At 44.3% G+C, this 288,358-nt stretch overlaps 4 protein-coding genes across 11 annotated transcripts; 2 read left to right on the forward strand and 2 right to left on the reverse strand.

The window, feature by feature from the left end:
• Positions 1–48,567: 48,567 nt before the first annotated feature.
• Positions 48,568–152,231, reverse strand: TMC5 (transmembrane channel like 5). 5 transcript variants are annotated; one of them, XM_083153268.1, is made up of 23 exons: positions 152,142–152,203; positions 139,190–139,292; positions 109,450–109,591; positions 105,962–106,158; positions 103,287–103,379; positions 97,489–97,605; positions 94,823–94,925; positions 94,204–94,291; positions 91,753–92,001; positions 88,858–89,009; positions 85,234–85,378; positions 81,849–82,013; positions 79,304–79,461; positions 79,071–79,149; positions 75,064–75,161; positions 74,892–74,987; positions 74,385–74,460; positions 70,193–70,326; positions 68,288–68,461; positions 67,353–67,431; positions 67,174–67,272; positions 61,319–61,361; positions 48,568–50,116 (listed from the first exon to the last, which is right to left on the reverse strand). In XM_083153268.1, the coding sequence occupies exons 3-23, from the start codon at positions 109,521–109,523 to the stop codon at positions 49,641–49,643; spliced, it is 2,895 nt and encodes a 964-aa protein (XP_083009394.1). In that variant the 5' UTR covers positions 109,524–109,591; positions 139,190–139,292; positions 152,142–152,203; the 3' UTR covers positions 48,568–49,640. The 5 variants fall into 5 exon arrangements, with proteins under 5 accessions (XP_083009394.1, XP_083009395.1, XP_083009396.1 ...); XM_083153269.1 differs by lacking the exon at positions 152,142–152,203 and adding an exon at positions 147,717–147,906; XM_083153270.1 differs by lacking the exon at positions 139,190–139,292 and having other exon boundaries at positions 152,142–152,231.
• Positions 152,232–152,294: 63 nt separating this feature from the next.
• TMC7 (transmembrane channel like 7) lies at positions 152,295–227,008 on the forward strand. Of its 2 annotated transcripts, XM_083153273.1 has the most exons (16): positions 152,295–152,516; positions 187,170–187,407; positions 188,525–188,673; positions 203,529–203,690; positions 203,782–203,864; positions 207,133–207,278; positions 210,079–210,226; positions 211,930–212,100; positions 213,115–213,272; positions 215,094–215,211; positions 216,049–216,146; positions 223,382–223,565; positions 223,686–223,816; positions 223,899–224,054; positions 224,524–224,602; positions 225,490–227,008. In XM_083153273.1, the coding sequence occupies exons 1-16, from the start codon at positions 152,444–152,446 to the stop codon at positions 225,550–225,552; spliced, it is 2,157 nt and encodes a 718-aa protein (XP_083009399.1). In that variant the 5' UTR covers positions 152,295–152,443; the 3' UTR covers positions 225,553–227,008. The 2 variants fall into 2 exon arrangements, with proteins under 2 accessions (XP_083009399.1, XP_083009400.1); XM_083153274.1 differs by lacking the exons at positions 152,295–152,516; positions 187,170–187,407; positions 188,525–188,673; positions 203,529–203,690 and having other exon boundaries at positions 203,798–203,882.
• A 21,554-nt stretch (positions 227,009–248,562) lies between these two features.
• On the reverse strand, positions 248,563–270,855 carry LOC146020285 (uncharacterized). Of its 3 annotated transcripts, none has more exons than XM_083153276.1 (11): positions 270,467–270,855; positions 270,256–270,346; positions 268,322–268,516; positions 265,573–265,625; positions 261,931–262,030; positions 258,580–258,619; positions 258,346–258,497; positions 256,605–256,778; positions 256,447–256,525; positions 250,017–250,166; positions 248,563–249,839 (listed from the first exon to the last, which is right to left on the reverse strand). In XM_083153276.1, the coding sequence occupies exons 1-11, from the start codon at positions 270,517–270,519 to the stop codon at positions 248,644–248,646; spliced, it is 2,283 nt and encodes a 760-aa protein (XP_083009402.1). In that variant the 5' UTR covers positions 270,520–270,855; the 3' UTR covers positions 248,563–248,643. The 3 variants fall into 3 exon arrangements, with proteins under 3 accessions (XP_083009402.1, XP_083009403.1, XP_083009401.1); XM_083153277.1 differs by having other exon boundaries at positions 248,563–249,833; positions 258,346–258,500; XM_083153275.1 differs by having other exon boundaries at positions 258,346–258,500.
• On the forward strand, positions 270,703–279,819 carry COQ7 (coenzyme Q7, hydroxylase). Its single transcript, XM_083153278.1, has 6 exons — positions 270,703–270,860; positions 273,679–273,878; positions 276,566–276,680; positions 276,753–276,892; positions 278,895–278,963; positions 279,331–279,819. The coding sequence occupies exons 1-6, from the start codon at positions 270,800–270,802 to the stop codon at positions 279,406–279,408; spliced, it is 663 nt and encodes a 220-aa protein (XP_083009404.1). The 5' UTR covers positions 270,703–270,799; the 3' UTR covers positions 279,409–279,819.
• The last annotated feature ends 8,539 nt before the right edge of the window (positions 279,820–288,358 follow it).

The following is a 288,358-nucleotide window of genomic DNA, read 5'->3' on the forward strand; positions in this document are numbered from 1 at the left end:
GCTGGAAAAGTGGGGGTTATTTAGGTAGTATTCTGGGGAAAGGAGATTGTTACCCTGACCTGGAGATTGATTGCCTGGCTTACATACTTTGCAGCTCTGCATGTACACTCAGTCAGCAGCCCCTCAGCGCCAGATGCAGCTGCTAGGATCAGGGTGCTGGTGTGATTCCGCAGTCATGCCTCTCCATGGTGTGAGGCCCGTGAATGTTGCCAGCGTCAGCTCAGAATCTGAATTATTCTGGAACTAATGCCTGCATGCTCACTGCTCAGTTTCCCAATCCCGGCTCCTCTCCAACGTGGCCTCTGTCCCCAGCGTGTGACTTCTGACGTGATGACGTCACACGCAGGCATTGGAGAATGAAGCAGACAGAGTAACCAGCAGTCACTGCTGCTTTTCTGTCACTCCGTGCCAGGCCCCGCCCCCTCATTCGACGGCAGCCGCAGCCCGCCCGCCTAACCTCCAACCCATTGGACAGCCGCCCGCCCATCAAGAAGCAATATGACAGTCTGACAGTGAGTCTGTCATGGCTGTGCCCATGCCGCTGCCGACTCGCCTGTGCGGTAGCGGCAGGCGGCGTGACACAGCAGCACATAATGATGTAACTGTAAGGGGGGAGGGGAGGATTAGGAGGAGGAGCCCCACCCAACAGAGCACTATTTACAAAGACAAGACTACTGGTGTAATATTGCACACTAGTAATAAGCCCGCATGAAGCTAATGCTTCGAAAGCTAACTTGCTACCTTGTGATATATATATATATAGGATATATGTCCTGACGAAATTGCCAAATAAAGGGCAATGAAACGTTATCTACAGATGTCTGTCTGAGTCTTTATTGCCAAGTCGCTTGGAGTGCTGCTTCTCCCCCTCCATTGCTGTATATTACAACTTGATGCAGGCACCCAGCGCAGCACAGGTTAATTGGCTCCAAACAACAATAACCACCTACTTTGTATGTGTAGTGAATATAGACTGTACGTTCCGCTGCAGCAAGGTGAGGGTTATAGGATCACACATTCTGCATAGGGTCAGGACTTCACGCACCGCTGGCAGGAGAACGCCATCTTACCTGGTAATAGCTGCTTGGTCGGTGCGCTGAGCTGCGCGTGCTTGGACACCCGGTACGCTACATCTGGTTCCTTGGATGATTTCCTCAGTGCACAGGCTCCTCTCCAGCGTGGCCTCTGTCCCCAGCGTGTGACGTCTGACGTGATGACGTCACACGCAGGCATAGGAGAATGAAGCAGACAGAGACTGCTGCTTTTCTGTCACTCCGTGCCAGGCCCTGCCCCCCGTCCTCTCATTCGACGGCAGCCGCAGCCCGCCCGCCTAACCTACAACCCATTGGACAGCCGCCCGCCCATCAAGAAGCAATATGACAGTCTGACAGTGAGTCTGTCAGACTGTCATGGCTTCGCGCATGCCGCTGCCGACTTGCCTGTGCGGTAGTGGCAGGCGGCGCGACACAGCAGCACATAATGATGTAACTTGAAGAGCTCATTGCGCCGGGCGGGAGCAGGCGCCCACGCAGCCCCCGCTCCCCCAAGCGGTGGCGGGGGCTGCCTTACGCAATCTACGCCACTGGGCTTACCCTTTTCCCAATTCCTCCGGGTCCACCGCATCTGCAGCTTTGATCATTTTGATCGCTGCAGGGGGAGAAAAATTTCTAGCTACGCCACTGCATGAGGAATGAATTAAATGTTTTTTTTTATTTTATTTTAAAAAGCAATGTGGGGCAGATATATGACAACACCTATACCAACACCAGATGTGACCCGGGTGTAAGGGTATGGTGGTTTTAAAAGGAAAGAGAAAAAGGAATTGACTCGCACTGACTATTAAGTTAATATACTGTACTGTATGTATGACCAACATACAAACTATTAATTATCTGACACCATTGTCTTAAGATATAATGGGGCAGATGTATTAAAGGCCCCCATACACTAGCCGATTTTGGTCAGATTTCAGCCAGATCAGTCGGATCTGGCCGAAATCGGACCAAAATCGGCTAGTTTTGATGTCCCCTCAGATCCGATGCGCGGTCCCGTGCGCATCGGATCTGCGTCGGGTGGTCGGACCTGCTGCACGTCCGACCACCCGACTTGGGACCTAGTGGGGCGGCGAGGCGGTAGAGGGAGCAGGGGGGGCTGGGGACGCTGCGGGGGACACAGGCGGCATAGAGCCGGGCAGGGGGAGCCGGTGGGAGCTGTCAGTATTGAATAATAAAAAAAGCCAATACAATGCATGGGCGGCCTGTGATTGGCTGAGCGCTCTCTCAGCCAGTCAGCAATTGGCTTAGAGAGCGCTCAGCCAATCACAGGCTGCCCATTCATTGTATAGGCTTTTTTTTCTAGCACTGACAGCTCCCGCCGGCTCCCCCTGCCCGGCTCTATGCCGCCTGTGTCCCCCGCAGCGTCCCCAGCAGCGGGGGACACAGACGCTGTCCCCGCAGCGTTACCAGCAGCGGGGGACACAGACGCTGTCCCCGCAGCGTTACCAGCAGCGGGGGACACAGACGCTGTCCCCGCAGCGTCCCCAGCAGCGGGGGACACAGACGCAGCGTCCCCAGCCCCCCTGCTCCCACCTCTGTAGCCCCCCCCCCCTGCTCCCCGGGTTTTTTAAATGTGATAAATCGAGACGATTTATCACATGTAAAAAATGGCACATCAAGTGCCAATCTAATCAAGCTCCCCCGGGGAGCAGCCGGGGAAGCTCAGGGGGAAGTCGGGGGCGACTTGTCCTAAGGACAAGTCGCCCTAGTGTATGGGGGCCTTAAGCCTTACCAGGAGATAAATGCAAGGGTGAAAAGGAGAGATAAACGTCCAGCCAATCAGCTCCTTACTGACTTTTTTCAAACACAGCCTGTAACATGGCAGTTAGCAGGTGATTGGCTGGACGTTTATCTCTCCTTATCACCCTTGGATTTTTCTCTTGTTAAAGCTTAATACATCTGCCCCAATAACTCTGTGTGCTTGGGTCCCAAGCACAGCAATATTTCAAGTGCTTTGTATCCAAATTAATGAAAGATTTGCAGCCATTTATAACTTAAACCAGCCAGAGGATCTTTATTGCTATTGCTCCAATTAAAAAAATAAGACTTAGCAACACCACTAGCAGCACTGCACACTGCCATGCCAAACCTTGGTAGCAATAACTTTGATATTAGTTTCTTTGAATTAGCAGAGCAATTATTCAGATTTTGCGGGTTATTTATATCCATTCGGTCCTCTGTGCATTCGCACGGAGGGCCGATGGTGTGCGTTTCTGCGCATGTGCAGACGTAGGGTGCGTGTACCCATGGCGAACTTTCGGATCGCCGGGAGCACGCACCCGTGGGGGGGGGGGGGGGGCGGAGATGGCCGGGGGGCGCCGGGCTGCCCCATTACCATATGGGAACACCCAGCGTTCCATGGGCGTTCCCATGAGAACGCTGGGTGTTCTCATGGTAATGAGGCAGTGACGCGTGTGCGGGGGGCGGGTAGCTGACATTACCGGACATCATCGGTTTGGGATTACGTGGGGGGGGACGTTGAAGGGCGGGGGCCCCCAGAAATATCAGTGTACAGGGCCCCAAGATTTCTCTTGCCAGCCCTGCATGAAACACAAGACAAATCGTGTCAATGTACTGGAGAAAAGTAACAACGTAGGTAGCAACGTAGGTAAAGGACGCCATTAACAATTGGATTGTCTTGCACGTTCTGAGGACAAAGTCTTTGAAGGAAGATGTCATTGCAAGTAGAGGTGGTAACATCCAAGAAAATAGAATGGCTTTGATGAAGAGATCCAGTAAAGAAATAAAATAGGCATAACAAAAACAGTTGTCTGTCATCCAATTAAAGTAGAGCTGACATGATTTTTAATTTCATGTCTTAGTGAATAAACATAGTATATAACCAATCAATTTGTAGATACATTATAGTGGATTAAGTATTCAAATAAGAGGTATTCATATTTAAACAATTTATAAGGTTAGAGAATAAAGAAGAAGAAAGGAAACGGTACTTGTGTATTATCACGGTACCCACTAAGCAATTTGCTTAGTGGGCTATTCTGCGTAAGAAAATCGCATCGCATCGCATCACATGGGCCATTTCAGTGCCATGCGATGTGCAATGCGATGCGATTTTCCTATGTCATTTATTCACTGCTCTCTCATCCCCGGGCCATCGCCTCGCATCTGCCGCAAAGTCGCATGCGATTTTATAGGGTGTGAGATGCCATGAAATTAGGTATACAATAATATGATTGTATGTCCCCCAAATAGGTTAAACACCCCCCCCCCCCCCCACTATCCAGTCCATCACGAAGTGTGGCGAGCTCTCTATCTATCTATATAGATATATAAAATTGTAGGTGTAGACCGCACTCTCACTGGGGAAGACAAAAGTCAACGGTGGGGTGTCCTGTGAAGGGGTGCAGAGTATACTCCGAACTCCAATTTACAGAAAGTGGTTTCTCTGAGACAGAGACACAGGCACTCGCCACTTTATCGAAAAACAGTCAGGTTTTTGATAAAAATCAAATGTTTTTTATTTTCAAATAAGTCAGTAGGTCAAAGGGATAACATCACCATACTATATACTATATAGATATATAGATAGAGAGAGTGAGAGAGAGAGAGAGAGAGAGAGAGATGATGAAATGTAATTAAAATATTAACAGATAGTGTTAGTGGGAAACAAATTAATAATAGTAATAATAATAGTAAGTGCTAATTATTAATAGAATGTAAAGGTGTGCCACACTAGATCCATCCAGCCCAATGAATCCAGTGGCATCGCACCCCACACTTCCGTTACCCTAAATTGGGACTAAGATTAACCAGCAAAGAGCCATATGATAATTGCTTCGCTATTTCTGGTAAAGTTTTAAAAAAAATTGAGAAAAATGTCAGTAAGAAAATCAAAGCTATATCGGTCTTCTGTTCCTCAGAATGTTATATATTATATCATTGTTTATTGTGACGCTTCTTTCAAATCTACACTCTGCCGATGCACGGAGGTAGAGCACAGCGCTCACCATACAAGGAATCACAAACAAGACTTTTTCTGTTCTTTTATTGGCACAGAAGACTGTTTTCTTAATCAATATATATTAGATTTACAACATATTATATCATAATACAGTAAAATTCACCTGGAGGTTATAATAATCTGTGTCTTATAATGTAATGCCGTCTCAGGTAGTCCCCTAACTACCAATGGACAGTAGAGTATTGGTAAATGCCGATAGCACTAGCAGCAATAACAAACGTATATACACCATTATTTGCACTGCTACATAGAATCTGTTGTAAATAACATTTTGGACCCTGTTGATTTCTATCTGTATCCGAGGGGTAGATGTATTAAGCCTGGTAAAGTGATAAAGTAGAAGGTGATATCACCACTTTATCACTTTAACAGGTTTAATACATCTGCCCCTGGGTGTTCTCAGAGCTTCTACATTTTTAGTTTTAGTTACCAATGGATATCTCTGTTCTGTTACTCAGTATAGTCATCTTTTAGGAGATTTATCACGACTGCACCATTTGCTACATTTACCTCATTCTCCTGTGAGCAGGGCCCAACACATGTGTCATTCATGCTTGCCCAATCCATGGGTTTTCTAAATCCAAATGACTTTAATACAGATGGTGAATAAGAAAGAACAGAGAGCAGTCTGAGTTTTGTCTCTGAATTTAATCATTCCTCTAAAATAATACTATAAAATGTATTTTGAACAAGAGCTAGAAAATTGTAAAACAAGATAATCTGCAGCTACACATGCGTGAGAAGTTAGGAACATCCTAACGGTGCATGCTGTGCACAGAGTGTATGCACAATGGTGCAATCAAGTTAGGCGGTTCTTGAATTGCAAATGGATTTGTAAGTGGTTAACAATTAGCGATCCATTCGGAATTCTGTCGCCATTTTAAAAGGGAAAGTTACTTCTTCTGTCTGGTGGCTTACTCCTTGGCTTACTGGTGGCTTACACACTGCAAATTCTCACATTAGTGGTCAGGTCGGAATCAGGGCCTACATGTTTTGTTTTGAAATTTTAATATCAGTTATTGGTTTTGTTTTGATACTTTATATTGGGTGCATTTTACTGGTATATCCTATTTCTGTAATACCCCTTTTACTTTTGAACTTAGTTACTGCTGAAGCATCCCGGGTTGAGGATTAATGGGTAAAGGTCAGATAAAAATGATATGGGGTGTGGTACATGGGAGTCTGAAACTGGTAACTACCAGGGTTGGACTATAAAGTATACAGAAAGTCAGATATCTGACAATTGGAGATGATGTCAGAATAGTCAGACTGAGAGTTCTACCCTAAATATGCTATAATATATATAATTATATTATATAATATAATTATATAATAGTGTATGCAGAACGGTGCAATCAAGTTAGGCGGTGCCTGATATGCTGAGGATAAGTGACAAGATATTATATTTAGCAGTGGAAATCAATTAGTTTTCATGTGAAGACTCCACATCCCAGGAGAAACCCCCATTCCCTCATATATAACCTATCATATCATAATGATGTCACAATGTCATATGATGATGTCACAATGTCATATGATGATGTCACAATATCATGTCATAATAATGTCACAATATCATATGTCACAATAATGTCACAATATCATATGTCATAATAATGTCACAATATCACAAAGGGTATAAAGCAGGAAGCCCAGAGCTCAGAAAAAAAAAGAAAATGCAGGTGGACACTAAGCACATAGAACAATTACATTAACATGGGTGAAATTGAGGTTCTTAGCACAAAACATGTGAGCCCGCCTACCACGTCAAGGTGACCTCATCAGGTGGGTTGGCGGAGGGTAACTATGCTATGCTATGCTTAGCTATGCTATGTATATGGTCTTAGTATAGCTATGCTAAACATAGCTATACTTAGACCACAGCCATGGCATAACTAAGCATAGCATAGAATAGCATTGTTACCCTCCTATGAATGGATTTTTTTTTTTCAGAAGTCTGTCAAATAGAAGCAGATCTTCAATTCGGGATGGTTTATAACAAGGACTATTTTTCCTTTGCGCAATATAATGAAAGGCATAACACCATCCTCCATATCATCTTCTGAGTCATCATCGGACTCCAACAGGAACTTCAATTCATCCTCTGTTTCATCTGGAAAACTGTCGGTCTCATACAGTGTTTCCAGGCTCTCAGCCTCCTGCAGGGAATTGTTGTCCTCCTGCAGGGAATTTGTGTCCTCCTTCAGGGAATTTGTTTCCTCCTTCAGGGAATTTGTGTCCTCCTGCAGAGGCTCAGGAGTACAAATGTCATAATGCTCATCAATCCTTTTGCAACTGTTGAAACAGTTGAAACACTCAATCCAGCTAAACCAGCCATAAAAGTTTTCCATGACTTGTCGTCTGCTCTGTCAAGTATAAGAATGTTTATGTTTACTTTTGAGGTTCTATTTATAACCTCTGTATGGGGAATTCCGGACTTTGTGATGTCATAATGGTGGTTTTTGATGCATTGTGATGTCACAATGGGCCCTTCTAGGTGATTTTTTTTAACCTTAGAATTTTTATTGAAGAAAATAAAGTATACATAGGTGAACATGTCATGGAACACAAGACAAATCGTGTCAATGTACTGAAGAAAAGTAACAACGTAGGTAGCAACGTAGGTAAAGGACGCCATTAACAATTGAATTGTCTTGCACGTTCTGAGGACAAAGTCTTTATGAAGGAAGATGTCATCGCAAGTAGAGGTGGTAACATCCAAGAAAATAGAATGGCTTTGATGAAGAGATCCAGTAAAGAAATAAAATAGGCATAACAAAAACAGTTGTCTGTCATCCATTTAAAGTAGAGCTGACATGATTTTTAATGTCTTAGTAAATAAACATAGTATATAACCAATCAATTTGTAGATACATTATAGTGGATTAAGTATTCAAATCAGAGGTATTCATATTTAAACAATTTGTAAGGTTAGACTCAGCATGGGTCCTCAAACTGCGGCCCTCCAGATGTTATGAAACTACAATTCCCAGCATGCCTTGCCACAGTTTTAACACTCCCTTATAGGAAAACTGTGGCAAGGCATGCTGGGATTTGTAGTTTCACCACATCTGGAGGGCCGCAGTTTGAGGACCCATGGGTTAGAGAATAAAGAAGAAGAAAGGAAAGGGTACTTGTGTATTATCACAGCGCCCCCTAAGCAATTTGCTTAGTGGACTATTCTGCATAAGAAAATCGCATTGCATTGCATCGCATGGGCCATTTCAGTGCCATGCGATGTGCAATGCGATGCGATTTTCCTATGTCATTTATTCACTGCTCTCTCAGCCCCGGGCCATCGCCTCGCATCGCATCTGCTGTAAAATCGCATGCGATTTTATAGGGTGTGAGATGCAATGAAATTAGGTATACAATAATATGATTGTATGTCCCCCAAATAGGTTTAACACCCCCCCCCCCCCACTATCCAGTCCATCTCGAAGTGTGGCGAGCTCTCTATATAGATATAGATAGATAGATAGATAGATAGATATATATATATATATATATATATATATATATAGAGAGAGAGAGAGAGAGAGAGAGAGAGAGAGAGATGATTAAATGTAATTAAAATATTAAGAGATAGTGTTAGTGGGAAACAAATTAATAATAGTAATAATAATAATAATAATAATAATAATAATAGTAAGTTCTAATTATTAATAGAATGTAAAGGTGTGCCACACTAGATCCATCCAGCCCATTGAATCCAGTGGCATCGTACCTCACACTTCCGTTACCCTAAATTGGGTCAAAGATTAACCAGCAAAGAGCCATATGATAATTGCTTTGCTATTTCTGATAAAGTTAAAAAAAAAATTTGAGAAAGATGTCAGTAAGAAAATCAAAGCTATATCGGTCTTCTGTTCCTCAGAATGTTATATATTATATCATTGCTTATTGTGACACTTCTTTCAAATCTACACTCTGCCGATGCACGGAGGAAACACAAACAAGACTTTTTCTGTTATTTTATTGGCACAATAGACTGTTTTATTAATCAATATATATTAGATTTACAACATATCATAATACAGTGAAATTCACCTGGAGGTAATAATAATCTGTGTCTTATAATGTAATGCCGTCTCAGGTAGTCCCCTAACTACCAATGGACAGGAGAGTATTGGTAAATGCCGATAGCACTAGCAGCAATAACAAACGTATGTACACCATTATTTGCACTGGGACATAGAATCTGTTGTAAATAATAATTTTGGACCCTGTTGATTTACAGATTTTAGATGTATTACATAGACTATATAAAGACTTCCGTCCATCGAGTTCAACCCGGTTAAGCTAATTCTCCCTTGATATCCTTATATTAGTTGTTACATTTGTTTCCCTGATTTATTGTGAGTAGCCCTGGATATTTTTAGCCAGTAAGTGTTCGTCCAACCTTGATTTGAACAAATGTATTGTCGATGCTGAAACCACCTCCTTTGGCAGAGAGTTCCAAAGTTTTATTGCTCTGACTGTAAAGAATTTCCTTCTTCCAACCGTACAAAATCTTTTTTTATCTAATCTATACTCATGCCCCCTGGTCCAAGTCTCATTTCATGTGGTAAATATGGTCTGTGACAATTCCTTATATTGTCCTCTAATGTACTTATACATGGTAATCATGTCTCCCCTTAATCTACGCTTTTCTAATGTAAATAGCCCCAATTCTGATAGTCTTTCCTCGTAGGGTAGGACTTCCATTCCTCTTATAAGCTTTGTTGCTCTTCTTTGGATTTTTTCCATTTCTGTGATGTCTTTTTTGTAGTGCGGTGCCCAGAACTGCACTCCGTATTCAAGGTGAAGCCTGACCAGGGATTTGTATAGTGGCATTATCACTTTTGAGTCTCGAGATTCCATGCCTCTTTTAATGCATGCAAGCATTTTGTTTGCCTTCTTCACTGCTTCGTTATATTGGGCGCTACATACCAGGTTATTGTCTATAAGGACCCCTAAATCCTTTTCAAGTACAGACTGCCCTAATTCTATCCCATTTAACTTATAGTTAACACCCTTGTTGTGTCTCCCCAGGTGCATGACCTTACATTTGTCCACATTGAACTTCAGTTTCCATTTTTTTGCCCATTTCTCCAGCGATGCGAGATCACTTTGAAGTGATGTGACATCATCCTCTGATTTAATGACTTTACTTAATTTTGTATCATCTGTAAAGGTGCTTATGTTATGGAGCAATCCCGCCCCTATATCGTTGATAAAAATGTTAAACAATATGGGTCCCAAGACTGAACCTTGAGGCACTCCACTTAGTACCCGTAGTGTCTCAGATAGTGCTCCATTTACCACTACTCCGGGGGCGTACCTCTACTCGCATAAATATTATACAATATACTCCCGTAAAGGTTTCTTTCGATAAGGCCCCTTAAACTTTTCAAGCAGGAAAGATAAGTAAGCGTACCCCCACTCACTGGTTGCTGGGTAGAGTAACTCCTATAAAGGTATCTTTCATAGAGATTTTTTTTAAAGGTGTATTCTAAATAGTAGGGTCAAAAGTTTTATGTTGGCGTACCCCTACTCACATCCAAAGTGGCAGATGACAACACATAAAGGTATATTTCTATTCCTGATTCAAAAGGGTTACCCAAAGAAAATAGCGTACCACACTCACAATGTTTTAGAATGTAGCCAGACGCATAAAGGTATCTTTTAGTGTCCAAAAACCCTTGTATAATAAACAGGCTTGGGTCTCTGCCGTGCATCAATGGTCCGGCCGGTATTGTGGGTTAGAGTGTCCCTCCAGTAAGAGAAAGCAGGGAGAAGCTTTGTAGGCGGTAAGGCTGGTGTGTCTCTAACCCACGCTGCCGAAGGGGATGTTGCAAAGGGATGGCTAGCACTTCTCTATTCTACAGAGTTCTGTATTTTATAGGATAAAGAAGAATATTCTAATTTCAAAGCACCTCAGAACGATATTATTTCATTTTTTTTCACCCGTTCACACAACGTACAGTATGTTTTTTCATTGTTTATGATCATATTGGGACACTCATGAAAAAAACGGACTACACACCTTGAGAATTATTTTATTCATTTGAAAAAGGATCGATATACTTACCTTTTTGGAATATACAGAAGGGAAGTACTTTCCTGTTTATTTCGAGCACATTGAATTGTTTATCACCAGCTTACACTATTTTATGTATTTAAATTTAGCACTGTGCACCTTATTTGGAACTAAAAACCCTTTTGCTTCTGTTCTACTCTAAGGACCTCTGGTGTCCTTATTGAGTTCCAGAGACCACCAAGGACATGCAGTCAGGGGAGGCAGGGGAGGCAGTGCCTCCCCTGTCATTAATGATTTAAATAATACAAAGAAGATACTTATGTCACATATTCTGTCTCATAAGTATTTTATTTATATTAATTTAATCATTTTTAATTGTGAAATCATGTTTTAATTGATCTGGAGGCACCAAAAGTGGTGCCTCCAGTTGCCCTGTACAAATAGATAGAAGCATGGGGGCGGGCAGGGGTGGGGACAAAAAGAGGGCTGTAAAAGTCCACTAAAAGTGTATGCCTAAGCGGCACCTTTACAGGTGCCTCAGTGACAGGGGCGTGCCGCTGCGCCTGCAGTGAAGCTTGCCAGTACCTTTCTGCGCTGATCCCTGGGGCTGCAGACGAAGAGCTACTTCTCCTTAATGCCAGCAGCAGCCTGCCGTGCTCTTCTCCTCATAACCTGGCCCATTTTTAGAGGCATACGAGCCGTCCAACTGCACAGGGCAGCAGCGCACACCTCGTCCGTCAGCACACCCGCCGGCTCCTGATCCTCCACGGCCGCCTGTACATTGCACAACTGCAGCCAGGGCCGGCCCGACTGTTTCACCTGATATGCCGCCGAGTGCAGTAAGAAGGTCATCAGGCAGTCAGATGACATGCCTCTGCAGCTCATGCCGCCAGTGTGTCCACCTCAGTCAAAAACTGCAGGTGCCGGCTGAGCTCAGCAGCAGGAGGATCAGCGGCACCAGTCCCCAGTCCCCTGATTGCCTGTCATGTCCAGCGCTGGTCCCTGGGGCTCCCAACTGCCGACAAAGAGTATCCGCAGATAGCCTGATGCCGGACCTCCAGCTTCCAAATAGCCCCTCTGCTAAATGTGAGTAATAAAACAATATGAGGGGGGGTATGGTCGTCTGTCAGCAGGGAGGGGGGGTGCAGTGGTGGCTCTAGCTGTGCCTCTCTGTACACAGCCACCGCACGTCACTGGAGACCACGCACAGCTGCTTCAGCGCAAACTTTCAGTCACGCACAAATTTCTTTTTCAACGTCTGTTATGCATCTGATGGAAGATAAACCTTTGTGATACCATGTGCGGAAAGGGAGCTTCCATCTTGAAAAGAGGGATTCAGCCAAAGTGGGAGAAACAGAGATTTTTGGGGGTTCAGTTTCCAATTTTTTCAAATTTTAAACCAGACCAATCTAGTAGAAGTCAATAGTGGATTTTCTAAAGCTATGGAGGGTATGTATTTTTTGTCCATGTGAAGGAAATCAATCAAAATGTATGTCAGGGATAAGTTGTTGTTCTAGTTCGAAGTTTGTATAATGACTAGTGGAGGATAGCCAATCTTTAATATATCTGCAGATCGCAGCTTGATTATAGTATGCTAGATGAAGAAAATTAATACCTCCTTCTTCTTTGTTTTTTTGGAGGATTTTGAGGCTTATTTTAGGTTTCTTACCTGACCATATAAACACATAAAAAACCGTTATTAAGTTTGGATTCATCCTTTGCACTCAATATCAGGGGAAAAAGTTGAAGAGGGTATAGTAATTTAGGGAAGGAAATCATTTTGATAAGATGGGTGCGGCCTAGGAAAGAGAGTTGTAGGTCATGCTAGTCTTTTACATCTGAAACCACTTTGGAAATAATTTTGGAAATGTTAAGAGCATATAAGAATGATAAAAAAAAATTCTCCAAAATATTTTTATTAGGATTGAGCATTACAATAATATAATCAACAAAATGCAGTTGCAGTTATTACAACAAAGAGATACAATGTAAATACAAATTACATTACGATAAGCTATGATTCCTATTCAGTCTTTTTCGTACGGACAGATATCAGATGTGGAAGCATGATGAGAGGTCTATTGGAGCATCACCCAATAAATTCTTAGTTTCATACCATTGCGTAGACCTAAAACATTTATTGATCTGTATTTTGAGATCACTGGACAAGGAGTCAATAAAACCCTCCCACATTTGGAAAAAAATCCCTGTGCGTTCTTCCTTCTGGAGGGACGTTTTCCCCCACTCCATGTGAAATACATGGAAAAGTTTTGCCCTGAACAGAGGAATGGTTGGAGGGTCCGCGTGAATCCACTGATGTAGGACGCTTTTGCGGGCCACTCCCGAGATTATCTTTTTTCTTACTATAAGGTAATATCGGTGTGTTGGGAGGAAACACGCCCAGCAAGGCCCAGTCTGCCATCAAGGGAAGGCTATTTAATAGGTAGGTCATTGAGAATCCCTGCCCCTGTCTCCAAAATCATGATATGAGAGGACAGTCCCACATGCAATGTTTAAATGTTGCTCCAGGACTGTTGCATTTTGGTCAGGTGTCTGCCTCTGAGAGACCTATGACATAGCGTCTATGTGGGGAGAGGTAGCCGTTATGGTAAATATTGTAAAACATTTCCCTGTTCATAGAGGAGGGCAGTGTCTTCCAAGAATAATGGAATGAGCGTAGCAGATGTTTTATTGAATATTGAGGAAAGATCTGCAACCATGTTGCTATGCCTGTTCGTATAGATTCTAGGGCGACTGGGGTGTGTAATATTTGGTAATAAGTCGAGATAGCTTTTCGCCCCAATGTTGGTCTAAATAGCAGCTTATCTAAGGCATTGGTCTTGTCAGTAGCCGAAAGATATTTTAGGACTGAGCTTGCGTAGTGTTGAGCTTGATACAGGGCCAAAGCCTGTGATCGGGGTAACGTATATATTTCAGCCATGTCTTGGACCTTTAAAGGAGCAGATGCTCCGTCATTTACTAAAGCCTCATCGTATGTAATCCCTTTGTTTTTCCACGATTGAAAGGGGTGTATTGCCTGACCGTCTTGAAATTCTGGGTTTGCCGTTGATGGTAAAAATAATGAATGGTGACTATTTAGACTATGTTTGTTTCTCGTGTGATGCCAAACCGTCCAAGGCAGTGGCGTAACTCTAGGAGGCAATGGAGTCATTTGCCGCCGGGCGCCTGGCCAGAAGGGGGCGCTGACTCCATTGTTCCCCAGTAGATGTCATTGCTGCTGTAAACATGCCATGGAGCCATACATGGCTCAGAGCCTCATTTCCACTTTACAGCAGCAACCCAGTGCGCACTGGTCTGGTCTCCTCTGGACCCCCCTCCTGTCCGGCACCTGCACTGTGGCTGTCAGATCCCGATGCTCCCGTCTGCACCACAGCGCTGGGGAAGGGAGAAGTGTGAGCATTGCAAGCATGGTTTTTTTTCATGAGCCCGGCGAGGACCCGCCCTCCTGAGCAGAGACTGAGTGAAAGTGAAACTAAGGCAGTCACCACGGAGCCCAGGCAGCGCAGCACTGAGTAAAGGCAGCTATAGACTGTGCATATGCTGCTGGAGAACCAGCAGCACAAGGTAAGGGAAGGGGACTATGGGGAGAGTCTGCTGCACACTGTATATTGTGTTTATCACTCCTCCTGGATCTGAACCTGGCTAAGCAGCCGTGGGCATCCCCATGTGTTATCATGCCCCCACCCACCCTACTTGTCTAGATGCCTGTCAGAGCTCTCCAAAGCCATGTCCACATCTCCTCATCTTAAGTGTTTGCTCATATGTCCACCCACCTGTTTCAGGGCCAGTGAAAACTGTGGTGTAGGGGGGTTGTTAAATAGGGGTTGGGGTAATTTCCCTGCACCCATCTAACACACACACACACACACACACACATCTCACTCACCCACCCCAGTGTATGCCCCTTCATTCCCCCAATCAGCCAACTGCCACTCTGCTAGAAAACCCCCTCCTCCAGCCAGTCCAATCAGTGTTTCCCCCATTCAGCACAGTTTTGCCCTATCTCCAGCCTAGTGCCCCCTATATATCACCCACTCCATCTCCCCTTCACCCTCTCCCTACTGTCTCCCACTACCACTCCTCATGACCCTCTGCCTTTCCTGTCACCTTCTCCTTGTCATCCTCTGTCTCTCCCTGTCACCCACTGCCTCTCCTGTCACCCTCAGTACCTCCCATTCTGCTTTTCTGCTGTTTCACTATCTCCCCAACACCCAAACACAATCTGCCTCTCTGAGACATCACCCTCTCCCCATCTCTCGTTGCATCTCCATGTCTCCCTTTCCATCCTCAGGACAATGCACATAAAGGTGCACCCTGAGGGGTCTTTACGTGTACTGAAATGGCCCTAAAAGATTAGACCAAATGCTCTATATACAGTACATGCGACTTTTGGATAAGAGATTTCCTCCTAGTCCCTTCTTTAAAACCATGAACATATGCTGATATGAGGGGCACTGTAGTATATTGCATTATAGATTGAGTGCCAACAGACATGTATGTGTTTATATTTATATGTATATATAGATGTATTTATATATTAAAGTGGGGTTAGAGGGGGGCACCCACAGTCATCTTGCCTCCGGGCGCCTGGTATAAACTTACGCCACTGGTCCAAGGTGTTTGCAGAAGGGGGTTATGAGCTATTGAAGGTGTGATTTCCTGTTTATGGCAATATAGGAATGATAATAAGTGTAAGTGAGGTAAAAAATATTGGTCTATGGCCGTGTCGGTGTGATTAGAAGTATCATGAATCCAGTCCCTGATGTATCTAAAGATACATGCCTGGTTATATATGCGAAAATTGGGGAGATTCATGCCTCCATTAACCACAGGCTGTTGTAACTTCAATAAAATTAATAAATTAATTCCAAGGTAGGGGATGCTAGTGGATGCCCATGTTAGGTTAAGGGAATGATCCCAGGATGGGCATGTGTGTATGTTGAGAGAGCTATTGATTTTTGGATATGTAGAAACTGGAAATAGAACCATATTGTTCTATCTTTGAAAACACCTGGGGCGAAATGTAATAGGTTGCGATTTTTTGACGAGTTCCAAACTCGCCAGAAATCGCACCTTTAAAAATCGCGTTTTTTTGCCGCGAATTCGCATATGTAATGAGATGCGAATTAGCGGCAAAAAATGCGATTTGCCGCGATTTCGGGCGATTTTCAGTCATGAAAATGTGCGCATTTTCAGTCATGAAAATGTGCGCATTTTCATATATGCGATTTTGGGTAAAAAATAAAAATAAAAAAAAAACGGCGTGGGGTTCCCCCTCCAGAGCATAACCAGCCCCGGGCTGAAAGAGCCGGTCCTGGTTTCATAAAATCACAGGAAAAAACAAGTTGGGGTTCCGTGCATTTTATAAAACCAGCACCAGGCTCAAGGGCCGGTCCTGGTTCTCAAAATACGGGGGACAAAATGACTAGGGGTCCCCCGTATTTCAAGAACCAGCACCGGGCCCAACCAGCCAGCAGGGTAATGCCACAGCCGGGGGAGACTTTTTATACAAGTCCCCCCGGCCAAAGCATTCAGCCCTCTGACCGGTCAGCATGGGCAGGGGTCCTGGGGGAGTGGGGACCCCCCCAAAGAAGGGGTCCCCCCCTCCAGAACTTACCAGCCCATGCTGAAGCCCGGGGCTGTCCTCGATGCCCCTGGGCTGTGGGCATCGAGCTGATGATTGGTGTAAAAAATAGCTGAAATCCTATTGTATATTGCTGTGGAACTATGAGTTCCAGCAAGCCTGCACCACATGCAGGGACTTGGAGAACCACAAGTCCCAGCATGTGGGGCAATAAAGGGCCCGCTGGGACTTGTAGTCCCACAGTAGTACAAATAGTTAAAAAAGTACACAAACACACTGACAGTAAAACTTTATTACATTCGGAGCCCATACATCCAATACTCACCTATGTTGCCACGAAGGATCGGTCCCCTTGTCCAGTAGAATCCACTGGGGTGCCTGTGGAGAGAATTCATACTCACCGGACGTCTTCAGCGCTTCTCCGGGTGCCCAGCAGCATTCTTCCCACGGTCCGGTGTTCTGTTTACATCTGGGGCTCCGCCCCCCGCCCGGGACTTAGCCCCGCCTACCAGCCAATGATGGTCCAGCATGGGGGTTTTCCCGGACCATCATTGGCTGGGAGGCGGGGCTAAGTCCCGGTCTGGGGGCGGCTCCCCCCGCACTGACAGGCAGCGGGGAGAACCGGCTTTCTCCGTTGCCTCTAACAGCTTCTGTAGCGCTGTCCCAGTGCTACAGAGGTTGAGAGCGCGATTGGCTGAGCCAATCAGGACTAAGCTATGCGTCTCCATGGAGACGTATCGGCCAATCGCGCTCTCAGCCTCTGTAGCGCTGGAACAGCGCTACAGAAGCTGTTAGAGGCAACGGAGAAAGACGGTTCTCCCCGCTGCCTGTCAGTGCGGGGGGAGCCGGCTGTGAAGCAGCCAGACCAGCGCTGGATCCAGGAATGGTAAGTAACGCTGGTGTAAAAGTGAGGTGTGTGTGTAATAAACTTTTACTTCTCTGTGTGTGTGTTTTTTATAAACATTCTTTTTACAGGTGGACTACAAGTCCCAGCGGGCCCATTAATGACCCGCATGCTGGGACTTGTGGTTCTCCAAGTCCCAGCATGCGGGGGAGGTCTGCTGGCACTTGTAGTTCTCCGGTATAAAGCAATGTAACGTATGATCGATTTAACCCTATCAGGCCGGCGTCCACTGGCCACGGACGCCGGTGACAGCCCCGGGCTTCAGCCCTGGACGGGTGAAGCCTGGGGGGGGGACCCCTTTATTGGGGGGGTCCCCACTCCTCCAGGTACCCCGTCTAAGGCTGACCAGCCACGGTGCTCATGTTTTGGCCGGGGGACCTTGTATAAAAAGTGTCCCCCGGCTGTGGCATGACACCGCGGGCTGTTGGAGCCCGGTGCTGGTTTCAAAATACGGGGGACCCCCAGATTTTTTGTCCCCCGTATTTTTGGAACCAGGACCGGTCCAAGAGTCTGGGGCTGGTTTCAGAAATATGGGGGACCCCTATGCTTTTTGTCCCCCCGTATTTTTGGAACCAGGTCCGGCTCAATGAGCCCGGGGCTGGTTATGCTTAGGAGGGGGGACCCCACGCCGTTTTTTTTTTATAAAAACACTTTTACACATTTTTATTAACAGGACCATGCACAGATCTCAATGATCTGTGCATGGTTCTGTCAAATTCGCCTGTCAGAACCTGGTCTATTTTTTTTGCGATTTTTGGTAACATTTACCAAAAATCGCACCCTATTACATTTGCGAGTTTTATACTTTAGAATGGGAAAACATCTGGATGCGATTTGAAATGTGACTAAAAATCGCACTTTCAAAAGTGCGATTTCGCGGTAAAAAGTGCGATTTTTTACCGCGATTTTCAACCTATTAAATGTGCGATTTTCGGAAAATGTGCAATTTCGGCCGTTTTTGACCAAAAATCGCACATGTCTAAAAATCGCACCCTATTACATTTCGCCCCTGTTGTAGGCTTTCCTCAGGGTTTACAAAGAAGAGCAGAAGGTCATCCGCAAAAGCCAAGATTTTAAGCGATTTGTTTCCTATTTTTATGCCGTGAAGCACTGTAAAGTTTTTGAGAATGCGGATTAATGGGTCCAAGGAAAGGTTAAACAGGAGGGGCGATAAGGGACAGGCCTGGCACGTTCCTCTGTACCCTTCTAGGTGATTAATTTTCACAGCTTTGTGATGTCATAATGGTGGGTTTTGGTTAATAAGCGACTAAAAATGCTTACGAATTGTAAATTTAAGCGTCTCGCAGTTTGACAGGAAGCCTGTGTTTAGGGGATTTAGGCCGGTGTTTAGGGGATTAGGTGGCATTTTCTGACTAAAACGTAGATGTGCCCAGGCAGCAGTGTCTTGCTGATAGATTTATTATTTTCATTACAATGCATTTTGATTGATGTGTAGCAGTGTACAGACTCGTGCTCCACTCCACTCCTACTCCACTTGTGCTCATACTAGTGGTACCCTTCATTGGGACTCTAGTACATAGGGGTATTATTGCTGATTGGGCGATATTTAACACAGCAATACCCCCACTACCTTCCGACCACACACTGATCCATGTGTGTCCAGGTCTGTCTGATATAAGAGCAGACATACAGGAAGAGCTATAATCACCATAGCTGCAGTTCAGTGTTATATTATTGCCTGTGATTAGCATAAACACGGCAACTGTGTTAGTATAACTGAGCACACAATTGTTGATAAATTAGGGCAACCAGCCAGACTTATCAGCCGAGCTATATCAGAGTACCAGATATAAAACTGGTCGAATATTGGCCCTATACACTGCCATCCTTGCAGATATAATTAAATCAGAACATTTCAGCTCTTATCAGCAAACACCTGCCAGCCACCCCATTTTTATGTGTGTTTACCCACCCTTGTCTGTTATATGGTTTTAAATTATCGCAGCCTTTTATAAATGTAATAAATAAAAGTTATATTTTAAATTCTTTCTACTAGGTGCACCTAACAAAAGGACATCCTTTTCTTTTCTTCATATGTCAGCAAAGACCACTTCCAGCCTCAGTCGCAGATTAGTGGAAGCCTCAAACCTACTCACATTTGCACAGACCGTAATTAAATCCTTTTCATGGTTCTTGAATTGCAAATGGATTTGTAAGTGGATAACAATTAGCGATCCATTCGTAATTCTCTCGCCATTTTAAAAGGGAAAGTTCCTCCTTCTGTCTGGGTGGCTTACTCACTGCAAATTCTCACATTAGTGGTCAGGTCAGAATCAGGGCCTATATGTTTTGTTTTGAAAGTTTAAAATAAGTTATTGGTTTTGATACTTTATATTGGGTGTATTTTACTGGTATATCCTATTTCTGTAATACCCCTTTTACTTTTGACCTTGGGTTCTTCTGGAGCATCCCGGGTTGAGGATTAGTGGGTAAAGGTCAGATAAAAATGATATGGGAGTCCGAACCTGGCAACTATAGGGTTGGACTATAAAGTATACAGAAATTCAGATATCTGACAATTAGAGATGATGTCAGAATAGTCAGACTGAGAGTTCTACCCTAAATATGCTATAATATATATAATTATATAATAAATTATAAGCCAGGGTTTGACAAACTTTTCTAAAATCTAAAACAAAAGTGTAGGAGCCAGACAAACTAAATCGCCCCCCAAAAATAAAAATGACTGAAAACTTGTAAAAGGTGAACACTGACACACACACACACACACACACACAAGGTATGGGTACGCTAACACACATACACACACAAAATGTTTGGGCGCACTTACACACAGATAAATTGTAAGGGGGCACACACACACATAAATTGCAAAGGCACCCTGAGACAGTTGTAATGGCACACTAACACACACATAAGTTGTAAGAACATACTTCAACTGCCCACCCCCACAAATACCTCTGTACTGCGGTGCCCAGCTTGTGTTCCCAGGCAATGGAGTAGGAGCAGTCAGTGGGGTCTGCATCTCATCCATCCCGCAGCAGGACTTGGAGATGGTGTCTCCATATGTTTTCAGTGGGCGGGCCCGATGGCGCTGTGCAGGATGCAGCGGCGGAGCCGGGTAGCAAACAGCCGCTCTCTTCTGTGACAGAGGTAAAGGGGGAGCGGCGCCTGCAGTGTGGTCTGGAGTGCTGCATATCATCCATCCCCGCAGGAGGTCTTGGTGATGGTGACTGCTGCGCAGCTTTGAGTGGCTGGGCAGGATGGCCCTGTGCAGGATGCGGCAGGGGTGAAAGGGAATTGGCGCCGGCAGTCTGAAGCCAGTGAGTGACTGGGTGCAGGGGAGGGTGTGGTATAGGGTTCCGACAGTCAGGATCCCGAAAGTCATTAGCCCGATGTCGGGATCCTGACTGGCCGGACCTAGACAGCATGGTGAGCGCAACAAAGCCCCTTGCGGGCTCGCTGCGCTTGCCCGCTGCAGGCACGGTGGCTCGCTACGCTCGACACCTATTCTATTCTCCCTCTATGGGGGTCATGGACCCCCACGAGGGAAAATAGCGGGTGGCAATCGGGCACCTGTCTGTCAGCGTGTGTGCCAAAATTAGGCGTGGCATGTATCGCAAGGGTCATGGTCATATGAAACTGGAGGAATGCCTACATGACAATATGGGCAGGAGCACCCTTTGGCTTGTGTGAGCAGGATACTGCTATGGTGGGAAGTGGGGTGTCACGATCCGAGCTGTCAGACAGACTTTCTTACCGGCTAAGTGCCTCCGCAGGTTCAGCTTGCGGTCCAGACGTCATCCCTGCCGGCGTCCTGTCTGCCGTGCGCCATCACCGCTGCCATCCTCCAGTCCTCTCAGCGCTGCTGAGTCCGCGGCTGCGCGGCGCACCGCTCTCCTGTCTCCCAGTGACAGTCCCCAGTGCACGGCAATCCACCTGTCCGCCGCCATTGCTCCCAGTATCCAGCATGGTGTGCACAAACACACTTTCCCGCCATAGCAGACATGGGGGCTGCCATGTTCTTCCCAGTCACATGTCTGTACTGTCCAATCCTGTTGGTTCTGATCTCCCTGTCATACTTCCTCTGCCAATCCTGGCCACCCAGTGGGGATAAGTATGCTGGGAGCTCTCAGAACCATTGCTAGTGCTTCAGTTGTCTCCAGTGTATGGTCAGCTGTCCTTGTCTCCGTGCAAGTGTATTTCTCTGCTGGTGTTGTCTTCCATGCTGCAGTGTATTCCAGGTTATTCCATCTCCTGTGAAGTCCAGGTTATTCCATCACCTGTGAGCCTGCCTCTTCAGCCCAGCGACCAAGCCTAGCTCCGGGAATCTGGGCCTCCGATGCTCCAGCATCATCCACCATCGATGTTCCCACATCATCATCGTTAGTCCGATATTCCGGATCTCCAGTCCAGCTTCCGTCCGTCATTCCGGACCCACAGTCAAGCTCCAGCTTTCCGTCCGTCATTCCGGACCCACAGCTTCCATATCCGATATCCGGATCCGATGTTCCACCATCGATACCATTCATCACATCTGTAAAGTATTGCAATCTGCATGAACTGTCATTATTCCTGCATACTTTACTGCCTGTACCGTTACAACCTTCTGCATAATAAATCTGGTTGTATTTTACCTTTGACTGCTTATTGGCTCTGGGCGCACTGTCGCGCAGTCCATGCGCAAGGGTCCTCTCCAACCTCCCCGGTTCAGGTACCGGTCCAGGTCCCCACCAGAGGTCTCAGTCTTGTCGACTAAGCCCCCTGGTGTGACAGTAAGCACTAGCCAAATGGATCCAGCCGCAAACCAAGCATCTCCACCCAGCCCTGTACAGCAACTGGCTGTTCGCTTGGATCAGCAAGAGGCTGCGCAGAGCCAAGTGATTCATTGTCTGCAAGATCTGTCTTCCCGGCTGGATAAGCTACAGACCACTCTCAGTGGCTCTGAGCCTGTCAGAGAACTTCCAAGTCCAGTTCATCCTCCTGTAATGGCTGCTGCACCTTGCCTTCATCTGTCTGTCCCCACCAAGTATGATGGGAACCCCAAGACCTGTCGAGGTTTTCTCAATCAGTGTGAGATTCACTTCGAGCTGCAACCCAGCAACTTCCCTACTGAAAGGGTCAAGATCGCCTACATCATCTCCCTCCTGTGTGGAGCAGCGTTAGAATGGGCGTCTCCCTTATGGGAAAGATCTGATGCCATCCTGTCCAATTACAAGGACTTCGTGTCAACATTCCGGCGTATCTTCGATGAGCCTGGGCGATCAGCATCTGCCTCCACTGAACTCCTCCGTCTCAGACAGGGATCCCGCTCCGTCGGGCAATATCTGGTCCAGTTCCAGATTCTGGCGTCTGAACTCTCCTGGTGTGATGGGTCCTTATACGCAGCTTTCTGGCATGGCCTATCCGATCGTATTAAGGATGAACTCGCTACCAGAGACTTACCCTCAGGTCTAAGTGACCTTATTTCATTGTGTATGTGGGGGTTACCCACTGAAAGTCTTTCCAAGACTGTCTTCCTTACTGCTGTGGATGGCAGTAGGATTCCTGATGCGACAGTCTCCCGCAGAACTTTGCCACTTACAGTAAAAGTGGGAGTCCTGCACACTGAACTTTTGTCCTTCCTGGTTTTACCCCGAGCCACTCATGCTCTGGTTCTGGGTTTACCCTGGCTCCGTCTTCACAATCCTCGTCTTGATTGGAAGACATCGGAAATCCTTTCCTGGGATCCTTCCTGCTCCGGTACCTGTCTCCAAAAGGTACTCCCAGCTCGTCATTCTTCAGCCGATGCAGCAGACCTTCCGCCTCTTCCCTACCAAGAGTACTCAGATGTATTCAGCAAGTCTGGCGCTGATGTCCTACCTCCTCACAGACCGTGGGATTGCCCTATCGAACTTATCCCAGGCAAAGAACCACCCAGAGGTAGAACCTATCCTCTCTCTCTTCCAGAGACTCAAGCCATGACCAATTACATCAAGGAAAATCTGGCAAAGGGATTCATCCGTCCTTCGACTTCTCCTGCTGGCGCAGGATTCTTCTTCGTCAAGAAGAAGGATGGAGGCCTACGTCCCTGCATTGATTATCGCGGCCTCAATGACATTACAGTAAAGAACCGATATCCGTTGCCCCTCATCACCGAGCTATTTGACCGTGTCAGCGGTGCAACCATCTTTACGAAACTCGATCTGAGTGGTGCATACAATCTCATCCGCATACGAGAGGGCGACGAGTGGAAGACGGCGTTTAATACCAGAGATGGCCACTATGAGTACCTCGTCATGCCCTTCAGGCTCAGCAATGCCCCAGCCGTGTTCCAGCACTATGTCAATGAGATTTTTCGGGACATTCTGTATCGTCATGTAGTTGTATATCTCGATGACATTTTAATCTACGCCAATAACATCACAGAACATCGTTATTGGGTCAAAGAGGTTCTGTCCCGGCTGCGAGCTAATCATCTCTACTGTAAACTGGAGAAGTGTGTCTTCGAGGTTAAGTCTATACCCTTCCTAGGGTACATTGTCTCCGGTTCCGGTCTTCAAATGGATTCAGGAAAACTGCAGGCCATCCAAGATTGGCCAATTCCCTCTTCGCTGAAAGGTATTCAACGTTTCCTGGGTTTTGCCAATTATTACAGAAAATTCATTCGTAATTTCTCGTCTATTGTGGCTCCCATCACTGCCTTAACGAAAAAGGGGTCTAATCCAGCGAAGTGGCCGGCAGAAGCCATCGAAGCCTTCCATCTGTTGAAACAGAGGTTCACTTCCGCTCCTGTTTTAAGACAACCTGATACCACCTTGCCCTTTATTCTCGAGGTTGATGCCTCCTCCGTGGGTGTTGGGGCAATCCTCTCGCAGAAAGCGCCCGATGGTCGTCTTCATCCCTGTGGGTTCTACTCCCGTAAGTTCCTGCCTGCAGAGCGTAACTATGCCATCGGTGACCAAGAGCTCCTCGCCATCAAGTTGGCATTAGAAGAATGGAGATATCTTCTAGAGGGCGCTGTTCATGAGATCACAATTATCACAGACCATAAGAATCTTCTGTATCTCAAGTCTGCTCAATGTTTAAATCCCCGTCAAGCCAGATGGACACTTTTCTTTTCCAGGTTCCGTTTCAAGCTGTCGTTCTGTCCAGGGACACAAAACCGAAAAGCTGATGCCCTTTCCCGCTCATGGGAGCAAGAAAGTGAGTCTAAGTCCACACATCAACATTTCATTATTGATCCAGTGGCCTTCTCCGCAACGAGAGTTTCAAATCTCACGCCCCCTACAGGGAAAAGATATGTAAAGCCAGCTCTAAGAAAGAAGTTGCTCTGTTGGGCGCATTCTTCAAAATTCGCTGGCCATGCAGGCATTCAGAAAACTTACAAGTTTATCACCAGGTCCTACTGGTGGCCGTCCCTCAAACAGGATGTACAGGACTTTGTTTCCTCTTGTGCTAAATGTGCTTAGCACAAGACCAGTCGTCAGTCTCCTCCTGGGCAATTGATGCCACTGTCAGTGCCACATCGTCCTTGGACGCATATCTCTATGGACTTTGTAAATGATCTTCCAGAGTCTGACAAATTCACCACCATCTGGGTGATTGTTGACCGGTTCACCAAGATGGCTCACTTCGTTCCCCTCACCGGCCTTCCGTCAGCTTCCAAGCTGTCCCAGCTCTTCATCAAAGAGATATTCAAGCTTCATGGACTGCCTCTTGAAATCATCTCCGATAGAGGAGTCCAATTCGTAGCCAAATTCTGGCGAAGCCTGTGCTCCCTGCTTCAAATCAAGTTAAAGTTTTCCACAGCCTACCACCCTCAAACCAATGGCCAAACGGAGAGGGTGAATCAGGACCTTGAAGCATTTCTCCGCACATATGTCTCTTCTTCCCAAGATGACTGGGCTCAACTCCTTCCATGGGCAGAGTTCTGCCATAATAACCAATATCATTCTTCATCAAATGTCACTCCATTCCTTGCCAACTATGGGTTTCATCCTCGAGTTCCTGACTTCACTCTGCAACCTGTGTCCTCTGTTCCAGCGGTCGACACGACCATCCGGCAATTTGTGGAATCCTGGAAGCTCATTCGTTTTTCACTCCTGAAAGCTTCAAGCAGGTACAAAAAATTTGCCGACAGGAAACGCAGAGCTGTGCCAGCCCTCCGTCCAGGAGATCGTGTCTGGTTGTCAACCAAGAATCTTCGATTGAGAGTGCCATCGATGAAGTTCGCTCCCCGATATATTGGTCCTTTCCCAGTTGAGCGAGTCGTCAATCCAGTAGCTTACAAGCTCAAGTTGCCGCCTTATTTGAAAGTGCCAGCTACATTCCACATTTCGCTGCTCAAGCCGCTGGTTCTGAATCGCTTTCATTCCAAGCTCCCCAAGGCTCCTAAGGTTTGCACCCAGCGTGGAACAGAATATGAGGTCAGTAAAATCTTGGACTCTCGCATCCGATATGGTCGTCTGCAATATCTGATCGATTGGAAGGGCTACGGCCCCGAAGAACGATCATGGACCAATGCCATCGATGTCCATGCTCCCAGACTCATCCGGGCGTTCCACTCCAAGTTTCCCCGCAAGCCTAAAAGGTGTCCTGGGGCCACCCTTAAAGGGGGGGGTGCTGTCACGATCCGAGCTGTCAGACAGACTTTCTTACCGGCTAAGTGCCTCCGCAGGTTCAGCTTGCGGTCCAGACGTCATCCCTGCCGGCATCCTGTCTGCCGTGCGCCATCACCGCTGCCATCCTCCAGTCCTCTCAGCGCTGCTGAGTCCGCGGCTGCGCGGCGCACCGCTCTCCTGTCTCCCAGTGACAGTCCCCAGTGCACGGCAATCCACCTGTCCGCCGCCATTGCTCCCAGTATCCAGCATGGTGTGCACAAACACACTTTCCCGCCATAGCAGACATTAGGGCTGCCATGTTCTTCCCAGTCACATGTCTGTACTGTCCAATCCTGTTGGTTCTGATCTCCCTGTCATACTTCCTCGGCCAATCCTGGCCACCCAGTGGGGATAAGTATGCTGGGAGCTCTCAGAACCATTGCTAGTGCTTCAGTTGTCTCCAGTGTATGGTCAGCTGTCCTTGTCTCCGTGCAAGTGTATTTCTCTGCTGGTGTTGTCTTCCATGCTGCAGTGTATTCCAGGTTATTCCATCTCCTGTGAAGTCCAGGTTATTCCATCACCTGTGAGCCTGCCTCTTCAGCCCAGCGACCAAGCCTAGCTCCGGGACTCTGGTCCTCCGATGCTCCAGCATCATCCACCATCGATGTTCCCACATCATCATCGTTAGTCCGATATTCCGGATCTCCAGTCCAGCTTCCGTCCGTCATTCCGGACCCACAGTCAAGCTCCAGCTTTCCGTCCGTCATTCCGGACCCACAGCTTCCATATCCGATATCCGGATCCGATGTTCCACCATCGATACCATTCATCACATCTGTAAAGTATTGCAATCTGCATGAACTGTCATTATTCCTGCATACTTTACTGCCTGTACCGTTACAACCTTCTGCATAATAAATCTGGTTGTATTTAACCTTTGACTGCTTATTGGCTCTGGGTGCACTGTCGCGCAGTCCATGCGCAAGGGTCCTCTCCAACCTCCCCGGTTCAGGTACCGGTCCAGGTCCCCACCAGAGGTCTCAGTCTTGTCGACTAAGCCCCCTGGTGTGACATGGGGTATGCCACAATTTGGACACACACTGGGTGGCAATTGTGTATGCAGCAGACCAGCTTTGGCACAGATGGTGCCACTGGCACCCCACTGGGGTGTAGGAACACCCACCTGATGAAGGTTTGCCCCCTTGATTGGGGGAAACAGACGGACTGTTGCGGTGGGGACTTGGACTTGCACACTATGGTGACTGTGAGGACTTTCAGCACCAACCACATACGGTCCACTGCAATCTGGATTAACCCCTTCAACCCCGGCCACCGGACGAACAAAGGGCACTTGACATGTTTTAAACTGTATGAGCAGCACTGAGCTGGGACAGGACCCCTCCTGCAGTGCTGATGTGAGATGAAGCCTGCTGCTGGGCACCAGGCACAAAGTATATGTATTTATGAAATATATGTTTAGCACTGAGCTAGGACTGCATCATATATTGTGTATATTGTATTGAATATTGAGGAATGCATTCTACACTTACAATGCAATTTGTACATTTCTGGAGGAAGGAATTTATCAGTCTTTGTGACGAGGAAATGAGATGCTAGTAGGGTTACCACCCGTCCGGGATTACTCTGGACAGTCCGGTAATTGACACCGGCGTCCGGAGTCCGGAAGGGTGGCTGTCCCGGACTATACATAGTCCGGGAATTGATCTCCCCCGCCCGCCCGCCCGGCCACGGCACCGCCGATTACACTGCGGGGCGGCACTGTAGTTATTCATCTTGAGTGACACACAGTCACTCCGCCGCGGCCGGAGGAGGGAGGCGGGACACAGTTTGTGTCACTGTGTGACGTGTTGTCCAACTCCTCCCCAGCTCCACCTGCGGGCAGACCGGCAGAGGCTGCGGCGCTGCCGCGTGACACCCGCCCACCCAGTGACACTCGGACGCGCCGGCGGTGGTGAGCGCTCAGCGCTGTGGGCGGCATGATTATGCATCCGCATCAGTAGTATTATTCGGCAGCACTGTAAGTTCGTCAGTGGGGTGGGCAGGCAGCGGGCTGTGGGCACAGGATCAGTAGTAATAATACATTATTCAGTTCAGTATACTGTAAGTTTGGCAGTGGGGTGGGGCGGGCTGTGGGCACAGTTATGTATGTTGTGACAGACTACTGAGTCTGTGATCTGATCTGTCCAGTCCAGTCTGTCTGTCCAGAGTCTATGGCCGGGCATGCAGAGAGCCAGACCAGCCCAGGCCAGCAGTACTTAGACAACCGCAGGCTGCCTGCAGCTCACAAACCTACAGTACGGTTGCCTGTGTCTGGGCCCGGGGTCCCTCCGAGTCCCAATCATTATCTGTCCCACTGTCACTAACTAGGGTTACCACCCGTCCGGGATTACTCCGGACAGTCCGGTAATTGAGACCGGCGTCCGGAGTCCGGACGGGTGGCTGTCAGTGTGCGTCCATGTGCACCGCCCGCCCGCTCACGGCTTCCCCGCTGTGCACTGTCCGGGACTCGGAGAGGAGGTGCTGTGCTGCTATGGAATAATCATATATCCACTGGACCACTAGCCAATGGGCGCTTGCGGTCCAGCAGCCAATCAACTGGTGGCTGCTGGACTGCGAGCGCCCACTGGCTAGTGGTCCAGCAGCGGGAGATATGAATATTACATAGCAGCACAGTGACAGCACGTCTCTCTCCCGTACATAGCGGGGGAGCCGTGAGCAGGGCGGGCGGTGCGCACAGGGGCGATCGCCACCCCTAGGAAAAGTCTATATCTGCCCCTGAAGTCTGCGCAGCACACAAGTTCCGTGCAGCCCGGAGTGGCCAGCCCCACGCGGCGAGTGTCATTCAGGCAGCCGCAGGACGTCAGCAGCTGGGTGTCAGCAAGGCAGCCACAGCAGACGCTGTCCCGGCAGCCTGTAGCGGCCAGCCCTGCACAGCGGGTGTCAGCCAGGATGCTGCAGCACGTCAGCGGCCAGGTGTTAGCAAGGCAGCCGACCAGCCGTAGCACACAAGATTCCAGCGGCCCGGAGCAGCCAGCCCCGCTCGGTGAGTGTCAGGGGTCTGGTGTCAGCCAGACAGCACACAAGCTCCTGCCCGCAGCTGCCAGTCCTAGTCTCCCGACAGGCGCCAAAATTGGGTGAACATCTATTAACAGAGCAGGGCTCTTGCATAGCTCTGGTTAATTGCTACTGTTATGGAAGGGGTTGGATCTAGACTAAGAAGGGGAAGAGTCGGACTGGGAAGGGGAGGGTTAAAATAAGAGTAAACCGCCCCCCCTAGGAGAAAAGCCTAGATCCGCCCCTGCGCACACTGACAGAGGGGAGGGCTCGTCGGTGTGTCAGCACAGGCAGGAGGGGGGCAGGGATGACGTCTGGACCGCAAGCTGAACCTGCCTTCGGCGCGCACTGTCCATATTCTCCCTCGTTTGCAAAAAATTGGTTGAGTCCTGGCATAATGTGTAATGGCCATTGAGGTATATGGCATAACATGTAATTGGCATCACGATGTGTGGCATAACTTGTAATGTCCATTAATGTGTGTGATATAACATGTAACTGTCATTATGGTATGCAAAATCAAGAATGAAATTGAAGCAAAGGTTTAAAAAAAATCAACATAAGGCGGGGCTGGGGCGGGGCTGGGGGCGGGACTGGGGTGGGTCAGTGGGTGTGTCAAGGGGTGGGCCAATGTCCGGGAATCTCTCAACAAAAAGGTGGTAACCCTAGATGCTAAACAGCCTCCTCCTGTCAGAAGGTCTGCGAGTGCCCAAAAACACAGCAGTGAGTAGGCTTTGTGTCTGAAGCCCTGTGTAAAAGGTGTTAATAAGGAAACTTGTATATGTGATGGGTCACTGAATCTATGCCATCGTGTCCATTTGGTAAATATTCTAAGGAAATTGGAGTGAACCCTTTGACATGTAGGGGGAAATTTACTATAGGAAATTTGTAAAAAATAGGTGTATTTGTATCCAGAAATACACTTATTTTTGACATTTACTATGCCGAAAATACGGCAATTCGTATTCGTATTGATAGCACATCAATACGAATACGGATTGCCGTATTTTCGGGATAGTAAATGTCAAGAATAAGTGTATTTCTGGATACAAATACACCTATTTTTTTTTACACATTTCCTTTAGTAAATTTCCCCCATAATCTGGATCTATTTATGACAGGAAAATGTTCCAATTGATATGTGAATGTAAATGCCCCAGTCATGTACACCTCCTGCACAATGCTGAGTGGGTGGGGAGAACAGGGTGGCATTACCCCCTGTGGTGATGTGTGTGGATTTTGGTTAAAAAGGCACAAGGTTTGCCTGTCAAGTTGTACAATCTACCTGATCTGAATGCTGTAACATTACTTGTATGCTGTACCTCCTAGGGACCTAGGAGATGGCTCTTTTCAGAGCTTCTACTTTGAGCAAATAAACCATCTATTGCCTCAAGACGACTACTTTCATCTTGCGACCAACAGAATTATTGCAATAGTTCCGTTCTCTGGCTGTTCTGGGTACCAGTATCCAGCTTCCTCCCAGTCTCCGCACTGCCAGCTACCAAAGCAGAGGCCTGGTCCGTAACCAGTGGGGAACCAAGCGAGGCCAGTTGGGGGGGTGTCAGCAGCGTGTCGGCGCACACCCTACAGCAGGTAGTACTCAGGTGCCAGTGGTTGGGCCTGAGTCAGTATCCGTGGTTCCAGATGCCACGTAGGAGGAGTCTGGTGGTGGCAGCAATAACCACGCCCACTGCGTAGTGGGCAGAGTCAGTAACAGGCGGTTACTGACGGTAACAGGGAATCCCCTATTGGCCAGGTCCCGTGAGACCAGGAACCGCTATCTGTGGACCAGAAGGGCATAGCCAGAGCGTAAGGGCAGGCGTCCGGTCACAGATGCAGCCTGCATTTTCATTTTATATGTTATTGAAGTCAGAGCAGGGCGGGCAGCAAATAGTAAATAGCTACCTTGTAGACCAGATGCTGAGGTGCGCACAGGCGTCTCTCTCTCCCACACATGCAGTCACAGAACCCGAATGGGAGAGACAGGCCATGCTGGCTACCTGTGCGCACCATGACATCCTGTCTACAAGCTAATTATTTACTGCCCGCCCTGCTCTGACTTCAATAACATTTAAATTAAAATGTAGGCTGCCTTATTACTAATGAATTAGTGGGCACACTCTGAAACCTGGGATTTGAAGGTTGCAGGACACGTCACATCATTGCAGGCACTGGAAGGGAGCTCTCCCCCAAGTCAGATGCAGTAATCATCCATAATACTGACCTCACTGCCTTCACCAGTCAGTGTCACACCGCACCCTGGGCCTGTGCTGCTGCGGCTCCCGCCTCTCCCCTTTGCAGCACCACGGCTGCCAGTGCCTGCCGTTTGCTGCTGCAGCTCCTGGCTCTCCCCTTTGCTGATCCGTGGCTGCCAGTGCCTGCCTGTTCTCCGCCTGGCGTCTGCCCGCTCTTCTCCCCACCTCAGACGCACAGGTGGGTGGTGTAGGTGTCATGAGACACTGGGAGGAAGTTGAGCCAAGGGACCCGGTGACTGCATATTTGTTCTCTGCAGCAGCTTGCTGCTGCCTCGGGTCTGCGCGATCCCCTGCCCTAGCCACCCACTAGTAACAGCCGTGGCTTATTAAATAGTGTAAAAACCTAATTTTCTAAACGACAGGGGGGCACGTGTCTAGGTCCCCCCCCTAAATCCTGTTCACATAACAGACTGGACTTGTGTTAGTGGTGGGTCTTCCCCAGAGGCGTACCTAGATATTCGTAGGCCCCATAGCAAAAGTTTTCAAGGGCCCCCTATTTAGCAACTGATGGTGTTAAATGTGTGTAAAACATTACTTAAACAGTAAAGATGGACCTCCTTCAGCTCTGGGCCCCATAGCAGCTGCACCCCTTGCACCTATGGTAGTTACGCCCTTGTGTTAAAGTGATAAAGTGGTGATATCACCTTCTACTTTATCACTTTATCACTTTACCAGGCTTAAAACATCTACCCCTCGGATACAGATAGAAATCAACAGGGTCCAAAATGTTATTTACAACAGATTCTATGTAGCAGTGCAAATAATGGTGTACATACGTTTGTTATTGCTGCTAGTGCTATCGGCATTTACCAATACTCCCCTGTCCATTGGTAGTAAGGGGACTACCTGAGACGGCATTACATTATAAGACACAGATTATTATAACCTCCAGGTGAATTTTACTGTATTATGATATAATATGTTGTAAATCTAATATATATTGATTAAGAAAACAGTCTTCTGTGCCAATAAAAGAACAGAAAAAGTCTTGTTTGTGTTTCCTTGTATGGTGAGCGCTGTGCTCTACCTCCGTACATCGGCAGAGTGTAGATTTGAAAGAAGTGTCACAATAAGCAATGATATAATATATAACATTCTGAGGAACAGAAGACCGATATAGCTTTGATTTTCTTACTGACATCTTTCTCAATTTTTTTTTAAAACTTTACCAGAAATAGCAAAGCAATTATCATATGGCTCTTTGCTGGTTTGCTGGACCCAATTTAGGGTAACGGAAGTGTGGGGTGCGATGCCACTGGATTCATTGGGCTGGATGGATCTAGTGTGGCACACCTTTACATTCTATTAATAATTAGCACTTACTATTATTATTACTATTATTAATTTGTTTCCCACTAACACTATCTGTTAATATTTTAATTACATTTCATCATCTCTCTCTCATTCTCTCTATCTATCTATATATCTATATAGATAGATAGAGAGCTCGCCACACTTCGTGATGGACTGGATAGTGGGGGGGGGGGGTGTGTTTAACCTATTTGGGGGACATACAATCATATTATTGTATACCTAATTTCATGGCATCTCACACCCTATAAAATCGCATGTAACTTTGCGGCAGTTGCGAGGCGATGGCCCGGGGATGAGAGAGCAGTGAATAAATTACATAGGAAAATCACATTGCACATCGCATGGCACTGAAATGGCCCATGTGATGCGATGCGATTTTCTTACGCAGAATAGCCCACTAAGCAAATTGCTTAGGGGGCGCCGTGATAATACACAAGTACCCTTTCCTTTCTTCTTCTTTATTCTCTAACCTTACAAATTGTTTAACTATGAATACCTCTGATTTGAAAACTTAATCCCCTATAATGTATCTACAAATTGATTGGTTATATACTATGTTTATTCACTAAGACATTAAAAATCATGTCAGCTCTACTTTAAATGGATGACAGACAACTGTTTTTGTTATGCCTATTTTATTTCTTTACTGGATCTCTTCATCAAAGCCATTCTATTTTCTTGGATGTTACCACCTCTACTTGCGATGACATCTTCCTTCATAAAGACTTTGTCCTCAGAACGTGCAAGACAATCCAGTTGTTAATGGCGTCCTTTACCTACGTTGCTACCTACGTTGTTACTTTTCTTCAGTACATTGACACGATTTGTCTTGTGTTCCATGACATGTTCACCTATGTATACTTTATTTTCTTCAATAAATTCTAAGGTTAAAAAAAAAATCACCTAGAAGGGCCCATTGTGACATCACAATGCATCAAAAACCACCATTATGACATCACAAAGTCCGGAATTCCCCATACAGAGGTTATAAATAGAACCTCAAAAGTAAACATAAACATTCTTATACTTGACAGAGCAGACGACAAGTCATGGAAAACTTTTATGGCTGGTTTAGCTGGATTGAGTGTTTCAACTGTTTCAACAGTTGCAAAAGGATTGATGAGCATTATGACATTTGTACTCCTGAGCCTCTGCAGGAGGACACAAATTCCCTGAAGGAGGAAACAAATTCCCTGAAGGAGGACACAAATTCCCTGCAGGAGGACAACAATTCCCTGCAGGAGGCTGAGAGCCTGGAAACACTGTATGAGACCGACAGTTTTCCAGATGAAACAGAGGATGAATTGAAGTTCCTGTTGGAGTCCGATGATGACTCAGAAGATGATATGGAGGATGGTGTTATGCCTTTCATTATATTGCGCAAAGGCAAAATTGTCCTTGTTATAAACCATCCCGAATTGAAGATCTGCTTCTATTTGACAGACTTCTGAAAAAAAAAAAAATCCATTCATAGGAGGGTAACAATGCTATTCTATGCTATGCTTAGTTATGCCATGGCTGTGGTCTAAGTATAGCTATGTTTAGCATAGCTATACTAAGACCATATACATAGCATAGCTAAGCATAGCATAGCATAGTTACCCTCCGCCAACCCACCTGATGAGGTCACCTTGACGTGGTAGGCGGGCTCACATGTTTTGTGCTAAGAACCTCAATTTCACCCATGTTAATGTAATTGTTCTATGTGCTTAGTGTCCACCTGCATTTTCTTTTTTTTCTGAGCTCTGGGCTTCCTGCTTTATACCCTTTGTGATATTGTGACATTATTATGACATATGATATTGTGACATTATTATGACATATGAAATTGTGACATTATTATGACATGATATTGTGACATCATCATATGACATTGTGACATCATCATATGACATTGTGACATCATTATGATATGATAGGTTATATATGAGGGAATGGGGGTTTCTCCTGGGATGTGGAGTCTTCACATGAAAACTAACTGATTTCCACTGCTAAATATAATATCCTGTCACTTATCCTCAGCATATCAGGCACCGCCTAACTTGATTGCACCGTTCTGCATACACTATTATATAATATAATTATATATATTATAGCATATTTAGGGTAGAACTCTCAGTCTGACTATTCTGACATCATCTCCAATTGTCAGATATCTGACTTTCTGTATACTTTATAGTCCAACCCTGGTAGTTACCAGTTTCAGACTCCCATGTACCACACCCCATATCATTTTTATCTGACCTTTACCCATTAATCCTCAACCCGGGATGCTTCAGCAGTAACTAAGTTCAAAAGTAAAAGGGGTATTACAGAAATAGGATATACCAGTAAAATGCACCCAATATAAAGTATCAAAATAAAACCAATAACTGATATTAAAATTTCAAAACAAAACATGTAGGCCCTGATTCCGACCTGACCACTAATGTGAGAATTTGCAGTGTGTAAGCAACCAGTAAGCCAAGGAGTAAGCCACCCAGACAGAAGAAGTAACTTTCCCTTTTAAAATGGTGACAGAATTCCGAATGGATCGCTAATTGTTATCCACTTACAAATCCATTTGCAATTCAAGAACCGCCTAACTTGATTGCACCATTGTGCATACACTCTGTGCACAGCATGCACCGTTAGGATGTTCCTAACTTCTCACGCATGTGTAGCTGCAGATTATCTTGTTTTACAATTTTCTAGCTCTTGTTCAAAATACATTTTATAGTATTATTTTTGAGGAATGATTAATTTCAGAGACAAAACTCAGACTGCTCTCTGTTCTTTCTTATTCACCATCTGTATTAAAGTCATTTGGATTAGAAAACCCATGGATTGGGCAAGCATGAATGACACATGTGTTGGGCCCTGCTCACAGGAGAATGAGGTAAATGTAGCAAATGGTGCAGTCGTGTTAAATCTCCAAAAAGATGATTATACTGGGTAACAGAACATTGATATCCATTGGTAACTAAAAAGCCCTTGCAAACTGGATAATGTAGAAAAAAAGATGGGGTGTGCCAGCGCTGGCTGAATAATTAAAAAGACCAGACGGTATCTCAAAAATATATGACAAATTTAATTTACATATATAAAAACAATCAAGAAAAATAATAAACACATGAAATAAAATAAAAATTATAAAATGAGCACAGTATGCTGGTAAGTATTGCATCTTACAAAGTGATGCCCCATCTCCCACAGACGTCCATCATCTCCTAAACATCTATATATATTGGATTACAATCTTCATTTGGGACTTCAGCCAGTTCCTAATCATCCAGCTTTTACAAGGAGAAGACGCCAAATAGGGAGAACTCCACCTGTATTTCCATCCAGGTCTTTCACAATGGGACTTTGTCATCACCATCCTTCAGGTGTTCCAATCTAAATACACCTCAACCTACAGATGGTAATATCATCCACTTATACTTCTTATTCCACAAATGTGGAGCTCCGCAATACTTACCAGCATACTGTGCTCATTTTATAATTTTTATTTTATTTCATGTGTTTATTATTTTTCTTGATTGTTTTTATATATGTAAATTAAATTTGTCATATATTTTTGAGATACCGTCTGGTCTTTTTAATTATTCAGCCAGCGCTGGCACACCCCATCTTTTTTTCTAAAACTACTATTTGGGTCTGACAACCCAGTGCCAGCCGCTGTTGATAGCGCACCACTCACTCCCTTTTCTGGATAATGTAGAAGCTCTGAGAACACTCAGGGACAGATGTATTAAACCTGTTAAAGCAGAGGCGTCCCTAGATATTCGTAGGCCCCATAGCAAAAGTTTTCAAGGGCCCCCTATTTAGCAACTGATGGTGTTAAATGTGTGTAAAACATTACTTAAACAGTAAAGATGGACCTCCTTCAGCTCTGGGCCCCATAGCAGCTGCACCCCTTGCACCTATGGTAGTTACGCCCTTGGTCTTCCCTCTCCCAGCGCTTAGAGCTAAAAACATCTACATGTAAGCTGGCTCTCCATAACTAACTGAGTCACAACCAGGTAGATTTGATAATAACCCGGGTTATTGTGGCAGTAGTAAAGGGTTAAGGGGCCTAATTCAGTATCAGTTGCAGCTTTGCTAAAATAAAACTACGACTGCTTTCTCTCGCATGCTGGGGGCCACCAAGCATGTAAAGTTCCTTCGCTGCACTACAGTCACAATCTAATTCTGATTGCATAGCAGAATTAGCGTGAAATGTAATAGGATGAGAGAATCAGAAAGTGAGAGATTTGGTAAGATATCTACAGGTTTTTTTAAAGAGGCAATCATTTTCGATATCTGGTTACCATATGTACTCACGTTGGCCATCACAGACCGAGATAATATTAGAAAGGCTGTGCAATTGTCTACTTGGTATAACATGACTATCCTGGAGAAGGGAACCCACCCTTTTTGATGAGCCATGATGAAGCTTTAAATTCCGATCCACATTAATTATTAGACTCCTGCTTAGACTGTATAAGACCGATCCATATCTACCCATACATGTATTTCTCTTATGATATTTGTACCTGTAATATGACTAATATTGATCTGTTATGCAATATCACTATGCTGTTTTTTAATAAAAATTATATTTAAAAAAAAAAAGAGGCAATCATTTACACTGCAAAACCAGTTTGATTTTGAAGCGTAAATGATTGCCGCTTTAAAAAAACTGGAGATCTCACCAAATCTTTCACTTTCTGATTCTCTCACCAATTCCATTTCACCCTAAAGCCCCATACACACGGGGGAGATATATTGCTCAGCAATATATTGCTCAGTGTCTCCTTTTCATCAGCGACCAGAGATGGTCGCTGATGAAAAGGAACCTCTGCTGGGGGAGCCGCAGAGGTAGTTAGTTGGTCGCAGGAGCAAGCTCCTGCGACCAGCGATTACAATGGGGCAGAAAACGGGAGTGCGCACCCGACGATTTATCGCTGGGGCACACTCCCATCACTGGCAATATGGTCGCCTGCGTCCATATTTCCAGCGATTTCAGCCCCTATCGCCCCCGTGTGTACACAGCTTTAGGGTTGACCATGTTTTGGGTTACAGTGGCTGCATGTGACGTTACGCAGCCACCACAAAAATGGCCCAAACAATTGCGTCCACCCAGCTTTGCATATGTGTGCAGAAATGCAAAAAACACCTGATTGCGATTTTCGCACTTCAGCGACTCATATTGAATCAGGCCCAATAGACACACAAACAGAACAGATACATTAGGGATAGGACCACATATCACAATAACTCTATGGCTTTATCAGACAGATCCTGTTTATCTGGTGTGAGAAGGACATGCTAATGTATTCTGGAATGTGCAACATGCAGACAACAATGTGCTGCTATTACAGTCACAACATCTCAGCCTAAAATACAGACAAAAAGTATTATATAAATATCTCCGGACTAGTTAATAGATCATCAAAATGACAACTTCTGCAATCTACTTTTACTTTGAGCTGTGACAGTTTTTACAGGCTGAGCAGGGGAAGGGGACAGAGCTAAACAGTGTGTGCGGGTACCTTGCTGGCTGAGGAGCCGGGAGCAGCGGTAGGCACGCTGTGGATAAGTGGCAGCAGGATGGAGAGCAGTGGCTAGCAACTCCACATGGAGAGCAGGTGAGGCTGTGCCCCAGGTCAGAATCGGTACATCTGTCAGAATGAACTTAGGTCTACAGTCATTAGGTCGACCCCACTAGGTCGACTGGCAGGAAGGTCGACCTGACTTAAGGTTGACATGGGCCAAGGTCGACATGACTTAAGGTCGAATTTGCATAAAGGTCGACATGAGGAAGGTCGACTGGTCATAAGGTCGACATGGTTTTTTTACTGTTTTTTTTTTTATCCGAATGTCGACACAGACGACATGGACACAGTTGGCAATGAGAATCAGACCCTCGCATCGCTCGCTTCGCTCGCAATGCTTCGGGCACGGTGCCTCACTGCGCTCGGCACACTATTTTATTCTCCCTCCACGCCCTAGTGGATGGTAGGGCATGAAATACCGCCTGTCGGCACATGTCGGTTTAAAAAACAGTGAAAAACCCATGTCGACCTTATGACCAGTCGACCTTCCTCATGTCGACCTTTATGCAAATTCGACCTTATGACCAGTCGACCTTCCTCATGTCGACCTTTATACAAATTCGACCTTAAGTCATGTCGACCTTGGCCCATGTCGACCTTAAGTCAGGTCGACCTTCCTGCCAGTCGACCTAGTGGGGTCGACCTAATGACTGTAGACCTAAGTTCATTCTAATAGATGACCGCTTCCCCCCAGGTCATACTTGCCTACTTTTGAAAACTAGTTTCAGGGAGATTATAGTTGGTAATAGAATTGGGCAAAGCACCCCATTGAAGGGGCGTGTCATGCTCCACCCAAAGGGCGTGTCTACTTCCATATATGTAATAAGGTGACTAAGTAAAAAAAGCTACAAGCAAGTCCGGTGAGTGTCTGCATTTTTTTCTTGTGGATATGGAAGCCCCTGGAGTGTGGTAGCTTTCTGGCATTGGCACCCTGGCTGTTGGCATAAAGAGTGGAGAGTGCTATCCCTGCAACATGGATACTTCCATATATGGAGAGATTGGGAAAATAGATTGGGAAAGTGGCACCTAGAAGTGTGGGTGTGCACTGCTACATCTGAGAGGAATCTTTAAAATGGCTTATATCCAAATGTAAATGACGAGTCCCTGAGCGCCCATACACTTGTGTTTGGCAGATTACAGGGGAGCTAGGGCACCTGGAACTTTCAATGAGACCCTGCGTCTTGCGATCTGGGAGCAGAATTAGCGCAAAATTGTATTGCACTATGCAACTATACCAATGAAATATATGAATGAATACATGCAGGGACAGGGGAGGCAATTGATGGGGATGAGGGAGACAGCCATTACAGTCAGACATGCTTCTGTGGTTCTCTTGGTCTAGGCAGCCTGCTTGCTCAACGTTTAATCAGACTCTGCTATTATAAGCAAGCATACTTACCTGCTATGTAGGTCTTTTCTCCGGGAGAAGCCCGGAGAGGAGACACTTCTAGCCACTTTGATGGGTGTGGCCAGATAGTGATGTTATTAAAGCCCACCGTGGTTGCAGATTGCTGTGATTTGTGGGTCAGTAGAGAAGGAGGTGGGCTATATGATGCTATTTTGCATCATTTACCCCTACAATTTTTTCCTTTCTGACCGTTAACAGCCATCCTTGTGATTCCGTATGATTCTCCAAATTGAAATATTTTGGGGGCCGAGGAAGGTCACCCCACTTTTTCATATGACCATACCTCCCAACTTTTAGCTTCCCCAAGGAGGGACACTTGCGCACGCCGAAGGCCTATATTCGCAACGTACCGCGAGGCCACGCCCCGTTTTATCCTGTGGAGGCATGGCCCTGAGGCTCTGTGAGCCTCTAGCCAAGCCCCCCATCCCCTCTGGATGCGGGGTATAGACGCTGCGCATGCACACAGCGTCTATTGTCCACTCGCCAGCAACTATCGGGGGACTCCCAACTGTCCCCCCCCGCCACGGGACACTGCCGGTGGCGGAAGGGACGCAGGAACGTCCCCGAAAACCAGGACGTTCCCGCAATTATCGGGATGGTTGGGAGGTATGTATGACTGACAATTATTACAAGGATCACAAATACAGGGTCTCAGATGATGACTTGGTAGTTTATTCTCATCAGCAGGTACAGCATAGCAGGTGACATTATATACAATTGGTATCACAGGCAGTAGTATACAGGCATAGCAGACTCCTAAAAGGCTCCAACGGTCCCTAGTCTAACTCTCCCCCCAAGCCTATCACTCGGCAGATAGTCCACCATTGAGAGCAAGCAGACAATGCCATGGCAAGCCTTAAATGAGGACATCCCAGGTGCTGCTGATTACACCTGGGATTCTGTTACTGCTAACAAAACCTGATCTGGATCCTCCACACTTTCCTGTGGGGGAATGCTGACTCTGCCACACAATTCATAAACCTCTGCTGGGAGTACAGTGTATTGGCATTTTTAATTGGATTAGAGATTTCTCTAGAGCACACATTCATGTGAATATCTGCAGGTTTCATGAAACATTTAGTATTTGACACCTACAGGTCCCCATACATTAGGGCAGGGGTGGCCAAACCGGTCCTCGAGATCTACCAACGGTCCATGTTTTCCAGGTTACCTAGCTGGTGCACAGCTAGGTAAGCAGTCCGCTGGATCGCATATGAGCCGGGCCGGCTTGGCTGGGATTGCATACGATCCTGCTGCCGGGGAAGACCCTGGGCGGTTCACCAGGATATAGCGGGCGACTTGTCTGCTCGGAGAAGTCGCCCTAATGCAGGGGTGGCCAAACCTGTCCTCAAGATCTACCAACGGTGCATGTTTTCCAGGCAACCTGTGGATAGTATATAGTAGGAATGAATGCAGCATGTTTTAAAATGTGACAGTTAGTAATGACTACAGCTGTGCACCAGCTAGGAAAACATGGACCGTTGGTAGATCTCGAGGACCGGTTTGGCCACCCCTGCTCTATACTATAGAAAAATCTCCAATGGGAAAAGACTGTGCAGTGTATTTCAGTATTGAATATCAATTTCTCACTCTTCTCTCTTTACATATGGTGCATATTGATACCTTTGTTATTGTTTTCTTCCCCCCTCCTTTTTTCTTACCCTCCCCTCATTTGTTTGTTTGCCTGATTAATTTATGTTACATAAGCTCACTGAGGCTGCTTCTTGGCAGATATCTGTACAGGTTGGGTATCCTATCCGGATATCCCATATCCGAAATATTCCAAAGACCGTAGGTTTTCAGAATATTTTGCGTTTTAACATTTTTGTGCCCCCCCGCACCTTTTTTTATACTTACCTCATCCCCTGTGTCCATGGTGGCCATCGTACTCCTCTCCACCCATCGACCGGGTGATTATGGATAGAAGAATGTCTTTTATGTGGTGCACCTCAAAAGTACAATTGTAAACATAAAATGTAACCTTTATTGGATTTTATTAAAAGACAAAGAGGCGAAATATTGACAAACAGTGAAACATATAACACAGACAGTGTTTTAAAAGAGGATAAGGAATTTATCCTCTTTCAGTGTGGCCCAATTCCCTTGGAATCCCCTCTCGCGGTTATGTGTGATTCCTTGAAAAGGTAGTTTAGACAGGCAGTCGACAATGCGACGTATATAATGCTAATGCTTCACTTTAATGCCTGTTAGTAAGTTGATGTGTGTACATATGGCTAGTATAGCCTGCTGCCTGAGGCTCTAGAAGGAGCTGAATAGCTATATAGTGCCCTTATTACAGTATGGTGTATTCCCCACAGGGTAAGCGACTGTGCAGATCTGCCACTATCTGCGTCGCTGCCTCTGCCTGAGGAAGGGATGGCTGGAATGGCGTGGCTGATAACTAATAGGTTACTCAAGGGTTAAATAAACCCGATAGTGTAGTGGAATATATATTTTTACCAGCGCATCCCCAGTCAATTTAACTGAGGGCTTGATGCCTGTACAGTAGGTGGCAACTAGTGAGAACTGCCACTTCTCCTCTAGTGCCACACTGCTGTTAAAAGGCAAGATTAATCAGTAGCGGCTTAGTTGTATAGGGCTAGGCGGGCTGCGGCATGTAAAATTCAGTGCCGTCTATCCCCCGTCTGCCTTAGAGTATCACACGCTATTTGAACTTGCGGTTTAGGCTAAACAGAGTCAGTCGGGCGGCGGCGAGTCTCATACAACGCCGTCCGTCTTACCGTCTGCTCTGCAAGTGCACATGCTGTTAGTGACAGCCAAGTCGGCCAGAGTTAGCCGGGCGGCGGCATGACTGATACAGCGCCGTCCGTCCCCCGTCTGCTAAGGAGAATTATCCGCTACAGTGTAGACGTCACACACCGTGCGGCTTTGAAGCGTGAGAGCGAGCCCAGTGGAGACTGGCGTTTCACTCAGTTCAACTTCAGCACTAGTACACAATCAAAATACAATAATCATTGGGGAAGGGAAGAGGGAGTCACACACTGACATTCGGTCAGTGTACACTTCGCAAACAGAGCTTCATCAGGACCCTTTAGGTGTGTGCTGCTGCTGAAGGGGGATGCCAACTTGACTTTAGAGTGTTTTTTCACCCCCTCCTTAACATTTCAGGGGTGTGACCTAATAGCAGAAGGTGGCCACTCCCTGGCCATGCTAAGCAATCCAAAAAATAAACAGCTAGCGATCAGATCTTCATTAGGCCCCTCAATCCAATCGTTATGTTGTGCCCCATCCGCAGATGATGATGGTGCTCTCCTGCAGATGGTCTCTGCTGCTCATGACTCTTACAATACAATGGCTGCTCTGCTCTGCCTGGTCAATAGCATGGCAGAGTGGACACTCCTCACTCACCTAAAAAATCCTCTTCACAGTCTGACCTGTAAACCTTTCTGTCCATCCAGGGTCTAATCTGGCCCTACAGTGCTGAAGCCTCTTCCAGCCCCTTTCAGGGGAAAGACCGGAACCCTTTTGCTCCTCTTACCATTACCAGTGGGAATAAAATGATGATGTCATAGATCTTGACTACAGTCATTATGTTTCATTAATAGCTTGGTCCCTGTGGTTGTACATTTTACTGAACACTCTATCGCTTTGGCCAATATTCAATGAGAAAAATTTGCCTTGTTTTATGGCGAGTTTGTGCTGTTTTCGCGTTGGAAGGAGCATTTTGCTCTCCAAAAGTGAACCACCCTATTCAATGTGATATTTTCGCCGTCTTTTTAAGTGATTTTCGCCGTGTCTCTCCGTGTAGCAATTCTCCATCTTTTCATGGAGAACTGGAATGTGAACTTTTAAACTAAAAGGGTTTTTTTTTTATTTTGGTGTCAAAAAATCAGGATTTTTTTTCTGTGAAGGGGCATGTTATTTTTATTCATGTGCTTATAGCACATGAATATATATTTAATTTTAAAAAAATATATATTTTTTTAATTTTTTTTTTTACACAGAGCAGCCAGCAGGGGGCCGGAGCGCTCGAGCCGTTTATTAGATATTCATATATTCACTGCATCCGATCATTACATATGCACGATCGGATGCAGTGAATACTGGGTCCCCCGCTGGCTATAGGGGGGGGCAGCTTGTGCTGCCTGGGTCCCGGGGAGCCCACCTCCCCTCCACATATGTTCTGGGGCAGCCAGGGAGACTTTAATCTCCCTGGCTGCCACCGTCCCCCGGCTCCCTGCCAGCTCCCTGCCGCGGACGCTCATCCGCTGCAGGTGTTAAGACTCGCCGCGAGTGGCGGCGAGTCTTAACCACATTGAATAGTGGGAGCAGGAGAGGCAGCGAGCCCTCCGGAACAGGACGAGTGCATGGCGAGAGAAAAAATCTCTCGCCATGCACGGAGAATATTTCACGTTGAATACTGCCCTTTGTCTTTGCTATAAGCACTAGACTTATAATAGTTCATACTGGGAGGTGTTCTTTGATAACCTGCCTACCTTACTCTCTCGTGAGGGAGAAAATGCTCTGTTCCTGGACTTCCCTGGTAATGTATGATTGCCATCATCTGTGGGGAGCTAGGTAATTGATAAGAAAGGTGTTTCACCACAGGTGATAGCAATCATACATTACCAGGGAAGCCCAGGAATAGAGCCTTTTCTCCCTCATGGAGAGGGTCACGTAGGCAAGTGTGATCTGTGGTGATACACTCTATAATAATCACAGATGAGGTCATATAGAATGTAAGCTCTCGTGAGCAGGGATGTCTCTGCTCTTGTGCTTTTCTTAGACTATATATAAATTATTTTTTACTCCATAATCCATTTAACAGCACTGACCTATCCCTAGGTCTGTCTCACCCTAATAATGGGTATGGGTCATTGGGTCAAACACAGGAAGGTCAACATGCATTGGGTTGACCACTGAAGTTCGAGATGGGCTTAGGTTGACTCCTGAGAAGGTTGACATGGCCTTAGGCTGACATGGTCATTGGGTCGAGACAAGCATTAGGTCAACATGGGGAAGGTCAACAGTCAAAAGGTTGACATGGATTTTTCACGGTTTTTGTCCTGAATGTCAACACTCGCCATTCTTGGGGAACGATGCCCTACTACGCTCGGCACACTATACTATTCTCCATCCACACTCTATTGGATGGTAGGGCATGAAATACCGCCTGAGATAAGAAGTACATGGCTGATGGAAGGAGGAAGAGGTACATAAAGAGATGTAGGAAAGGAGTGGTACATTGCTGATAGAGGGAAGGAGGAAGGAAGAGATACATAGGATAAGAGAGGACGGGAAGGAGAGAGTGAGAGTTAAACAAAGAGAGAGAGGGAAGAGAGGTAAATATCTGATAGAAGGAAGGAGGGCGTGAGAGGTAAATCGAGGGAGGGAGGGACGGAGAGGTACATAGTTGATAGATGGAAGGAGTGAGATGTACATAGAGAGAGAAAAAAAAGGCGAAGTACGTGGCTTATAGAGGGATGGAGAGAGTGAGAGGTACATAGAGTAAAAAAGGAGGAAAGAAAAGAAACATGGCTGGATAGAGTAAGAGATGAAGGGAAAGAGATCTAAAGCATCAGGGGTTTAAGGTGTACACTCCCAAGCATACAGTTGTTCACCCAGTTTTCCATACCCAAAATGTAAAAATTTCCACTTTGACCACTGAGTTAGCTGCTCTGGTGTCCAAAGAAACCTAAATCCAACTGCTCTATATGTTGTTATAAACTGGAACCGCATTACATTTATCAAAGCGAGGACCTAGACTATACCACGAACAAGGACTGGTATTTGTCTCCTCTCCCTGCCAGATGTCCTACTACAGTTGGGCTGCAATCAGTGGCGGCTCCTGCTATAGGGCTGCAGGGCTGCAGCCCCTCCAGTTAAAATCACAACACCAGAGACAAAGACAGGCAACACCAGAGCTCCGGTGCTTCCCTCGCAGGCATTCCCCACACACACACCTCCGGAGCTCTGGTGCTGGCTGTCTGTGACTCTGATACGCTGGTAACCTCCTCTCACCAGGCTCCATGAAGCAGCAGGGCAGACACAGCAACAGTCCAACCCTGTGGGGAGGAGTTCAGTATGTAGTAGATTTCTATTGGAAGCTGCTACTGCTCATCATACACAGAGCTGGAAACTCCTCCCCCTCTTGGGCTGCCAGTACATGGAGCGATGACAGCAATAGCTTCCAACAGGAAGCCATTCTGTGAAAATCGTCAGAGCTACAGTGCTTGTATGGGCTGCTGCCTGTGCAGCCCAGAAGAAATTCCTCTGCAGTGAGCATGGCCAGACTTCAGTGAGACACTCAGTGTGATGCAGCTGAAGGAAGGTATGCAGTGCACCAGACAGGTGCATGGAGGTCTATTTTATTTTAATAATATTTGTGTGTAGATCTTTATTAAGAGTATCATTTTGTGTAATTTAATTAATATTAAAGTTATTAAAAGTGTGTATTTTGCTCTGTACCTGTGTTTGTGTGCATATCAGTACATCATGTATTTACAGCAAATGCACACAAACACTGGTACAGAGCAAATCAAACTAATAACCTGCAAATAATTAATGACTGTTTGCAATGAGCAGTACCCAGGAAATTGCAGCCCCCTTAAGTCTAAAGGCAGGAGCCGCCACTGGCTGCTATACAGACACATCTGCAGTGGAAGAGGGTAGAGAGGGCGGAGCAGTGTTACTGGTGGGCCCCTGAAGATGCCCTCCTCCCATTTGCCAAGTGTGCATACCATTTTGCTAGCCTTTTTTGGAAGAGGACCATGCCACCTGGGGATTCCCATGCCCTCTCCCAGTACACAGGCCTGTCTGAGCTCTTGAAAGTCTCATATCCCAGTAAACTGAAAACCCTCAGGGGCGAGAGAGGACAATCAATACTCAAGTTGCCTTAGCAAGTACCACTCTGTGGGCAAAAAAATGTATCGTTTGTTAGAACTTTCATGACATACAATGGAACAATGCATCTCCAGGCCCCATAGCAACATATAGTTAGGGTCCTGACAGGGCAGACACTTCCTCCTGTGGCACCCAAGGGGGGGTATTCTAATTCATTCGGCATTCGCACGGAGTACTGATGTTGCACGTCGGCGCATGTGCAGACGTAGGGTGCGTGCACCCACGGCAACCTTTTGGTTCGCCGGGTGCACACACCCTACATGGCGTGCACGGGGCGGAGTAGCGTGGTGCATTACATGGGGGGCTGGCAGCTGACATCACCGAATGTCAGCTACCCGCCCATATCCGACCCAGCGTGCACGCATATGGAAGTGACTTGAAAGTCACTTTTATATGCATGTACCTTCCACAACTTTCGAGGTTACCCACGGCATACGAATGGATGTTTATGCTAAACATTCATTCGCAGCCTGTGCAGGTGAACCCGCGCTGCGAAGGGGGTGAGGCGGACATTCAGCAGATGGGGTTTGGTGGTTTTGCAAGGCTGCGAATTCGCAGCCTTGCGAATCAACCAGAATAACCCCCAAAATGTGCATAATCTCACTATAAAATTTACAACAAGAGATAATTTACTATAACTGTGAGGGCAGTTATGTAGCATAAAATGGGCCTAATTCAGTAAGGGACGCTGATTAGTGAAAATCGTTATTACTGAAACTGTGGTTGCATTGTGGAAAGTGCTCACTGGACTGCGCAATGCACAGGACCTGATGTGAAACACATGCGATTTTTACACTTTTCATCTGTTTTCTCATCAGAATCGCATGAAAAGTGACCAGATTGCTGTGGAATCACCCTAGTGTATGGGCACCATAACATTTATATCTGCTTTGTGAGGTTTTAAGATTTTCGGTTTTGTTTTTTTGTTTAGAATTTGAAAATGTCCCCCCCTATCCTTTACACAAGAGTTAACTACACATAGGGGTATATTCAATGCCGGGGGCAAGCGGTGACAACAGTCAGTGCTCCCTGCTCGCTGTTCCCGCTTGCCCCGTCAGTATTGAACTAACCCCCCGCATATGCCGATTCCCCCTCGCTCCGTTTTTGGAGTGAGGGGAAATCAGCATATTTTGCCACAGAAGCAGCGAAACTCACGGCTAAATGCAGCGGGCTCCCTATATTAGCCTCGAGTCTCGCTGTTTGGGGGGATCCTCGCTGTCCTGTGACAGCGAGGATTCCCCCGGAATGTTGAATACGTTGAATACGGCATACGCAAGCCCTGAGACTTTGATCACAGAAGGTGGGCGGTGACCGAGCATTTTGTCGGAGCAGTCTGGCCAACGCAGGCATGTCTGGACTGATCAGGGGGAGGGCCACGGTGGCTGCATGATGTAACATGCGGCTGCTGTGCTCCAAAACATAGCAAGGCTGCACAGCCAGGGGGCCACCGGTATTGTGCGAGCGCTTTGCTGCGTAGCGACGAGCTTGCATGTTAGCAATGTGCCCACAAAATTTTGCAAGCACATCACATGGATAAATCCCCGATTCCATGTGTTGCTGTGGGTTCGGCAGCTGCTTTTTGGGGATTATGCTGTGTGTGCCTAAAGCACACACAGCATAATCTCTGATAAATTTGAGTAATTGGTTACCCCCCTCTGAAGGGCTAACAGATGCAGAGTTTCTGATCAAAAAGACAGAGGGGGAGATGTCTCAAGCCTTGAAGAGCGATAAAGTGAAGAACCAATCAGCTACTCCATCTGTTATCTAGTAACGTCTTTGAAATGATAAAAGCGGTTTTGTTGCTTTGGCCAATTTCTCCACTTAATCATTCTCCACGGCTTGCTACCACACAGATAATTAGCCTAAATATAACTTGCCTCAGAGGTTTATTTTGTATATAATATAAATAACACATGAAACATAAATGCATCAGAACCAAAAACCTTTTGCATTTATTTTAATAAATAATGTATTAATCATAAAAGAGATAACAGAGTTTCAGAACATCAACATTGAAAAACATCAGAAAATTGTTCGTCTGACTTGTGCAATTGTTTCTATAAAGTACATAAACAAAGATTTATTTTGTGCAATTATATCATGCCAATTACTTCTTATCAGGCTTGGATAGTTACTTAGGTAGTTAGTTAGTTAGTTAGATAGTTGTTTTGTATAGTTAAAACATCTTTAAAAAAGACTGCATCATTCAACTTATCCTGTTGGGTCTCGTGTAGAGTTGAATTCAATACAGTATTTGCCAACATTTCTTTGTGTTCATTCAAAATACACAATTTGTCTAATATGCAGACTGCATTCATTTTGTGCAAATTAGGTAGAATTCTTACTTTTCATAAAATATATACAGGTTGAGTATCCTTCTGGACCACGAGCATTTTGGATAAGGGATTTTTGCGGATTTCAGAATATTTTTTTTTTCATATTTACCTGGTCCCCTGAGGGTGCCCTGATGGTCTCCCGACATCCACAGTGCCCCCGGGCATCCACTGCGGCCATCGGCATCCTCTTCAGTAGCATCCCTGGTCCCAAGGATGCATTGTATGGGTGCACTGGTGATGTCACCAGCCTGCCCACACAATGCATACTTGGGACCGGGGTTGCCACTGATTCTGATGGTCTCTGTGGACACGGGGGATGAGGTAAGTATTAAAATAGAGGGGGGGGTGGGGGGACAACAACAAAAAAAGAAATATTCAGAAAACCTTTGGTATATTTCGGATTTGGGATATCTGGATAAGGGATACCCAATCTGTATAAATGTATTTCCATTTTTAGGCTATAGCAGATCTGTGTCAATCATCAGAATCTGCAAGGATTATCCACCAGGGGGAAGCAGTTGCAATACATATGACTCCTAAGAGTAACAGATTTGGTTGCTTCCCCCTACATCGTACATAAGGACTGCCCTTACTGTACTTAATCTACGCCAGCCTCCACCTTCTCTATCTCGGTCTATCTCTCTAACCACAAGCCTTTATAATACAGTTGAGATCAGTCACTCCATCTCTGCTTGCTGTCTTGCTTTCAGAGCCATTGCCAAGGCGTCTAATGTTTTCTGACCCCTTGGCTGTTCATCCTTTTGCCTTACTCTGTTATTTGCATCTGAAGTATCTGGCCTGCTCCAAGGGTGTTGACTCTTCGGGTCTGCCTGTTTCCTCGCCCTTATCTCCATTGAATCTCTAGGTTCTGCATTGTATGGCAGCTGCTGCTCCTCATGTTCAACCTGTTGCCTTGCCCTCATCACCATCTCCATGGAATCACTGGGCTCTTCACTGTATTGGGATTGCTGCTCCTCGCGTTCAGCCTGTTGCCTTGCCCTCATGAGCATTGCCATTGTATCTGAAGCCTCGACACTTTCATTGACATCTCCCCTATTCAGCGCTGGCGATTCTCCTTCCGAGTCTGCCTGTTGCCTCGCCCTCATTGCAAGTGCCAGGGCATCATTTGTCCCGCTTTTATGAGGAGCGGCTTCTGTGAGGGACAAAAATGGAAGTGTTCTTAGAATGCTGCAGGAAAACCTTAAATCACTTAAGAAATAATTTTTAAAAATACAGAAATAGGGAGTAAATACATTAATATGTTCTACAACAATGTCCATCCTAACAGCATTGTAGTCCATGGGCATAGCTCTGCACTCATTCACAGGAACAATTTCCCAACATACTCTTCCTGTGGTTCTGCTCCATATCTCCACATGCTTCTCTACAATGGGCCTGATTCTGGTTCACTTGCAAAAGCAAATTCTCTCTCTAATGGACAAAACCATGTGCACTGCAAGTGGGGCAGATGTAACATGTGCAGAGAGAGTTACATTTCGTTTAGTTATTTTGTTTCTGTGCAGAGTAAATACTGGCTGCTAAATCTAACTCACTCTGCACATGTTACATCTCACCCACCCCACCCCTGCAGTGCACATGGTGTGGAAAACGTATTTGCACCTCAAATGCCATTGGCGTATTACGGTCGGCCTTTACGCAATACTCAGGCGCAGTCGCGTCTTATTAGCATAAATTCACGGACAAGGACGGACGTAATGCATTAATGGCTAAATCATAGTGATATTCCTTTTTGAATGTACATTTGTGTATTCCCCAAAGTATTGGAATATGATCGTCCATACTTTATATGTAGAAATGTTGTAATTGCCGCCACAGACACAAGGTCAGTATGGTGATTGTAATGTGATCACAATACATGACCTTAGATATATTTTAACTGTGTAATCTAGTGAATTATTATGTGGGACACCAAGGACACATCAATTCAAAACAGGTTCTTGCCTCATGGCCAGAAACAAAGGGAGTCAGGAGGGCCAATAAAGAGAGGCCCAGTCTCTTTGTTTAGGCCAATGCCAACCAAGATTGACTCCCCCGCCCCCTTACCTGCCCCCAAGACTATACTTTAGTTTTTCTTAGGCTAACTCTGATCTCCCACTCTCACCAAGAAGATGTGACCCAAGGAGGACGCTTTTCCCCTGTCTCTGTGGCGGTAATTGTATCCATGTGTGTATGCTGGTGTAAGGATGGTGTGGGGCCTGCGTTCATTTGCATGTATAGTTGTTATAGTTTATAACCTGTGTATAGTCTAAACAGTATTGTGTAAGTACCATGTAAATATCGGTTACCCTTTTTGGACCATTTTCCCATATAATATACTATCTGTGATCTCAAATATAACCGTGTGTCTATGTGTATCATTTCTTTATACTTATAATGGCATCTCAGATGTGAAAGAAAGGTTTATTGTTATAAGTGTGGATAGCGATTATCGCTGAAAGATAACCGTCAGTAACCTGACTGTTTATATTGTGTGGTATTTTTCAATATATATATGAATAGGAGATTAGTCGTATTAGCGAGTGATTCACACGTATAGTCACATGTGGGGCCGCATAGACATGCAGTATAGATTTATTTCTGGAGAAGCATATAAAAATGTATATGGGTTTATTTCTTATCAAGCCAGTGAACAGGTTCAACATGTGGAGTTTAAATGTACAATGATGCAGGAGCATCTATTCATATGCTAATGTGGTTTACAGCCCTCCAAAGTGTCTGTGAATAGGAGAGCATTTACCTAACTCTGAGTAAGGTAAATGCTTACATCACCATGGTAACCTTGTTGCTAAGGGTAACGGTTTATATGTATTATAAAGGTAACAAATATAGTGTAACAATTAAGTTAGTCACCGGTTTGTTATCATAACGGTTTTTACAATTGACGCAGCCAACGTGGGGCCTACAATCTTTAAAACTGGCACAGCGATACGGAGTGCATCTCATAATGCCGGGGTCACTTTTAACGCGTGAGAGTGTACCCTGAGTATTAATTGAGAGGCGTCCGAGCTGTATCGGTTTGAAAGTTGCTAGGAGTTAGGCCCAAAGACGGTGAAATTGTTATACTGTATTTAAATAATTTTTTTCTCTCAAATCATTGTGTATTGTGCTGAAATTCTGTTTGCCACAAATGAGGGATTTTGGGTGTTTGCATTGTCTAGATTGAGAAACCCATTTATCAGGTCTGTGTTGATAACAAAGCAATTCTAATTTAGCTGTGTGCTGTAAACTGACCCACAGGTTTCCTTCCCCCGCGCTGCTGCATTCATTATAGCAGCAGCTGCAAGGAGGGGGAGAAGGAGGAGGGACAGAAGCAGGAGGGGGTTATAATGGGTTTGTTAAACTGTATTAGCCAGAAGTGTACAAAGTTTTTTTTTTTTTTTTTTTTAAGTATATACTAGGTGATAAAGGTATAGAGTTGTAAAGTGTGATTGTATTGTTATAAAATTGTAAGCTGTGATGCAATTGCATTACTGATGTATGCATGTGAGTCCAGTGAAATCACACTCAAACTGTATGCTAGCACGTTTATTTTTGACTGAGTATACAGTGTGAGAGTGGTCAATCAGGACACATGCTAGACGCCATTACACATGCGATCGTGTTTATGTAATCTACATTGGGACACGGACGCATGTGCGAATGGGTATGCAGTGTAATTGCGTGCGTGACGCAAGAACGTCTAAGTGCGCAATAGCGTCTGTATAGAGCATGGTACAATTAAACAAAGGTGTGCGTATCTTATACGTGGCACCACCGGAGTGCACGCCGGTGTTGTGCACACGCTTGTCCCAGGCGCATTTGCTTCCGAGTGAACGCGCTTGCCACAGACGCACCTGCGTTTACTTGAACACGTGCGTTCGGGCCTGCGCCCTTTATGCGGACGCATTAGCGATCCATTTCCTTTACAAAATATATTACCAATGATGCAAATACTTATTGATAATGTATTTTAGATTAATACAATCACAATTTATTCGATTTTACATTGTTATTGCATTTGATAAAACAATTCAAACACCTTTTAAGATAATATTTTGAATTTTAAGGGAATATGTCCTGGAGCAGTATTCGGGGACAGAGCTACCATTAAGGGAGTGAAAATTCTGAAGTCAGCTTGTTTGAATCTGTGAGTGTATTGAGTGAATGCCGGTCGTAGAACGCCGATCAGAGGCAGCGACTGAAGCATAATCATAGAACGCCGATCAGAGGCAATGGTTATGAAAGTCTATTAAATCAAAGCAGCAAACAAGTCTGTTTTATTTAACAAAGGCGGTGGAGGTTACTGTGGAATCGGTGCTGATCAGCGTAACCTGCTGTACTACTGTAGGGAATTGCTGAACACCTCAGCTATTAGGTAGTTAAAGACCGCCGATCAGAGGCATTAACTAGGTTGAGGTTGTTTGGTGGTTACCACAGGCAGTGCGGAGAGCGAATTGCTCGCTGTAAGGGGCAATAGTTTTGTGGGGGACCTCAGAACCCCACCGATCCTCTTGGCTGGAGAGGTAGCGTTCTCTTGGAGATGGATCGTCTGTGTGAAAGTGAAAGGTTAGGTCCAACCGGCAGTGCGGTAAAGAAACCGGTTGGAATTGACCATAGGACATAAGGTATCCAGGGATAAGTGACAGAAAGGTTAGGTCCAACCGGCAGTGCGGTAAAGAAACCGGTTGGAATAGACCAAAGTGTTAAGAGGGGCGTGAGTTACATGCCCAAAGAATCTCCTGGATACATTATGGAAAAGAAATATGGCATATGATGTGTCATACCTGAATGAATGGGTCAAGCTGACCAAAAAGTGTGAGGTAAAGTTCCCTGATACTGGTAGTTTTGGTCCTGAAGTTCTGCTCACAGTGAAAGATAAAATTTGTCAAATTTCATTCAAAAAGGAAAAGTTGAAGCAAAATGATTCTGTAAATTTGTAGCAAACAGAAGTTCAAATACAAAGTCATAAGAATTGTTTAATGAACGTGGGCCCAGCTAGCTTGAGAAGTACAACTGCACACACACCCCATGTTATATTACCAGGGGGGCAATTACCGCCACAGGAGAACCTAAAATAAATGTACCATCTGAAAATTGTATTAACTTGTACCTTGTTTTAAATCCCACTTAAGGATCCTGAAAGTGAAGCCAATGTAATGCTGACCTCAGCCGCCTCCTACCCGATAAATGTGTGCCAGAGACAAGCCCAGTTAAGGAGGAATTATAAGAACTCCCAGTTAGAGGAGACGGCTGACGCCAGTAATCTACAAGGAGGGGCAGGTAAGTATGACACACCAGACACCACAGAGACAACCATGTTAGAAAACCAAGAAATTACTTGTGTACGCCCACCTTGCACCCGTCATGCCCCTTATGGAAAGCCAGACACGGATGGGGTGATTCCAGTAAGGCAGGTGGGTATACATTGCCCTCTGACAAGGACAGACTTAATGTTTTGATCCGAGAGTTCCCTGACCCAAGACAAAACCTAACGGCCTGTCAAAAGTTTATCAGAGATTTAGGAAAATTCACATAGACTCACAAATAAGGATTGGAGTATCATATTGGGAGCCTGTCTTTCCCCATACATTGGCCAGGTGGGGGAAAATAGGATTTTAATTGGTGTTGACAATCAGGAAAATATATGATTAATCTTCAATTGAGCAAGTATTTTCCTTGTACTACTGAGTACAACAAAATCTTTAGCATTCAGCAAAAGAATACTGAATTTCCTGGTGAATATTTTGACAGGTCATTGACAGACAGTTCGAGACGCATAGTTACCCCTGACTGAAACAAGTGAACCCAACATAGAGAAATGGTTGTTTCTGTGGTGATAAAATGATAAAAAGAACCATTTAATACTAAACTGTAGATTTTCTTCCCGAATTGGAAGGACATGACAATAGATGCCCTTAGGGAGGCTGCCACTGACCAATAGACTAATGACCCTTACCATCCGTGTTTATAGTAACGGACCAACCAGATCCCAGCATACTGAATAACAAAATAAGACAACACCAGTATGCTTTAAATACAAACAGTAAGGACATTACCATAGAAATTGTAATATGGAAGGAAGGTCTTATACCAGTCACAAACCAGTCGCAAACCCAGCAACAAACCCATGTCTCATTAGACAGTTGGTGATATTACCAAGAATGAATCCCATGTTTCTCTGGTTTGGCATTTCCAATGCAGGAATTAAGTGAGTCAGACAGACCAAGACAGGTTCCACATGAAAAGGAACCTGGTGTTGTATTTTTAAGAATTTGAAGCAAGTCAGAACTCCTGCCTTTGGGTATGCCTGACCACAGGGACCATGTGATTTGCACTGCAAATAACTTGCTGGGTGTGCGACCAAAGTAGTGATGTAGAAACCTGGTGATGCCAGCTGACCCAATGTCGTACTGCAGTGAACAATTCAACCCAATTTCTCGAGCACTTTCTACTTGTCTACCCAGTGTAGTTGCCATAGCACTACCGGTAAACAAGACTGAGGATGTGTTGTTGAGGTGTGTTTTGGCTCTTTTTGCTCCCCATACAGTCTGGACACTCCCAAAATTCTGCCTAAACATCAGCCAAGTTAACTGAATGGGAACTTGCATTGAAAATTATAAATATTACCAGTAATATTGTAAACCCAGCAACACTCTTACCAGGTGTGCCCTCTAAGGCACAAAGGGGGGAGTTGATGCTGAGGTTGCTGGAATGGTAGAATTTAGTGAGAGCCTAGACGAACATGATGGCATGAAGTGTTTGAATCGGACCTTTGCAGCATATCCCCAAAGGTGGAAGAGGTAGAGATGAGTAATTTTTTTTTCCCCACTGATGGCAGCTGCCACAGAGACACCGAAATGGGAGAATTGTGCATTGGCTATACCGTAATAGATGGAGAAGGTATAGTAGAGACTGGGTCCCCTTGGACCATCTCACTCAGCAACAGTGGCTTAATTAGTGCCACTGATCAAGATGCGTGAGCTGGCTGAGGGAAAAGCAGTCAATACCTATGCCAACTCTAAGTACGTTTGTTGGGGTAACACAAGAGATTTGGAGCCCTATGGCACCTCAGAGATCTTGTGACAGTAGCTGACACTCCAGTGGCGCAAGCGTTGTATATTTGAGGACTCCTGACAGCCGCGCAGCTGCCGGACGGAGTGGCTGTTATCAAGTGTAAAGCCCACACCTTTGATAAGGATTCAGTGTCACTTGATGATAGCCATGCTGGCGGGACAGCTGGGTGAGCTACGCGCTTTGCGAATAATGTTTTTGTTCCCCCTGTAAATGTCTGTGTCTTTATATAGAGGTGCAAGATTTGTGTTCCCTGCAGGAGAAAGCAGTCTGGAAGCAAAAGGGATGTGGACAGGAATGGAAAGATGGACAAGGAAAACCAGTGACTCCCAGAGCATGCCACACTGTCATGGCAGAGATAGCCTATGGCTTGACTTGTCTTGGCAGGGAAGGTATGTGATAACTGGTCAAAACTTACTGGTGGGCCCCAGAGTTCGGTCCACAGGCAGGTAAGACGGCAATGTCATGCCTTTCTTGTCTGAGGAAAGACACTGGAGAGGCTGTTCCCACAGAGCCATCTCCACATTCCTCTCCAGAGGACTCTTTGCAGGTAATATAAATTGACTTTGTACAGTCCACTCTAGAACTGTTTAGGAATTTCTTTTTGTCCTATTAGTATGTGTTGATGTATTTGTTTAGAGATATGGTATCCCAAAAGTACACACTGTATATGAAAAATCTTCCAAGTCATGTGTAAGCTCCTAGGGATTGATGGTAAACTCTATACTCCTTGCGGATCCCAGGAAATTGAGCAAAGTTATGGTTGAAATAAGGGTTTGCTATGGCCTGAGGCATTGCAGATAGTGCTGTATAGTATCAGAACCACTCTCAGAACTCCACTTAACCTGTCTCCCTTCAATTTATTGCTCAGAAGACATCCACATTATGGCTAAAGTGTGATAATAAAGTGACTGTTTATATCTTATGAAGGAGAACCAACAAGTTACAATGCAGCAGAGAAAGTTATCAGTGTTGACATCCTAATTGCCTGTAAAGGACTGTGATTGTCTGGAGCCAGGGGACTTTTGTTGTGATCTGAAATTTGTTTTGCCCAAGTTGTTTGATAGATCGGTGAGAAGGACCAAACCCAAGTACTATTGTTCAGCACCACAGCAGTAAAGGTTGCAGAAAAGGAAGCTTGGATCCATCTGTCCCATTGTAAAAAGGTCAATGTCCCGGAAGTGGTTGATGCTAGAAGCGACGAGAAAGAAGTATCGCTAGAAGCTCTTGCTCCGGGGAGACTGAGAGACGACTAAAACCGAGATATCTAATGAAGGATAAAGGCAAAGGAAAGACTACCCTAATTATCCCCTGGCCAGACGAAGAAAGAAGAAACAGGCAGAAGATGAAAACTTTACTTTGTTCTTGTGTTTTTCCCATCTCTTTTCTCCCCAAGGTGTTGCCGCTACCAAAGGGTGGATAAGGAGAGGCGGAGTTCTGACTATGACGTTTATTTTTATCTGTGACAAGCAAGCATTTAAAGGTGTTTTTGTGAATCCAAATGAATGGTGTTATTTAGGTGGAGCGATAACCCTTACACATGACTCATTGGTAAAATTCTCAAAGAAATGACTGTCCCCCGCTCTCTCAAGAAATTCTCTACATCATCCTGGAAAATTGTTTTGTTATGATACCCATCAATGTTTCTTCCATCATCTTCTATAGGTCATATGAAGGTTGTTCACCCTATTACACCCTGCGGCAAGGTTATACAATACACGATCAATGCAGGAACACCACACTTACACACACACACACGTCCCCAAATGTATCATTCCAGTCAGGCGTGTCTGGGCTGTGACCCTCTAACTGTTGCAGGGCCATGGTTTGGACATGCCGACAGTAAGTAAATGTACTCCCCCCATTTATTATTAATCTTGGATTAGCCATAGCGCAAAAATGATACATCCCCTCTTACTGCACATACACACATGATCCACGCTTCACAAACCTTTCATCAGTGAAAATTTGTATGAAAAATTTAAATTTTTATGAAATATGGAAATTAATGCGAAATTATGAATTATTAATTGTGTAGTGTGATAGTTTTATTTTACTATCAAAGGGTGGACTGTGGAAAACGTATTTGCACCTCAAATGCCATTGGCGTATTACGGTCGGCCTTTACGCAATACTCAGGCGCAGTCGCGTCTTATTAGCATAAATTCACGGACAAGGACGGACGTAATGCATTAATGGCTAAATCATAGTGATATTCCTTTTTGAATGTACATTTGTGTATTCCCCAAAGTATTGGAATATGATCGTCCATACTTTATATGTAGAAATGTTGTAATTGCCGCCACAGACACAAGGTCAGTATGGTGATTGTAATGTGATCACAATACATGACCTTAGATATATTTTAACTGTGTAATCTAGTGAATTATTATGTGGGACACCAAGGACACATCAATTCAAAACAGGTTCTTGCCTCATGGCCAGAAACAAAGGGAGTCAGGAGGGCCAATAAAGAGAGGCCCAGTCTCTTTGTTTAGGCCAATGCCAACCAAGATTGACTCCCCCGCCCCCTTACCTGCCCCCAAGACTATACTTTAGTTTTTCTTAGGCTAACTCTGATCTCCCACTCTCACCAAGAAGATGTGACCCAAGGAGGACGCTTTTCCCCTGTCTCTGTGGCGGTAATTGTATCCATGTGTGTATGCTGGTGTAAGGATGGTGTGGGGCCTGCGTTCATTTGCATGTATAGTTGTTATAGTTTATAACCTGTGTATAGTCTAAACAGTATTGTGTAAGTACCATGTAAATATCGGTTACCCTTTTTGGACCATTTTCCCATATAATATACTATCTGTGATCTCAAATATAACCGTGTGTCTATGTGTATCATTTCTTTATACTTATAATGGCATCTCAGATGTGAAAGAAAGGTTTATTGTTATAAGTGTGGATAGCGATTATCGCTGAAAGATAACCGTCAGTAACCTGACTGTTTATATTGTGTGGTATTTTTCAATATATATATGAATAGGAGATTAGTCGTATTAGCGAGTGATTCACACGTATAGTCACATGTGGGGCCGCATAGACATGCAGTATAGATTTATTTCTGGAGAAGCATATAAAAATGTATATGGGTTTATTTCTTATCAAGCCAGTGAACAGGTTCAACATGTGGAGTTTAAATGTACAATGATGCAGGAGCATCTATTCATATGCTAATGTGGTTTACAGCCCTCCAAAGTGTCTGTGAATAGGAGAGCATTTACCTAACTCTGAGTAAGGTAAATGCTTACATCACCATGGTAACCTTGTTGCTAAGGGTAACGGTTTATATGTATTATAAAGGTAACAAATATAGTGTAACAATTAAGTTAGTCACCGGTTTGTTATCATAACGGTTTTTACAATGGTTTTGTCCATTAAAGAAGGAGTTTGCTTATGCGAGTGAACCACAATCTGGCCCAGTGTATGGCTGTCAGCATTTTGCTTTGTGGATAGCTTAAACCAATCACCAATCTACATACTGACAGATATTCAGTATCTGGATGCAGGCTGGGAGGAAGGTCTCATCTGATTGCATGACAACCACCTGTCCCTGCTTGGGGGGCCCTACAATTTCAGGGCCATTTTAAGATGACCCCGACTACAACGTTGTGACCCGGATTTAGAGCACTCTTACCTGTGGCTGTGAAAATTGAGAAAAATAAACAGCTAATGAACGGCAGTGATTCATTACAACAAATCAGAAATCTGTTTTTAAAGTCACTATACTGTTTGGTATCACCGTGTGCTCCACACTGGACATAGACCAGAGAAAGTAAAGGAGAGGGTTGTCTGAGGAGTTTAGAAAGAAAATAATAGACCAAAGGCTACAATAAGATGTCCAAGCAGCTTGATGTGCCTGTGAATACAGTTATAAATATTACTGAGGGAAAGGAAAAAGGATTCCTATGTGGGGCACACAAAACTAGCACATGATGCTGGTAGCGTCTAACAATTATATATTGGTCATTATATGTCCCAAGAAAAATGTCCCAAGAAAAATTTAAATTTATTTTTAGGTAAAAATATAGTGACGTATATTAAAATGAAATAATAAAATCTATGTCCGCTCTGTGTAGTTCGTTTGGTTATGTGGGAAGTAATAAAGTGTCTCTCAATTGCAGTATAAGGCAGTAGGACTCACTTGACCTGAATGGTTCCTGAATTATAAATAGAAAATAAGGATTATTCATCCTAACTCATGTGCAGCAGTATGAAGCTACCTAATTGGCTGTGAATTCAGAACTCAATGTTGACTAATGTTATACTGCAGTTGCTGGAGCAGATACTTTTCTGCAAAAGTTTCTATTTATGTAGCTGTTCAGGCTAATACCCCTTTCAGATCGCAAATGCAGGGTCGCAGCTGGACTTTGAAAGGGTTCTGTGCGACCCTGCATTTGCGGTCCGTTTACACTGCATCAGCGAACCGGCAATATTACCCTGACCCGGCAAGAAACCAGCTTGTGTGGGGTAATGAGGACCGAGTTCCCTGACCACTGGTCTATTGATTCATACTTGTAGTTTCTATCCTGATTTTTATTCGTATTTGAGGAAAATCGTCCGATTTTGGTGCTTAGTAAATGTCCTACCGTGTTTCCCCGATAATAAGACACTCAACCCACAAAAAACACCATAGGCCTTATTTTCAGGGGAGATCTTATTTTAATACATGCCCCTGTCCTCCTTTTAAACATGCCCCCAGTGCTCCTTGTTAACATGCCCCAGTGCTCCTTGTAAACATACCCCAGTGCTCCTTGTAAACATGCCCCCAGTTAAAGAGAGGGAACGTACCGTAGCCACCTTTACACACCTCTCCTCCTCTCTGTCTCATCAACGTCAGCGCTCCGTGCTCTGCTGCAGCCGCTCTGCTGCAGCCGCGTGATGTGCGTGGCGACCTCACGCGGCTCCCGCAATGCATCCCTGGGACCGGGAGCAAAGCGGCATCTGTAGAAGCCGGAGGTTTCTAAATACCTCAGAGGTGATTGAAGATCACCTGGAGGTTAGCGGAAGTTAGCAGGGTCTAGTATTTATTGTTTGCAATCCACAGGATTGAAATTTGAATCGGCCTTATTTTCGGGGGAGGTCTTATTTTGGACACATGTCCAAAATCTGGGGGAGGTCTTATTTTCGGGGGATGTCTTATTATCGGGGAAACACGGTATGTGTGAATTCCATCTGAGAATGGGTCATTGGTAACAATTCAATCTTAGAAAATGTAAAGTGTAGAATTAAATCAGCCCATATTTTCTACATTTCAAGAGCAAATGATACAACTTACCATTAATAAATAGCACATCTTGTGTTTCTTGTGAAGGTTGAACCTGAAGGATATCACAAAGTATTTTAACATGATTATAAAGCTGTGTTATTATGGCACAATACAAAAACTTAATTTCTTTGCTTTTCATAGTATTGTAAGTGAACAAACTTTAAGGTAGTGATTGTAAATTTACAAAAATAGATGTCTGGTTTAGCAAGAAAAGGTGCATAGACAAGGTACGATTTAGTGTGCTAGATTGTGCACTAGATAGCTAGTTTTGAATAGCATGCTAGATAGTGCATACACACGGTATGATATAGTGCACTATCTGACGTACGATGCACGCTCCCACAGGTCGTATGGGAGGGAGCTGCACGGATGAACATGCAACTCAATTCTGGCTAAAAAGCATACAATAGTATAGTGTAGAATAGCTGTGACGTCATATCTTATATGATATCGTATGCACATTGTACGTTATTTTCAGCAAAAATGTTATGCTTTTGACCACCAGAACATTCCTGGGAAATAGTATACGATATTGTACGGAACATGATTGTACCGTGTGTATTTACCTTAACAAAGAAAATTTAGAAAAATGTGTTAATTACTAAACTTGCGAGATCACATGAGATGGCTGGGCTTTTCCTGACACAGTCGCATCCCATGTGACCAAGCCATCCTGATCCACCCCAAGCATTTAGGAGAACATCATTCTGCACATGATTTGATTAACATTTTTCCCACTCACACATCACACTTGTTTAGGGGAGGACTAACAGTAATTATTAATAAACGTAACTAGGCACATATGTGAATGTTATACTGGGTGACATTCTATGCTCTGCGCTAAATGCGCATGTTTAATTCGCACACTATATTGCCGCAAATCGCATTTTTCTAACTCGCACTTTTCAGTCAAAAATCGATTATTTAATGTGATGCGCATTTGAGGCTGAAAAGTGCGAAGAGTTGCGATTTGCGGCGATTTTTAGTCACAAAAAAGTGCGAATTTTAGTCCAAAAAAAGTGCGATTTTTAGTCAGAAAAACGCGCCATTTCTTCCGCTGGTCATGTGCGAGTTTTGGACCAACCGGAGTGCGATTTACAAACCTGTCTCCGCATGACTAAGAACCCCCAAACCTATTGGCCCACCTATGTCCCCTCCATTATGCATCACACCCCCTATATAAAGGGCCATTGGCGCCATTTCACTCTTTGATAGGAAGTAAGGAGCATGGAGAGGAGCAGTGGAAGCGTTTGTGCAGGAAGAGGTGTTGGTGGCAGCGTGAGGAGTGGCAGAGGGAGCAGTGGCAGAGGAACCAGTGGCAAAGGGAGCACTGGCAGAGGGAGCACTGGCAGAGGGAGCACTGGCAGAGGGAGCAGTGGCAGAGGGAGCAGTGGCAGCAGCCAGACAAGTGGGAGAGGCAGCAGTGTGGCAGGCAGCATGGCCACAGCAAGGCCAGCCTCAGCTCAGACCCTGGCCATCCAGCCCCAGCAGGAGGAGGTGGAGGATCCGCTGGCATCCCCATCCTACAGCCAAGCCCTAGACCATACCCCACACCAGCTGCAGGAGGGCCACATGTCAGAGGTGGAGGAAGATGCTGGTGAGGAGGAGGAAGACACTGCCATGGAGGAGGAGGAGGAGGGTGACATGGCTGGTGCAGAAAATGAGGAGGAGGAGGAGGAGGTGGTAGCTGGTCGCACCAAAAGTGGCCGCATGGTCAGGTTTTCCTATGAGGAAAATGTGGCACTTGTGAGGGCTATCATGCCAGTGTACGAGAGGCTGCTTGGCAAAACCAACTACAAGACCACTGCCCAGCGCAAGCGCGCTATATGGAAGGACATCACCCAGGCGGTGAACGCTGTGAGTAATCACAAGCGCCTGGTGCGCAATGTGAAGAAGCGCTTCAACGATATCAAACGCCAGTTGAAGCATAAAATGGCCCTGGAGATGGAGGAGGCCACCAGGACTGGAGGAGGAAGCCCCACCACTGTCAGCTACAATGCGTATGAGGTGAAGCTGAAGCGCATCATCCCCCCTGAGGTCCTGCCTGGGATGCATGTGGCGGATACCGACAGGGCCCAAACGCCACCGCGAGCTGGTAAGTGTGACCCCATGCAAACTGTAACATACATGCCAATGTATTATATGTGTAATGTGCACTTGTATTGTAATGCTTTGTAAAGTGCTGCTGTGGAACTACATAGCCCAGCAAGGTCATGCACAAGAAAATGGCTGCTCCTGCTTTGAAATTGCTGATAATGCTGGGCCTTGTAGTTCCACAACTAATCTGATTGATTATGAGTGTACCATTCTTTGCAGCAGACTACCATCTATGTGTACAAAAACCCTGTGGTGTACTGGAGGTTTAGCTGGCATGCCTACATACCACCGAATATCCTATAGTTGTCATGTGTACACTAGTTTACTACTAAGGGCCAGATGTATCAAGCTTCAAAAGTGATAAAATGAAGAGTGATAAACAGCCAGCCAATCAGCTCCTACCTGTCATGTCACAGGCTGGGTTTGAAAAATAACAGGTAGGAGCTGATTGGTTGGCTGTTTATCACTCTTCATTTTATCACTTTTGAAGCTTTATACATCTGGCCCTAAGTCTGAAATGAAAGATTTGACTGAAAACTAAACAAAGGGTGGTCCAGATATAATGCTGTCCTTTTCTATTGGGTATTGTCCATTATTGTGAATTCACTGCATGTTTTCTGAAAATGCTTATCCATTGCAAGGTCCATAATGCCTGCCCATCTTTCCTTGTACAGATTGTCCGTCCCGAAGTGCTGCAGCATCTAAGAGAAGAAGGCCCGTTGCTGCACAATCTGCGGAAGCAGGTAAATGACTAAACAACACACCATTACACATACAGTACACACACCCATGTCACATCAACAATATCTCACACTACATTCTGCTCCTGCTGCTACATTGCAACGGAAATGAGTGTAATCTGAGCTAGGCATGTGACATATTAATAATGTCATTGTTGCATGCAGTATCGGGGTACATGTGTAAGTGCATAACACCCCTAGGTATGGCCGTCAGCCATCTATAGCCCTATGTAAAACAGTATAAAGGACAGTGAGGCCTATATATGCATCAATACTTACCTCTTCATCTGTATCCACAGGTGCTATACAACTAGGGTCAAACCAAACAGATTCTTCAAGACTGGTGCTAGACAAATGGACATCATTCTTGATCCGGTCGACACCTTTGCGGCAGAGGAAGAAATGCCGGGCTCGTCCCAGAGTGATCTTCCCCCAAGTGGGGTGCCTCCCAACCCACCCCCAACCACCCAGAAACCCCATACACCAGCTACTGCTTCCCAAGTAGCTAACTCCTTGGTGAATTTCAAGGAGAAGCAGCTTGAATTTATGGCCACCCAAAGCCTCCAAATTGGTAATATACAGGGGTACATGCGTGACACCTTCCTGCAGTTGCGCAAAATGGCACGTAGTGTAAGGGTAGCTGTAGGCACTCAAGTGCGCATTGCCAACAGTCTTGACAGCCGTTTTGCAGAACTAACTGCTGCAATACGTGAGCAGAATAGCCATATTGGGAGCCTGGCCCAAACTCTTACAGCCCTAGCCCACACATGCACAGCGCAGACCAATGCCCTCCTAGCTATGCAGGCACAAATACAGCAGCAGCAGGAAGGCAATGTGGGAGGTGGCACTACCTCAACCCTCAGCAGTGTCTCCAGCACCCCAATAAGTGTCTCCCCCACTTCCCCACCCCGTCGTAGTGTGAGGACCCGTGGTGGGCTTAGTTCCGCCTCTAAAAGTGGTGTAGGGCTGCCTGATGCTGGCCGAAGGTAGCTGCTACATCAGTGTTTCTCCATTCAAAAAGCCCAAATATCTGTCTACATGGCCCCACAGTTTGTATTTTTCACATGTTACATTGCAGAATGGTTTACAGCAAAACAAGTAAAATTTGCAAACCGCATTCCATTGTGTTTGTGTCTTTTTCTCTATATAAATTAATGTGATTTATAACATATTGTAATGGTATATGACTATGGGATTGCAGTAAAGTAGTGTGGTATAACTCCTTGCCTGGCAAAGGTTGTGGATGTACATTTTCCAGCAGGCTCTGACACTCATGGTTTGGACTGTAATGGTTGTAGTGTGTCTGGGCATGCTGGAACATGTAGTTCCACAACACCAGTGAGCCATGTTTCACAGCAAACTTAATTCTTACATGTACCAAGAGTACTTAGAAGGTAGATATCAGCAAGGGATAGGTCAGCACCACCATGTGCATCTGTTGTGGACTGGTGTTAGGTTAAATATGGGTGGAAACCGATGGTACTGGTCAATAATTTGTTAATGAGTACACTTCCAACACTGGTACATTTTGGAGTACAGGCCACATGTGCTTACCAGAAAAGCTACGCCTGCTGATGTATGTCTGCAACAACTTATTTATAGCAAGTAACAGTACAGTAAAATTCTTAGACTAAGTGGCCTGTGATAGCACCAAGGCCCATGAGGTCACAGACTGAGTGGAGGCTGTGGACAAATAGTAGAGGGCACACATTAATTAGTGCTGGCCAGACACTACATAGTTGGCACCCACAAAATGGGCCCAAGCATCTCTCACCTGCTCATATAACTCCGACAGGGTAATGGGGTTCAGCGTAACCATCCCCACAACCTGTTGGTCCGACAGGTAGTCCAGGTACAGGTGAGCACCATACATACGTGGGGTACCCAGTAGTGGGGGGGCAACCAGCATCTTTTGCCCACCTTCCTCCCTCCTGCGTTGGCCCTCCAATTGGGACACATCACAGATAAGCAAGTTTAAAATAGTCATACAAATCTACATGAATTAAACCCTCACAGGTGTCCTTACTAATGTTGGGGTTAATGTAGGGGGGTTTGGGATTGATAATGAAGGCACCTGTGTTGAAATTAACCATGTGCGCACTTGACCAAAATGAGTTGTGTGCAAATGCGCCAAACAGAACCAGGTCTGAAAAAAGTGCGATAAATAGACACCGCAAAAGTGCGATTTGCAAATGCGCATAGCATTAAATAAGCGGTTTGTATAGTTTTGCATTGGAAAACAACTGGATGCGATAAAAGTGCGATTTAATCTCGCACTTTTGTTCCGCATACCTTTACGCACAAAATATGCGATTTCTGTCCCTTAACGCATCACGTTAAATTGGCGATTTCACTGAAAAATGCGATATCGCCATTTTGTGGTCTAAATAACGCCAAAAACAGAAAATTGCAGAGCATAGAATGTCACCCACTATGTCATAACTCCCAAAACAGGAGACTATTAAAGATGTTATTGAACAATTGCAGACTATGTCTGCCCCATCCAGGAGGACGGCAGCCAGGTCGGTATAGTGGCGGGCAATTGGGGGGGGGGGGGGGGGGGGGGTGTAACTTGGCAGGAAAGACAGTGAGTGAGGATGTGGCTGCACATTCATGTTATCCTAGCAACGTCCCCTCCGTTACACTGCCGATATTACCAGCACCGGATGGCGGTGGGTATGGCTGCAATGATGCAATTGAATGCAAATTATGTACTCAGCCTTCCTCAGATCGTCTACTTCACAGACGGTTGCAGGAGGTGCGGGCAGGTGTGAGGGAATGTGGGCGATATAATCCGGTTGCCGGGAGACTTGTCCACTTCCCAAGTGGGCCGATAGCTAACCGATTTTTCGGTAGCCTCCTGACCGTTCAGGAGCGTAGGCGAGTATTTGTTATTCCCTAGGATGGCTTTTTGCTAGCACCCTGCTCACACTTTCCTTTGCATTATTTATTTTAGACCACATTCAGATCCATTATGACTAAAGCCACAGTATTACTCAGACGCACCCCAGTGGGCCAGGAACTAACCTGTCTGTGTGATGCCTGGTTTGGTGCACCTCGACTTGCTACATTCCACTTCTGTGATTTCCGAAGCTCTGTCAGCAGAAAGGTTTTGTCTTTTCCTTCCTACACACAATATCAGTAATACAATGAGTTAAGCACAGAAGCCTGCAATGTTTTCTTTAGCTATACTGCACGGCACTCACATTGGCTATTTGCACAAGTAGTCTCTTCACCATTATCTTCTCTCCTTGTAAGATTTGCCAATAAAGATAGGAGATAATTCTGCAACAATATTGGAAATGTTAGTAAAATGTTGGATAAATGTAGCCACAATTATGATAAATATTTATTAAAAAGCCTTAAAAATGATGCCTGTACTGTTTGGTTGTGTATTTTATCTTCCTTTTTTTTTATACCAAACCCCTATTAAAGGTACTTTTTAATTTCTCCTTTTGTATAGTTTAATTAGGAGTTGAATGTGTATAAAGTAAAACTACTGTGTGGCATATGTAAGGGGCATATCTGCATGCATAAAATGGCATTACTGTGTGGTATATGTACGGTGCAGAGGCATAACTCTGGGAGACAATGGAGTCAATTGCCGCCAGGCTCCTGCTCCCAAGGGGGCACCTCTCCTCCCTTTTGAGTTTGAACCAGTTAATTGAAATCCATTGATATCACTTCTGTGGCTGACTCCCCCTCCTAGCATCATTTTTGCAAGTGTCACACCCTGTATTAGAACCCATGACCTGTCTTACTGGAGGCAGACACCTTACTGATTGAGCCATTTGGAGGGCACAGAAATGTATCTTGCCTACGGGCAACTGGGACAAACTTACGCCACTGGTATGGTGCATTACTGTGTGGCGTATGTAAGGGGCATTACTGTGCATATAAAGGTGCATTGCTGTATAGCATATGAAAAGGGCCACACACCTTTCCATAATGCCACACCCCCTTTTCAGAAGTGTCCCTGCCACAGGAGTAGTTGAATCTGGGACCAACCATTACCATATTTCTAGGTTCGACAGTGCTCATATAATCTAGTCGTTTCTCGGCATGTTAAGTGCATTCATTCTTCAGAAAATGGGATGAAAATATAGCATTATTTGAAGATCACAATTATATGTATACTTACAAAATGATCAATGTGAGAATGTAGAAGAAGAGAACGCTTTCTATCAAGTTGCGGTAAATCCACACAACCCATTTGGAGTTGTCAAATAAATTGATGTAAGCAATCCAATCAGTAACTGAATCGTAAGGAGTGGCCAGAGACTGAAAAGGGCCACAGTTGCTGGACGGCTTCCGTCTAAAATAGGTAACATTGTTAAAGGTTAATAATTACTAACTAGCAAAACAAAATCACTTCATTTCTCAAATGTAACTGGTTTGGATAGCACAGAGATGCCAAAAATCTTTATTGACAAACACAAAAAAATTATAGTTGAAAAGGAAGAACACGAGAGAATACATTTTTGTATTAAAAGTGTTGGCCATTTAAATCTATGGCTTTACGAAGATGGGAAACTGTGGCCTTTGTAATCCGATGCTTAATAAATAAACGGTACTGCTTTCCTAGCACGGCGCCCGTCTCATTGATTGTATGCCTTAAAGGTGCAAAATCGTGGGAAATATGGTCGCTGAGCGACCATAATGCCCGCAATGGGAGTGTGCACCGGCGATATATCGCCGGGTACGCGCTCCCATTTTTGCCCCTGTGGTGATCGCTGGTCGCAGGAACATGCTCCTGCGACCAGCTGATTACCACTGCCGGGCTCCCCCTGGCAGTTTCTTTTTCATCAGCAACCATCTCTGGTCCATGTATACCTTTTCATACCCCCGCTATCGACGTTGGCGTGGAGTTGATCTTATATAGTGTGGCGAGCGCAGCGAGCCACCATGCCCGAAGCGTGGCGAGCGGACGCGGACTACTTTACATGTACACTGTATAATATCAACTCCACACCGACGTGGATAGTGGGGGTATGAAAAGGTCAGAGGACGCGTACCGACGCCCCTCCCGGGCTTGCTGCGCTCACCACTCTTCGGGTTGGCGTCAATAGTGGGGTGGCGTTAACAATGGGGGGGGGGGGGGGGGGCATTTCACCCATGAGGGGGGGTTAGCAATTAAAATTGGGGTTTTGGGGCCTTTTTACATTGATTCCAATGTAAAAATCTCGTCGATTGCATCATCTCATGCATCTTGAGCCGCACAAACACATAAGATGCATGAGATGCTTGAGATATCAGCCCCACACATACAATCTAGATCGTGGGCGCCGTGCTAGAAAAGCAGTACCAAATAAACTCCTATGGGGGGTATAAAAAGGGGAGATGTAATCAATAATAACCAAACAGATTCACGCTATTATATTCTAGAAGATGCTAAATAAATAAGTAGAATCTGAGCGGACGCTACGTGCAAAATCCCCACTTCTATAAACCCGCACTTTATGCACACGCACAGATAAGCAGCTGCGCATGGGCATACGCAAAACATCGGTCCCAGTGCAAATTCGCGCACGACAGAATCCATCTGAATATTGGCCAATAAATGTGACAAAATAAAGCATTACTGGCCTGTGTCTTCAATACCTAACCGTAGTACCGACACATATCTCCCGGCACATTAGCAGTAAAGTACAATCCCATGTTTATTTAAGAATTTTTTAAGGGGATTTACAGCCACCATACAAGAAATATGGGGGCTCACCCAAAAGAAGGACCCAGTGTGTATAACCTGCTGTTATGATTCAGCTTCAAGCATTTAAACTAGGGTAGATAGGAGGGGGGGGGGGGGCAACAACATACTGTAACATGTCCGAGTAGTGTCCATGTGATGTTGCCCCAAGGCTGGTTCTACATGTCAAGATCTTTATGGAGGCCCAAGTACAAACAAAATGGGTCCTATAGGAGAGGCCTCCACCATTTAAGTAAAGGTAGTGGGTGGTCAGTAACAGTAACATGTCCTCATGAGGACAGGCAATATGAGACATACAGTACGATTTGTCTTAATTCAGGATTGTAGTTTGTTCTCTACCTCCATATAGTGACTCCAATGACGCAAAGGACACCAGCAAAAGATGGGAAGAGGAGGAGAAATATAAAGAGAGTGGTCATCTGGGATGCTCTCCAAGCTCTCCGAGGTGGAGTACAATTCATTGTGAGACTCACCTAGATACAGAGAAGATGGTCACAATTTAATCTACTGTACGTCTGTTAAAATCTCGTTTAAATTATACAAATGATCTATTCTGCATCCAACAACAGTATCAATAAGGCCTAATCCTGTGGTCATGGCAAGTCACACTTATATACACTAGGCCAGGGCTGGGCAATTGCGGCCCTCCAGATGTTGAGCAACTACACATCCCAGCATGCCTTGCATCAGTTTCAGCATGGCCACATAGCAAAACTAATGCAAAGCATTCTGGGATGTGTAGTTCCTCAACATGTGGAGGGCCGCAATTGCCCAGCCCTGGCACTGTCATCTTGTGTTAAAGGACTTATTGTGATTAGGACATTACATTGATTTACAAACTAAATACACTGAAGTGCGTTTAAGTGGCATACACAATAACACAACCTTGTTTCTGATTTCCAAACATACATTTATGATGTATATACAGTATGAGCTCATTTATATTAAGTTATTATATTTTACAGCGACTATTTATAAAAAAAATCCCAAATTGTTTTTGATTCTGAAGCATAATGAAGGTATATAACAGTCAGCACAATAAAAAATGAGATGATTGGTGATTATAAAATTACTACTACTAACTAACTCATACCCCTTTTACACCGCCGCAAAAACCCGGGTCATCGGCGGGTCAGACCCAGGTCAGCGGTGGTGTAAATGGGTCACGCCATGTCCCTTTACACGGGACTTCTACCCAGGTCCTGACCTGGGTAGAACATGGCAAGGACCTGGGTAGAGGGCAGTATAAACAGGTATGCCATGTCTTCTGACCCGGCTCCCATTTACATCAATGGGGGATGTCCAACCTGCGGACCGCAGCGTCCGCAGGTTGGACGGGGGGCACACAGCCTCCGCTGCTGTCTGCTGCACTCTACAGGCAGCAGCAGTGGCAGTGGAGGAGGTGAAGGGATGCCTGTGTTCACATCCATTTACCTCCCGGACGACAGCCCAGAAGCTTACCTTGGTGCTGGGCTGCCCCCAGCACAGCGATCAGTGGTCCCAGCGGAGATGACCGTTGTCCTGGCGCTGGAGATGATGTCATCTCCAAGCGCCACCTCTGTCTACACTGCGGGTAGGCACTGCAGTGTAAACATGGTAAATCCCGGGTCCGACCCAGCTTAGATCCTTGTTCCAAATGCCAGGTCGGATCCGGGATTTTTGGTGTAAAAGGGGTATAATTTTCCATATTAGGGTTGAAATTACTTTGCACACTTACTATTGATAGAAAGACAATAACGTTGAGGGTGACATTCTATGCTATGCGCTAAATGCGCATGTTTAATTCGCACACCATATCGCCGCAAATCGCCTATTTTCAAATCGCATTTTTCAGCCTAAATGCGCATATTTAATGTGATGCGCATTGGAGGCTGAAAAGTGCGAATAGGGGCGATTTGCGGCGATGTGGTGCGCTGTATTTAGTCCTGAAAATGTGCGATTTTCATGTGTGAAAATCGCACATTTGCAGGACAGCGCAAGGTGTAAAAAAAAGAACCGAGCGCGGGGTCCCCCGCCCGAGTCTAACCAGCCCCGGGCTCACTGAGCCGGTGCTGGTGACATAAAATCAGGGTCCCCGACAAATAGGGGTCCCCTTGATTTTATGAAACCAGCACCAGACTCAAGGTCCGGCGCTGGTTCCCAAAATACGGGGGACAAAGTGACTAGGGGTCCCCCGTATTTTAAGAACCAGCACCGGACACAACCAGCCAGCAGGGTAATGCCACAGCCGGGGGGAGACTTTTTATACAAGTCCCCCCGGCCAAAGCATTAACCCCCTGGCTGGTCAGCATGGGCAGGGGTCCTGGGGAAGTGGGGACCCCCCCAATGAAGGGGTCCCCCCCCTCCAGGACTTACCAGCCCATGCTGATAGTCCGGGGCTGTCCTCCATGCCCCTGGGCTGTGGGCATGGAGCTGATGCTTTGTGTAAAAAAAAGAATGTAAACTATTGTTTTACACTGGCGAACTATCAGTCCCAGCAAGCCTACCCCGCATGCTGGGACTTGGGGAACCACAAGTCCCAGCATGCGGGGCATTAAAGTGCCCGCTGGCACTTGTAGTTCTGCAGTGTAAAAAATAGTGCACAAAATCACACTGACACCCTGTGAAATAAAACTTTAATACACACAAAACACACTGATACTTACCTACCTTGAGCCCGTAGGTCGGTCCCTGGATCCTGGATTCGTCCTCCGGGGCTCCAGGGCAGAAGAGTCCGGTTCCGGGGCCTTGGTCCTGGTTCCGGGGCTGGTCCTGGGGTTCCGGGGCTCCTGGCGTGAAGAATCCGGGGTCCGGGATCCGTCGTAGTCCAGAGGGGTACCTAAGGAGGAAAATCCTACTCACCTGCTCCCCGGTGGCGACCTCCGGTGACAGCGCTGCTCCCGAATGGTACCCGGCTTCAAGGAGTTGGTCCGGCGCTGAGATGTTGCCTCCTCGACGTCTGTGAACAGAATGATTTCTCGGCCAATCAGGAGCCGAGAAAGTCGGCTCCTGATTGGTCAGAAATCATTCTGAATATAGACGCCGACGGAGTAACATCTCTGCTCTGGATGCGCTGAGATGTTACTCCGTCGGCGTCTATATTCAGAATGATTTCTGACCAATCAGGAGCCGACTTTCTCGGCTCCTGATTGGCCGATAAATCATTCTGTTCACAGACGTCGAGGAGGCAACATCTCAGCGCCGGACCAACTCCTTGAAGCCGGGTACCATTCGGGAGCAGCGCTGTCACCGGAGGTCGCCGCCAGGGAGCAGGTGAGTAGGATTTTCCTCCTTAGGTACCCCTCTGGACTACGACGGATCCCGGACCCGGGATTTTTCACGCCAGGAGCCCCGGAACCCCAGGACCAGCCCCGGAACCAGGACCAAGGCCCCGGAACCGGACTCTTCTGCCCTGGAGCCCCGGAGGACGAATCCAGGATCCAGGGACCGACCTACGGGCTCAAGGTAGGTAAGTATCAGTGTGTTTTGTGTGTATTAAAGTTTTATTTCACAGGGTGTCAGTGTGATTTTGTGCACTATTTTTTACACTGCAGAACTACAAGTGCCAGCGGGCACTTTAATGCCCCGCATGCTGGGACTTGTGGTTCCCCAAGTCCCAGCATGCGGGGTAGGCTTGCCCGGGACTGATAGTTCGCCAGTGTAAAACAATAGTTTACATTCTTTTTTTTACACAAAGCATCAGCTCCATGCCCACAGCCCAGGGGCATGGAGGACAGCCCCGGACTATCAGCATGGGCTGGTAAGTCCTGGAGGGGGGGGACCCCTTCATTGGGGGGGTCCCCACTTCCCCAGGACCCCTGCCCATGCTGACCAGCCAGGGGGTTAATGCTTTGGCCGGGGGGACTTGTATAAAAAGTCTCCCCCCGGCTGTGGCATTACCCTGCTGGCTGGTTGTGTCCGGTGCTGGTTCTTAAAATACGGGGGACCCCTAGTCACTTTGTCCCCCGTATTTTGGGAACCAGCGCCGGACCTTGAGTCTGGTGCTGGTTTCATAAAATCAAGGGGACCCCTATTTGTCGGGGACCCTGATTTTATGTCACCAGCACCGGCTCAGTGAGCCCGGGGCTGGTTAGACTCGGGCGGGGGACCCCGCGCTCGTTTTTTTTTTTATTTAACCATTTATTTTATTTTTTACAGCAGAACCCTGCACGGAACATTGCGATCTGTGCAGGGTTCTGCCTAATTCGCCTAACAGACCCAGGTCTGAAATAAGTGCGATAATTAGTCACTTAAATAATGCGATGTGCAAATGCGCATAGCATAAAATAAGTGACTTGTATACTTTTCTGTGCGCAAACATCTGGATGCGATAAAAATGCGAATTAATCTCGCATTTTTATTCACCAGACCTTTACGCACAAAATATGCGATTTCAGCCCCTGTGCGCATCCCATTAAATCGGCGATTTAATGGGAAAATGCGATAGCGCCATTTTGTGGTCTAATTACAGCAAAATCGCGCTAATCGCATAGCATAGAATGTCACCCTGAATGTCTATTTTTATCTTAGTATGATACTGATATGATTTTACCTTTTTCACATAAAATATAATGAAGAGTTTGATTATCTGGATTAATGGAAGCAAGGGGGAGAAAAAAATTCCAATCCTGTGAAAAATAAGAAATAAAAGGAACATGTCGGTAATTTTTTAAGAGTTATAAAGACATTTCCCTCAAAGGCTACCTATTATACATCAATCAAATCACCTATTTCCCTATGGGTGACAAACATATCATTGCCTCAGTGGCAGATTAATAACGAGACAGATGGGACTACAACTCCAGGCATCCACTTAAACATAGGTCCATCATCATTACAATATGATGCTTGTGTTGACCTTTTGACCCTGTCGATCTATTGCATGTCAACATTTTGTTTGTGTTGACTTGACAGTCTAACTAGACAGTGTAGACCTTTCAATCCACACCTATAGGAGGTGCACTCTAGTCTACATGCTCAGAAAGGTCATTACATCCTGTAGCCATCATTAGCATTGGGAGGGAGACAACACTGATACATACAGTACTTGAGTGATTACCATGCCAGTGTCTGCGCATAGATCAAATCCAAGACATTCCTTGCTATGTCAAATTCCGGCATTCCTAACTTTTTACAGCAGTGCATCCCGATTATCCTACAGGAAAGAACATACATTTACAAAACACATATTTTAATCCGAAAAACAGGAACCTTAAGATCAGATGACAAACCTCCTTAGAAATTCTCCAAAGAAGGAGCCCATCAATACAAAAAGGAAATCGATCACCACAAGCCGATAGATATCTTGTCCAATATATGATTCCCAGCACTGCAATGAAAGTAGAACAACACTACTGTTATCATCTATACTGTATATATATATATATATATATATATATATATATATATATATATATATATATATATATATCTAGTGTCCGCAGGCTTACTAGTCATTCTATATATCCAGAAATGTATATGGGACAGAGGAGAAGATGTATTACGCCAGGTAAATTGATAAAGGAGAAGATGAAAACCCACCAACCAATATTCTGTGTTTGAAAAATGACAGTTTATGGGCTGGAGCGTTATCACCTTCCACTTTATCGCTCTACCATGCTTAATACATCTCTATGAGGTGAAGTACCGCCACTGACCACTAGAGGCCACTCAATGGACTAAATTACAATTTTTTTCAAGGACACTGATCTTTGTCAGACTTGCTGGATATGGACAGAAGGAGCTGTGAAGACAGAGGGCCTGATTCTGATCTTTTCGGTAAGCTGCAAAGCCACCCCAGTGAATCCCCGTCATTATATGCCCTCGCAGCCATCATATGATGTCAGCCGCCCACCCTGACACACTTCGTCTAGCTCGCATTTGAATGGGAACGCCCAGCACTTTCATGGGGTGCCCATGAAAAGCTAAGCGTTCCCTTGCCCCATTGCAGCCACTTTCCTTGTCCGCACCCCCCCTGACTGTGCAAGTCGGTGAAGGCGCCCACACCGAAGCCCTGCACATGCGCATATGAAAATATGCGCATGCACAGAGACTCAACATAGGTCCCCTGTGCAAACAGGCGGGGAACTGATCAAATCAGAATCAGGCCCAGAGATTGGAAGCAGGAGCAGATAGGGACTTTAGGTGGAGTGGAGAGTTTGTGGGCTAAAAATGGTCACAGCTCAAAGAGAAAGTAAAAACGATCACAGCTCAAAGTGAAAGTACATTGCAGAAGCCATCATTTTGAAGCTTACTTGCCTACTTTTCAAAACTAGTTTCACGGAGATTATAGCTGGTAATAGAATTTTGCAAAGCGCCCCATTGAGGGGGCATGTCATGCTCCACCCAAAGGACGTGTTTAGTTCCATATATGGAGAGATTGTGAACGTGGCACCTAGAAGCATGGGGTGCCAGACGGGGTCCCGACACTTGGGATCCCGACAGTCATTTACCCGACATCGGGATCCCGACTGTTAAAACACAGACAGACGGGTTCCCGACGGCCACCCGATATTTTCCCTCGTGGGGGTCCACGACCCCCATAGAGGGAGAATAGAATAGGTGGCGAGCACAGCGAGCCACCGTGTCCGCAAGGGGCTTTGTTGCGCTCGCCATGTTGTCTGAGTCCAGCCAGTCAGGAACCCGACGTCGGGCTAAAGACTGTCGGGATCACAACTGTCGGAACCCTATACCACATACGAAGCATGGGTGTGTAATTTAAAATGACATATCCAATTGTAGATGAGCCCCAAAGCAGTTAGTAAGAGCTACTATACTTGCCAAAGTGCTGGGAAATGGTGCTGATGGTTCAATGTAAATGTATCTTTCGCTCATTCCATTTTCCCCAAAAATGAAACAGTGTAATGTGGGCTAGGTGAAATGAGGGAGATTGCTAGACTAATGAGGCAGAGAGGGAGATTGCTGCTATTTCAGGGAGTCTCCTGCAGAATGCAGGAGGGTAGGCAATAATGTTTTGAAGTGCATTTCACTAGTAGCTGCATAAGAAAAAAAAATAACAAAGGTTAATGTAAAATGTGTTTTCAATAAGTTATAGTAATCAGAACTGTGCTAGTGCATGTTCTGGCTTATGGGGGCACTTTCTGTAACAATGCCCGCCCCCATAACAGTGACATGTGCTGCTCCAGCCATAGTGCATGTTCTGGCTTATGGGGGCACTTTCTGTAACAATGCCTGCCCCCATAACAGTGACATGTGCTGCTCCAGTCCCCAGTGCAATTGCACGGGGGACCGATGTTTTGCATCTGCGCATACGTAGAGTAGATGCATTTCTGGGCATGTGCAGATGCAGGGTGCAAGCGGGCATGGCGAACTACATGTTCGCCGTCCCGCTCGCACCTAGCAGTGTGGGCGGGAGCGGGCATTCCCAGAGAAATCCGGTGATGGTGCGGTGGGCGGGCAGCTGACTTCAGTGTATGTCAGCTGCACGCATGCTTCTCACACGGGGCGCTCGCAGATCAGAGACACCATAGAGGACACCATCGGATGATTTCTCCCCCGCACCCAAGGCTGCGTATAGATGATTATGCAAATCATCCATACGCAGTGGTGCGGGGGATCACGGCAGGCAGTGTCTGGGGGACTCGCAAGTCTGCGAATTTCACAGCCTTGCGAGTCAACCAGAATAAGGGCCATAGTGCCATGGAAAATGTGGAAACATTCAAGACCACAACATAATATATTTCCTAGTAATTGCAAGGAACTGGCAATTCTTTTATATCATGCCTGTATAAATATGTTTTGTACATAAGAGAAATAAGTCGCACGTGGGCCATTATATTCCCCTGGAGCATTGTGACCTCTTTACAATTACTGCTGATCACACATTGTTTAAAACAATGAAAAGAACACAGAGATACTTGACAAGTAAACTAAAGGATCCTTGCAAAGAGCAAAAACATTTTATTGACATTAACACTAGTAAATATAGTGTTCTGGCTGGTGCATATCTCGCTGTGCTGAGAATCCCCCACACTGCACACTATTATAGGGAAATCTCTCCCCCCTCAGCTATACACATACTTAGGGATGACCATCGGTGGTTATCCATCAATGGTACCTCTGGTGATTGAATATACATGTAGGCCCTAATGTCAATAAAATTGGCTTTTCTCCTTTTCATAAGTATGTCCCTTAAATTGTGCCATAGGGGTTATAGATACACATATCACTCCCCTGTTAGCCTACGGGCAACACTGTAAATGGCTTCAGGCATAAAACCATGGAAACACTTTTCAAGTCTCAGTTAATGTAAATAACAAGTGTATAAGGGCCTGACTTTAATCCACGTTCGTCCGGGGGAGTGATGTTTTCCTATTATGCAAGCACATTTCTGCGCATGTGCATACACTGGGTGGGAACGGGCATGGTGAACTGCTAGTTCGCCGTCCCGATCACACCTACCAGTGCGGGCGGGGGGTGGCGGCGAGGGGGCACGCCCATAGGAACGCCTTGCATTTCATGGGTGTTCCCATGAAAACGCTGTGCAGTCCCATGGAAGTTAGGCAGTGACGCGACTGCCGGGGGCGGGCAGCTGTCATTACCAGATGTCAGCTGCCTGGCCGCTTCCTGTACAGGGAGCACGCAAAGCTAAGATACCTGAGAGTGTCTTTGTTTTGTGTGCTCCTTCCAAATCATTCGATGGTCGGCAACCATCTAATGATTTGGCCCCCGCACCCAAGGCAAAACATCCATTTGCAGCCATGCGGGGAACTCGGCGAGTGGGGGGGGGGGGGGGGGGGGGCGGCGTCTGTGCGTCTGTGTTTAATCCACATGCAATGCTGCAAATTTCACAGCGTTGCATGTGGACCCATTTTTCATCACTCCTGGGGTCCGGGAGGTGTGGGCTGCACCCATGGAGTGCTGTAGCTGTAGTGCTGGCTCCTACACAGTGTATAGAAGGCGGGTGCTGCACATTATGTCACAGTCGAGCACCTGGTTCCTGCCACTGAGCAAGAGTTGGTACTTTGCACGCCCCACACCCCTGTAGTTATGCCACTGCTTGGAGCTCTAAAAGCAACACTATTACACTCTAGCCCTGTGCCAGAGTGCTGCCTGACTTCCCTACTGAGCATGTGCAAAACAACAGAAAAATGGCCACAGCACTGCACTCACTGCACCATTTATAGACACGCCACTGATAAGAGGGCCCTGCTCACAAACAAATACTTCTAGAAACCACCATTCCAGTCACATCATGCTTCTTACATTGGTGACTTACCTCAAAGCCACTCTCTGCAATATCTTGTAGCCAGTAGGCGCACAAAATACCAATAATTGACATTTTCAGGAGTACATTTCTGGAAAGACATAACATGAATGTATCTGTTAATCAGCATTTGCAGCCATGCCACTTAGTAAGTGTATGGTAGAGTAGCTATGTGCTTGCACAGTGTACACACACTGCATGTCTATTGTCTAACACTGCATAAACAGGTCCACTATCAGTCTTACCTTATGATCACTACATAGATCTTATGTTGAGGATACTTGAATTTCTCCACTAGGCCTAATGCAGCAAAGACAAGGGGCAGGATGAGATTAATGAGGGCGACCACCACAGGAACCAGTAACGTTGCTGCTTGTTTTGTCAGATTGTTAGCATTTGAATCCTTTTGAAATCAAAACAAGAAAAAGTTGTAAAAGGTAGAAATTGTACTAAGAATATAAGCCAGATGTGGTCCCTGGGGACCGCCCTGGTTCCTGCCCACTGAAGTGGACACTTCGCTTTAAATATCTGGGTGTGTGGGTCACTCTGGATGTGAGGGGATATGTCTGCCATAATATAGACCCAGTTACAGTGGATCTCCAAAAGAAGGTGAGGGTGTGGAGTAAGCTCCCCCTAACGATGACTGGGCGCATCAACCTTTTAAAGATGGCTGTGCAACCTAAATATCTGTACCTCCTACAACATTCCCCTTATTTATATAATTAATAGCATTTTCTCCTCGTTTATATGGGGAGGCAGATTCCCTAGGGTGGTCCTACAGACCTTAATGAGAGACAAGTGTGACGGGGGCCTTGGCCTACCTAATATACGTCTATTTTATTTTGCAACCCAACTAACGCACATTTCTCAGGGACCAGGACAGTCCCTCATTTTCCGCCTTTTTTACTCTCCTCATAAACGTGTCTCCGTTACACTTTCTGTTATCCAACTCGACCCCAGGGGCCCTCCCTCATTCCCTCAAACAGGCTCTGATCATCTGGAGACAATCACATTCCATATATGGCTGGGGAGAGATAGATGGGGAGTCACCAATATGGTAGAACTCTGCGTTCAAAGACCTCCTGTTACTATCAGAGAATAATATTTGTTTACGGGCGGGGCTCACCTCGGTTGCACAGCTATATGTAGATGGTACTCTAAAATCCTTCCAACTACTATGTGATGAGTTTGGGATCTCCAATAGACTATTATTTAGATACTTCCAACTTCGCCATGTGACACAGTCGCAGTTTGGCAGCTCTGCCCCGATTATAACGTCATCTCCTATCAAGGATCTACTCCTCAGCCTGCCTCAGTCTAAACAGGTCTCTAATATATACTGTATGTTAATCTTCATTTACATGCCTCTCCCCAGCATTTAGACAGCCTTCGAACTAAATGGGAAGTTGATTTGGGACCCATAGAAGAAACGCAGTGGATACAAATTCTGGGCTCAGTTAAATTCACTACTCCCTGTATCAGATACCAACAGATATTCTTTTACATATTACACCGTTCATGTTGCACGCCAGTGGTACTGCATAGAGCAAACCTTATACTAAATGCGGACTGTCCCAGATGCACTTCGCCTGATGCAGACTTTTGGCATCTACTGTGGCAGTGTCCTGGGGTGTTTGCCTTTTGGAAGGTAGTCTGGTCAGATATTATGACAACGGAGTCTTCTCTCCCCCATATGTTGCCGGCTATTTGCATGTTTGCCCTTGACATTGAGGAGAGCCACTCTCCCTCAATCTATAAATACATCCTATGTCTCACCACCATGGCTAAGGTTGTTATCGTGCGCCATTGGTTTGCCGTGGCCTCTCCTACCATACACCAATGGCGTGCTTTGGTGAATGAAGTCTCTGGTCATGAGAGGTACACACATCGTTACCGGGGTAAGCTACACCAGTACCATGATAGGTGGGATCGCTGGAACAACTCATCGATAGCGCTAGTGTCTATGGTATAGAAAGTGGAACACCTAAATTTGACGGAAGCTATGCAATTTCTTATCCGTATATTACCTATATCTGCCCCATTAATAATAACCACGCAGGGACTTTACTTTGATCTATATCACTCCTTTTAATGTGTATTTACAATATGTTTGAAGACAAGAATCATTTTCCTATTCCACTCTTAATTAATTTGTAACATTGCATTGTATGTAAAGTTGTATTCATTTTTCTTTATGTATGTATGTATTACAAAATTTCAATAAAAATTTTTACGCAAAAAAAAAAAAAGAATATCAGCCAGAGCCAGTCCTAAGCATAGGCAAATGCCTATGGGCATCTGAAAAAGCCTAGGGCTTATGGGTAGGCTGGACGTTTATCCTGCCAAGATGTCCCCCAGATTTCAAAAGTCCTAGCTGACAGTGGCTGTTCTCCAATGTAATCTTCAGCCTTTCTGGCACCGCTACATCGCTTCGTGTCACATTATATAATGGGCAGCAGAAGCAGCAGATGTCATGGGGATTGAATTACTGGAGACACACAAGGGGGAGAGATTTGATTGCTGGAGACACAAAAGGGGAAGAGAATTGATGGCTGGGGACACTGACACCTTCTGCCTTCCCAGTCACACATTGCCACGCCCATTCAATGAGGCCACACCTCCTTCTTGGGTCCAACATTTGGAAGAGGCAAACCAGCTGTAATCTGCTGGTCAGTGCCAAACTCTGATATCAGCTATACAGTACGTTTACAGAAATGGTTATGCCCCATTGTGGTGCCTGATAAATGTTGCTATACACCCCAATACAAGTATAGCCACCAAGAGAATTACCTGTGTAGAATCTTGTACATGAAGACAGAGGTAGTATACACCACAACAACAGCCAACTGAGAGCAGTACTGTCGCAATCCAGACAGCTAGGTGAGCACCAAACCGAGCCAATTTCTGACCAAAGGAAAGCTTTAGTTTCTGTAGTAATTTTTCAGAAAGTGTTTCCTGTGATAAAGAACAAAATAAAAGTACAAATATGTATGTGTCAAGTGCAGAATATATACACTGACTATAATGCCATGTAAGTCATGTACTAAATCATTACTTCATAGACTACTGATGCCAGGGACGTGCGGTGAGGTAAATGGCTCAAGGGCCCCTGGCAAGTACCAGAGCAAGATATGCAAACAATATATGAGCCTTGGGGTACACACCAGCATTATACACATATGCAGCAGTATACACTGCTGGAAAAAAGGTAGCCAGATGAGGCACTGCATCACCTGCCATAGACTTTTTACTCCAGCGCTTTGACTATAAAAATTATTAGAATAATAAAAATATGATTTTTTCAAATAAATTATTTGTATTTTTGACATACTTTATCAATTTAAAATGCCGGCATATACGCTAGTATGACAGGGGAGGCTGTGCCTCACCTGCCTCACCCCACCGCACGTAGCTGACTGATGCTAAATACACAGCTCATTAGTCTCCTAACTCCACTATCTCTTATTACTTGTCTATGTATAAATGACATCCAACCCCCATAAGAAGTACCCTAAGCAGAAAGGTGGGTTGTTTTACTACTATTGCTGGACCCTTATTCTTTGGACACCTGAATGACCAGCACTGGATAGAGCAAATCAAAAGCTGTCAAAAGGGGGGTTATTCAGAGGTGATCTCTGTTGTGCGAATTCGCATGGCGAGCAATCACCACATGACTGCGCATGCGTACAGATCACAGTACACATGTGTGATGCCAGCGACAAAATTAATTGATTTGGTGCCGTTTGATTGACAGGAAGTTTGCTGTTTGTGGGTGGTAACAGCCGTTATCTGTGAGTCTCAGGGAAAACGCAGAGTTGTGGAGGGTTCAGGGTTACGCAAACAGTAAAAAAATCATTAGATGGTGAGTGAGCTGCGTATAGATTTGTAGCTGTATGTCGACTGCTGAAATTGCTGAAGTCATTCGCAGTCTGGCACAGGGCTGGTTTTCATTTTATTGCGGCGACTATTTGATCGTAGACCTATATAAAATAGCAGAGCAACGATAAGGTCTGGATAACCACTGAAGTGCGTTATTTCCTTACTGCCTGGTGGTGCTGATGCTGGTGGTGAACAGTGGTTTTTACAAAGTAGTATACAAATCTATGACTTAGTAATCCCTTTTGATTTTTTATAGAACGGATCTGTTAGTGAACCTGATGATAGTTTTTCTCCATTTCATAGATGTATGAATTCAATTAAACTCTAGAAATAAGTGAAGGACTAATGGTGCTTACACACGGTTCGATTCCGTCTTTGATTCGATTTCTATTAGATATGAACTATTTGACCTGCTCTGAAGTTTTTCTACTCCTTTTTGATTTCCACTATTTTCTATACGATTTTCCATTCGGTGTGCATTTAGATTTGCTATTAGATTTGCTAGATCAGGCAGGAGATGGACATGGAATTGAATGATGCAGTGAACACATTAGATTTGCACTATGTACACTAGATTTGCACTATGTACATTAGATTTGCACTATCTACCATTAGATTTCCACTATATAGTCTTGGCTGACAAGACTATTTTCCTATTTGATTTACAGTACACAGGAGCGCACATTGGGATCAACTCCGCATTGAATGTAGAAAAACCATTCGATGCCCATTTGATTTTCTAATGGATTGTGCATCTATAAGCAAAATGGAATAGAAACATAGTGCATAACTCACCGTGTGTGTGCTCTATTAGGTCAGCATTACGGATTTGGTCATTATAGATCTGCCCTGTATAGTACTAAGAGGCTGATTCAGACCCACTCCTGGCTGGCCAAATTCAGCCTCTTTCCCAATGTTTGGGGTTTGCGCGTGCGATTACGTGTTTATGCGCATGTGCAAACCCCGGGAACGAATAGCTTTGGTGAGTTTCACACTCGTCAGGCCATTTGCGCCAGAGGGGGTGGGCAGAGACGTACAGGGGGCTGAAGCAGGGGAATGCCCAGCATTTTATAAAAATGCTGGGCGTTCCACTGGGAACTCAGGCATGGCATTGCCTGCTTGGGGTGGGCGGCTGGCGTTACATCACATCAGCGACAGGCCCATATTTGGCGATCAGCGGCAGAAATAAAAATCAGTTTAGACTGACTTCTATTACCGAAGGGGAGAAAAACCATTTGATGGTCGGCCACATTGAATGATTTCTCTGCCCTTTGGCTGCATGCAAGAGGATGTGTTCGAGTACACATCCACTCGCATGTTAGTGAGGGGATTCATCGACGGGGGGTCAGGCATTCGGGAGGCGGCACGGGGGCTTACCTGTTTGAGTATAAGCAGCAGCCTAGTGAACAGGTCTGAATCAGGCCCTAAATACTGACATTCAGAAGAGAAAGTGATGTGATATTATATTAGAATAGATAGAACCTTGACGCTGACGGCTGAATACACATTTCCCCTGCGCTTCTATCTGACATGTACAGGACCGGGGTCTGGTTTCTCCAGATTTCAAACACAGCCTATAAAATGACAGTTATATGCTGATTGGTTGGTACTTTTTCTGTCTCTCTGCACGCCCATGAAATGCTGGACGGACCCCAGCGACGTCCCTCTGCCTGTCAATCATTTTGTGTACGCCCTGGCGAGAGTAAAACTCACCTAAAGGAGTTCACTCCGGGGGTGTGCACATGCGCATGAGTGACTACGCGCATGCGCACTCCCTCACCATCAGAGATGGGGCCGAATTTGGACCTGTACAAACAGGTCTGAATGGGCCTCATAGTCAAAAGCCTTTTGTTTTGTAAAAAAAAACCAGTTTTTCTGGAAAATTCTGGATAAATATACCTAGGGGTGTATTCAATGCGGCCGACGAGGGGGTTAAACGGTGGGGATCGCGGAAAACAAGAGATCCTCGCCATTTAACCCCCGCACCGGCCACCTACCCTATTCAATGTTCCGGGGCAATCCTCGCTGTCAGAGGACGGTGAGGATTCCCCCAAACAGCGAGGCTCGCGGCTAATGCTTGGAGCCCACTGCATTTAGCCACGAGTCTCACTATTTTAGCGGCCACATACGCCGTTTCCCCCTCACTCCAAAAACAGAGCAAGGGGAAAAGATGTATGTAGGGGTCAGTTGAATACTGACCCTGTGAGCTGTCACAGCTCACAGAAAGCATTCAATACTGCGCCTAATGTACTATAATCAATAGGTTCTAGGAGCACTGGGTCCATTTAAACCTTACCTTTATCTGTGTACTGAGATGTGTTTTTTTTAACATTACAGCCTTCTCATTATGCATGCTGAAATCCCAGCTGCACAGCAGCTTTGAAGCATTTCCCGAAAATGAAGAAGGATTAATAAAGTTATTTCGAAATGACTTTGCGATGCTGAAAAACACATGAAAAAAAAGAAAAAGTAAGTAATATATGTTCTAAACCTAGTCAGACAACCTTATTAGAGTGCGTCCAGCTTACGCAGCCTGGCCACACACACTGCAGCACTCAGTTAACCTACTATGGTTTGTAGGCAAAGGTGTGTGCAATAAAAGCTCTCAACATGTTTCCAAGACAAATGCTCGTTTACTAGTAAGTGTATACTTATCCTAATGATTTATGTGGCTTTGCAGTGTCATAGCTACTAAAGTCACATTACCATGTTAGTGTTATAAGCAGTGGCGGCGCATACCTTATTGGGGGAGGGGGGCTGCCTCTGGCCGCAGTGGGGTACTGCGATTCAAGCACCCTCCTCACCCTGTTGCTGCCACCGCAGTTGTAGCCACCGCTGCCTCCTCTACTGGGTCCCCGGCGCCTGTGCTTTGATGACAGGCGCCGGGACTGGTGCATGCGCAGTACAAACATCTGTACTGCGCATGCGGCCAGCTTCTACGGGCTGCTTCGGCAACAGCCCATAGAAGCAATCTTGGTCCCGGTGCCTGTACAATACAAATGACAGGCACAGGGACCAGCATGTGCGCAGTTCCCACATAGATACTGCGCATGCGCAATCACCGTTTTTACAGGGCAGCCCGCAGAAATGGGACTGCCTTTGTGACTGGCAGGTCGGACATCCAATAGGAAGCCACTGCCAGTCACAGTGAAGCCAGTGCAGTCTCACAGACTGCATCTGGCTTCACTACAGTGGTGGATTTTACCTGGGGGGGGGGGGGCTGCAGCCCTGCAGCCTATAGGTAAAAACCGCCACTGGTTATAAGAGTTACATACTTGAGAGAATACTGACAATTAGCAATAAATATGAAAAGCTGCACTTTTAATATAAAACAGCAATGTAAGTGACACCCACTGTAATAATTTGGGAGAGGCCCACTTAGATCCAAAACTGTCATTTTTCATACACATACTGTATGCTTGTAACTTATAATAACTTATTATTATCATACTAGGTAGCCCGTTCAAAATTGATTGAAACTGATCTTCTTTGCCGTGTCATATCGTATCGACAAATCAAGGGAAAGAACTCTAGGACCAAAAGTTCATTTTTTTATTTTATTTTTAAACAAACAATACAATATACAATTCTAAATGAACAATTCGTCAGAAGCAGAGAACTTTAAAATTGTACCTCATTTATTGATTTTGGTTAAGGATGAAGGGAGAAGAAAGAGATCGTCAACAAAAATCTCCTTCTAGAAATAATATATATGATATATGAGGAGGCTACGCTGCTTGTCTTCAGGTGCTGAACTTCGGAGCAGATCACCAGGAGACTGCGCTGCTTGGCCAGCCCTTGTCTCCAGGTGCTGGGCACCAGGGCAGAGCGTCAGCAGGCTGAGCTACTTGATCAGCCCATCTCTCTGTGATTCTCTTTGTCATGAGCATCATAAAGCAGGTTTTTTTGGCCCCTAGTGATGAATAAAAGGTAGCTTCTTTATGGTTTTATGCTCTGTTTTGGATAAAATATATATATATATATATATATATATATATAAATAAAAAAACTCACGAGTAGCCAGCACTCTCACTCCCAATGTCAGCGCTGGGGTGCTCTGCCGCATAGAACAAGATGCAGATATGCAACAACTCTCACACGGTCTACTCTCACGGTGTTAAATAACAACACATACCCCTGGCTTTTGCAACGTTTCTTTTGCCTATTAGCCCGTCATCAGGCAGATACAAGCATTCTATACAGTATATACAGGTAAAACAATAAAAATTATTGAATTTTAAAAAATGACAACAGGTAATTAACAAGTGCCGCCAACAGCACCCTCTACTCTGCAGCAGTGTGTGGTGGCACACTTCACACCACCCTAGTAACGGCCATGACAATTGGGGTGGCCAATCTTGGGATCTGTGGGATCCGTGAATGTGGCCCCAAAATTACCAGGATTAGACTGCGCATGCGTATTTTAATGCCGTGCAGCATCTGAGCGCTGCTCCGAACCTCACCTCCCAGCCGCACCGTCCGCACACTCAATGTAAGTAAATGTGCGGGGCCGCCGGTGTGGGGGGGATGGGCGTTTTTTTTATTCTATTAGGAATGCCAATCCCGGGATCCCAGGAATCCTGGGATTGAGCATTATTCAATCCTGGACCTCGGGATTGAAAAAATGCCCAGGATTTCCATCCCTACTGACAATGATGTGTAATCAATGTATTCCTGTAAATTATAGGGGCAAAGTACTGTTATAATCATGTGCAAGGAGAGGGACAGAGCTGGATCTCGGAATCTGTTAAATACACAGCATGTTGTTTACTACACAGTGAGTTATACCATTAAACTAATCATTTCATCATTTGGGAGTGTGCCTGTATTTCAGCCATAATCCCACAATTATTCTCAGATAAACTGATAAGAGAGCCAGGTCACAAACAATATAGATTGCATGGTGAAATGTTGATAACCTGACACATTTTTTCTAAAAGCTGCAAAAACTTTACAAAAGTGAGAAAGTAAATTTTTAGCTGCAGGTTTTCCAACTCACCAAATTTCAAAGATTCAACTGTCTATTTTTAAAACAGCAATATTATAAAAGGCAAACGCGCCAGTACAGTACATGATTTTGATTCCCTGCACCTCAGTACGCAGACTATTTTTCTCAAGAAAAGTCTCTAAGTGCGGGTCCGGATGACGGTCCGACAGTGGGGATCACGACTGCCGGTGCTCCGACTTCGACACACAGGGGATATTCTCCCTTGTGGGGATCTACGACCCCCATAGAGGGAGAATATAACCTGTGGCAAGTGTAGCAAGCCACCGGGCCCGCAGCGTGGCGAGCACAGCAAGCCCGCAAGGGGCTGCTTTGCGCTCACCCCCCTGTCGGAGCACCGGCAGTCGGGATCCCGACGTGGGATACTGACTGTCGGGATCCCCACTGTCGGAGCCCTATACCACACCCCTAAGTGCAAGTGCTATATTTGCTATACAAATACAGGTTGAGTATCCCGTATCCGAATATCCGTTATCCGAATTATTCCGAAAACCATACATTCCAGAAACTCACTGGGGACATTTGTAACAGCACTACTGAGGACATATGTAACTGACATTATATATGTACAAGAAAATGATTGCTTGGCATTCATATTCAATATCTGAGATAGTACACACATTTTGTTTCATGTTTTGAAACCTTGTTTTTTGAACAAATAAAAATATATTTGTGTGCATTTCATGTGTTTGATGTGTTTATACAGCATAAACGCAAGATACATCATTGAAATATTCAAATATTCTGAAATACGGAATAATCCGTTATCCAAAATTGAGCATGAGCTTGAGCATTTTGGATACGGGATACTCAACCTGTACTAGTATTTTATAAGTTTTTCTTGTCCTTGTAAAATCCCCTTTTCTTTGTACAATGAAATAAACTTTGGATGTTTTGCAGAACAAGTCACATTACCTGAAGAGCAGAATCAGGAAACAAGTTGCCAGATACAATCCAATAGTGAATATATATGCCAGCTGCATGTTGTATGGTGCTAGATTGGCTTCCTTCCTGATGGTGCCATTTGTGTGAAATCCATAGTACAAAACCGTGTTTGCAAAATAGCCCTGAAAAGGGAAGCAGGAATTTATTGTAACGTCCCTTTTTGGACTTAAAACTTTAGCTAATGTATATACTTAACTAAGGTTGTGTAGAAAGTATATTTTGATACCTTTGCCTAGAAATTATTTATTTACAACATTCTAGAACAGCCACCAGCTGTTGTAAAACTACAAGTCCCATCATGCCTTGCCATGATTTTGCAATTAGGTAATGCTAAAACTATGGCAAGGCATGCTTGGATGTGTTGTTTCACAAGAGCTAGAGGGCCATAGTTTGGACATGCCTGATCTAGAAGATAATAGATAGAATCTGATTGGTTGACAATTGTAACATCACATCTTCAATAGAACTCTAGAACTCCCATCTTAGTAAATAAACCCCATAATGTGCCAAATATTGTATTTTATTTAGTAAATAAAAACAATGCTTTTTAGAAATTGTATCATTTGAGCCAGGGCTGTGTGTAATTATAAAAATAATGACAACGTGTGAACTGCAGGATGGCATTTTCCAGTGAAGAAATTCAGTATTGTTCAGGGTAGCAATTGTTGTAGAATGTGCATCAGCCTAGGACAGTGGTTCTCAAACTCTGTCCGCAGGCCCCAACACGGTTCACATTTCCAGGTCACCCGGCAGGTGCACAGGTGCACTCATTACTGACTGACTCTTTTTTAAAGATCCACAGGTGGAGCTAATTATTTCACTTAATTCTGTGAGAAGACATGCAAAACATGCACTGTGTGGGGTCCGGAGGACTGACTTTGAGAACCTGTGCCCTAGGATAATGGATCCCAATAGCTGTTGGTTACTCTGTGAAGATACTGGACAATTTACTTTATGTAGTTGAGTGATAACAGTAATGTGTGCCTAATGTACTGTAGTATGCATACCTCCCAACATGACCCTCTCCAGGAGGGACACAATGCTCTGTTTCTGGACTTTCCTCTGAATGTATGATTACCATCACCTGTGCCGAACAGGTAACTGATAAGAAAGGTGCTTCACCACAGGTGATGGCAGTTATTCATTCAGATGGAAGTCCAGAAACAGCATTGTGTCCCTCCAGGAGAGGGTCATGTTGGGAGGTATGTAGTATGGCTTCATGAGAGTCTTTTGAGACTTGCAGTACCTGGAAAAAAAAATATTGTGTTCCTGGTAATGCTTAGATGTGTGATGCCTTTGAGAGTTCTGCTGGTAGAACTGAGAATCTGTAGGTTATTAACATATTTTTATTTGTATTATTCTTATATTTTATTATAACCACCTTTATATACTCTAACTATCTTGCGCTAGTGTTCTCCCCATGGGCTTCGCAGCACCGAGTAAGGCTAGACGTACTCGGCGCTTGCGAGCAGGGGGGGAATCATTTGATGGTGAGTGATGTTCCCCCGTGTCCACACGTTCGCAGCCGTGCAGAGAAGCTGGGGTTGGGAACTCAGTGGGGCGGAGTTTACCTGCTCGCTGGGCTCCAAACGCTCGCAGCCCAGCAAGCAAGTCAAGTTGCTGTTGACACTGTATACTGCAAATAATATTTGTTGTTACTGAAATAGTAATGTAACATTTTTACTAAATAGAACATCCAACACCTATGAAACCTATTAAATCATAGATTAAGTTTAAATATATTAGTTTCTAAGTACAAAGGCCAAGCAGCGCTCATGGACGAGTCAATTCTCCATCATTTATTACTAGATTATCTCTTGACAATGTTTTTTTTCAGAGCAGCACCATTTATTAGGGTAGACATCGGAAAGGGAGGTTACACCAGAATACATACGGATGACCAGCGGTGGGAATGTCAGGGGTCAGAATACCAAAGCTGTCATCACGATAGAGGAAATCTCAATGGGTCAGGTAAGTACACTTCCACCTACTCCCCCTGCCCCCCCCCTCCCCAAACACTCAGTTCATTCTTAGATCCTAACCCCGACACTGTGTTCACTAACCCTAGAAATCTGGGTAGCACCCATTTTCTGGAATTGCAGGCAGTGCCACTCCCTGACATGCTGCACCGGAGATATACGTAAACCATCAGGTTATGTACATCTCTAAGTCTGGTTCCATGCCACATTGTAGTTCCTGCCATTCACATTATACCACATTGTAGTGCTCCAATTCACATTATGCCACATTGTAGTGCCACGTTCTAGACAGACTGACTGGCAGCTGAGGAAGCACTGCTAATTGGCTGGAGTGCATCCCGCAATTAATGGTGCCATAATTACTTTCCATCGATGGCAGAAAACTAACGATGAACATTCCAACAGGTGCATGCAGAAAGCAGTGTTTAGGGAGAGGAGAAAGGGGGTTATTTACTAATGTGGGAGTCCTATTAAAGATGGGATGTTCCCCATAGCAACCAATCGGAATCTACTTCTTATTTATTTATTTAGCACCTTCTAGAAAATAATTAATATTATCTGACTGGTTGCCCATAGCAACAACCTATCTTCAATAGAATTCCAAAGAATAGTGAAGAAGTAGATAGTGAGATAAGCATGCACCGTTCTGGTATTTTAATCTATGTCATTGCTTAGAATCAGCCACATTTATTCTAAAACAATGACATAAATTGAATATACAGGGTTTTCAAAAACTTTGGGATTACTGCCATCAACAGTTGCCATTAATTTGTCACTTATGTAATGTTGTGCAAATGTGTTGTTCAAAATATAAAATGTTTGTTAAAATATATCTGTACTTCGTAAATGATACTTACTAAAATTAACTGTTACGCTTCACACTTACCGCTCCTGTAAGTAGCTCTAGACCAGTAAATGACACATTGTTAGGACCCATGTCAAAAAACTGTGGGATGGTTATAAAACTGAAGTTCACCACAAAGGAAAAGATGTTGAACATCAGCAGCCACTTGAGGAAAATGAAGTAAGATAGAATGCTGGTTCCAAACTTCCCTCCTATGACTTTCATGGTGCCATGCCAAAGCTGCAATGCCTCAAAGACATCTGATGTCCCCTGCTTGAATCTCCGGAAAGGCTGTGGAGTAAAAATGTACCAGAGAGAAAGGGGTTAACATAATGTAGTGCTGCAGGATATACTCATACATTACTATTTATTAATTACAACCTGTTTTGGTTCTCATGTGTGGGCTTTCACGAAACGGTAATGTTTTTTTTTTCTTTCTAATAGAAAACTTAAAGGGGAGAGGAAGTCAAATTAATATTTCTCCATCCCACAATCCCTTTATGACCTGCTATACTGGTTGGTATTTTATGTTTACATGTAACTATCCAGAGATTCCACCGCTGACTGGTGTACAAAGACTGCTCAATCACATAAAGTTGTGGTTACAATGCCGAAGCAGCAGCCACTTTTCTTGTACAGAGACACCCACCTTAGCCATTGCAACATTCTCAGCAACTGCGTACTCCGCTGCAACAACAATGCAAATGCGAGGGTCAATAACTCCATAAGTGCCAACATGGCCACGCAGAATGGACAGGGGAGCTGCAACGCTGGCGCCATGTTTTATAGGGTTGGGATCATTTGGTCTATTGCATTATGGTCGAAAGTCATTAGGTCGAATCCATTAGGTCGACATGCTAAAAGGTCGACATGACTCTAGGTCGACATGGGAAAAGGTCGACATGATTCTAGGTCGAAAGGTCATTAGTTCGACAGGTCATTAGTTCGACAAGGTCATTAGTTCGACATTGTCTATGTCGACATTCACAAGGTCGACATGGGGTTTTTCACTGTTTTTTTACCTGAATGTCAACACAGTCGACATGGACACAGTTTAAAGTGCACTGCATCCCCTCGCATCGCTCGCTGCGCTCGCAATGCGTCGGGCACGGTGCCTCGCTACGCTCGGCACACTATTTTATTCTCCCACCACGCCCTAGTGGATGGTAGGGCATGAAATACCGCCTGTCGGCACATGTTGGCTCAAAAAACAGTGAAAAACTCCATGTCGACCTTGTGAATGTCGACATAGACAATGTCAAACTAATGACCTTGTCGAACTAATGACCTGTCGAACTAATGACCTTTCGAACTAGAATCATGTCGACCTTTTCCCATGTCGACCTAGAGTCATGTCGACCTTTTAGCATGTCGACCTAATGGATTCGACCTAATGACTGTCGACCATAATGCAGTAGACCAAATGACCGCATCCCACTTTATATGTATGTGCCAAGACTCTCCCCAAAAAATGGTTAGGAGATGCAACTGGCTTTGCGCAAAGGTACCTTAGCACATATACATTGCAGCCATTATGCATGTGCCTCTGTTGTTGGTACATGCAGTAGGATCCTGCCTACAGTATATCATCAGCGACAGCATACTCCTGGATGCGGCCACTGAACCATATCGTTTGTGTGCACTGTATTGTTTGCCAGGGAGTTCCAGCCAGTTCAAGGGAAATCATTGCGGACATCCCATTGTTTGCAGCTTAGTCTAATGTGTACTCACATAGCTTCATAGCCTATACTCAGCACGTTCTATGACATCACATAATCATTCAGCAGGAATATTTGTGGTCTATGGAAAAATGTGCCCTTACTGTGAATTATTACAATTTACTATTTTTAAATCTCTTTTTATTATAATTCAGGGAAAGACGTACATAAACAAAAACAAAAATACTGTATACAAAGTATTACACTTAACATTTGACATCAAAGATCTCTTTTTCATCTTTTATACTTCCCGCTTCAAACCTAGGCCTAGGTACTATATACATTTAGCTTGAGATACGAGGAATTTTGTAAAAAAATAGGTGTATTTGTATCCAGAAATACACTTATTTTTGACATTTACTATACCGAAAATACGGCTATTCATATTGATATCAATACGAATACGGATTGCCGTATTTTCGGGATTGTAAATGTCAAAAATAAGTGTATTTCTGGATACAAATACACCTATTTTTTACAAATTTCCTTTAGTAAATTTCCCCCCTTGTGTTTTATGCGATGTGTGAAATTTTTTTATATATGTGTTTTATTTAAATATTAGTGTAAGTCGTTCCTTTGTGGATAAGTGTTCATTTTCCCTTCTCAATTACCCCCACCCCCCTCCCCCCTAAGTGATTTGACATTAAGGGGTGCATGTACCCCACGTATGCTACAATCATTATACATCAGACCCTGTATCTTGTTCCCTGTGTATGATGTGATATCTTGTCCGCCTTCCCCTACATAGAAAAAAAACACAAAACATTCCACCTACTAAGTTAACACTACAAAGACATCCGGCGCAACAGTCCATACGGAAAACGTCTTTGGAAGATTTCTGTTTCTGTATCATGACAATGTTCCTGTGGAAAGTTATGTATCAATGTAATTAATTCCATCATTAAAAACAATGCCTAAAGGACAGAACAATACAATAAAAAAACTTAATAGGCATTGAAATTACTATTTTGTAACTAGAACATCTTGCCTATAATTCCACCTTACACATCCTGTCACCCTCTAATTTACCTGAATGACAGTTTATAAAGGGTAGACCTGTTTTTTGGCTTTTTTTTTTTTTTTCTGGTGGGTTGTACCTGGGCAATGAAACTCAAGGGCTAGCTGCCGCACTTACTGGTGACTATTCCGTGGGTTTAGATAAATTAATTAGTTTTCTTTAACTCAAAAAAAAAAAATTACACAGTGCATGTCAATCATTTTTTTAAGTTAATTACCAGACTAAGCACAGCAAAATATCTCCAAACCCATCTAGGGTACAACCATAAAAGGCAGAGTGCTGCACTAAAGAAAACAAATTAATACTGTATAAGAGAGCTTACTGTCGGAGGCAGACCATCCCAGATGTACTATTTGTTATAGTCTTTGGCCATTACCTCAGGTCACGTTTTTTATTCAGACACATCGGAAGCTTCTGGACTTCTTTAGCTATGTCAGCAGATGACATTTCCACCAGTTTTGTGATAAGCTTTTCCTGTTCTATTTAAATGGGGGGAAAAAAGGAATAAAAACAAATCTGATATTACAGACACTTGTAAACTATTAAAAATGTATATAACATAAAATTTTACTTAGGAGATGTAAAAATCTTGAAACAATTTTGCCGATTATACAACATACATTATGCACAGGGCATCTCATCGCACAGCTCAAAAAGTATGTGCTGCACATATGCATCTTTGTACTAGATCTGTCTCATGGCGTAATAATAGTAAATAATAATAATAATAATAATAAATGCAGCCATAATGAAGCTGATTACACTGGCAGGTGTTCTGTCTTCTGCACAAGTAATGGAACTAATAGTTGTGGTATGGCTGATAAATTATACTGCTTTCACATTGCAACCCTGCTTTCAACCCGTTTTTGTAAACGTTTCATAAAACGGGTCAAAAGCCAGTTAAACCCTTTCACATTGCATGTTGTAACCAGTATATTACTGTTTCAATACCATTTTTGTACCTTTCACATTCAACCCATTTCACCCATAAAAAATGGCTTCTTTGCAGTAAAACTACGTTGTGCACTTCCTGCTTGTGGGCGTTGACAACATGCAGGGAGACAACCAATGACCCTTGTGCAGATTATCATGTGTAGTTCAAACTGCAGGAGAAAAGGCTCAGAACCGTGTAGGATCCTGCTTTTTTTTTTTTTAATTGAGTAATTTTTTATTATTTTTTCACAAAGCAAACATAAACTACAACTTAAACTAGAAGAGAAACAAATAAATAAGTAAATAAATAAATAAATAAAATAAAAAATTATAAAACATTTTCAAATGCTGGTATTCTGTAACCGGTAAATTGACTGGGAACCTTTCACATTGCAGCTGGTACCATTTAAAAATGCTGAAAAAACGGCAATATAACGGCTTACAAGTGCAATGTGAAAGGGGTATTACATTAATTCATCTTCTCTTACTTTCTTATAAGGTCAGATAACACAAAGACAGAATCAGACTCAAATTGTATATTATTACGAAAGGTGGGACAGCTCAAAACTGGACAGCTCAAAAGACAAAACCGAGCTATTTTCAGCTCAAAATCTCCCAGTGTGTGTGGGCCTTAACCTCTTCACTGGCAATCCCGAGAATATTCTGGGCTATGCCTTAATGCCCAGGCTGGCTCGCCGCATTTAGGGACGGGGTGCAGGGCCGGGCAGCGGATGATTGACGATTCAGCGGCGCTGCCCAGACCCGGGGAGACAGCAGTTGTTTTTTTAAGGGAGCGCTCCCTTAAAAAAAACACCACTGAAGGGGTTAACCTTTGTGCATACACAGAGGTAAATGTTGCTAGTATGTATTATATAGATATTTTACAGGGAAGGAGGGGTGAAATTGAAATCAAAGACAATATTCAGCCTTGGACAGGAAAGAAAACAAGGATACTTAGAGACCTTTCTTTCCTCTTTACAACCTGAATATAAAAAAGCAGGAAGAATCCAAGTGGGCTGAATTGTACCAGGCCATTGTCTACAATAGGATGCTAGCTCCATATGTCCTGTGAATATAACACATTGATATGCCGATAGGATCAGAATTTAATTGTAACATTTATACTGAGCTTCTATTTCCTGTTGTTTTAATTACTGATATATGCTATATATATATGATATATGCTGTTTTAATGGCACAATAAATCAGCTTTTTAATGGCTTCTCATATGATTGAATTAGTAATTGTAAAGAAATATAGTTACATTATAAGGTTTCTGTACATTCTGTAACAGTGCCTACAAAGCACAGTTACACAATCTATAGGACCACCATTGTCCTCGTATATGGGTGTACACTTCCCCCTCCCAGCACTTTCTCCGTGTGCACCACTCCCTTTACTCTCTGATCTATATATAGAAATGCATTACTTTCTTATCAGACCTTTCTATAAGAGAGGATGTATGGAAGAATGGAAGATAGTGAGAGCAAGAAAAGAGCCATCAAAAAACCAATGAAGCTAGCTGTATACTTTCATACATTAGAAATCTAAAGTTTGAAGGTACACAGCTAGCTTCAGTGGTTCATACATCTACCCCTCGGACACATGGTGTGGCCCAGCATGTTTGGATTGTGATCTGCCTCAGTGCTAGACAGCCACCCTGTATATAAAACCACCTTTATTCCACTTCACTGTACACAGCAAGGGTTTACCTTTCAACCCCATGCAAATTTAGGCAATGTCCCAATAATGGGACAGTCCCCTAAACTTGGGACTGTCCCATCAAAATGGGAAAGTTTGGAAGAATGTAGTTGTGGGCATAGATACTGACAGTCACCTAGAGAAAGGTATTTACTTAAAGACAGAAGATAAAATCAGAGAATATTGTCACATTTACTTTAATGCACACACAAAGGAACTTTTTGAGGTCAATATCCTAAACCGGTTGACATCTTGCCTACCACAGGTTTAGGTGGTACTGTACTTGAACTTGAGTACCTCCAGCCCTCCAACTGTATCACCTGAGCTTCCCCTATCAATAGCATGCAGCTCTTTTATTTAGCATATTTTGTTTACTGGGGTATCTTTGTTATTGATCATAGAAGTTACCTTGTCTTTTACTGTAATCAAACTCTTTATCCAGGGAGGGGTCAAGATTGGAGATGGGTGAGGGGATCAGCAGCTGTGTTGGAAGTGTAGCCTGCCGTTTCGACCGTCTATGTATCCCTTTACAGAACAGAAGAACAGTTTTAACAGTAACCAATGTTTGGCTTAACAAATCTTAATATCTAAAGAAAAAGAACAACTATTTTAGAAACATTACTGTGTATCTAGACACTGTAGTACATATACTACACAGAGGGGAAGGCTTAGCTCTTTCATCATGCTGCTATGGAACTTTCATGATACTGATTATACTGATGCCTTACTATTTCTTATTGGGATCTGCAGGTGGTATGTCAATAATCAGAAGATAATGGTGATCTAATTCTGGGGAAAGTCCGTGGCTAATGACATTATATACTCAGTATTTGGAGTGAGCTGTCCTGCAGCTGTGGGGACCATGCAGTGATCTACTGGAATGGGAATCTTATTGTGAACTTCAGGACAGTTGCAGTTGGAGCCTGTTTTGACCACATTGCTTTAAAGTTGAGACAATTCTTCTGAACATCTGTTGATTTATTATTTATTTATGAACAGTTTCTTATATAGCGCACACAGATTCCGCAGCGCTTTACAGAGAATATTTGAACATTCACATCAGTTCCTGCCCCAGTGGAGCTTACAATCTATATTCCCTACCACATGTACACGCACACACAGACATTCTAGGTTAATTTTGTTGGGAGCCAATTAACCTACCAGTATATTTTTGGATTGTGGGAGGAAACCGGAGTACCCGGAGGAAACCCACGCAAAAACGGGGAGAATATACAAATTCTGCACAGTTGGGGCCATGGTGGGTACTGAACCGATGACCTCAGCACTGTGAGGCAGTAATGCTAACCATTACACCGTCCCGGATGCTGTAATGTCATAGGGAGGATCTGAGTGTGTTTTGTAGTTGTGGTGATACAGTATGATGCGTCAGATCTACTGCCTGGAACAATGATTGATTGTTTGTTTCTTCCTTCCAGACATCTTTCTATGATGTTTTACATTTATTACCAGGTCAGCAGCTATACCCTATTATTAAGTTCAGTGGAGGTACATGGTAAAATTGATAGCATGTAAAAGGATATATTCATGATATCCTGCTCTAGAATACAGTATGTGTCTAATTAACCTGTAACTAGGTAACAGAGACACAAGAATTTGACTAGTTTATTACTTCCATGGAAAATAAATCTCCTAGGCAACCTTTATGGACATTTAAATGCTACAGTGAATGTAATCGCAATGTTGTCACTGTCCACTGGATGAAACTGAGTTATTCAAATGTAGCTCCATTTGGGAGCCTTTGGCTACCTGACGCTGTCATTTCAGCTTGCAGCCCCCAGGGGTGGAGAGCTAAAATACACGAAAAGTCACCTGTTTGGCAAACAGCACAATTCACGTCACACCCATTAGTTTGGTCAGGGTTTGCCTCTGGGTATGGGTTATTGGGTCGACCAAATTAAGGTCGACATACATTGGGTCGACCACTGAAGGTCTACACAGACAAAAGGTCTACATGTCTAAGGTCCACAAGGTGAAAAGGTGGACACAAGCATTAGGTCAACATTGTCAGATCGACAGTCAAAAGGTTGACATGGAGTTTTTACGTTTATTTGTCCCAGTTGTTGACTTAGTCGACATGTCTAAGTCTAAGTGTACCGCGTACCCTTCGTACAAACTATTTTATTCTCCCACCACAATGTAGTGGATGGTAGGGCATGAAACGCCGCATGTCAACAGATGTTGGTGAAAAAAACACGCAAACTCATGTCGATCTTTTGCCTGTCAACTTTCCATGCCATAGTCGGCATGGACACTGTATCAGTGTACCAGGGTCCCCTCACATGGCTCTCTGCGGTTGCCATACTTCAGGCAGGTAATACCGCCAGTTGGCACATGTCGGCTAAAAAAAAATACATGTGAAAAACCCATGTGGACCTTTTGATTGTCAACCTGCCCAATGTCGACCTAATGTGTGCGTCGACCAGTTGACCATGTCGACCTTTTATCTGTGACGATGTAAGGCCAGTCAACCAATGTATGTCGACATAACGACTGTATACCTTTCCTCTATGCTTAACCCCGACTTTAATGGCCGCATACAGCTTGATAGAAGCAGGAAATTGAATACGATCTCCCGTCACGTTAGATGGGAGATCGGGTGTGATAAAACATATGAACCGGCCATATATGTACATGCTCTATTCCTTATACCAGTGGTCCGAGAATTTGGTCCTCATTACACCACGCAGTGCATGTTTTGCTGGTAACCCAGCAGGTGCACAGGTGTACTAATTACTCACAGACACATTTTATAAGGTCCGCAGGTGGAGTTATTATTATTTCACTTGCGATTCTGTGAGGAGACCTGCAAAACATGCACTGCGTGGGGTAATGAGGACCGAGTTCCCTGACCACTGCCTTATACAATGATCCGGGGAAATTAAGCCACGTACAAAACACATCTATATCTAAGGTTGCAAAAATATTCTGAATATTGTCATATCCTTTAAAAAATCAGGTGATGAACCATAAAAGGAATTATATAACAAACATGTGTACACGGTTATTGAAATACAACAACTGGCTTTTAACGTTGAATCCAATAAAGTAGCTTATATTACAAGCGGTGTCGTCTCACCTAATCTATGTATTATTATAGTGATTGCTGCTAGTTGGGTATCAACCATTATCTTTGAGTATACCGCATTGGGAACTGACAGTTCTACCATTCACAGTAAATCTGATTTACTGATTGTTGCATCAACAAGAGTTAATGTCTATGAATTCTCTTTTATCTAATAGAGCAATCATACTGTGCTGCTCCCAGCAACATATTCCTATATACAGATGTAGCCATGCTATTTGTTACCATGACAATTGCCGCGTCCGACTGGCGCTATCCTGCATACTGTACATCTCATTCGCTCCAGTGGCTCATAGAAATTGATTTACTGTAGTGTCAAATATTGCAGCATGACGATTTCTTGCCATGGGTTTGAATTTGGCAAAACAAACGGGAGCGTTGGCGATCAGGCAATAATGAGCACAGCTACATCTGTATGTATTTATTTTTCTCATTATGGTTATTTGGTTTTTAAGTTATGTTATTTTAACAAAATGATTTTGTGTATTCCATCTAGGCTTGGCTAACGTGTACCCATACCCAGGGCTATTTTTCGGCCGGAACGGACCGGAACGCCGTTCCTGAAGTTCAAATAAAAAATGACGTCATCAGGAACGGCGTTCCGGAACCTGCTCCAGGCCGCCCGTCACCAGCATTGCCTTCCCGCTCCCTGCTCCCCGCTACCCTGCCCACTGTTTTACGGACTCCAGGTCCAGGAGAGACGTGCTGATATGTAACATTCACGTCTCACCCTGGACCGCTAGCCAATGGGCGCTTGCGATCCAGCAGCCAATCAACTGGTGGCTGCTGGACCGCGAGCGCCTATTGGCTGGCGGTCCAGCGGGAGATATGAATTTTACATCACCTTGCATGGCGCCATGAAAGGTCTCACTCCCCACCACAGTCACCGTGTTACTGTGAAACTGACTGCCGCGGTGCCAGCAGCGCCTAGCGCTGACACAGGCTGTTGCCGGGCAGCAGCACATTATTACGTGTGTGCCTGCGTACAGCAGCACCTGCCTCCTCCCTCTCTTTACGCCGCTTCCGCCGAGTCGGATAGCGGTGTGAGTGGAGGAGGGGACGCTGCCACTGTCGGATTTGGGGGGGGGGAGGGGAGGGGGGCACCTGTAAACCTGCAGCAGTGGCTGCAGCGGTCCCAAGTATGAATTGCGGCTAGTGCGCGGGTGACGTCACCGTGCACCCACGCACCACTTGTGAGTTATGGACGGCCAGTGGTTAGTCTCACAGGGAGCACTGGCAGCAGCTGTCGGAAGGCGCAGAGAAGCCCGTCTCCTCACCTCTCAGACTGACGGAGAGTGCCTGCAAGACTACCTGCAAGGGGCTGCTCAAACACAGCTACTGACCAGGTATGCCAGGAATGGAAGACCAGCACCATCCCCAGGTCATTACTTCTATCCCACTGCCTGCCTTTTCTCCAGCCCACTGTCCCCTCCATCTAGTTTCTCCCATCCAACCAGCAACTCACCCATCTTTCAGCCCCACACTTCGAACCCCCCAGTCAGTGCCACCCCTCTTTCAAATCAGCCCTTCTCCACCTTAGTGTTCAACCTACCCGCCCCTATATTACTGCCCCATTTTCCCATCCACCCCAGTGTCCCCCAATATTTAATTGACCACCTATCAATGTGTCTCCCACCCAGCCAGCTTAGCCCCCCCCCCTTCCCTCCTTAACTGGTCCACTGCCCCATCTAATGGTTTCCCTGCTAGAACCCCCCAGCCAGTCCAATCACAGTGTACCCTCATGCTGTATTTGTAGTCTCCCACCTCCATTTGCCATATTTACTGCCTCCCTTTCTATTCAGTTTAATTGCCCCCTCCTTCATCCAGTTAAATGTCACTCTGTATGTAAACCTGTCTAAAGTCCTGGTTAGGACAAATTTCCTCTCCCTGTCACCTTCTGCCTGATATCACTCACTGCCTCTCCATGTCCCCCTTTCTCATGTCACCCACTGCCACTCCCTGCTATCATACACTGCCTCATTCTCTTTATGTCAGTTTTTTTTTTCGTTTTTAAAGGGGGACACAAATCTCCATTACAGGCTGCTGTGGAAGGCCTCCTCCAGCTTACCGCAGCAGCACCAGCTCATGTCAGTGTGTGTACACAGCGGGCAGGAGCCTTCTGCAGCAGACTCATGTCAGTGTGTGTGTAAGTGACGGCCGGGAGCTGAGTGTCCCTACCGGTCATCCTCAGGCAGCTCCCACCACCGCAGTCGGAGGCCTCCATTCCTCTCCCAAGTACTGTCTGCAGTGGTACTCTCTGCTGGCGAATTTCTGTCCCAGCGGCTCCGTGGCTGTCAAAATTCTTGTTAGGCGGGGGGAGACTGTGAGGTGAAGGACTGGGGAAGCTGGACAGCTTGGTATGTTATGGCAGGCTGTCCCCAGTCAGCTCCCGCTACTGTAGTTGGGAGATGCCCAGGCTACCCCTTTGCAACAAGCATACAAATTTCCCCTGGCAAACAGCATTTATCCCCAAGGCAATGAATGTTTAATATTCCATGGCATCTAGCATGTTATCCCCTGGAAACAAGGCTTTAAACCCCCTGGCAACAAGCATGTTCTCCCCCTGGGCAATGAGCATTTAACTTCCCTGGCAATGAGCATGTAATCCCACATGACAACGAGCATGTAATCCCACATGGCAACGAGCAAGTAAACCCACATGGCAATGAGCATGGAACCCCTGGCAACAGCATGTAGGTAAGCAGCACTTATGTCGCATAATTTGTCATATGTATTACGTTGTTTGGCATAATACGTAATGGACATTATGGTGTGTGGCTTAATGTGTAATAAGCATTATGGTGTAAATTTTTGGCACGGCTTCGGCGCGCAATTACGCATTCCTGGTGTTTATTGTGAATTTTTCCTTAATCCGTGTGGCATTACGGGAGTTGTGGCTCAATCCGTGTGGCATTATGAGAATTTTGACTCAATCTGTGTGGCATTATGTGAATTTTAGCTCTATCTGTGTGACATTATGTGAATTTTCTTTTTTAAATGCAAGGCCCCGCCCCTTTTGTAGCTCCTCCCATATTACCGCCCACTTTCTGCCCCGCCCACAGTTCCTGAACCTATTTTCCTACAAAAATAGCACTGCCCATACCTTCCTGTGATACATCAGTGGCATTGTCAGGAGCCTGTCTGAAATCAATATAGGAAGGCCCTTGATTTAGGTCCTGTTCAAATCCAGGATTATCTAGGAAAGAAAACAAGTGACACTTTGTAGTAGTAAAGCAAGTACCGTATATACTTGAGTATAAGTCGACCCAGATATAAGCCGAGGCACCTAATTTTACAACAAAAAACTGTGAAAACGTAATGTGCTGTATTCAATGCCGCAGCGAGCAGCCGGCGAGGGGGTTAAACAGCGCCGTTTAACCCCTGCGCCGGCCGCTCGCTCTATTCAACCTTCTGGGGAAATCCTCGCCGTCACAGGACGGCGAGAATTCCCCAAAACAGCAAGACCCACGGCTACTGCAGAAGGATTCAGTATTGAATCCCGGCGGTCGGGATCCCGGCGTTCAGAATCCCGACGCCGGAATCCCGACAGCCGAAATGCTGACAAGGGGGGGACGTGGATCGCCACCCCTTGTGGGCTCGCTGCGCTCGCCACGCAGCGGGCCCGGTGCCTCGCTACGCTCGGCACACTAATTTATTCTCCCTCCTGGGGTGTCGTGGACACCCCAGGAGGGAGAATGTGTCGGCATTTCGGCGGTCGGGATTCCGGCGTCGGGATTCTGAGCGCCGGGATCCCGACCGCCGGCATATTAACTGCATCCCCTGCAGAAAACTCACAGTTTTTAGCCGGGGGTCTCGCTGCTTCTGGAGCCGCATCCGCCAATTCCCCCTCGCTCAAAAAATGGAGTGAGGGGGAATTGGCGGATGCAGAGGCAGTGTTGAATGCTGTCAGGCTGAGTGGTGACAGCGAGCAGGAAGCCCTGCTCGCTGTCACCACTCGCAAACAGCATTGAATATCTGCCATTGACTCAAGTGGGACCCTCACTCGAGTATAAGCCGAGGGGGACTTTTGCAGCATAAAAAAATGTTCTGAAAAAGTAGGCTTATACTTGAGTATATATGGTAATTATTAAGGACATTTTACCTATTGCAGTTATATTTTGTAAGAATGTACAGTATGCTATAAACTAGATGGAAAGAATAATTTAATACAAATACAAAAACTGTGGTCACAGTGGCCATTTCTTATGGGATGTTTTGAATTAAGCTTCCCAGACTCCTGAGAAAATGTTAAAACAACAGCGTTTGGCTGCTTTCATCATCGTGAACAGGAACAAGCTTTGATAACAGAATTGGTTCCTTATCTATACTTCAGTGAGAATATCTTCATTCCTTTAACTTATCTCCTCCCTTTGATCATGCAAACTGCTGTACATATGCAGGCTACTTTGCTCTGAAACCCTAGTGTCTTGGGCCTTTTAGTAAGAATTATAAAGAAAAATATATGGCCATGCGGCTCATTTGATGTTTTCAGATGCCATATACCTATTTTGGTTATAAATTCCCTTTTTATGGAAAGTGTAAGTATCTTGCAGCTGACAGCAGACCCCGAAAATTATCTTGACACATCTGTTTCTCCAACCAGTGGTGGAATCATGGGGGGAACCAAGGCACATAGACCCCGCCCCTGTCGTTTAGGTGGTTTTAAAATTAATAATTAGACAGCTAACCCGCGGTATGCCTCTCGCATAGGGGGCTGCTCTTTCTCATGAGGTCCTGGAGCAAAGGTCTGACCCTCATGGCAGCCGACACCTGACAGCCTAAAGCGGAAGCCTAGGGCCGAGGTCTGATCTTCCTGACGACCAAATGTGGGAGCCCGGAGCCACGGTCTGACCCTTGTGGCAGCCGGGAGTTGAAAGCCTAAGGTGAGCCCTTCCACAGCATAGGGCTCCATGGGACATTGGGTAATCTGGCCCTTAACAATACCTAACCCGCTCTCCCTCAGGAGCTGCTCCACACACATTTGCACCAACGTTACCTCTCTACCTCACTCCATCTCTCTGTTTGTCTTCCTCTCTCTACCCCTTTCTCTCCCCCTCTTTCCCTTCATCTCTCTTCCTACTCATCATATCTCTCTTCGCCTCTATCCCCCCCCCCCACTCTCTTCTCTCCCCATATCTCCCCCTCCTTCTACACCTCTCTCTCTCTTTGTTGTGTATCTCTTTCTCCCTCTCTCCCTCCCCCTCTGTCTTCTCCTCTCTCTTCCCATCTCCCCCTATCTCCCTCCTATCCATCTCTCTCTATTTTTCTCTTCCACCTCTCTTTCTCTCTCCCCTCTCTACCTCCTCTCTGTGTCTCTCTCTTCCTCCTTATCTCTCTCCCTCCTCTTTATCTTTCTCCCCCCTCCTTTCTCGCCCTCTCTCTCCTTCCCTCTCCTTCTGCCCCTCTCCCCATCTCTCCATCTCTGTCTCCCTCTTTCCCTCCCCCTGTCTCTGTCACCCCCACTCTTCTTCTCCCCCTCATTGCATGCACAAATAACCCCTCCTTTTTCTCTGTCATTGTGCCCCCCACCTTTGTCATTTTGTTCTGGATCCGCCCTGTCTCCAGTCACTCTCTGTAAACTCCCTGTTAACACCTCCAAACCATCACTACCTGTCAATCACTTACACACATTAATTAAGCCCTGTGTGTCGTTTTCTTAAGTCCAGTTGTATGAATAAATTAAGAAATTAATTACAGTGATTACAAGCTGCTCTTGTAGAAATAAAGTGGATGTGCACATACACTGAAGATATCACATAAAATGTTGTTTTAACTTACAGCGTCCTATGCTATATGGTTCATCCCTTGAAGTTGTATATCTGGGTATCTTCAAATCATAATCTGTCTCCAGTTGTGGTCCCTGGCCTCCCCTCCAGTCTCTCTCCTCCCCGGTATAACTACCATCACCATCATCCTCCACATATGGGTTATGTTGGAATGAAGAGTTCTGTCTAGAGGAGGGTCTGCTCTGCAGCCTATAAAAGAAAGGGTGTGTATTACATTTTCATAAAGGATTAAGGATTTAAAAAAGGATAAACATACAATCAGACTGAGGGGGGGTATTCAGTTAGTCCTGTTTTTTTCACCTAGACAAAACAGAACTATTTTGCCACTATTGTGTTCAATTGCGGTAGTTTTTGCCCATTTTTTAATATTTTTTCACCAATGACTTCTCACCTTTTTTTGGGGTGAAAAGGCATGAGCGAAAAGTGTCTAAAATGGTGAATACACGTGGATTCGCTGATCCACGTGTTTTTTGCCCGTGACAATTTTTTTGCCTAGGCAGAAAATTGCCACTTTATTTGAACAGGGCGAATCAAAATATGCCCTAAAAACTAGAAAAAGGTGCAGATTTTTCACCTAGGTTAAAAATATGCACCAACTAAATACCCTCCTAAATGGAAAATGTAATAGCCTGTGAACTGCGGGCATCATTGGTTTCCAAGCGAGTCTGTCCGTTGTTTTAAAGTAGCATTCATTTAAAAGGCAAAACTACAGTAGGTTTATTTTGCCCTTTAAAATATTGCTACAGTATCTGAAAGAATTTGGGCAGGCTTACCAGTAATAGCAGTTACCAGGGGCAGATGAGGGATATTCTATTTATTAATCATTATGAATGTTAAACAGGGCTCCAGCCAATCAGCTGGAAGAAATTCCGGACTGAATTAAGAAGAGGATTCTTCACCATAAGAGCAGTAAAATTCTGGAACTCATTGCCGGTGGGGGTGATTACTGTTAATGAATTTAAATCAAAACTGGATGCATTTTTGGCCACTAGGGGAATCCTGTAGATATGACTTACTCAAGTCAGTAGCTACAAGTCAGATAGGTTGAACTCGATGTACTTATGTCTACATACCTCCCAGCTTTGCCAGCTCAGCAGGTGGGATGCTGATGCGCGCCAAAATTTTTGGGGGGCGTGGCCTATACTCATGGCTCTCCCGCGAGGCCACGCCCCCATTTTGCCGCTATGGGGGCATGACCCAGAGGCTCTGTGAGCCTCTAGCCATGCCCCCAGCCCCCTGGCTGCGGGAATAGACGCTGTGCGCATGCGCACAGCGTTTATTCCCCGCTGCTTAGCAGCTGACAGGGGGGACTCCCAACAGCCCCCCCACACCGCGGGACACTGCCGCCCGCGGGTGGGACAGCGGGACAGGCCCTGATAATCGGGACTGTCCCACTAAAATCGGGACTGTTGGGAGGTATGTGTCTATTTTCAGCCGTTAATTACTATGTTACTATGTTACATGGTGCTTTTTTTTTTTTACTAACATTCACAGCAAATGAAAACAAGAATATCAGCCATTGTTAGATCTGCCTCATAGATTCATCGCCAGATGACTCATCAGTTAGCGAATACATCTATGAGCCGTAATTGTAAATCAATATACTGTATATTTAGTTTAGCATAGGACCATAGTGATAAAATTGCTATCTTTGTACCAGATTTAGAGCTGGATGTAAAACTGTGATTGCTATATTCATGCAAAAATGTGTCTGTACACTTATGATTCTGCTGCTGTGTTTTGAGTGGATCATACCTTAAGAGAACTGAAACTTTAAATCCAGAGTATATATACCAGAGTATATATAGCTCCTTTTCAAGTATGAATCTACCATCATCATCATCATCATCAACAACAACAACAGCACAAAACATACACCAAACTTGTGTGATATTTAATGTATGGAGGCCATAGTAAGAAAATGATGAGTCAAAATGCTGCTTAAAAATCACATTTTATGTGCCGCAAACTAATTTATGTTCAACTCTCAACCAGGCCCTTTATGTATAAATGACTGGACATGCGCATATCTCTAAACTATTTTAGCCTTAATGTATGCTGAAATGTATTTACGTGTAAGTACCAGTTACAAGCCAATCTGCCTACTGTATGCTGTACTTAATAAACTAACCTAAACAAGTTGAATACATAAATTACATATTTGGGATAACTATATCAAATTATCCCAAGTTATACATTAATAGTGTAATAAATAATAGCTTCCGCCTTTAGTATACTAAAAGGGATGTAGTTGTTAAAACCCATATTTCCAGTCTGATTTTATCCTGTAGGGTTGAGTGTGTGCCAACTACATTACTTTTATTAAACTAAAAACAGCAAATATTATTTATTACACTAGTCATATTTGATTAGACTAAAGGTGTCAATTTTAATTACAAATACATAGTGAGCAATATATATTACTTTGCTATATATGGGAAATGCAAACTTAGTTTTATCTGTATGGTTACTACTACAGACAAATTTTGATTAATAGGGAGCACTATCTTTTTTAGGGGGAGGGCAAAAATTGTGGTGCAACCATTTGTGGTAGTACTAGTATGCGCTTGAGAGTACAGTGGAGCATATGGGAATACGGTGTGCTATGGTGTAACACATATGGTATATGGAACTATGGAGTGCTGTGTGGGAATACAAGGTGCTATATGGAAATATATTGTGGTTTGTGGGCTTACAGTGTGCTATGCCGCGGAAACACATTGTGATGTGCGGTTATACAGTGTACTACAGATGTTGCCGGATTGCCACCGCTCTTCTCGTTTGTAGAGCGAAAATGGCACCCGGATTAGATGCACGCTCACTACAACAGGATTGTGCCAATTGCCATGGGAGTTACACATTGCAAGTGGTGCATCAACAATGAGCGTGGCTACATCTGTGTGTGGAAATACATTTTAGGGTACTTATGTATTATCTGGACTCCCATGTTAAATGCACCCCATTTTTTCATACCCCTACTATCCAACTACGCTTGGAGTTGATTTTATATAGTGTGGCGAGCGCAGCGAGCCACCGTGCCCGAAGCGTGGTGAGCGCAGCGAGCCCCGCGAGGGGACGCGGTCTCATAAGACAAACGGGAGTCCAGATATTACATAAGTACCCATATTAGTAATTGGGAATACAAGCAAGTTGTATTGTGTGAAGTAAAGATGCACTCAGTGAAGATGTACTGTGCACAATGAAGGTGTAGTGGTAAATTAACTAAATCTAATCATTTAAAAAGGTGATGTCGCTAATAGCAACCAATCCTATAAAATAAAATACATAATCTGACGCTTTACTAAATTTACTCAGTAGAATGAAAGAATGAAAGAAACAGCATACAGAGATAGCATGTGTGTGATTACGTTCTTATGTCACCATTATCTTTTTTATTAAGTCTTTATATATAAATATATTATATAAAATCCACATATAGCACATAAAAGCATGTACATTTCCCCATTGGTGTGGACATACCCTCTGTCAATCTCCAGGGTCTCTGAGTCATGGTACGCAGCATTATATAAGCCATCTCTGTAATTTAATGCCATGTTGATGTCACTTCCTCTGCTCTGTCCGCAGCACTGTACTTTCTCAGAATCTTGTCCTCCGCGCTATTCTGGGGAATAAGGAGATATTATACCATAGCTTATTGGTCATATACTTCTCACCCAGCAGTTTTAGTGTAGTTAGGCAGCCTGTTTTGTGTGCGCTGGGGCTTGTCGTTCATTTTTCAGCTAACCAAGAACCGGTTGTTTACCTATATAAACATATACAGCATAATCTACTGTTCAAGTTAATAATTATTTACAACTCTGTGGTCGATCCTATTAGCTGAAATTAATTTGCCAATGTGAATCATCACAGCAGCGACCGCACCCCGGGAAGGTGATGTCACTGGAATCAAGTCCCAGGCCAGTGCTTAGAGATAAGATTATGTCCAAGCACCAGCTATTAAACTGCTTCAAATGGGTCCCAGGGCACATCAACCCATGTTACCTGTTTACACTGCCCCCGATGCAGAGTTGAATCCGTGCTTCTACACGACACAATATCTCGGGTTGCTGCACATTTTTAATTTTATTTCCATAACCCGGAATAATTAAGGCATTGTGAATAGGGAAGGTGCGTGGGCTCGCACCTACCAACATGTGTGTATGGCAGGTATGAGCCCACGAGTCCTATGGGACAAGTGGAGAAGTTGTCCAGGGCAACCAATCAGCTGCTACCTATTATTTTATAGAATTAACTTGTTAAATACTAGTTAAAAATCTGACAAGTTTCTATGAGCAAATTCTTTACTTGTCCGCTTCTCCACTATTTAGAAGATTAGATACATTTTCCCCATGGTTTTTCCCATGGAAGAGTACTGTACCGTATTTGTATGATCACCTTGCAATAACGTCTGCCAAGTTCTGTTGTCTCAGCTCAGTAGTGGTTCCATATCTCAGTATTGAAGTCATGCCAACAAACACCAGCCAGACCTTTAGTCTTTGCAGAAAATGTGTGTTGGCAGTAGCCTAGATCTAATTGCTGGAAGGCTGTTTTAACCCTTGGAGTCCCAAGTGAATTTGTCCAAATAGGTCTGAAAGCTGCCAAGCAAACATTTGTATTCATCCTAATGACCTGTAATGTTTTTTATTTGAATTTGTATAACAAATGTGAGCAACGCTGGCATTTTTAGAGGATATTTTGCACATCTCTAACCGAGACGTTGTCACTCAAAGTGTTAAGTTGGGAAGACTGAACTGCAACAACAAAACCCAATGTTGTTAGATATATAATATATTCTTAATATAAAAAATTGTTTTACAGATATTTAAAGATTTCTAAATATATGATCAAATCAAAATGATGACAATGTCACTTTTTTTTTTATTGTAAGAATTGAACAAAATAAAATAGTGTTTAAACTTTTATATTGGTTAGGAAAAGCTACATTCACAAAATTCTATGAACCCAAAACTTTTTTTCCAAAATATCCAGTATGTACCACTTTATATAATGTAACCCTGATGTGCCGTCACTGATTTAAGGTTTATATGACATTAATTACCAAATGAGACTTATAGAAAAAGGTTACAATGTAAATAATGTTCTACTCATTTAAGAATTATTATTTCTTATTTATAATGTACCACAAGCTCTGTAGCACTGTACAAGGATTCAACTGACAACAAGAAATATAAGAATAGACTTAAGGCCCCACACACATAGCTGAGGTATCTCATGCAGTCTCATATGCGATACCTGGGCAACGGACTCTTTGCATATAACGTATCGCATGCAAACCCATTCACCTCTACGGAATACAATGTATCCTTATATGCGCACGGGACCGTGTCTCCGCTGAAAATCGGAAGTAAAAGACACAAACGATTTGACACTTTCACATGATTTATCATCCTGATGCATGAAAATTGTGTTCAGAGGCCCCAACTCACACTATTGGTTGGGGGCATGAATAACACAGACAAAGTTAAAGCCGCCGACAGACGAAGGCGGGGAAACGCGTCAGCTCTGCAAATCCCTTCATCCATCTAACGCCGGCCAGCACGCGGGAGCCTACTTGAGAACCTGGGCAGGAGTTACATAATAACAAGGTACTCTGGCATTTAGCAACAGTTACCATTGCAGCAATCTCCCCAGCTAAAGGACACATTGTCTCAAGACGCTCTGAATGACTGAAATTCAGTGGATCACCAATTGGTATTTATCCAGGAAACAAACCCCTGTGATTACTACACACTTTTAACCTTTTTACAAAGATATTCAGTCAAGTCTTTTTTCATTTTTAATCATCATTTTTATCATTTTTTCTTTTCATTTTGTATCGCCCGGTACCTATATGTACATTTATTAAATGTTATGTTATAATTTTTTATGCCTTTATCTTATCATTGAACAACATAAAATGCTTTATTAATTAATTATTATCCATTCGACTGTCTTTTAATTTTAATATTATTATTATTATTAATATTGATATTATTCATATTGAGATTTATCTTGGTTAAATTACATTGAGTGGCTCCCAGAGCAACTTCTTTTTGTATTTTTTTGTCTTGCTTTTAGGGATTGGTAATCCTGTTGAGTTAGCAGCTGGAACCCCGCTAATCTAGGGTTACGTTAGCGCTCATTTTTTCTTGTTGTTTGTCTAAAGTTAAAGTGAGCATTTAGCATAATTACGTAGAGAATATTAAGAATCAAGTTGTGAAGGACCTGCTTGTATGGATGGCAAGTGAGAATAAAGATGAGTTTTAAGGTCACCCTTAAAGGCTAAGAGGCTGAATGAGAGTCAAATAGAATGAGGGAGGGCATTCTAAAGGTTAGGAACAGACTGGGAGAAACATTTGAAGTGATTAAGGAGGAAAAGAGGCAGCAAACGATAGTAGAGCCAAAAGGGCGAAAGGGAGTATGTGAGGGAATGATGTTGGAGAAGCCGGGAAGGACGATGAGGTTGAAAGCTTAATATGTCAAGAAATTGGATTTACATCTGCATGTTATAGGAAGCCAGTTAATGAGAAGGACAGGAGAGGTATTCACTATTACGTGAAACAAGTAGCAAAGTTGAAGATGGATTGGAGAGGGGCAACATGGGAGTTAGGGGAAATTCAAAGAGGAGCGGATTACAGCAGTCAGGGCAGGAAATGATAAGGGCATGGATGAGCGATTTAGAAAAAGTCAACGTGAGGAAGGGTCTGATTCTAGTAATATTGTGAAGGTGGAAACAGCAGGACTAGGGTTATAAGGAAGGGTGTGGTTAACAGTATTCAATGTCATTGTGAGGCTGAGGACTATAACTTTCATCTAACCATCCAACTAGTTGGAGTGAAAATCTAAGAATGGATGGGTGCAAATGGCAATCAGCAATTTGCTCCAAAACCCACAAAAACATTTTTTCATTTTTTTTTTTAGATAAGTTGGTTAAATTGGTTTGATTTCAAAAACTTGTCTGAAAGATATGTCTGATGCAGAATCAGGCCCTTGTGTCTCAGCAATCATTCCCATGCTATGTACTGTAAAAACAGTCAAGATATTTGCATGTGAAGATTTGCTAGTGATGGTAGCAGCCCTTATGATTGCAGAGATAACTACACAGTACACACACCCCGCACACTTGTAATGTGAAGAATTACCTATTTTCCTAGGGTAATTATTCCTGATGTGGTTCCCCCTATAACTAGGGGTGTGGTATAGTTCATAGACAATGGGGTCAATCCTATTAGGTCCGAAGGGTTCGAGGTGCCATTCGGGTGCTATTTTCATGTGTTTCAATGCCGACAACAGCACCCGATTCAGGCCAACCTCACACCCTTCATTGGGCCGAATTTGTGTAAAATTGCTTGCACCCCTATGGAGGTGCGTGTGCTTTTAAGCGAGTTCAGCCCGCCGTCAAGTGTGCCCAGTGCCGTGATTATTCGCATTCGCGAATCATTCGCACCAAATAGCAGCGACCCCATTGTCTACACGACAGTCACGAGGTCAGCATACAAAAGGTTGATATTGACAAAGCTTTTTTGCGAAAGCGTACGCTCGACTAACTACACACCTAGTGTGTCTAATACCCCACTTTCCCCTCCCCACTTACAAACTGTATATATATTTGTTCTTGGCTACATTGGGGTTTCCGTTGGACACGGTCCCCAATCAGTACACTGACACGGTCTCTGGCGCCAGAGCCGTGTGTGTCCCTGCCTGTTCTAGATCCACATGAGCGAGGGAGTGCACACAGGCACACCTCAGACTCAGCTCTGCGGTTGGAACGCAGGTTGTGGAACTACTGGCTCCAGCAAGCCTAACAGCAGCGCTGAAACGGCATCACATCCGTGTTCAAGCGCGTGCTGGTGGCTGCACTAAGTGAGCCTCAGGACTATTGTGATACATTGTATATGATAAAGTTACAAACCTGACTTATCCACATTACATGACTTTGGTAATATAAACAAGTCTTCCGTGCCACACTATATCTATTATAAATAATAACGGTGATAACGGGTAGTGGGGTCCCGCTAGGTGAGGATTCTTATCCTTTTTAAAAATCACTATTTGTTGTCTTATGTGTTGTCCAGTCCTTTTTATATCTTCGCAACTATTTTAAATGAACTCAATAAAAGTGATGTTTTACTAAGTATTATTTCTCTAGGTGCACCAAGAAAAGGCACTCTTTTCTGTCCTCCTTAAAATATCCTGTCTGTGCCTCTGGTAGCACACCCTCGCATTTACATATATTCAATTAATCAATTATGCTATGAGGGTCCACCCGTTTGTTACAATAAATCTACCTCTGTGCGACTGACAAACCTTTCTCTAAACGTTCTGATATTGACAAAAGTTCAACACAAGTAAAAGGACGACACGTGAAAATGTTGACTGCCTACCAAAACTATTACTTTATATACCATGCTATAAAATAAAATATACACCATTCTATAAAGTGCGCCTACACCATATAGCAACACTTTACAATTAATGATGAATTATTACACAATGTGCTACATAAGTTATTTTCAGCTTCTCTTCACTTTATGTTTGAATTGCATAGTACTAAGAGTAAGGAGACAAATTCAGGGGGGATTCTAGTGTATAAAGGAACATTCTCCCAATCTTTGTAGTTTTAGCACGATAGACAAATGGAACAACTAACTAGTTAAAAAGACTTGTTATATCATCCAACAGGAAATATACACGATTTTCGTAAGGTGATTTACCAGGAAGGAATAAAGTTGACTTTGTGATGATGATTGCCAAGGACATTAAGTCAGAAGTACACAGATTAAACCTAATTTCCGGTAATACGAGTGAAGAACATGTTAATATGCTATGTAATAAGGCAATGTTTTATTTCCAGATTGGCTTGTGTCAAAATCCTACTTTGAAAAATACATGATTTAAAAACTGTGTGTTGTAAATTGTCAACCTTAACCCTAAACATTAAAACACATGTATTTAAGACATAGCTGCCTACCCTCCTGCATTCTGCAGGAGACTCCCTGAAATAGCAGCAATCTCCCTCTCTCCCTCATTAGTCTAGCAATCTCCCTCATTTCACTTAGCCCACATTACACGTTACATTTTTTTGGGAAAAAAGGAATGAGAGATAGATACATTTACATTGAGTCATCTGCACCATTTCCCAGCACTTTACCAAGTATAGTAGCTCTTACTAACTGCTGTGGGGCTCATCTACATTTGTATAGAAGTAATTTTAAAAGATTCCTCTCAGATGTAGCAATACACACCCACGCTTCTAGGTGCCACGTTCACAATTTCTTTTCACAATCTCTCCATATATGGAACTAGACACGCCCATTGGGAGGAGCATGACACGCCCCCTCAATGAGGTGCTTTGCAAATTTTATTAACAACTATAATCTCCCTGAAACTAGTTTTAAAAAGTAGGTTTAAGTATGATTTAAGAAACTGTGAAAGAGGTTTCACTCAGAAAAAATAAAACGTTGTAAGACCATGGAATCCCAAAGGTGAGCATAGCACTATTCTCAGTCATGCAGTATAAAATGGTTAACTAGCCACACATGGAGGGACATGGGGAAGAATTGTGTAATATGTGGAAAGAGGTTTAAATGTTCCATGGGGGAGATTGACTGTGTACAATGGGGAGGGTAACTGTGACCCGGGGGGAGGGGGGTAAGTGTGTTCCAATTGGAGGTAGTTTACTGTTGTTATGCTCATTATGGGTAATACTGTGGGCAATGTGCACAAGCGGCAATACTGTGGGGATTGTAAGTAAGCGACAATAATGTGGGCATTGTTCTGTGTACACTGCATGAGAGTGCGTGGAAACTGACTAGTGTGGGGGGCCCCGGAAATATCACTGTACCGGGCCCCGATATTTCTATTCCCGGCCCTGATCATCATGCTGTCATGCTGCAGCTCCTTCCCCCCTATTGTTAATCTGGGGCTGCAACTGACCATTGATGATTAAAATATCATCGTTGATCTAAGGCCAATGCTGTATAGATTTTCCATCGATGGAGAGACTCAGGTGGTTCCCCTCCATCGATGAGAACGCCACTCATTTTTACCTTTTTTTTTAGCATGCTTAATAAAAAAAATGCTAATTAGCATAAGCCGCGCCCTCATTTGCATACGTCCCGCCCCCTTTTCGGGCGCTCGCGCTGTGTCCCTATTTCCCCAACACAGAAGTTGGGAGGTATGCTGGTGTGACACAATTCATGAAAGTCTCCAGATTTAAATAACTTGCCTGCTCTATGTACATTTGTTTCCTGAACACTGTATAGAGTTAGGGACATAGTACTTGCCTTATATTTACCAGGAGAAAATAAAGGTGTGCTGACATTCATACTCAGAGACACCTATGTAAATATTTGTTAAACCTATATGATAACACAATAGAGTGCACTCAAGATAAGATATAGTATTTAAATAAACCTCAATGCATTATAAATAAAATATATTATAGTGACAGTCACTTTAGTTGTGTGTTATTTGCCTGTGTGGTTCTTCCCCAGTGGGGAATGTTTTTTAAAAAAAAAATACTTGTGTAGTAAAGGCATTCATTATAAAATACTTCTATTTGCATATAAAGCCATGGATTCAGTATTGAATCCCGGCGGTCGGGATCCTGGCATTCTGAATCCCGACGCCGGAATCCCGACAGCCGAAATGCCGACAAGGGGGGGACCTGGATCGCCCCCCCTTGCGGGCTCGCTGCGCTCGCCACGCAGCGGGCCCGGTGCCTCGCTACGCTCGGCACACTAATTAATTCTCCTTCCAGGGGTGTCGTGGACACCCACGGAGGGAGAATGTGTCTGCATTTCGGCGGTCGGGATTCCGGCGTCGGGATTCTGAACGCCGGGATCCCGACCGCCGGGATTGTAACTGCATCCCAAAGCCATTACTTTGACTACACTGACTTATATCTCTTCGCTTACTGTATCTCAAAATATATCCCCACCCGACCTCTCCGCTCTGCACAAGATCTGCGTCTCTCATACACACTCATTACTTGCTCGGTCAGCACCCACCTTATGGAATGCCCTTCCACGCACATTAAGACTCTCCTCTAGCCTCCAAACTTTCAAGCGTTCCCTGAAAACTCACCTCTTCAGGCAAGCCTATCATATTCCGGACCCCCACACAACTTCCAGTAGCATTTATATCTAATTGCATCCCATCAGGACTGTCTTGTAATCTGATGGGATTGCCATGCTATGGAATTCTATCCTTATGTATCCCTCCTATTATCCTTATAGATTCTAAGCTTGCAAGCTGGGCCCTCCTACCTCCATGTCGGTTTGTATCTACCCAGTTTTTTTAATCACTGTTGTCTCCAATTGTAATGCACAACGGAATATGCAGCGCTATATAAGAAACTGTATATAAATAAAGGCAGCCATTTTGTAAGTGAGATAATGTTTGTAAGATAAGACCTATCAATGGGTCCTAAATGATACCCCACAAAGAGATGAGGCACAATGTAGCTTTTAGTGTATGGCCGTTCCACTTTTCCACCTTTTACAATTTTCCAGGGCACAGCACAAACCCAAGGTATTTTGTGGTCTGCATTGAGAAGGTGTAGTAAATGATATCCACTGAATTTGCTGTGTGCATTCATTCCCTACTAAAAGAGAATGATCTGGATCTTGACAATGGATGAATTGGCAGGACAACCTCAGTTGGAGAGTCATGTCCCACTGGTGCATGCAAGGGTGGGTTCTGCGTAGCCACACACTACTGTCATGGAGGGGTGCAGGGGCTGGCTGGCAACTTTTAGCCTAGGGGGCAAGTCCAGAGCACTGGCCCATAATCTGCCAACTTTACGGCAGACGGGATGCTTTTGCGCGCCGGAGGCGCGCCGGAAAATTAGGGTTGTGGCCTATCATAAGGGGACGTGGCCTGTACCATGATTGTATTGTCTACCTGCAGATTGCACATTTTAGCGAACCTTGTAATACCCATTACACATAAAGCCACATGCCGTAATGCCAATTACACATTATGCTGAACACCATGATGCCAGTTACACATTACGCCCAAAACTGTGATGCTAATTACTCAATACACCGCACACTGTGATGCTAATTGCACATTATGCCGCACACCTTGATGCCCATTACACCCCATACTGTGATGGCAATTACCCAATGCTCTCCACACCGTAATGCCCATTACGCCCCATACCATGATGGCCATTACACCGCACAATGTGATGTCCACAGTGCCAGATATGCCCCAACAGTGCCAGATATTCCGCCACAGTGCCAAATACACATATGCCCCCACAGTGCCAGATATGCCCCCACAGTGCCAGATATTCCGCCACAGTGCCAGATATTCCACCACAGTGCCAGATATTCCACCACAGTGCCAAATACACATATGCCCCCACAGTGCCAGATATGCCCCCACAGTGCCAGACACATATGCCGCCACAGTGCCAGATATTCCGCCACAGTGCCAAATACACATATTCCTCCACAGTGCCAGATATGCCCCCAGAGTGCCAGAGTCACATATGCCCCCACAGAGTGCCAGAGGCACATATGCCCCGACAGAGTGCCAGAGGCACATATGCCCCGACAGAGTGCCAGAGGCACATATGCCCCCACAGAGTGCCAGAAGCACATATGCCCCAACAGAGTGCCAGAGGCACATATGCCCCCACAGAGGCACATATGCCCCCACAGAGTGCCAGAAGCACATATGCCCCCACAGAGTGCCAGAGGCACATATGCCCCCACAGAGTGCCAGAAACACATATGCTGCGGGGAGGGGGGGGGGGAGCGCTTACCCACCCACTGGCTGCGGGCCGCGCTGGATCAGCTCCTCCAGCCCTGGCCGCGGCTTCCAGAACACGGCCGCGGCTACAGGAAAATGGCCGCCGGCCTCCTGCACTGAGGACATCCTCATTGCAGGAGGCCGGCGGCCATTTTCCTGTAGCCGCGGCCGTGTTCTGGTGGCCGCGGCCAGCGCAGGAGGGCTGGAGGAGCTGATTCAGCGAGGCCCGCAGCCAGTGGGTGGGTAAGCGGCCCGGGGGGCATATGGCACTCTGCCCCCCGGCCCAGCCCGCCCCTGGAGGGGTGGGAACAATGTGACTGCAAATCACACTGAGAGGGGAGCATATAAACTGTACAAGTCAAATGGTAATGAGGAGGCATTCCTCTTATTTAAGGAATGTAATAAAATCTATAAAAAGTAAATCAGAACAGCAAAAACGGATAATAAAATGAAAGTTGCTTTTGAAAGCCAGACTAATCCTAACATTTTTTGTTATATTAACGGTAAAAAATGAGAACATTGGAACCATAATAAATGACATAGGTGAAAGGATTACTAGTGATAAGACAATAGCAGAGGCACTGAACACTTTTTGTTTCATCAGTTTTTACAAGAGAGGAAGATTCGGGGGAACTCATATACACCACTAGCAATGATAATGCAAAGTTATCGGATATAAAATGTTTAGAGGAAAAGGTCCATTGATGACTCATCAACATTAAAATAAATAAGTCACCTGGACCAGATGGTTTTCACCAAAGAGTTTTAAGGGAACTGAGTGCGGAAATGGCTAGGCCATTATACTCTAGTTGTGCAAACTCAATTTTATCTGGCTTAGTTCCAAGGGATTGGCGTAAAGCAGAACTAGTCCCAATATTTAAAAAGGGAAATAAATCACACCCAGGTAACTATATACAGGTACTGTAAGTCTTACATCTATAGTCAGGAAGTTATTGGAGGGTATAAAAAATGATTACATTCATGAACATCAAATTAAGTAAGGAAGTTAGTGTAAATTTGGACCAAGGTAATGCAGTAGACATGGTTTATTTGGACTATGCCAAGGCATTTGTTACAGTGCCACATAAGAGGCTGCTCCATAAAATGGAGGAGTTGGGTATAAGCTAACATCTGTAATTGGGTAAGCAACTGGCTGCGTAACAGGGAACAGAGAGTAGTGGTTAACGGTTCATTTTCAAACTGGGTCACAGTACTAGCCGGTGTACCTCAAGGCTCGGTACTGGGACTAATTCTCTTTAACATATTCATTAATGATCTTGTGCATGGTTTAGCAAGCAATGTGTCAATTTTTGCAGTTGACACCAAACTGTCTAAGGTTTGGGCTGGGCTGATAAATGAAAAATTAATTTCATTGTAGACAAATAAACTTAGCTGTAATACTCCCTGTCAAGTAGCAAGACCAAAAGCAAACAGGATTCTTCCCTGCATAAAAAGAGGTATAGAGGCTAGGGATGACATGGTGATATTACCCCTGTATAAAGCATTAGTAAGGCCCCACCTGGAATTCAGTGTCCAGTTATAGGAACATCACCTTAAAAATACATATTATGGAACTAGAGGGAGTCCAGAGAAAGGCAACCAGATTAAGGGTTAGAGGCGCGTTGGATTACGAGGAACGGTTAGTCATGCTAGGGATGTTTACATGGGAAAAAACAGTATGTACTGTAGGAACATTAAGAGCTTATATTTCAAAGATTGTATCATTATAAATAACCTACATTGTTTTGTTTGCAATAAATCACAGTAATACAAATAAGCAAATGGCACCACATTGAAAGGTGTGGAGGATGGAGGGTTGGAAATATAACACATACATACACACTTATACAGTTTACATATATAATTACGCTTTTGATGCAGCTAGTACCACTTGTGTTGATGTGGGCGGGTACTTTGCATTGTTATGCCCTGTATCCTTACAAAGTAATATACAGATGTGTCCACATACAGGGCATAACAATGCGAGGTACCCGCCCACATCAACACAAGCAGTACTAGCTCCATCAAAAGCGTAATTATATATATAAACTGTATAAGTGTGTATGTATGTGCCATTTGCTTATTTGTATTCCTGTGATTTATTGCAAACAAAACAATGTAGGTTATTTATAATGATACACTCTTTGAAATACAGGCTCTTTATGTTCCTACATACTGTGCTGCAAAACCAATAAAACAAATCACAGAAATAAACAGGCCTACTGTTACTGCCAGTTAAGGAACTTACAGTGTACGTATATTGCTAACTATTTACTAAAGGCGATAGACCAAAGACGGACTGGGAACTGAACTGACAAAAGGTGTGGTGCTTTGTGAGAGGCTCCGTCAGCGTGCATACAGTACTTATGGGCAGCAGTTACATTCCCGATGGCTGCTCGTAGCCTGCATGAAATAGCAGCATACACCGATGTGTGACATGATTTTCTCTGGGCTAGCCACAATGAAGACTGTAATGGGTGATTCTCAGTGATGCACCGGACAGCTACACAAATTCAAACTACATACTTCCCCAAAATAACAAGATTTTAGTGGGTCTTAAGTTTTCATATAACAACAATTTCTCAACAGAGCAGTTTAAATCAGTGTAATGGAACATACACATGGTGCAAAACATAGTACATATCACTCCGTGTGTATACACCCTGCACTGCCGTCGTGTGTCCCCGCGGGGTCAGAATCACTAGAAAGTGCACAATCTATAGTACAGTATAGTGAAGGTGTATATGGGCCAGATTCAGACTTGACCACTAGGCAGCAAGTTTTTGTAACCCAGCTATCAGGTAAATGCCGCTCTGCCGAAAGAACTCCCCCCGCCCATGTGCATGGCTGCAAATGAGATCGCAGCCATGCACATGAGGGGAAACCTTACAAAATCACCATTGAATGGTTTTCCCCTCTGTTCTCAGTGTTGAGTAAGGACTTACTCGGCGCTGCGATGCCCGTGGGGGGAAGGAGGCTGCTTATGACGTCAGAGGCCCTCCCTCCCAACGGCCGGGAAACTCCCAAAACATGCACGGTTACCACCCTCAAACGTCAATCACCCTGTGAGCAGCCAGCGATGGGGGTTAGTTGCAAATATTAAGTATCCCCTGTATGTATCACAGAGGGACCCCATCTCCAATTCCTGCTGCGATACCTCCATTGCCGCCACCCGCCGCATCCCCCATAAGTTTCTATGTATCAATATCAGGCAGCATCACAGTGGGTCCATGGGGTACTGCCATTCTGAGATGGTGGTATCCCACTGTAGCCTATGGCCCCAGCGGGGCAGTGCAGTCAGCAGGGTCGGTTTGAGGTCAACGCGGACAGCACATGTGCACACACCCCCAGCATCTGGCAAAGCAGAGTGCAGGGACAGGCTCCACCCAGATCACATTGCATATGCGATCCTATATTAAATGGGCCCCATACAGCCTTGAGGACTCTTTTATATTTGGATGAAAGTCATCTCATGACACATGCCTCTGATGTAGCAGTCCACGTCTGCGTATATCTTACTTTCACAATTTTTCTACAATGTAGGCATGTATGGTACCAAAATGTAACCACCGGGAAATCTTTTACAAATGTAAGGGAATGTATAAAATGACGTATTGTGTAACTGGCAATGCCACGATCATATTTTTAGAGGTTTAATTTTAGCAGTGAACTGAAAGCGTTTCATAGACATGCACTACACAAATGCAAATATTAATGAAATAAAAAGGGATAAAAGAGATGACAGGTCTTTTATGCAATGTTCCTTATTGTTTTGTTAAACAAACATAACCTTTATCTTGTTGACATACAATGTATTCCGGTTGTATTGCAAATTAAATATGTATATGGCTCAGAGAGGAGTTAGAAGTAGATGGGTGTATGTGTTAATCAATGAGGAGTACTCCCAGTAAATGAGAGAAGTCACCATGTAGATAAGGTAGAGTAAACAAAAGATACTCCGCAATCAGCACTGTGGTATTTTGTATAGCAAGGACTGCACATTTTATTCAGCAGCAGAAGCAGAGGGAATTATGTAAGCAAGTTATGCAGCCCATACATAAATAATCAATTGGAAGACTTCTGCAAAATCCAACAAGCATGATGGAAATCAGAGAAGTTCTTTCTACTGGATTTTGCAGATCAATGGAGAATCGGAGATCACAGATTGGGGAATCAGGCTTGTTATTTTCTGGGCTGCCTAATGCTGGCCAAACACTAGACCAACTTTAATCCAATCATCCAACTAGTTGGTTGGTTGGGCTGAATATCTGGTACTGTACAGGAACAAATGACAATCAGAAATTTGCTCACAAACCGAGGAAAATGGACAATCACATTCAGTCAAATTGTTTAAATCAAACAGATTCAACTACAGTACCTTGTCGGAACAATGAGTTTATGTCCATTTCCAGATTTTAAAAGCAAATTTACTGAATTAAAAATTACATTTGCTCCCATCAGTACGAGATTTTAATTCCATCCAACCAACTAGTTGGATGGTTGGATGAAAGTTGGTCCAGTGCAGGGATAGGCAACCTGGGGCTCTCCAGATGTTGAAAAACTACACATCACCTTCACAGCACCTGGAGAGCCACAGGTTGCCCATGCCTGGTGTATGGCCAGCATAAGACTTGGAATCCTAAACCATTAACATAATAATGACAATTTGAATCAAAAATGAATCTCCTCGTTAGCACAATGCAATAAAATTCAGTAAATGCATATATAAAGCTTCAAGGGCCCATCCATCTGGCAACTATCAAGGCAAATCCTTGTTCTGCCCATGTTTTTCTAGTCAAGTCCAACATGTTGGAAATCCTTGATTCACCAAATTCCTACCCAAAAATAATTGGAGAATCTGGGGTTTTTAACATATGAAAATCCCAGATTCCCAGAAAACTTGCTGAGTATCAGTGATTAATCGTATCACCGTCAGAGTATTGACCCTGCACTACATCTCTAGAGTGTATGGACATTTCATACATTTCCACCATAAATGGGACAGCTAGAAACTTAAAAGGTTTATTTATTGGTTTGACTCGAGACAGGCATGTGAAAATGGTTCAAAGAAGCTTTTGGTTGACGACAGCCCCATGGGGTATTCTATTTGAGAATGATTGTGTACCAAAACAATTATCTTGTCATTATGGGGGTTATTTTGGTTCACTCTTTCTGACAAGTTCCTTCTTAGATGGACAAAACCATGTGCAGGGGGCAGATGTAACTTGTGCAGAGAGAATTAAATTTGGGTGGGGTTTTACTTCAAAGTGAGATCTATATTGCAGTGTAAAAAGAAAGCAGCCAGTATTTTCCCTGCACAGAAACAAAATAACTCACCCAAATCAAATTATCTCTGCACATTTTACATCTGCCCCCCCCTGGAGTGCACATGGTTTTGTCCATCTAAGAAGGAATTTGTCAGAAAGAGTGAACCAAAATAACCCCCTATCTCAGGATGACAAAAGTAGGCATTGCAAAATTGCAGTATTAAATGAAATAGAGCATTTGTTTTCCTAAACGTAATTAGTAACTACTGCTATCCTGGCAATGAAGTATGTGTAGCTTTACTGGTAACCACAGGTGTTTGCTTACAGGATAAGCAGAGAAGCAAGCAAACAACTGCATAAACAGAAGAGATCCATGGTCATGACCCGCAGTCAAACATGGTAACAGATTCCAGAGACTATTCTTCTACCTGTGTGATGATATCGCACCTGACCCTGATCACCCATTTTGCCTAACACATCAAGAATAACTCTAAACATTATTGTTAAACTACATAATTATGCAATCATACCAACAGTGTCTTTCTTATTTTTGTGGCATTCAATTAAGTCTTTTTTTTTTTTTCCTAACCGGGAAAAAAAAAAAAACTTTACTATTCAATTTGGGATGTTTTTTTGGAAAGTTTTTAATTATTTTTCGACAATGCAATTTCACTCTTTTTTTTTTTAAGGAGAAACTGCATTGGTGAAAATTATATTACATTTTTTTTTTAAATGGCTGCAATTTTGACAAAAGCATGTGGATCAGCGAGAAATTTGCAGATGCTGTTGTCTATCGACCGAGATGGATTTTTCGACTAGTTAAATAGGTACTATTGAATAGGTTCAAAAATGGTGAAAAAGAGGCAGTTTACTGAGTTGTGTATTATAGGCCACCAGTCACTCTAGTGCAGGGCTGGCCAAACTGGTCCCTAAGATCTAGCACCGGTCAACGTTTTCCAAATCACACTAGCCGGTGCACAGCTGTAGTCATTACTCACTGTCACATTTGCAAACATTCTGCATTCCTTTCTACTATAGATCCACAGGTTGCCTGAGAAATATAAACTGTTGGTAGATCTTGAGGACAGGTTTGGCCACCCGTGCTCTAGTGCATTAAACAGAAGCATGCTCTGTGCAAACGGTCACATCTTCTTGCTTTGTACACTGAGGGCCTTATTCAGATCTGAGCTCAGTACACATTTGTTTGGAAAATGGGCAAAACCATGTGCACTGCAGGTGGGGCAGATGTAACATGTATAGAGAGAGTTAGATTTGTGTGAGTTATTTTATTTCTGTGCAGGGTAAATACTGGCTGCATTATTTTTACACTGCAATTTAGATTTCAGTTTCAGCATACCCCACCCAAATTTAACTCTCTTTGCACAGGTTACATCTGCTCCACCTGCAGTGAACATGGTTTTGCCCATTTACCAAACAAATGTTTACTGAGCTCAGATCTGAATAAGGCCCTGACTGTATAAGTTCTCTTCCTCTAGGAATATGGCACCTAGATACCTCTATTTCCCCATTGCTTTATTCAATTGACACTATCTGCATTCTCCTCCCCCAGTCTGGACCTTTGTATTTGCCTACACCTCCGTCTTCCAATGAGTGCGTCTGTCCACCATGAGCTAAATTGCTTAATATGTGCTAAAGGCACAAATTAAACAGTTAGGTTGAGATTAATCATGGTCAAAAGACAAATCAAAGGTAAATGAAATGGATTTCAGAATAAAATAGCACTTGCTAGAAAGACTTAATCTATCACTATCAGAAGACTGATGTAAAACCTGCATTTCTATTTGGAATTTGGTACACATATACAGTATTCATTTTTGTATAGCGATTGAATGCCATGTTTTAGGCAAGCAATGCAAACGTCACCGAGAACTGAAAGCATTAGCAGTACATTCTAATTGTAGCATTGAGTGAAATTGTTGGGTGAGAGAACTCCCCTTATTCAAGAGTGGTTTGCAACATGTTTATACAGTAGGTGATAAGAGATTATGGGTGTAAGAGATATAATACAGTATAGTGCCCTCTTACCCTTATATTAAAAAAAGTATGTCTGGTAATCATCACTTGTGATCACCAAACAATAGCTACTAAGATGATACATCATTTCGAAAGGACTACTTTTTTTTAAATATTGGTGTCCCTACATGTACAGTGTGTCCGCCGATGGAGATTTTGTGGCCTTGTTTTCAAAACTGTGGTGGCCAGTCTTTGTATCAAGATATTCAGCTGGCCGATGGTGTCATAGGTAGTCTGATGCTGCATCCCAGACGTAGCAGCAGATCACGCATCCACACAGAAGGTGTCTATATTAGACCCCTCCTGCTGCATATATTAGCATCACTGTTCTAGCAACGTATAATCAGAGGGATCATAGTGTCCTGTCTCCCCAGTTAAGACAACACTCCCCACTGGTCCGAACGATGTGTGCATCCGGAATCTGTCTCCCAAGTAAAGACGACAAGCCCCACTGGTCATCCAGAAATTTGTATTTGTTTTTATGGCAGCGAGCCCTGTTGACAATGCAAGGGATTTTTCTGCAGTTTAGTTGTATATGCTGAGGATGAGTCCTACTTGTCTCTTGATGTGAAGGTGGTAATTCAAACACCTGAAATTACTGAAGACATGGTAGCTATAAAAAGCAAGAGACAGAAAATTTACCAATTTTGTTTTTCAGCAAAACGCTTTTGTGTCCAGACTTAAAGGGAGACATTTTCTAAGATGGGAGTTCTATGTCACATGGGATGTTGCTATGGGCAACAAATCAGAATCAAATCATTTATTTAGCACCTTCTAGAAAATAATAGATAATATCTGATTGGTTGCAAATAGCAACATCCCATCTGAAGCAGAACTCCAATCTTAGTCAATTTCATGCAAAGTTTTAACAAAATACCTGTTCGTGAATGCAAACAGGCTTCCAATGAAGAAATCCCAAAGAAAATAACTAAAACTAGAAAATGGATCTCTTATACAGTATATATGTTTAACCAAACTGCAGTTTAGACTTGTCAGTCAGCACATAAACACACAGTACGAAAACTGATCTCGTTTTTGTTTTGTTTTGCGTCTTGTTAGAATTTAATGAGAAGTATCAATTTCTGCAATTGTTTTCTCCTAAAGCAAGAGAAAAGAATTATAAATTATACATACCCAGGATCCAATGCCAGGGACTGAGTTAGAATTCCAGGTACATCATCATGCAGTTTATGTATAACTGTATATGATAAGCGAGAAAACTGTGTAGCAAATGCAATCATTACAGCATTGCCGTTTCTGTTCAGTGGTCGACCCCCCCGTATTTTTGGAACCAGGACTGGTCCAAGAGCCTGGTGTTGGTTTCTTAAATACAGGGGACATCTACACATTTTGTCCCCTGTATATTTGAAACCAGGACGGGTTAATTGCGCATGTGGCTTGTTATGCTTAGGAGGGGGGATCTAACGCCATTTTTCTTTTTTTATTTACTAAATACCGCACACTTCCATGTCTAAAAAAAATAGCAAATTATAGTCACTAAAAAACCGCACATGTCTAAAAATCACACATTTTCATTACTATAAAATCGCACATTTTTGTTACTAAAGATCGCTCTAAATCGGATGCGAATTCCAACTTTGTCTAAGAAAGCGCACCCTATTACATTTCCGAAAATCGCATATGTAACATGCAATTTGGTGTGATTTTTTAGAAACCTAAAAAAATCTCATCCTATTTCATTTCCCCCACAATGTCCAGAGCAGTGGTTCTTAAACTTGTTGGAGGTAGTGAACCCCGCAAGTTTCATACATGCATTAGAAAAACTTGGCATAACATTTATTCAATGTTATGCCAAGTTTTGTCTCCCTGGCCCTTATTCTGGTTGGTGCGGTCAGAGCCGCACACGGGGCTCCGACCGCACAAACCAAGGGCCGCCCACCCGACGGATCGCCACGGCCGTCCGTACACGGACGGCTGGCGATCCGCACAAAAATGGTGGAGGCTACGCCTCCACCATGGTGGGAGCTGCCCCCTGCCTTCGATGGTCGACGACCATCGAAGGCAGGCCCGCACGCCGCGGCAGCTCCCGCAAGCTCAGACCACACGGACAATCGTCCGTGTGGGAGCTTGAAAGGGGGCTGAAAGCTGACATCCGGCGACGTCAGCTTTCCGCCCCCATGTCATGGTAATGAGGGCGTCATGCCCTCATTACCATGCATACGCCCCGCGTTTGCATGGGAACGCCCATGAAACGCGGGGCGTACACATAGGGTAATGAGGGGCTGAAGCCCCTCACGCCCCTATACGCCCCCTTTGCGGCGGACGAAATCCGTCTGCGGCGAAGGGGGCTGCACATGCGCAGAATGACCTCTGCGCATGTGCAGAACAAAAACATCGGCGGTACGGCCGCACGCGGGCCGTACCGTCCGATTTAGAATAAGGGCCCCTGTATTGTTCCTTTGTACGGCGCTGCAAAACACTTGTGGCGCCTTATAAATAAAATTATAATAATAATAATAATGCATTCACGGAACCCTTCAAAGTTGGAAATTTTTTTTTTTTTCAAATTTAAAACATACTGTAGAGATATATTTTTATTAGTGCACAAAATGAACCATGCATCAGTTGCATATAAAATCACTGTGTTCAAAGAACAAAACCAACAAAAGATGATAGTCACACAAAAAAATAACTAATAAATAATGAATATTTACTGCAAATCAATGTAACTTTTGCTGTTGCCTTTTAGAGGTAAAGTTCAGTATCGCATGGATTTACCTTGACAAGTGCCACTCTCATATAATTTTCACAGCAAAGTCTGTTCCTTTTATTCGATTTTATGTCTACCAACCTCAAAAAGGATTGCTCGCAAATATAAGTTGAAACAAATGATATGAGTATCTCAAGGTCTTTCTTGAAATAAAAGGGTAAGGTATGATTTGGTGACAGCAAAATGTTGAGACCGTTGTTGATCTGAAGAGATGCTGTTGAACCTGGCTCTGCTGAAGTTCAATGATTTTGTCGAGGTACTCATCATTGACATCTGCTGCTGCAACATTAAGGGGGAAATTTACTAAAGGAAATTTGTAAAAAAATAGGTGTATTTGTATCCAGAAATACACTTATTTTTGACATTTACTATCCGGAAAATACGGCAATTCGTATTCGCATTGATGTGCTATCAATACGAATTGCCGTATTTTCGGGATAGTAAGGGGGAAATTTACTAAAGGAAATTTGTAAAAAATAGGTGTATTTGTATCCAGAAATACACTTATTTTTGACATGTACTATACAGAAGATACGGCAATTCTTATTCGTATCGATAGCACATCAATACGACTACGAATTGCCATATTTTCGGGATAGTAAATGTCAAAAATAAGTGTATTTCTGGATACAAATACACCTATTTTTTTTACAAATTTCCTTTAGTAAATTTCCCCCTAAATGTCAAAAATAAGTGTATTTCTGGATACAAATACACCTATTTTTTACAAATTTCCTTTAGTAAATGTCCCCCTAAATGTGAAAGGCTTTAGTCAACCATGCTGGATATGACTCTCTGTTACGGAAGTATCCGTTGAGAGACTTTGTGAGCTCATCTAAGTGCAAGGCAATTGCTTGATTCAGTTCCCCGGTTACAGAAATGTCTCCGATTTCAAACTCATCTTCGATCTTACTTACACAGTCGTCCAACTGGGGAGGTTGCATTGTTATCATTATCTGGTCATCATTTAAATAACAGTAGCTTTTTTTTAAAAGCCTTCAGGTTTTCTTACGCTTCGATGATGTTGCCTCCACCCCCCTGCTTCTGTTGATTGAGAACATTGAGAGAATCGAAGATATCGGCCATGTACGCCAAAATGAGAATGAACTCAGAATTTTTGAAACAATCTGCATGACAATGTTGGTGCTCTCGCAAAAACAGGGCTTAGATTGGAAACATTGGTGGTTTTGTTGAGTGGGAGGCTGAATTTTGCAGGGTTTGAAATCAGATCTGCAACTACTTGAGCCAAGATGTCATTGCTCATTTCATCTATTCTGCTGCTGATGGTGTCCTTGAAAAGAGGAATTTTGGACAACTTATTTTCAGCAGCTTTTACCAGCATGATACAGGTTGATTATCCCATATCCAAAATGCTCTGGACCAGGAGAATTTTGGATAACGGATTATTCCGTATTTCGGAATATTTTAATATTTCAATTATGTATTTATAAGTTTCTTGCATTTATGCTGTATAAACACATCAAACACATGAAATGCACACAAATATATTTTATTTGTTCTAAAAACACGGTTTCAAAACATGAAACAAAATTTGTGTACTATCTAGATTTTATTGAATTGGAATGCCAAACAATTATTTTCTTGTACACATATAGTGCCAGTTACATATCATGTCCGCAGTAGTGCTGTTACAAATGTCCCCAGTGAGTTTTTAGCAAAAAAAATAATATTTTTTTCACTTTCTGGAATGTATGGTTTTCGGAATAATTAGGATAACGGATATTCGGATATGGGATAATCAACCTGTACTAGTCATCTTCAATGCAGCTGGTTTTACGAGTATTTCACCAATGGTTTGTGGTTTCCCTGGTGTGTGGTTTCAGGTACGCTACTTCGTATGATGCTGTTAAGATCAGTTTGTCGATGGGTACAAGCCGAGAGTGGCCCTTTCATCAAATCTGGCTCTCTTCATCTTAAATTCAGGAAGCGTTCTGTTCTTGTATTTCCCATCTCCATTCAACTTCAGGAACTGTTCCCTTCATTTTAGCAGCACTGCAAATCATGCATTGAGGACGCTGACTTCGATCCGATTCCTTTTTACACGTGAATCCATATTGTACGTATTCGTCTGACATCTTTCTTATTTGCTTGACATAGTATAAAGGGATTGGAATATTAAAAAGGAAATCACAAATGATGTACAATAACAACAGTGACAAGTTGACTACTAAGCGCACCATGTGCCTTATTCTAGTTCACTCTTTCTGACAAAATCCTTCTTAGATGGACAAAACCATGTGCACTGCAGGGGGGCAGATGTAAAATGTGCAGAGAGAATTAGATTTGGGTGACTTATTTTGTTTCTGTGCAGGAAAAATACTGACTGCTTTATTTTTACACTGCAATATAGATCTCACTTTGAAGTAAAACCCCACCCAAATCTAACTCTCTCTGCACAAGTAAAATCTGCCCCACCTGCAGTGCACATGGTTTTGTCCATCTAAGAAGGATTTTGTCAGAAAGAGTGACCTAAAATAAGGCCCCAAGTTCACTGCAGCACAGATATCAAGGCCAAGTGAGCAGCCAATGATGGCCATGCTGAGTGCGACATCACTTATCATACGAGTAGGGTGAACGGCAGCGCTGCCAGGTTTTTTTGCCATAAATTACAAAATTTATGACAAATTTTACAAGTTGTCATGAAAATTCATCACTATCCTTCAGTTTCTTATGGTGAAACATTGAAAATGCCATACAATTATTGTGTGAATGCCAAAAGTATAGAGGTCGTCAGGGTCAAAATGTCAACATGAAAAAAGGTAGCATGTGACCCTGTCTACCTATTGTACATTGACCTTTTGTGGTAGACCTATTGACTGTCTATCTACACACTGCAGATCTATCAACCAGAATCACAGTAAGCCATGGTCAGAAATAGGAACTTGTTTAAGTTTAGCTGGTGTGTCGAAGGTGGGCCTCTTAGACCTTGCACATTCGGCAGTATGGATAAACACCAGGGAAGTACTGTAGTTTGAAGCATTATTTGCATTAAGTCAAAGATGGGTGGCCACCAATGCTGACTATGCCCCTGCCTGCACCTCAGAAACGGGTCCAGGGTTTTTTGTTTTCACTGGGGGTTTTTTGGATTAAAAAATTTTATAAGAAAAAAAACAATCAATCAATAATAATAATAATAATAATAATAATAATAATAATAATAATAATATGTCATAAATAAAATATAAAGTAATGTATGAAGGTAATTTTAAGATGGAAAAAAAGTTTAAACTAATGTCACAGGCTGAAACTTATTGGTTCTCCCTGGAAAAAAGGGGGAGCACCAAGGTTAGATTTGTGGAAATCCCAGGTATTTTCCCAGGGTGGTGGTCTTTAAAGGGTTTTGACTTCCCCAATGACCCATGGATTTTGCTTCTCCAGTATGTATAACTGGCCTTGGGCGGCATTTGTTTTAATTTCCCCCTCCTCTTAAGATATAAATGTGTGGTTGCAATAAAACGCCTTGGCCATATTATGTCTGCTGCTTGGTATTTTTTGAGTTATTACATGGTCAATACTAGTTGAAAGCCCCATACATAATAAGTTATATTTGAAACAATTTTGCTTATTCCCTCCTCCCGTGATTTGTTAAGGATGCCCGCCGTTGTCCTGCCTGAACAGGCAATGGAGCACATTGTCACATTGTCAACGAGGGCTGCACTGCAGAATATGGCATCGCCCCGCTCACAGCGTAGCTCTCTCCCACCGGCATCAGAAAGTGTGTATGTACTTGCCAAAGCTGGCACTTTCATCGGGTCCCCACTGCCGCCAACATCGCCAGGTAAACACATCGCTTAGTGTGTACTCGGTTTAAGACCATGAAGGCAGTGGTGACACCGAAATTGGCGACACCAGAGGTGGCCAATAGCTCTCAGGTGCCAGACTGTGCATTTCAATTACCCATTATATATTAAGCATGTTATCGTATACGGCACAGGGCTATGGTGTATTTTATTAAGGCCAGTCAGTGGTTAGCCAAACCTCTCTAGTGACTGGCAACACCCAGACTGGAGACTGGCCACACCCCTAAGTTGGGTCCCTACCACAGTATTTCATTCCCCCAGCGGGCCCTTGATGACTCAATCCAACACTGATCTTGGACCCTGTAATTTAAATACATGTCTTTAAATGCTAGACAGACCAGAAATACAGGACTACGTATGATAGTTAAGTTGCAGCCATAGGTATTGACAATGCAGACTGATAATGATCTGCTATTCACCACTGTGAAGTGTTTCAGTTCTGTATTAACCTTTGGTGAACACAGAGCAGGACAGTCCTCGGAAGGTAGCTGTACAACCAAAATATTGGTCTTACAAAAAGGTATATATTGTACAGATGGAGCAGCTCCCATCACGCCGCCCCGCGCTTTCCATCAGAATGGGGCGCGCACATGAGACGTTCCCGCGTCCCATTCACAGTAACGGGACGCACGAGTGTGTGAGACACTCGCGTGTCCCTGTCCTGCTGTCCGCCAGCTCTATCAATATGGCCAGCTGGCGGCAAGGGGGAGAGCGGCCCCATCTGTATATAGGTGAAGGCTAACTTCATAGATGGGATTTTCCCTTCTAAAAATAAATAAATCTCTTCCTCCTTCATTAAAGTCCTGCTAGGCTGCAACTATACATACAATGGCCTTTATCTGCCTAAACACTAGTCAAAACATACACAGGAGTTGTAGACGGAAACACAAACGAAACCACTAACTGTATTTCAGAGGTAGGGAGGACTAAACACAAGTTAAACAGGGCTAAACCAAAACTTGCAATCTATATCTGATAGCTACAATGTACTTATGTTTCCCAATCTCACACTTCAGATTTTAGGGATGGAGAACCTTTGGCCCTCCATCTGTAGTTGAACTGCACATCCCAGCATGCCCGGCAACAGTTTTAGCATGGCCAAATAGCAAAACTGTAGCAGGGCATTCTGGGATGTTAGTTCAAAAAACAGCTGGAGGGACGAAGGTTCCCTATCACTGTTTTAGTGGGTAAATTATCAAAATAATTTAGCTATTATCAAATGATCATTTTTGACACTGAACTGTTCTAAATCATAGCAGTCACTGGGCCTAATTCAGACTTGATATCAAAGCAGATTTTTTTCTCAATTGGACAAAAACATGCTGCACTTCAGGTGCAGAGAGAGACAGATTGGCAGTTTTTTTTTGTTTCTGTACATGGTAAATACTGGCTGCTTTATTTTTACACTGCAATTTAGATTTCAGTTTCAACACACCCCTCCCAAATGTAAAGGCCCATACACACTGGGCGACTTTAATCTGAAAGCCGCTCAAAAAATGCCTGTTTGAGCGGCTTTCAGCTCAAATCCGCCCAGTGTGTATGCCCCAGCGATGAGCGCTGCTGTGCGATCCCGCAACATCGCCGGGAAAAGCTGCTCATCTGCTGGTAATACCAGCAGATGAGCAACTTTGAGGACGGCTTTGCATAGCTCTGTGCTATGCAACGCCGTCCTCCCCCCTCCGTCGGTGCCGGGCAGGGGGAAAGCCGCTCAGTGTGTATGCACTGCGCAGCTTTCCCCGCAGCTGGGCATAGTCGCATAGGGCATAATCTTTACTCTCTCTGCACTTGTTACACTTTCCCCATCTGCAGTGCACATGGTTTTGTCCACTTGAGAAAAAAATCCGCTTATGACCTCTGGACTAGAAATACGAGCCTACTTGGGATGTTGGCAGCATAAAAAATTCGCATAAATACAGTACATTAGTGCATACAATTTTCAGAACTCACTTCAGGAATGAACGTGGTGTCTGAAGATGATATACCAGTTCCTTGAAAACAGTAATACAGCATTTGGTGAGGAAGGTAACTTCACATAAACTGCATTGTCAAATTATTCTGCCAGTTATATAGCAAGCATGTTAGGTGGCATTGGGCAACTCTGTCTGGAAACATCATGTTAATCTGCACTAAAGCTCATTAACATTATGGATGCAATGTAATAGGATGAGAGATTCAGAAAGTGAGAGATTTGGTAAGATATCTCCAGTTTTTTCAAAGCAGCAATCATTTACACTGGTTCTGAAGTGTAGATGATTGCTGCCTTAAAAAAAACCTGGAGATTTCTTCGCAAATCTCTCACTTTCTGAATCTCTCATCCTATTAAATTCCAATTAAATTTCCCCCTATTATTGGATGTGAGACGTTTGCATTCGCTGCCTAAAAATAATTACAGATAAAAATGTCATATAAGTATTGTCAGTGGCTGATAGTAGTGATATATTGGACTACATACAAATAGCTGCAGATAGATAAATGAAGGTGTATTTCTATTTGTTATACATTATTACAGACTATTACTACCTGGGGAACATATTGTGGTTTACTGTTTCCTTACCCTTAGGGAACATTGTGGTCTAGCAGCCTTTGATTTTGAAATAATTATCTATAAGCGAGCCTTGGAGTATTGGGTTTCATATATTGACAAATATCAACATTGACATAATGATGTTCGAATAGGGTTAAGGTTAGTCTGCAGTAAGTTGGCGTTTAGAGTTGCATTTATGGCTAGGTTAAGGTTAGGGCTAGCAGTTAGGGTTAGGATGCTGTTAGTGTTAGGCTGTGGGTAGGGTGAGGCTGGGGTTAGGGCTAGGGTGCGCCCCAGGGGCAGGTGTGATGCGGCTAACTCCACGAAGGGTGATGCGGCCGATTCGCTCCAGGGGGAGAGAGTTGCTGCTAACCTCTATCCCCGGGGACCTGCTCCTAACTGTCACCCTGCACCCTAGGCAAATGCCTAAGGCTGCCTAGTGGTGGCGCCAGCCCTGCATTTAGACTTAGGCTGGGGTTAGGGTTAGGTTGCTGTTAGTGTTGGGTTGAGGTTACGGTTAGACTGGGGTTTGGGCTAGGTTGCAGTTAGGGTTAGGCTGCGGTTAGAATTAGTTTCAGAATGTTGACATGCCAACTTTAACACTGGCTGTTGACTTGTCATCTTTCGGTATTGAACATTGAGACATGTCTGAACATATCAACATTATGATTTTGACATATTATACCCCCACCCCCAGGAAATCTGTGGATGAAGATTCAGCTATCTTCAAATAATTTTATTACATTATAAGGACATAAAAAATGGTGATTCCAGGGATAATGGAAGGAATGGCAATTAGGTTTTCCAGTTGGTGGTTGCACTTATGGGACCTCCCTTGGGCAGTTGTACTGCTAGGTAGCAGGCAGTGGGAATGGGCATTCTGTGGTAGTATGTATAAATTGTCTGCCTTTTTCCTTCACATGTTGGTGTTGTGAAGGCTATTGCTATGGTGCATGGCTCGGTATGCAGTCAGCATCCCGGTAGTCAGGATTCCTACTGTATGTTCAATATACTAACTGCTGTCATAACACAGGCATTGTAACTTTTAAAACATCGGAATGTCAACACAGAATTCCAACAGCCGATATCCCAATGTTCGTATGCCGGGCCGGGGATTGTCTGTATCAGGATGCTGAGATATGGGCCTTATTTTAGTTCACTCTTTCTGACAAAATCCTTCTTAGATGGACAAAAACATGTGCACTGCAGGGGGGCATATGTAACATGTGCAGAGAGAAATAGATTTGGGTGGGTTATTTTGTTTCTGTGCAGGGAAAATACTGACTGCTTTATTTTTACACTGCAACATAGATCTCACTTTGAAGTAAAACCCCACCCAAATCTAATTCTCTCTGCACAAGTAAAATCTGCCCCACCTGCAGTGCACATGGTTTTGTCCATCTAAGAAGGATTTTGTCAGAAAGAGTGAACTAGAATAAGGCCCTAAGTTCCACCTCCACCACAGCTCTGTAGAAAAGCCAGTCCCATTGGGCTTCCTTTACAGGCACGGCATATGTGATGTCATGCCGACACCACTGCTGAATTGAAGAAGAGAGGAAAGCTGCTGGAGAGACAGATATGTGCATTAAGGGCAATTACTGTTGACATTTTGTGAAAGGGCCACTACTTCTGTGGGCATTATGGGGGTTATTCTGGTTGATTCACAAGGCTGTGAATTCACAGCCTTGCAAATTCACCAAACCCCAACCGGCGAATGAACACCCCCCCACGCCCCCGCTCGCAGCGTGGGTTCGCCCACACAGGCTGTGAATGGATGTTTAGCATAAACATCCATTCATATGCCGTGGGTAACCTCCCACATCTTTCGATGGTCGCCGACCATCGAAAGATGTGGAAGGTACACGCATATAACTTTTAAGTCACTTCCATATGCGTGCACACTGGGACGGATATGTGCGTCACCACCTCATTACCATGAGAATGCCCAGTGTTCTCATGGAAACGCCCATGGAACGCTGGGCGTTCCCATATGGTAATGGGGCAGCCTGGCACCCCCCGCCCTTCTCCACCCCCCATACGCCGTCTAGGGTGCGTACACCCTACGTCTGTACATGCGCAGAAACGCACCTGCACATGGAGCGCGGAGGACAGAATGAACGTAAATAACCCCCTATGTGTATATGCAATACTACTGTGGGCATTACGTCTTAGCATAGCATTACTTGAATTGGTTGTATTAGTGTGAGCCACTGTCCCTTTATAAAATATGGGAGGTATGGCACAAATTTTGCAGCGGCAGCCAAAAAACCCTTGCCATGGCTGGGGCTCTGCCTAATGGGGGGAGAGGGAGGGGAGGTGGCAGGGGAAATGAGTTCCATCACCGCTTGAGGACAACTTTAAGCCCCATGTATCCCCATTACCCCTAGTCCCTTGCCAGGTTGAGCAGTAGCAGTCGATGCTCTCTCCCTGCCCTGTAGTGGGCAGGATGAAAGTGTTATTGCTGCTCATTAATGACCCAATCTCACAATACACGTTGTAACATAATGAGCTGAACACAGACTTAAACAATAAAATGAACCCTGACATCTTGTCAACTGTCCAAAATTTCAAGGAATAATCACAGTTGACCCTTGAAATGTCCCTGCCACTCACCAGCCTTTGCCTAATGCACAGTACCAACACACTTGTAATGCTTGTTAGTAGTATTTGTATCAGGTACTGTATGCATTATAAATGAATAATCACTGAAGAGACAGATTAAAAAAATTCTAAAGTCCAGATTCCACCAAAGCAGTATTACATGTCATGTGCTTACATGCCCATTGCTGCTGGGAGATCTGTTGTGCCCCAGTACTAGGGACATGTCTGTGTTTGGGGTACAGCCAAGCATAGTGAATACCGGGTCCCAGGCCCAACGATGCACCTCCACTTTGTACCCAACCTCTCTCTGTGCACCCATGTAGATGCTGGGTATGGGTTGACCAATATTAGGTTGACATGGCTATGGTCGACATGGTTGGAAGGTCGACACAAGCATTAGGTCACATGGTCGACATAGACATGCTTTGGCTACGGTGCCTTGCTGCGCTCGGTACATTTTTCTATTCTCCCTCCACACCCTAGTGGATGGTGGGACATGATACAGCCTGTCGGCACATGTCGGCTCAAAAACAAAGCAAAAAAACCTTCCAAACATGTCGACCTTAGCCATGACAACCAATTTCATGTTGATCCTATGTGTGTCGACCTAACAACCGTATACTGTCAGATCTGTCAGATCTCAGAAGTATCTCCATAGGAATTATTTCCAAATGATAGTAACAAAGCAATGAGAGCATAGGAGTGTAACAGCCAGCTGGTCTAGTTTTAGTTTAAATATCTGTCTATACTGTATATCTAAAAGCATCCATGCAGCTAATTCTACTTCTAAATTTAACACTATATACCCATTATCCATACATTAAAGCAATCTCTCTCATACTGTATGTTTGGGTTTATATCCTCTAGCATTCATAGTACAATATACTCTACATTAAAGGATTAACAGCACTGTTCCTTTAAGCCACCTAGACACACATGCTTTAAGTTCTCAGGTTCACAGCTCTTACCTCTGACTACATCCATATGTCATGGAGCGACTGGATCAGATCGTCATCCTACACAACAGCAGAGTCTGGTACAGTCCAATGTGTGACCCAGCAGGAGCATGTGTATAATACACAAAGTAGTAACACACAGCTGCCAGTCATACAAACACACAGCAGCAGCAGCTCCCCTCCTCACTGTTATGTGTCCTCCTGGAAAACTTCTGCATGCTGTTCCCAGGGAGACCAAGCACTACTGACTGGCTGCGGTCTCTGCCTACTATACACATACAGTGTCACTGTGTGACTCTCCTACATAATGTCATCAAGTAACGGCAGTCATGTATTACACGGCTAATAGTGACATTAGGAAACAGTGCTGTATAACTGTGAGGGCTACTCCCTGGGCAGGGTTCCCGCAGGTAACAGCAAAATCTGACAATGATAAGGTATAGTGTTCCACCTTCTGGAATTTTTTTCCTGGTCACAGGGAAATTTGATTCTTGAAATGCCTTTATATCGGGTAAAATTACCTTTTCAACTTCTGTACTGGTATGACCGGCTATGTATCTTCACCATCGAATCTTATAAGCTTGTATTGTTGTACACATAGCTTGATTTATTTCTTTATAATGTCTGCTGACACAAAAAAAAAATAATAAACATATAATGGAAAAAAACTACGTATTAGTTTATTTCAGTGAATTTTCATTATCTTTTTAAAGCCCTGTACACACACATTGATTTGCTTTTAATTCGATGTTATATTCGATTTTCTATTAGATCTGGCATTAGATCTTTCCATTCGATTTGGCATTAGATATGTACTTTTGCATTAGATATCGAATTCGATATCGAATTCGATATACATTCATGATACATTGTACACATTCGATTTACTAGATCGAATTCGATATTTCCTTGGCTGCACAGTAGATTTTTCTGTTCGATTTTGTGAAAACAGGATCGCGCATCGAATCAAATGCAGATCGATTCAATTTTGCTTCTATAAGCAAAATCGAATTGAAAATTGGGAAAAATCGATGCTTATGTAACAGGGCTTATGTTTTGTTAGCTATCCTGTTATGTACTTACTACAGCATTATTATTACTACGACATTTAACAGGAAATTTGTCCATGTAAACCAGGAAAAAACAGATAGAGACCAGGAAATCTGAAAATATAAAAATGTGGAAACACTGTCCATTGGAGAGCGGGCTCATCCAGGAGGGATGCACTAATAATGACAGCTCTGGTCTTTGTAAATGGAATGCCAGTTGACTATAATATGAACAGATGGAAGTTTTATGTGTATTTCAAAAATAATAACCCTATGTACTATACCCTGCTTCAGAGGTGCAGGCAGGCACATGTCCTGCTGAGATTTCGCCTGCAGGGCACTTGCAAAAGATATGCTAATAATGGTCCAGCTGCCGTTTTGTGCCCACAGACACCCGCTGTTAGCGTCTCACATCCACTGCTCAGGTACAAAAGCAGGACACAGGTCAGTCACATGATTTGGTCCTCAGTCTAAACTACCCTATACTGTCTCAAACTGAAGGGTCTATTAAGACTTGTTCGTATTGGTCCGAATTCTGCCCCTTCCCCGACGTTTGGGGTCTGCGCATGCACAAATATGCACATGTGCAAACCCCAGGAGCGAATGGCTTCAGGGAATTCCACACTCACTGGCCATTCGTTTCAGGAAGGGAGGGCCGTAGTAGGGAAGGTGGCGGCAGCAGGGGCACGCCCAGCATTTTATGGGTGTCCCCAAAAATACACTGGGCGTTCTCCTGGGAACGCAGGCATGTCTACACCAGCGGCTGACGTCTCATGATGTCAATGCTCTCCCTGAATTCGCCCATCTCCTGCAAAGATAAAAGTCAGTTCAGTTTTTATCTGCGAACAGGGAAGAAATCATTTGATGGTCAGCGACCATCGAATGATTTTTCAGCCAGGTGGCGGCATGTGAGGGCATGTGTTCGCATGCACAAGCCCTCCCATGCTAGAGAGGAGTTTCGGGAGGTGGGTGTTCAGCGGGGAGGCAAGCGGTGCTTACCTGTTCGCTAGGCTGTGAGTATATGCAGCCTAGCGAACAGGTCTGAATCAGGCCCTGAGTTTAAAGCATACTTGTCTACACTCCTGGAATGGCCGGGGTGGCTCCCAGAAATGGGTTGGTGCTCCTGACCACCTGTAAATGTGGGCAAGTCTCTTGGAATTTGGATCCAACTGGCTGCCTGCTACTGCCCTTTGTATACTGTTGGTAGTCTGCTGGTAGCTTCCTGACTTCTGGCCACTCAGAGAGAACAGGAAGTGCTGACACCTCTGTGATTGGAGCTGTGGCTTTCTATCACAGCGACAACGCTCGATAGCCATAATGCGCACACTGAATTTGCATCATCCTGTAATATTGGCATCGTATAGCATGCTGGGGCTATGATGACATGATCGTGTCATCAATCCCCCATACCAGCTCACCTCTGCCCCCCCCCCCCCCCACAGTGCCGACCAATTTTACCTGTTGACCTTTGTATCTGTTGACCTCAAGCACTGTGACTTTTTACATGTTGGCATATGGAATATGTTGATATTTTGACCACATCAACCTAATGCATGTTGGCCGTATGGGGTCAACCACAAAGACACAATCCCTCGCATGTCCTGTTGGCGGAGAAATCATTCAATGTTTGCCGACCATTGATTGATTTCTTCAGGTCACGCAATAGAAGTCAGTGGAGACTTTCACAGGAACGCCCATGAAATGCTCTGCGTTTCCATGGGTGACACCCTGACCCACCACTCCACACCCCCCGTGCAAATGGCCCGGCAGCATTGTAAATTGCCGCGGCCATTCACACAGTGGACTTGCATATGCACAAAAAAGACCTTGCGCATGCGCAGTCCATCAACCATCGCCCCTGTCCGAATGGATTAGAATCCCCCCCCCGATTTGTAGTACCTAATGAACATTTATTTGAAATAAACCCACTTCTACTATTTTACATTAGACTAGGTGGCACCGCTGGCCGTGGTCAGCACAAGAGCCACCCAGGTCAACAAAGCCTGCTAGCTAGCGGCCAGCCACCAGGGAAATATGACGAAAATTGGTGTCCCTGCACTGGGCCATGCCCACTTTACTGGAGACCACACCCACCTGCTTTGTAGCCCCACCCCCATCCCGGGTCGGCCGCGTAAGATGATCCTCATTTTTACCATGCTCAAGTTGTGAGCTATGGAATCTCCCTGAAACCAGTTTCGGTACTTGTGGAGTATCATGGCTCCCATCGTATGGCATCGTATGCCATATGTAGTGGCATACGTTGGCATACGATGCGATACGATTTTTACAGATTTTTGAGCATTTTTTCTTAAAAATCGTATGCGATCGCATCGGATGCCATACGATGGCATCCGATGCGATGGGATGGCACCCGATTTTGCACTGAAATGCATAAAAATGCATTGAAATGTGTATTAAACTTGTGAAATGCCCCCAAATGCCATTTTTCATAGTGCACCACCCCCACTATCAACGTCAACCCGAAGCGTGGCGAGCGCAGCGAGCCCACGAGGGGCGGCGGTACGCGTCCTACGACCTTTTCATACCCCCACTATCCACGTCGGCGTGGAGTTGAGAATAGAAAGTGTGGCGAGCGCAGCGAGCCACCGAGCCCGAAGCGTGGCGAGGGGACGCGGATACCTGTGAAGCCCGCGAGGGGACGCGTATAGCTGTGAAGGTATCCGCGTCCCCTCGCGGGGCTCGCTGCGCTCGCCGCGCTTCGGGCTCGGTGGCTCGCTACGCTCGCCACACTTTCTATTCTCAACTCCACGCCGACGTGGATAGTGGGGGTATGAAAAGGTCATAGGACGCGTACCGCCGCCCCTCGCGGGCTCGATGCGCTCGCCACGCTTCGGGTTGACGTTGATAGTGGGGGTGGTGCACTATGAAAAATGGCATTTGGGGGCATTTCACAAGTTTAATACACATTTCAATGCATTCTGATGCATTTCAGTGCAAAATCGGGTGCGATCGCATCGCATGCGATTTGATCGTATGCGATGCGATTTTAAGCATACAATCAGCATACGATGAAGGTCGTGGGAGCCGTGATACTCCACAAGTACCCCAGTTTCCAGCAGGTTGACAATGCTTATAGTGTGGTATGCAAGTGTGATGTATAACTGTGAGGCACAGGGGGTAGGTCATCTGGGAAACCAGGTTGACAGTGCTTAAAATTAAGCATACAGGAATAAGAAAAAGCTCATGATGCTTACAGAGAGATATACAGGAGTGATACAGTATATAACTGTGACCAGTCCAGAGGGCAGGTCTCCTGGGAAAACAGAAGCACTTCAGGCACAGTGCTTATAGGGATATATACATGGACTTGATGGTATTCTAGCTCCGCTGTATCTACGAATACAAATATATTGTCATCAGCAAAACCAGTTTTACGGACAAAATTCCATTGAAGAAGTTGTTCTGAGAAGTTTGTGTGCATAAGCACGGAAGTAGTAAAGCTTTGTCTAAGACCCCTACTCAGTAGAACAGGTTTTCATTTCCATATGACCTGCATGCAAGCAATGGGGAGTGTAATTCCCTAGAGTCAGACAATTGTTTATGTAAAATATCCTTGACCTAAAGTATTTTTCCCACCAGCCCTAGTGGTGTCTTGTTATTCTGCTTCCAGTGACAGCAATAATGTGACAAGAAAATGTTAATGTTATTACTCATCTGCAATTTTTACACCCTGAACACCTTCAAAAAGCCTAAAGCTTATTGATGTCAATGCTTCACCGTTCCATAGAGTCTGTTGCCACACAGCTTACAGAGTGAATTTCTGGGGGAAAAGTGTTCCTACCAGCGTATTTCTACACAAGCGTAATGATAGAATATAATCATAGATTTAAACCGTTTGTTAAATTATATCAAATTAAAAACTGCCATTTATCCTCAATTTTCCCATCTCATTTTAGAGTCTTCCGCTCTACAAAAACTCTGACTTTCCCACTACCCTGTCAGAAATCCAGACTTCACATTTCAAGTCTATAGATTGTAAGCTTGCGAGCAGGGCCCTCCTACCTTTTGACTGTCTGTTTGTTGTATCACTGTTTCCTTTTGTAAAGCGCAATGGAATATGCTGCGCGATATAAAAAACTGTTAATAAATAAATAATAAGTCTGGCTAGAGCAGGGAGGATGGGTTCTGCATGAGAGGAGCTGTTAGAAAAGCCAGTATAGAGCATCATTGCCTACTTTTGAAAACTAGTTTTATGGAGATTTTAGCTGCTAGTAGAATGTTCCACGCCGATGAGAGGACGTGCCATGCTCCGGCAAGGGGGCGTGTCTAACTCCACCTATTGGCGTAGATATCGCCACTAAGGGATGTGTCCTGCAGTGGCAGAAGAAAACTCTGGGCCTGATTTAGATGAGGTTGTTGCTGCCTGTAACACTGCACTTAACGAAATGTAACTCTTCTTCCTCTCTTGCTACTTATCCGCTTGTGTGTGTGTGTGTGTGTGTGTGTGTGTGAGGGAGAGAGAGAGACAGAAGGAGAGAGAGTATGAGAGATAGAGAGAAGAAAGTGCATTTGTGAGAAATTAAGGGGAAGTATGTGAGAGTCACAGAGGTGGGAGCGTCAGAGGGAATGTGAGAGAGAGAGAGAGGCAGTAAATTAGAGTCAGAAAGGGAGAGAGCTACGGAGAGAGCAGGTGTGAGAAAGACACAAAGTGGAAGGTAGAGAGAGAGAGAGAGAGAGAGTGTTTTGCTCTCAGTGGGTAAAGACACAGACTCAGAGTGGGCAGGGGTGGAGCGCAGCTGCTGTATTTGAGGAACCAGGCTCACCCTGTCATCCTGCATACACCTATAACCAGGGAGGGAAAGTGAGAGCAGGGAGAGAGAGAAGACAAGTGGAAAAAGGGGGCTTGGGGAGAGAGAGAGGGGGAGTGTGGGATAGAGTAGGGGTATGAAAGGCTTGAGACCCATTGCACTATGCCCTCCCCCTTCTGTATAGACATCGCTGTGTACCTGAGCCACTGGTCGCTGGGTCTTCTGCTCACCAGCGCCAGTAGCTCAGGGTCTTCTACTTGCCAATGCTCACAGGGGGAGATTGAGACAAGTGGCGCTGAAAGGTGAACATGTTACTGCGGCAGAGCCGCTTGTGGTTGGCAGAATGGGCCTGCAACCACTGCTCACGGGGGGATAATTGGACTTTAGCGCCATTGTTAGCAGGGTGAGCCACTGGCAGGGGGAGCATGGGACTACGGTGCCGCTGTCTACAACTACGTTTAAAATGTGAAAAATGTTGCAGGGGAGGGCCTGCTAGGCCATGGGGCTCCCCAAAAATATATGCCCCATAGCCATTACAACTCCTGAACCTTCCATAGTTACACCACTGCATCTCTATATTATATAACACACATACCCACATATTAAAGACAGTACATGCACCTGCGTTATATTATACACAGCCCCAACTCCCCATTATGCACAGCCCCAACTCCCATTATGCACAGCCCCCACTCCATTATGCACAGTCCCCTCTCCATGGTCCCGGCAGCTAGCAGCAGGCAGAGGAGACTCGCACACTGTGAGTGAGTGAGGTGGGCGGGGCCAGCTTCAGTGAAGAAGCAGAGCCCCGGCTGTTGGCTCTCCTGGTCCTCTGGCTGATATGCTGTCAGGGCAGTGGCGGATTCAGAGGGGGGGCACCCGGGCACGTGCCCCTGTCATTTTCCAACAAACCCAGCCCTGTGTCTCTAGCCCCCCGGTAACCGGAGATATCGCCTGGCAAAGCTGTAACGTTTTTTTCCCCAGAGATATTGCGTGTAAACCATTTTTTTTTTTTTAAATGTTATTTCATAGCTGTTCATGTTCTTTGAGGGCAGATTACTCTGGAACCAAACGTTCCAGCTTCACTGGACTAAAATCATTCAAAGCCCATTTAAAAGTTCTTCAATATGATACTTGTCTTATGTAAATGGGTCAGTTGGTTCCGAAGATATAGCCGGCTAAATTAGATAACTGGTTAAAGGGGGGAGGGTTGGTTTTCACTCCCCCTCACACCAGAAAATGCAGGGACTAGGCTAGTGTAAAAGGGGCCAACCTGGGAATGCATTTTCTTGTGTGAAAGGGGTATTATTTCAAATACCCGGGACCTGCAGTGCTCTGAATACAGACAGGCTCTGCCACTGTAAGTGGCGATCACTTCTGCCTGGCAGCGGCTGTCCCTCATTTCCCGCGAGCATGTATTCCCCCTTGGCAATGAGCATGTAATCCCACATGGCAACGAGCATGGAACCTCTGGCAATGAGCATGGAACCCTTGGCAATGAGCATGTAGATTAGCAGCACTTATGTAGAATAATTTTTAATAGGCATTATGGTGTTTGGCATAATACATAATGGACATAATGGCGTGTAACTTAACGTGTAATGGACATTATGGTGTAAATTGTCCTTTGGTGGACAATGTCCCTGTTTATGAAGCGTATTGTGAATTTTGGCTTAATCTGTGTGGCATTATGTGAATTTTGGCTCAATCCATGTGGCATTATGTGAATTTTAGCTCATTCCATTTGGCATCATGTGTAAGAGGCAAGTATAATGGGGTCTAGTATTTTGTTGCATAATGTTTAGAAGTTGTATATGGTGTTGTACACTACACTCAAGGACACGCCCCCTGTAGAGTGGCCACACACCCTTTTCTGGAGTGCGTCTTCGGCGCACGGACAACTACATCCTTCACTTTTGTCGCCATGGTTATCCTGCGTGCTTTAAATGCCAGGGCCTATTTTTAATCCCATTCCCACCCTCTCTCTGCCGCTCTCTTAGCATGTACACTGGCACCACTAACACCGCCCCTCCCCCACCTAAACCCTCTTTTATCATGGTGCCCCCCCTGTCATTTTATCCTGGATCCGCCCCTGTGTCAGGGCACTGCAGCAGCTGAGCCACCGCTACCCACAACCCCACGGTGGCTGGCTGTGATGTTTCCCTGCAAGCCCCGCCTGCTGCCATTTATGGGTGTGTGCATGTGCAGTCCGGACATTACGGGCGAACCCCAGAAACCGGGAGGACTGTGATGCTTTTCGGGGCAGTGGGAGGCTCCTGTAAAAGTCGGGAGCCTCTCAATGAATGCAGGAGGGTGGGTAAGCCTGGTACAGAGCCAGAGTCACACTACAACCTCTGTGCTCTGCTAAGCCTCAATCTGACAGCAACAAAGTAAGCTGGATGGGGGAAGCGTGGTAATACATGGAGAGCAGGGGTTCAGGAGGATTATAACACTGCTATAGGAGAGGGGGGACAGGCAGAGACAGATATAAAGGTGGCCATACACTTATGTGATTTTGCCCGATTTCATCCAATTTAAATGAATCAAGGCAATCAATCGAATGAAAAGTGGCAAATCAAATATTTTTACCTCTGGTCCAAAGCGTGGATACGTGTGCATCGGATCAGAATATATAATTTATCAGACCTGAAGCCTTCGACAGGGATCGCATTGGATATATCGTATGCAAAAGGACAGACTCGCCAAAATAATAATACTACTGGAGGGTTGACTCCTGTGGCTCCGTCTGATGATAACACGGGCTGGCTCACTAAAATAGATGTTAACTTCAGCGAGAGGGGAAGGAGGAGGCGGTGCGGCAAAGTTGCCTCCTCCTTCCCCTCTCGGTAAAGCTAACATCTATTCCAGTGAGCCAGCCCGTGTTATCATCAGACGGAGCCACAGGAGTCAACCCTCCAGTAGTATTATTATCTTGGCGAGGACACTACAGCCAACAATCTTAAGATAAGGGGGGGGGGGGGGGGGGGGATGTGACAAATACAGCATCTCTCCACATGAGAGTGATGTGGAGGATCCAACCCATATATTGGAGCAGTAGCAGAAGCCAGGTGTGTAATCAGCAGCACCTGTGATTTAATGATATAAGTGTTCCCAGGACAGAGTCATCTTGCTCTTGATGGTGGATTAGCTGCCTAAGTGATAGGCCGGGGTGTGGGCTATGGTAGGGACCACTGGAGCATGTGCAGAAGTCTGTTCTATGCTGTGATTACCTGTATGCTGCTGCCTGTAACTCACTTGCCTGTGGATATGTATCTGGTATGCTGTGACCTGCTGTTCAAAATAAACATCAACCGCCACTCCAAGCTGACTGGTGTCAATGGCGCTGGTGCCCTCACAGCTGATGTCCAGCAGGATACACAACGAAGAAGGTGCGGACACTTAGAGAGTGTCCAGAAATAGACGTCTAAAAAAAATAAATCACAAATACCTGTTGACCTGGTGTCGCTGTCTGCTGTAGTGCTTCTTGTACAGTGTGGTCTTTATATCAGCACTGATACAGGGCCGGCACCACCACTAGGCAAGTCTAGGCATTTGCCTAGGGCGCCGGCCACTGGAGGGCGGTAGTGAGCTGGAAAGCTTCACCACCGCAGCAGCGGAGCAGAAGAGTCGGAGGAAGAAGCAGGTGTTCGGTGAGTGAACACTCTCTCCCCCCCCCAGCAGCACGGCGACCATATCGCACCCCCCCACACACACACACACCGCGGAGCAGGAGAGCCGGAGGGAGAAGCAGTGTTCGGTGAGTGAACACACTCTCTCCCTCCCTCCCCCCCCCGCAGCAAGACACACCGCGCACCGCCCCACCCCCCTGCGTCCGGGCAGACACACCGAAAAACCCCTTCCCAGCAGGGCAGAGACTCCGCAATCACCCCCCCCCCCCGGCGGCTGGGCAGAGACACCGCGCACCCCCCGCCCGTCCCCCCGGCGGCTGGGCAGAGACCATGCGCACCCCCCCCAGCAGTTGAGCGCCGCGGCACCCCTCCCGTCTGGGGCGCTCCGGTGCCTAGCACCGGCCCTGCACTGATATGCAAACCAGACCTGTGCTAGAAACACCACAGCAGACAGCGACACCCCAGACAGGAAACAGGAACTGTATGGGTTTTCAAAGATAGCGGGTGCAAGAATGAACACTACAAGCAGACATTGTTTGCGAGCCAGTAAGATAGGAAATGTATATACAGTATATAGATATGAAATCAGAAATTAAATATTTAGTTATCATAAAGGAAAACATAAGTGGAGATAAGATTCCAGCTAAAGCTTTTTGCTGTTAAAGTGATATTCTATCAATGCAGGCTTCAAGGTTGAAGCTTCAGCATATAAACTGTAAATAGTAAATTAAGATGCTTTTTGAAATCATGCAAATATAGGAAAATATTATGAAAGAAGTTGCAATGTCTCCCAACCCTGCTTTTTGGGCACTGTACCCAGGGCCGGAGCTACCATTAGGCAGCCTTAGGCATTTGCCTAGGGCGGTGCCAACAGGAGGGCGGCACCGCACGCTGCCGATGAATAGTTCCATTGCTATACTATTAGTACAGCTCAGCCCTTTTTCTCCCACACATCCGCCCCCTCTGATTATCCCTCCCAGCAACAGAATAGTCCCGCGATTCGCCGGTATTCACATGCCGCCGCTGCACCATTAATTTTCTCCAGACCATCCCCCCTCTGCCCAATACCCTCTTACTTTAACTTGTGCAGCTGCAGGAGGTGTCGCGCCGGTCATAACGCTGTCATTGACCGGCGCTTTCCTGTCTCCTCCTATTGCTGTTGATGCCGCCGAGGAGCAATAGAGCTGAGCCCGGCGCCCAGCAGGTGGCTGTGAGACTTGTCTCCCGTCAGCGCTGGGCGAGGTTTCCTAAGCGCAGAGGAGCTGCCTACAGGATGTCAACGTGGACCATCCAGTCAGCTTATACATCCCAGCTGTGGTGAGTCCTCTCATTCCTGGCACCCACTGTGAACATCCAACCTACTATATGTGATAATGTTCACATGCCGGCTGACTTGGACATCTAGATAGGCTATTAATATGTATGTCAAGGTTGGTGGTGGTGGGGGGGGATGACGACAATTTGCCTAGGGTGCCAAGAAGCCTTGCACCAGCACTGACTGTACCACCGCCCCATCCACGCAGGACTGCTAAAAGCACCCATGGGCCAGGGGGCTGGAGCAAATGCGGAGAGGGGTGGCATTACCCCCTCAAATAAAATGTACGAATATTTTTACGGCTGTGTTCCCCTCTCCAAAAAGCTCAGGCGCTGGTTATTACCGCATCTCATGGTGACCCTGCAGTACACAATAACCCATGGAGGGGAAAGGTTGGAGGGTCCAGCTTTCACCAGTGCACGAGTAAAAGGATGTTGAGCACAATCTCCATGCACTCACATCCCACGCATGCACACTCCTGGAAAGAGCAACCAAAACATAGACAAGTATGCTATAAGGCTGAAGGAAGGATTTCAAGGATTGACAATGAAAATATGTACAAATTACACAACTGTACAAGATCAGTTACATACACTGCTAACATAGGGCCTTATTCTAGTTCACTCTTTCTGACAAAATCCTTCTTAGATGGACACAACCATGTGCACTGCAGGGGGGCAGATGTAAAATGTGCAGAGAGAGTTAGATTTGGGTGAGTTATTTAGTTTCTGTGCAGGGTAAATACTGACTGCTTTATTTTTACACTGCAATATAGATCTCACTGTGAAGTAAAACCCCACCCAAATCTAATTCTCTCTTCACAAGTAACATCTGCCCCCCCTGCAGTGCACATGGTTTTGTCCATCTAAGAAGGATTTTGACAGAAAGAGTGAACTAGAATAAGGCCCATAGCGAAGATCAGTGTGAGCTGCTTGCAAAGGGGACACGGTCACTAGGTCGACAAGCATTAGGTTGACCACTGAAGGTCGACATGCATGAAGGTTGACATGACTGAAGGTCGACATGGGTTAGGTCAACAGGGACATTAGGTTGACATGGAAAAGGTCGACATGGGGTTTTTCATATTTTTTTCGAACTAACATGTGCTGACAGGCGTTATTTCATGCCCTACCATTCACTAGGGCATGGCGGGAGAGCAAAATAGTGTGCTGAGTGTAGCTCCTAAGGTCGACATAGAGCGTAGCTCCTTAGGTCGACACTGCAAGGTCAACAGGGACTGAAGGTTGACGGGGTCCTTAGGTCGAGGACGCAGGTTTTTTATGTTTTCCCCACTCTGGTTCCAGAACAGGTGGTAGTTCCTGCCCTACTACCCACTAGGGCATGAAGGGAGAATAGTGTGCCGGAATCATGGCGAGCGCAGCGAGTGATGCGAAGGGCTGCCATACACCTGTCGACCTTCTGCCTGTAAACCTTCCGTTGTAAACTTAAGGAGTGTCTACCTTTCTTGGATCAACTGAATGATCCATACCCATTTATTGCGATCGAAAATGCAGGCAGAGGTAGTATGCACCTCCTAGTGCAAGGATTGCATATGCTAAGCTGCAGTGAGCAGATGATCATATGCCATCCTTACTGAATCCGGCCCTATATTAGAGGGTTTTGGGAAATTCACATTTTTAATGCTGCATTTATCTGTGTTATTACTGTATAATCTTCCATTAAAGCTTTATGTAGCAAGTCACTCTAATGGTGCTGAAACTGTGCAGTCAACCATCCTGGGAGCTGAGCTCATTGTGAAGGCAGCACTTGGTATAGTATGCAGCATGTGAGGCCTGTCTGCTTTCAGCATGTGAGCATTACTGCACTGATCACCAAATAGCCTCTACTAAAATGGCTGGTAATCTAATATTCCTAGAAAATATAATAGAAAACCGAGCGATAATTGCAGCTGTGTGATCAGGTCTGAATCAGGCCCCATATACTAGGAAATGCCGATGTAAGAGGTATTATTATTCATTTTATATTTGTAGTTGGTTTTCTAGAAGGTACATGGGATGTCATTAAGCAGGTTATCTGACCTAAGAGGGTGAAGCATGTTATTTTAGTTTATAAAGCCAGTGGGTAAGCCAACCTCAGTAGGCATAGGGTGTTATTAATGCATGTAGCAGGTCACCTGACCAAAGATGGCACATGTGTGGTAGTGTAAAATTTGCAGCAGGTTACAAGACCACAGGTGGCACAGGTGGGGTAGTGTATGTATGTACCCAGAGACCTGACCACATGTGTTGTAGTGTATGTATGTAGCAAGTTACCTGACCACAGGTGGCACAGGCAGGGTAGTGTATGTATGTAGCAGGTTACCTGACCACAGGTGGCACAGGTGGGGTAGTGTATGTTTTTAGCATGTTACCTGACTACAGTGGCACAGAGTCAGACAGGGTAGTGTATGTATGTAACATGTTACCTGACCACAGGTGGTATAGGTGGGATAAAGTCAGTAGCAGGTTACCTGGCCAAAGGTGGCACATGATGTAGTAATGTCATGTATTATGTAGCAGGTTATACCTCATATTACTAACAGTAGTGTCAGCAGTTTTATGAGGTAAAACCTAGGCGCTATGTGTGGGTATGTGCCTGGTCGCGTATTATGAATGATCGGTACATAGCCTGCACTACTGTAACTACTGCTGCTATGAAGACTAGAGGGGAGAGCGATGTGTATGTAACCGGTAACAGCAGGTATACTGTACCTCAGGCCACACACTACACAGCCACTGCCGCCTACTATGCTGCTCATTAGCATATGTCGCTGGTGATGCTGACACACCTGGCGTAACACACCACGCCCCCCACTGCTCATCCACCCAATCCCCGATCACAGCCGCCTCCCGGAAATGAAGGCCCAGCTCTCCGCTGTCATAGCAATTGCTCGCCGGGGAGGGGACCTGGGAGGGGAAAGCAGGTCCGGGGAGGGGCACTCTCCTGTGCTGACCCTCCCGTTCTGCTCGGTCTCATACACACCCTCGGTACCGAGACCCGGACCGGGCCAGCCATGGACCCCAGGCAGGACATCAGCATGACACGCAGGGACCTGGACTCAGCGGACGGCGAGGCAGCGGATAACGGTAGGTGGCACTGGCGCTCCGCCTCGTCTCACCTGAGATAATGAGCCGCACCTCCAGGACGTGTGGGACTCAGCAGCTCATGGCCAGGCACTAGGGTTACCAACTCATCCCTTTAATCTGGGACACATATTAATTACACAGGTTCTGTGGCTGGCTTTCACCTGGTTTTAAACTGCCACACCTCAAGACTTCATTTCACCTGGTTTTAAACGGCCACAGAACCTGTGTAATTAATATGTGTCCCGGATTAAAGGGATGAGTTGGTCACCCTACCAGGCACACACTGTGCTGTAGCATGTAAGCGGGTCCCTAGCTTTCCCAGCAGTAATACATACTTGTGCCCAGCTTGGGACCACTTTACAGCACACTTCTTCATGTCTGTGTCCCTTCAGGTCTATGTGCAGTCAGGGCGCCCCCAGTTACACACCCAACATGTTTCCCTCTGTGGCTTGTCTCCTATATACAACATGTGCAGTGTGGGAACTAGAATGGAGTGTGTGTTTTCATTTATAAAGAAAACCATAATTTTGTTTATTTAATAATACAAATAATAACAATAAAAAAATATATATCATCGTCATCATCATCCCAAAAGAGATTATAATAGTCTTTGGGGTCGATCCTATTAGGTGCGGACGATTCGCGAGTGTGAATCGTCACAGCACAGGGTGCACTTTACCATGGTCAGAATTCGCCTAAAAGCGCTCACATAGGGTTATAAGCGAATTCAGCCCAGTGGAAGGTGCAAGATCAGCTTAATTCAGGTGCCGTTGCCAGAGTTTAAACCAGGTTTGCCTACTTTTTGGAGAGGGCAGCCACTTCAGTGAGGCAAGGGTTCTGGGCTACAAAGACGCAATTCACGACATTTGCTCCCATGGACCCCCTGCTGAGGGGGGTCTAGGGAGACTGGCCACTTTCCTGGGGGACCCGATTTCCGTGACCCTCCCGGCCGTTCCTGGAGGGTAGGAAACCCTGGTTTAAATACGGATAGGATCGACCACTTTGAGGTTGATTCAGTTCAATGTGTTATGAGTATTGCAGGGAAAGAGTTCCTGATGTGCTTTTCTACACAGCCAGAGGATTTCTGCCCGTGACCTTCCAGAGGAGAGAACCGAAATCCTAAACTAGTGTCCCTTGGGCACGGCAGGCATGTAAGTCGGAAAATGTTGGTTCTTGCAGCGAAACACGTGGTTTGAGGCGTAAGAACTGGCGTCTTCCTGGTGCAATTAACATGGCTTTGAATTAAATCCACCCCTTGTTGGGGCATTGGCAATATGTATTATGTTTTTTACACTGCCCAGCAAAACACAAACAAGCTGTTGATCAGGAGAGTCGCTCGCAAACAAGGGCTCCGCAACACCATATGTGGAGTATAGTATATGAAAGGAAAAGAGAAGCACATGATGGCCCTGCTTGGGAGAACTTACAGTACGTTCTAAAGGAATTAATAAAAAGACCATGAATTTAGATTTCATGTGTGCAGAAATGTTCACAATAATGTTGTAAAATTGCTTTTATTCCTTGTTATTTAAACATTTGTGTATCAGAATCATGAGCACAGTACTTGTATATCCCGAATACTTCGCTACCCTCCTGGAATGACACCCCCTCCTCTGATGGTCATATAGTGGCATTTGCGGCTCCTTGGGGAAGGGGCAGGGCTAAAATGGCACAAATAGTGCCATTTAGTCCACCTCCTCCTCGAAGAGCTGTGAATTGCCGCATTTACTGTACGAGGTAAGTGCTTAATGATATCAAGCTCTACCACCGCCCCAGAAATGCTGCAGAGAGACTCCTTTCCGGGCTTCTCCCAGAGAGGAGACAAAATAAGTAGGCAAGTATGATATTAAATGAGCAATATTTTTTACAATCTATTGGACATTCCACTACGGCTGAGTACACACCTGATAGGTTGGCCAAATTATGCTAATAATGATCGCGAGAATATCAGAGTTTGAGAAGAGTTATGTTATTGCTGATGTAAATACAAACACCCACAAAGGTAATATATGAACTTGTACTGTAGGCTGGAATCTGAACCCAGTGATCGGAATTCTTCACACACTGCATTTTCAGACTGATTATTTGCGGTCTGCTCAGGACTTCATCAGTGGGGGGTATCCGACTGATGAAGTTCTTAGTGACAAAAAACATCTGGGCGGAGCAATACATGGAGTCCGACACATCATGTTATCGCTGGTAGTCTACATTTGGGTCTTGGAACTGCTAATGTGATCAAAGTCATCCCGGAGTCCAATGAGGAGATCATGACTGAGGATAGCTGAAGAGTGTAGGGCCATCTTAATTTATAGGCACAGTGGTGCTTGGTGGTCACAGAATCGGAGCAGAGAGGTAGCATTCTCTACCTACCTCCCAGCCTGCAGACAGACAGTGAATGGCTGTCAGCATCTTGATTGGTGGATTTGTTGGAGCTGTCCAACAGTCGGTGTGCTGACAGCCATTTACTGTATGGAAACATGTGGAGTGATTTTCCAGGACCACAGGAGGGGCTTGCTACAGTATGACCTTTATAATTGGCTCCTGAATTTGAGTGTGTAGGGGCCTAATGCATTGCTTTGCCCAAAGCCTGCTATGCTGTTAAGGCAGTTTTCAGAGAGGTCCTATTATATAGCGAGATTGTAGGACGAGCAGGAGGAATCCATATCCGGCTTGTCATACATTGTTTTAGCAAAACTTTAATGTATGTCACAGATGTAATTTGTGTTATTAATTCTTTTTATATACTACAATTGTGCGCCCCTTGTTGTTTCCCAGAAATCCTGCTGCTGTGATGGTCCGGTGAGACCGTACAAAAGGAAGCGGCACTGACCAGCATAAACTGCTGGCAGCTATTTCTGGACTATAAAAACAAAAGGACTTCTTTGCACAATCTTCATAAATCCACTTGTATGCATATTACATTTTAATTGCTTGCTGTTTATTATAGAAATGCAGCTTTAAAAAAAATGCTAATATGTGAGAGCTACTATAAATCAGATTCAAATGCCATATATTACTGTGGGGTTTTTTAGATCATTTTTGTGATCTTTTTGAAATTCAGAAATACAATTTATATTACAGTATTTGATTCATTTGTAGGGAGGTCTTTATTATAATGATGCAGTTATCTATTGGTAACGTTAACTTGAAGTTTAATGTAACTTTAATCACTCCTGTAAAGGTGGCCATATGCTAGTGTGATCTGGCCCGATCTCAACAAAATCCGACGGATCAAGCCTAAAAATTGGGAAAATCACATGTGTTTCAGATCTAAGTGAATAAATATACTGAGCGCAGCAAACCAAGGTATAATCCCAGCTGCTGTCTCTAAGGGATACTCAGCCCTTAGTGAAAAAACAAAATATAGAATAGACAGCGCTGTGGGACTATATTTATTTCAATTGAAATTGAAAAGATATAGTCCCACATCGCTGTCTATTCTATATTTTGGTGTTTCAGATCCGCTCCTCAAGTGCTGCACATAGAATTTTTGGATCGGGCAGCCTTCGGCAGCACTTGCTGGTATCCCATGTGATATATCACATGCAAAAGAACTGCATGCGATATCTAAAAAAAATAATAATTGAATAGTTGGGGGTCGGATTAGTCCAGTTTTTTGCCTGTTCTGTATTGTAAGGGTGCATACACACTGTACAATTTTTTTTGACCAATTTGGTTGAAAGACATTTCCATTGAACCCAGTGTCCTGGACTAAAGATGTTGACGAAAGATATTGACGACAGACGAAAGAAGAAAGATCTAGCTACAGTTTATAGGCTCTTTTTGAAAGATATTCAAATTGAGCTGCATGCACAGTTGACGAACAATCTTGATGAACAACTGGCGGGTATGCGCATCATCATTCATCGTTTGTTGGTTGACAATATCTTTTGTCAACATCTTTCGTCCAGGACACTGGGTTCAATGGAAATGTCTTTCAACCAAATTGGTCAAAAAAATTGTACAGTATGTATGCACCTTAAGAACTTTCTAGGATCTTAATCTTGATGTCAGTTACTTTTGGTCCTTAACTGGTCTTAACTGACATCTTCTAGGCTTCTTTGATTGATGGGGTGGGGGAGTGCCCCTGTCCTCACTGATCCTCACCTCCCACTCACTGTAGCTGCTGACAGGAAAGAAGGTGTAGGTGGACGCAGCACCTGCCTACATACACATTGTTCAATTTGGAGGAAAGTTTGCCTACTCCCCGAATGATCTGCTGGGGTTTGATTCCCCCCCTCCCCCCCCCCCCCGTGTGGGAGCAAAAGGCTAGGCAGATTATTATTTCAACTAGCCAGCTAGTTGGTTGGTTGGTACGTTATCTTCCTAGTGTATGGCCAGCATTAGGGTACATTAATATAATTGCTTCAATCTTACTTTTTTTTTTTTAAGCTCTTAGATCAATTAGTAGATAAGATAAAGGTCTTGAATTTAGGATTCAGTGGTTATATGTAACTCATTTAAGTGGGTAAGCAATGTGGGGATTTTTCATTTTGTTTTATTGTCTACTTATGTAGTTGTGTGTTTTCCTGATTTAATATGGTTGGGCTATTTATTTTATGTGTTCGGCTGTCAGGTTAACTGCAGGCATACTGTTATTTTGTCTTTGGTATTATAAAGACCTGTAATGTTCTGATATTAATAATTTACTTTTCCTTCCATTGTGTTAAAGGTCGTCTTATGGAATGTGTGTAGGGTTAAATTATCCTCTATGGGTAGACTTGCTAACGCTTCTAAAACAAACCAGTGGTGGTGTTGTCCATTGCAACCAATTAGATAACGTCTTTCATTTTCTAGATGGCAATAGAGAAATCATAGTTTGAGTCTGGGTGCTAGGGGCAACACCACCACTTGTCATTTTAAGAAGATTTAGTAAATATTCAACTAGTCTTATGTCAGGTAGAGCCCATGCACCTAATATATTTTGTCTCCTGTACTCCAATTTTTTGGATTTTGCCCCTCACAATGACAATGACATATGTTGTATGGTCTCTACCTTTCATTCTTATTTCAGAGGGTTGTCCATCCTCATTTGCAAATCTATGTGTTTTGTCTATCCTAAAGTACTGGTGAACCTCCTAGAATGGTAGATTTTTCTCAGTGCAGTGGTACAAGCTGTCTATTTGCGTGGTTGGCGGTCTATATTCCCACACGCTACAGTGCAGAGATACTTGCTAAGGGTTGTGAATTCTTATTTTGAATTTCCTTTAGTTACTGCATTGTAGAATTTTAATTCAGTATTGGATGAAATTTTGGACAAGTCCACTTTCTTCTACCTTATTGCTGAGAAGGGTTTGTTGCGTGATTGGCGATGTAAAGACCCTGGGGATAGATGCATTGCTTCCTTTTATCTATTTTTTTTTTTTTACTGTATATAGTAGTGTTAAGGCCCCCATACACTATGCGATTTTGGGCCGATTCCATGCAATTTCGGCACTTGGGCCGATAAATCGCGTGAAATCATCCCAAAATCGCATGCGTGTGACATCCGATCCAATGCGCGGTCCTGTGCGCATCGGACCGGATCAGGAGGTCGGACGTTCAGCATGTACGATCACGTTCGACCTCCTGCAGCGGGCGGGGGCGGGCAGCAGCGGCTCTGAAATTACCTCCTGCAGCAGGGGGTGCCGGTGACAGTGGGGTGGGTGGCGGTAATAATCTGCGTGCTGTCACTGTGCAGCGGGCTGGCAGCAGCGTCTCTGGGTGCAGCGGGGGATGCCGATGACAGTGGGGCGGGCGGCGGTGATAATCAGCATGCTGTCACTCAGCGCCGAGTGGGCGGGCAGCGATGGCTATTCCATCTTTAAAAAAAGGTCAAATGACTATCCGGCTTCTGATTGGCTGAGAGTGTGCACTCTCAGCCAATCAGCATCCTTTACCTCTTATACTTATTACCCTTTTCCATTTGAAACCCGTGTTAAACACGGGATTTTGACCACAGATCAGACCTGTGTAAGACACTGGTAAAAACACTGTTTACACGCGTAATACCCGTGTCAGAGCCATTTACACTACACCCGGGTAAGCTTTGAAAAAAAACAAGAATGCCCACAAGACAAGCTGCTGTGATGGCTGCTTGTGCCCAGCGTAGGAGGGAAGCTGCTGTGATATTGCTTGTGCCCAGTGTAGGAGGGAAGCTGCTTGTGCCCAGCATTGCAGAGCTGCTACTGGGAAGCCTGCTCATGGTCAGCATCTCCCAGTGTGTCTCCAGCATCTTCAGGTGCCCCTGAAGAACCAATAAACGGCCTCAGAGCGTTACCCGGATATAAAAACCCGGGTACTGTGCGTTTACACTGTGCACAGACACGTGTCATTGCCGTGTTCTACCCTGGTAGATACCAGGGTAGAATTCCCTGGTCTCTCTACCCGTGTTTTGGAAGTCGGACCCGTTCACACTAACAAAAAACCTGTGTCGGTGCGCATCCCCGTGCAAAAACCTGGGTAGAATTTCCTAGTGGAAAAGGGGTATTAGTGTGGTACAGAATCCTATTGGCTACTTGGATCCCTTGAGTTCTGTACTTGGCTGAGACATGCCCTAAACATTGTCATGACACGCCTGTGTTTTTTCCTGCCACTCCTCATTACCTCCCCCAAATGGTCCCTTACTGTCAATCACTTTGCACTATTGTCAATCACAGCTGCTGTTGCAAGACCATCTTGGCACTTGTGCAGTGTTACTCAGATGCATGTGCAGTCGGACATTAATCTCTGTGAAACCATCAGGTTTGCATCCATCAGGCCCATAGTTATAATATACTTACTTTTAAAGAGGTATTTTAGATACAAATAGAATATTTTATTCTTGAGTTCTGATGACCCTTTGAATAATACCTACTTCTTTTCAGAAATCAGATTCAATTTAGGACCCTTTGACAACAATAGCTATGTTGTGGTTTGTTAGTAATCCATTCAATTGACAATTCCAAGTGGCTGAATTACAATATACAGTAAGTGCTTGTTATCACCCGTGGATCTTAATGTGTTTTCTCAATGTATTTTTTGCAGCAATGTTTGTGTCTTGTGATTGTTGTGAAGAGGAAATGCTTATGTTATATATTCTGTTAATTGGAGATTCTGGGGTAGATTTATTACTAGGCGATCAGGGGAATCTGCGCTATCCCCGTGCGTTATAGCAGGGGATAGCGCTTCCCCTGATCTATCACACCCGCCGAGCGTTTACTCTAACGCCGGCGGTGTGGGGCAGGAGGCATAGCGCAGGGGCGATATTTTATGAACGGTCAGCATCGCTGACCGTTCCGCCGCCTGCAGCTGTCGACTTCGCCAGCTGCAGGCGGCGATGCCCTATACCTAACAGCAGGGACAGCGCTGTCCCTGCTGCTGGTGCTGAGCTGCGCTGGGATCTCGCGAGACAAGCAAGATCCCGCGCATGCGCAGTGAGCCGGCCGGGGGGGTGAGGAGACGGCGCATCAGTATTAACTGATGCGCTGTCTCCAGGAGGGACATCGCCGGATGGGGGAGTTAGCGCTCCTGCTTTGCCTCGCTAATGAGGCGAAGCAGGAACTGTTATAGCGGCGCGATAGGCGCCGCTATAATAAATCTACCCCTCTATTCCTACTCATGACGATGGGGAAATAGACATTACTTCTGGCTATTGCCTTGGGCTGTGCTTTCCTAAAGATCATATATCTGTTATGCATATTTATATTGATATTGTAGGATAAGGATTCAAAGTACACTTGCTTTTGATTACATCTAAGTATGGGCTGTAAATTGAAGATTTATTTTTTTGTTAAAAAAAGCATAAAAACTGCTAAAAGCGCAGAATTTTGGTTTTTATTTTTTGCTCCTATGCTATATTTACCTCAATAACATTCATTTCCAGTCTATTCTGAACAGCTCACACCTTACAATATTGTTTTTAGGGCAAAAGGTTGCATCGAGGTAGCTGGATAACTATGATAAGCCACACAAGTGTGCGGCACAAACACTAGACTGATATGGCATCCCCTCTAGGCTAATACTGCACACCTAGAATTACCCCTGGACTGATATGGCACAGGTAGCATCACCCCTGGACTGATATGGCACATTAAGCATCACCCCTGGACTGATATGGCACACTTGACAGCACCCCATGAATTGGCAGACTTGGCTTACCCCAGGAATTATACGGCACAGATGGTGGCACCCCTGACCTGATACAGCACACATGGAATTATACGGCACAGATGGCGGCACCCCTGGACTGATACGGCACACATGGTGGCAGGCATGGAATTATACGGCAGACAAATTCCTGCAGTAAAAATAAAAATGTGTATTCTTTTAATTATAAAAAGAGCAGCACACCTTACTTAGCAACACCCCATGAATTATACAGCACTCTTGGCTCACCCCTGGATTACAGCGCATTTAACAGCCCTTGCAGTAAAAAAAAAAAAAAAAAAACACCTTATTTTTATTTTCATTAAAAAAAAAGGGCAGCTCCCCTGGTCTGATATGGGACACATGGGGCACCCCTGGAATTATACGGCACTCATGCGGGCACCCCAGGACTGATACAGGACACATGGGGGCACCCATGGAATTATATGGCACACATGCGGGCACCCCTGGACTGATACAGGACACAAGGGGGCACCCACAGAATTATACGGCACACATGCGGGCACCCCTGGACTGATACAGCACACATGTGGGCACCCCTGGACAAATACAGCACACATGTGGGCACCCCTGGATGGATACAGTACAAATGTGGGCACCCCTGGACAAATACAGCACACATGTGGGCACCCCTGGATGGATACAGTACACATGCGGGCACCCTGGACTGATGCAGCACACATGCGGGCACCCTGGACTGATGCACACATGCGGGCACCCTGGACTTATACTGTGCACTGGCAGCAGTCATTTAATTTAATTTTATTTTTTTGCTGAATTAAAATAATGTAGCCCCCTCTGTAGCACTAGCAGCAGCCCCCTATGCATTAATCATCCCCCCCAGCATGTCATCCCCCCCACTCCGCTCAGCAGACAGCACGGACACATCCGTGCTGTCTGAAATCACCAGCCTGTTTGAAAATGGCGCCGACCGCCGGGAACTATATATCCCCAGGTCTCGCGAGAATCCGACAGCGGGAAGATGACGTTCGGCCTCGTTTTGAACACAGGAAAATGGCGGCGACCATCGAACTCCCTGGATCCAGCCTCGGATCAGGTAAGTTCGTGGGGGTTCGGATCTCTAGGATCCGAACCAGCTCATCTCTAGTATTTATTTCACCGCATCTCTAGCCCAAAAATTTTTGTTTATTATAAAGTTAATTTTGCTTATATGCGAACTTTAGTTTTTCATAGGGCCTGATTTGCAAACAATACAAGCAACTGGGCAAAACTAAATTGAACTACAGATGGGGCAGATACAATGTACAGAGAGATTTAGATTTGGGCGAGGTGTGTTTAATTGATTTAGTCCTGCCCTACCAACCCTTGGCAATGGCATCCCTGCAAATTTCAACAAGGGTTTGGGAACCACTTAGGCTTTGCAAGGAGAGTTTGCGATTGATATTCTTACTTGCACAACAATTCAAGAAAGGGGGTATGTTTGAGCAACCATAAAGAGTGTTTTTCTATTAATGGAACTACGCATTATAGCAATAATTAATTTAATGTAGCACAACAAAAATAACATATTTTACTTATTACATATAATCGACATTGAACAAATACAATTTAAGATAATAAGGGTTTGCAGCATGTTGACATTGATCATGTTGAATCTGATGACATGTTGACATACTTAGATTGTTTACAAACATTCCCGATGTGCAGCAACCACTTACCTGCTAGTGGTGCTCCGGGAGTGTCTTCTGGGTTCAGTAGTCAGGTGATTATGACTTCTGGCCGTCAACCAACAGGGAGCAATACTTCTAATCCAAACCCCTACTTCCCCCTAGTGCATACTTACCTACTTCGCTGCCCACTACTCTGGTAGGGAGTTGCATAGTAGGTAGATAGAGGGCATGGCAGGCTGACCAGGGTGGCTCCATGATTGTGTCATTGTCGCTCCAGCCCCAGCTTTACAGTGCTGAAATCCATGCTGTATAGCAGAGTTTGGGGCTAACATGACGAGGCTGCCCCACCCCTCTCAGACTGGCTACTTGTACTCTGTTGTGGGCAGCAAAAAAGGAGTTGTGGGGGGCCTCCACAGAAAGCAGGATACTTGCCTCCACTTTCCCTGGAGATCTAAGGTAGCACCACATGTTCTTCAGGAGCCTCCTGGTTATCCGGCGGGGTTGGTAAATATTCGCTAGTGCCTATGCTTCCCAATTACTCTCTTCAGATACATGCTAACAGATTGCACTAGATTAGTATTACTGCATCACAATGCTGAGGTAAGGGGCATACCTCCCACCATCTGTGGTTCGGCAAACTAGATACTTGCGCTCCTGAAAATGGGGTGTGGCCTATGGAAAGGGGCGTGACCTGCAGGGTGATTCATTCCCCGGCCACGCCCCCAGTTTTCACCCCTCTGCAGTGCTGATACTGCGCATCACAGGGACAGAACTTTCTCATAAGCTCTGTCCCTGCTGCGCACAGTGTCTATTCCCTTCAGGCTGGGGGACTCCCAAATGCCCCCCCCACACCGTGGACACTGGCAGCCCTAAGCGGGACACAGGACTTTCCCCGAAAACCGGGACATTCCCGCGGGACAGTTGGAAGGTGTGGTAATGGGTTTTATTCTCACCACGACCCTAATTGTTTGGAGTTTGTATATTCTCTGCACGCTTGCGTGGGTTTCCACTTGGTGCTCCTGGTAGCTTAATTGGCGTTAATAAAATAAATGACCAGTGTGTAAAGGTGCGTACACATTAGTCGACATGGTAAGCGATGTGATTGTTAACAATTTCCATTGAACTGCCTGGAATTCCCTGACAAACAATATAATTCATACATACTAAACAATTTGTGGCCTTATTCCAGTAGTATGCTGCCATTGACGATATTCTCAGATTGAGCTGGAGAGACAACAAAGGACATTGCTAACAACCTGTGGCTAATGATACGGGGCCTAAGTCAGTTGTACTTTTGCGATATTTTGCTAATGTACAACTGGCAGCTCCACAGCGAAGTGCTTGCACATTATTAGCTGCAAATCCAGGCACAGGTGGGCCATGTTTAGGGCCGCTCCCAGAAAACAAATGCCCCGCCCCTCCCCACACCATTGGTCAGTCGCTGTTCCCATTGTATTGTTGCAAACTACAATCGCAGTTTAGGTGTTTCTGTGCGCGCACTTGAGCATATGCACAGATCTGCGTCCGGGTGTAAATTAGACCCATAGTGCGTACACATTAGACTTTATGCACAAAAATGTCATTATCGTGCATATCGTTTAGTGTGTTGTAGTAGATCCTCAGTGTGAGTAAATAATCGCCTGTGTTGGAACGTATGAATTGTCTCTTATTTACAAACGTCTGTATCCTGAAAATAAGGAAATAAGGAAATAATAACAATGTCCCTTTTCTGACTTTACGTAGAATAGATTTTATTGAAGATCACAAATGTGAATATTGTTTTACTATCGTGACTAACACTTATTTTATGTGTCCAGTTACAATAACAGTTTTAGATTTCAACTCATTGTTACATGTTCATACAAGCTTTAGAAATATGGCCGTTGCCTAGCATAGGTTTCCTTTGTGCCCCTGACACGTCAGCAGTGGATGAGATGTTTTTGTACTATAGTGAATAGAACCATTTATTTGAGGATTTCTTGTCTTTGTGATATACTGCAGATTGCACATATTAAAAAGGCCTCGTCACACATACTTTATCGGAGCATTTTAAATTAAAACATAACTGCTCAGTCAATGCAATAAAAAGGTTTATGAGCATCCAAAGTATTAAAGCAAACTGGAAAGATAGAGATACAGAGAGTAATTTAGCAAGAGCCAAAATTAAATGGATTTTTAACTTGGACACCATGGTCCCGTATGGACTTAATTCAGACTTTGAGCTCAAGTGGTTTTTAAATTGATTTTTAATAGATTTTAAATTGTTATTGCTTTTTTAATTGAAACAGGTATTATGAGTTTATGTTTAATGCATTAATATCTGGATTTTTGGGAAGCACTAGCACTTTTATAAAAAAATATATATATCCTGTATCTATCATCTGGAATGCAAAATAAAGATGGCTGTGCGTTCCAAACATCACTATATAATGCTCTATGACATGCTATCAATTGGAAATATACTTGAATTACTGTTATTGGGAACAAGCACTTTATATACATGTTTTATCTTACCATATGAAATTGTAATACAGGTTGAGTATCCCGTATCCGAGTATCCGTTATCCGAATTATTCCGAAAACCATACATTCCAGAAAGTGAAAAAAAAATTTTTTTTTGCTAAAAACTCACTGGGGACATGTGTAACAGCACTACTGGTGACATGATATGTAACTGGCACTATATATGTGCAAGAAAATGATTGCTTGGCATTCAAAGTCAATATCTGAGATAGTACACAAATTTTGTTTCATGTTTTGAAACCTTGTTTTTTGAACAAATAAAATATATTTGTGTGTATTTTATGTGGTAATAAAATATATTTGTGTGTATTTTATGTGTTTATACAGCATACATGCAAGATACTTCAAAATACATAAATGAAATATTAAAATATTCCGAAATACGGAATAATCCGTTATCCAAAATTCTCCTGGTCCCGAGCATTTTGGATACGGGATACTCAACCTGTATTGTAATTTGTATAGATTACGATTGAGCACAAGCACTTTGTATGAAATTTTTTGAGCATGAAATTAAGATGGCCGTGCGTTCCAAATGAAAGGAAGTATCCTGTATATAGGGCTGTGCGTTCCATCTAAATCAGGAAATGTGCGCTCTAAGTCCCGGCTGTGAACTGACGTCGGCTTGTGGGCAGATACCATGTGAAGGCTGGCTCCAGCCCCTTGCTAATTGACAGTTCTCCCCGGCAAATGGCGTGTAGCCATCGAGTAAGTAGTGTCACGATAGGACGCCTAAGGCTAATAATCATAGGCCCGGATACGGGCTGTTTTACCCTAACCTGCTTAGTATTTTATGCGTTTTTTTATGTTATGCATATATTTGTTTGAAAGGCTAAATTATATGCTATATTATTTATCCTTATTAAGTATTCAAACATGTAATTATGGAAACATCTTTGCTGCAGTCCCTCCTCTTCCTGGAATACTCACTTCCTAGTCTTTGGGTATAAATATGGAAACCGTGCAGTCCAGAGACAGGCCTTGACAAAGATTTTTAATCAAAACTTCTTCTTCTTGTTTTGGACTATCTGGTTGTTACTGGACATCTCTCTAACCAAGGTACTGGGTGTTCACTCACCAACATTCTTGACTCATCCGGAAGGTCTTGTTTGTTGTTAAAGTGAGTCCCGATAACACCATTCACCCACCCTTGGATTTATTCTTCAGTACACCTGTGGTCCTATTTTTTATTTAAATTGTTTTTTCCTGGCAATTTTTTTCATGTTGAAATTCTTACCGGTGCCTATTTTCCAAGTAAAAGAAACCCAGATGTGCGTTAAAATCTCCCACGAATTGTGAGTTTTTGGAACGCTTACTTAAAAAAGAAACCACTATATGTTTTACACCATCTGAATCTGAGTGAGTGGAGATGTACGTTTAAACATATTACTTGGACACCTTGGTGGATTCTGGTGAAGGTTATCAAAAATCACCATAAAGATACCCTTATGAGCTTCTAAAACACACACTTTTTGTGAGTGTGGTATGTCCTACTCTTGTCTCACTCTTATGTTCTTGAAATGAAATCTACAATCCTACACATGTTTCACATATATACCAACTGTGAGGACGGGAGAAGAGAATACTTCAGACACAGACAGCGCTTGGGATATATCCTACTTTATTTCTGTATTTTATTGTTTCACTTGTTTTTTGGTTGAACAAGTTTTTGGATATATTGAGCTGCTCCTCTGTCTTGCGCCTTGGAAACCTCCAGTGTTTTATACGCTACACATTAAAAACTTCTCTGCTATTTTCATTATTATTATGTTCTCTTAAGCTGCCCACACAAAGAGATTTTTTTTTGTTTAAACAATATGGCCATTTTCGATCAATCGTTTAAAAACTTTCCATGTGTGGCCATGATCAAGTTCCAATGCATGCAACTACCGGATGATTATCTAGCTCACTGATCTCTTCAGCAGGCAGAAAGATCGGTACTTGTGAGTTATCCGGGCTGCCGATTTTTTGATTGTATGCCTTAAGTTAAGGCATACAATCAGATGCGATGCGATGCGATATCGCATCGCATCGCATGCGACCATCGGATGCGATGACCCGATTTTTCCATAGGAATCAATGTTAAAATGGACTGAGTCCATTTTAACATGGAATTCAATGGGAAAAAGGGGTCCTTTTCATACCCCTACTATCCAAGTGGGCATGGAGTTGGATATAAACCTGTGGCGAGCGTAGCGAGCCACCGAGCCCGAAGCGTGGCGAGCGAACGGTATTCTGTGTCCCCTCGCGGGGCTCGCTACGCTTGCCACGCTTCGGGCTCGGTGGCTCGCTACGCTCGCCACAGGTTTATATCCAACTCCATGCCCACTTGGATAGTAGGGGTATGAAAAGGACCCCTTTTTCCCATTGAATTCCATGTTAAAATGGACTCAGTCCATTTTAACATTGATTCCTATGGAAAAATCGGGTCATCGCATCGCATCCGATGGTCGCATGCGATGCGATGCGATGTGCCCGATCCGACCCGATTTAGAAATCGGCAGCCCGGATAACTCACAAGTACCGAAAGATCTGCTGTGCACAATTTGGCACACGTAGTTCCGTGTGTAGTCATGGTGAATGATGTGTTGTATGAATTGCAGTCATTAAACGACTCATGTAGCACTCTTTGATCCTTTACTCAATCGTTCTGTGAGTGTGCATGATATTTTGGTTGTGGTATAAATACCCGACGGTCGGGATTCCGACAGTCATTAGTCAGACGTCGGAATCCCGACTGCACAGCGTGGGGAGCGCAATGAAGCCCCTTGCGGGCGTGGACCCCCACGAGGGAGCAGTCGGGATTCCGACGTCTGAGTAATGACTGTCGGAATCCCGACTGTCGGGGAGCTGTCCGGCACCCGATATTGTTTGGCCAGTAGTGTTCAAGGGAAATTGTATAAGACATTGGATTGTTCATTAAATCTATCCGTGTGTGGGCACCTTTAGTGAGTGAAGCTGAAAGAAGCCATGAAATACCTGGGCATCTCGTGCTGCTAATCCACATCATTGGTAAGGGGGGGGGAGCAAGTATTAGCAGAGAATACGTAATTACCAGAGCAAGTAATCTGCTCTGAAAAGCTGGTTCCAGTTGATATATCTACTGTGATTAGATAAACATTTAATAGATCTACCCCAAAAGGTCAACATGCAATATGTGGATATGGTAAAAAGTCAACATGGAAAAAGGTACAGACACATGAAAATGTTGATGTGAGTTTTTCACAATCTTTTATTTAAATTTTTTTGGACTTTCATATTTTACTAACCACATGGACAACAATTGAGAAATGTAAAAGAGATGCAAAAGGCCCAAAGCATGGCGAGGGTATGCGTTACACTAATTGTCGATATTGACATCAATTTTTTTTGTTAAAAATTCCCCCCACATGTTGACCTTATCATTTTTCTACCTTTTTCATGTTGACCTTTTTCACCTTTCCCTTGTTGACTTTTCCCATATCAAGTTTTGTCAATCTAATAATCCCATACTTGCCTACCTTCCCGGAATGGCTGGGAGGATCCCACAAATCGGATCCCCCTCCCAGCCCAGAAGGTGAGCAAGTCTCCCACATTACTGCCGCAGCCCCCACTCCCCACCTCTTCCCTGCTGTATAAAATCCCAAATTTTGCGGGGATGGTTGGGGCTAAAATGACGCAAATTGCATCATTTTAGCCCCTCCCCCAGTCCGCTGACCCACAAATTAACACGGCTCTTTGTCATGACTCGCCCCACCCCCAACATGTAGCCTCGTCCCGCCCCCTTTCACTCCTCTCCGGGCTTCTCCTGGAGAGGAAAAAGTAGACCGGTATGAATAATCCACACCCCTGAAAAATCAGCTGACCATGCTATCATTAACACTGCTACTTCAGCATACCTCCCAACTGTCCCGCTAAACTCGGGAACATCCCGGTTTTTGGGGACATTCCCGCATCCCTCCCACGGCCGGCAGTGTGTCGTCGTCGTCGTCCCCCCCCAATCTGACAGAATAAACTCTGTGCACATGCGCACAGCATCTATTCACGTCCGAAAATGGGGGCGTGGGCTAATTTACATAAGCCACACCCTTCATTTACATATACCACTCCCCTTTTCGGGAGCTCACGTGGCTTGGCCGTGCGAGTGTCCCTATTCTGATATTCATAAAGTTGGCAGGTATGCTTCAGTAGCAGTTATATTTAACACCTCTGGGTTTGTGCATGTGTCACAGCTTAAGGTTGTGCAGTGAGGAGGAGGCTGAGGGATCCTTCTGGGTAACTCTTTACAATCCCAGACCTCCTTCACATGGGAAGAATTAGGGCCCTGGGAAAAAAAGTAAAACAAGAGTAAACAACATCAAAATTCTGCTGTGACTTAGATTTTTCTACTTGCAGCTAATGTATCTTAGACCCATTGTGTAAGTATCAATAAGTTACCAAAAAGTTCTTATCCCATGTCGGGAGTTTAACATTTTTAGCACAAACCGTTAAAAGGACCACATTTCAACATGTCAACACCATAATGCTTTAACGATATAATGTTAGGAGGCAGTTCGTCATGCAGGGTTGTAAAAATATGACAGGCTAGTATAGGGTACATTATTAGCCTCCAGAGAGGGAATGGAGCAACCGGGTATCTCATTGGGGGGGGGTGAATGAGACTGAGGAGGGGGTGTGGAGGGAGTAACATAGTTATTAGATACCCCTGATAGTGTGGGTGTCTGGTGTCTTAGGTCTATGTATGCGCCAAAGTAGACCAATTTGATACATCAAAGGATTCCAAAACTCTGTTTTTCAGGTCTGTACTTAGAGTTGATATATATATGGGTTCCATTTTTTGTCAAAGGAGTGCGTAGGTGTGGGCAACCTTTGTAGCATATGTTTCCTATCAAAATATAAATGTTGTAGCATCATTTTGTGAAGTTGGAGAGCCGATGGAGCCGTCTTCACTATCCAGTGTTTTAGTATAAGTTTTTTTGCTATAGTGAATAGCATAGTAAACATAGGATATAGAGCAGGGGTGGCCAACCGGTCAGCCAAAAAGGGGTGTGATCGGGGGAGTGGTCAGGGGCGTGGTCATATGACACAAGGAGAGTGGCCACATGACAAAACTTTATGCCCCCAGTGCCAGATATGCCCACCACAGTGCCAAACATCATATGCCCCCCACAGTGCCAAACATCATATGCCCCCCACAGTGCCAAACATCACATGCCCCCCACAGTGCCAAACATCACATGCCCCCCACAGTGCCAAACATCACATGCCCCTCAAAGTGCCAAACATCACATGCCCCGCAAAGTGCCAAACATCATATGCCCCCCACAGTGCCAAACATCATATGCCCCCCACAGTGCCAAACATCACATGCCCCTCAAAGTGCCAAACATATGCCCCCCCACAGTGCCAAACATCATATGACCCCACAGTTAGGAAGCTGGGCCCTCCAGCACAGGTGTTGCCCACAGTGCAACACCTATGCTGGAGGGCTCAGCTTCCTAACTAAAGGGCCCACCTAGAGGGCCAGGAGGGCCCAACAAATAAATGAGCCACGGGCCAAGAGGGCCCGACTAATGCGCACACAGGCCAGAAGGGCCTGAATTTGCCCACGGGCCTAGTGCCCGACACCCGGTGGTCTAGGGTGGATGGAGGGTAGGAGGCCAAAGGCCCCTACCTGGTGTTGGGAGAGGCCGCTGGGGGTAGCTTCGTCAGCTCTTTTGCTTCCCACCCCCGCTGGCCTCTCCAGGAGCCATCTTCTTTTTTCTTGCAGAAGGCGCCGGAGATCTTCTGTCTTGATCCCGGCGTCTTCTGGCCTCTTCAGCGACGCCGGAACTCTTCTCCCCGCCGCCGTCTTCTGCGCCATCCTCCGGCGGCTTCTCGCGTCTTCAGGAGCGCTCCTGCGCTCCGCCGGCGTGGAGAAGACTTTTCGCCCTCCCGCTGGCGTCTGATGTCAGACGCCGGGGGCAGAGCGGAAACGGCGCGGCGAGCGCTGATGGCTCGCCGCGGTCGTTTCCTATTGGCCGCCGATGTGGCGTTTTGAATTTGGCAGTCGAATTGGCGCCAAATTCAAAACCCCGCTTTGCAGACGGGAGGCTGGAGCCGCAGTTTACAGCTCGGCGAGCCGCGGGTTGGCCACCGCTGATATAGAGCCTTGGAGGCAGGGATGTTGGCCCATTCACAGAAATTCAAACACAGGCTAGCCAGCGGAGAAGGCTTTAAGGACAAATTGGAATTGATAAATAGATATACCTTATTCCAGAAGCGACATATTTTAGGACAATCCTACATGCAGTGATAGAAGTCTGCCCGAGATCTCCCGCACCTTTGGCATGCCGCACCGACTGCTGGGTCGAAGTGTGACCTTGTGGATGGAGACATGTATGCTCTATGTATGGTCTTTAAGTGAACCTCCTGTAGGTATGCTGAACCTAAAGTTTTCATGGATGTAGTGAAGTTGTGTATTAGCATATCAGTAGAGGTGATCGATGGGATATCTGTAGTCCAAGTTTGTGTAAGCTTTTTGAGGTATTGTTTGGAAGGGATGTTTACTATAAGATCATAGACATGTTTCAGTTTGCATGGTTTTGTGGACCATTTTTGGAGTAGTCTTGCCACAGGGGATGCAGGATTAGGAATCTGAGAGCCTAAATGGAGTGAGTTCACATAGTGGCGCGCCTGGAGGAACATAAAAAAATGTGTTTGGTAGATAAAAATTGGATTTCAGTGTTGAGTAGGTAAGTAGAGTGCCGCCTGGGTCGAACATCTGGTTCGCCGCGCACAGCCCCCTCGCCTTCCACTGCAGGAAGAGAGCGTTTGAAAGGGAAGGAGGGAATGAAGGGTTGCCCCATAGTGTAACATAGCGTGAGGAGGAATGATCACTAGATAAGCATTTGTGGAGTTTAATCCAGGCGGTGTATGTATCATGGAATAGGGGGTGGTTTAATATATGAGGAGGAATGAGGGATTTTTTTGAATGTAAGAGAGCGTTAGGTGAGTAGGGTTGAAAGATTTCCAATTCTAGAGGATTATCTGTATATGTACTTTTGCCCAGGATCCAGTCTGCAGCACATCTTGCTAAAATGGATATTAAGTAAGATTTGAAGTCGGGGGCTCCCGCACCTCCGTTATACTTATCCATTACCAGCTTGGAGTGTGCAATTTTAGGCTTCTTGCCATGCCATATAAAGTGGGTAATGGCTTTCTTAAGACGTTTCTCATCTTTTGGGGATAGTTTGAAAGGAAGAAGTTGCATAATGTATAGGATTTTAGGGAAAATTATAGACTTTATTACAGCTATCCTTCCTAATGTGGAGAGAGGGAGATCGTGCCAACCTTGGATTTTACGTATGAGTTTTGATATGGTCTCTTTGAAGTTTAGGGCGTATATCTTGTTTATGTCAGCAGGGACTTGTATTCCTAGATATTTGAATTGGGAGGTAGTAATTTTGAAGGGGAGTGCAGTCAGTGCCGGGGTCAGAGTTGCCGACGAGTGGATGGGAAGAAGTTCTGATTTTGAAGGGTTTATTTTGTAACCTGCCGTTTGGCCAAATTCAGTGATAAGTCTGAGAATCTCTTGGATAGATGGGAGAGGGTCTGAAATGAACAGGAGCATGTCGTCCGCAAATAGTGAGACTTTAAGTTCCTTCTTACCAATGGGTATTCCTTTATATAAAGGTGAGAGACGGAGTGCCATGGCCAGGGGTTCTAGTGCAATAGCAAACAATAGAGGGGATAAGGGACAGCCTTGTCTTGTACCTCTGCCTATTGGGAAGGGGTCAGGCAAAAGGCCATTGCAGGATATCTGGGAGTTAGAGTTTGTATAAAGAGTGTTAAGTGTTCTGATAAATTGTTCAGGGAAACCAAAGCGATGAAGGGTATGATACAGATGAGGCCATTCTATCAGGTCGAATGCCTTTTCGGCATCTAGGGATAGGATAAAGGCGTTATCAGGTTTAGAAGATGGGTCTTTATGGGCTAGGGCTGCTATAACTTTACGAACATTTATTGTGGAGTGGCGACCTGCGATAAAACCGGTTTGGAGACTAAAAGAAAGTCTATACGAGAGAGGGAGCCATGCGCGGCGGACAGGCATATGTATTCTTTGTCCGTGGGGTGTTGTGATCTCCACACATCTATCAGACACAGAGTGTCACAGATCTGCTCTGTGTCTAAGGCCCCATACACACCAGAAAGATTAGCTCACGATTAGGGCTAATTTCGACCGTTGTAACGACGGTTGTGCATGCATTGTGGGTCAATCGTTCGTTTTTCACTCACAATCAGGATCGTTTGCGACGGGATGCGCGCTCCCGTCACGTCGTGTGTCGCATTGGAGATTTTGCCTCCTGCAGCAGAATCTCCAATCCGACCGCAGGTCGGGTGCTGATTGTATGCACATCTGAAGCACATTGTGTGTGCTCCCGTCGTACGGACCGTCGTTCCAATCCGGCTTGTTTATAAAGACACTCCCACCGCAGCCATTTTGCCTCGTGGATGCCGCAGACAGCACAGCTACGGAGGTTCTCGGCGTGGGAAGCTGCCAAAACAAAAAACAGGTATGTGAACTGCACGCAGCCCTCTACAAAAGCCCTTCCCCACTGTCCACCAATGGTGCCCACCTGTAATGTGTCCCCACTGCCCACCACTGTTTGTTGGTCACAGCACAGCCCACCCCACCTGTATGTGTCCCCACTGTCCACCAATGGTGCCCCACCGCAGGTTGCACAGTGTGCCAGGCGCAGCAATGTAAACAGGCCGCCGCAGGCCACCCCACCTGTAATGTGTATCCACTGGCCTGCTAATTAGGACACAGCAGCCCACCCCACCTGTACTGTGTATCCACTGGCCTGCTAATTAGGACACAGCAGCCCACCCCACCTGTACTGTGTATCCACTGGCCTGCTAATTAGGACACAGCAGCCCACCCCACCTGTACTGTGTATCCACTGGCCTGCTAATTAGGACACAGCAGCCCACCCCAACTGTACTGTCTTCCTAATGTCCTTTTAAGAAATAATAATACATTTAATTTTCCTTCATTGTGTGAATGTATATTTATTGTTAAATATTTTTTTTTTGGGCAGACATGTCACAAGCCATACAAAAAGAAAGAGAGTTCATTGAGGCATTCATCGAACAATACAGGGAACATGAGTGCCTTTGGAAAACCAAATCAAAGGACTACAGCAATAAAGTAAAGCGCAGTCAAGCCCTGGAGGACCTTGTCCAGTTCAGCCGCAGTCACAACCCAGATGCCAACTCCGAATGGGTCAAAAAGAAAATCCAAAACCTGCGGACTGTGTTCCTCAAGGAACACAAAAAGATACAGGCGTCCAAAAAATCAGGGGCAGGAGCAGCAGATGTCTATGAAACGTCCCTTTGGTACTACGACCTGATTTGCTTCACCTTGAGCCAGGAGTTACCAAGGACGGGGCTTTGCCTCATGGTAGAGAGCGAAACAGATGACGTGGTGCCAGTACAGGATGAAAGTTCACAGGCCTTATCGGTAAGTACCATCCCACTGATTACACAAGTTTTTTCAGTTTTTTGTCTCCACTTTAAATTCATTTGCCGGCCAATTATATGTGGTCCTCCTGCCAAGGGACAGCACCCACTCCATTGAAGTAGGCCTTGTACTCATCCCTGACCTGTTTGGCACGCGCACTCCCTCGATACTGCAGTGCCGGCGTTTGCAGGGATGAGATTGGGGCTACTTCCCTTGGCTCTTCTGGGTCCTCATCAGGCGCTGGTCCACTTTGGCGATTGGGCCTTTCTTTCCGGCGCAACAAATTGTGCAGGACACAGCACGCCATGACGGCCCAATCTATTTTGTCCAGGCGCAGGTTTATGGCCATGTGGAAAATGCGAAATCGGCTAGCCATGATACCGAACGCACTTTCCACAAGCCGCCGTGCCCTGGACAGCCTGTAATTGAAGACCCTTTTGTCGTGGTCTAGTCCCCTTTTGGCATATGGCTTCATGATGTGTTCATGAAGTCCAAATGCCTCATCCGCCACGAACACAAAATTCAGACCATGTTTGGTTTCCTGGACTGTCGGCAAGTGCATGCTGTTGGAGACGAGCCTGTGGTAGAACTTTGTGTCCTTCAAAGTTCCACCATCTGAGGCTCGCCCATTCCTGCCGACATCCAGAAAAATAAATTCATAATTGGCATTCACCACAGCCATCAGCACTATGCTGAAGTACCCTTTATAATTAAAGTAATAAGATCCACTGTGGGGTGGCTGGTTGATGCGCACGTGTTTGCCGTCAATAGCTCCTCCACAATTAGGGAAATTCCAAGTGTCCTCAAATTCCGCAGCAATATCTTTCCACTCTTGCACGGTGTTGGGGAACTGGGAGAAAAAGAAATAGAAAAAAAACATTAGTTTGACATGTCTTTGTGTTTTTTTTTCAACAGACCACAAGTACAGAAAAAGAGATCTGCACAAACCCACCCCTGGAACAGTCTGGCCCTGTATCCTCAGGTACATTTAGCGGAGTGCCAGAAACACCCACACCGCCGGTAACGACCCAAAAAAGAAAAAAAAAAAGATGTAAGCCGGTCCATGAACCAGAGGATGAATTGCTACAGCGAGCTGAAGAGGTGCTGCGTAGGCCCCCAGACCGTTTTGACACATATGGGAAATATGTGGCAGAGAGCTTACGCCAATTGGAACCCGCACAACAGATGGCTTTTGAACGTGTCTGCAGTGAGCTGGTGTTTATGGGTCGCATTCGCCGTTTGTCATTTCAGACGCATTTGGCCGGCCTTGTACCGTGGGAAGATACACCATCCACCAGTACCGAATTAACATCGCCCATCCCTGCCTCGTTGCAGGAAACAACACCAACTAGCGGACAATCCTCTAGCATATCAACCACACCTCCTCGCTACACCCATCTGTACTCTTCATTGCTGGAAGAGGGTACGGGGACTGATGACACCCCTGTTTTATTACAGGATTTGTCGTAAGATGCTATGCATTTTTTCTGATGCTGCATGTTGCAGCTTCTTGTTTGGCTGTATGTTCAGTATTATACTTTTTTGGGCACTTTGCTTATATTTTATCTGTGATGTCACCATTGCTGCATGCAGGGTGCAGTATTGCAGATGCTGCTTGTTGCACAAATACTGAAAACACCTTCCTGCAGCTGTGGTGCATAGTTCAGAGCAATGGGGCCGGGACTATTGCTTCTGTTCTATGCACCACAGATGCATGAGGGTGTTTTTATGATCTGTGCTACATGCAGCATCTGCAATGCTACCTGTGACCGCATGGCAAGGTGACTTCTGTTTGGTTGTATGTTCAGTATTATACTTTTTTGGGCACTTTGCTAATATTTTATCTGTGATGTCACCATTGCTGCATGCAGGGTGCAGTATTGCAGATGCTGCTTGTTGCACAAATACTGAAAACACCTTCCTGCAGCTGTGGTGCATAGTTCAGAGCAATGGGGCCGGGACTATTGCTTCTGTTCTATGCACCACAGATGCATGAGGGTGTTTTTATGATCTGTGCTACATGCAGCATCTGCAATGCTACCTGTGACCGCATGGCAAGGTGACTTCTGTTTGGTTGTATGTTCAGTATTATACTTTTTTGGGCACTTTGCTAATATTTTATCTGTGATGTCACCATTGCTGCATGCAGGGTGCAGTATTGCAGATGCTGCTTGTTGCACAAATACTGAAAACACCTTCCTGCAGCTGTGGTGCATAGTTCAGAGCAATGGGGCCGGGACTATTGCTTCTGTTCTATGCACCACAGATGCATGAGGGTGTTTTTATGATCTGTGCTACATGCAGCATCTGCAATGCTACCTGTGACCGCATGGCAAGGTGACTTCTGTTTGGTTGTATGTTCAGTATTATACTTTTTTGGGCACTTTGCTAATATTTTATCTGTGATGTCACCATTGCTGCATGCAGGGTGCAGTATTGCAGATGCTGCTTGTTGCACAAATACTGAAAACACCTTCCTGCAGCTGTGGTGCATAGTTCAGAGCAATGGGGCCGGGACTATTGCTTCTGTTCTATGCACCACAGATGCATGAGGGTGTTTTTATGATCTGTGCTACATGCAGCATCTGCAATGCTACCTGTGACCGCATGGCAAGGTGACTTCTGTTTGGTTGTATGTTCAGTATTATACTTTTTTGGGCACTTTGCTAATATTTTATTCGTGATGTCACCATTGCTGCATGCAGGGTGCAGCATTGCAGATGCCTCAAAGCTTCACGTGGTGCATAGTGCACATCAATGGTGCCGGGACCATTGCATCTGCACTATGCAACACGTGATGTAGCCAAAAAGTGCATTTTTTTCAAAAAAATTTACTTTTCTCTACCTCATGCCAGGACAGAGCTGTAATAGTAGCAATACTGTTTTTGTACCTTTTTTATATTTCTACAACAAAAAATTGTCTCTACCTCAGTACATTTGTAAAAAAATATTGCAGTCTTTTACTTATTTAATAAAAAAACAGTTATTTTCACTACACGTGTCTAGTACATTTTTACTTACCTTGCAATACTGATGCTGCAGGACCTTCACGATGGCTTTACAGGTCTCCGGGATGATGAGTCCCAACGCTTGCGGGGAAATGATGGATCCAAACTTTAGGTCCGCCAGCGATCGTCCTGTAGCCAAGAAACGGAGGGTCACCACCAGCCGGTCCTCAGCAGGGATAGCCATCCGGTACTTGGTATCCTGCTTCTGGATGTGGGGGGTGACCAGACGCAGCAGCTCCTGGAAGGTCTCATCGTCCATGCGAAGGAAATTCCGATAATCCTGGGGATTATTCTCGCGAATCTCCATCAGCAGGGGCATATGAGACCGCGCCTGTCGGCCCAGGAGCCACTGCTTGGTCCAGCAAGATCGAGCCTTCCTGCGCTGGGCCCTCATCCTCCTCACCCTGAGCACAGCGTAGGAAAGCAGGAAATCTTGCTGGGCAGAATCCATAACGCAAATAGCAGTATGGGAAAAGCAAAAAGCAAACTTTGTAGTGCAAAGCAAAAACAAAGCAGCCAAAAATAGCAATGTGCAGCGTTCAGCAGGTATACACCAAGCCTCACTAGTCACAAAGCAGAAATAAGGTCCTGCAAAATGGCCCCTAGTCTTTGTACCCCCTCTGCTAGCCCAGCCCATATTCTTTGTTTTCTTTTTTCCTTCCCCCTTGCCCCACTATGCTAGCCCTGCCCCTTATTAACATTTTAAAAACGACTGTACCACTGTACTCGCGATTTACTAACGATCCGCACATCCGACGGTCGTACGACCATCGTTACCGATGTCGGATCGTTAGCTAATCGTGTGCACCAGGGAACATGATCGTTCCCTAGTCGTTTACCGGCAGCGGGAGAGCGCACCAGGAAAGTGCACGCCAAATCGGTAGCCGATCGTTAGACGATCCTGGTCGTTCTGGTGTGTATGGGGCCTCAGTCTGACTCAGTCCTGTCTCCATTCATGCTGCCAGACAGTCTGTGCATTGCTGGTTCATTGATTGGTGCACCTGATGGAAATCCTGGCAGAAGCTGGAATCACCTGTAACCCTTTGCTCTCCTGTTCCATGTGGCTCACCTGTTTAGTTCAGACTGAAGTATTCTGGATTCATGCCTCAGATTGCAGATTGCCCTCTGTCATTTCCTCCAATCAATACAAGGCAGGGGGGATAAATATCTTGCTCACAGAGGCAGAACTGACTTCAGCAACGTGTCTTCCTGCTGCATGTGCTGGATGCTCTGTGCAGTTCAAGCCTGCTTCCTGGAATCCCTGCGTGAGTCTTCAGCGTTCAGCTCCCAGAGGCTCTGCCTGTCCGGCTGGTCCAGCGCTCCCGGTCTGGTACACAAATTGTCCAATTCCTGCTCATCTAGTTCTTGTGTTTATACTCGGTTTTCTTCAGTTATTTGTTATATGCCAAGTCGGCCATTTCAGTTCTGTTATCTCCGTCACCTGTTCCTGTGTCAACGCCAAGTCGCTACCCTGTCCTGATACCAGTTTCCTGACCTGCCTGCTACAAGCTGCATCCAGCTATTGTGTGCTACATCTCTGCTGTAAGCTTCCAGTAATCCTGTCATTCAGCTGTATCCTGATCCCAGCCATCCAATCTTAACTCATCCAATTGTCCAATCTTCAGTCATCCAATCGTCCAATCTTCAGTCATCCAGCCATCCAATCTTCAGTCATCCAGCCATCCAATCTTCAGTCATCCAATCGTCCAATCTTCAGTCATCCAATCGTCCAATCTTCAGTCAGCCAATCGTCCAATCTTCAGGTATCCTTTTCTCTAAACTCAAATCCTGAACATTGCCTTATCCTCCCAGAACTACCGGCACATATCTTGTTTATTTTGAATGGACTGCCATCTTGTTTATTTTTGCAAAGGACTGCTATCTTTTGTTACTTGTTATTTATCAGAGACTTGCATCTAGTTATTATTTGTCCAATCAAGAAGTATTGATCCTGGTTACATTATCTGTTATATGAGTTCCTTCAATAAACCTGTTTGTGTTTACCCATCTCCGGCTGGTCACGCCTCTCTTCCTGAGATCCGCACCACTCCATCAATCCACCATCTGACCACTCCAGTCACGACTGATTCCACACACCCATTTCGTGACAGTTTGCTGAAGTCACATGGACTTGGTCAGTGATCCGAGTGTGAGAAGTGTGGGTTGTCTAGATCACAGTACCAGCATGGAGAGACAGATTGATCTTCAGTTCTTACTCACAAAGTTCTGGCAAGACTTATCTGGTTGTTCTTGCAAGCTGCAGCAATCCTTGCCGGCTAATGAATCCTCACGTGTCACATCTGCAGCCGCATGTCATTTGGCCTCTTCACCTCTACCCCCTGACTACCTGGCTACTCCAAAGGAGGACGATGAGGCTTCTGCGGACAGTGGGTCTGTCATAAGTCCGTTACTTTGCCATCTGGAATCTGGTTCTGCTTGGACCTTTAAAGAGCCAGAATCAGAGACATTAAAGGTTTTACACCAGTTACTGAATCAACTACAGGAATTACCATCTAAAAATTTTTCTGTAGTCTCCGCCATATTGGACAGTTCTTTGGTACCCCTTTCCAGTGGAACTGTGCTCAAAGGAACTTCCACTACACTTCCAAGTACTCCTGAGAAGTCCTCTCATAAGCCTTGTAAGGACATACCACAAAGCAGACCACGAGCCCAGTTGTCTGAGGAGGAATGTCAGCGGTGCAGGCAGCTAGACCTGTGCTTCTATTGTGGTGGTTCAGACCATTTCATAGAAGATTGTTCTCTCCGTCAGCCCAGAAATGGGGAGATTCCTCCCGTTACAGCTCAGAAAGAAACCCGAGTTAATACTTGGGGCCCTAGAACAAAGATCATCTTGGCCAAACACGGTTTTACTGCTGTCCACAGAGCTCCTGGGAAGGTTCCTGTATCCATTACTGGAGGTGGTGTCTCAGGATTTTCTGCCCAAAAGCATGTGTCCGTCTCATCAACCTCAGGAGGGTTGTCCAATACCGCAGCCCCAGCAGAGGTATCTTGTGCTAAAGATTCAGAACGAGTATCCTGTCTCCAGCCCCAGGAGGGGGCTCTCTGTCTCCAGCCCCAGGAGGGGGCTCTCTGTCTCCAGCCCCAGGAGGGGGCTCTCTGTCTCCAGCCCCAGGAGGGGGCTCTCTGTCTCCAGCCCCAGGAGGGGGCTCTCTGTCTCCAGCCCCAGGAGGGGGCTCTCTGTCTCCAGCCCCAGGAGGGGGCTCTCTGTCTCCAGCCCCAGGAGGGGGCTCTCTGTCTCCAGCCCCAGGAGGGGGCTCTCTGTCTCCAGCCCCAGGAGGGGGCTCTCTGTCTCCAGCCCCAGGAGGGGGCTCTCTGTCTCCAGCCCCAGGAGGGGGCTCTCTGTCTCCAGCCCCAGGAGGGGGCTCTCAGTCTCCAGCCCCAGGAGGGGGCTCTCTGTCTCCAGCCCCAGGAGGGGGCTCTCAGTCTCCAGCCCCAGGAGGAGGTTTTCTGTGTCCAGTCCCAAGTGGCGGTGAATCAGAGTGTCCTGCTCCTGGAGGGGGTCTTGTGTACCAAGGACCTAGGAGAAGAGTCTGATATGTTGGCCCTAGCCTCCGGGCCTGAGGACACTTCTGCCCTGGCCTCTGGGCCTGAGGACACTTCTGCCCTGGCCTCCGGGCCTGAGGACACTTCTGCCCTGGCCTCCGGGCCTGAGGACACACCTGCCCTGGCCTCCGGGCCTAAGGACACACCTGCCCTGGCCTCCGGGCCTGAGGACACACCTGCCCTGGCCTCCGGGCCTGAGGACACACCTGCCCTGGCCTCCGGGCCTGAGGACACACCTGCCCTGGCCTCCGGGCCTGAGGACACACCTGCCCTGGCCTCCGGGCCTGAGGACACACCTGCCCTGGCCTCCGGGCCTGAGGTTGTTCCAGTTATTCCAGTGCAGACTGCCTTGCCCAAGGCATCCGAGGGGTCTGCCATGCACAAAACACTCAATGTGCCCGCCGTGTCTGAGGCTTCCGTGGTTCCAGTTTTTCCTAAAAAGTCCAAGATTCTTGATCAGCTGAAGCCTTCCAAAGCCCCAATTCCATCAAAACCATTTCAAGATTCAAGCAGAGAATATTCGCCCATCTATTTTGATGGGGATCTTGTCCATTATGAAGCCCTGGTGAACCAATATTTGTCTGTATTGGAAACCGAACCTTCATCTGGTCTCACGCTAGCCAACATCGTCAGTTACCTGTTTTTGTCATTTAAAGGAGAAGCTTTGGAGTGGGCTTGTCCGCTTTATGAATCTAACGACTCCAGACTTCGAGATCTGACATCCTTCTCCAAGGCCGTAGTGGAAAGGTTCGGTTCAAAGACTCCCTGTAAGAATTCCTCCACCGCTACAGTTAAAAGTCATCCGGTGGCCAAAACCGACCATTCTTTGCCATCCATCCAAGATTGTGCGCCATCTCAACAATGCCTTAGAACCTCCAAGGTTTCAAAAAATTGTCTATTGATGCCCAAATCTATGGACGTTAGAATTGGGTACACATCCATGTCCACCCATTGTGTTTGTTCCTCTGGACTGTCCAATTCTCCAGGATCATCTTCTGAAAAGCAATCTGCCCCGTCAATACCCACCATATGTATTGGATCTTCCGCTTCATGCTACCTCAGTGGTCCTTCAGGGAGTTTCAATTCAACTGAGAGGTCTTCAATCCTGACCTTAGACCAAGACTCAAATTCAGAGTATGATTATGATGCCACTCCCTTTCTGGGAGGTCCTGTGCTCTCTGATGCCTGTTTTGCAGAACCTAAAGCTTCACCTTCCTCAAAAAAATCAAAGCATTCATCTAAGAAAAAGAAGAAGCATCGTCGTTAACCTTGAGCTCCCTTCCAAAGAAGGTTCTGGCATAGGTGTCCGGAGTCCACCCTGAAGGAGGGGGTAATGTCACAGATCTGCTTAGTCAAGCTTACCTGAATGGTGATTCTGCTCTGTGTCTCAGTCTGACTCAGTTCTGTCTCCATTCATGCTGCCAGACAGTCTGTGCATTGCTGGTTCATTGATTGGTGCACCTGATGGAAATCCTGGCAGAAGCTGGAATCATCTGTAACCCTTTGCTCTCCTGTTCCATGTGGCTCACCTGTTTAGTTCAGACTGAAGTATTCTGGATTCATGCCTCAGATTGCAGATTGCCCTCTGTCATTTCCTCCAATCAATACAAGGCAGGGGGGATAAATATCTTGCTCACAGAGGCAGAACTGACTTCAGCAACTTGTCTTCCTGCTGCATGTGCTGGATGCTCTGTGCAGTTCAAGCCTGCTTCCTGGAATCCCTGCGTGAGTCTTCAGCGTTCAGCTCCCAGAGGCTCTGCCTGTCCGGCTGGTCCAGCGCTCCCGGTCTGGTACACAAATTGTCCAATTCCTGCTCCAGTTCCTGCTTATCTAGTTCCTGTGTTTATACTCGGTTTTCTTCAGTTATTTGTTATATGCCAAGTCGGCCATTTCAGTTCTGTTATCTCCGTCACCTGTTCCTGTGTCAACGCCAAGTCGCTACCCTGTCCTGATACCAGTTTCCTGACCTGCCTGCTACAAGCTGCATCCAGCTATTGTGTGCTACGTCTCTGCTGTAAGCTTCCAGTAATCCTGTCATTCAGCTGTATCCTGATCCCAGCCATCCAATCTTCAGTCATCCAATCGTCCAATCTTCAGTCATCCAATCGTCCAATCTTCAGTCATCCAGCCATCCAATCTTCAGTCATCCAGCCATCCAATCTTCAGTCATCCAGCCGTCCAATCTTCAGTCATCCAATCGTCCAATCTTCAGGTATCCTTTTCTCTAAACTCAAATCCTGAACATTGCCTTATCCTCCCAGAACTACCGGCACATATCTTTTTTATTTTGAATGGACTGCCATTTTGTTTATTTTTGCAAAGGACTGCTATCTTTTGTTACTTGTTATTTATCAGAGACTTGCATCTAGTTATTATTTGTCCAATCAAGAAGTATTGATCCTGGTTACATTATCTGTTATATGAGTTACTTCAATAAACCTGTTTGTGTTAACCCATCTCCGGCTGGTCACGCCTCTCTTCCTGAGATCCGCACCACTCCATCAATCCACCATCTGACCACTCCAGTCACGACTGATTCCACACACCCATTTCGTGACACAGAGTTTTCATTAGATGATTTACTCCAATTTTTGGAAGTGAAGGTGGTGAAGGTCTGACTGTCGACTTATCTAGGGTCTGTGAGGAGACCATATTGAGGTCTCCACCAACTATGAGGTTTGAGTCTATGTGTGGGGTGAGGACTGCTATCATTGTGCGGAAGAGCTGTTTGGAGTAGGGTGGAGGTGCATAGATGTTAGCTAGAGTGTAGCGTTTACCTTCGTGTTCAACTTCAGCTATTACATATCTACCATCTGGGTCAGCGTCGGTGCGGGTCACCTCCAGCGCGAGAGATCTTCTAGCCATTGTTACTACTCCACGAGCTCTGGAAGAAAAACATGAATGAGCCAAAACTGCCCAGCCTAATATCTGCAGTTTGGGAATTTCTGAGGCTACTAAGTGCGTTTCCTGAAGAAGTGCAATGTCCACTTTGGACCTATTCAGGTATACCAGCAGTTTTCTACGTTTCATAGGTGAATTTACGCCTCCCACATTCCAAGTACTGATATTTACATTAGAAATCATGGTGTGTAAAGTATTGGAATGGGACAGAAGTCTTATTCACAACGAGTCTAGAGTAAAATCTATCAAAAACAAGTCGGCATGAAATTATGACATTCAAGGAGTTAGTCCATGACGAGCGTATGTTATTCTCACCTAGGCTCGGGAGATGGGAAATGGGTAAGGTGGGAGGGAGGAAAGTATTGAAGGTAAAAGAAAGAGGAAGGAGAAGAGGAAAAAAACAAGAGTGCTAATGCCCCGCAGGTAGAGATACCTGGGGGGTGACCTCCTAACATAAACATGAGAACTAACTCTAACAGAGAGTTATGTCAATTTGAATTAACCGGTACCTAACAAGGGCCACGTTTGACCCCCAACATTTTCAACAGGTGGAAATAACTGCTTATCAGAAGCCTTCGGGGGGGGGGGGGGGGGTTGGGTGGTGGGGTTAGATGAGACAAACTATAGATGTCTGAGTGTATCACCCAGTATCTTTAAGTATCCCACCATGGTTATTACTGTTGTTCTATACAAATAACATTAGACCAATGCCTGGAATAGGAGACAGTGGTTATAGTGTCAGAATAAAGTGAAGCATGTCCGTGGAATGTCTTCAGCACATGAAAGCACAGTGCTCAAGTAGTTGCCATGTCTGTTTAGAGCAGTCACTGTGAGTGAGCATCTTATTCAGCTTCAGTAGGCTGAAAAGGGAAGATAAGAAAATATGTGGGGGGGGGGGCGTTGTAAGGGGAAGATGTGGATTCAGCTTCAGTGTGACGGATTACTATAAGTATTTTCAGCGGATTGTGTGTGTAGTTTATCAGGTCGGGTGTCAGAAATGTCTTCTGCAGCTTGGCGGGAAAGTTCTTTGAGGTAACGCCTCGTTGGCGGGGTCTGAAAAATCTTTAAAGGTGTTGCCATCATATATTCTTAACTTAGCTGGGTATAAGAGCCCAAATTTTCGGCCTTCTGAGGCCAGAGCTGAGCAGAGCGGAGAAAAAGCTTTCCTGGCTTTAGACAGTTCTGCAGAGAAATCTTGAAAGATGTATAGTTTGTGGCCTTCCCACATGAGATTTTTGATTTTGCGTGAAGCAGACCATATTTCAACTTTATGCAGATAGTTGAGGCATTTAAAAAGAGTCACTCATGGCCGCGGTCTGTTTGGGGTTGGTGGTGGGCCGACCCGGTGCACCCTCTCTATAACTAAGTCTGTGCAAGCTTATGTAATGCCTAGAAGCGAGGGTAGGGTGTTGCGGACAAAATTGGCTAGTGCGGGGCCTTTGAGTGATTCGGGTAGTCCCACCAGCCTAATGTTGTTCCTGCGTGACCTGTTTTCGAGTTCCTCAACTCTGTTCCAAAGCTGAAAGTTTTCTTTCGTTAGCAAAAACACAAGTGGACATATTAAAGCTATGTCATGTGAGGCTGCGCCTATTTGGTTCTCTGCGACTGTGACCCTCTGAGATAGTTTCTGTAGCTGGGAAGTGATATCATCCACAGCTCTGGTGAGAAGGGGTGTCATAGTGGCGTTAATTGCTTCCACCACCTCCCGGTATGTAACGGTCTCCAGCCCATGTGTCAGGTGTCCCCCTAGGGTGTTACCTTCTGCTGCCTGCTTTTTATGTGCAGGATAAGAGGAGTCTGCAGCGTTGTCCGGCTCCATATTGTTAGCCCCTCGCCGCTTGTCTGAGCGTTGCTGCTGCGGCGGCGTTTGTGACGGCTGCGGTGCTTGTTGCCGATCCATTCGTGGAGTTCAGCGGGTGTCTGGGGGGAGATGTGGGGTAGGGCAGCGGGGTTGAAGAAGCTCCAGGAGCCTTTTAATTGTGTTTGTTGAGGCGGCGTGAGCGGAGCTCAGAGCGGGAGCTCCGTCCTCATCAGAGCCGGAAGCGGAAGTTGATTGAGCGTTTACTTAAAACATGCGGAAATCTGTGTTTTCTCCTGTGTATCAGGCCTCAAGTCGTGATGAAAAACCCACATGTTCCTTTTAAAACGTTACTTCTTAGAAAACCGAGGAGAATTGCACACACATATTTCCCTATCACATATAAATTGTTAGCCTTGAGGCAATTCTGACAAGTAAGGACATGTTTGCAAATGTAAGGACTTCATTTCTGCTCTAAGTTGTTGTCCAAAAATGTAAAGTGTGCGAAGCATGTGTGTCAATGTCATTGTTTGCTAAGGTTGTTTTCGGTCCTGATAATGGGTGATTATTGTTCAGCAATATTCCTGTCAAAGGGCCAGAGAATTCACAAATTGGTGATCCTCAAATGACTGCACATCTGTACCGTTAGCCTAATTAGCTACTGAATATGCGCATGGATTGTAAACGGAAAGCATCCGGAAGGAAGCTGGCTTTTGGGGTGTAAACCTTCCGTTTTCTGAGATTGTCAAAAAAAACGCAAGAAGAAGGGTCTTTGACATCAGCACTGGCCTCTGTCTATCTCAGATTAGCACTTTTGCACAGACTTTAAAAACCTTTCTATAGGCTCCATACACTAATGAGATTTGGGGATGAAGAGTGGCGGGCAGTAAGCAGACTCTGGTGGGGGGAGCCGGACAGTGGTGTTCTCAGAGAGAGATGTGCAGTGGTGCTTCTATCACAGGCCTAGTCTGCATATCAGTTCTCGCTTACAGACCACATTGGGCTAGAAGCACCACTGAAGAACTGCACAGGTTTTGTCCTAATGTTTAGAAATCACATTTACTCATGTACATACATCTGGCAACTTGCAGTCCCCTAGCATTCAAGATAGTTCTCATGTGTTTTAAGTAAGGTACACTTTGGACGATGTGCACCCAGTGGGATATTGTGAGCACAGACCCGGCAGGGTAGCTGGCATCAGCAAATGCATTCACACTAGCTGATGCCGGGCATAATGAGCGATGGCAGGGGTGGGGGGAGTATTCCGCAGAATGGCATGAGCTAGCAATAGCCATCCTGCATGTGGATACAACGGAGGACATAGCTAACGACCCATGGGAGCGTGCATTGTTAATAATCTAGTGCATATACATAGGCGATATGGATGGACATATAGTTAACAATAGTCTTAATATATTGTCTACATTTTTAGTGTGCATGAGACTGATCACCTGGTAAAAACAAATACAGATCAGGGTCGGAGGGTAGATTGTGAGATTATCAAGTAAAAAATTGTCAGCATATGAAGTGTTTTTTTTTTTGGCCGAGTGTTGTGTAGGAAGTTAAGTTGTGGTCCTTTTTTGATATTATATGACTTAAATCTGGTTTCTCTTTCAGATGTATTCCTCCCAGATGATCATGTATCTCCCAATCAATTCTTGTATGAATTACCGAGTTACCAGTCCCTGTTGAGACGGAAACCTTCAAATTATGGAACCATGGAAACTCTCAAAAGTAGCCGGCAGCTGAAAGCTTCAATATCTCGGAAGCAGAGTTACCCGGAATCTGTAGATGGTGACCTCAGTGTTTCTCCGTGTGATCGTCCTCTCAGTATCCAGGAAAAAAGAAAATTAAGGTCTGTTCTTAAATTTGAGCTATTGTTGTTGAATATGCAACAAGAAAATTTGAAATTTAAAACCAGTAATGTCTTGGATCTATCTGTACCACTTTTAGAGGTCAATCCAAGTAACCGGCACCAACACTGCAATTCACATAGATTTTTGTATGCAGCCTTATGGGGCTTTTCTTTTCTGATCTGTTTAATGCGGTTCTCTTTTATCTACTTGTTGGTCTTGTGTGAACCTGAGGGTTCATAAACTTTCAAGCATTACCGTGTGTGTGTGTGTGTGTGTATGTATGTATGTATATATATGTATGTATATATGTATATATATATATATATATATATATATATATATATATATATATATATATATATATATATATATATATATATAGAGAGAGAGAGAGCGCACACTGATGTACTCCACTACCTGATTGGTTTTCACCAATATTTGAAACCGATATAGGTACAATAAGTACAACTTATGGTGATACAATTTGTATTTTATTAAAAGTCTTCACTTCAAATTCCATGATTTACATCCATTCATTTCTTTCAAGATTATGTAATATCCCTATGCGTTTCATCTTTAGAAATACTTCATCAGGGTTTTTTTTTTACACTGCGGGTGGTAGAAATGGCAAAAATAAATTAAAATGAACATCAGTACATTTACATAAATGTCAATAGTACGTACCGAATAAGGCAATGAATAAGAAATAAGGTGCAAATAGGGCTCTTTTTAGAGATCCCAAGATCTACAAATTATTGTTAAAATCATATATGAGTATATGTATTGAGGAAATTTAAATCTTAAAATAGAGGAGAGCATGTACAAGAAAACCGATCATTTGAATACCTACCGAAAGTTAAAATGTCCCATAGGACACATTGAGTGGCCAATGCCTCAAGCTGGTCTGTCACTTGAATTTTCAGATAGAAATCGGCTTTAATGGCAAAGGAAGTTGGAAGCCTACAGTGAGGAGGATGATTTTGATAAATAGACAAATATTATATATATTTGACACATTTTATGTCCTCAAGAAGGGGAATATGTACTTTAAAATTTATGTAATTACAAATGAGTTCTTTATTTATGTATTTAAACTGCTATTTGTTCTCATTTTAGGGATTTACAGACACTACGTTCCCAATATCCTAATGGATGGAGTCAGTGGAGAGACAACAGCAGAAATGTATACAGGACTGCCAGAGATGACCTAACTGCGCTCCTGTCTCATATGCAGCTCTGGAGAAGCAATATTCACAGTATTGAGGGTAAATGTTGATCACTATGATTCTCTCCTTTCTGTCTTGGTCTTGTAGCTGTTTGTGGGACTGTTGTCTGTACAGCTTTGACGCTGGAAACAAGAGACCCATTGTTTGTGATGAATTCCCTTTATAAGGTGATATTGATTGCTGGGTTCCTAATGTAAAGGATATTTCTTTTATTTCAACTTCTCAGTTTTTTTTTTTTTTAGTGAAAGGAGAACGTATTGTCTTTGTCTATCTCTGACACAATAGTTGCATACTGTATATTATGGTTTTAGATAAGATTCATATAGATGACTAGCGGTCACCGACGCTGGAATTCTAAAGGAGGTAATTCTGACAGGGTACTTATCCTCCCACTGAATTCCCACTGTGATTTGTGAGGGAAAACTTCTGATGCTGGCATCTGTGATTTTCAGGAACTGCACATCACATCAATGTTGTGGAATTCAGTCCCCTCCTCTTCCAAATATCCTCCCTAAATGTAAATCTTATTTACATCACTGTATGAATGGGACGCACAAGCAGACTGAGTAGAACTATACGATATGCAACATTGTGTGCGCAACTGCGGCTGTGTCTGCATACCACATGCTGCATTAAAGTGTTTTCAATTAAAACAGCCAAAGACACTGTAAAGGCCCATACGCCCTGGGCGAGTTGCCATAAAAAATTGAAGGGACCAGGACTGACAAAACAGGCGCCCCCCCCCCCCCCCCCCAAACTCCACCGTGTTTCAGAGATGTGTATACTGTTGGTGGAGATATAACAGGGGTGAGGGGGTCTTATATTGGTGTGTAATCTGCAAACCAGTTTCAAAAGAAAATTTTCAACGTTTGGGATGTGGGGGTGGTTTGTATAACATGTCAAACTATCATACATTACATGATACTCTTATATGATAATGTATAATATATATGATACGCTTATCTCAAAATATATCCCCGCTTGACCTCTCCGCTCTGCACAAGATCTGCGTCTCTCATCCACACTCATTACTCGCTCCCACTTACACTTGCAGGATTTCTGTCGTGCAGCACCGACTATATGGAATGCCCTTCCACGCACATTAAGGGGGGTATTCAATGTCAGGGTCACGGCAGTCGAGCTTGCTCGACCGCCGTGACCCAGTCCCGTTCTCGGTCAGCTCGACCGAGAACACGCAGGCGGGATTCAATGTCCCGCCTGCCGGGGAGCGAAAAGGGGGCGTGGCCGCGAGTTGCGGCCAGGAAGAGGCGAGCTGCAGCCGGCAGCTCGTCACTTCCCGGCTGTTCTCGGCAGCTAGTGATGTCGGGCTCGTTTTGCCGAGATACCCTGCTCAATGCTGTCGGGGAAGACAGCATTGAATAGGGCCCGGCGGGCATCTCCCCGATGGGAGGTGCTCGCCGGAGATTGAATATCCCCCTAAGAATCTCCTCTAACCTCCATACTTTCAAGCATTCCCTGGAAACTCATCTCTTCAGGCAAGCCTATCATATCCAGGAACACGCACATAACCTCCAGTAGCAGTCATATCTAATTGAATCCTATCAGGACTGTCTTGTGATCTGATGGGACTGCCATGCTATGGAATTCTATCTTTATGTATCCCTCCTATTATCCCTATAGATTGTAAGCTTGCGAGCAGGGACCTCCTACCTCTGTTGGATTTCTTCTACCCAGTTTGTTTAATCACTGTTGTTTCCAATTGTAAAGCGCAACGGAATATGCAGCGATGTATAAGAAACTGTAAATAAATAATAATAAACAAATATATGATAGAATAAAAAAGATGTACAGCTATTATGTAACCTCTCATTCATATATACTCCTGCCCCAATCTCTTCCCTCTCACACATATATCCAGCCCTGCCCATCCACCTGCCTCTCACATATATACCCATTCCTGCCCCAGCCACTTCTCTCACACACCTATACCCCAACCGCCTTGCTCTCATGCATATTTTCTCCTGCCCCAGACACCTCCCTCTCAAATACATATACCCCAGCCCTGCCTCATCCTTCCACTCCTCATACACTTATCCCTCAGCTACCTACCTCTCATACATATATATACGCAGTCCTGCCCCAGCACCTCACACACCTATACCACAGCCACCTACCTCTCATATATATATTTGAGATACCCCACTTTTTCGGGTTTTGGATCTGGATTGGTTTTGGCAAAACCACCCTTGTGGGTTTTGGTTTTGGATCTGGATTTTTATGAAAAAATGCTAAAAATGGCTAAAATAACAGAATTTGGGCCTGTTTTTGCCCCTAAAGTATTATTAGCATCAATAACATTAGTTTCCACTCATTTCTAATAAATTTTGATCACTTCACAGCTTACAAAATTGTTTTCATTTACTGTAGTTGGCCCAAAAGGGTATACTGAGGTAGCTGGATGACTAAGCTAAGCGACAGCAGTGGGCATCACATACATGTGGACCTTACACTTCCAACCTGGCACATCTTGGAAGCAGAGCGGCACTGCAGGGGCAGACAGGGTGGCAGTTAAATAAACTATCCCAAAAAAAGAAATGCTCCAAAGAGCAAAAAATACAAAGAGGTATCGGCCTTGTCATGACTGGTGGTAGCAGCTTCAGCACTTCTATCAGGTTGCTGATCTCCCACTATTTCCTCCTCCATCAAAAATGTGTTTTTATTTTATTTATTACTTTTATTTATTTTTCTTACTTTACACTGGACACAGCCTGTCACACTGGACACAGCCCCTGGACACAGCCCGTCACTCTGGACACAGCTCCTGTACACTGGACACAGCCCCTGGACAATGGACACAGCCCCTGGACAATGGACACAGCCCCTGGACAATGGACACAGCCCCTGGACAATGGACACAGCCCCTGGACAATGGACACAGCCCCTGGACAATGGACACAGCCCCTGGACAATGGACACAGCCCCTGGACAATGGGCACAGCCTCTGGACACCGCCCCTGGACACAGCTCCTTTACACTGGACACAGTCGGCACATTGGACACAGCCCCTGGACAATGGACACAGCCCGTCAACCTGGACACAGCCTCTGGACAATGGACACAGCCTCTGGACACCCCCCCCTGGACACAGCTCCTGTACACTGGACACAGCCGTCACACTGGACACTGCCCCTGGACCTTGCCCCTGGACACTGGACACAGCCCGTCACCCTGGACACAGCCCGTCACCCTGGACACAGCCCGTCACCCTGGACACAGCCCGTCACCCTGGACACAGCCCGTCACCCTGGACACAGCCCGTTACCCTGGACACCGCCCCTGGACAATGGACACAGCCTCTGGACACCGCCCCGGGACACAGCTCCTGTACACTGGACACAACCCCTGTACACAGGCCCTGTCACACTGGACACAGGCCCTGTCACACTGGACACAGGCCCTGTCACACTGGACACAGGCCCTGTCACACTGGACACAGCCCCTGTACAGCCCCTTGTACACTGGCCACTGCAGCCCCTGTACACTGGACTTGTGTACAGCAGCCCCTGCAGACCCTAATCGAGTGAGCAGCAGCAAAATAATATATTATTATTATAGCACAGAGCACAACCACCCTCTTCTATGCTGGAGTAAAGTGGCGGGGCGCGCGTGCGTCTTATATAGAATCCAGATCCCGCGAGAATCAGACAGCGCGATGATGACGTTTTGCCTCGTTTTCGGTCCGGAATTTAGGCGTGAACTCCCGAGCCGGCTCGGATCGCGATATTCGGATCTGTTGGATCCCGGAGATCCGGACCCGCTATATATATATATATATATATATATATATATATATATATATATATATATATATATATATATATATATATATATATATATATATATATATATATATATATATATATATATATATATATATATATATATATATATATATATTTATATATATATATTTATATATATATATTTATATATTCCTATATATATATATTTATATATTCCTATATATATATATTTATATATTCCTATATATATATATTTATATATTCCTATATATATATATTTATATATTCCTATATATATATATTTATATATTCCTATATATATATATATATTCCTATATATATATATATATTCCTATATATATATATATATTCCTATATATATATATATATATATATTCCTATATATATATATATATATATTCCTATATATATATATATATATATTCCTATATATATATATATATATATTCCTATATATATATATATATATATTCCTATATATATATATATATTCCTATATATATATATATATATATATTCCTATATATACATATATATATATATATATATATTCCTATATATATATATATATATATATATATATTCCTATATATATATATATATATATATATATATATATATTCCTATATATATATATATATATATATATATATATATTCCTATATATATATATATATATATATATATATATTCCTATATATATATATATATATATATATATATATTCCTATATATATATATATATATATATATATATATATTCCTATATATATATATTCCTATTGTAATCCAGCAGGACTCCAGGAAACACCTGCACCAGTCAAATAGAATCCAGAATAATGCTTTAAAATGGCATATTTATTCAGCCCAAGCTCGCATCAATCAGAGCAGATACATGCAAGATACATTACGGGTCTCCTCGACGGCCGTTTCGGTGCTAAACAGCACCTTTCTCAAGAGGGGTCATCAAAACTATGCTGGCTAGAGCACGAATATATAAGTTGTACATGCCTTACTCACCTGTGTGCAATCCTGATTGCCGGAGGACACGCCGCCCTGTAGATCCAACCTGTCATTGCCACCATGCATTCAGATCACAGCGCCGTCCGATACCAGAAGTACCAACGGCGTTGTGGAACCAATATGCTGGGCGCGCCGACGGGGGACCTAACTAGGGTTCCTATGTCCCCGGAAACATCCGAGAGCACACAGGTTGTTACCATGGTAACATGATACACAATATAATGTGCATTACAACACAAAAAATAACCGGATCAAACAGTGCATAAAATGAACAACATTCAAGAGATAACAGCTCATATGCTGTAAGAGAACATCCATGCAAAAAAATGGGAATTAATTATCAATATACAGATTTATACTATATGTCAGCACGATCGCTATAAAGATACAGCCATCGCGCTGACATAGTCACATAGGCATCTAGAGCGGTGCACATCATGGATAAATATACAGATAACTAATTCACCTAATAAACAGTAATAAACAGTGAAAATAAGAATTCTTCATTTAAACGGGCGCATACAATTTAGCTCATGTATCCAATAGCATTCTTTTTTCATGAGCAGTCCGTGCCTATCTTCCCCTCTCCTCAAAGGGGGTACATGTTCCAGTGGCATAAAGGCAAAATCCTTAATAGAATGTCCATTATTGACAAAATGTCTCGCCACTGGGGGCGTACTGGCCTCAATCTTCAAGTATGCCTTATTTATAGAGGACCTGTGGGCGCCAATCCTCTTTTAACATGCGCATGGTCTTGCCCACGTACAATTTGTTGCATAGGCACCTGATAATATAGACAACAAACTTTGTCTCACAGTCCATAGAATGTTTTAGCATGTATCTCTTGCCTGTATCTGGATGTGTAAAGGAGTGTGTGTGGATAATATGTCGACAGTTCACACAACCAGAGCATTTATGTGAGCCAGCAGCCCTAGAAAGCCAGTTTTTTGTCTGGTCTACTTTAGGACTGATGTCCGAGTAGGATAGTTGCTGTTTCAAGTTTTGGCTGCGTTTAAAGCAGAACAGTGGAGGACTTTGGCACACACTCCCCATTACAGGGTCTGTTCGCAAAATGTGCCAATGTTTCAGGATGGAGTCTTTGATCACTCTAGAGGCCACCGAATATGTTGTTGCAAAGTGCAGCCTCTGCTCCTTCTCCTCCCTGGGCTTAGGGAACAAAAGATCACTCCTCTGTAGGCTCTTACATTTAGCTCTGGCCTCTTCGACCTCCTTACGGTCATATTGGCGTGTAAGAAATTGCTGACACATGTCATCAAGAATATCATCGAGTTTAGCGGGATTCGATGTTATGCGCACTGCTCTCGAGTTGCGAGTATGGCAACCCACGCTTAAGTGGCTGTGGGTGAAAGCTGGTTGCCAACAGAAGCGTATTTTTGTCGGTGGGTTTTTTATATAATGAAGTCTCAAATTTGCCATTGGAAATTGTGATAAGCACGTCCAGAAAGTGAAGCCTGTCACTAATAGTAGATGTAAACCTAATCTATGGAGGGACATGTTACCAGTGGAGTACCACAGGGATCTCTACTTGGACCAGTGCTCTTTAATATCTTTGTTAGTGACATTGCAAATGGTATTGAAGGGAAAGTATGCCTTTTTGCAGATGATACAAAGATATGCAACAGAGTAGACACACCAGGAGGGGTAAATCAAATGACTGATGATCTAAGTAAACTTGAGAATTGGTCAAGAGAATGGCAACTACAGTTTAATGCTAAAAAATGCAAAATTATGCACTTGGGACTCAAAAACCCAAAGGCTCAATATAGTATCAAGGGTACTATAATGGAAACTACTGAGGAGGAAAGAGTTCTAGGAGTCACTATTTCAAGTGACTTCAAGGCAGGGAGGCAATGTAACAAAGCAATGAGGAAGGCTAGTCAGATGCTTGGTTGCATAGGGAGAGGAATCCGTAGCAGAAAAAAAGACGTAATAATGTCACTTTATAGGTCATTGGTACGACCTCATCTGGAATACTGTGTCCAGTTCTGGAGACCATATCTTCAGAAGGATATAAATACATTGGAGAGTGTACAAAGAAGGGCAACTAAAATGGTTCATGGCCTACATCACAAAACTTACCTGGATAGACTAAAAGATCTTAACATGTATAGTTTGGAGCAGAGAAGGGAAAGGGGGGACATGATAGAAATCTTCAAATATATCAAGGGTTTTAACATAGTACAGGTGGGAAATTTTCTTCAAAGGAAAACAAGTAATAAAACACAAGGACATGCACTGAAACTGGAGGGAGGTAGGTTCAGGGGAAATGTTAGAAAGAATTACTTCACAGAAAGGGTAGTGGATAGAGGCTAAGACAGTAGAACAATTTAAACATGCTTGGGATAGGCATATGAATATCCTTACAAAGAAATAAGGAATAAAAAGGGTTGAGTTAGGGCGTGGCTTGGCGGCCATCGGCAGAAGCTGCTTATTCACAGAGCTCCGGTGGCTCTGTCTCCAAACAAGCTCCTGGAGGCACCTTACCTCCCGAAAAGCAACTCACGTAGTGCCTCTCTCTCTCCTGTGCCCTCCGACGCCGGTCTCCCCGGGCTGCGGAGTCGGGGTGCCTTTTTCAAGGCTCCTGCGGACTGCGGCCTATCAGAGGTCTGAGACCGGGGACTAAATTTATTGACGGACCCGGTGCTGCGGGGACGCGGCCACGAAGAGGACCCAGCTGCCGGCCGTTCAAGCTCCTGAAAGGTACCCCTACCCTCCCCCCCCCCCCCCCTTGCCGCGGGTGACACAGGTCGCACTGCCGGTCCAGACGCCACACTAGACGCGCTGGGAGCCGGAGGAGTGCGGACGACATTCCCCTGCGCCTGCCCTGAGGCTTCAGGGATTTAACACACCAGCTCACCCACGTTACGCCCTGCGCCCTCTGCCCCCTGCTGTGAGGGGATGCGCTCCCTACCTAGTTCCTTCGGGCACAGGGTCTGCCTGCAGAGGGACCCAGGGTAGCCAAGCTACACCAGCTGTGCAGGCGGCCACCTGCCGAGTACTTAAGTCCTACACCCTCTCTGTGGCCCACTGTCCCCTGCAGGGCAGGACTGGGCAAGACCCCTATGCCACTCACCTGCTCCCAGCAACCCACCTAATTGCAGGCGATAAACCCCCTTCTGGTGCCCACAATCTACCCACTTTCCTGCATTAAGATATCCGGGATCACACGGATTCCCTGGTCAAGGGCGCCCTCTGGTGGCTTACTCTCAAACTCTTTTAGCACTCCTACTGAGAAGCCCCTGTCACAGAGAGGGAAAATAAAACTAAAAGAAGGTGTAAAGACTAACCAAACGTCACACAATTAATCAATAAAAAGGGGAAAAGAAGTGAAGAAACGGTACCCAGCGTACACGTGCAAACAGTAAGCGCTCACTTACGGTGGCCTCCCGGAGCTAACAAATGTGAACCTACACCACCTGCCATGCCGCCCCACTGACGGGGGAATGTGACCTTCGTCCCCTACAACACAACACACAGTGCTCCATCTACATGTAACCATCTCCTAGCTACCTCTCCTAAATGGGCAAGAGAGGGAAGGGATCCCAAAGCCAAACCCCTCAAAAACCTTGTACCAGCTCATACCAACAGAGCTTGCGTTCCTTTCTATCAACCCCCCGCTCCGAGGGCCCCCCAGAAGTCCCCTTGGACGAGGCCGCTTCCCCCTCTTCTAATATGGCCGCAACCCCTCCACCAGGGCCCTTCCAAGACACCATAACACAATTAAGAGGCGAAATATCAGAGATCCTATCTCATGTTAAATCCCTGCCCTCTAAACAAGACATGCAGGCCCTTGAAACGAATCCCTCCAATCCCAAATTGCGCTGGTCCAGACCGACGTGAACCACATAGGCACACGCGTCTCTGCGCTAGAGGAAGATAGAGACGAAGTCCATGCCCAGCTCCTTCATCTACGGGAATCATTATCCCAACAATCCACTGACCTAAGGGCGACCCAGAGTAAATTAGACGATTTGGACAATCGAGGCCTTTTTTAACAACTTGCGGGTCCGCGGACTCCCAGAGGACATCCCCTCCTCTGGCCTGATGAACGCTCTCAATAAAATATTTGGGGAGATCCTGGACCCAAATGACTTAATCGAATTTGACCGAGCCCATAGGGCCTTAGGTCCGAGAGGAGCGGCAACGGATCGTCCGAGAGATGTCATTTGCCGGGTCCACTACTTCTCCCAAAAGGAGGAAATTCTCCGCAAAGTACGCGCCTTGGAAGCAATTGAATTTGAGGGAGCTAGTATCCAAATCTACCAAGACCTTTCCTGGCGAACCCTGCAACAACGACGGATGCTGAAGCCACTTACTGAGGCTCTACGCCACAAAGAGATCAAGTACCGCTGGGGATTCCCGCTGTCCCTCCAGGCTTCGCAGGGGGGCCAACCCATCACCCTCAAGGATCCCTCAGGTCTCTCGAACTTCTGCTCCACGCTCGGCCTGGACCCAATACAACTACCGGACTGGCAGGCTTTCTCCCTTCCCACCATTCCCACACCAAGCCTCCCGAGACGGCCCCGCTGGGACCTGGTCAAATCCTCCAAGAAAAAGCCCAGAGATGCAGGCCCTCCTTCTACTTCAGACCCCCCATGAACTGCGTCGACCCCCCCTCTTGCCCACACTCATCTCTCACCCTCCTGATGCACTCAGCAGCGTCTAGAGGCTGAGCATATCTTTTTTCCATATATTCAAATGTGTTACTCTATGTTTAGCTATCTACTAATATGCACCGTGTTCATTGTTTATTGCTATATGCGACTGTTCGCTTGTTATATCCCCCCCACTCTGGTGGACGAAGGCACTGCCCCCCAGTGTGCCCCCTGCCGCAACCGTTTTTTTTCCGTGACATAGGGGCTCTGGTAGCTCCCTTTTTTTTGTCCGGATGCGGCTATTCTATTTTTGTTCTCAATTGTCTTTAATTATGTTGTATTGCAATCAGTTACCTATTATGGTTACATACGCCTCACTTTTCCTTCCTACAGCTGTCCTTCTCCCCATCCCTCCCCCCTCTCCCTCCCATTCCGGTATCCTAGCATTATTCATCTCGGTCCTTGTCCCCTCACATGACTACTTCCCTTAAGATTCTCTCCATAAATGCCAGAGGGCTGAACGTCCCGGAAAAGAGGTCCCAGGCCCTCCGCTCATTTCGTGCCGAGAGGGCTGACATAGTTCTGGTCCAGGAAACCCATTTCTGTAAGTCAGAAACAGTACCCAAACTTAGCAATCACTACTTCCCCACTGCCCACTACTCTAACTTCACCCAGTCTAAGTCTAAGGGAGTAGCAATCCTATTTGCTAAGCACCTGCCAGTAACCAATATTGTGGTACACGAGTTGGAGGAGGGGAGATGCCTTCTTGTTACCTGCACTATAGCTAACTCCGACATCACCATAGCTAATATCTATGCCCCCAACCAGGGCCAGCCGGACTTCATAGAGAAAATGCTAGATAAGATTTCGAACCTACGGGTCGGCCTTCTGGTTATTGGTGGGGATCTGAATTGGGCCTTGGACCCCCGACTAGATGCCTCCTCTGGGCCCTCCCGCCCCGAGCGAACGCTACGCAGGGTTAGGCGCTTGCTCCACGCTCATCAGCTGTCCGACATCTGGCGTATCCTTCACCCCGCGGGAAGAGACTACACACACTTTCCCCCCCCCCACCAATCCTACTCTAGAATAGACTGCATACTGATAGATCATCACCACCTCCAGTTTGCCTCTGCTGCTAATATTGGCCCAGTGACTTGGTCTGACCATGCCCCCATTTCTCTAGACCTTTCCTTAAGCCCCGCTTCGACCCGCCAACGACCCTGGTGCTTAAATGAATCCTTGCTTAATGATGCATACTGCAGATCTCAATTAGACGAGGCCATTAAGGATTACATTGAGCATAACTCGACCCCAGATGTATCCAAACTCTCAATATGGGAGGCGCATAAATGTGTCCTGAGGGGGAAGTGCATTCAATTAAGCTCCTTCCTCAAGAAGCAGAGGATCGGCCAGATTGAGAAACTTCTTAAGGACATACAAAGCCTCGAATCTTCCCATAAAACTTCCCTTTCACCAGACACCTACTCTGAACTCCTAGCTGCTCGGTCAGAATTAAATAAGATCCTCCTGGATAAGATTAAATTCTCCTACAGAAAATGCCGAAGCAAATACTATAAATGGGGCAACAAACCTGGCAAAATGCTGGCTCGCGCTCTCCGTGAAAAAAGGGCCACCTCCTACATACCCTCTATTGGGGATGGAGGAGGCCAAACTCTCCACGAGACTGATAAGATAGCAGAAGCCTTCTGCTCCTATTACTCCTCGCTCTACAACCTCCCGCCCACGGGCCCCTCCCTAGAGGCCGGGGAAAAGCAACGCGCGGTAGGAGAATATCTCACTAGGGTAGGGTTCCCGAAGCTTAGCCCAGCCAGCATAGAGGAACTAGAAAAACCATTTACACTACACGAATTAGAAGAAGCCATAAAATCGACTCCCGCTGGGAAGAGCCCAGGGCCTGATGGCTTCCCCATTGTTTACTATAAGGCCTTCAAAGATAGACTGACCCCCATGCTACTGGAAGCCTTCAACTCGGTTTCAGACTCAACACCCTTTTCAACCCAATCCCTGGAAGCTATTATTACAGTGATTCCCTAAGAAGGTAAAGACCCGTCCCTATGCCCCAGTTACCGCCCTATATCACTCTTGAATTCAGACTTAAAACTCTTCGCCAAACTCTTAGCAAATAGAATGAAACTACTCCTCCCTAGCATCATACACAGCTACCAGGTTGGGTTTGTCCCGGGACGTGAGGCTCGTGACAATACCTTCAAAATTTTGGCCCTTGTCCACCAGATCTCCAAAACGGGAGCTCCAGCGATCCTGCTCTCTACTGACGCTGAAAAAGCGTTTGACAGGGTAGACTGGAGCTTCATGTCAGGCATCCTCCAACACTTGGGACTTGGTCCTACCTTCTCCCAACACATTCTCTCCCTTTATTGTAGTCCATCGGCAAGGGTTAGGGTCAATGGCTCTCTCTCCCCCTCCTTTAATATTAGGAATGGCACCAGTCAGGGATGCCCCCTCTCTCCTCTGATATTTGCTTTACCCTCCACGGCCAAGAATACAAACTGGCCCTGTTCGCTGACGATCTACTCGCAACACTCACCTCTCCGATTACCTCCCTCCCCAACTTAATGGAGGAGTTTCGCCTCTTTGGAACTCTCTCCAACTACACAAAGTCAATCGCACTAAATATTTCCACGCCACCTAACATAATCTCCGGCCTCAAAGCAGCGTTCCCTTTCACCTGGCATGACTCCCAATTAAAATACCTAGGAGTAGTCATCACCAGAAGCCCCTCCCGGCTTTTTGAAGCCAATTTCACCCCCCTACTTGCAAAACTGCTGCACGACTTATGTGCGTGGAGGGCCCGGCCCTTCTCATGGTTTGGTAGACTGGGCATCCTGAAAATGAATTTCCTCCCGAGGATCCTATACCTCCTTCAGACTCTCCCCATTAAGATCCCTCAACATTGGTTCAAAGATATACAGGCCATTATACGAGACTTTGTATGGGCAGGTAAACGACCGCGTTTGAGACTGGACCTCATGCACAGAACAACACCTAGAGGGGGCCTTAGACTCCCAAACATCCAAGGGTATTATCAGGCCTCCATGCTAACTAGGATCCTTGAATGGTCCAGAAGAGATACATTGAAGCAATGGGTTCAGATTGAGCAGCAGGAACTACACATCCCGGTGTACCTTGCCCCATGGCTCCCCTCCCTGCCTGGCTCAGACCACCCCACGATAGGGCCCACTATGCAAGCCTGGAAATCTCTTAAGAAACTCCCCTCTATTTCCTCAAAGGCCTCCCCGTTTAAGTCCTTCCTGGCCCTCAACAGTTTCCCCCCCGGTACCGACCTAAAGGCCTTCAGCCGCTGGCTAGACGAAGGACTCTTCCGAGTGGGACAGCTGGTGAGAGGGGGGCGCCTTCTGTCTTTTTTGCCGAAGCTAAAGCTGAGTGGAATTTGCCAGATGTGGAATTCTGGCGATAGCTTCAGGTTAGTCATTACCTCCACTCGCTCGGCTCTCTCACCGCACTTACCACACCCCCGTCGCCCTTTGAACTCCTCTGCGCCAATTCGACCCCTCCCCAACACACCATCTCTACACTATACAATTTAATTTTGACTGACACCAGTCTCAGACTCCCCCACTTTACGGCAACATGGGACAACGAATTAGGAAAAGACATAGGCGAATCCAACTGGGAAAAGATTTTCTGCCTGGCTCACGCTTGCTCACCAATGTTGGAGTCCGTGAGACACAGTACAAGCTCATGTCCCGCTGGTACAGATGTCCAGACACTCTCTCCAAAATGGGTACTGGTGTTCCCAACATCTGCTGGCGCTGCGCGGGGGCCCCAGGGAACCCATTGCATATATGGTGGCAGTGCCCTCTCATCCGGCCTTTCTGGACGGAGATCATCAGGCTTTCAGGAATTATCCTAGGCGATCAAATCCCCTCCGATCAACTATTTTGGCTGTTTCACCTTTCACCAGCCCCACTCTCAAGATATAAAAATTCTCTGTTGTGTCACCTGAACAACGCAGCTAAATCGGTTATCCCGGTGAGATGGCGCTCCTCCTCTCCTCCAACAGTAAAAGACTGGTTCAAGAAAATAGACTTCTACATGGACATGGAGGACATCCTATCCTCTGCTGACGATAGACATGCCCAGTTTAGGAATACGTGGTCCAGATGGCTGTTTTTCAGGGACACCAAGACCTACAAAGATGTAATGGCTTCCTAGACCCCTAGCGCCCCCTTCCTCCCAGCGACCTGAACCTCACCGCTCCTCCTCCGCACTCTCTTCCTTGCCAACCCTCTACCCTTAGAAAGTATCTGCCGATCTTTCCATGTATATGTATATACATATAACTATGTGCTTTATCTTTGTTAGTCATATATTGTTGAATGTACCGGAATACCCCCTCCCCTCTCCCCCTCCTCCATCCCTTTTCTCCCCTTATACCTCCCCCTTTCTCCTTATATGTACTATTGTTTCCGCACCAGTTTATACGTACTTTATTACGCTATTACACTGTCCCATACTTGGCAAATTTATAACTGAACTGTACTGTTTAAGCCATACCTAAAATCAATAAAAATCTATTTGCAGTAAAAAGGGTTGAGTTTACCTGAAGGGTAATAAAAGGGGCAGACTAGATGGGCCAAATGGTTCTTATCTGCCGTCAAATTCTATGTTTCTATGTAATCTTACCCGGGATAGAATTTAGCACAGCAATAAATTCAATGAGTGAGGCCTCAGTGCCAGTCCAAACAAAAAACAAATCATCTATGTATCTCACATAGCATTTGATAAATTTGGAAAAAATTGAGTTTGAAAGAATATGTCGCTTTTCGTACTGAAACATAAATAAATTGGCATACGATGGGGCCATGTTTGACCCCATCGCAGTGCCGCGCTGCTGTAAAAAAAAACGCATTATCAAACAAAAAATAATTTTTGTTTAAAACCATTTCCAAAAGCAACAATAAAAACTCAATAGGGGGGCCAATGTATAATGGACTGGCACTGACGCACTCACGCACCGCTCTGATGCCTTCATCATGCATTATATTTGTGTAAAGGCTGGCAACGTCTAAGGTCACCAGCAGACACACACATATATATATATACCCCAGCCCTGCCCCATCCACCCACCCCCACCCCCATACACTTATCAGTCAGCCACCTACCTCAGTGGGTTATTTTTTACATTAAAATGTCCACATTTTTTCTAAGCAACCTAAATGTTCTCCTGGCTCTATCCCTAATGTATATTCTAGATGCAGCTTAATATTTAGGTGCATACCGTGCACCTTCTAGTGTTCTCACAGTGGTTCCTTTACTTGTTCTCTGTTTAGAGTCAAATCCGAAAAAAAAGAAGTAAAGCTTTTATATTACTATAGTGGATCAATTTTTGGTCAAGTTCTACTGAAATTGGAGCAAATTATTGTTTTCTTCTTGATATTCTTTTCTAACGGTTGTTTTTCTTTTTCAGGTAAATTTGGGACAGGTATTGGCTCTTATTTCTCCTTTCTGAGATTCCTGGTGCTGCTGAATTTTGTTATTTTCCTTCTGATGTTCTGTTTTACAATTCTGCCTCTCGCCATTTCTAAACAAGGAGTTTTAAATAGCAGCCAAATTATTCCGTCCAGTCTTGGTAAGATACCAGTTCTTCCATACAATGTACATCATTACAGCAAGCTCAGCCACTGTCTGTGTATTGTTATAAATGTTCTTTTTATTTGCAGAATCTGAATGCACTGTATACTCTCCAACTTCCCAAGGACTTGTGTATTTCCACAATAACATCATAGATCTGCTTTCTGGGACGGTATGTTTCTTATGAAAGGTATTCTGGAATCCTGAAAAATATTGTGGCGAGCACTGCTAACTGTAACCGGTGTGTCACTCGGATGTGGGTTATTAGGTAGACCGTGTCCAGGTCGACAGTAAATAGGGCCACCACTATTGGTAGACAGGTAGTAGGTCTAGACATGGACAAGGTTGACACGAGCAAAAAGATTGACATGTAACTTGTGGTTTGTGAAAAGGTCAACACGTTTTTCACAGTTTTTGTGTGTCTATGTCCACACGGACACCATATTAGTGTGCGCGTTCCCTCTGTCACACTATTATCTAACTCTATGCTCACTTGTATCAAGTTTGTTTGAAAAAAAAAATCATGAAAAACCTGTGTCAACCATTGAAATGTCGTCCTGTGGCTTTTCGACCTACCGCCTTAGACCAAAAGTGTTCGACCTAGTTGATATACAGCTACTTTAAAATGCACTATATGTTAAAACCATGCACTATATGTTAAAATCTGTTTCATATATTGGAATGCATGTTAATATGCCTACTAAAGGCTTCATTGGTCTGGCCCGGCACAGCACCAGGCTGTACAAGATATACAGTATTCTGTCAGGTTTGTGCTATGCATTTTGCAAATAAATTGTTTCCTGCACACAGTTTGCAGTAAAATAATTTATTGAACACAGAGGAAATACTCTTGCTGAAGGGAATCTGCAACCTATTGTACATGGTTTGGTTGCAATTGAAGGGGCTATAATCCCCTATGTATTTATATGTTCTGAAACTTGCTGATTTGGGCATTGATCCAAGTACACGTGTATATTTAGTTATTGCTTTTGCAAAAGGAAGTTTTTCCCATTTTCTACTACAAAGCTGCGGTAAAATAAATACATAATTATGAATGATGATATAAATGCATGACTGTGCAGCACAGAATGATACAAAGCGTAAAAAGCTATTAATTTAGTTCATTTCAGGAGGACTTGTACAAACTAATAAATAAAAAACCTCTATAGGTGTATCCATCTAATAAATAGTGATATATATATATATATATATATATATATATATATATATATATATATATATACACATACATACAGTACATACATACATACATGGGGCCCAGCACTCACTACAACAAGCTAACTCACCGTAACATTTCAATAGTCAATTAAATAAATAATGGGGTTTTAGTTCACTACAAGGTGAGGTTCCTAAGAAAACCAGTTGTTAGTGTAGGACTTGCAGTGAAATGGGGTCCCTTGGCGATGGGCTGCAAGCTTAAATGCATTGATCAATTCATGAACTAAAACCCCATTATTTATTTAATTATTTGAATGTTAAAGTGACTCAGTTTGTTGTAGTGAGTGCTGGGCCCCCTGTATTTGTATTTACTAGAGTGTGTGGTCACAGGCCACTGCACCCCAACCTGGGAAGTGTGGGTGCTGTTTGCACCCCATGTATGTGTGTGTGTGTGTGTGTGTGTATGTATGTATGCGTGGCGAGCGGATGCGCAGAACTTCACAGGTATACGCGTCCCCTCGCAGGGCTCGCTTCACTCGCTGCGCTCGCCACACTTTATAAAATCAACTCCACGGCGATGTGGATAGTGGGGGTATGAAAAGATCGTAGGACGCGTACCGCTGCGCTCGCCACGCTTCGGGTTCACGTTTATAATGGGGGGTGGCGTGGGCGTGCATTTAACATTGTAAGCACCCATGAGCGTGCTTATACAACTTATAATCGCATTGTATGCCATATACAATGCCATACAATTTTAAAATTATATGACATTGTAGAACATCGCGCGATATTGCATCGCATGCCTTATGGTATGCAATGCGATGGGCACCGTGATAATACACAAGTACCTATATTTTTTTTTCTTTATTTTTTATTTTTCTTTGCGTAGTCCATTCACAGGGAGTACTCCAGTGTTTTCCAAATACATTTTAGCTCTGTTTTAGCCACTTCTGAGAACCTGTTGGCCGGGACAGTGTCTTTGCTCTCGGAATGCTGCAGAGTTTGTTGAAGTATATAACTAATTAGGTACACCTTTTGTAGTATTGACTAGGGCTTCCCTTGACCTTTGTGCAAAAAACGAACACATGTAGATTCTGCATAAGCTATCATGTCGCCATGGACTAGGTCACAGTGGTTCCCAACTCTGGTCCTCAAGTATCCCCACAATTTCCAGGTCATCTGTTGGCCATACTCAGGGCACCTGCTGGGTGACTGTGAAAACTGTAACTGTTTTTGTTACTTGAGGACCGAGTTTGGGAACCACTGGACTAGAATCTCGGTACTTGTGTATTATAGCGGCGCCCCCGATGTTCATCGCGCAATGTTTTTATCGCATTGCATGCCATGCACCCGATGGCATGCGATGCAACGCGATTTTTGCCCCCTATGCGATGAAACATTGTATAAGCACCCTAAAGGGTGCTTTTAAGCATCCAAATGGGTGCTTACAAGGTTAAATGCACCCCCATGCCATGGCACCCCCATGCCATAAACGTGAACCCGAAGCGTAGCGAGCGGCGGCGGTACGCGTCCTCCGACCTTTTCATACCCCCACTATCCACGTCGGCGCGAAGTTGAGAACAGAAAGTGTGGCGAGCGCAGCGAGCCACCGAGCCCGAAGCGTGGCGAGCGCACGCGGATACCTGTAAAGGTATCCGCGTCCCCTCGCGGGGCTCGCTGCGCTTGCCACGCTTCGGGCTCGCTGCGCTCGCCACACTTTCTATTCTCCACTCCACGCCGACGTGGATAGTGGGGGTATGAAAAGGTCGGAGGACGCGTACCGCCGCCCCTCGCGGGCTCGCTGCGCTCGCCACACTTCGGGTTCACGTTTATAGTGTGGGGGTGCATTTCACATTGTAAGCACCCATTAGGGTGCTTGTACAATTTTTAATCGCATCGCATTGTATGCCATACACAATGTCATACAATTTTAAAATTGTATGACATTGTACAATATCGCGCGATATTGCGTCGCATCGCATACCATCGCATGCCTTATGGTATGCGATGCGATGGGCGCCGCTATAATACACAAGTACCGAATCTCTATAGAATGATTCCATTACCTTGCTTAATCCATTTGGGCTGTTCTACCTGCAAAGTGGGCCTTCCCAGTACCAGAATGGTGTATATAATAAAGTGTCTACTGAATATACACAGTATATACTGTATTATGTGTTTATGTATTGTAATGTATTTTCTTTTACCTTACATATAATATACTAGATGACACATAAGCTAATATTTCTTTTCTATTTCAGGGTTTCCTTGAGCTGACTTACCTGTTCTATGGTTATTATACCATAGACTCAGTTACTATTTACATCTTCCACTACAGCCTCCCACTAGCCTATATTATGGTCACATTTGTCTACCTCTTCTTAAGCATTATCTGGATAGTGAAAAGGTAAAGTCAATTTCTTTATTTATTTCTACAGGACCCCAACTTTCCAACCTTGTGGTTTTGTATTAAATAAGAATAACACCTCAAAATGCAGTTTACGGTTTAGTTTAAATGCGTTTATGTAATAAAAACTCAAACTTACCCTGGATGAACCATTTGTCGGATAAAAAAGGGTTATTCTTGTTGAAGGTAACTGTCCTCTTTAAGCATTATGCTCGGCTTGTTTAAAACAGGCGTTTTGCTGATTTGCCTTAATGCCATAGGTGAGGATCATGGGACGAGTTTAGCGTGAGACAGTTGCAACTAGATGAATGACACATATATATTAGGTGCACTGTCCTTGGGTATAGCTTGGAGATGTTATTGTCCCAGGACTAATTCCCAGCAGCCCTGGGTATTCTCACCGCTATACTACCCCAGCCTCAGACAAGCCAGTTTTAGTTTATTTTTTGTTGGGGTCCTACTTAAGCACTAAAGGCATCTCTGGATCTCTGTAGTATCCCTCTTTGTCCACTAGGCCACCAAGGCTTTTCATGATGGCCCCACCCCTCAGCGTAACTGTGTTAACTGCCTGCATCCGGTTTCTCATTCTCTTTCTTCTCACTAAAGATGCTGGGCAGCACATTGCCCATAACACATTGCTGCCTCAGCTTTACAGCGAAGAGGACCCAGGGCTCCTGTCTCCATTGCTACCATTGAGTTTTCAGACTCTGCACAACTGAAAGACCTGCTTGAGGCAGCTTGGGCTCAGCCTACGAGGTGTTTTCAGCTGTAAAAAACATTTGAACTTTATTTTATCCATCACCTGCTAAAGAGCAGACTAATTGGTAGGCTCCACTTTTGGTTGACATTCATGTAGCTTGTTTAGTCTGGTCATCTATCCTGCCTACTCTATTTGGTTCTTCCCTCAAGGATCCCTACAGATTGAAAGCTTGAAACCTTTCTTTAAACAGCCTATTGTAACACAAACACGGGTGCTATCACGCATCCTGCCCTGGCTAAAATTGTCTGCTACTGAGCTGAAGGTGGGCTTAACTCCCGTACCAGCAGAAAGAAGATCTTGTCTCTTGAGGTACGCATCAAAAGGGCAAGCACCTATTTTGGAGAAGCTGCTGTAGACTCTGAGATTTTAGGTGCCTGCTTCTATGGGTGCCGCCAAGATTTCTTTCTGGCACCACTCCTGTAGGGCTGTTGCAAATTCTAAGAAGGCTTTAGAGGGGCTTCTGTATTCATGGATATTCTCTTTGGCCAGGAATTAAACAAAATCGTTACTATCCCTTTCGAGAGCTTTCCTATGTGCTTATATTTGATGGCCTGTTGAAGTATCGTTCAGCGTTAACTGTTCCACACCGTTCCAGCCACTGCGATTATAATATGACGGCCTATCTGAAATGGTTAATTAGGATGATTAAGGGATAATTATGTTAATCATGTCCTGATTGGCTAGTGGAGGCTTAAAGTGTTGAAACCCATTTGGGGCGTGGCCTGCTGACATGATCGTTCTGTACCAGTTGGTGGCTGCAAGTGCTTGAATTGTTGCTTCCTGACAGGAACGGTAGCATGAGGTGGTGAGAGGCATCCCGCACGGCTAACCTCTTAAGCTGCCGTGCTGTTGTTTTATAAAACCACGTGGTAATAAGCCCAAATATGAACAATATTGTATCTGAACAAGGTATACCATGAAAATTAGAGAACCTGGCACATTAAATGAGTACACCACTGTATTTATTTGGCACAAGATGGGGGGGAGATCTAAAATAATAATAATATTGTTAATAATACATTTATGTAAATAGCTTTGTTTCTCCAATAGGACTCAAGGGCATTAGAACCCCTATTTCTGGAAACCTTAACATTTTCTTTGTGTTAGGTGTCATTGGGGCAGATGTATTATAGCGTGCATAGCACTGCTATAATACTTCCTGCTTTGCCTCATTAACGAGGCGAAGCAGGAAGGGACATCGACAAGATGTATTAACATCTTGTCTGCCGAAGCAGCGGGGGAGTGCAAACTCCGCCCTCCGGCGATGTCCCCTCCTGGAGATAGTGCATCAGTATACACTGACGCGCTGTCTCCTTCCCGCCAGCTGGACTGGGCATGTGCTGGATCTTGCTTCTCACATGAGATCTCCAGCACAGCCCAGAGCCAACAGCAGGGACAGTGCTGTCCCTGCAGTTCAGTTGAGATGGGGCTTTGCCACCCTGCTGCTAGTGAAATGGATAGCAGCAGCGGTCAGAACGGTCAGCAATGCTGACCGTTGATACATTCGGCCTGCTATCATTTAGATAGCAGCGCCGATATGTACAGGGCGCCCCTGTCACTTACCACACACCGGCTGCTTCATACATGGAGGATAAGCAGTATCTGTGCACATAACGTGCGCTGATACCCCTTCTCCCCCATAATGCACCGTCATACATCTGCCCCATTATCTGGTAATCACAGGCAGTAATTACTATTGGGTCACATCATTACTAGTGAGGTCTGTAGGCAGGGCAGCAAGAGAGAGGAGACTCAAAACACAGGCCCTCAAAAAGTTTTGCATTGCCCTGTTTCAGTCCCCTATTTTTTATTGTAGAGGGTAAGCCCTCACCCGCTCTGATTGTCTTTACAACCCAACTTCATCCCCTCCTCCACACTAGTAATAAATATTGTCAGGACTAAGTAAGTGTGTTTTTACCTTTTCTAAAGTGCATGAGCAGAATTTTTCATATACTGTAGTGTTGAATGAGTTGGACTTGTCCTCAGCGCTCAACGATTTCAGAGTAGGTAAAGCTAATTTACGTTTGTTGATTCTTCTAGGGCGGTAGAAGGCTTTAAACAGAGCCTGGTGCTTGATGAAGACCGGTTTCAGAGTTACTGTAATAAAATATTTGCGGGCTGGGATTTCTGCATTACAGATCAGAACTACGCACGTTTAAAGCACAGCAGTTTGCACAACGAATTGAAAGTGAGTTTCCTGGTATCACATTGTGTTCTCCCAAGGTCATTGATGTGCAGTGATTGCTGTGTATATGAATAGGACCTGTATTTCTACATTTCCTAAGCCACAGGAGTAAAGAATACTGCTTGACCTTTTTTAAGTGAAAAGTATTTGCTTAAAGATCAGGATTATTACTTACCATGTTTTCAAGCACCTGTTAAGCCTGTATAGCTTGATGCCATTTGTAGATAGTAGTCTCCAAACAATTGCTAAATGTATGTTTTATGTTGTATGACATTGTTTGGAGCCATAAACCCTGAGAATGATTTAGTCATGAAAGGAATACATAAATAGGGCTTGGTGTATTTATCAGGATGCAGTTGTTTTAGCACGTCAAAGACTTTGGGTCAGTGGCTTAATTAGAACTTTGTGGGCTCTATAGCAATCTTGAAATGGCCCCCAGCCCCAGGTAGAGCTCCCTTATACACATTACTCCAGGTTAAGACACTTGTGTACATTACTCCAGGCAGAAACCGCCATTATATTTTAGGCCAGGTAGAGCCCTTCTACACAATACACCAAGTATAGCTTATTTAACTTATTATGCCAGGCAAAGCCGCCATTACACATTGCACCAGGTAGAGCCCCTCATATACATTATGCCAGGTAGAGCCCCGTACATACAATAATCAAGGTAAAGCCCATTTTAAGTGTTATGCCAGGCAGAACCCCCGTTACACATTACGTCAGGTAAAATTATGTCAGGTAGAGCTTTTTATACACCATACGCCAGATAGAGCCACCATTACACCAGGTAGAGTCCCTCATATATTATGCTAGGTAGGTCCCCCATTGTACATTATGCCAGGTAGGACCCCCATAACACATTTACACCATTTAAAGACAGAGCCCCTTTATACACGTTAAGCCAGGCAGAACCCATGTTATGCCAGAAAGAGCCCCAATTACATGTTATGGCAGGTAGAAGAGGGAAGGTAGAGGGGGTATTATCTGTTGCCAGCAAAGGGCTCTGATGGAGATGGGCATTTCCCCCTACATTAGGCCCCACCTCTAAATTCCCACAAATTGTGGCACTCCTCGTGCTTCTCTACACCTCCTCCTGCTATATTCTCTGTAATGCACTGCAGAGCTTTGGAGGAACCAAGGGAGGGGGAAGAGGGTTTATGTTATGAGTGGAGGCTGCGTTCTTTGCAAGGAGGGTGGGGGGACTGCGGGTCTTGCCAATGACTGGGTGCAGTGGGAGCTGTGGCCCTCCAAGCAGCCAGGGCCACATAGCTGCTGCACCCCCTGCAACCTTGGTTGTTACACCACTGCTTTTGGGCTAAATTTACAGTTTTTCAAAAGTGTAGGTACAGTAGTGCCTATAACAATCAGATTTCTGCTGTCATTTATCTGCTACATTCTATAAAATGATATCTAAAGTTTGAGGTAAATGTGGGCAACACTACTTTCTGCATTTTATTAAATGTACCCCTTTGTGTCTGGGGGTTCCCACTGTTTTTTTTAATAGATTTTCAGTGTGCATAATCTCTTGAATTATAATATTTAGCTCTGTGAGTATGTATGTATAATATAAATAGGGAGAATAATACATTTCAGCTAATCCTTGGAACATACTAATATTTTGCATTTAAACAACATTGCTACAGATACTGAAAGAAGTTATGTGCCATGCTATTAAATATCCATTCGTTTTGTTGTGCTCGCAGACAGACCTGGCGGAAGAAAAAATACGTCAAAGGAAACAGAAGCGGACACAAGGAGATACCATTAAAATCTGTTTCTTGCGATTGTTTTTGAATATTATTGTCATCATTGTATTAGGTGTCTGTTTTTATGCAATCTACTTAGCTACAGCCTATTCACAAGAAAACACTGCTGTGAGTATTAACCCAGGAGAACCATAAATGTTTATGCTAATCCTATTGTTATTATGTGTATGTGCTAGTCCTCTGCTCTTTTTTTTTGTACAGGTTGAGTATTCCTTATCCAAAATGCTCAGGACCAGAAGCATTTTGGATAACGGATTATTCCATATTTTGGAATATTTTTATAGTTGAATGAGGTGACTTGCATTTATGTTGTACCAGTTGAGTATCCCTTATCCGAAATGTTCGGGACCACGAGCATTTCGGATAAGGGATTTGTACGTTTTTTGGAATATAATTTTTTTTTCATATACTTACTACCTGGTCCCCCTGATGGTCCCCCTGCATATAGGACGGCCTTCAGGATACTCTTTAGCACCCCTCTATTGTCACCGGCGCGCCCACGCACTCACGCAGTGCACTCCTGGGACCACTGAAGAAGATCCTGAAGGCCACCGTAGACATCAGGGGACTTGGTGAGTATGAAACAGTATGATGGAGCTTCCTGCTGCCGTCCGCCACCTACCCGGTTTCCATGGCCGGTCCCCCCCCCCCCCCCCTCTAACCCTCTAACATGTGGCATGTATAGCTTGGGGAGATGTAGATGAGGGAGAACGACAAAAAAAAATAAGAAATATTCTAGAGAAAAAAAAATACTTTTTTGGGAATATTTCGGATAAGAGATCTACGAATATGGGAGACTCTACCTGTATAAGCACCTCAAACACACGAACTACACACAAATATATTTTATTTGTGCATGAAACAAAGTTGTAAAACATGAAACAAAGTTTGTATACTAACTACTGCATTTGAATGCCAAGCAATCATTTTCTTACACATATTTAGTGCCAGTTACATATAATTTCCCCGTAGAGCCCGTTACAGATGTACCCAGTCGGTTTTTAGCAAAAAAGGTTTTTAGTTTAAAAAAAAAAAGTACATTACGGAGACTATGGTTTTCGGAATAATTTGGATAAGGAATACTCAACCTGTATAACGAATCTCTTTCTCATATATACACAGATGAGCTCCCAAACAACGGACACACTGAGCTTGCTGGTGGAATATCTACCATCTGTTGTAATCACCATTGCCAACATCATCACGCCAATCATCTTTGAATATATTGTACGATATGAAGATTATTCTCCAGCCTTTGAGATCCGCTTTACACTTATAAGGTAATTACAAAGCTACAGTAACTCTGTTTGTGGCTTGCATAGTAGGTCATGAGGGAATGGTGCGGTCTCGCTGGACTACTTCATTGGGGGATGAGTGTCTTTTATTTCTGTACATAGGAAACCTTAATGTAATTAGTGTTTCATTACAACATTATATTGGATCAGATCATAAACTTTGTTTTCAAGTGATCATGAGTAGAAACTAATCAGAATTGTAATCAAAAACTGAATTTATTAAAGGCCTACAGAGGATGCTTTATATGTGATGTTTGTCCACCTTCCTGCTCTTGTATACATATGGTGCCATAGGGCAGTCTGCAATGCTGTGTAATATGAGAAACGGAAAATGATGGAACAACATAACCGTAATGTGAACGACGGCAGCTGCGCGCACACGAATAAAGCAACACTTGAATTGTTCCGTCAGATGCCATAGAGATGAACAGCAGCATTATCCTTTGATTTTATACTGGATAAAGCGTAAGATGAGATCATCTGATAAGACTGCACTGTGGCAAACGTTTGCTACTGATAAAGTGCAAGACATAATAGTAAATCACATTGTAACAGTTATTTACTATTAATAAGGAAATGCAGTACACATGTAAATGTTTTTTTGGTACTTGTTTCCTAGCACGGCCACACCGATTTACATCGGGGTGGTCGTGTCGGAAAAATCGGGTCGATCGCATCGCATGCGATTTGGTCGCATGCGATTTGGTCGCATGCGATGCGATCGACGCGACCGACCGATTTTGGACCCGATTTTTTTTTTTAATGAAATGTAAATCGGGTCCCTGGGACCCGATTTTACATTGAATTCAATGTAAAAATATTCCCAACCCCCCCAAATTTAACGGCGTACACCGCACCCCACGATAGACGCCAACCCGAAGCGTGGCGAGCGCAGCGAGCCCCCGAGGGGCGGCGGTGCGCGTCCTCCGACCTTTTCATTCCCCTACTATCCACGTCGGCGTGGAGTTGAGAATAGAATAGTGTGGCGAGCGCAGCGAGCCACCGAGCCCGAAGCGTGGCGAGGGGACGCGGATACCTTCACAGGTAAACGCGTCCCTTCGCGGACTTCACAGGTGTCCGCGTCGCCACGGACACCTGTGAAGCCCGCGAGGGGACGCGTATAACTGTGAAGGTATCCGCGTCCCCTCGCGGGGCTCGCTGCGCTCGCCACGCTTCGGGCTCGGTGGCTCGCTGCGCTCGCCACACTATTCTATTCTCAACTCCACGCCGACGTGGATAGTAGGGGAATGAAAAGGTCGGAGGACGCGCACCGCCGCCCCTCGCGGGCTCGCTGCGCTCGCCACGCTTCGGGTTGGCGTCTATCGTGGGGTGACGACGGGGACATCTATAATGTGAAATGGGTCATATTGGCCCATTTCACATTTTTCACATTTTTTCACTATTTCAATGTCAAAAAATATTTTAACATTGAACCCGATGGAAAAATCGGGGGCATCGCGTCGTGACCATTGTTAATGGTCCCGACCGACGCGATGCCCCCGATATTTTACCTTTCCCGACACGATTTCAATGTTAAAATATTTTTTAACATTGAAGCCTATGGGGAAATCGCGGGCATCGCGTCGGGACCATTGTTAACGGTCCCGACCGACGCGATGCCCCCGATATTTTATCCTAGCCGGCCAAATGGACCTGATTTCAAAGGAAATCGGGTCCATCGGGGGTAATCGTGTACCTTAAGTTAAGGTACACGATTACTCCCGATTGTGGCCGTGCTAGGAAACAAGTACCTTTTTTTTTTTACCTGTAAAATGAGCTCATTGGTCTTGAAATACTGTCTTGTAGGTGTGTGTTTGTACGGTTGGCTAGCATTGCTATACTGCTTATCTCCTTATGGACTAAAATCACTTCATGCTCGAAAAACAGCTGCCAGCCTTGTGGCTACAACTATAAAGACTACCCGGTAAGCCAAGATAATGGACACTGCTGCAGAATCATTTTATATTGTTATGCTGCTTGAGCTACAGATGGAGCCCATCTTATGCTTGCAGGTGCTGGCGATAGAATCGCCAGACCCTGCCAGCCATCGGAAGGGGGCGCACGCGGCGCTTGTGCGCCCTGTTCCGATGGAGCTTCCTGCTGCCGTTCCCCACCTACCCGGTCCCCATGGCCGGTCCTCCCCCTCTATCCCTCTAACATGTGGCATGTTATAGCTTAGGGTGATGTAGATGAGGGAGAACCAAGCACATTTTTGCACCTGGGCCCACCCATCATAAGTTATTTCACTGCATTCAGTAATAAGAAATTCTTAATACAGAAATATAAAGAACCCAAATACCTGGGGTGTTCCGTCCTTCTCTACCAGAGCAAATACACATGTCAACAAATATTATAGGTAAGAAGGGTAATGTACGCCACTCACAATAAAAAAAACAACACAAAAAACATTTAAATATACACATAGACAGTATCATTACTATGTTCGGATAGAAACCTTAAATTGTAATATAATTCTGAACTAATACTGTACAATATAAATAGCCAGATCAAAATATCCAGAGTTTAACATCAAAAATGCCAGCTTCGCTCACATGTGTTATATAAATACAAATAAAAAAATGTTGTGTAAAAAAAATATATATATAAGGTGATCATTAAGATGAATAAAAATGGTTTCATTGTTAAGTTTCACACCAGTTTGGACAAATTAAATTGAAACATCCTATACTATAAAAATATATATTTTTTATTTAACGTGTGTCATTATTTATAACTACTGTTTATTTTTGTCTTTTTACAGTGCTGGGAATCAAGAGTGGGACAAGAAATGTACAAGCTTATGATGTTTGACTTTATAATAATTGTGTCAATAACAATTTTTATTGAATTCCCAAGAAAGTAAGTTTGCTGTTTTTATTTGGGTGGGAACAGTTTTGGAATTAGATGACAAGGTGCATCATCTATATAGTATATGTCTAGTGTCTGATTGTTGGCAGCGAGTGAAACTATATCTTTTTCACACATGCACAAACACAGAGGCAATCACAAGGTAGCAGACTAGCTTTCAAAGCATTTGCTTCGAGCAGGCTTACTAGTATGCTATATTAAAATACATCAGACTTCTATGCAGTGGGACACTGAATACATGAATTATATTGAGGTGCTCACACAGCTGATGTTGACTGGGAGCACTTCTATATGTGACCTTAATTGACTCAGTATGGTGTGAACTGAAAAAGAGGACAATGTATATTGGTGAATAAGTATATTTATTTAAACTTGTGGGTGGAAGGATGGGGGATGGGGTAACGAGCCGTGTAGCTTCCACTCGTTAAGAGTGGTGTCCGCTGTCGGCCAAGTGTGGGAAGAAAGGGGGGGGAAGGGCGCAGGTAGAACAGTCACTAACTGCGGTGGGTTTAAAACGAAAAAAAGTGAAGAAAAACAGTCCCGGTACTGTCCACAGTAGAATGGTATGGAGATGTCACTGGAGGCTGGCGTCCCAGCAGCTCACAGTGGTGCATTCAACATACCTTAATGCTGCTGCAGTTGAAAAAGGCCGAACCCCGGCTGAAACGCGTTGGGATCACACCCACCAACATCTCCAGTCATCACATCCTAAGTCTCCTCCTAGTGAGTAGAGCGCACGCTGCTCCTGTGCGCCGTGTTAGAAACGTCATCCTGCATCATCCGGCACCCGCCGGCGCACGGAGCGCAACAGCGTGGACCATCTGCCGGCGTCTCTCCCTACACCAAGCAGGACGCCCGGAATTATTGCGGCCACAAGCACCTGAACACTCCCGCAACTGCGGCAGCATTAAGGTATGTTGAATGCACCACTGTGAGCTGCTGGGACGCCAGCCTCCAGTGACATCTCCATACCATTCTACTGTGGACAGTACCGGGACTGTTTTTCTTCACTTTTTTTCGTTTTAAACCCACCGCAGTTAGTGACTGTTCTACCTGCGCCCTTCCCCCCCCTTTCTTCCCACACTTGGCCGACAGCGGACACCACTCTTAACGAGTGGAAGCTACACGGCTCGTTACCCCATCCCCCATCCTTCCACCCACAAGTTTAAATAAATATACTTATTCACCAATATACATTGTCCTCTTTTTCAGTTCACACCATACTGAGTCAATTAAGGTCACATATAGAAGTGCTCCCAGTCAACATCAGCTGTGTGAGCACCTCAGAAGGTGAGCGCAGCACCCCCCTGTTTGCATATTTTCATATCTAGAGTTTGGACCACTCTGGGTCTGCAGCCCCTTCGCACATTAGTACTTGAGCGCTATACCCACCTCTGTACAAAACATGAATTATATTGTTAGGCTAGGAGTTCTCACCTCTAGTCCTCAACAGGTTGTGGTTTATGGATTTCTACAATTGTGCACAGGTGAGGTACTATTGCTTCTCTGATCAGTAAAGGATGAACTAAAAATCCCATGTGCAACTGTTCTAACTTTTGTAGCCATCTGGGTGCCTTGAGCGCTAGCTGACAGGTGACTCAAGATGAATCCTGGTGACCCAGTCTGTGCCTGACTCGGTGTAGGAAAAGTGGTGTGCCCGGGAAGTAGCCCAGGCCCCATAGAAGTTGCTCCCCTTGCACACATGGTAATTAAACCACTGCCTTAAGGCCCCCATACACTACACAATTTGGGTCTGATTTTCACCCAATTCCAGTAGATCGGGCTTAGAAATTTGGTGAAATCGCCCTAAATTGCAAGTGTATGACATGCGATTCGCAGAGTCGGAAGTCAGACGGGCTGCACATAAGATACGATTTATGTGCAGCCATCCGCTTAGCACTCGCAATGTATCGCATCCGATACAGTGTGGCAGGGAGCGGGGTCTGGCAGGCGCCAAGGGGGGTCCAGTGTGTGGCGGGAAGAATTCAAAAATCCTATTCAAAAGACTCCCAATCACCCCAGTCTTTTGAATAGGATTCTTAATTTCTGCCACCCCCCTGTCTGCAGCTTCCCGGGCTTATCACATGTAAGAAAAATGGCACATCAAGTCTTAGTGAGCTCTGCCGGGGGGAGCTCGGGACATCAGGGCCGACTTGTCCTTGGGACAAGTCAGCCTAATGTATGGGGAATTTAGATTTAAGGTGAGATTTTCTAAGCTGTGGAGAAAAAAACATATGATTCCTCTATCATCCATCTGGAGGACACTGACATTACCTCTGAGTGTGGGCTATGGAGATTATGCACCAAAAACACTAAAAGCTGATTCCTACCCCTCTAACCGTCCCACCTCCAGCAGAGCCTCCGTCTAGCTTTTGTGCCCTGGAAGAAAGGCACACTTTTTTATTTCCTCCTAGTTTTTAGCTAGGCATGGTTTATTTTTATTTTACTTTTTAATAGGCGCTTAAGGCCTATTACAGGCGACAAGTAGAAACAGAGTGAGGTTAGCTAAACATTTCCGTAAGCTCTCCTCTCACATTATTATTATTATTATTATTATTAATAAAATAATATTATCATAATTTTATTTATATAGCACTCTTTCACCAATAGAACTCGAGGTGCTTAACAGAAAAATAAATGTAATACAGGGTACTTGTGTATTATCACGGCGCCCCCCGATATTAAGTCGCACGATTTTTCGTCGCATGCCATACACCCGATGCACTGCGATGCGATGTAAGCCCCCTATACGATGTTAAATTGTATAAGCACCCTAATGGGTGCTTTTAAGCACCCTAGTGGGTGCTTACAATGTTAAATGCACCCCCACGCCACCCCCCAGTATGAACGTGAACCCGAAGCGTGGTGAGCACAGCGGTACGTGTCCTCCGACCTTTTCATACCCCCACTATCCACGTCGGCGTCGAGTTTATAATATATAGTGTGGCGAGCGCAGCGAGCCCGAAGCGTGGCAAGCGGAGGCGTATACCTGTGAAGTTATGCGCGTCCCCTCACAGGGCTCGCTGCGCTCACCACGCTTCGGGCTTGGTGGCTCGCTGCGCTCGCCACACTATATAGAATCAACTCTACGCCGAAGTGGATAGTGGGGGTATGAAAAGGTCGTAGGACGCATACCGCCGCCTCTCACGGGCTTGCGGCGCTCGCCACGCTTCGGGTTCACGTTCATACTGGGGGTGGCGTGGGGGTGCATTTAACATTGTAAACACCCATTAGGGTGCTTAAACAATTTATAATCGCATCGCATTGTATGGCATTGTATGCCATATACAATGCCATACAATTTTAACATTGTATGACATTGGGGAACATTGCGGGGCATCGCATCGCATACCATCGCATGCCTTATGGTCTGCGATGCGATGGGCGCCTTGATAATACACAAGTACCTAATACAGTACAGGAACAATGAAGTACAGAAAAGCTTTTCATAAACTATACTTAAGGAATCACAAAAATGCTTAAGTAGACAGGAAAGTCTTGAGTCTGTTTATGAAGGATTCTAGAGTGAGGGTCTCTCAGACTCTGCACGGGGAGCAATTAAATCACTGTAGTCCCTGGTTCTCCACCGTCCCCCACTGGGTCAGGTAAGAGTGGCCACAGCCTGCTGAGGCAGCGCTGGGCTGTGACCGGTTGCTGTGTTTCCTATATGCATGCTTTCACCAGCGCAGCTCTGCAGTTTGCATCTGCCCCATGTGCTGAGTTGTACTATAAGAGGGTGGGGGCATAGCTGCCCTGTCGCGCCCGGCACTAGTAAGGGGAGAATTTCTCCCCTTGGACTATATATACGATATATACGAAGGTTCGGCACTCCCACTGTAATCAAATACTCAATCCGGTGCCTTTACAGGATTAGTAACAGAAGGCGGAGATGGTGCGGCACTCGGATAAACATTAATAAAAACTCAAGTAGCCATAGAAGTATGACAACGTTTCAGTTCTCACCAGCACCTTGATAAAAAGGTCTACGGACCTTGAAACGTCGGTTTCTTAAAACCTCATGTGCTGTATTTATGCATTGACCAATCCTTTAGCAAAAACTTCACTATCTATCTATCTATCTATCTATATATATATATATATATATATATATATATATATATATATATTTATAGAACAATTCTTAATTCTTTTATATTGAATCAATATATAAAAGAAGTACGGGTTTTTATATCACGAGTATATATGTTAAAAATTCTATAGGGTGCATATTCGCTATTGATGAGGTACATTTTTGTGTGGTTCCCTCTAGTAGGGTACCAAGCGATCTCCACAGCCCACTAGCACTGATTTCTAATGAGAAACAGTGGGCTCAACAATCTCTTTAATACACAAATAATTAAATAAATAGTGGAGTTTTAGCTAAAGGATTGGTCAATGCATTTAAGCTTCTAGCCCATCACTATTTCACTGCAAGTCCTACTCTAAAAACTAGACTCAAGAATCTGGCAACTGCTACCACATCACTGATAAACTGAATCTATGCTTGGTTCCAGGTTTAACACTCACTCATGGTTTTTTTAAGTTGAAAAAATCACCAGCATAACTCCCGAATTACCACTGTCAAGAGATGGCCCTTGCTGATATTCTCCTCCCTCAGCCACCACCGGAGAGAATTAATTAGCCAAGCGTATACCGATATCACCTACTTTGCTGTAATCTCATTCTGCAAAGTCATTGAATTAAATTATGCTTCCAAAGTAAACCTCCTTTTCCCATGAGTTCATGCCGATGAGAATTGAAACCCTATAGGGAGTCCACAGAGATGTGACCAAATTTTAGATCACAATGTTGGTTTCCCTTGACAAACAAAAAATCCAGAAGCTTGGTGTAGGAGAGGAGCTCACTGCTGCTGCATTTCCCAGAGGATGCCGCTCTAGGGAAAACTTCAGCAACTACATCTCTAGCATATACAGATATACTGTGTTCTATACATAAATAACAAAGGTAATGTCAGCACAGACTATCCTTTCCTATCACTCAAAATAAACCACTATTTTTAACATTGCACACACATTTACCTTTACCACTATTAAACTATCCTTTTGCAACGGGACTGCAAAAAAAACCTTAAGGACACGGCTATATACTAGTCAAAATATAAAAATTCACAGGAAAAAGGCTTAAACTGCGCACAGCTAGAAACTGCAAAAGAGCTATATGTGACAAAACTTAGCGACTACATTAGAGCTATACATCTGTAAACTGCAGAAAGAGTACTACATAAACCATAGTTCGATCTAGAACTGCATTAGAGAGTATACGGAATATAAGCAATTAACGGTAAAGCGTCACAAGGTGTGGCTAATAAATAGCAAGTATTTAAAAATAAATAAATAAACCATACCACATGGCATAATAAACATTACCACAACATTGACCTTGGACTATCCCCAAACTATTTGGTAAGGTTCACCCCTCTCACACAGTTCGCTGTCACAGAACATTGGAAGAAGTTGTGTTTTTCCCGTGCATCATAACAATTCTTATCTCAAAAATAGAGCAACGTGTTAGCTTAAAATTTTCAAAGGCTGTTGTTGTAAAGCAACACGAGTGAGAACACCCTGTGTTCAGTTTTATGTTCCGAAACATAGTAGTGCCCTAGTTGATATTATGCTGCATAGTAGTGCTCTATTTTTTTTTTTATATTACATAATGTTCTCTAGAGAACTAGATGACATGATGTCACATTGTAGGGTTACCAGTGCAAAGTATGCACATTATCCCCAATTCATATTATGATATACAGTCCCCAGTTCAAATTATGCCACATTACACTGTCCCATGTTCATACTGTGCCACAACATTGCTTTCCAGTTGAAATTAAGTCACGTGCCAGTGTACCAGTTTAAATTCCACACTATAGTGCCTCCATTTCATATATTAACACATTAAAATGTCCCTTCTTGGGGCACCAGGTCTGGTTAGACTTGACCAGGAATCTTTTCGTCTAAATAAGTACGTCTTAATCACAGTATTATATGAAAAAATTGCAATGATTAATTTGATAGGTCAAACTTATATATGTGTGCGAGTGAGTTTGAATCTGTATACAAAGTGCTACAATGCTACATTTTGACAATTCATTAAAGTAAACATAATACATATACATGTCCTAAAGTCGTTTTAACGAAGTGCGGTTTCGCTCGCCCACAGAGTAAAGAAGAGCAGTATGTAAATGTGCCCATACACGCACCGATTGTCCGGGCATCTCATCGTACAGTACAAAAAGTATGTGCTGCACATACTTTTTGTACTGTCTTTTCATCGCATCGCATGCACTGCGATGCGATTTAGCACAAAAAGTTTCGGGAAATCGGTGCGTGTATGGGCACCTTAACATGTGGCACAAAATTATATTATGGTGTAATGTAATCATACTAGTTACCAGCCAGTCAAAATGACAAAATAACACAACAGTAATTTCAGCGCTTGCAGTTGTGCGTGCCTGTACGGAGCAACACTTGAATTGCAGAATCGAATGCCATCTTGTGACCGCCAGTGTAATAAACACTGTAAACCCCCCCCCCATAGAGGGGAGGAGCAGCATTAGCCTTTTATTGTATAGGATATGTCATTGTTAGCAAGTATGTTTTGGTTGCATGATTACTGATATGTACTTTTCAGGAATGTGGGCCCATATGTGGGAAACATTCTGACAGGTAGTGAATGCAGGGTTTTGATAAACTTTTATGCTTTTTTTTTTTTTTAGCCTAATGCGTAAAACTATGTAAAGCTGGCCATTACAGTAGTGGGATTTGGCCACTTTTCACCCGAATCTGACAACAATCCGATCCGATGGGCAGTCCCGTTTGCATCTGATTAGAGTCGGAGATCGGACCTGCTGCACATTCGACTCTGACACAGACCGCCTCCCAGCAGTGGGAGTAATGGGATCGCATACGATATATTGCATGTAAAAGGACCGCATACGATATATCGTATGTAATCCTGCCACCAGGAAAACTCCTGGACATCTCAAGGGGCATCACATCACATCTTTTAACCACATTAGTTGCAGATGTGATCCTCATAGGTGTGTTGTGTCTGTAGTGATTCAACAATAAATGTTGTGGTTCAGCACTGCTATGTTAAAATGATTGATTGCATCCGAACCGGTGGTACATTGTGAGTTAGAAATGATGGACCGACAAATGGATTAGCATGGTACCACACATATAAGATAACCATTGCTCTCTGTGTTTTAGGTTGTTGGTCACCTATTGCGCATGGAAACCAATTCAGTGGTGGGGCCAGCAGGAGTTTGAGATCCCCCAGAATGTATTGGAGATTGTGTATGGACAGACAATCTGCTGGATTGGAACCTTCTATTCCCCACTTCTTCCAGCCATAGCAGCTTTAAAGTATTTCATTATATTTTATATTAAAAAGGTAGAAATTTATATATATGACTTATATCCCAGTGCAGAATTGTCTGTAGTGAATTAATGAACATTTATGGCATGTGTATTTATTATTAATATATGCGTGTATATATGTTTTTTTCTTCAGATTACCCTAATGGAAAACTGTAGACCGGCTACTAGGCCTTTCCGTGCCTCCAGCTCCAATTTCTTCTTCCAGGTGATACTACTGATTGGCCTCATCCTGGCATGCGTCCCTGTGGGAATTGGAATTGCCCAGTAAGTAAGGCTTTCCCTATAGTCTGGTCTCTGTACCCACCAATGCTATCAGCAGAAGACTAATGTATGATTCAATCCGCAGAATACCAGCTTCTAAAGCATGTGGTCCGTTCCTGAACTATAACACGTCCTGGCAAATCATTCCAAGCACTGTGGCCCAGTTTCCGGAAGGTCTTAAGAAGACCATTTATGTCATTGTATCAGAATCCTTCGCTGTTCCATTTTTTATGTTGTCCTGGTAAGTTTTTCCAAAATCTTTTCGAGTATGCCTCTAGTGATTAATAGAAATAAAAGCTATATTAATGTGTACACTTATTTTTGTCTGAAATTTATAATTTAATACCATCAGGCCCAAAAACATATCATTTATAAGTCTACCCTCCGTGAGTAGTTCTATAAGGAGTTTTGTTATTTTTATAGGGAATTATTTTTTGTGTATTCTTGACTGGTTGCACATCCATGATCCCTAAAATCCTAATCACAAATGGCGCTATTTTCCAAGATATATCTTTTTTTGTTTCAACTCTCAACCCTTCATGTCTGTTAAAGTGCAAATCCAGCAATGGCTCATTAGGGTCAGTCATTAGGTACAGTAGCGACAGTAACTGAGGGAAGGATCCTTAACAAAGATGGACAGTAATCAAATTAACCGAGTCACTTATTTCACTAAATGACAAACAATGGTCGTATTCTCTCTCTCTCTGCAGCCTGGTCATGTTCTACTTCATGGCATTGGTGGGTGCACACAAGAGGGTGGTGGAGCAGCTGCAGGAACATCTGGTCATGGTAAGAATCTGATACTTTGGACACATGCTACTCGTGAAGTGTGAAAGTGGTAGTGTAACGGTGATCTACTGTATTAGGATTCTGTATTCTGTCCAGGCTCACAATGGTAAAAGCAATGTGGTGTGATGCATCAACTAGGCAGAGAAGCACGCTGCTGCATTAATAAAAAAAACACCACAAATTAGGGCTTTCAGTAATCCTTATACACGGTCATTATGGGTAGAGTTAAGTAGGGTTGAATTTTTCTGGCACAAATCGTATTTGATTATAACTAAATGATAATTATAACATTCTGACTAAATTAATTGATATGTGCAAGTTGCTCTGCACCATAACATACATCAGGGCTAGAACTGGATCACTGAAATATATAATAAAGTAACCCACCCATCAGCTACAGAATGGTTCCACAGCATGATAATTGCAGGCAATGGGCCTAATTCAGACCTGGTCGCAGGGCAAATTTGTTCTCAAAATGGGCAAAGCCATGTGCATTGCAGGTGGGGCAGATGTAACATGTGCAAATAGTTACAATTGGGTGGTGTGTGTGTGTGTGTGTTGAAACGGAAATCTAAATTGCAGTGTAAAATAAAGCAGCCAGTATTTACCCTGCACAGAAACAATATAACTTGCCCAAATCTAACTCTGCACATATTACATTTGCCTCACCGGCAGCGCAGCATGGTGTTGCCCATTTTGAGAACAAATTTGTCCTGCGATCAGGTCTGAATAAGTTCCAATGTTTATGTTGGTGAGAATAATCTTGTTTTTTGCCTGGAGAATCGCTGTTTTCTCTAATCACGAGTGGCTCAGATAATAACAGTTTTAGCAAGTTACTATAACATACAATGACGTTTGGCTAAGAAGTGTTCTATGTTTGTTTCCAGGAGAGCAGAGACAAAATGTTCCTCATCAAGCAACTGACCGAAGCACACTCTATCTATGTCTAACAATGCTTGGACCAAAGCACCTATGTGATAATGTGTTCTGTTACGTGTTCTCCACATGTTCTAGAATGTAGCTCCCCCAGTTACATGGGGTGACAACATTTGACTTTTATTATTGATAACAATATCTTAGTTATACCTCCCGGTAACATGTTCTATGGGTAAATGTGCTTTAAAGACTGTAGGTGGAAGTGCATTACCTATCCTATGAGAAAGGGAGAAACAAAGGAGTTTATTTTAAATAGTTCATGTTTAGTCCTGCTGTATTCATTCTGTGTTTTGTATGGTGAGCCAACCAGTATATAACTCCAGGGTTGTGGTGCTCACGTCTGCAAAACAGTGTCATTTTTAACTAAATATGTCTGAAGAAGTCTAATATATTTTTGTAACTAAACACTACCGATGTGTGTCGTTTTTAAACCCTGCACTCCTTCATGTATTTGTTGTGATGTCCTGCTCCTGGCTGCCATTACTCGGCATGAGACAGCTAGTGGAGAACCCTCTAGTATTTTAGAGGGGTTTTATTACAGCCAGAACTTGGGTGTATCTCAGTGTATACAACCTTCTAAAGAGGACAGAAAGATGCCCATAGCGAAGCTTTTAGCTTTCTTATCAAGTAAATTCTATAAAATGATAGGTAGTAGCCGAATGCTAGCTATGTGTAACTACTCCACCTGTCCTGTATAGAATATGTCATATGTCCCTTTAAATTATGCTTATATTCATGCAGAACTTTTGTTATTGAATGGCTTCCACTGTGATGGAAAATGCAGCCAGCAATGTATAAAAGAATGAGGGGTAGATGTATGAAGGAGTGATAAGGGAGGATGTGTCCCATGGCGACCAATCAGCTGCTCTGTATAATTTTATATTATGCAAATTATAGATGTTATTTCAGCGCTGATTGGTTGCCATGGGCCACTTCTCCTCCGGCTCACTCCTCCTCCCTTATCACTGCTTCGTACATCTACCCCAGACAGTAACCGTGTGTATTTACAATGTTAAGTAGAGCTCTAGAACGATTTATACACCAGTCACCTGTCATTGTTGTTTACGGCATTTGATAGCAATGTTGCTTGAATTATTATTGTATTAATTTTTCATTTAGGTCAATTTAAGCAATCTAATAATATATAGTATGTACACTACAAAACATAGGTTTACATGTATGTAAATGTACACATTCAGAATTTAATAGCACTTTATTCAGTATATGTTACTGTATTTTCCGTTTTCTGACATGATTTAAAATGGTTATGAATAAACAAACACAGGGTTACAAGTGATTAACACTAAAGGTCAGATCTAAGAAGCCATTACAGCATGTTGTATTTTACAGGATTCTTGAGGATTGCTTTGTACCTGTCCTAATCTAACTTGTTACAACTGTCCTGTTCAGCTGTTTCTCTGCCAAAGAGTTCTATTTTAAAAGTGGTTAAGAAATAAAATCTGTATCTAATGTTTGTGGTTGTGTTGTACATAAAGCAGCAGCAAATCAGATGATTGGATGAAAACACTTAACCCTTTGAGTGTCAATGTTGCTGTGAGAGATCCTCAAAGTATACGCTAAAAAATGCCAGCGCCCCTCACAGCGACTGTTCTTTTAGTGTAAATTAAATACAAATACGGCCAAGTCATTTCATTGATGTTTAGTTAAATATTGCACCCAAAAAAAGAACAGTCGCTGTGAGCGGCGCTGGCATTTTTAGCTGCTATTTTGAGGATCTCTCACAGCAACGTTGGCACTCAAAGGGTTTACTTCTTAAATGTACATATGTATGCAGTAGGTACATATTAGTCTATCGTAGTTAGACCTTTGATTAGTATTTAGAGATGCACTTGCACAATGTAAAGGATGAGGACCAATCGAAAGCTGCACCAGATTTTATAATTGTTAATTAAATAAATGTGCCAGTTTTAGAGAGAACACTGGGCAAAACTGCTGTATGTGAAAGGTGGTGACCGTAACTCTTTCAATGTACAATTTCCAGCACCTGAAGTGTATTTAAATATTGTGACTTGTAAGCACATAATGTTTTTCCGTGTGGGTGACATTACGATGCCAAGTAATTTAGCAAAAATCTGCCCATCTCCTCCCACAAGCAGGTTATCACCACCGCCATCTAGACCAACTAATCCATAGGTTTACTTTTAAAAGAGCGTGATGACAATGTGATTGGTGCATCCCTTGTATTGCAGGGCTGGTATATTGGAGCATCTTTCCCCTTATTGTACACTGGTGCATACAAGAAACATGGAGAAAGCAGAAAATGTAAAGTAAACTAAGAAAGTGTCCTAAGGCTTGGCTGGAGATAAAGTACCAGCCAATCAGCTTCTAGCTACCATGTTACATGTTGTGTTCGAAAAATGACAGCAGTTATTTTGTTTGTACTATATCTCTGGCCACTATGGGCCTAATTCAGGTTGGCTCACAAAAGCAAAATCTCTCTCTAATGGGAAAAACCATGTGCACTGCAGCTGGAGCAGATTTAGCATGTGTCCAGAGGTCAAAACTCAAAATATATATTGTGCCTAATTCATACTTGATCGCAAAAGCAGATTTTTTTCTCAAATCGACAAAACCATGTGCACTGCAGGTGGGGCAGATGTAACATGTGCAGAGAGAGTTACATTTGGGTGGGTTGTGCTAAATTGCAGTGAAAAATTAAAGCAGCCAGTATTTACCCTGCACAGAAACAAAATAACTCACCCAAATCTAACTCTCTATGCACGTTACATATGCCCCACCTACAGTGAACATGGTTTTGTTAATTAAAGGAGTTTGCTTTTGCAAAAAAACCTGAATAACCCCCAAAATAGGGCAGACAAGATGATCCTGTGGGTTCTTTTCAGCTTTCAAGTGTTCAACTTCCCCCAACAGATCCAGTTCCATATATCGGAGCTTTCTGTATTACAGACATTCCCCATTTTGTCCTGCTTGCAGTATTGCGATATGTTTACTGAGGCTGCCTCTTCCAAAGGGAAATATCCAGAATGGTCTTAGAATTTTCATCTGGAATTTCTGGATTTGTGCCATTGCCCAGAAGTAGTTTTATTGTCTTGGTATTTCTATTTTGGATGGCATAATGTAAAGCTGTCTTGGTGGTCTATGTTCACTTTTCCTACATCAGTGTCCAAAAGCACTCTGTTTGCACTTTCAACACACATAATTGGACTTTTCAATATTTGTGCTCTATTTTATGTACTGATTCCCTGCACTTTTTAAATATTACTAATATAGAAAATATATTATATAACCTAATATTTGCATGGTGTAAAGGTACTCCGTATGGTTAAAGGTTTACTTGCCGGGTGCCCTCACAGCAGGAAAAATCCTCATAAACAGCAGCACTCACTGGACTAGTAATGGATAAAACGACTAGTGAGCCAGTTCCTGTGTAACGTTTCGGTCCACGACCTTTATCCAGGAATGTTCTTGATAAAGCTCATGTACCAATATGTTGAATAGGAAACATCTCACTAGTCGTTTTATCCTTTGCAAGTCCAGTGCTGATATTTACAAAGATGGGAGTTTTCACATGGGATGTTGCTATGGGCAACCAATCAGATACTATCTATTATCTTCTAGAACAGTGGTTTTCAGCCTCGGTCCTCAAGGACCCCCAACAGTACATGTTTTCCAGGTCACCCAGCAGGTGCACAGGTGCACTCATTATTCACTGACAGATTTTAAAAGATCACAGGTGGAGCTAATTATTTCACCTGTGATTCTGTGTGGAGACCTGGGAAATGTGCATTGTTGGGGGTCCTTGAGGACCGAGGTTGAAAACCACTGTTCTAGAAGGTGCTAAATAAAGAAGTAGATTCTCATTGGTTGCCTATAGCAATATCCCATGTAAAATAGAACTCCCATCTTAGTAAATTTCTCCCAAAGTGCTGTATATTGGTGGCCCTATATTAATAAATTATAATACATACCTGACAAACTATTGGATCCTCTTGAGTTACTGCAGGATGTAATAATGTTTTACCATCTTCATCTGTGAAGCTGGACATGTATAGGAGATAATTGTCCAGTTACAGGAACATATGGATACGGAGGGTATCTTAGGGTCAGTGCGCAAATTAAAAAACCACAAGCAGCTCAGTGCAACATATAAAGTGAAATCCCACTTTCACTTAAATTGTATACAGATTGCAAGAAAGAAATATGGCTCTAAGCGCTAAATGGTGTTTGTCAATCAAATATTCCACCAAAAAGTGATTCACAATTACAGTGATACAATTACCACCTTGAGGGGTTAATTTTCCATATAAAATTCACTTGTCCAGTATATAATCCAATAGCTCTATAAATATAGGAAAGAGCAAAAATAGTGCAGCATGTCTCAAACATAAAACATTTTAATGAGATTTTGCACTTACAAACATGGACAGAAATAAAGCATTCAAATGTTCTCCAAGGTAAAGCAGCAACAATCCAGTGAGTCCCAGATGGAATTAGGGCAGCAGTTCTCAGTCCGGACCAAGGGGTTGCTATCACCAGAAAGCAGCAGGGTCACCAAGGAGTCAAACAGATAAAAAACGGAGGCACACTTAACACGTTTCTGAACTTGAGTTCCTTCATCAGAAGTGTGCTGGATTAGCCTCCTAATCGTATATATATAGCCAATATACACCTGTGTGTAATTAGCCTTAACTTCCTGGCCGGGTCTCCGTGGCCGGAAGTTGCAAAGTATACTTCACATAAACAGAGAACCTGATAGGGTAAGATCCGGTCATGTGGTCGCGCCGCCGCGTCATCTGACATGGCCGTGCGTTCCACGCAGCCGGAAGTCTTCAAAAACCATATACTAGACAGATCTAGTAGGGAATTCGGATCACATGACTGCGCGATGGCATCATCACTAATGGCTGTGCGTTCCACACAGCCCGGACATGGCGCGGAGGGGGGCAGATTTGAATGGCTGTGCGTTCCACAGCATAACACTGTGTGACACGCACAGTCACAGCCACAACCCATCGGAGCCGGCCAAACGATCTGTAAATGTAAAAAAGATGTAATGATACAGAATTGGTTCTGTTACAGAGCGTTTTATCCTTTTATATAATGGTGATTTTCCCATTTTAAAGTGCAAGGTGTCATTGTGCAAATTCATGCATAATATTGATGTGCAAAAAAAACCGCTACATTTCATAAAGTGCATATTGCTACAAAAACAGATTCACCAAATAAGAGAAGGAAACACCCAAACATTAAATTTTATAAAAACAGGGAAGTTAAAAGTATATTAAAATAGAATATAGTAAAAAATGGTGAGTTTTAGAATAATTCATGTTAAGAAATGTTTCAGCTCGAAATCTATGTTTAGACCATTGGGCACAATAGTATTTAGGCGATGAAGCCAACGCATCTCTGTCTGTGCTAATCTTTTGTCGATGTCTTTGGTCCGCCATCTTGGGGTTACTGCTTGGATCCCCCAAAAGTTGATTAAAAAACATTCACTACTATTATGATGTGTTTTAAAATGAGCTGAAGCATTATGCGTCAAAAGCCCTTTTCTAATATTATAGATGTGTTCTGCTAGGCGGACTTTAAGTTGTCGTGAGGTTTTGCCTACATAAAATAAACCGCAGGCACACTCTAAAACATAAATAATATTTTTTGAGTGACATGTTATAAAATCTTCAATTTTATATTCATTATCATTTACTCTAAAATTCACCATTTTTCTTTCAGAGGATTTTACAGATTTGCACATGAGGCAGCTTCCACAACGGTGGAACTCTCTAGTTCTTTCGCTTTGTCTTTTATTAACATCAATAGAACTTCTGACCAAATGGTCCTTTAATGATTTTGCCTTTATATAGACGAAAGAAGGTTTGGATGGTAATAGGGTCCCTAGTATTGGGTCTTGTTTTAGAAGGTGCCAGTTACGTTTGAACACTTGTTCTATTTTTTTTGTGTGAATCGTTATATTTGGAGATAAAGGCCCATTGATGTTGCGAGTTTTCTTTTTTCTTATTAGGGCTTTTTTCTTTTAAAAGTTTATCTCTATCTATTTCACTCACTTTTTCTCTTACTTTAATTAAAGTGTCTTGTGCATAACCTTTGGCTAAGAAACGTTCAGTAACCTCTTCAAGTTGTTCTTCACAGATATTTTTGTTGGAGCAGTTTCTCTTTATGCGTATAAATTGGCTATATGGAATGCCGCTTAGCCAATTCCTATGGTGAGCACTATTTATATCTATAAAACTGTTCGAATCTGTTGGCTTCCTGAACGTTTTAGTCATCATTGTACCATCCTCTATAAAAAACATCAAATCTAAAAACGAAACTTCGCTTTTGCTAATATTAAAACTAAAATGAATGTTAAAAGTGTTTATATTAGGATGTTCACAGAATGTGGTAAGGCTTTCTTCGCTACCATGCCATATAAAAAACACGTCATCTATGTATCGTACCCAGGACACCAGATTTGCCCCCATTTGGCCACCATTATTTATGTTTTAGAGTGTGCCTGCGGTTTATTTTTTGTAGGCAAAACCTCGCGACAACTTAAAGTCCGCCTAGCAGAACACATCTATAATATTAGAAAAGGGCTTTTGACGCATAATGTTTCAGCTCATTTTAAAACACATCATAATAGTAGTGAATGTTTTTTAATCAACTTTTGGGGGATCCAAGCAGTAACCCCAAGATGGCGGACCAAAGACATCGACAAAAGATTAGCACAGACAGAGATGCGTTGGATTCATCGCCTAAATACTATTGTGCCCAATGGTCTAAACATAGATTTCGAGCTGAAACATTTCTTAACATGAATTATTCTAAAACTCACCATTTTTTACTATATTCTATTTTAATATACTTTTAACTTCCCTGTTTTTATAAAATTTAATGTTTGGGTGTTTCCTTCTCTTATTTGGTGAATCTGTTTTTGTAGCAATATGCACTTTATGAAATGTAGCGGTTTTTTTTGCACATCAATATTATGCATGAATTTGCACAATGACACCTTGCACTTTAAAATGGGAAAATCACCATTATATAAAAGGATAAAACGCTCTGTAACAGAACCAATTCTGTATCATTACATCTTTTTTACATTTACAGATCGTTTGGCCGGCTCCGATGGGTTGTGGCTGTGACTGTGCGTGTCACACAGTGTTATGCTGTGAAACGCACAGCCATTCAAATCTGCCCCCCTCCGCGCCATGTCCGGGCTGTGTGGAACGCACAGCCATTAGTGATGATGCCATCGCGCGGTCATGTGATCCGAATTCCCTACTAGATCTGTCTAGTATATGGTTTGTGAAGACTTCCGGCTGCGTGGAACGCACGGCCATGTCAGATGACGCGGCGGCGCGACCACATGACCGGATCTTACCCTATCAGGTTCTCTGTTTATGTGAAGTATACTTTGCAACTTCCGGCCACGGAGACCCGGCCAGGAAGTTAAGGCTAATTACACACAGGTGTATATTGGCTATATATATATACGATTAGGAGGCTAATCCAGCACACTTCTGATGAAGGAACTCAAATTCAGAAACGTGTTAAGTGTGCCTCCGTTTTTTATCTGTTTGACTCCTTGGTGACCCTGCTGCTTTCTGGTGATAGCAACCCCTTGGTCCGGACCGAGAACTGTTGCCCTAATTCCATCTGGGACTCACTGGATTGTTGCTGCTTTACCTTGGAGAACATTTGAATGCTTTATTTCTGTCCATGTTTGTAAGTGCAAAATCTCATTAAAATGTTTTATGTTTGAGACATGCTGCACTATTTTTGCTCTTTCCTATATTTATAGAGCTATTGGATTATATACTGGACAAGTGAATTTTATATGGAAAATTAACCCCTCAAGGTGGTAATTGTATCACTGTAATTGTGAATCACTTTTTGGTGGAATATTTGATTGACAAACACCATTTAGCGCTTAGAGCCATATTTCTTTCTTGCAATCTGTATACAATTTAAGTGAAAGTGGGATTTCACTTTATATGTTGCACTGAGCTGCTTGTGGTTTTTTAATTTGCGCACTGACCCTAAGATACCCTCCGTATCCATCTGTTCTCTTTCTCCCATTTCTTTTGTGGTTGGTGCTGCAATTATGTTTGCCTTTAGAGAAATACGTGACCAATTAGTAAAGAATACCTTCACATCACAAGACACTAATATAGATATCAGTGATGAAAATTTGGGATCCGTGTTTTTTAAATTAGAGTCCATCATGATTAAAGAGAATAAAATCTGGTGGGTAATGGTAACTCTAGAACACTATGTATCATCTAAGATTATCCCGAAGGGATTAAAAATCACTAAACCCCCTTCCTTCAATGCTCTGGACGACACTTTTAAACAGGAATGGGATACCATTCTAGATTCTTGCTCTTTTTCGCTGATGAATCTAATTCTTAAAGATAGAGCAAAATTATTAAAGTCCCTGAATGAGGAAATCACAACACTGCAAAACCTGGTGAGCCCATTTAAGGGACTTGATGATTTCAATATGTACGAAGAAGCCCTTCTAGATAAAATGAGCAAAAACACAAGGGAACTCCGCGAAAGAAAAGGCAAAAAATTCCTACGGGATTGTAATTTGGAGAAGGAACCAGAAAAAATAGATAAAATAGAGATAATCGATATCACTGATGGACCATATAAAAAACCCTATATCCCGCCTTTTAAAAAACAACAATTCTTAAAAAAGAGGTTCCATAATCCATTGGAAGAAAGAGCACAAATGCCAGTGTATGAAAACAGACACCCACAGAGGGATCAATATTTTAGAAAACCAAAACCCCAATATCACGATCGCTTCACGAACCAGTTTAACAACTTTAATAGGGAAAATAGAAACACCTAAGAAATATTTTAGACCAAGAACAACCCCTCAGAACCATCCACGGTTTAAATTACAAAATCGTTACTCAGCCCTTAATGAATACAAAGACAACAGTAGAAATTATCAACAGTCTTTTTTAGAGTGGGATTACCACACACCCCAAAGACGTTTCCAATAGAGAAAAGTAAACCTAAAACCAAACGTGGAACTAGGGGCGGAAAGAAAAAGAAAAAACAAAGGAAGAAACCAATAAAAACTACTGTTAGGTCAGACCTATCACAAGGAAAAATATTCAATCTTACAGGGAGAGATTTAACCGAATGTGAAACACAAATTCTCCAAAAGGGTTTAAAGTTTGCTCCATCCTGCAAGCCCAACTCCTTCGAACTATTTCTGGATGTCCAGAAATATATTCGCAGGTTAACGATTAAATGTTTCTTTGCTAATAAAGAAAATAATACCGATGATAATATACCATCCACCCAATCAAATTTTAAACCAGCCTCTACCTTTTACCCTACCCATTGCAAGGGAAGTTTTCTAGAATGTTTTAATAAAATAGTATGTGAGGAAATAGATAAGGTGATTTTAAAGGAAAATCAAAAAACGCACAAAAGAAATGTCAACCTCACTAAAAAAGAGTTTGAAACTTTAAAAACACTCAAAGATGATAGTGATGTCATCGTAAAACCTGCAGATAAGGGGGGGGGGGCTAGTTTTAATGAAAAAAGACACATACATGAAGGAAATAGAAAAACAATTAAAAACAGGAAACACATATAAGAAATTAAAAGCAGACCCGACCATAAGAATTACCAAAGCACTGCTCACTTTAACTACTAATGCTAGAGATTTGAATGTAATTTCAAAAAATGAATATGATTTTTTGAACATAAAGGAACCGTCAATTCCTACTATCTATGTACTTCCTAAAGTACACAAGGATCCGACAAATCCTCCAGGTAGGCCTATTATTTCAGGCTGTAATATTCTAACTAGTAACCTTTCGGCCATGATAGATCACTATTTGCAGCCCATGGTGGTCAAAACAAAAGCCTACCTGAAAGACACTAGCGATGTGTTACGCAAAATATCTAGTTATAACTGGTCTGAGACTGATTTTATTTGTAGTGCTGATGTCAGCACTTTATATACCATTATTGACAAAGAAAAGGGTATAGAGGCAGTCACATACTTTTTATCGTTATCTTCTTATAGTGTTGATCTGCAGAAATTTATTTTAGACGGTATTGATTTTATCTTATCAAATAATTATTTTTATTTTGACGGCTCCTTTTATATACAGTGCATAGGGACAGCAATGGGCACCAGATTTGCCCCCAGTTATGCGAATTTATATATGGCATACTGGGAGGATCTCACAATTTGGCCCGGCGGCCAAATGGGGGCAAATCTGGTGTCCTGGGTACGATACATAGATGACGTGTTTTTTATATGGCGTGGTAGCGAAGAAAGCCTTACCACATTCTGTGAACATCTTAATATAAACACTTTTAACATTAATTTTAGTTTTAATATTAGCAAAAGCGAAGTTTCGTTTTTAGATTTGATGTTTTTTATAGAGGATGGTACAATGATGACTAAAACGTTCAGGAAGCCAACAGATTCGAATAGTTTTATAGATATAAATAGTGCTCACCATAGGAATTGGCTAAGCGGCATTCCATATAGCCAATTTATACGCATAAAGAGAAACTGCTCTAACAAAAATATCTGTGAAGAACAACTTGAAGAGGTTACTGAACGTTTCTTAGCCAAAGGTTATGCACAAGACACTTTAATTAAAGTAAGAGAAAAAGTGAGTGAAATAGATAGAGATAAACATTTAAAAGAAAAAAGCCCTAATAAGAAAAAAGAAAACTCGCAACATCAATGGGCCTTTATCTCCAAATATAACGATTCACACAAAAAAATAGAACAAGTGTTCAAACGTTACTGGCACCTTCTAAAACAAGACCCAATACTAGGGACCCTATTACCATCCAAACCTTCTTTCGTCTATAGAAAGGCAAAATCATTAAAGGACCATTTGGTCAGAAGTTCTATTGATGTTAATAAAAGACAAAGCGAAAGAACTAGAGGGTTCCACCGTTGTGGAAGCTGCCTCATGTGCAAATCTGTAAAATCCTCTGAAAGAAAAATGGTGAATTTTAGAGTAAATGATAATGAATATAAAATTGAAGATTTTATAACGTCACTCAAAAAATATTATTTATGTTTTAGAGTGTGCCTGCGGTTTATATTATGTAGGCAAAACCTCGCGACAACTTAAAGTCCGCCTAGCAGAACACATCTATAATATTAGAAAAGGGCTTTTGACGCATAATGTTTCAGCTCATTTTAAAACACATCATAATAGTAGTGAATGTTTTTTAATCAACTTTTGGGGGATCCAAGCAGTAACCCCAAGATGGCGGACCAAAGACATCGACAAAAGATTAGCACAGACAGAGATGCGTTGGATTCATCGCCTAAATACTATTGTGCCCAATGGTCTAAACATAGATTTCGAGCTGAAACATTTCTTAACATGAATTATTCTAAAACTCACCATTTTTTACTATATTCTATTTTAATATACTTTTAACTTCCCTGTTTTTATAAAATTTAATGTTTGGGTGTTTCCTTCTCTTATTTGGTGAATCTGTTTTTGTAGCAATATGCACTTTATGAAATGTAGCGGTTTTTTTTGCACATCAATATTATGCATGAATTTGCACAATGACACCTTGCACTTTAAAATGGGAAAATCACCATTATATAAAAGGATAAAACGCTCTGTAACAGAACCAATTCTGTATCATTACATCTTTTTTACATTTACAGATCGTTTGGCCGGCTCCGATGGGTTGTGGCTGTGACTGTGCGTGTCACACAGTGTTATGCTGTGGAACGCACAGCCATTCAAATCTGCCCCCCTCCGCGCCATGTCCGGGCTGTGTGGAACGCACAGCCATTAGTGATGATGCCATCACGCGGTCATGTGATCCGAATTCCCTACTAGATCTGTCTAGTATATGGTTTGTGAAGACTTCCGGCTGCGTGGAACGCACGGCCATGTCAGATGACGCGGCGGCGCGACCACATGACCGGATCTTACCCTATCAGGTTCTCTGTTTATGTGAAGTATACTTTGCAACTTCCGGCCACGGAGACCCGGCCAGGAAGTTAAGGCTAATTACACACAGGTGTATATTGGCTATATATATACGATTAGGAGGCTAATCCAGCACACTTCTGATGAAGGAACTCAAGTTCAGAAACGCGTTAAGTGTGCCTCCGTTTTTTATCTGTTTGACTCCTTGGTGACCCTGCTGCTTTCTGGCGATAGCAACCCCTTGGTCCGGACCGAGAACTGCTTCCCTAATTCCATCTGGGACTCACTGGATTGTTGCTGCTTTACCTTGGAGAACATTTGAATGCTTTATTTCTGTCCATGTTTGTAAGTGCAAAATCTCATTAAAATGTTTTATGTTTGAGACATGCTGCACTATTTTTGCTCTTTCCTATATTTATAGAGCTATTGGATTATATACCGGACAAGTGAATTTTATATGGAAAATTAACCCCTCAAGGTGGTAATTGTATCACTGTAATTGTGAATCACTTTTTGGTGGAATATTTGATTGACAAACACCATTTAGCGCTTAGAGCCATATTTCTTTCTTGCAATCAGTTACAGGAACATGCATAATGCAAGCTAAATCTTTTAATTCAATTTCTTAGGTGTATTTTGCAAAGGACAGTAATAAATATTACACTTCCAGTCTACAAAATAGGTCCTGTAAACTCATTTGGAAAATACTATAAGGCATTAAACAACAGGTGACCGCTCTAGTGCAACAGAAACTACTCCCCATCCTGCAACTTACAGTTCTGAACACCTGAAGCTATCGATTCCGACAGTTGCAGGTGTCCTTTCCCCATACACAGACCTGGCTCTTGACTGCGCATGGGAAATCTCGAGCATGCATACTAGAGCCATTTGGGAGCTGACTGTCACGCTAACTGGCATCACCAGACCAGGGACTTTTCACTCCCCCACTCTGGCAAACAAGATGTTCCAACAGCTTGTCACGAATGCGTCCTGCTTCACCTCGGCATAGAGGAGAAGCAGGAAGAGAATTACTGGCACAACTAGTGCCTGGTAATACATTCACCCCCTTTGTGTCTCGTTGCAAGGATCGCTGGTCAGCAATGATGCCACTCTGATAGACCTGCACATTGTGCTGTGGCACACCGCAGTTACTGCCCTGCAAGTGTAAATGGCAGAATTGCACAAATGTGCTTGGGCACTAGGGCAGATACCGACCTGATCACAAAGCTGCAACTTCTTGCAGCCTTGTGATCAGTTAGCTGCCTCCCTCCTGAGTGAAGGGCCATCCCTGTGACACCCCACACGGGAGATGTACAGCACCGTGTAAGTCAATACTTGGCGTTGTGATGGCCTGGGGAGATCGGGGCTGCTGATTACGTCGGCGGTCCTCCCTCCCAACGGCTGGGCCAAACTGTTTTTTTTTTTTGTGCACTCACAGAAAACCCTGGGGTTCCACACATAAACACCGTGCAGCTGTCAATCAGCCAGTGTACGGCTTGCGATGACAGGCAGTCACTGGCTGTGGCCATACGGAGGGCTCACGCATGCATACTGCAGACTGTGCGCATGCATGGTCCTGCGATCAGAGCTGATTTGGCCCCACAGTATGAACATACTGTACAAGATATGCTACAGTAACTGACATAGCACTCCCTATCCTTTAGCACTTTTATCCTACAAAGCTGTACACCTTGATAAAGCCGCGATATCGGCAAAACGCGTTGGTGGGTCATAGGGAACCCACAAATCCAGTCCTATCCTGTACCATTGCCACCACTAGCATTGGGCTCCGGACCAGTCTCTATAATCCTTTCTGCTGAACAACCTACATCCATCATCCACTTGGATTACAAACGGATGACTTGATTGTGTGCACACGAACGGAGGTTTTAACAAATCTGGGAGAGTCATCCCCTAAAAACACCTACCGCGGGCCATTGGATTTATTACAGCACTACTCCATAAAGTGCTGGAAATACCACAAGTGGGCCTGAAGCAGCTCCGAGAGACATTGTAGGAGCGGACCCCTCCCACACAGGACTTCGACAATACGGTACCGTATGGACTGACACCCAATAGTTCCCTTTGTCTTGTACAGAAGTTTTATCTATTTTTATTTATTTTTTCCATTCAATTATCGTGTTTTAATGTCTGTTTTTTCTTTTTATTAAACGTTATCAATTTTTATAACCTTACATTGGCACTATGTTAATCTCGTTATATAATCGCATATAATTCCATGTATGTCTATTTCACTTAATCATTTAGGCCCTTATTCTGATTCGGTCGGTACGGCCCGCGTGCGGCCGTACCGCCGATGTTTTTGTTCTGCACATGCGCAGAGGTCATTCTGCGCATGTGCAGCCCCCTTCGCCGCAGACGGATTTCGTCCGCCGCAAAGGGGGCGTATAGGGGCGTGAGGGGCTTCAGCCCCTCATTTCCCTATGTGTACGCCCCGCGTTTCATGGGCGTTCCCATGCAAACGCGGGGCGTATGCATGGTAATGAGGGCATGACGCCCTCATTACCATGACATGGGGGCGGAAAGCTGACGTCGCCGGATGTCAGCTTTCAGCCCCCTTTCAAGCTCCCACACGGACGATTGTCCGTGTGGTCTGAGCTTGCGGGAGCTGCCGCGGCGTGCGGGCCTGCCTTCGATGGTCGTCGACCATCGAAGGCAGGGGGCAGCTCCCACCATGGTGGAGGCGTAGCCTCCACCATTTTTTTACGGATCGCCAGCCGTCCGTGTACGGACGGCCGTGGCGATCCGTCGGGTGGGCGGGGACTGGTTTGTGCGGTCAGAGCCCCGTGTGCGGCTCTGACCGCACCAACCAGAATAAGGGCCTTAGTTACTGTATAGCGCAGTGTACCCCTTCCTTCTCTTTTAAAGCTGTACACACCCCTTGTGGTGAAAGGAGAACGCTGTTTATAATCTGATGGGAGAGGCACATTCAAATCTACACAAGCTAGGAAACAACAATCAATAGGATGCCATGCTTCTTGGTAGCAAGTGCATCCTGTTTCTCAAACCTCTTCACATCAGCAATTGGCATTTCCTACTTTTTATAGGCTTCCCATCTACAGCAAGATAAGTTATACCTGGGTATAAAGATATGGGATTGACATAAGTTTCTAAGTTTGATGCTGTCATGACTGTGAATTGCAGCTAACAAGTTCTTAAACAGATTCATATTATTATTTTCCACTCTCTCGTCTCTGGAAACATATTTCTTCGCTCCTTTCTGGAATTAGGGGAAAAAAAGACAATTATTACATAAATATTGTTTTGCAGATGGGGTAAATATAACGTGCAGAGAGAGTTAGATTTGGGTGGGGTGTGTTCAAACTGAAATCTAAATTGCAGCCATTATTAACCCTGTACAGAAACATGGACACGCTGGGCATTCCCCTATGTACGTGGAGGGCCCGATGCCTGCTGGGGGCGGGCGGATGATGTCACATGATGTCAGCGCCCGCCCACTCTTCAGCGGACACCGAAGGAAATAAAAGTCAGTTCCGGTCTGACTTATTTCTGAAGGGGAGAGAAACCATTCTATGGTTGCGACCATTGAATTTCTCTCCCTTTCGGCCGCATGGTACCGAGGGGATTTGGCGGTAGGGGCGGGCATTTTGCCGGGTGGCATCTATGGATTTGCTAAGCAACGTATGTACACTGCTTAGCGAGCCTTACTGAATCACCCCCAAAGTCTATTCGCCCTGTTGACACAACCTGTATCAGGGATTGCTGGTATGTATATGTGTGCTAGGATGTATGGTATGTATATGTGTACCACAGCACTAGTCCAGAAAATTGCAGTGGATTTCCAGGAGATTTGTTTTGGTCACCTAATACCCCCCTTACCTGCCAATTATGCTAATTGTTAGGACACCCATTGTGACGGTAACCTGAAATCCAGAGATTGTGCACGGTGATACAATCATTGTCTTTCAATATTTCAGCCATGTGGTTGGGACTTTGGGAACGGGAGCACAGTTGATAAAAACATTGCATTGAAAGTTTGATTGTACAGGTGTGTACACAGCTTACTGATCTCACATGAGCTTGTTAGAGAACTCTATTCTCAGTGTAGCGCCTGAGAGGCAGCGCGTATACAGGCAGTGGTGTATAGAAATAAATTGATTGTGGTTTACAAGTTCCTAGCTACATAATCTTCAACTAAGCAAACAATATCACCGGCTGCAAAACCTGTTTCAAGAATAAAGAAAGCAGGGCTCTCATTGAAAGCCTTGCCAGATCTAACCCTGGTAACCTGGCTGGAGACCCATAAATAAGCCTTTCTAAAACCTCAGCAAAGACACATGCTTTAAACAATGGGTCGACCTAGAACCGCATTCCTCGGCTCTGTGCCTTAAAGTAGTCCCGTGGCTCCAAAACATGCCCCGCACCAGGCACCCCACAGTTGAACCCACTCTGACACTCTGGAAAACTATCCGATACAGACTGGGCCTTTCCTCCCCTGAATCTCTTCTTCTCCCTTTTATCAACAACCCGGAATTTCCACCGGGAGTATCTGGGAGGCTAGCATCTGCCTGGCAGCAAAAAGGCCTGACCAGGGTGATTCATTTAATGTCGGGGGGAAGTGTCAAGTCTTTCTCGGAACTGATGTCAGAAAGGGAATTACACCACACAGACTCCTGGTTTTACTTCCAACTGCGTCACTTTATACACTCAAAAAGAACAGCACTCGCCTCAAAAAAGACCCTACTTCGTTCGAAGTGCTGTGCTCCCACACCTCGGACCCCACCCATGTGATCTCTACGATTTACAAAGTCGTTTTACACAACCATTTCCCTGACCTCCCCCCTTTCTGTAAGGCGTGGGATCAGGACCTTGCGCCAAAAGGTATAGCTATAAACTGGGAGAAGCACTGTGGCAACATGGCGCAATGCTCCACAAGTCTTGAGGTGGTGGAGACACAGTACAAACTACTGACCAGATGGTATAGATGCCCTCCCCTAATCCACAAATGTTACCCGTCGGTCTCACCCCTATGCTGGCGCTGTAATTCTCAAAGGGGCACCCTGATCCACATATGGTGGGACTGCCCTAAAATATCCACTTTCTGGGACACAATAATCCAGATGTCTTCAGCCATCATAGGATTCCAAGCTCCTGACAAACCTGACTTCTGGTTACTTTCCCACACTAAAATTCCTATAGCAAAATAAAAAACGGTCATTACTAAAACATTTAAACAACGCAGCAAGAGCGGTGGTCCCGGTTCACTGGAGATCCACAGATCCCCCCACTATTTGGGAATGGTTCCAAAGAATAGACTTTTACTGTGCAATGGAAGATATTTACCACTCGGCTCTAGATAAACAATCTGACTATACCACCACATGGCTACCTTGGCTAGAGTTTAAATTAACAGCATCATATAAAGACCAGGCTCCGTTGGCCTCACAACAGTCTTTGACACAGCATTAGAAACATCAGGAAAGAGAGACTAATACAACTGGACCCAACGGACCCAAAACCACTATCTCAATTGACGGGAATGACAACGGACAGGCCCCCTACTCTCCCCTCTCCCTTATAGTTCCCCCCCCCAACCTCCCCCTTGTCTTGTCTCCCCCACACCCCCCCCCCCCCCAGTTACACATTGTGGTTTGATTAAGATGACAATGGTTAAAGGAAAGGAAAGAGAGAAGACATAGAACGAATAATATGACAGAATAGGTATTGTTTATTGTACTTTGGTGCTCATTTCGCTTTGACAAATGAATCATATATTATAGATATCCAGTGTTCATAATAATTTATGTTCAAACATTGACACAGTTAACCTATCTTTTGTACTGTTACCACAAATGTCTGTAACACTATTTACCTGAAAAAAACAAAATAAAGAATTTATAAAAAAAAAACCTCAGCAAAGCTAGTCATGTAATCCTGTTCCTGAGTCCACCACACATTCTATTATCTAGCTTCTAGAGGAAGTCTATTGATCAAACACAACAATGATTTATATTGCACCATTCCTGGTTTAACGACTTTGGCTTTCAGTAATAACAGGAAACTTGCTTTGCTTACTATGGTTTGGCCCTGAGTCAGACCCATTGGAAGGGCTGCCAATTTGCAGCTCTGCCAAGTATCGAATGGCCGCGCAGTGCGAACAAAGCCATTGCCGGATAGCTGTTTGCAAGATTATTGACAGCCAGCGGCCATTTGTGGGGGGCAACCCGGTATTCCTGGGAGTGCCCTGGAAAATGCAGGTGGCGCTGGAAGCGAAGGCCTCCATCTCCCCAAGGTCATTGCAGTGCCAAGTAAGTCTCGACTAGCTTTTGCTTGCCATTTATTTATACATGTTCTCCCTGCTGAGTTAGGAAATAATATAGGTGAGTGGAAAAAAATAACTTACAGTCCTTACAATTTTTCAGTCCTAGAACTTCTGCAGTGATTTAGTGCTAGGTTCTGGAAGGATGGGACTAACTGTCATAATGCATAAGAAAGGGGTGGGATCTAACTGTCCAGAGTGGACTATCGGCAACCAAGTTACTGTATAATGTAAGAAATTACCAGAGGAGAAGCAATAACCTGACCATACTATTTGTGGAGGATTCCATTAAGGAGTTTATCTTGGATGATAGTTTCCGGGACTGGAGCCAGGCTTTTTCCTTACACCATCAACGGGATACCTTCACAGTGTACCTATTGGGACCTCAGATGGACATCTACCAAATTATTGGTGATATGTGATTTTGATATGTTTTTAATGTGAGTGCAGTTGTGAAATAAATATTTTTAATTGTCATAACAGTATTGCACTATGCATATATATTTTTGAGTTCCTTTTAGTACTTCTGCATAAGAAAATGACTAAGAAGGAGAACCTTGCGGCACCCACTTATTGTGGATTTACATGCGATTTTACATCTTGATTTATGTGAGTGTAATGGGGCCTACACACATGCCGATTTTGAGCCATTTTCTAAGCGATTTAGCTAGGTCGCTTAGAAACTAAGCATACATCGGTGTGTGTGTGGAGGCTAAAGCGATATAGATGCGCGGCCCCGCGCGTCTAAATCGCAATAAGAAGAAGAATGAGCATGTCCCATCAATCTAGTAAAATCGTTTAGCAAGACCCTGCATATCGGGCGCCTTTTGTGTGGTGTCTTTTTTTTGTGCTCAAGTGACCAGCGATTTTCCTCATCTGGACAATCCCTGAGCCCTCCTCTCCATTCTGCACATGCTGATGCTGTCAGACACCACGCGCTCTGAACCCTCCGGAGCTGGTAAGTACTATGCTATCCACTATGCACCACCAACGCACTGATTACAGGTGGGGTGGGGTGGTAATGAGAGGGGTCCACTGTGCCACCAATGTAAACTTTATGGGTGAGGGTGTCATGTGATGCCCGCTGCACCCGCGGCCCCCAGCGCAAGAATATGGGCACAAGGATCTTTGGGGGGATGTGAGGCGACCACTGTGCCCCAATGTTATAAAATAAAGCATGCTTCTGGGTGAGGGTGTCATGTGATGCCCGCTGCCCCCAGCGCAAGTTTGGGGAGGGGTGATGGCACATTGCAAAAGCCAGTCATGTGTTGTTTACTTGCATGCTCTGGGGTGATGGCACATTGCAAAAGCCAGTCATGTGTTGTTTACTTGCATGCTCTGGGGTGATGGCACATTGCAAAAGCTAGTCATGTGTTGTTTACTTGCATGCTCTGGGGTGATGGCACATTGCAAAAGCCAGTCATGTGTTGTTTACTTGCATGCTCTGGGGTGATGGCACATTGCAAAAGCCAGTCATGTGTTGTTTACTTGCATGCTCTGGGGTGATGGCACATTGCAAAAGCCAGTCATGTGTTGTTTACTTGCATGCTCTGGGGTGATGGCACATTGCAAAAGCCAGTCATGTGTTGTTAACTTGCATGCTCTGGGGTGATGGCACATTGCAAAAGCTAGTCATGTGTTGTTTACTTGCATGCTCTGAGGTGATGGCACATTGCAAAAGCTAGTCATGTGTTGTTTACTTGCATGTCTATGATGGGATAAATTGTCTTTCCAAACCCCCTAAAAAAACAACAGTGAATGTGTGTGCATGTACATGTGGTAGGGACAATAGATTGTAAGCTGACCTAGTTTGGACTGTTTATGTACATAATGGTGGATGCATATATGTTAATTATGTATTTACATTTTATACCATATTATTCACACAGAAATGGCAAAGCAAAATTCATCTAAAAAATTCACCACTGGGTTCATTGACATCTATCGGGCCCATGAATGCCTGTGGCAAATTACCAGCAAAGACTTTTCAAACAAGCAGAAAAGGGATCAGGCCTACAATGCTTTGCTGGCCTATGCTAAAGCCAACAGAAGTGATGCCACCATGGAATGTGTGAAGAAGAAGATAGCGAATTTGAGGACCGTCTTTGTGAAGGAGCACGCAAAAGTGACTGAATCACAGAGTTCTGGAGCCGGTGCCGATGACGTATACAAGCCGAGGTTATGGTATTACGACCAGATGCACTTCCTGCTGGAGAAAGATTCGAAAACGCATGGACAGAATAACATGGATCCTGTGCCTCCAATTAGGCAAGAGGAGGAGAGCCAGGATCTGGTAAGTTTGAACACATATAGATATGCGACATGTCATCATTATTCATGGTCCTAACGTTTTTTATTTTATTTTACAGGATGCTACTCCGGAGCTGTTTGTGGAGACGTCCGAGACTACAGAGGCAGCAGATCTTGAGTGTGAGGAAGTGGAAACCTCAACCTCTACCCCCTGCCAACGCCACCACCCAGGCAGAGGAAGAAGACAGCCAAAAGATCTGTAGCCGGCAGCTCTGAGTAATTTTTTCAATTTGCGGAGGCAAGGCTTAATAAGCCTATTGATTCAATTCGGCAGTTTTCAAATACGGTAGACTCGGAGATGCATTCAATGGATGACAACACCCGTCAAAAATTCAAATGCATCGTGTACGATGCAATAATTCGGGCCCAGGATAAAAACATTCCTGATGACCTAAAATTAATGCGCGACCCGATGCATTTCGCATCTTGCGGACCCTCGCCACAGTATCCCTACCACCAACCCTATAGTAATCCGCCGGCAATTCCTCCGCAGCTTGCCCCTCCTAACACGACGGGAGCCCCTTCACCCAACCCGGCCACATCAGTCACCACCAGCATTCTGTCCACTGGAATGTACTCAGCTTTCTCGAGTACACAAGCACAGGATGATGCTGTTTATTATCCATTATAAATTAAAAAAAAAAAATCTAAATTATTTACGTTGAAAAAATTGCTCTTTCTTCCATGCGTTTTCGAATCCTTGTAGACTATAATGTCTGCTTGGATACGTCATTTGGCCCTGACTCCAGAATGATGCGATATCAGTCACTCTTGTGTGTCCTTCACTGAAGACTGTCCTTACCTTTGCTATCTCTTCTTTGCACATTTTGTGAGTCATCACTTCTGTTGGCTCTAGTATACTGTGGTGAGTTTGTTGGCCTGATCCCTTTTTTTGTTTGAAAAGTCTTTGGGCCAGAGGCATTTCTTGGCCTGATATTGTTGATGAACCCAGTGGTGTTCACTTTTATACTTTTATAGTACTTTCAATAAATGTTAAAAAAACACGGTATGGTGTCATTTCATTTCAAAATGTAATTTATTGTTAATTTTAAGTTCTATTATGTACAGGTATGGTTCCTCTTTGCAACACTTCGCCTGACTTCTCTCCCCTTGAAAAATAATCTTTTTCAAGGGGTGAGGAGTGTAGAGAAAGTGCTGCAAACACTCTGGTAAGGTGCTATTATGTACAGGTACTCTTTGCAACACTTTTCCTGACTTCTCTCCCCTTAAAACTCCCCAAGAACTCCCCCAGCCCTTTGAACTGCCCATTTTTATTTAAATGAGTTTTTTATTTTTTCCATGCTTGAGAAGAATCTGGCATGCTTAAATCACTTAGCAGAATCGCTGAGGCATATCGCTGACACATTTTGCACATTCTAAGCAATATAGATGATTTTGTGCTCAAAGGAAATCTGCTATGCTAAATCTGGCATGCTATATCACTGGCCAAAATCGGTATGTGTGTAGGCCCTATAAATTTCAGCTAATAAATTGATTTATGGTGCACAGACGGTACTGCACTATTATTCCTTTTTGGAGTTATTTGTAGAGTCAAAGAACTAACAAGATTATAGAAGATTCAGCCGATTCCAAAATAAGGGAAGTAGTTTTTGATGCACTTTTCTGGTGAATGGCAACTTCTGGTGGCGCTATTTGAGATTACAACCTTGTGCATGTCTATTTGCACTAGGCTTACGCCCATTAAACATTGTCATACTCTGCTATGCCCATTACATATTCTGTCGTAATGACAATTACACATTATGGCACACACCGTAATGCCTTTTACACATTATACCACACACCATAATGCCCATTACACATGATGGCACACCGAAAGTTCTCAGCATCATATCCGCATACTGATGGGGGGGGGGGGGGAGGCAGGGCAGTGCAAGGGCGCACAGTGCCACACACAAAAAGGGAAGGGTGTATTTTGAGGTTTTAAAAACAGGCAGGGTGCAGCACCCTGCAAGAGGAGCTTAGGGCCTTATTTTGGTTCATTCTTTCTGACAAAATCCTTCTTATATGGGCAAAACCATGTGCACTGCAGGTGGGGCAGATGTAACATGTGCAGAGAGAATTAGATTTGGGTGGGGTTTTACTTCAAAGTGAGATCTATATTGCAGTGTAAAAATAAAGCAGTCAGTATTTTCCCTGCACAGAAAGAAAATTACTCACCCAAATCTAATTCTCTCTGCACATGTTACATCTGCCCCCCTGCAGTGCACATGGTTTTGTCCATCTAAGAAGGATTTTGTCAGAAAGAATGAACCAAAATAAGGCCCTTAGAGAGAACATTAGGTACCCTTATAGGCTGCCCTGTCAGTAATAATATTTGTAATTATTTTAAATAATTAACAGTTTCACTTCATGTGGATGATCCTTGGGTTTGTTGGGGACATTAAGGTTTAAGGTGATAGGGATGAAGAAGTGGGGAAGGAAAAATAACTTTGAGCAACAACACAAGAAAATGTGATTAAAGTTGTTTATTCTCTATTAATTGATTCAATCTGTGACATATTTGAAGTAAGTATATCAATATAAACATGCATTTAAGGGATAGGTACCGTGTAGTGTAAGTAGTCCGTATCTGGACAGCGTGTAAATGACCTGTTCAAGAACAATGCAGGGTATACCCTCATACTGTATTCTTCTTTATTATCTTCTGCCCCTGTAACCAAATGGCTGCATTTTACATGCGTTTCAGAGCCCTCATCTTCCGACAGGCTGAGATCCAATGACGAATCATATAACAGGTAGTCCTCATCCAGTGTGGAATCAGACACATAGCTACAACAATCACAACAGGAGCAGCAGTAACCAGATGTCTGTGCGGCATCACTGTCTAGCTGGACACATGACCTGGTAAAGCCATGGATATGCGTATCAACTTCATTGTCTTCATCAGCTTTAGCTCCATGATCATCTGTTGCTTCAGCATTGTTCAAGCAATCAGAACTAGGCTGAGAATCTGCTCGGGGTGCGTTGGTAGTCACGTTGTCCACAGATTCAGAGAGCACTTGATGTAATAAGAGAAGCTGTGAGGCTCTATCATCAAACTCATCCTTTGTGCTAGCACTAGGTAAATAGTGTGAACCCTGATTCATGAAATCAGATGATGCGCTTATGGATCCTCTTGTGTCTCCATTAGTCAAACCAATGCTTGTATTTGTCTTAGCATGTCCACTTCCTCCATCAATGGCAGATGACTCCTTGCTTTCATGAGGGAACCCTGTGTGGCTTGCTGGGCTGCTTGCGTTCCTATCATTCGGAGTAGTAAGTGCTTCTGTCTGTACTGGAAGACTTCCAACACTACTTGTGGTATTAGTGACTACATTATTATCTAAGCTGTTCTCACCAAGAGGAGATTGCTGTGAGCTACCGTCTGATGTTATAGTGTTGGATGGTGGCTCCACCACCATGGTGGCCTGATCAGACCCATTTATACTTGTCCCATCTCTATTTCCTGAAGGTACAGTAGGGGATCCCATTTCACATCTGGAACCCTTCTGAGGCTGTCTATCTGCTGGAGCAGGTTTCCTTATTACTGTCTTCTGTGTTTCTTTACTTTCCGCTCTTCTTTGTGATGCAACTGATTTGCTAGCATTTGTCTTAGGAACCTCTACTTCATCAGGATTAGCTATTGTAGCAGTGTCCACTGGTTTGCACAAGATCATCTGAAGTCCTGTGGATGTGATTAGAGGAGAAGTGTTCCTGGGGTCATGCAGCTTAGCACCTTCATCTGAAACTGACAACCATCACAATATATTATGTTTTGTGTAAACCATTAAATGAAAAAGGTTCAGCTGGAAATGATATATACTGTATACAGTATTTGTTTTGCAGAAAAGATTTAGGTTTGTTGTACCAGGAGCAATACTCAGTAATTAGCCACACCCACCTCACTAAGCTGACTACCAGTTACCTTTGGCTGCACTTGCTGGTAACACTGCAGAGACCGCCTCTTTTGCATGAGCCACCACAGTCCGGAACGGAGAGAGCCACTTGTTACATGGGAACACATAATCAGTTGTCCCTTTCTTCACAGTAATACTCCAGCAATAGCACCTGCAGCCTGACAAATATACATATTAGGCTAGTCTATGCCTCTCTGGGGGACATGTGCATACACTTTATATAACTGCATTGGCTATACTTTATATCTACATTATATATCCCTGCATTAAAGTGCTGCACGTTTCTGAATCGCAGGTGCTTTTCTCAGGGTATAAGAAAAGAGACATAATGGCATTTATATTTTGAGGTGACACCAAGTTAAAATAAGCAATGTAGCCCACAGAAATTCAATATCCCATTCAAACAACACGCAGGCATTGCTTTCACATAAGAACTACATTGTGGGATTTAAAAATAATACTCTGCTTTTGAGTAGAACCATTAAATCATCATCTTTCATTCTCCATTTATTAGTCTGTTTAAATTGCTAGCGTGTGGTAGACGCAGTCATAGTGCTTAACCCTTTTTATAACAGAGCGCAGTATTGTACCTCCATAATCAGATGGCTTTTATGTTAATAATGCCAACTATGAAACCGTAACACAGCTACATTTTTTAGTCACCAGTTCACTGGATTAAGGAAGCCAATCCTGGGCCATTTTTTCAATCCTGGATCGAAAACCTCTTAATTCAGGGATAGGCCTCCAGATGCCACTCCATGCTGGGAACTGCTGGTTGGAGGGGGGCACTTTTGAAGAGGTAGGCAGGTGCATAGGTGCCCAGCGTGACCTCTAACATTACATTGCACAGCCACACAACTTGGTTGCCCTGATGGTACTCAGCAATGGATTGAAAACCTGGCACTTTTGGGCCTAAATCCTGGAATCCTGCCTAGTTCAGATTCTAGTGACCAAAGAATTTACTTTATATAAGTACGTCTCATAAAATTTAATTATATCTAAACACAGGGTATGTTAGTAAGTCCTACTGTAGTTCAGGAATAATTGTAATTCCTAAACAGAACAGACACATGGATTTTTAATAAAAAGCGAAGATTCTGAAGCGTCCATCTACCAATACATCTTGTGCTATCGTATTGCCATGACATTATTTGGCTACTGGAACGCCCAGCTACATCATTCTGCTACCGGAACTCCCAGCTACATCATTCTGCTACCAGAACGCACAGCTACATCATTCTGCTACCGGAACGCCCAGCTACATCATTCTGCTACCAGAACGCCCAGCTACATCATTCTGCTACCAGAACGCCCAGCTACATCATTCTGCTACCGGAAAGACCAGCTACATCATTCTGCTACCGGAAAGACCAGCTACATCATTCTGCTACCGGAAAGACCAGCTACATTATTCTACTACCGGAAAGACCAGCTACATTATTCTACTACCGGAAAGACCAGCTACATCATTCGGCTACCGGAACGCCACCCAGCTACATCATTCGGCTACCGGAACGCCACCCAGCTACATTATTCTACTACCAGAAAGCCGCCCAGCTACATCATTCTGCTACCGGAAAGACCAGCTACATCATTCGGCTACCGGAACGAGCCCAGCTACATCATTCTGCTACCGGAAAGACCAGCTACATCATTCGGCTACCGGAAAGCCGCCCAGCTACATTATTCTACTACCGGAAAGCCGCCCAGCTACATCATTCTGCTACCGGAAAGACCAGCTACATCATTCTGCTACCGGAACGCCACCCAGCTACATTATTCTACTACCGGAAAGCCGCCCAGCTACATCATTCTGCTACCGGAAAGACCAGCTACATCATTCTGCTACCGGAATGAAGCCAGCTACATCATTCTGCTACCGGAAAGACCAGCTACATCATTCGGCTACCGGAAAGCCGCCCAGCTACATCATTCTGTTACCGCAGGGCTGGGCAATTGCGGCCCTCCAGATGTTGATGAACTACACATCTCAGCATGCCTTGCATCAGTTTCAGTATGGCCACATAGCAAAACTAATGCAAAGCATCCTGGGATGTGTAGTTCATCAACATCTGGAGGGCCGCAATTGCCCAGCCCTGTGCTACCGGAAAGACCAGCTACATCATTCTGCTACCGGAACGCCACCCAGCTACATTATTCTACTACCGGAATGAGCCCAGCTACATCATTCTGCTACCGGAAAGACCAGCTACATCATTCGGCTACCGGAAAGCCGCCCAGCTACATCATTCTGCTACCAGAAAGCCGCCCAGCTACTGTACATCATTCTGCTACCAGAACACCCAGTTACATCGTTCTGCTCCTGAAACACCTAGCTACATCGTTCTGCTTCTAGAAAGCCCAGCTACATGATTCTGCTACCAAAGTGCCTAGTTTGATCGTTCTACTACCAAAATGCCGAACTACATCATTTTGCTAGTGCAAATTAAGTAAGATGTTCTTACTTCAGAGTGTAGGCAATGTTTACTGCTGTAACTGGTGTCAACCACTTAATAAATTGAAAAAAAATAAAAAACAACAAACAAAAGCCACTGAAGCTAAATTACTATCAGTGCGAATGTGCAATAAATCATGGGAATATGTAAATATCTGTCTAGTACAAGCAGTCACGGTGGAAGTTAGTTTAGAGGCAAAGACCAACGTAGTTTTAAGGCAATTACCATTTTTCATTTAATGACTATGTCATTGGAATCTTGTAGGCTCCTTAAAATTGTGGGCTATTGATTTTGGCCCACTATTTCTAAGTGGTGTCACATGACCTGAGCAACAGGATTGGTGCCCAGTGTAGCCACTGAAATGGGACATCAAACAGGACAAAACTTACTATTTGGCATGCTTTATGAATGGTAACATCAGTTCCATTATCACTGGGCTGGGTAAGTTCCATACAACTGGCCCAATAATGATGTGTATATCATGCCAGTGATCAGGATGCCAGCAGTTGCCGGTCTCACCTTTGTTTTCATTTAAAACCCTTTAAGTGCCAACATCTCTGTGAGAGATTTGCAAAATACCCTCTAAAAATGCCAGCCTCGCTCACATTTGTTATATAAATCCCAAGAGAAAATGTTGTGTAAAAAATGATTATATTTCCTATATAAGGTAAACATTACAGGTCATTATGATGAATATAGAAAAAGAGGTATACAGAGCTTGGGTTATTCTGAAAGATGGTCAGACACAAATGTGTTGAAAAAATACAAATACATTTATTATATAAGACAATTTAAAGAGAATTCTCTGTATATGGAAAAAAATGAAAAAATTGCGCAATGAATTAAAAAGAAAAAAGGGGGGGAATGGTAAAAACAGTCAATGCATGCACATAGCTCCAAATGAGATGAAAAGGCAGTTCTTAGGCCCAAATTATTGGGGATAGTTACCACCAATGATGATCTAACTTCAAGGTCTAGTGAGTTGACCAAGGGGTAATTCCGGTCTAATTCCCTGCTTGTGGATCCAGGTGACCTCAGATGAAATTGGAGCAGGAATGGTGGGTGGAATGATGGATATGTCACCGCCAAGAGTCACTGCAAAGGAGGTGTCGACCTGTAGAGCACAGGGGGATGGATGCTGGTCCGGAGTGAAGTTCACCGTGATGGAGACTGGTGCAAGGTGTCCGTATGGGCCTCAGGTTGGGGCCAAACAATAGATGAGGCTTTTGTGTAGGCTCTTGGTTGGGGCCAATCGAATGGTGGGGCTCAACGCGTTTCGACATGCTAACACGTCTTCATCAGGAGCTGTAATGACTGGTAGTGTGGGGAGGCTGTATATATACCTCCAGGGTCAATTAGGGGAGTATTCACTTGGGTCATGTGACCACATTCTTAAGAACAGATATACAAATAAAAACAAACATATGAATACATGCAGTAATAAGATAAGAAGTGATGCACAGGAGAATGTATCAATTGGTTATAAAATCTCAAGCAAATCACATAAAAACAGGCAAATGTTAATTGTTCTCAGTACATATTGATAAAGTTTTAGGTCACGTGACCGGGACAAGTCACGTGATGCGGAAGGTGTGTGTGTAATTAGCCTCATATCTTCATATGGGGCGATCAGATACACACTCGAGTGAGGGAAGGTGTCACATTAGGTGGCGGTATTATGAGCGCTCTCTAGAGTTGTGTGTTGTACATAGAGCAGGCTTTTACAATCTATTCCGCACACTCCGGTGTTTCATTGCCGGGGGCGGAAGTGACGTTTTCGTGGAGGACAGAAGTGCCTCCCGAACGTCCTAAGTTTGGTTGGCGGAAGGAGTGTGATTCACGCTGTAAATCGCAGAGCGGTGATGGTAAGACACAATGACAGGTAGAGTGGGCGGAAGTGCCGCAGCGCCATTAGTATGGCTGGCAAGATATTTACTGTTAGGGATTCTGTATAATCCAAACATCAACTCTGACCGGAGCGTGCGGAATAAATTATAAAAGCCTGCTCTATGTACAACACACAACTCTAGAGAGCACTCATAATAGCGCCACCCAATGTGAAACCTTCCCTCACTCGAGTGTGTATCTGATCGCCCCATATGAAGATATGAGGCTAATGACACACACACCTTCCGCATCACGTGACTTGTCCCGGTCACGTGACCTAAAACTTTATCAATATGTACTGAGAACAATTAACATTTGCCTGTTTTTATGTGATTTGCTTGAGATTTTATAACCAATTGATACATTCTCCTGTGCATCACTTCTCATCTTATTACTGCATGTATTCATATGTTTGTTTTTATTTGTATATCTGTTCTTAAGAATGTGGTCACATGACCCAAGTGAATACTCCCCTAATTGACCCTGGAGGTATATATACAGCCTCCCCACACTACCAGTCATTACAGCTCCTGATGAAGACGTGTTAGCATGTCGAAACGCGTTGAGCCCCACCATTCAATTGGCCCCAACCAAGAGCCTACACAAAAGCCTCATCTATTGTTTGGCCCCAACCTGAGGCCCATACGGACACCTTGCACCAGTCTCCATCACGGTGAACTTCACTCCGGACCAGCCTCCATCACCCTGTCCTCTACAGGTCGACACCTCCTTTGCAGTGACTCTTGGCGGTGACCAGGGGCAAACGCAGGATTTTCAGAAGGGGGTTTCCAGAGGGGCGGAGCAAAGCCGAGTCAGTTAAAGTATTATAGATAGACCAAATGTATAATAATAATTAATATATATATATATATATATATAGTGGAGTGGGCTTATAATTCATAATATTCTGGTGGGAGGACAGCTTGCTTGACTGCAGATCTCGAAAATAGATTTCTTAGATTTTAATGGAATTATAAACTAGAGAATCCAACCTAACAAATGGTATTGGGGACTAGGGGATCAGAGTTCAGGAGGCAGAGCAATCCGCCAACGAGTATATAAAACTACATACCAGGTGTGTGGAGCTGGAGCAGTAACCAGCTGCTAGAAGGTTGATATCTCTGGTTCTGGGAAAAGTAGAGACAAGCTTCTAGTGTCAATCAAAGGGGGAGAGTCCCAGCTTTTGGAATATACCCTCAGAAAAACTCTACGTCTGACAGAACCTGAAATATCTGCCTGGGAAAAGCAATTAACAGGCTTGGATGGGGACCACTGCTTTGACGTCAGATATCTCCGGTTCCCAAGGGCCGATTTTTAAAATTCTTGTACCTATGGAAAGAGGGGACCCTCAGATTTCAGACTGCTGGGGGGGTTTCTGGGTACTCAGAAACCCCCCCTGCGTGCACTACTGGTGACATATGCATCATTCCACCCACCATTCCTGCTCCAATTTCATCTGAGGTCACCTGGATCCACAAGCTGGGAATTAGACCGGAATTACCCCTTGGTCAACTCACTAGACCTTGAAGTTAGATCATCATTGGTGGTAACTATCCCCAATAATTTGGGCCTAAGAACTGCCTTTTCATCTCATTTGGAGCTATGTGCATGCATTGACTGTTTTTACCATTCCCCCCTTTTTTCTTTTTAATTCATTGCGCAATTTTTTCATTTTTTTCATATACAGAGAATTCTCTTTAAATTGTCTTATATAATAAATGTATTTGTATTTTTTCAACACATTTGTGTCTGACCATCTTTCAGAATAACCCAAGCGCTGTATACCTCTTTTTCTTTGTCCACCATTTAACTAACAGGGAGCTTTACACACTCCCATATACAGCAGCTTTAACTGGCTCCGTGGTTCACTCTCTTCTTACCCTCATTATGATGAATATAAATGTTTTCTTGGCAATTTTCACACCTATTTTGACAAATTCACATGGCACTCAAAGGGTTAATACCTCTTCATCTAATTTCACCTTTATCTATGAAAGTCCACATTAAGTTCATCTCACATTAATATAAACTTTCACTCCCAAGTAAGTGCGGTACAACCACACCAGTAGAACACTAGATAGAGAGACTACCTTACCTTTCTGTTTTCTGTCAACTCCTATAATTACATGCTTCAGCTCTCCAACGTCCCTTGTTTTCACGTGACAAATATCTGCCTTCCATCCAAAAGAGAAGGGTTATGATGTGATCAATGCCATTGCCAGGCTTTTGCTAATAGAGGAGAACAGTTCCTACCTGCCCAGCACAGGATCTGGTTGTGTTCGATACAGAGGTTTGAAGGAAGAGTGTTCTAGAGCTCCCATTCTCACCGACTAGTCTCACACACAGGGACAGTTTTGCTTCCTTTGGAGAGCTGGCTCCTGTATTGATAACAATATCATACTCTATCTTCTCACTTGTCGCTCTCACCTACAATGTACACAGATATTATATATATATATATATATGCAATAAGATCGCACTCCATACAAAATATGCAACCGCTGGGGTGATGTCCAGAACTTTCCTTACAAGAAACAAAGTCCATGTATATAAAGACCAAAAAGACACACTCTCCAGACTGTTTGATGCAAAATAAAAAGCTGTGTATTTGTATTCACATAGACATCATAGTATAAAGAAGGGTACTCAACGTTAGCGTTTCAGTCCATATAGGACCTTCCTCAGGAGTTAGACAACAAGGGCATCCATTTGGGGTGAAGCACAGCGTGGACCACACAGTAGGAACCTGCTGTGTGGTCCACGCTGTGCTTCACCCCAAATGGATGCCCTTGTTGTCTAACTCCTGAGGAAGGTCCTATATGGACTGAAACGCTAACGTTGAGTACCCTTCTTTATACTATGATGTCTATGTGAATACAAATACACAGCTTTTTATTTTGCATCAAACAGTCTGGAGAGTGTGTCTTTTTGGTCTATATATATATATATATATATATATATATATATATATATATATATATATATATATATATATATATATTGTTTTTTGGGTTGCAAATCACAGTATGATGTATGTAAAATGCAGTAACACTAATAAATCAGCATACGGTATGGCTCTCAGACAATACATGGCTTTAGAATGACAACTGCAGTAATACATTGATATTCAGGGTATTCAACATGCAAAGTGCAAAGTTGCAGTAACCCATAGCAACTGAGCAGCAGTTAGGTGACATTCTTTGGTTGAGAGCTTGACAGTGCAATCTGTTTTCTCAATAGTACCTCAAAACTTAGGGGGAGATGTATCAATCCTTCCAAAGTGTGGGGGAGTGCACAAAGCAACCAATCAGCTTCTGCATATCATTTTATAGAATGCAATTGATAAATGCTAGGTAAAAGCTGATGTTATTTGTTATGGGAACTTCTCCGCTTGTCCAATGTTTAGAAGGCTTGATACATCTTCCCCTCAGCCTTCTATAGACTTAGAATCCTAATGACAATAGTGGCTCCTGCAGCCTATGTTCCTGTATCTAGGTTATCATGGTCTCGGGGGCTAATTCAGCTTATGTTGCTGATTACCCCCCAAAAAGTGACCGCATTCTAAGGGCAGTGGTGACACAGCGATTGGGAGCATCCACACTGCATTGAGGGGATGTGGTCCAGACAACGCAGGTGTTTCTAGACTGTAATGGAGAGGCCATGGTGGCTGTGTGCCGCTGCAACCCAAAACATGGAGGCTTCACAGACAGAGGGCTACCCTAAAGATGGAACGCTTCTGTATAGCGAAGTGATAGCATTTTTACAAAGCAATTGCAACTTACTGCAATCGCGGGGAGGGACCCAGCCTTGCCCTGTACTGGACATCCCCCCACATGCTAGCAACAGGAGTTGTAGTTTTGAGATTTTTCACAAAACAACAACTTATGCTGAATCAGGACCTCAGTCTATACCAACTAAAAGTCAGTAGACAAGAACACAATGGATCCAGACACACAGTACAATGTATAGCTACATGGGATTAGCAGTAACGTACAGTGCGATTATTCATAATACCAACATCCACGTTGCAGCCTGTGTGGCCCAGAGATGATGTCTCTGTATTGGAAGAATGATCTGGCCAGGAGGTCGGAATATGTACACATAATGACGGATGGGATTGTCCCACAGCTCTTTTCAAACCAGTTTCTGCTGTAAAACATGAAGTCAATAAAATATCCCATGAATTAATTGTGTACACTGTTACATGTTAGTCTCTAGGACTACTTACGTCTGCCTTGTTGATAGCCTTGCCAAGGACAAACTGGAGTCTAAAACAAGAGCGAAAAAGGAATAAAAAGCACATAACTATAACACACAATCCAGGGAAGTATATCTTAAGAACTCATATACATATGCTAGTGAACAAAAAAGACAACACTCTAATTACTGTAGTGATGTACGTGAGTATATGCGATGTAGTGCAGCACATAGGGAGGTATGTGCTGTAGTGCAGAACAGGGGGGATGTAGTACAGTGATGTAGACCCGCATATAAGGTAATATAGTTATGCAGTGCAGTGAATAGTGGGCATGTAGTGTAGTCATGTAGTCCAGTATATAGGGAGGATGTAGTGTAGTGATGTAGAGCAGCTCATAGTTGGATGTATTGATGCAGAACAGTGAATATGGGAGATGTAGTGCAGTGATTTAGCACTACTGATAGTTCGGAATATAGAGGACTGTAGTGCAGTGTTCTACACTACAGAATATAGTGCAGAATGTAGTATGTAATGTAATACAGCATATATATGGGTTATAGTGCAGTTATCTATCTATCTATCTATCTATCTATCTATCTATCTATCTATCTATCTTATATGGGAAGCAGGACGTCACACTAGAGGTTTGTGTAAATGTTCCGGTGCCAGGTCCTTAAATATATCACAAGAAAAGAAGAAAAGAGAGGTTGCAAAGTCAGATGTTTTAGGAAATATTCATATGTTATGTCATGATTTTATTGAGATAGTATTAAAGTTTTATTAAAAATGTCCACTGTGTTTTTCTTTTATTAGCTGAAACTCAGGGGCATATAACATTTAGACGTGGTGAAATAGAGGTTAAAATCACAAACTTTTGTCATAGACAACATACATAAGTATAGAAAATTGTGTAGCAGTTTTTTTTTTTTTTTTTTTGAAATACAGAGCCTGTGTTATGCTGTGGAAACGTATTGTAAGAGATAAGCACTGGTTTCAACTTTTCAGCTATATTGCTAGTTTGTTGCTCTATTATTTGGCATAGAGCCCAGGCTTTTTTCAAAGGAAGAGCAATAGTCACAATTGTAGTATTGATATTTATGTTCAATTATTTAGACACAATTGTTGCAGTTTGGCAGTATTGTCTGGATGTTTGAGTATTCTGCAGGTATAAGCAGAGAGATGATGTGATCAGCTAGTATAGTGGTAGTGGGCTGGGGTTTGGTTAACCCTTATTCGCCCTAGTTGCTTTTATGCTCTATTATCCCTCAAGCCTTTAATAGGGGTCCCTGTCGCTTTCTCCAGATCATAAATCACATAGCTTTCACAAATAATGTATTTCTAGTTTCTACACATCTGTATCATATTGCAAGCATTAAAGGAGCCCATACACGCTCCGTTTTAAAGCTCCGTTCTGTACTTTTAAAGTACACATCGTATCGGATCGCATCCCTAGTGCATGCAGTGTGCATGCACTGCGATCCGATACGATGTGTACCTAGTACAAAAAGTATGTGCAGCACATACTTTTTGTACCGTACTATGTGATGTGCGGGAACATATCATATTTATTACGTATCCCCACCAATGATGGATGTTCTGGTGATCACTTGATTGCTGTGTGCCAATCAGGCATTGTTTCTAATCATCTCCGTGGTGAGAGCGCTTACGCCCTTCATGAGTTACATGGGTAGCGTCTGATGTCTGATGCGGCTGTTTGGCGGCACCTTCCACACAGCAGCAGCAACCAGCGTGGAGGGGGAGGCGGGTGGGTTTCAACTTTCAGCGGCTTCCGGACCCAGCACCACGGTGTCCTCATTGCCTCGTCTGCTGCCAGTGACACAGGCTGCGCGGCTAGCTGGGATATGAAGTCCTAGTTACACCTGAGCTCCTGCAGCAGGATGTCCAGGGGACTAAAATGCCCATGAGTCTTTGCGCTCCATTGAGGAAGCAGGAGGAGGAGGAGGAGGGGGGCAGCAGCAGCATAGTGTGAACGGGACAAGGTGCTGCTTATAGGGCAGGTTGGGAGTGATGTGGGTGGGAGTAAGGGGTGTTATTAATGTAATTGCTGTAGCCTATAGTGGTGAGTTGGAGCTGGAGGCAGGACCTTGATCGGTGCAAGGCCACGCCTCCGGTGTTAACGTCACTGGACCGTGATGCGTGGTCCCCATGCAATTGTGTATGTATTTTATGTATATAGCAGTTGATAGGTACGTAAAAATTGTCTCAACTCAAAGGTGAATATACATTGCAGAAGCCAACTTTTTGTTGAGCTTTAAACTAGTGTTGCATAACGATGAACATGATGCTGTAAAGGGTTAGTCACTGTTAGACACTGAGGTGGAGGGGCTCTACCTGGGATTAGGTGTATAAGGGGATCTAACTGCCAAAATGTGCATAAGAGGCACTGCCTACCATGATGTGCATAAGGGGCACTACCTGGCATAATGTGCATAAGGGGCTCTACCTGACATAATATGTATAACATGTGGAGTAACATGTATAAGGGGCTCAACTGTGGTGTAATGTGGGTAAGGGGTTCTATCATGGCTTTATGTGTATAAGGTGCTCCTCTTTGGCATATCATGTATAAGGGGCACTACTGTGGAGTAACAGGTATAAGCGGCTTTACTGGGACAGTGGCGAGCACTGTACACATTTTGAATTTGGGAGGAAGCACCGATTCATTTTCTGGCCCAGGGCATCAAAATGCCTAGTTACAGCTCTGTAAAGAGGGATAGGTCTGGCATGCATATGCCCAGTGTACAAAATTCATTACATAACTAGCTCTCTGGCCGTGCTGAAAACGACAGTTCTAATACATATTTGAAACAAAGTTATTTAAATGATTTCACATTAAGTCGGTAACTGATGTAGACAATTCAATCAAGTACATTTACCTTTTTCGATTAACTATTCAGTATATTCCCTTCATATTTTTTTGTATTCCCAAAACTTTTTTAGCAGTTGAGTAATTAATGGGCAAACTGCACGTGTCTAAGTCGCACTACACTGAGATGGTTGTTGACAGTCAGAGACCGTTTGGGGGAGATAACATGGCAGTAGCACGAGGTGTGGCGTGACTGGTTCCTGGGAATGTTACTGCTTGCTGCTGCAATCCACTATAGTAGAAAGGCCTTTGGGGCCATAGATTGATGCTTACCAGATGTGCATCTCTGTATTTAAGCGGTGGGTCAGAAATGCTGAATTATGGTCATCTAGATACAACTGCTGGCAGCTGCAACATCTGCATATTTGCAAATGGTGGCTGCATACAAATTCGCAGCTCGGAATGCATTTGCATAAATCTCTGAATCAGGCTCTGAGACAGTGACCCCACTAAAGGCACAGCCCTGCAGGAACATGCTTGCTGCAGCTACTTACTGTGGCCACAATGAGATTTGCAGCAGATGTAACAAGTCTTCTGAGTTCTCCATGTGATATACCTGGCAGGGAGAGGCTCGAACCGTCATTTTCCAAATCACTATAAAAGACATATACATGTTGTTCTGTTCATATAACCACTTAGTAATTTACACCTATTTACAGGCCAAGTCCACCTTTAGTGCGCATATTTATTATACTATTAGGATTGTTTTTACACAGCAGCATACGCAGGGTTTACACCAGCTGTTAGCACACACATTCTAGTATCATACTGCTCGGTGTATCTATAAGACGAGTGCAATGTCTGCGGATACTGGGCCTGTGTCAGACTCAGCACCTTTTGGTAGTCGCGCATCTGCGACTTTATTCAAATAAATTCTATAGAGCCGTCCCTAGTGTTCATCTGTGTGGATGATTGTGTAACACGTGCACCATACACGTTTTAGGGATTTTTGCATATGCAAAGTAGCAAAAAACATTCCAAATACTCAATTCCATGAACATCAACATTGCTCGCTACTCATTAACAGACGCACTATATAATACGTTGTCTCTATCATTCCCATTCAGCACATGGAAGTCCGAGTATACAGGCATACTTTCCAACTGTCCCTATTTTCGCAGAAGTATCCTGTTTTTTGGGACTGTCCCACATCCTGCCCGGGGATGGCAGTGTCCTGCAGTGGGGAGGGGCAGTTAGGAGTACCCCCTGCCTCCCACTGCTCTGCTCAGCAAAGCAGCGGGGAATAGACACTGTTTTCATGCCCAAAGCGACTATTCCGTAAACCAAGGGGCTGGGGCATGGCCAGCAGCTCACATAGTGCTGGCCATGCCCCATTAGTGAAGGAAATGGGTTCATAGCTTTCGGCCACAAGACCCTTCGACTAAAGGGTACTTGTGGAGTATCACGGCTCCCATCGTATGGCATCGTATGCCATATGTAGTGGCATACGATGGTTTACAATGCGATGCGATTTTTACCGATTTTTGAGCATTTCTGGTCAAAAATCGTATGCGATCGCATCGGATGCCATACAATGCCATACGATGGCATATGATGCGATGCGATGCGATCGCACCCGATTTTGCACTGAAATGCATCAAAATGCATTGAAATGTGTAGTAAACTTGTGAAATGCCCCCAAATGCCATTTTTCATAGTGTACCACCCCCACTATCAACGTCAACCCGAAGCGCGGCGAGCGCAGCGAGCCCACGAGGGGCCGCGGATACCTGTGAAGCCCGCGAGGGGACGCGTATAGCTGTGAAGGTATCCGCGTGCACTCGCCACGCTTCGGGCTCGGTGGCTCGCCACACTTTCTATTCTCAACTCCACGCCGACGTGGATAGTGGGGGTATGAAAAGGTCGTAGGACGCGTACCGCTGCGCTCGCCACGCTTCGGGTTGACGTTGATAGTGGGAGTGGTACACTATGAAAAATGGCATTTGGGGGCATTTCACAAGTTTACTACACATTTCAATGCATTTTGATGCATTTCAGTGCAAAATCGGGATCAAATCGCATGCGATTTGATCGTATGCGATGATATTTTTTAGCATACGATCAGCATACGATCAAGGTCGTGGGAGCCGTGATACTCCACAAGTACCGACTAAAGCTACACCCCTTCTCTGGGACGCAAGTGTATATGTTTTGGGGTGAATTCAATTCAAGAAATAGACATCTGCCCAACTAAATCAATGCAGCAGTAGCTGTGCTTTATGGTACTTCTATCTTGCACAAAGGTGTTTGCAGCCACTTAGAGTAGTAAGTGCAAATTTGGGATAAGGACAGGTGCAATAATGGTGTGAAATGCGGTGCATTGAGGACTGTTTATGATGCCTAGTGAGTGGTCTTATGAAGTAGCTAACCACAATTTTTCAGCTGGAGGGTATATAGTAAAGTTGGATGTACCAATACAGTCAATGCAGTGTACATCTGCAATCAGCCTTTCCTCTTCATACTCTCCTCAGCAGACCTACACACTGGGTTACTTTGAGCTGAAAGCTGCTCATTTTTACCATTTGGGCTGCTTTCAGCTCAAAAGCTGCCCAGTGCGTACAGACCGGCAATGAGCGGTGAGTGCTGATATGCTTCCGCATCATTGCCAGCCGCTGCCGCTCATCTGTTGGTATTACTGGTATTGCTGGCGTCCTGCGATTGGAAGCCGTCCACCCCAGGGAAAATCACTTGGACAGGCGAAAATCGCTCAGTGTGTATGCACTGACCAATATTCAGCCCAGTGATTTTCCCCACTATCACTGTGCACACCATACTTGCCTACTTTTGATAACAAAACTAGTTTCAGGGAGATTATGGTTGGTAGTAGAATTTTGCATAAGACCCATTGAGGGGGCGTGTCATGCTCCACCCAAAGGGTGGGTGGAGATATTGTGAACGTGGCACCTAGAAGCGTGGGTGTATATTACTACATCTGAGGAATCTTTTAAAACTACATATCCAAATGTAGATGATCCCCAAAGCAGTTAGTAAGAGCTACTATACTAGGTAAAGAAGAGTCACTAGTATGTTTCAGGGATTGTTCATCTATCCTTCTATCCTTTTTTTAGGTAAATATATCTAACGTAACAACTTGAACCTATATGGAAAATGCACCAACCCTTGTGCTCTGAACTGGTCCTCCTTCATCTTGTATCATCTTGGCGATAAATAATAGGAGCGGATCCTAATTTGATTATCAACAACAGTGGCTATTTTAGGGCGCTATACACTTATTTTAATTATAGGTCTTTATGTCATTGTAGGTGTTATATTAAATGTTATTTTTAAAACTCCTCATTGGTTTTAGCGCTACTTCTTTCTCCTCTTTTTACCACAAGGGTTTAATGCTGCATTGGAACAAAAAAAAATATGGTACTTGTTTCCTAGCACGGCGCCCACGATATTCAGTCGTATGGCATTTTTTTCATCGCATCGCATGCCATATGCCCTATGCGATGCAATGCGATTTTAAATTGTATAAGCCCCCTAATGGGTTTATACAATGTTAAATGCACCCCCACGCCACCCCCACTATGAACGTCAACCCGAAACGTGGTGAGCCCGCGAGGGGCAGCGGTACGCGTCCTCCGACCTTTTCATACCCCCACTATCCACGTTGGCGTGGAGTTGATTTTATATAGTGTGGCGAGCATAGCGAGCCACCGAGCCCGAAGAGTGGCGAGCCCCGCGAATTACTTTACATGTATTCCGCGTCCCCTCACGGGGCTCGCTGCGCTTGCCACGCTTCTACACTATCTAAAAACAACTACACGCCGACGTGGATGGTGGGGGTATGAAAAGGTCAGAGGACGCGTACCGCCGCCCCTCGCGGGCTCACTGCACTCGCCACGCTTCGGGTTGACGTTCATAGTGGGGGTGGCGTGGGGGTGCATTTAACATTGTAAGCACCCATTAGGGTGCTTATACAATTTAAAATTGAATCGCATTGTATGGCATTGTATGCCATATACAATGGTATCCAATTTTAAATTGTATACGATTGGGTGCCAATCGCGTCGCATCGCATACCATTGTATGGCTTATGGTATGCAATGCGATGGGCGCCGTGCTAGGAAACAAGTAAAAAAAATATTGTTTAGATTTCATAACTATGTTTTAATACCCAGAAGGATTACCTGCATTTCCACTTTATACTTCTCAGATGGACACGATTACTAGAAAAACAGTCCTGTGATAACAAAATGGAAAGGTAAATACATAGTTGGATAGTAAGATAAAGACTATGGGGGTTATTCTGATTCACTCGGAAAGGCACAATCACTCCCTAATGGACAAAACCATATGCACTGCAGCTGGGGCAGATGTAACACGTTCAGAGATAGTTAGATTTGGGTGCGGTTTGTACTTCAAACTGATATCTATATTGCAGTGTAAAGATAAAGCAGCCAGTATTTACCCTGCACAGAAACAAAATAACTCACCCAAATCTAACTCTCTCTGCACATTATAAAAAGTCAAGAACATTTTTTTTAACGTTTTTAGGACCCTTCACAGCGCTGGACCATTGGATTTAGAGTGAACTAGATGTTCAAAATATGGTTCACCACTTTTCATAAAAAATATCCAAATTTTATTGCATTCAAAATATTGTGAAAAACTTCAATAAAAAAACACAAAAAAATTAAAAAAAAAGTCACTATTCAGATACACAGTCAAAGGGAGAATTTTGATGTAATAAACCAGACTTTTTGCGGTGCTCCCTCTCTATGTCAAAAAATGGCCTTAGGGATAAGATGTTATTCCCGGATACCCCATAAACGTTCAATGCTTAGATTGGAAAAACATTTTAGAACCTAATAGATTGGTTGCTATATGCATCATTCCATCCTCAAAAGAACTCCCATCTTAGTAATATTACTCTCCAATGGAAGACTAACTCCCTAATGCCACTTTCATAAACCTATTAATAGAACAACCAAAGGAATGTACAAACTTTGTACAGGCCACAGTTACATAACTAAGATCTGCGAGGGTAATCCTGAAAACAAGGTCCATTTGTGCACTCCCTCTGTGCAGGTCACTTACCCTCCCCAATTCTTGGTTTCTAAAATTAGAAATTGAAGGTGATTTGAAGCATGGCATCTGATTATACTGCAGATTCGTACAGTATTTAGGTCACTTTTGTATGCTTTACTCAACTACTGTAATTGTCATTGCATACAGTCTGTTTATTATTTGAATGAGCTCTACTGTATTGTAAAGTTTATCTTAACTCTGCCTACTTGTTTTAGTTTTGTACTATACTTGCTGACTGTATAAATTGTGACGATGCATATGTTTCAATAAATAAAAAATTAACCCTATGATACAAAATCTAAATTCAACTGTGATATGAGGAGTTTTATTCAATTCTTGAATTCAGAAATGGACCTGACAATATTTTGTGTGGAATATTCAATAACGGACATACAAATATGCTTTATGAAGATCAGGATGCCTATCACTTGTCACAGTTTTGGGTGGGAGGTTTCAATTATCTACAGTATAGTCCGGATCTTGCTCCAAGCAATTTTCACCTTTTCACTAAGCTCAGAGTTCCTGGGCAGAACATGGTGATGAGGAATTGTAGACTGCAGTCAGCAAATGGTTTAATGGATTGGAAGCAGCCGAGTACAACTAGGGGAATCTAAAGCAAATCTTTACAAGCAAAGTAAAAATCCCTTATCCGCAGATATTAAGTATCCACTGGATACATCAAAGAGGGACCACAGCAGGAATTTCCGATCCCTGCTGCAATCCCTCCCTCCCATCGCCACAGGCCACCCTCCCCCCCATAGGTTTCTATGGGGGATTGGCCAATGTATCAACATAGTAGCCTATGGGCCCCGGTGGCAGTGCGGTCAGCGGGGGGTCAGAGCGCTAACCGTGCATGCGCAGACCCCCGGTTTCCGGCTCAGGACTCTTTTCGGAGCCTCCGGTATGATACATACAACCGATGGGATCGCATTGTTTATGTGATCCATGATAAATGGGCCCCTTTGACTTAATACAGCAGAGTTATAGAACTATTTATGACAATTATGAGAGCCATTATTTTCCTGGAGGACAATTCCCCAATAGGCCGATGTTATCTGATAACACTATCTGAAACATAGTGGACTTATTTCACCCTGCATCAGCACCATCCGATACAAAGAATGGCATAAACACTGACTGTATGAAGTTGTGAATTTGACTATGTGTTATATATAGGGCCTAATTCAGGTTCACTTGCAAAAGCAAATTCTCTCTGTAATGGACAAAACCATGTGCACTGCAGGTGGAGCAGATGTACCATGTGCAGAGAGAATTACATTTGGTGTTCTATTGTTTCTGTGCAGGGTAAATACCAACTGCTTTATTTTTGCACTGCAATTTAGATTATCAGTTTGAAGTACAAACTGCACCCAAATGTAACTCTCTCTGCACAAGTTACATCAGCCCCACCTGCAGTGCACATGGTTTTGTCCATTAGAGAGAGAATTTGCTTTTGCGAGTGAACCAGAATCAGGCCCATAGTGAGTTCTCTATGCAGGCAGCACAACAGTTATTAGAAAACCCTCTTTATCCCCATACCTGAGCTCTTTATTAGGCAATGGGGCAGATGTATTAAGCCTTAACAAGAGATAAATGCAAGGGTGAGAAGGAGAGATAAACATCCAGCCAATAACCTTCTAACTGCCATGTTACAGGCTGTGTTTGAAAAAAAGTCAGTAAGGAGCTGATTGGCTGGATGTTTATCTCTCCTCATCACCCTTGCAGTTATCTCTTGTTAAGGCTTAATACATCTGCCCCAATGTATGTAATCCTGCCTGAAACTATGACTATTACAGTAAGTGCCGTGGAATTCCCTGGAGCCTATGGCAATGATATGTTTATACATACAGGAATGGTGAATGATGACATCTTCTTCCTGATCTTCCTCTGCACTTGCTGCTTCCGCTCCTGGTCTATTTGCACGATCTGGTTCCATTCCGCACCAGATTTCCCACCGCAGCTCTGGAGGGAAGCTATCACTTTATTCTCCAGATAGTTTTTCTTGGATCTCTGAGTAGGATGCAGTGCGGGAGTCCCTGCAAGCTGAATTACAAATACTGGGGTTATTATTGTCTTCACACATCTTCATTAATATTAATTACAGGTGTTACGCAGCTTACCGATCCCCAGAGGGCCTGCCCTACCGCCTGCCAACCATTTCAGGGGATGTGTGACTAAGACACATCCCCTCGCATGTCTCGCTGGCGGAGAAAATTATCGCCGACCATCAAATGATTTCTTCAGGCTACGCAAATATAAGTCAGTGAAGACCCCCTATGTGTGTGTAACTTCTTATGTAGTAGGGACTTGCACACAGGAACCTGCATACAGCTATATTGCAAAAAAGCCCTCATTTATATGTTCAGATGTGGTTGGAGTTGCTATCACTGCTTACATATAAGGAATGTGGTAATGCAGTAGAGAGCGTTACACCCCCCCCCCCCCCCCCCCCCCCGCTGCATTACTCAACTGAGCTGCTTCCTAGGATACAGAATCAGAACATCTGATGCACTATTGGCCCATGAGGTCACGCAAGCCAGCTGCCATATTTGCTACACAGAGAAAATTCCATCCTCTGACAGGAATTCTGCCTCCTTCCCTGCAACACAGGTGACATGACTCAGTTTTGGGAAACAGAGGCCTTTGCTGCCCGCTCCCTGCTTCCGAATGGCATGAGAGTGTCAGTCACTGACAGTCTGAAGCCCCCCTGCATCCACCATGAGAGAGCTGTACTGCATGGATACATGCATGCGCAGTATGAGCAGGAACATCAATACATGTGCCAAAGATCCTTTGGGATTTAAATGAGGGCCAATATGTGATTTAGAGATTTTTGGAGGAGAAACTGTTCCAATACTAAAAGGAGGGGTACACACTAGGATTTTCATTAACGATATGCACAATAACAATATGGTTAACGATATCATCGTTCATATCATTCAGTGTGTATACAGCAGTATACAGAAATAACTCCAATAGGTAGCACAGATGGAGCCTTATAACGTGGGACTGTCAATGAAAATGATAGGCAGCTGTTCACAATGTACTACATAATGGGCACATACTGAAAAGTATAACACTGAATTTATGATAGCGTGAAGCTCTGATATGTTGAGAACTACCTGTAGGAGAGCCCTCTACATACAATGTACAGCCTCCCCATGTGGTCCGTGCTAGGGATGGCCATCGTTGCCTTTGCCATCGATGGCAAAAGTGCACCTGACCATCGATGGTGCATAACTATGCAATGGATGACCATCGATGTCTTTGACTGATTGACCTGTGGACCAATCAGAATGTGGGGGCGGGGCTTCGTGGGTGTCCTGGGTGGGGCTATACTTCCTGTTCCTGGAAAAAGCAAAATGAAACTATTCGTTTAAGCTTGACATCGATGGTGGAAAACCATTGGGTGCTCCCCCATCGATGTCAAAACTATTCGACATCGGCCATAAACCATCAATGTTTTCTAAACATCAATGGTCGATACCCATCCCTAGATGGTTTTTGCTACATGCCCGGACCATACAGGGAGACTTTAATCTCTCCCTCCTCCTCTCCTTGGTGACAGGTGTCACAGGCAGCCCCCCGGACAGGACACCCCCGGACAGGCACTCCCCCAGACCAGACACTACAAGCTCTAGAATGATAGAAATTGATGAATTCAGCCGGTTCCGACTTTAACCATACTCATAAATATATAATTGAACACCACCGTATTAGCAGACGCAGAGAAGCGGTTCGCTTCAGTATATGGCGGAAACGCTCCAATAATATGAACTTACTTGATAGAGTCTATAGTTTTTATTTGAATCCTTCTGAGTCACAGATAGATCAAAGGCAGCTTCCTTTCTCTCCACATCGAGGTAATATTTTCTGTCATTGAGAATAAACAGTAAATAATTATATAAAGGCGTACACAACTTAAGAAGTTAAGTTACAGAGTGAGCATTGCCCATTATTGAGATCGGATAATCTGCAGAACCCCCAACTCACAGCCTGGCAGCCACTGCCGGGATAATGTCGCTGGTGGGCACCCTGCATTCCATTTCTGCTGCTGTGTGCTGCTACTCACTGTATATGTACAGAGGAGAGGGTGTGGTGCCGGCAACAGGTTACCTAGGCAAGGCACTGTCCGCTAGGTGAGACTTCAACAAAATGGCTTCCTAAATTGCAGACCCAGACGAGCGCACAGTCATAGTTCTAGAATGCAAAGCCCAGCTGGTAGTATCCTAGCAGCGGCCGCCTGGTGGATGACGTCAGATTAGATCGACAGTGACAGCCAAGTTTCTGGCAGAGAAGAGAAGGTCGATTCCTTTAGTTGAGGAGATGGAGAGGGCTGCGGGGCTCAGGCTCCGACAGCTGGTCTCCAGCCTGCAGGGGACGCCAGGTAACGCCATTATGTGGCAGCTGACACACATCCTAGGGCAGTACTAATGAGAGTCTAATGATAAAAATGGAGGTTCCATAAACGGACCATAATAAACAACTACAAAGTTGTTGTTTTTTTAGTTATGAGGTCTTAAATGCGATTTGTGGGGAGGGGGAGAAGCCTTCCTATGCCCAGGCACAATCTGCTGCTATTTCAGTATTTCAATCATAGCTGCCTACCCTCCTGCATTCTGCATGAGACTCCCTGAAATAACAGCAATCTCCCTCTCTCCCTCATTAGTATAGCAATCTCCCTCATTTCACATAGCCCACGTTACACCGTTACATTTTTGGGGGCAAAAAAAGGAATGAGATAGATTTTTACATTGAATCATCAGTGCCATTTCCCAGCACTTTACCAAGTACAGTATCTCTTACTAACTGCTTTGGGCTCATCTACATTTGGATATGTCATTTTACAAAATTCCTCTCAGATGTAGCAGTACAAACCCACGCTTCTAGGTGCCACGTTCACAATCTCTTTTCACAATCTCTCCATATATGGAGCAAGACACGCCTCCTCAATGGGGCGCATTGCTAAATTCTATTACCAACTATAATCTCCCTGAAACTAGTTTTCAAAAGTAGGCAAGTATGGGCTAAATGGCCTTGGAAAAGTCTCATACGCAGTGTCCTGGAGGACTTGGTTGCCCATGCTCTGACCCTGGTATAAAAGCAGCGTTGATATTGATGACCACGTGGGATTGGTCACACTCAGTGAAAACGGGATGCGGTCATCTATTAGAATGAACTTAGGTCTACAGTCATTAGGTCGACCCCACTAGGACGACTGGCAGGAAGGTCAACCTGACTTAAGGTCGACATGGGCCAAGGTCGACATGACTTAAGGTCGAATTTGCATAAAGGTCGACATAAGGAAGGTCGACTGGTCATAAGGTCGACATGGGGTTTTTCACTGTTTTTTGAGCCGACAGCCTGAGGAAGGAGAAGCACTCTCCGAAACGCGTTGCTGTTTCAACTGCCAGTGCACTTGCACTTCATTTGCCACTTGGACACTTTCAGAAAGGACGCATTCTGCACTTTCTCCTGGGACCCTTACCCTCAAGCCTTCTGCGGTGGTGCCGCAGGTCTTATTGCTTTAAGAAAAGCCCACCGCAAACACCATTCAGGGTGAGGTTAAATGTTTGTATTTATTTCCCAGTGTTTTTAAGTGTCCTGGTGTAATATGTTTGTATTTTATCTTGTAATAAATTGTTGTTTTTAAATTGAAACAACTCACATTTTATTTATGAATGTGCGCCAAGCGATTCCCTATTTTTCCATATAAAGAGCCGACATGTGCCGACAGGCGGTATTTCATGCCCTGCCATCCACTAGGGCGTGGTGGAGGTTATTAAAGCTGTGGCGAGCGAAGCGAGCCACCGTGCCCGATGCATTGCGAGCGTCCGATTCTCATTGCCAACTGTGTCCATGTCGACTGTGTCGACATTCGGATAAAAAACAGTGAAAAACCCATGTCGACCTTATGACCAGTCGACCTTCCTCATGTCGACAACTCCCAGTGTCCATCTTTGACCACCAGCCCCTAGTAGTACGTTGATCAAGTCCTCACTACTTACATTTAAGCTGTAATGTGTATTGAACAATGGCATTTATTTTACATGTAAATTAATTCTGTTATTTATTTACTGGGTACTTGTGTCCTAGCACAGCCACAATCGCGGGCATCGTGTGTAATTTTTAGTGGTATACGACGCGACCGACGCGATGCCCCCGATTTTCCCATTGAAATGCATTGAAAACAGTGAAAATCGTGTCGGTCGCGTCGTATGCGGCTAAAAAAGGCTTAAATGGTGCAGAAGCGATGCCCACGATTTCCCCATAGGAAACAATGTTAAATGGCTCAATGTACCCGCGATGCCCCCGATTTCCCATAGGGAACAATGTTAAATGACTCAATTTCACCAAATCATCATAGGGACCAATGGTAAATGGCCCAGAAACCCCCAAAAACACCCCTGAACAGTGCAATTTCCCCCTAAAAGTATTTTACGCCACCCCACGATCAACGCGAACCCGAAGCGTGGCGAGCGCAACGAGCCCGCGAGGGGCGGCGGTACGCGTCCTCCGACCTTTTCATACCCCCACTATCCACGTCGGCGTGGAGTTGAGAATAGAATAGTGTGGCGAGCACAGCGAGCCACCGAGCCCGAAGCGTGGCGAGCGGACGCGGATACCTTCACAGGTAAACGCGTCCCTTCGCGGGCTTCACAGGTATCCGCGGCCCCTCGCTGCGCTCGCCACGCTTCGGGCTCGGTGGCTCGCTGCGCTCGCCACACTATTCTATTCTCAACTCCACGCCGACGTGGATAGTGGGGGTATGAAAAGGTCGGAGGACGCGTACCGCCGCCCCTCGCGGGCTCGCTGCGCTCGCCACGCTTCGGGTTCGCGTTGATCGTGGGGTGGCGTAAAATACTTTTGGGGGGACATTTCACTGTTCAGGGGTGTTTTGGGGGGTTTCTGGGCCATTTACCATTGTTTCCTATGGGAAATCGGGGGCATCGCGGCTAAATTGAGGCATTTAACATTGTTCCCTATGGGGAAATCACGGGCATCGCGATTTTCCCTTACGATGCCCACGATCATGATCGTTGTGGCCGTGCTAGGAAACAAGTACCATTTACTGTAATGTTAAGTTTTGTCTTCCTTTACTGTTCCTTTGTACGGCGCTGCAAAACACTTGTGGCGCCTTATAAAAAATAATAATAACAAAACGGTAACATTTAATTGCTCCTGGTTTCTGCTCTCATCAACAGGCTGGAAGGGGCAGCGCTGCTCTCAGGTGTGCAGTGTTCCAGTCAGGCTCTGCAGCTCACTGGGGTATACAGATAGGGAAGACAAGGCTCTGCTGGATCGTATAATACGTGTAGACCACGCTGGGGAATATGGAGCAAATCGCATTTATGCTGGACAAATGGCCGTATTGGGAAGGACGTCAGTAGGACCAATTATTCAGGTTAATATGTCCTCATTTGTGATTTAGGTTTTAATGTTCTATTGACTAGAAATGACGTGCCTGTGGGAAATTAAACATAGTGCCAGGCAGTGGGCAAGTGTGGTGATCATCAGCACCACCAAGGATGACCATTCGGATACATGAATGAAAGAATAATATTATTATAAATGTTTTAATACATTGTTGGTGCAGGTTAGGTGCATACACACTGTACAATTTTTTGACCAATTTCAATGAAAGACATTTCCCTTGAAGCCAGTGTCCTGGACGAAAGATGTTGAGGAAAGATATTGACGACAGACGAAAGACGAAAGATCTAGCTACAGTTTATAGGCTCTTTTTGAAAGATATCCCAATTGAGCTGCATGCACAGTTGACTAACAACCTTGATAAATAACTGGCGGGTATGGGAATCATCATTCGTCGTTCGACGCAAACGCACTGAAAGATATTTTGACCAATTTCATTTAGAATGGCCAAGATGAACGAAATTGGTCAAAAAAGTTGGTCAAAAAAATTGTCCAGTGTATATGCACCTTTAGAGTCACAGCACATAAATACAATACAACAAGGAATCTTCTAGAGGCATAAATATCTCGGTAAACCAAACACAGGTTTACAGCCTGTTTCCCCGTCCTGCCAATGCCGACTCCGACGATCAGGGATCTGTGAGGGAATTGTCAAAATACTGCATGTTAAAAAAATCTCTGTCATGCCAACTACAATCATTTTTGGGTCTGAATTGTTGAATCAAGGATTTCAGATATGTTGGATTTCCCTGATCCTCCAACCCAGGCATCAGCAGGACAGGGAATTGCCCAGATAGCCGCCTGATGTATATACGCAACTTAACCCTTTGAGTGCCAGCATCTCTGTGAGAGATGTTCAAAATATCAGCTAAAAATGCCAGCGTCGCTCACATTTGTTATATAAATTCAAATAAGAAATGTTGTGTAAAAAAAAAATATATATATTATATTTCCTATATAAGGTAAAAATTACAGGTGGTTATGATGGCTAAAAATGTTTGGATGGCAATAACTATTGGGGCATTACTGTAAAATGGTGATCATATTCAGCATTTGGCTGAGGTAACAGAAGCTGACAATATATAATACTAATGATTGTAACAAATGTACAAGCCAAACAAAGCCCCTCATGACCATTTCTGTTCTTGTAAGTGAATAAATACCACATACCCCGTAAAGATCAAACATACATTTTTAGCAACTCCCACATCTTAAATGAGAATAAACTAATTAATTAGGTCACAACAACTGAACCTTTTAACCACACCTGCATGTTGTATGCAATGGGAAGCTACAGTATGCTCGGATGATTAGATATTTTCATTAACAAGCAGGTGTACCTAATAAAGTGTCCCCTAAGGGTATATACTGTATACATAGGGCCTTATTTTAAGTTAGAGCAACTCGGAAAAAGGAGCAATTTTCCCCAGTAACAAACCAATCTGCAAGGGGAGCAAATGCAGCTTTTCAACGAGAGAAAATACTGACTACATGAAATTATGCTAGAGTGCAAGCTGGTCTAACTGCAAACCTGCCTGACTTGCATTGCAGCAATGTTTGGCTACTTGGTGCAGTAAGTTCTGTCCCACAGCAGGCATCTATTGTAGTGCAGATGGTGAGACAGTGATTTGTCCCACGCTCATTTCCTCATTTATGATCCATTATATGCCAAGTCGTTGTAAGTATAGTAAAAGGCTAACGCTGGGCACCACTATACGAAGTGTACCCAGGCCGACATCAGCAATGGGACCTGCCATAATCAAGTGCATACATACCTGCCCTTGCAGGCGGGTATGGCAGGGGCCATGTTGTATTCGGCAGTGTAGCCCTCGCTAACCACATCCACCATTGGCCCTACATGTAGAGCCAATGGAGGATGTTGCTGAGGACTTGTGGTAGCATGCCTTGTGGTTACACACTAGACCAGGGGTAGCTAACTCCAGTCCTCGAGAGCTACCAACAGTTAACGTTTTCCATGTCTCCTCGCAGAATCACAAGGGAAGTAATAATCTCCACCTGTGGATCTTTTAAAATGTCTCAGTCAGTAATGAGTGCACCTGTGTACCTGCGAGGTGAGCTATAAAACTTGACTTGTCGGTAGCTCTCGAAGACTGGAGTTGGCTACCCCTGCAATAGACAATGCACCTGATATGTCGGTCGGATTTGCCTGATTAGATGACATATCGTCTAATGCTGGGGTAGCCAACCCTGGTCCTCGAGAGCTACCAACAGTGCATGTTTTGCAGGTCTCCTCACAGAATCACAAGTGAGCTAATTAGCTCTATCTGTGTATCTTTTAAAATGTGTCAGTGATTAATGAGTGCAGCTGTGCAGCAGCTAGGTTGTCTGGAAAATGTGAACTGTTGGTAGCTCTCGAGGGCTAGGGTTGGCTACCACTGGTCTAATGTGTACCCAGTTGAACACTGCACCTCACCTCTATAGGGGGAATTCAAGTGCTGTGCATGCCAATGCCCACTATATGGGCCTAATGGAGCATTTCAAGTGTTGCTCCGTTCAAATGCTCTCAGCCACCAGTGCTGACATTACTGTTATGTTTCTTTGTTTTAAAGTTTTGGTAACTTGTATAAACATAATAGTAACAATGTGATGACCATGTTGTAGTCATTTCCTCCATATAACGCAACGTTTCATTTACAGCATATGTGGGATCAGGAGAAAGAGCACTTGAAAAAGTTTAATGACCTAATGGTTTCACACCGCGTCCGGCCTACAGTGCTGCTGCCTTTTTGGAATGTGGCTGGGTTTTTATTAGGTAGGTTTCTGCATCACCATCGTTATCTGCATGTCATTATATCTATATACTCATATGTTGTACACTTGTCAGGGGCTGGGACAGCTCTGCTGGGGAAGAAGGGTGCCATGGCGTGTACAGTGGCAGTGGAGGAGTCTATATCTAACCATTACAACAATCAGATCAGAGCACTTATGGAGAGGGATCCTGAGAAGCATCGGGAAATACTACAGGTATTTATACTACATGGTCAGTGACACATTTCATGGTTATTGTACAGACTGACATCAGATCAAGCATTGCCGACAGATGGGTTTTACACCTGTGTGCGCTTACACATTGTGTGCACTTCAGGAGCAGTGTTTGCTGTTATACTTTCTGGGCAGATTGCAGAGAGTGTCCAATGTTCATACTGTAGTATTGTTTTAATTCAGGGAAATCATCAGCTGACTGACACATTGTAACCTGGAGCTACCACACAGCACTGGTGAATAATGGGGTGCCGTACGGCTCACCGACAGTCGGGATTCCGACAGTCATTACTCCGACGTTGGAATCCCGACTGCTCCCTCGTGGGGGTTCACGACCCCCATAAAGGGAGAATAAAATAGGTGGCGAGCGCAGCGAGCCCGCAAGGGGCTTCATTGCGCTCCCCCCGCTGTGCAGTCGGGATTCCGATGTCGGAGTAATGACTGTCGGAATCCCGACTATCGGAGTGTTATACCACACCTGAATAATGTGATACTACCTGATGCAGCCTTGTCACTCACATTAGCAATATTGTTCTGACCTGACTCCTGCAGGTCCTAGAAACCCTGTGTAGGACCAATATCAGATCAGTGAATGACAAAGACTCATAGGGGTATATTCAATGCTCTCTAGCGAGTTGTGACGACGAGCAGTGCTGATTGCTCGATGTCACAGCTCGCCAGTCAGTCTTCAACTGACCCCCCTGCACCCACCATTTCCACCTCTCTGGGTTTTTACAGCGAGGTAGAAACGGCGTGTGCGGCAGCCAAAAAGGGGAGGATTGTGGCTGAAGCAGGCTCCCTGCATTAGCCATGAACCTCGCCGCTTCGAGGGAATCCTCGCACTCCTCTGAGAGCGAGGATTCCCACAGAACGTTGAATCGGGTGATCGGCCGTTAAACGGTGAGAATGGACGAAAACAAGCCACCCTCGCCACAGACACCCCCTTGCTGGCAGCATGGAATACTGCCCATAGTCTGCACCTAAAATGGTTCATGTTACATAATACCCACCAAGCAGGTTACCCCTGGGAGCTTTTAGTCTTTGTGCACTCTTTCTCCTCATCGCCACATTTATTTGGCTGCTCCTCATTAGCACAATAAATATTGTATCATCTCATTGGTAGGTGAAATGTGACAGTGACTGCTCCTTTTTCTCTCTAATATTCTGGATACATAAGTGCATGTGTGTCTCACCGCAGCAGCTGGTTGTGCAGGAGTGATGTGATCCCTGCAATGGACGTGTCCTCATCTATCATTGCTGCAGTCGCGCCACATAGCCCCTCTCGCCACGTCAGCGACTAGGACACATCATTTGATGTATGATACTATATAGCTGTGTGTGACGTCAATTCGACACTGTATTAATTCCATTGCTACCTTTGGTAAACAGATGCAATAGTGTTGCACAGTGGTGTGAAATTGTAGGTCCCTGATAGCGGGTGCAGGTCAGGTGTTAGTTTAACACCTCCCCTTTAGAATGTAAGCACTCATGAGCAGGGCCCTCTTCCCTTATGTGTATTCCTTCTCTTACTTGATCCATCTTTCATGGCACCAAATCCTGCAGCTTCTGCCATGCTGTTACTTACAGTATTTCATGTACAGCATCAGTAGTTGGCTACATTCTTGGTATCTGCAGTCTCATTATTACACACTGATGGTGTAGCTTTTACTGCACGCCAGTGGAGGAGTAATGCATTGCTTTCAGGACATTCGCGTCAGATCAGAATCAGATGAGCAATATTTGTCACAGTTGGACAAATATAAATATATACAGTATATATTCAATAGTGATCTTATTTCGGGTGTGGTATAGGGTTCCGACAGCCGGGATCCCAACGTCGGGTAAATGACTGTCGGGACCGCGTCCGGCACCCCTTATTTCAATCTAATTTTCCAACATGCCCGATAATCATAATTCTAAATCAGTAATACATAATATTGCTTGGAACCCTGTTCTGCACGCCTGACCATTGCCTCCTCCATAGACTATAAAGAAGTTCCGGGATGATGAGATGGAGCACCATGACACAGGATTGGAGCACGATGCAGAGTTGGTAAGAGCTGACTTGTTTTGTGCTTCGCTCCTAACAGATTCTCCAGAAAACTCATCGGTCCTTTAAATGGGCCACTATAGATGTAAATGCAACCGAGTATATTTATTTGTGGATCTCCAATGCAAAACAGTCTTGGAATGTGACGGTGACTAGTGTAGGCACATTAGGTGATTGATACTTTATGGACTGGAGCCAGCAAGCCTTATCATGTGACAGCTATCTGTTGTGCTTCATAAGCTGAATATACCCCTCCAGCCAGCAGCCTTGGTCTCACTAAAGTTCAGACACTTGGAACAAATAATTTATTGTTTATGGAATGACTCAGATGAGTAAATGTCAAGGTAAAACTTTTCTGTCTTCCCCGCAGGCTCCAGGCTACTCTGTGCTGAAGGGTGTCATACAAGTGGGATGCCGAACAGCTGTGTATTTATCTGAACGCCTGTGAGAAAAGGACATTTTGTAATTTGGCAGAAAGGAATTTATGGGGCTTACGTCTTACGAAACCTTCTTTTTACAGTGCCTTGGCAAGCAATGAAATCTAACTCTCGACTGCTGTCTTCTAAATGCTCCCTAGGTGGCGCTGTGGCTTATTGGATGTGAAGAACTTGTACTACAAACGTACTGATAAGACGTTCTAGTGTGTAGGTTATGTATAAAGAGTGTGGAATGCAGCCTTTCAGCTCACCGGGAGCCAGCGATATCACGGAGGGATGATTTTATACAGCACTGTATTTCAAGGGCACATTTTAATCTTTGGCTTGCTTATGAAATGTGATGCTTTACATTATATATATCAGATGTAGATGTCAAACTGATATTTTACTAAGTAACATATGTATAAATATTGTCAGTGGAATTATTCTGTTGTCGTTTTTACTTCTGGAATCATCTAAGCTTAGTAAATGGTAAGGTAATTGTGGATTATCACGCATGCCATCGCATGCCATATATAGTGGCATGCGATTGGATGCGATTTTTGCCGGTTTTTACCAGTTTTTTTACAAAATTGCATGCGATTTGATCGCATGCGTTTTCTAACAGAAAAGCATCCAAATGCATTGAAATTAGTATTAAACATGTTCAATGGCCCCCAAATGTCATTTTTGAGGCTGTACCACCCCCACTATCAACGCGAGCGCAGCGAGCCCGCGAGGGGCGGCGGTACGCGTCCTATGACCTTTTAATACCCCCACTATCCACGTCGGCGTGGAGTTGAGAATAGAAAGTGTGGCGAGCCCGAAGCGTGGCGAGGGGACGCGGACACCTGTGAAGCCCGCGAGGGGACGCGGATACCTGTGAAGGTAACCGTGTCCCCTCGCTGCGCTCGCCACGCTTCGGGCTCGGTGGCTTGCTGCGCTCACCACGCTTTCTATTCTCAACTCCACGCCGACGTGGATAGTGGGGGTATGAAAAGGTCGTAGGACACGTACCGCCGCCCCTCGCGGGCTCGCCGCGCTTCGGGTTCGTGTTGATAGTGGGGGTGGTACAGCCTCAAAAATGACATTTGGGGGCCATTGAACATGTTTCATACTAATTTCAATGCATTTGGATGCTTTTCTGTTAAAAATCGCATGCGATGCGATTTTTTTCCCGTGCGATGGCCATCGTGGGAGCCGTGATACTCCACAAGTACCAATGGTAATTGCGGTTGTCTTTTCCTCACTTGGTTTTCTAAATAATATATATGCTGTTACCATGGGTGTGAATCAAAGGGTCGACAGTGCATAGTCTGAGAATGAATGGTCGACAGATGGAAAGTTCAACATGGCAATGGTCCACAGATGGGAAGGTCGACATTGCCTTTTTAAGTTTGTGTGTCCATGTCGACATAGACCCTCAAATTAGCGTAAAGCATAGGCTTGGTGTGCTCGCTCCACTGGCACTTTACTCAGCACACTTACCCATCCAAATTGTAGTTCGCGTGGATCGTAAATCAAGAATAAATCCAAAGAAAGACAAAAATTGTGTAAAATTCATGTTGACCTGGGGGCCTGGCCACGGCGTGCATGTGAGTAGATGCTCTCACCTGCTGCAATTATCCTGTCTACCCATCCTGTGATTGCTCACCGCTGCCTGGCCACCTGTGGTGTCAGGGGAAGACTCCTGGTTCGCTCCGGGTGCCTCAGAGGCAGGACAGCATCACCCCCTGCTGATAAATCCGTCCCACCGCAGCGCTGCTCCAGGGAAAGGATTAGGTGCCAGCGCCATTTTGCAGCTGCTCCCGCTTCAAGGGGACGCCGACTGCCAGAGCTCCCGGCTGTTCTGAATCCTATTCTGCCCGGCTGTGCATTTTGGTGGCCCCCCGCACTGCTGACTCCTTCTGTCACAGGGAGTTGCCGCATTCGGTTTCTGGTGCCTGGATTTGGCCCAGCCGAGTGGGGGAGAGGTCACGGCCATCTTAGTTGGGGCAGAATAATACTGCCGGCGCCGTCATCCTAGCCAGCAGTATAGATCTTCTGCACGGCTCTGTGGTGGGGGAGAGGGTGGGACCATCCTGGCCTGCTGGCACATAAGTGACTACCTTCTTTGTAAAAAATATTCCATCACAGTATACTACTATTAGCTTTTGTTCAGGCTGTCAATCTCCTTTACATATTTGGCAGTGTGCTAGCCACTGCTGTCTTCCTCTGTGGCCATTCTTCAGCTGAAGGAATATGGAATCGACTGTTCAACAAATATTACAAGCGATTTCCGCCTCTACCTCTAGACTGCTCCATTGGTTTGATATTATACAAGGAGCTATCCTGTCTTTTACCTATTCCTGAGCGGTGTGCTGAGGTTGCTGAGAGAGGTTTATCTACACCTATTGAACCTGCTGCCCTTATTACTATTATACCGGATCATATTCCGGATGCGTACTCCTCTATGGGTCTGCTGAAAACTGGGACTACTTGCTGTTCTCCGTCTGACTGCTCTGAGGTAGTTGTGCTCCACCTAAAAATCCCTTGTGCGCTACCGATGGAAATAACTAGATCCTGGACTTTGCTTAAATACTCTGATTGTTTTCCCGTTTCTCCTAGAAGGTCTAAAGATGTGGTTACTGTGAAAATGTAGCTTTTTCGTCTGATCGAGAGCTGGCCGGATTAATGATATATGCATTATAATAATTTGAGATGCCTGGACCTTATGTTATTTTCCTTACTCTGGCTTTCACTAATGTGATCAATCTCTACATTGTAATTTTGCTGACATGTCCTGGTTATACCTATTTATTGGCCACTGGGTCATTGCCCCACATAGTCTATTCTTCTGTTATCCGCACGGTGGGAGGGGGTAAGTTAGGTTTTTAGGCAATAGTTTAGCTAATATAGTAATGTTATATCCTATTTCTGATGCAGATTCAAATTGGTTTTAGCTAAAGGCCACTAATCTACTCCCTTCTATAGATATAGCTTTAGGGTGGTTAAAGTTATGGGGATCCAGGTATGTCCCAAGTTGGGGTTAGGTTATACAGGGTGGGGGGGTAATGTGGCGGTTTACTTTGGGTAATTTTGGGGGGTTGATTTACTTTGGGGTATGGGTTTTGGTTTTATTTTTCGATAGACTGCAGTACGTCTTTATTTATGATTCGGTGCAGTGTTATTTTATCTATCTTTACTATTAGTAGCTTATCTACTCTTCAATACACAGATGATCCTTACTCCTATACCTCGTTATATACATGACCTGCCCAACCTGGATGGCGCCTTCAGAGGGTGGATGGTTTGTTACTCTGCTGTTGTAGAGGTATTATATGTATCCATATTTGTATTTTCCTTTCACTCCATGTAGTTGCATATTATGATGGATGGCTTTGCACCGATTGGAATGTTACGTCTATCTTACACTATGTATGTTTATGCAAAATCTAATAAAAAATACTCAATCAAAAAAAAAACACATGTTGACCTTTTGTCAGTGTCGACCAAGTTCGTTTTAACCATGTCAACCTAGATACTGTCGATATATCAACAGGAACCAGTTACCATAACCTGGTGCAGGTATTTGCATTCACATTTGATTTAGTATTACTTCTCTGATAATTACAGTTAGGTGCCCATACACTTGTCCGATTTGGGCTGATTTCACCCGATGGGTCGGGATGAGAAATCAACCCAAATCTGAGGTTTTTGTTGTCCCGCACATGCATCGGAACTGAGCCGGTGGTGGGACCTGCTGCTCGTCTCGTGGGGGGATGGGGTTGCATGTGATACATCGCAATAGTGTACACTTTGGTGCAAATGTAATCAACATAGCACAAGTGCATGTCTATTGCAGACAGGACACTAATGTCACTGAAGGCTGGCGTCCCAATACGCTCCAGTGGTGCAACTCGCACACCTCCTCATCACCGATACTGTACACCATCTTTGAGTTCTACTCACCCACAAGCATCACCCACAGATTAAGACTGTACTTTCTTCCCCCCTTCCCACATCCACTGTCTCTATAGCCAAGCGGAAACCACTCATCTGAGTGGAAGCTTCACTATAGACGGTCCCCGGTGAACCACCTCAGGTTTCCCACCCCCATTTTTACCCCCACAGTCAAATAAAGCATCACTTTGTTTTGATACTTACAGACTCACGTGTTCATTTCATACCATTTGTGTACTTCAGATAAGTGCATTGCACTATTACCACAGGCACGCACCTACAGTCATATACGTCACGGGACCCTTGATACTGATATCTGTCATATCAAGCGTCCAAGAAGGAGAGCGCAGTGCCATCTTTTTCTTATCTGCATTATTTTCAGAGCCTGGACCACTCTGGTTCTGTAGCCCATTCGAACAAGGGTAATTCTAGCGCTAACCTTCCCATCTCTTATCGTATTACCCGAATGTATCAGGAGGGGATCGCAGCAGGAATCTCCAATCCCTGCTGCAATCCCTCCTGCACCGCCACCTATGTGGGATGTGAAGCTGCCCAATGTATCAACATCGGGCAGCTGTGTTTCGCACAATCTAAGATGGCGGCAGTCCATTGTATGTTAGAGAAAACTGATAACAAGAGAATCAGGTAGAGGCGCAGATTCTAGAGTTATGTTGCAAAAAAAGCTGCAGTACCTAAAAAAGGGGGGTGTCACTCCCCGACAAAAGTTAAACACAAAAAAGAAAAGGAAAACCTCCAATGGACTGCGCTAATTGAAAAACTGTGCATAAAATTAAAAGTAAATTATGAACAAATAAATTAATACTAGCAAGTACCTTTTCATAAAATGAAGAAATGGTTTAATTGAAAAATATATGTAAACTAAAATCAATTAGCAGCACATGTTAAAAAAAGGTTCAACACATATCTGAATTATTATATTTAGATGCATAAAAAATTAAGGGACTTTTTTTGCGCATAAGAAAAAATATAATGAATGAAGTGACTGAAAAAATGACTAAAAAATGTTGTCCATACGGTACTGTATTTAGGAGTCCAGCTGAATTAGAGGTAATTGTAAACCCAATTGGATCCGTTCCTATTTGTGCCTCAGTAGGAAAATGACCTGGATCATGGGAGAGGTTGTCCCAGTTGGAGTATGGCTCTCCTACTTTTTCTTAGTGCCAAATTGGTTGTAGACAAGATGCCAATCGTCTCCCTGTTTGGTTGCGAGGATGCAATCCAGAGGCTGGTCCGGTCACTTGGGGGATAAAGCAGCTGTTCTTCGTAATGTCAGGAAAGTCAGTCACTTGTAAAAAAAACACTGACGCGTTTCGCTTTATCATAGAGCTTTTTCAAGGTGTGGTCCATTGTAGCCTATGGGTTATGGATTGCATTGCGCATTTCGGAACCCTGTCCCTGCGAGCGGGGGACAATACATTCAGGTGATATGATCGCATTTTACAATGTGATCCTGGGCAGTAATATTCTGCCCTGATCACATTGTAAATGCGATCCTTGATAAATGGGCCGCTAAGCCATGAGTGTGCCCTGGGTACTTTAGACAAAGGGGCCTGGGGTAAGCACAGTGTGTATTGTGAGACCTGCACACGGGGCGATTTCAGGGCAATTTCAAAGTGATCTCAGTAGCCACTACATGGCTCCGTGTGTAGGAGCCAAAGCAATGTGTGGCCCCCGCACATCGCTATTGGCCGACGATAAATATCCAGTATGATGGCCAACTTTTGTTGGTGAATATCTAGGAACATCACATTGCCTGTAATCTACGATTGCAAATTAGACACTGACTGCTAACACGGAGGACGGATGTGCCGTCCCATTCAGCTGAATAAGATAGCATGACGCTATGTGTATCCATGGTAACCAACCAGTGTCCATCCATACTAGCAGGGAGAAACATCCACTGTCACCATGGAGAATAGTGGCATCGTACACGTAATCAAATTAATTAATATATAGAACAGGTGACGCGTTCCAGTTACGTAGGAGAGGTGGTGGTCATGAAAGACCAACCCCCGTAAGAGAGCTAATTAACATGACACACACTTGGAGCGGACGGGTCTTTGATAAACCCTGATTCGCTCAGATAGTTGATAGACACAAGTAGATACGTAACTATTAGCGGGGAGGTGCCGTCGAAACCGGAAGCACCTAACCTCTGCTAATTACAATGAAGTAGAAATAGAGGAGATGGGGCATTTACTGTACTCCTCACTGGTGATCAAGCCTGTGTACCAGGGAAACGCGCGTCCAGGGCCTGGGTGGCTGCTAAGAATGGATACTAAGACCACACAGGATGAATATGGCTCATTAGGAAGCTACTACAACAGAGTGATAACCTAAACTAACGTTTGAGAATTTGAGAAGGGATGTAACAATTATTTTTAAATTGCAATTGGGGATAACAGTAGTGAGATACAATATAACAATCTGTCTCCTTTTAAGACAGACTTAAACCCCGTACACACGGGGGAGATATATTGCTCAGTTTCTCCTTTTTATCAGTGACCAGAGATGGTCGATGATGAAAGGAAATCTCTGCCGGCGTTGCCGCAGAGGTAATCAGCTGGTCGCAGGAGCAAGCTCCTGCGGCAAGCGATTAGAACGGGGCTGAAAACGGGAGCGCACACTCCCATCACTGGCAATATGGTCGCCTGCGACCATATTTCCAGCGATTTCAGCCCCTATCGCCCCCGTGTGTACACAGCTTTAGTATTCCAACAACACCGTATCTATCTCCTATCACTAATTCTCACTAGGGGACTCTCATTGCAGCCAGGTCCATTTTGACCCCCTGCACTGGATCTTTCTAACAGGGGCAAAATCTGGCACTGGATCCAACAGCGGATCCCCATATCTTCTTTCTACTGCTCCCAATAAACCTCCACTTTAATTGCGCCCTCATCTGGACCGGTCACTGTCCCTGAGACACACGGCTGGACAGTAGGAACAATAATTGGAGGTGTGAGCAGTCTTTTATCTCAGTAATTCTTATATACAGTATATACAATTTTTTGCATCCCTCATTTCTTCTGTGATATTTCATATAGTGCAATATAGCATGCCACAGTTATAGTTTACCAATGCATTAAGCTATAGTACCTGTTTCCCATTAAGGATTATTTGAAAATTGTGGCTATCCATCTGAAGACAGCCACCCAGCCTTTTAAAAATCACACAATTTATATTTTATATTTTACATTTATTTTTGACACACAAAAATAATTATTCAGCATAATAAAAATACTCAGCTGAGTGAAATTAATGGTGATAAACTCCTCAATTGAGGTTATTGACTCTCGAAGCTGAAACAAAAAAAATTGTGATCAGTTATCATTATTCTTTACACATCACAATTAGTTTTTTTTAAATTTTTTCACTACTCACGTGTGCAACAAAACCATTATCTACAACCTTATTGTTCATTAGGGAGTGAAGGAGTATTGTAGTGCGTAGGAGTTTAGTTCTTGAATACCAAAACCAATTAAAATCAAATATTCCTTACTAAGCAGTGCCCCAACAAAGAGAGTCATCTTTTTCTTGTATAACGTGTATTGGGCCCACTAAAGGTTGACAGTGCTTATGTCGACACATGAAATAGTTCGACAAGGAGAAGGTCGACAGTCAAAAGGTCAACGTGATTGTTTCATGTTTTTTTCCAAAACAGCCGGTATTTTATACCCAACCATCCACTAGGGCGTGGAGGGAGAATAGAATAGTGTTCCGAGTCCATGCCTGAAGCGTGGCGTGTGGACGTGGTATACTGATACAGTGTCCATGTTGACTTACGCCGAAATGCAGGGGAAAAAAAGGTGAAAAACTCACGTCAACTTTCCCATGGTCAACCTATTGCTTGTGTCAACCTAAGCCCTGTCGACATGGTTGACCTAATGTATGTCGACCTTCATAGCGATGACCAATACCTGTATACAGGGCTGGCTCCACCACTAGGCAGCTTTAGGCATTTGCCTTGGGGCCCCGGCCACTGGAGGGCAGCACTTGGAAGCCGGTCTGCGGCGGCTGCACAATACACCCCCAGTGGAGCAAGGTGACAAGTTGAGTGGCGTCCGTACCCCACCCAACCCCTCCAAAAGCCAGTTGAGCCCCAGCGCTCAACCGCACCATGGGGGGGGGGTCGTGCTGCTGCCACTGACTTGCTCCGATGCCTGCACCCCGCCTCTCGTGGACCATGCGCTGGAGTAAGTCAGCGACGGCTAGGGCGATCTACCGCCCTCCCCGTGGTGCAGGTGAGCGGTGGGGTGGCCGCAACCCCTCCGTGGAGCAACTCTGCAGCAGCGGCATCTGCCCCTTTTCTGTGGAGCAGGTGAGCGGCGGGGCACTCCCCCTGCCTGGGGCACTGAGGTGCCTTGCTCCGGCCCTGCCTGTATACACACATTTGCTTGCAATTTCATAGAAAAATAATGCTTTGTTTGGTTATATTTTATTTGACATCGTAGAAGGAAGAATTCTACTTTAATTTTCTGAAATCCAAGGTCTTTTACAAAAAATGAGCTATCATTTGTGTGATTACTGTTGTCAAACTACTAATCTAGAATGTGACAGGCACAATAAGTGAGAAATGGGCTCAGCACAGGAGCGCGATCATCCTCACCAGAACAGGTAAATACACTTGTACCCTGTCCATTGAAAGTTATCACCACCTATGGTCCGATTCCTTCTTCATGACCGCTACAACACTTAACGCTTTCTGAAATGAGAAACATTTAACATACCCCTTTGCCATCTAATAGAAGTGAAAAGCCCAATATCAAAGCTGTAAGTCAGATTAACATAGCGATGACAGCTTTACAGCGTCTGCCACATTCAAAGGCAATGTACATGTCAGAGTGAAGCCGATGTACATGTTACTGTATTTTAGTCAGCCTGACCCTTCTACCTTCCCAAAATGACTTAACAGACCTCTCGTATGATGATAAAAATAGTCTCCCTTGATGTGATCACTATAATGGCTGAGGAATGTGCCAGTTGTCTGTTCACTTGTTTACAATAATAGTGATCCGG

The sequence above is a fragment of the Crinia signifera genome, chromosome 7 (genome assembly GCF_055691185.1).
Source record: "Crinia signifera chromosome 7, ASM5569118v1, whole genome shotgun sequence".
Lineage (NCBI taxonomy): Eukaryota > Metazoa > Chordata > Amphibia > Anura > Myobatrachidae > Crinia > Crinia signifera.

Excerpts from the sequence above, each read along its gene's own strand:
- COQ7 (XM_083153278.1), top strand. The coding sequence starts at position 270,800 with ATGGAGAGGGCTGCGGGGCTCAGGCTCCGACAGCTGGTCTCCAGCCTG. Across the intron at positions 273,879-276,565 it reads CAGTAGGACCAATTATTCAG|CATATGTGGGATCAGGAGAA; the intron begins GTTAATATGTCC and ends TTTCATTTACAG. Across the intron at positions 278,964-279,330 it reads TGGAGCACGATGCAGAGTTG|GCTCCAGGCTACTCTGTGCT; the intron begins GTAAGAGCTGAC and ends TCTTCCCCGCAG.
- TMC7 (XM_083153273.1), top strand. The coding sequence starts at position 152,444 with ATGGACCCCAGGCAGGACATCAGCATGACACGCAGGGACCTGGACTCA. Across the intron at positions 203,691-203,781 it reads AATTATTCCGTCCAGTCTTG|AATCTGAATGCACTGTATAC; the intron begins GTAAGATACCAG and ends TTTTATTTGCAG. Across the intron at positions 216,147-223,381 it reads TTTATTGAATTCCCAAGAAA|GTTGTTGGTCACCTATTGCG; the intron begins GTAAGTTTGCTG and ends TCTGTGTTTTAG.
- TMC5 (XM_083153270.1), bottom strand. The coding sequence starts at position 109,523 with ATGGCATTAAATTACAGAGATGGCTTATATAATGCTGCGTACCATGAC. Across the intron at positions 79,462-81,848 it reads ATGTACAAGATTCTACACAG|GATTCAAATGCTAACAATCT; the intron begins GTAATTCTCTTG and ends TGATTTCAAAAG. Across the intron at positions 74,988-75,063 it reads TTTGGAGAATTTCTAAGGAG|GATAATCGGGATGCACTGCT; the intron begins GTTTGTCATCTG and ends TCTTTCCTGTAG.
- LOC146020285 (XM_083153275.1), bottom strand. The coding sequence starts at position 270,519 with ATGGAATGCAGGGTGCCCACCAGCGACATTATCCCGGCAGTGGCTGCC. Across the intron at positions 268,517-270,255 it reads AAAACTATAGACTCTATCAA|CTTGCAGGGACTCCCGCACT; the intron begins GTAAGTTCATAT and ends TTTGTAATTCAG. Across the intron at positions 256,779-258,345 it reads GTATTATGAATAATCGCACT|GTGAGAGCGACAAGTGAGAA; the intron begins GTACGTTACTGC and ends TGTACATTGTAG.